The 204,031-nt window shown below is 39.1% G+C and overlaps 2 protein-coding genes across 8 annotated transcripts; one reads left to right on the forward strand and one right to left on the reverse strand.

Annotated features, from left to right (window-relative positions):
- Positions 1-12,726: 12,726 nt before the first annotated feature.
- Positions 12,727-88,976, reverse strand: LOC127568771 (acylphosphatase-2-like). 5 transcript variants are annotated; one of them, XM_052012916.1, is made up of 4 exons: positions 88,949-88,976; positions 76,586-76,602; positions 74,281-74,390; positions 12,727-13,325 (listed from the first exon to the last, which is right to left on the reverse strand). In XM_052012916.1, exons 2-4 carry the CDS (start codon positions 76,586-76,588, stop codon positions 13,211-13,213), a joined length of 228 nt encoding a protein of 75 aa, XP_051868876.1. In that variant the 5' UTR covers positions 76,589-76,602; positions 88,949-88,976; the 3' UTR covers positions 12,727-13,210. The 5 variants fall into 5 exon arrangements, with proteins under 5 accessions (XP_051868876.1, XP_051868875.1, XP_051868877.1 ...); XM_052012915.1 differs by lacking the exon at positions 88,949-88,976 and adding an exon at positions 88,173-88,207; XM_052012917.1 differs by lacking the exon at positions 88,949-88,976 and adding an exon at positions 80,678-80,764.
- LOC127568766 (proteasome activator complex subunit 4-like) lies at positions 88,277-202,602 on the forward strand. Of its 3 annotated transcripts, XM_052012901.1 has the most exons (48): positions 88,277-88,618; positions 101,562-101,702; positions 105,794-105,910; positions 107,257-107,316; positions 108,254-108,298; positions 110,846-110,995; positions 113,024-113,087; positions 114,592-114,666; positions 115,955-116,077; positions 118,288-118,380; positions 120,718-120,983; positions 121,956-122,142; positions 123,560-123,649; positions 124,889-124,953; positions 126,803-126,953; positions 127,561-127,659; positions 129,200-129,269; positions 131,121-131,188; positions 131,607-131,822; positions 132,015-132,172; positions 137,029-137,124; positions 138,087-138,142; positions 141,900-141,956; positions 142,455-142,510; positions 142,929-143,027; positions 145,113-145,175; positions 145,370-145,465; positions 149,222-149,353; positions 152,857-153,066; positions 156,762-156,898; positions 156,998-157,051; positions 157,640-157,769; positions 158,991-159,072; positions 162,534-162,684; positions 165,524-165,593; positions 168,060-168,185; positions 171,290-171,442; positions 172,112-172,216; positions 173,077-173,168; positions 179,392-179,523; positions 180,182-180,390; positions 182,161-182,246; positions 182,473-182,601; positions 185,120-185,275; positions 191,429-191,591; positions 191,790-191,923; positions 194,030-194,168; positions 201,650-202,602. In XM_052012901.1, the coding sequence occupies exons 1-47, from the start codon at positions 88,395-88,397 to the stop codon at positions 194,162-194,164; spliced, it is 5,571 nt and encodes a 1,856-aa protein (XP_051868861.1). In that variant the 5' UTR covers positions 88,277-88,394; the 3' UTR covers positions 194,165-194,168; positions 201,650-202,602. The 3 variants fall into 3 exon arrangements, with proteins under 3 accessions (XP_051868861.1, XP_051868862.1, XP_051868863.1); XM_052012902.1 differs by lacking the exon at positions 107,257-107,316; XM_052012903.1 differs by lacking the exons at positions 88,277-88,618; positions 101,562-101,702; positions 105,794-105,910; ... (4 more) ...; positions 114,592-114,666; positions 115,955-116,077 and adding an exon at positions 117,827-117,860.
- Positions 202,603-204,031: the final 1,429 nt, after the last annotated feature.

The following is a 204,031-nucleotide window of genomic DNA, read 5'->3' on the forward strand; positions in this document are numbered from 1 at the left end:
GCTAACCACTGGGCACCCTGTATTAATCACCCAGCACTTGGTCCGTAGCCCTCTATGTCTAAGTGATTCAGGTGTCCATCTAGATATTTTTTTCATTGCTGTCCATAACCCAGCTTCAAACTGTTCTCTCAGGCAGTGAATTCCAGGTACTTACCACTCTCTGGGTGAGGAAGATTTCCATCATATCCCCTCTGAATCTCTTCCCTCTTACCCTAAACATACATCCTCTAGTTTTATCTACCTCAGATACAAGGAAAGGTTTCCTGAAGTCTACCCTTACTATAGCCCTCATAATTTTGTATACCTCAATCATGTCCCCTCTTAACCTCCTCTACTCCAGGGAGAAAAGACCTAACTTCTCCAATTTCTCCTTATAACTGAACTGCTCCATCCCAGGCAATACCCTGGTGAATCTCTTCTTCACCCTCTCTGGCACTATCACAGCCTTCCTATATCTAGGTGACCTAAGCTGCAAACACTACTCCAGATGAGATCTGACCATGTTAGAGCATAGCCTCCCTACTTCCGTATTCAATGCACCTGGGCTTTGCTCTAAATAAGCACTGTCTTCAGTTGGAGTTACCTTGCCCTTAGGTTGTTACTTAATGGTAGGCATTAATATGAGCTGGATTTAAAATTGAATCACAGGTCAGCAGGCCAGGTGCAGCAACTATTTGGGAAGGCAAATGGAATATTAGCCTTTCAGGGAATTTGGTGTTTAGAAATAGGGAAATATTGTAACAATTGTACAGAATGCTAGTGAGGCGACACCTGGTGTACTATGTACACTTTTGATTCCCTATTTAAGAATAGAAATACTAGTCCAAAAGAGATTCACTGTGCTAATTCCAGGGTTGATCTGTCATGAGTGGCTAAAAAAAAGTTGAATCTGTGTGTGTTTTTTTTTAAAGTTTAGAAGAATGAGAGATGATCCTATTGCAACATATAAGATCCTAAGGGGGGCATAATAGGGTAGATGTTGAGATGTTTCCACTAGTGGGAGTGTCTCAAATGCAGGGACATGATTATAAGATATGGGGCAGTCATTTAAAACTGAGGTGCATTAGAACTTGTGTTTGTTTTCCCTGGAGAAGGAGAGGCTGAGGGATGACCTGAAAGAGGTATATAGAATTATGAAGGGGATCGGTAGGGCAGATAGTAAAAATCTGTTTCCCATGGTAGGGGTGTCTAAGACAAGAGGGCATAGGTTTCAAATGAAAGGTAAGAAATTTAGAGGGGATCTGAGGGTGAAATTTTTTCACACCAAGAGGCAGAGCTTCTCACAACACTTAACAAGTATCTAGACGAGCATTTGATCCACCAAGACCTAGGAGGCTACAAACGAAGTGCTGGTAGGTAGGATTAGCAAAGTTGGGTATTTGATGGTCAGCATGCACAGATGGGCCAAAGGGCCTGTTTCTGTGCTGTAGAACAATTAACTTCTCATAGAGGGTGGTGAGTCTCTGGAATTGTCTATCCAGAGAGTTGTAGAAGTTGGATCATTGGATGTATTTGAAGAGAAAGTAGATACATTTTTGAAAGATTTCATGAACTGAGCGCTATGCAGAACTGGCACAAAAGAGTTGAGAACAGGGGCAGGTCAGCCAAATTGGTATTGAATGCCAGGGCAAGCTTGAGGGGCTGGGTAGCCTGCTCCTGTTTTCATGTGTTCTGGTGTGAACTGATATTAAATGGGATAATGTGCTGAGGTAATGGTCAGTCAACTAAATACAATGTCCAAGGGCCGCTCTTGGAAATACATCACCTCTCACAAATTTTAATTCTAAAATCACAAGTCCTAAGTTTAACTGGTAGAATGTAATATAAGCTCCTCTAAAAGTTCAAATATAGTAATACCTTGTTTTCTTTTATCTAGAGAGCAGTTAATCAAATTATTTTACCTTGGTATTGAAAAGAAGCAGAACAATACAGAGTATATAACTAATCAAAGAAGATGTCGGCATTCGATGATACTGTATATTGTTCACCTTAAAGTAGAGTCTTTGGCTGCAAAATTTGGCTCCAATATACTCACCATTTAGGTGCTGTGGGTGACTAGCTAATTCCAAATTAGTGACCAATGTGTGCGCACACACTTGTCGAGCAGGTTATGTCAGCTGGCATATTGGTAAGCACGCACAATTTAATGTTATCCAGAAGTATGCAGAGTAAGCAGCTAGTGTTATTAATCAGTGCGGAAAGTTGATTTGGCTCCAGCACTGTACATACTGAGCTCAATGTTCTATTTTACATCCTCTCTAAACCTTGCACAGTTGAACATGTGTTGAACAGCGGGGAGGACCTGCCACTGATGTGATTTTAAAATGATCATACAGGTTGTTTGCTGATTGACTTCTATTGACTGCCGCCATGATTCATTGAGTTTTTGTGTTTTCCAGATTTCCTAAGACTGGTGTAACAATTGCTGAGGTGCTTTGTCCTGACTTCAAGCTTCTGGATAGACCTGTTGCTCCCATATGTGGGTGTAAGAGTAGATACTCTGCTTTGAGTACAACATTACCAGGAGGATGAGGTGAGGCCCACAGAAAAGGACAGCTGCTTCATGAGGGAGAGCTGCTTGCAGCAAGAGCCCACATCCACCCAGGGGCTTCGGGAGAAATCTTCTCACTCGAGTCTCTGGGAAATGGGTTGTTAGATGCTTGTACTTCAGTAAGGATGTCCTCGGTGAAATCTACCAGCTACTCTGGCCACAGCTCCAACTTTGGAATTGTGCAAAGACCACTTTGCTGGTGTCTGCCAAGGTCATGAAGATCACAGGCTTCTCCATGGTAGAGGGAGCCCCAGTGATTGCAACATATCTGGTGAATAACTCCGCAGATGGGATACCTTGCAGAGAGACTTTGAAGGCTCTGCTCCAGTTTGCATTCTTGGCATGAATGGTGGTACTGGAGTGGCTAGTTGACAGACAACAGCAAAGGTACTGAGTGAGTGGCCACTGTGGAACCTTGCTATGTTTGAGAGAGAGAGAGAGAGAGCAGTGGTTCCATGCTCCACAGGCCCACTGCCACTTCCCCAGTATAGCACCTTATTAATCCTGACTCTGTTGGAGACTAGATCGTTGAACTGCTCTGATACCCTGTAAACTCCTTTGGAAACTGATACATGCTATCTCTGTGTTATGAATGTCTGATTTATGGACACCCGTACACATGAATAAGCTCCCATATATTATTAAATTCAAAATTCCAATATGCATACATATGTTCAGCAGAGCTACAAACAGCAGTACTAGTTTCCTCTCTTTCTCCACTGTTAGTAATTGTGTTTTCTTATCAGCCTTATGTATTTTTGATGCCATCCATTGCAATACTGTGGAGGCATGGTTGTCATATGAGTGATTTTTCTGTATTTTCCAACTTATGGACAAAATTAACTCAAGGAAGTCCATAAAAGTGGAATCCATTCATTACCCGGGGCAGCCTGTATCCACAACTGTGGTGACAACCATCTGACCTTGCATGGCAGAAAGCTGAGTTTGCTTGACAAGTCAGACCTGTCTCTGCAGTACTCACACACACTGAGTGGTTTCTGCTTATGCTGCAATGGAAGCTAGAACATCAGCACATAGATGTTGCTTTATGGTTAAAACCACGTGTACTAATGGAGTTATCCACTACCTTGAAACTACACTGGATAAGCTTCTGGCTCAGTGCAAGGATATGTACAAAGACGATGCTGGACTCCTTGATACAGGGTTTCTAGCATGCCTGCCAATGCACTTTTATGTCATTATGGATATCCATCAGCCTCTTTCTGAAAGATGTCCCATCAAAGTCCTCATCTGAGTCCTCTGCAGCAGAACATATGACCTCAATCTCCTGAGAGCTGGCTTTTCTAGCTCTTCCAGATGCACAACACTCATGCTTGATGAATCATTGCATACAGATTCTACCTCTAAATTGACATCTAAATTGCACAAAGTGTCGGTATTTCTGCTGATGGTTCAGAGTTTTTAGATTGAGTGGCTGTGTGTTAACTTTTTCTTTCTTCTTGCTTCTCTACCATCACCTGGTCAGATTGCACCTGTTGACAATGTAAGGGGAGAACGGCATTAGGGTAGGATTGTGGTGATGAGAGGAGCTGGTAGGGTGGAGAAGTACATGATTTTGTATTTGAAAATCTGAATAGTTTATAGGAGGAAGGGGAATGGGTTGAGAGGTTTGTTACCAGTTTTCAGCACTTCCACTGATTACAGGTTCCGAGATTGCAATTCCAATGATGATAAGCTCTCTGTCCTCCATGGGGTTAAGATAATATAACCATGGAATTTTTCCATCAAGCATCTGTTGTAACCTCCAATTGTGCACTAACTTTAAAGAGAGATGGAAGTGTGTTAGTGAATATTGTGTAATTGTTATTGGTAAAATGGCAGTGAGATATGGTGTGAGGTTTACAATGGAGTAAATGTGAGAGGCTAAGGTGAAGAGCATGATAGATAGGAATCCTGATTGATAGATGAGCTTTGATGTGTGAGGTGTAAGAAGGGCTTGTGGTACAGCTGGTGCATTACATCATTTGTAGATGAATCCACTGACCTTGGTAGCAAATGTGAGGGCATTGAACCATCTGGGACATTCCATTTAGATCTTTAAGGCCTGACCTCCACAACCAGCTATACCTTTTCAGTGTGAGTCTGCAGGGTCTCCTAACCCCTATACAAATTGGCCATCTCATGTCCTCTCCGCAAGCTCTTCCATTATCTGTAGTGCAGCAATGGAAAATTGGGTCTCTGCTTTCTCTCATGTTTTGTTATGTGACTTCTGGCATGTCAGAATCACCTCCACAATAGCATTCACAAAATTGGACCTTCTGATGCACCAAGAGAATTAGTGGTGTGCTGTGTACTGACTGGATATTGAATTCATTATAATGATCAGGCTGAACAAATTTGATATACTGCTTGCATTGGGCAGAATGGATGAACATTAGTTCCACACATGGCCATGTCTGCTTTCAGAGGCTATCCAGTTTAGATATTTTGGTTTCCATGTGGTGAAACTATTTGTTTAAAATAGATTTACACTATTTTCATACTGTGTGCACATGATGAGAAATTATTCCATCTGATTTTGGAGCTATCAAAATAGATGATAATAGGACTTAGAAGTTCCTTGATGTGATTTACACTACAACTGTTCCATCAAGAGACATAGTGCAAAACATGTTGGTCTGCAGGAAGTGTTACACTCTGGGAACACTTTTGGCACTGTTGGGGCTGAGAAGCTGCGAAGTGTTGGGAAAACTACAGTGGAGGTATGTTTGATGATTAGAGAAGGAATCAGATGCTAACAAGGTGCTTTTGAAAGATTCAAAAAGTCCAGTAGCATGAGCTGTCTGTCTGAGATTAATCTGCATTAATAATGGAGAATAAAGTGTATGAGTTAATGTTGTGTACAAAAAAAGGTGTATGTTGAACCACTGCAAAGGGAGTGGCGAGATATTTCTTCCATGATCCTTTCACTCTAGTGGCAAAATTTCAATTGAATATCTGCAGAAACATGATTTCTGCTTATGTTATGATGGGATATACTGTATGTAAGTAATTTCACTCTCAGGCAAACTTATGTGAAGGCTTTTTAAAAAGAACCATTGCTGTTTGTTAGGTTCCTGGACATAGACTCCATCAGGCTGGTCAGCAATGTCACCTGGTATCTTCTGGGAGGTGGCACTAGAAGGATATGGTACTGGCATCATTAACTTACCAGCACAAAAATTGTTGGATTGTTGTAAAAACTCATCTTTCAGGAGGGGATATCTGCCAACCTTACCCATCCTGAAATGTATTTAACTCTAGAGCTACCCCACGTAGTTAACTCTTTAAATACTTTCCAAAATGCAAGCCAATCAGTTAAAGGGAAATTAGGGATGGGTAAAAAGTGTTGGCCTTGCCAGTGGTGCTCAGGTACAGTTGGGTGAAATAAAACACATTAAATACCACATCATTCGACCCTGGGTCTGCAGAAGGGATTACTGACAGTTCACTGATGATCAAGGGTAACAAGCATGGCACATTGATCACACTTTCTCTTCCTTGTTAACCCTGAAAACCAGCACACACTTTCCCCCCTGAATGCATCTATCCATTTCTCAACAACACTTTCTGCAGTTATGTCAATGACTGCAGGCTTTCCCTCAAAGCCACACGTATCCAGCACATAATAATGCCATAGGCTGATCATATTATGGAATACCATGTATATGGGTGCTCATAATGTGAGCTCATATGTCAAACACTGGATGATTAAATATTACTGTGTAGCGGTTGCTACCGCGGAATAAAACAAGACTCTACTCGGAGGATTGCCAAACAGAACTGGTTTATTTTCCCGCCTTGCGCGGGCCCTTTAAGGGGAGAATGTTCCCGCCCAAAACAACCGGCAATGACGTAAGTCCTACGTCATCAGGACTTTCCCGCGCGCGGGTTCTCCCCGTCGCTCGGAAAGACGAGGCCCGCCGCCATCTTGGGCCTTGTCGCTCCGACGCCGCGTGACCCAACTGCCGAGCCGGTTCGCCCGACTAGACGGTGAGTCGCCACACAACCCCCCCCCAGAACCGGCGATACAGTCCCCAAGGTCCGTGGGCTGTGCCAGCTGCTGCTTAGGGGGGCGGCCTCTGCGTCACGGCGTGGCAACCTCGACAGGCTGTTGCAGATCCAAATGGGCCGGTTTGAGGCGGTCCGCTGTGAAAACCTGTTCCCTGCCTCCAATGTCCAAAATAAAAGTGGATCCGTTATTCCGTATGACTCGGAACGGTCCCTCATATGGTCGTTGCAATGGCGCCCGAGGTGTGCCCCGGCGAACGAAAACAAACTTACAGTCCCGTAGTTCCTTGGGCTGGCAGGATGGGGCTTGACCGTGCCGTGAGGTAGGAATCGGGGCCAAGGCGCCAAGCTTCTCGCGCAGTCTTTGTAGGACTGCTGGGGGTTGTTCCCCTTGGTCCCGAAGGGCAGGTATGAAATCCCCGGGGACAACCAGTGGCGCCCCGTATACAAGATCAGCTAACGAAGTGCGGAGGTCTTCTTTGGGGGCAGTGCGTATGCCGAGCAGGACCCAAGGCAGCTCGTCAACCCAGTTAGGACCCTTCAGGCGGGCCATCAAGGCCGATTTCAGATGGCAGTGAAAACGTTCCACCAACCCGTTTGATTGAGGATGGTAGGCCGTGGTGGTGTGCAGCTGCGTCCCTAGCAGGTTCGCTAATGCAGCCCAGAGACTGGAAGTGAATTGGGTGCCTCTGTCTGAAGTGATGTGGGCCGGAACGCCAAAACGTGAGACCCAAGTTGTGAGCAGCGCCCGGGCGCAGGAATCAGTTGTGATGTCAGTTAGGGGGGTTGCCTCAGGCCACCTCGTGAACAGGTCCACGATGGTAAGGAGGTACCGGGCTCCTCTTGAAACCGGCAGAGGGCCCACGAGGTCGACGTGTATGTGGTCGAACCTCCTACGGGTAGGCTCGAACTGCTGTGGTGGGACCTTGGTGTGTCGCTGGATTTTTGACGTCTGGCAGTGCGGACAAGTCCTGGCCCACTCACTGACCTGTTTGCGCAGGCCATGCCAGACAAACTTGCTGGCGACCAGTCGGACAGTAGATCTGATGGACAGGTGCACCAACCCATGTACCGAGTCAAAAACGCGTCTCCGCCAGGCTGCAGGGACTATAGGGCGGGGCTGACCAGTCGCAACGTCGCAAAGTAGGGTCCGCTGACCTGGACCAACCAAGAAATCTCGGAGCTGCAGACCCGAGACTGCGGTTCTGTAGCTGGGCAGTTCGTCGTCGGCTTGCTGTGCGTCAGCTAGGGCCGTGTAGTCGACACCCAAGGATAGGTTGTGGATGGTTGGTCTGGAAAGTGCATCAGCAATGACATTATCCTTTCCGGAGACATGTTGGATGTCAGTTGTGAACTCGGAAATGTAGGATAAATGTCTCTGCTGACGAGCTGACCAGGGATGGGAGACTTTGGAGAAGGCAAAGGATAGAGGCTTATGATCGGTGAAAGCGGTGAAAGGCCTGCCTTCTAGAAAGTATCGGAAATGCCGGACCGCCAGATACAGCACGAGAAGTTCCCGATCAAAAGCACTGTACTTCAGTTCGGGCGGTCTAAGGTGCTTGCTGAAAAATGCCAAGGGTTGCCAGCGGCCTTCGAGTAGCTGTTCCAGTACCCCACCCACCGCGATGTTGGACGCATCTGCCGTGAGGGCAGTCGGGATGTCAGTCCTGGGGTGTACCAGCATCGTGGCGTCTGCCAGGGCGTCTTTGGCCTTAACGAAAGCAGCCACAGCCTCGTCAGTCCAGGTGATGTCCTTGCCCTTACCAGCCAGCAGCGAGAACAGAGGGCGCATGATATGGGCTGCTGCAGGGATGAAACGATGGTAAAAGTTGACCATCCCAAGGAATTCCTGTAGGCCTTTGACTGTGTCGGGGCGGGCAAAATGGCGGATAGCATCCACCTTGGCGGGTAGGGGTGTTGCCTCGTCGCTGGTGACTTTGTGGCCGAGGAAATCGATAGAGTCAAATCCGAATTGGCACTTGGACGGGTTGATCGTGAGGCCGAAATCGCGGAGGTGGGAATACAGCTGGCGGAGGTGGGAAAGGTGTTCCTGGCGGTTACAGCTGGCGATCAGTATGTCGTCCAAGTAAATGAACACGAAGTCCAGGTCTCGGCCTACCGCGTCCATCAGCCGCTGGAAGGTCTGTGCGGCGTTCTTAAGGCCGAACGGCATCCGAAGGAATTCGAACAGGCTGAATGGGGTGATAATCGCAGTTTTGGGGACGTCATCCGGATGGACCGGGATTTGGTGGTATCCCCTAACGAGGTCCACTTTGGAAAAGATGCGGGCCCCGTGTAAGTTCGCTGCGAAGCCCTGGATGTGAGGGATGGGATAGTGGTCCGGGGTGGTGGCGTCATTCAGCCTGCGGTAGTCGCCGCAGGGCCTCCTCCCTCCGGTGGCTTTGGGGACCATGTGCAGGGGGGAGGCCCAGGGGCTGTCTGACCTGCGAACAATCCCCAGCTCCTCCATGTGACGGAACTCTTCCTTTGCCAGGCGGAGCTTGTCTGGAGGTAATCGTCGTGCTCGGACATGAAGGGGTGGCTCTGTGGTAATGATGTGGTGTCGTACCCCGTGTGTGGGCCTAGAATGTGTAAACGAAGGTGCCAAAATCGATGGGAATTCGGCTAGGAGCTTGGCGAAATCGTCGCCAGAAAGGGAAATGGAGTCCAGGCGCGGGGCTGGTGGGCTGATTTCTCCCAGGGGATAGGTCCGGAGAGTGCTAGAGTGGACTAACCGCTTCCTTCGCAGGTCGACTAACAGGTTGTGGGCCCAAAGGAAATCGGCTCCTAGGAGTGGTCGGGCGACGGTGGCAAGGGTAAAGGTCCAGGTAAAACGGCTGCCGCCAAAGTGTAATTGAAGCGTACGGGTGCCGAAAGACCGTATCATTGTACCGTTGGCGGCATTGAGTAGAGGACCTGGTGGCCTGTCACGAGTGTCGCGGCCTGTCGGGGGCAAAATACTGACCTCCGCTCCAGTATCAACGAGGAAACGCCGTCCAGATTTCTTGTCCTGAACGAAGAGGAGGCTCTGTCGGCGGCCAGCCGCCGTAGCCATCAGCGGTGGCTGGCCCTGGCGTTTCCCTGAAACTTGCAGGGTGGGCGGCATCGACGGGCCTCCGCACCCCACCTCTGATGGTAGAAGCACAGCTGGTCACCCGTGTCGTCGTCTGCGTTCCTGGGGCGTGGCTGCTCGGTTGCTGGGGCCGGGCGAGGCGGGCGTTGGGCTCGCGGCCTGGTGATTTGACTGACGGACGAACCGCTCTCGCGCTTGGCCCTCCACAGGACATCTGCCCGGGCGGCCACCTCACTGGGGTTGCTGAAGTAGGCGTCGGCTAACAACAAGTGGATGTCATCGGGGAGCTGTTCGAGGAAGGCCTGTTCGAACATCAGGCATGGCTTGTGTCCCTTGGCCAATGCCAGCATCTCATTCATTAGGGTGGATGGGGATCTGTCCCCCAGGCCATCCAGATGAAGCAGGCGGGCGGCGCGCTCACGACGGGAGAGGCCGAAGGTCCGGATCAAAAGGTCTTTGAAAGCCTGGTACTTATCTTCCTCTGGAGGCGACTGGATGAAGACTCCAACCTGGGCGGCTGTCTCCTGGTCCAGAGAGCTAACCACATGGTAGTACTTCGTGGAGTCGGAGGTGATCTGCCGAAGGTGGAATTGCGCTTCGGCCTGGTCAAACCAGACGCTGGGCCGAAGTGTCCAAAAGGTGGGCAGCTTGAGGGCCACTGCGTTGGCTGCTGCACTGTCGTCCATTTCGCGGGTCCAAAAGCCGTTTGGACCGTCGGGGTCACCAATGTAGCGGTTGCTACCGCAGAATAAAACAAGACTCTACTCGGAGGATTGCCAAACAGAACTGGTTTATTTTCCCGCCTTGCCCGGGCCCTTTAAGGGGAGAATGTTCCCGCCCAAAACAACCGGCAATGACGTAAGTCCTACGTCATCAGGACTTTCCCGCGCGCGGGTTCTCCCCGTCGCTCGGAAAGACGAGGCCCGCCGCCATCTTGGGCCTCGTCGCTCCGACGCCGCGCGACCCGACTGCCGAGCCGGTTCGCCCGACTAGACGGTGAGTCGCCACAACTGGAACAAATTAAAAAAAAAATTCCTATGGGAAACCTTACCCACCAAATGCAAATATCTTCTGCCACTTTCTCATTGGGTAGTTATTGTTGGGTCAACATAGCTAAGATATCCCAGTGCTAGTGAATGTTATTGCTGGGAGCATAATTTCATAAAACCAGTTGCTCCATACTTTAATACTGCACTAAATGTAGACCAGATTTTAATTTTTAAACTAAGCTACAGGAAATTACAGACCACTATCATATATCTGTCAAATCTGTGAAATGTTGGAAGCTACTTTTAATGGTGTTAGAGCCAGGCACCTGGAAAATTTCAAAGTTAGCTTGTTCTTTTTGAAAATGATGTTTAACCAATTTATTGGAATGTTTTGAAGAAGCAACCTGTATTCTGGATAAGGGGGAACCAGTTGATGTACCATACTTAGATTCCCAGAAGCCATTTAAAAGCCATTAAAAAGCTGCATCAAAAGTTATTGTGAAAAATTCATGATTTAGAAGGTAGAAGGTAGGAAATGGAGGAGGCAGAAATGGGTCTTTTTCTAACTGATGACCTATTCTGAATGGTTTGCCACAGGGTTTGGAGGTGGGGCCTCAACATTTTGCAATTTGCATAAATGACTTGGATGAAGACATAGAAGGTATGATTTTAAATTTGCTGATTACATAAAGATAGAAAAATTCTTAAGAGGACATAAAGTGACTACGAAGCTATATTGATGGGTTAAGTGAATGGGCAAAGATCCGGCAAATAGGGTATAATGTAGGTAAATGTGAAATTGTCCTTTTTGGTAGGAAAAATGAAAAGCACATTATCAAAATGATGAGAGTCAGCAGAGCTCTGAGATGCAGCATGATTGGGGGTGTCCTTGTTTGCGATTTTCAAAAGGTGAATATGCAGGTCCAGCAAGTAATTAGGAAAGCTGACAGAATGTTTTTTTTATTGCCGGGGAAACTGAATACAAAATTAGAGAGATGATGCTTCAACTATATAGGGATTTGGTGAGACCACATCTGAAGTATGTGGACAGTATCCTTCTCCTTATTTAGGGAAGAATATTAATATATTGAGAGCAGTTGAGAGAGGATTTACTTGACTAATACCTAGAATAGGCAGATAGTTTTATGAGGAAATTTTGGAAATCCCATATCTGCTGGAGTTTAGAAAAGTGAGAGGGACTTGGAACATAAGAAAATAGGAGCAAGAGTAGGCCACTCGGCCCCTTAAGCTTGCCCTGCTATTCAATATGATCATGGCTGATCTGCTCCAAACCTTGTCTCCTCTTCTTTGCCAGTTCCCCATATCCCTCAATTCCCCAATTTTTCAAAGATATATCTACTTCCTCTTTAAATACCCCTGACAATCTAGCCAAATTTGATTGAAAAATATTAGATTCTGAAGGGTTTTGAAAGGGGGGGGGTAGGCAGAGGATTTTTCCTCATGCAGGAGATCACAATTTAAACACAAAGGTCTCCTATTATTTTTTTCCTTCAGAGAAAGAAGTAGATGGAGTCTTAATGAGCAAGAGGGTGAAAGGTTATCTCAGTAGACTGGATTGCAGGGTTGACATTATAAATCAGATAAGCCATGATCTTACATAATGGCAGAGCAGGCTTGAGGGGCCAAGTAGTCAACCCCTACTTCTAATTTGTTCATATGTACACATGTATCTCAAATGTTTCATTGTTTGCAGTTAAACATTCCAAAGTCCAACTATGTATTGGTTTTCCGTTAGGAGTTTTTTCCTTTCCACCTAGATGGTCTGATGTGTCTAAAATCCAAAATATTTTAAATTTTAAAAATTTATATTTAGTTAGGAACAATCTTCCATAAGAAAACTGAAAAATGATTGGGGGGGGGTGGGGGGAAACATCAAATCAGAAGGAGGCGGTATAGATTGGTGTCACATAAGCTCGTACACTCTCAAACCATATTTGTTTTTGATCTCCGCTGCTGAGGGGATGATGTATAGAGTGTTATGTTTCATTAGAACAGCAGAATGCGAAACCTTCTACTATTGTATAAACAACACAAATAACACGACTGATTAAATAAACTTAAAATATTTTTACTAGTTGGCCATCAAAAAGAAAGCTTAAAGATATTTTATATTAGTTCCAGCTTTCAAACAAGTTTTGGAACTATGATACTTAAAAAGCAATTTATGCATAATAATTAAAATGACTTAAATACTATAGTTGACAATCATTTACTTTCTTACTCACTTTGAAAATCTAATCAGTTCATCATTTTAAAATATATATTCTGGAGCATTTCCTTAAAGCAGCATAAAAGGCTGTCTCCAAGAATGTACACTCTTAATAGCACCTTTTGAAAGAAAACTTTATGCAGTTCTGCAGAGGAAGATCCTTGTGTATATTAGTGCAAGCTTTATCATATCACTCCTTTAATAGTAGATTATTGCATATTTTAATAATGAAGGGAGATCTATTCCAACAAGCAGCAGTCATGCAATTAAAGGCACTCAGCTGAACATGAACAATGCTAACATGATTCCAACTGGCTGCTTCAGCTCATGTTTGAGGACCAATGATACCGACACTCTCAGTATCTGGTGGTGAAATTGCTGAAATCCAGTTTGTTGATCTCCTTCTCATTTGAAAAATGTGCCTGATGAATCCGTGAACTTGGACTTCCCACTTTGCTTAACCAATGCTTCCTGTGAAGAAAATGAAAGGATCATCATTTCTTTTCATTATCGTCATTTTGAAATTTGTTCCTCATGTTCTCCTTTAGGACCCTTTGAATAATTTTCAAGGGAAAGGTCCAAGCCAGATATTGTGTAACCACCCACTAGAAATATGTAATTCCAGTTTAATTAACATACCACAGACTTTATTTCTCCTCTTGGTATCTATTCTAATTGAATAGAAGTTGCACCACAACATAACCTGTTATTGCATTTGCAATGAAACTGAATAATTGATGCACTATATTTTAAAAGTAGTGCTCTGCAACAGGAATACAGCACCAGTACCCTAGCACTTAATAATTTGTGTACCCCACTGCACAAATTGTTATTGCCATTGGAAAAATATTCCAGATTATTTTACTTGGATCCAAATTGAATGATCTCATACTTCCCACATTGAACATCATCTGACGTACTATCTACTAACTTAATCTGTCTATTTGAATGGATTGTAAACTGGTTTGCAGATAACACCATGTTTTTGTTTAAACAACTGAAGGTATCTTCTAGTTTAGCATCATCTGTAATTTGAATATAAAGCTATATTTTTCTTCATTCATTTTTAGCGATATGGTGAAAAAATAAAGCTTTGGTCCAGATCTCTGGAAAGGCATGTTTTTACCAACACGAGCATAAGCATTTCATTCTTAATCTCTTCGATCCTACATTAGAACACATTCCCAATCTGAGTCACAAGGTTACTTTTATTTTTTCAAATAGTCTATCGTGTGGAACCTAATAAATGATTTCTCTAAATCCACACTGACACCATTCTATAAACACCTAGTTATCTCTTGCATTCGTGACCACCTCATTAAATAAAACTAGATTAATTAGACATGATCCATTTTATAAATTCATGGTCTTTCCTGGACTTACCATGTGTCCTTTAATGTTGTAACATTTGCAGTTTTTTGATCCAAAGACACATTTGTGCTCCAACCCTGGACTCCAATTCTGAGTCTCGTGGTGGAATTGGAGGTCAGATATGTTGCCATCTTACCTCCAGCTCATTCCTGACTTCCACATTGCAATGCACAGACGGGGGAGTGGGAACAAGCTGGCCCACACACTAAAGCTAATTGATGAATCTCTACAAAAGGCCAGAAGATGTGGTCACAGAAATTGTGCTGAGTTAATTGGTTTTAATCAGGCCAGCAAATGGGAAACATTACTTGACTTCAATATTCTCAAGTCTAAAGAGGGAAAAGGTAAGATATCGTCGTTGCCTTTAACTCCTGGGAAAATGGCATTTAAGATTGTTGGCCAAGGATGGAATCAGCCCAACATTCATTATCTAAATATTAAAAAGAATTCCCATTAGGCTAAGGTATGAAGGAGTGCAGATACCTGAGGAATCAAGTGTGAGGAAGAGGCAATATCCTCAAAAGAGAATAAATATACTCAAGCTGAGATGTTCATTATCTTGGACTGCTTTTCAAGTTTCTCTTTATTGCCAAACTTCTTAATAGTTCAATTTTCACAATTTCAGCATACAAATAGAGACTGGGATATTATATACTCCCAATGTGTGAACAGTCACATACTTACATGGAATATCTTCAAAAGCAGAAAATCCATTTTTATCTTGACTATTTCCCTCAGGGATCAGGAAAGTGAACTCAATTTTTAAATCTGCATTGCCTCTTAGGTGTAAAACCTCCAACAGAAAAGCCAGGGACCTATTTTTAACTCTCTGGGAATTGTGTGGCCAGGGACTGAATCAAATAGCAAACTACCTTATCTGCGGCATGATGTTCTACTGATTTTAATATCATCCAACATTAGAACTCATTGGGAATTATTAGCTCACCAATTTCAGGAGTGAGATATCAGTTGGTAGGACAATGATGCTGGAAACCCAAGGAAACAATACCAGGCAGTGGTTGGGAGGGCACTGTCGTTAGGGAGCGAATATGGAAGCAGCCCAAAGTTTTCCTATGGAGTCTTAAGGACCGCTCACCTGTTTGGATCACAAGGAATATAATTTCCTTCTGCTCTTCTAGCTCTGGTTCCTCTTCCCCATGTAGACCTCAGAATGAAACTGCACTTGATATTCTTTGATCAGACTGGAGCTTGAGCTGTATAATTAATGAAGGACCCAGTTGCCTTGTGGCACTTATCTGCTGAAAAGGGAGTGCCCCTGCAGACTTTATAGTAACATATATTCTTCATCAGGTGGGAATGGGTTAAAACAAAAAGGTCCTCATGGTTCACTGTAAGGGCCATCATGGTCTGTATATACAGTACTTGTTCCATATCATGTGGTGTATTTATTCACAGCCATCAGTGTATCTTTGCATCAAAATTTATTCACTCTTGGTGTTTATCATTCCATTGCAATCCAGAATAGATGACAAGTAACCTTGTGCCTGAATGTACAAAGTAGGTATTCTCCCATCACCAGGAAGTTATTAATTATTTATCAATGGCTGAGTCCTTCATCCACATCCCAGGAGTGCTTAGAAAATGATTAGTGCTGCATATTGTTAACTGTAACGCAGGTTTACCTTTATGTATATATTTTAAAACTCTGAAAATAATTTTGTACATCTGCTTCAGGTATTCTTCTGCAATTTGATTTTTTTTAAAAAAATCTGCTTTCACACAGGTTTAAACAGATATAAACAGTTCAATGCTTATCTTGCTTTTTCCTTTCACTTCCTGCAAAAGCAAGAATGTTGTCTGCAAATCATACAGACAAAGGTGAAGCAATTACAGATATAACCCTTGTTGTTACTGTGGAATACATTCATTGTTGTCTTAGTTATACTGCAGAAAATAGGCTAGAAAAATCAAGAACGTTTAAAATATTAGACAATAATTATCCCAGTTGTTAAAACTACATGAATAATGGCTGAAGCTATTGGTGGCATCTCAGATATATCAGGTAGTATTTTTTGAGCAGGAAAACTGGAGAAACACTGCAAGCCTTCACACTTGTACTTTTAAAGGGCAAAGATATTTTAAATCTTTCTCATGGCTGCTTTTATAGCCATATCCACAGCTTACTGTGGGCACTGAACAACCAAGAAAGTCTTCCACTGCCAGTCACTCACCAGCATCAGTGTTAGGAAAGCTGTTTGTGAAAACCTGCCTTGACTGCTGTATTCCCGAAGCCAGGAACTGGATTTAAATTCCTTCAAACATATGCTGAATTTTAACAGATTTTTAGTGAAAGTACCCTAAGCCCTTCAAAGAAAATAAAGTTGGCTTATGAAATTTAGCTGTAAGGCAGCAATTTTGCATCTCTTGAGGTAAGATTGGTTAAGAGCAATGTGAAGAGGGCATCCACCAACCTTGGAACAGGGAAAACGCACAGACGCCTGAGTTGGATTACATGTATGAAAAAGGGCAATAAACAGTTAGAGTGAGGAAGCAAGGGTGAGAGGCTGAACCTTTACACATCTAAGGCTGGTTGGTACTGTTAGAAACAACACCCAAGCAGCTCGCAGATGCAGTTTGGCAGCTGGAAGGACTAGTGCTGGACTGAGTCATGTGGAAAGAATGAATCAATCAGTGCAAAGTATAAGAGATAGGGTTTAAAAATAGGAAACTTGTGTATGACAGAAATGCTTTAGACAGGTGTGATGGAAATAGTGTGATGGAAAAAATGAGGCATTCACAGAGGTGAAAATGTGCCAACGTACAGGAGTTTCTAAGTACTTATGATAGCTAGATAGCTATTCAGCAACTATTTACTCTAATAGTTTAGACCCCTGCTGAATGGAAACAGGGCTTTGAGAGATGGTGCCAGTATGATGCAAACCTATAACTGGTCAACACTCTCGTCATGTAAATATTCCCACTGAGGAACATAGGACTACTGCAATTGCTCTAGACGGTGGGAAAGGAAGAGGTGAAAGGACAAGTGTTGCACTTCCTGCATTCTTTCAGCTCTTCCCTTCCCAGCATCCAGGGAGAGCCAAATGGTCCTTCCAGGTAAAGCAGCGATTCACTTGCACTTCTTACTATCTAATGTATTGCTCACGATGTGGTCTCCTCTCCGCTGGAGAAACCAAATGTAGATTCAGCATTTGCTTTGTGGAGCACCTGTGTTAAGTCTGCAGGAGTGATCCTGAGCTTCCGGTCACCTGCCACTTTAATTCATTGTCCCATTCTCACTCTGACCTTGATGCATGTGGCTTCCTGCATTGATACAAGCTTGAGGAACAACACCCAAGTTTCTCTCTGGGCATGTTGCAGCCTTCCAGACTCCATATCAAATTCTTCAGCTTTCTGTATCTGAACTGGCCATATCTGCAAGTCAGCACTTTGGCTCAATTTTTTATTTTTCTATTATTATAACCTGGCCTGCTGGGCTTGTCCCACAGCGTCACCATTAACAGCACATTACACAGCCAAAGATAACATGTTTCTAACTCCTACTTTAACTGCCTCATTAACCCATTGGATCTCACCCTATCACAGACATTCCCTTTGTTCTACCCATTCCTTCCCCACATTCTCTGTATTGAAAATGAACTTGTTTTTTGCTCTTTCTCAGTTTTGACAAAGGGTCCTGGGCCTGAAATGTTAAGTGCCTCCCCTTCCAAAAATGCAGCCTGTTCTGCTGAGTATTGCCAGTATTTTCTGTATTTAATTTCTTATTCACAGGCTTAACAATTCAAATGCTTCCTGGCTAGCCTCCTATCTGAAAATATGTGATCATCCAAATCTTTATGTCTTACTTTGCACCAAGTTCCATTCATCCATCCCATCCCATCCCATCTTGCCAGAACATGCAATTCTTAATTAAGCAATGGCTCAGTCTAAAAATTGTCATCCTTATTTTAAAATCCCACCATAATCTTACCACGTTTCATTTTTGTTATCCCCATTAATTTCAGCTGCCAAGAAAGACAAGGATGGCAAGGTTTAGAAACCTTGGATGCTGAAAGATGTTGCAAATTTAGTCAAAAAGGAAAAGGAAGCATATGTAGCTTTAGGAAGCTGAAATCTGGCCTTTGAACAATATAAAGGAAGCAGGAGGGCCAAGAAGTGTCTTTGGCAAGTAAAATTAAAGAGAATCCCAAAACATTTTATACATATGTTGAGAGAGAGAGAGAGAGAGACACTTAAGGACAAAGAAGGGAATTTATACTTGGAAATGGGCAAGGTATTAAATGAGTACTTCACATCGGTATTCACCAAGGAGAAGAACATGGAGCATAACGAGATTAGGAAGGGATAAACTGATATTCTAGGACGTGTTGATGTCAAAGAGGAGCTGGTATTGGGGCTCTTGAACATTAAGTCCCCAGGACCTGATGGGATCCATCCCAGGTTATTGAGTGAGGCAAGAGAGGAGATTGCTGGGGTCTTAACTGAGATCTTTGTATTGCCTTTAGTCACAGTTGAGGTCCCAAGGGAATGTTGTTCCTCTGTTTAAGAAGGTCATAGAGATAAACCAGGAAATTATAGGCTGGTCAATTTACATCAGTGGTAGGAAAATTATTGGAGAAGATTCTTGGAGATAGGATCTACTCGCATCTGGAAAGGCATGGACTTATCAGGAATAATCAACTTGTATACTTTCAAGTTACCCCTCTGAAGCTCCAGAGAAAACAATCCAAGTTCGTCCAACCTCTCCTTTTAGCTAATAATCTCTAATCCAGGCAGCATGCTGGTGAACCTCTTCTGCTCTTACAAATTTAAGATTGAGTTTTTGAGGAGGTGACAAAATTGACTGATGTGGGCAGGGAACGTATGTGGTTCACTTGGATTTTAGTAAAGCTTTTGACAAGGTCCCTCGTGGTAGGCTGATCCAGAAGATTAAGCCAAATGGGGTCCATGGCGATTTGGTAGATTGGATTCAAAATTGGCTTGGTCATAGAAGAGAGGGGGTAGTGGTGGAGGGGTGTTATTCTGGTCTGAGTTCTGTGATCAGTGTTGTTCCACAAGGATAAGTGTTGGGATTCCTGTTGTTCGTGATATATATAAATGATTTGGATGAAAATGTAAGTAGGCTGATTAGTAAGTTTGCAGATGACACAAAAATTGGCAGAGTGAGGAAGATTATCAAAGGGTTCAGCAGACCAATTGGAAATGTGGGCAGGGAAATGGCAAATGGATTTTAATCTGGAAAAGTGTGAGGTGTTGCACTTTGGGGGGTCAAATGTAAGAGGAATTTACACAGTAAATAGCAGGACCGTCAGGAGCATTGATGTACAGAGGGACCTTAGGGTGCAAGTCCATAGCTTCCTGAAAGTGGCAACACAATTAGAGAGGATGGTGAGGGAAGTGTACAGCATGCTTGCCTTCATTGGTTGGGGTGTAGAATATTAAAGTCGGGAGGTCATGTTGCAGCTGTGTAAGACTTTAGTTAGGCCACATTTGTAGTATTGTGTGCAATTCTGGCTCCTGCATTACAGGAAGGATATGGAAGTTTTGGAGAGGATGCAGAAGGGGTTCACCAGGATGCCACCTGGATTAGAGAGTATTATCTATGAGAGGTTGAACAAACTTGGATTGTTTCCTGTGGAGTATCAGAGGCTGAGGGGTGACCTGAAAGTAGTACATAAAATTATGAGAGGCAAAGACAGGGTAGATTGTCGGACTCTTTTTTTCCCGGGGTGGAAATGTCAAATACTAGAGGCATAGCTTTAACATGAGAAGGGAAAAGTTTAAAGGAAACTTCTGAAGGCAAGTTTTTTTTACACGAAGATTGGTTCGTGCCTGGAACACACTGCCAGGGGAATTGGTGGAGACAGATACAATAACAACGAGGCATTTTGACAGGCACATGAACAGGAAGAGAATGGAGGAATATAGACCATGTACAGGCGGATGGGATTAGTTTGGATTGCCATCTTGGTTGATGTAGATAATGTGGGCCGAAGTGCCTGTTCCAGTGCTGTACTGTTCTATGTTCTAAGGCCTTTAGCTCTTGAACTTCATCCTTGACCACACCTGCCTTGTTATCTCACTTTCCACCATTACTGTATTCTTAGCCAGCTATCTGGGTGTTTCTTTTTTAACAAACAGATTTCTAATTGAGTCTAAAATTCCCTGCTGAATTACTGTTTTTTTAGATTAGTTATAAATATTAAATTAAAAACTACTGAAAGTGTAGAATATATAAATGGGCATAATTTTTCTTTGAGATCAGATAGGACCAGCGGCTTCTAAATCCAGCCATTACTTTTAATTGTTGCGAACACAACTATTCTATGATATATTCCATTATGTTAATTGTTATTGATTTTAGACATTAAGGTTATAATTTTATGGTTCGATCAATGTTTTCTCATTCCAGCCTAACAAAGCTTCACCAATAAGTCCTCATTAATCAGTGAAGTGACCTAAATATTCCCTCCACAGTTTTCTTCAGTACCCTAGGAATATACTGTATATTATCTGTTTATGCAAGCAATAAGGGAAGATAAATTATGAAAGTAAACTAGCACGAAATACAAAAACAGATAATTAAAGTTTTTATAATTATATAAAGCAGAAAAGGGTGGCTAAAGTGAACGTAGGTCCCTTGGAAGATTAGAAGGGGGAATTAATATTAGGTAATGTGGAAATGGCCAAGGCCTTGAATGACTATTTTGTGTTGGTCTTCACGGTAGAGGACATGTCTAACATTGCCAAAGAGAGATGTTATGGATACAGTGGGAGGTGAGGACCTCGATACAATTGCTGGCACTGAAGAGGTAGTAATGAGTAAACTAGTGGGCCTAAAGATAGACAAGTCCCCTAGTCCTGATGGGATGCATCCCAGGGTACTGAAAGGAATGGCAGAACTTAGAGGCATTTGTGATAATTTACCAAAATTCTCTGGACTCTGGGCACGTTCCGGCTTATTGGAAGACAGCAAATGCCATGCCATTGTTTAAAAAAAAGATGCAGGCAAAAGGCAGGTAACTATTGGCCAGTTAAGCTTAACTTCTGTAGTTGGGAAAATGCTTGAAGCTATCATTAAGGAAGAAATAGCGAGATATCTGGATAGAAGTGGTTCCATCAGACAGACACAGGATGGATTCAGGAAGGGCAGGTCCTGTTTGACAAACTTACTTGAGTTCTTTGAGGATATAATGAGTGCAGTGGATAGAGGGGAACAGGTGGATGTCGCATACTTGGATATCCAGAAGGTGTTTGATAAGGTGCTGCATAAAAGACTTATCCACAAGATAAGGATGCATGGAGTTGGGGGTAATGTATTAGGATGGATAAAGGATTGGTTAACCAATAGAAGGCAGAGAGTTGGGATAAATGGATGTTTCCCTGGTTGGCAGTCAGTGGTGAGCAGGATGCCACAGGGGTCGTTGCTGGGCTTGCAACTGTTCGAGATAGACATTAATGACTTGGAAGCGGAGACCGAGTGTAGCATATCTAAGTTTGCTGAAGACACTAAATTGAGTGGAAAAGCAAATTGTGCAGAGGATGTGGAGAGTCTGCAGAGAGATGTAGATAGGTTAAGTGAGTGGGCAAGGATCTGGCAGATGAAGTACAATGTTGGTAAAGGCAAGGTCACTTTGGAAGGAAAAATAGTAGATCAGATTTATTATTTAAATGGTGAAAGATTGCAACATGCTGATGTGCAAAGGAACTTGGGAGTGCTTGTGCATGAATTGCAAAAGGTTGGTTTGTAGGTGCAACAAGTTATCAAGGAGGCATATGTAGTGTTGGCCTTCATTGCTAGAGAGATTGAACTTAAGGGCAGGGAGGTTATGCTGCAACTGTAGAGGGTACTGGTGAGGCTGCACCTGGAGTACTGCGTGCAGTTCTGGTCTCCTTACTTGAGGAAGGATATACTGGCTTTGGAGGCAGTGCAGAGGAGGTTCACCAGGTTGATTCCGGAGATGAGGGGGTTAGCCTACAAAGAGAGATTGAGTCACCTGTGACTATACTCACTGGAATTCAGAAGAATGAGAGGGGATCTTATAGAAACATATAAAATTATGAGATGGAAAGATAAGATAGAGGCAGGAAGGTTGTTTCCACTGGTAGGTGAGAATAGAACTAGGGGACGTAGCCTCAAAATTCAGGGGAATAGATTTAGGATGGAGATGAGGATAACTTGTTTTTCCCAGGGAGTAGTGAATCTGTGGAATTCTCTGCCCAGGGAAGCAGTAGAGGCTACCTCATTAAATGTATTTAAGACAGAGTTAGATATATTTTTGCATAGTAGGTGAATTAAGGGTTATGGGGAAAAGGCAGGTAGATGGATCTGAGTTCACAGCCAGATCAGCCTTGATCTTATTGAACAGCAGAGCAGGCTTGACAGGCTAGATGGCTTACTTCTGTTCCTATTTCTCATGTTCCTGGTGATTTGTGGTCTTCCATCTTCCTGTGAGTTTCAGCATGTTAAAACGAGCTGAATCAAATGGTCTGGACCCCAGCTCTGGTTTCAAATCTACCCATGATCTTGAATTGCCCTCCCCATGTACCCAACCCTGACCCAGGACGCACAGCCGTCCCCCATACTAGACCCCCCAGCTCATGCCCCATGTTAGTGAGTGAATGAGTCAGATGCCTAGCAATGAGATACTAAAGTATCAGAGTTTTACTAGATGCTGAATCACAAAGGGATATGTGAAGCTGCTAAACCACATGCAGCTTGTTTAGTTCAAGTACACTAAGCATGTATGTGTCATACACCTACATACATCACACTGCTTCACCTTTTTGAAAAGAGTGATTCATTTTATTTATAGATTTAATCTCTCAACAAGTTTTCTGAATTTATCTTCTCATAGAAACTTGTGTCAATGAATCTACTTCTTGACAAGGAAGGTGTTATTTCTTGACTTAATTCATTGGAGATTTTTTCTACAGTCTCCAGTGGATTAACTTCTGGGATCTGCTTGTTCAGTCCCTCAGGATGGAGAATAACCTTCTTCCATTTCAGTGTTATGGATTCTGAGGAGGCTGATGAGACCAATGTGTGAAGCACAGTCTCTTCCAGAGATGGAGCAGGAAGAGCCTGACACAGCAGGTGATTATCTTGTGAGGTGTTGCGCTCCTTCTGCATTACTCTTTAACATTTTTAAAATCTCTTGCATAAATTAAGTGATTTATGTTTTCATTTTCCTTTCACTCTCACTCCAATATCCCAATTCTGAATATCAGATTTGTTGGGTGGCATTAACACAGAAGCTCTGACACATTGTTTAAAATGTCTCTCTCTTCAGGTTTAATTCATTAATTTGGTATTGGTATTGGTTTATTATTGTCACTTGTACCGAGGTACAGTGAAAAACTTGTCTTGCATATCGATCGTACAGGTCAATTCATTACACAGTGCAGTTACATTGGGTTAGTACAGAGTGCATTGATGTAGTACAGGTAAAAACAATAACAGTACAAAGTGTCACAGCTACAAAGAAAGTACAGTGCAATAAGGTGCAAGGTCACAACAAGGTAGATTGTGAGGTCAGAGTCCATTTCATTGTATCACAGAGAGGTAGAAGCTGGCCTTAAGTCTGGTGGTACCTGCCCTCAGGCTCCTGTATCTTCTACCCAATGGAAGAGGAGAGAAGAATGACCCGGGTGGGTGGGGTCTTTGATTATGCTGGCTGCTACACCAAGATAGAGAGAGATAAAGACAGAGTCCAGGGAGGGGAGGCTGGTGTCTGTGATGCTCTGGGCTATGTCCACAGCTCTCTGCAGTTTCTTGTGGTCCTGGGCAGAGCAGTTGCCATACCAAGCCATGATGCATCCAGATAGGATGCTTTCTATGGTGCATCGGTAAAAGTTGGTGAGAGTCAAAGGGGACAAACCAAATTTCTTTAGCCTCCTGAGGAAGTAGAGGCACTGGTGAGCTTTCTTGGCAGTAGCATCTAAGTGATTTGACCAGGACAGGCTGTTGGTGATGCTCACTCCCAGGAACTTGAAGCTCTCAACCCTCTCGACCTCAGCATCATTGATGTAGACAGGTGCATGTACACCTCCCCCTTTCCTGAAGTCAATGACCAGCTCTTTTGTTTTGTTGACATTGAGGGCAAGGTTGTTGTCATGACACCATTCCACTAAGCTCTCTACCTCCTTCCTGTACTCTGACTCATCACCATTTGAGATACGGCCTACAATGGTGGTATCATCTGCAAACTTGTAGATGGAGTTAGAGCAGAATCTGGCCACACAGTCGTGAGTTTATAGGGAGTAGAGGGCTGAGGGTGCAGCCTTGTGGGGCACCAGTGTTGAGAATAATCGTGCCGGAGGTATTGCTGCCTATCCTCACTGATTGCTGTCTGTTTGTTAGAAAGTCAAGGATCCAGTTACAGAGGGAGGTGTTGAGTCCTAGGTCTCAGAGTTTGGTGACAAGTTTGCTTGGGATTATTGTATTGAAGGCAGAGCTGTAGTCAATAAACAATAGTCTAACGTAGGTGTCTTTACTGTCCAGATGCTCCAGAGCTGAGTGTAGGGCCAGGGAGATGGTATCCGCTGTGGACCTGTTTCGGAGATTGTTTCTGTTTCAATCATTTTCTCTTCTACCCTCCTTCAAGATTTGACCCTATTAAGTTAAACTGGGTTCTGAATTTTCTGCACAGTGGAAACTCAACGTGTCTATGACCTTACGTGGACTGCAGTATCCTTCTGTAGTTGCTCTTGTTAATTAACGTCTCACTGTTAAACTCAAGCATTCTTGTAATATTTTATTCTTCTGTGCTTCATTGACAATTCTCACTGTTCTCCACACTGATGCTAGATGACATTGTGAAATAAGTGTGTGCTTAATACCAATTTGTTTCATAAAAATCTCAAATAGAAATGAATAAAATGAAGGAATGTAAGCTGAGACTAACTTTTTCTGGTAGCTGTGACATTAGAGAATGATTCTCATTCTTTAATAGTGCACTCTGTTGTAGTACAAGGCCCAATATGTCTTGTTTCAATCCATTTGAAGTGACTATATATGAAAACTAAGAAGTGATCATCTGTAAGAAAAGGTTTGATAAATGTGTACTCTCAGGAACAATCTCACTGGCCTTTTCCAACTCTGTGAAGATGCCTTCACTGGCTTGGCTCTGCAGTCTTGGCAGATAGTACTTGTGCCTACTAGTTCTTCAAGATATTTATCTAATCCAAGCCAAAAAATGAAACTTCTGCCAAATGGTTTCATGTTCAGCATGAAGCCTTCCAATATTTGATTTTTCAACACACTTGATATGACAACTCTGCTTTATAAGATTGACTTCAATATTTTGCCTAACTACGTTTTTTAGTTCGCTGTACTGCCATTCAGTGGTACTTAGCTGAGCTGACTCTGGTGCATATCTTTACCTCTGATTGAGAAATCTACTGACATGTCTGTGTTCATATTGATGGATGGATCACAACCATAAATGTTGTGAAGTTACTGTACTTTCAAACATTGTCATTGGTGGCATAAATGCCATAGAAATGAACTTTTCTATTGTTTTCACTGCTTGATCTATAGACTTCCTGCTTGATTCAGTGTCAGTTCTCGTCATGTGAAATCTATTCTTTACATCCATGCTCCCAATTTGTAATGTATTTGTGTGCTTTTATTCTAACCAGATCTTATAGAGCAATCACTAAGGGTCATGGAGAACTGTTGAGACATGTGCATGTTGTTTATCCCACCATTGACAACTGCACTGCACACTACTTATCTACACCACGTATTATATAGACTGCAATAATAATTACCTTTAAAATCCTTGATCCACTGATGATAAATTAATACTTGCACAAAAATATTAACCTAATAATTCATGTTTAAAAAGTTATTCACTACTTTTATCATTTACGGTTCTAACTTTCTCTCTGACAGTAATTATATTAAAAATAAATCATTGTACTTAACCCAGCCAAATTTAATATTAGAGTCCAAAAAAACAAAAACCTCAGAAGGCAGAAATATGAACCAAAAACACAAAATGTTGGAAACATTCAGCAGGTCAGGCAGCATCTGTGGAAAGAACAGATGAACTAATGTTTCGGGTGTGGACCTTAGTCCCAGGCAAAAGAGTGAACACCCTGAACGTTAACTCATTTATTCTTTCCAAATATGCTGCCAGAACTGTTGAACATTTCCAGCATTTTCTGTTTGCATTCCATCTCTAGAGTCCCCAGTTTGATTTGTTTCAGCAAATTTCTACATTCCAATCAGATTTCTCTCTTCTGTTTTTGCTGAATAAACTTTGAATTGCTTGTTTATTTTTTTAAACACCCTTAAAATGACTCTTTCATCTGTTTTGAAGACTGGTATATTTATTTCCGATGGGCACATCTTTAAGTTCAAATAATATTTGATCCACTTTAGGGACCAAAATATTTCGTACCATTTTGTGAACTTCCTGTTTTTCCAAATATTTACTTCTCTTTTGAAAGCTTTCTCTGCCACAGTTTCCTCTGTAAAAAGATGGTTTTCTTAACCTTGTCATCATGGTTTTGTGGTGTTTTTAAAAAATTGCACCCATTATTGATCATTTGCCAATGAAGGTATTTATTTCTTGATTTGCCTTACCAGAACTACTACTTTGGTGACAACTGTATGATGAGCTGCCAGAAGCAAACTTTGAGTTGTTGATTTTGTACCAGGAATGGGAAGTCTCGATGGGGAGTCTTTTGCTTATGGATTTAATGGAGGACATTTTACTTGCTGACATTATTCATGGCAATTTGTGAGCTGCACTAGTTCTTAGAATACAGTTATTGAGTTCATTCACAGGGTCTTATCCCTTAGGTCTTATCCCAAACTTCCTTAATATTGGTCTCTCTTGTTTTTATCCCATAGCTAAAATGTTTTCTACTGTACCTCCTCCATAATCTTCCCTCATTGTGCATAATAACTTATATGAGCTCAGTATCCTGGAGAGTGGAACTCGCAACAAATGCTGTTCTTACACAATAATGACTTGTACTTTGAATATAAAGTGCCAGCTTCATAAAAGCAACTAAATAAAAATATACAAAAAATATTTCAGTAGCGACATACAACAAGCAGCTGCTTAGCACAAGCAAGAGAATCAATTTGTACCATATAGTCACTGAACAGGTACAGTATATCTATTAGAAGGTCAGATTGTGTTACAACAGTCAATACTTTCCTGTAACATTGTCTTGATTTGAGCAGCTATGTGACATTTTACATTCATCATCTGTTCAACAACAGATTATGCAAGTACTGCCTTTTGACCACAAAATGCAGTCCTGAATACAAAATGGATTCTTTAGTGAACCCTTTCTTGCTACCAAGTTTTATCTTTATCTATTTGTTCTAATGAAATGAGCCCCAGTTTTTCTAGTTTGATCCTCATAACTAAAGCTTTGTGGCCTCGCTATTACCTTACTAAGTCTGTGTTGCTTCCAAAACTGGACACAATCTGTCATAGATTCCAAAAGCAAAATAGTTTAACACTAACTCTTTGTTTTTGTATTCTATGCAATTATTTATGTTTTTGCAGCAACTTGTAAACATATTACAAGCTATTTATTTTTAAATCCTTTCAATTTACTAGACATTCTTTGAAGCCTGTCTACCCAAAATCATGTTTTAGCTTTGAGAGTGCCTACGACTTGGCAGTTCAAAGACATTAATTACTTGAGTAAAAATTATGTTGACGTAGCCTTCTGTACTATTGATTCAAAATTAGGGAACAAAACAGTTAAAGTCAACCCAAAATATTTAAATTAAAATTCTTCAAACAGAGAACTAATAGTTACAGAAAGGGGAAAAAATAAACTGTCTGATTAGGGCTTGACTCCTCAGTTATATTTGGTTCAATTTGTTTCTTTTTCCCTATCTTTACTTCTAATATTTGACATAATTGGCTATTTTCACTCTTTAAAGGTTAAGAGGTGAAATTAACTGAAATTAAATTGAAGTTGGTAACAATAATAATGTGTAAATTTAAAATAATCAGAACCAAAAAATTTATCATCACCTACCAGATCACCATCGCAATGTTGCAAGTCTGACAACTGAACAGCATTTTTAAAGCAAAACCAACTAGAATGTAAATTCAAGACAAGATACTACAGATGGTGGAATCTGGAGCAACAGATGAGATGCTGGAGGAACTCAGCAGGTGAGGCAACATCTGTGGGGGGGGGGGGGAATGGATAGTCAATGTTTCAAGTTGAGACCCTTCATCTGGACTGAAAGATAAAGGGGAGGAAACCAGTATAAAGAGGAAAAGGGAAGAGGTGGATCCAGGTGTGGAATGGTAATTAGAGAATGGAGGAGGGAAGAACGGAAGTTGCAACAGAGGCTGGGAGGTGATAGGTGGAGGCAATGAAGGGTGCAGATGATAGAATCTGACAGGAAAGGAAGGTGAAGGATGGGACCAAAGAAGGGAGATGGGGTGGGCAGATGGGAACAGTAGGGGTGGGAACCCAGTGCTAGGAGTGTGTGGGTGATGAGCAGATCGAGTGGGTGGAGGAGGGGAAACAACCAGGGTGAGGGGGGCTGGGGTGGGTGTAGGAGGAACTGAGTAGATCAGGAGGAGAGAGAAAAGGGACAGAGGGGAAGTAGTTTACCTGAAATTGGAGAATTCGATGTTCATGCCATTGGGTTGTAGACTACCCAGGTGGAATATGAGGTGCTGTTCACTAGTTTGCATTTAGCCTCACCTCAGCAGTGGGGGAGGCCGAGGACAGACACATTGGTGTTGGAATGGAGGAGGGGAATTAAAATAGCCGGCCAGCTGCAGCTCCAGATGGCCATGGCGGAGGGAGTGCAGGTGCTCAGCAAAGTGGTCGCCTAGTCTATACTTGGTCTCGTCGACATAAATTCTGCAATGGTTGACCATTATTACTGGTACACAATTTAAAAATGAAGAGAAAAGGCAAAAAGAACAAAACAAAAAAGTTACCACTTGGATCACACAGTTCTAACAAAGGAACTCAGAACTAAAACGTCAACTCTACTTCTCTCTCCACAGATGCTACCTGACCAAAGCATTTCCAGGATTTTGTTTGTATCCAATAGCTGTGACCTGATTAACTTCCATAATGTTTTACCCTCAAATATACAGACTGCAAGAATGTGAATTACTTACTAAGACAAATTATTGCTCACGTTAATTTTGTAAGAATTTAGTATATATCAATTTCAAAATAGTTTACCAAACCGCACTTAAATCTGGGATGGCACTCATATGCAGCAAAAGATTACTGAATTACCTTATGTTTTGGTCTGAATTGTAGTGACTGATAACCAGTGGCTTCAAAGGGAACAGCTGCCTGTCACCTATTCATGCCTACTTATTTTGTTGATGGGCTCCCCATTTAGCCAAGTGGCTGTGCAGTAATGTGCCCCAGAGAGGCTCTGGATGCACTAAACAGCTGGCCCTCAGCCTTACTTCATCGGGATTTGTTTATAAATGGTCATCAACTCCATCAGAAAAGGTAAGTGCTTTATATATTTTAATGCATTTGTTGATGCTTCAAAATAAATAATTAAAAGCTGATTTTTTAAAAAATAATTTTTAACTGCTTATATCAATTGAATAGATTTTAAATGTCTATCAGATATTCTGGGGTGGGTTGTGACACCTAAAGCCTAGTTGCTGTTTGAAGCCCACTCTGTCTCCCCTTACACATGTCAGATGCAGAGTCTGCTCACCTAGCCCTCTGAATCTGGAAGAAACAAATGTGTGCAAGCAGAGACCACAGGAGGCGAGTCCAGGAAGTGGATAGGTTCAGGTCCAATGTCTTTTGGATGAGATGTTGAATTAAGACTGCCTTCTCAGGTGGATGCAAAGGATTTCCTGGCAATATTTCAAAGAAGAACAGGGCAAATATTTCAGGCATACTAGTCAATCGATCAATTAACATGATTAAATTGTAGATTACTTGGTCTAATTTTCAACCGTGGGGTAACTTCAGAAAGTATTTCAAAGGATGTAAAGTGATTTTGGGATGCTGGAGGTCATGAGAAATAGAATATAAATCTGTTCTTTACTTTCTTTGCAAAGCAAGATCCAGAAGAGATTTTTGTTTCCTAAAGAGACTGGATTTAAAAGGGATTTGTTATTTGTTCCTTAAAATTTGCACACGTTATTGAGCATTTAATTATCACCAGCTCTCGATTATTCAAATACGAGTCTGAATGATTCTGGAAGGTTTGTACATCTATTAAATAGAAATTTCAGAACACCAATGGTACTAATGAACACAAGGATAGGGAACATTTGAACTTCTGTTCCATGCAGCTTGGTTTTCTACACTTGTAATTTTTAGAGAAAAGCCTGAAATATGAGTAATTTTGATTTTCAACAATGCAACAAGCTTGCCAAAAGAGTTCTGCCTCCTGGTGACCTCAAAATTCAGACCCTGCATACAGTTTTAGGCACTAAAGAATCTTTAAGTTGCAATGCCAATTTAGTCTATGCTAAGTGCAGAACACCATTCTGGTAAAGGGGCGACAGGTCATGATAGATCAGCTTCCTGAAGAATCAGTAAAAGTCTATCAATTTAGTAGGTAATACATTTAACAACCTCTTAAAGTAAACAGGTTATAGAGATTTCCAGCATTACTTAATTTCTGATGTTAGCTGCTGATTGGAATTACCTAAACTGCACTGTGTTTGAAATGAACTTTTGAGAAACATCAGTAGATTTTTATGTACACTTTGTCATGGCTGCACTATCAATAACTTTCCAAAACCTTGTTCAATACTTCAGCTATAAAGAGCAAGTTTGTGCTGCTCTACGTTATGGATCATTTTATCATGAGTCTCCAGGAAACATGGATTGTTTGGTCATGGGCATCTTGTGAGGAGACCCCGTGCTCTGCATGAGAAATTGTAGGTGAAGGTGAGAACAAAGAAGGGCAAAGTTCTAGAAGAGACAGTCAAGAAGGTAAGGAAGGCTCTTAGCAGAAGGCCCAAACCAGCAAGGGTCTTTAAGGAGCAAACACTGTCACTAGTGACTTGGACTAGTGCATGGGGAGGTTATGCTTTACCAAGGAGGTTACCATCAAGATTGGTAGCCTTGTAGAACTAAGACTCAGACATCACAACATAACTTGTGACCGTGAAGATCACAAAAGGGCTTAGTTTTATAGCTACAAGAAACTTCCAGTCTGTCAAAGGCAATTAGGTCACAAATTACTATTCCTTGTACACCTCTACATAAAAAAAGCTCTGTATTTCTCTTTGCTGAGCAATAATTAGATATCTTTCCCTACTGCCATAAAAGACCAGAGTGCTCTAGCAGGACTGTGGGATTCCTATGTCCTGGAGCCACCAACTCACCTGAATGTGACCAGATATATGATGAGTTTCCATTCCCATTTGGCACATGGATGAAAACCAAAAAACTGCAGATGCTAGAAATCAGAACAAAAAGAAAGAAACCACTGGAAACACTCAGGAGGTCAGGCAGCATTAATGGAAAAGAAAAGAGTTAATGCTTGAGATTGAGGACCCATCATCAGAACTGGGAAATTAAGAAAACAAGTTAAAGTCATAGAGCAATACAGCACGGATACAGACCCTTTGGCCCAACCAGTCCATGCCGACCATGTTGTCCACCCAGCTAGTCCCAATTTCCTGCGTTTGGCCCATGTCCTTCCAAGCCCTGCCCCTCCATCAGTTTTAAATGGCAAGTTGGTCTTAAGTTGCAGAGCGAGTGAGTGATGGGTGGATATGGCAAATGGAATACCTCTGATAGGTGAGGTCTGGGCTGCCCTAGTGATCCTGATGTTTGTAGAGTAATCTAGATTAATGAAGGTAGTTAGAGAGAGAGGAAAAAAACAAACAGATCTTGTTAAACACATGAAATACTGGTCAGAACTATTCCTGAAAACTGAACCTAAAAGGAGAATGCTGGAAACACCCAGAAGATCAATCAGCGTCTATGGAGAAAGACAACTTTAATTTTTTAATTATCTGTCCCACACCCAATCTGACACATCTGTTTAGACCATAAGGCACAGGAGCAGAATTAGGCCATTCAGCCCATCAAGTCTGCTCCGCCATTCGATCGTGGCTGATTTATTTTTCCTCTCAACCCCATTCTCCTACCTTCTCCCTGTAACCTTTGAGGCCCTTACTAATCAAGAATCTATCAACCTCCGCTTTAAATATACCCAACGACTTGGCCTCCACAGCAATGAATTCCACAGATTCACCACCCTCTGGCTAAAGAAATTACTCCTCTTCTCAGTTCTAAAGGGACGTCTTTTTATTCTGAGGGTGTTTATGGCGTATTGCACTGTTCCATTGAGGGTTAACATAAACTTAAAGAACAGTATCTTATCTTCCTCGGCACGTTGCAGCCTCAAGACCAGTTCTGCTGCATTAATTCAGTTTTCAGTTGTTCCTCTCTTCAACGGCACTGCCTGACGTGCTGGGCATTTCCCGCATTCACCTTTTGGCTTTATAGAACGTAGAACAGTAGAGCACAGAAGCAGGCTCTTCCACCCATGATGTTGTGCTGAACTAATTAAATTAGTAATCAAATGCCCAATTAAACAAATCCCTTCTGCTTACATAATGGCCGTATCCCTCCATTTTCTGCACAATCATGTGCCTACTTAAGAGTCTCTTGAACACCTCTATTGTATTTGAGTCCACCACCACCACCCCATTCCAGGCACCCACCACTCTGTGTATAAAACTTACCCCGCACATCTCCTTTGAACTTACCACCTCTCACCTTAAATGCATGCCCCCTGGTATTAAATATTTCATCCCTGGGAAAAAGATACCAGCTGTCCACTCTATCTGTGCCTCTTATAATCTTATAAACCTCTATCAGATCTTCCCTTAGCCTCTGTTGCTCCAGAGAAAACAACCCAAGTTTGTCCAACCACTCCTTATAGCACATGCCCTCTAATTCAGGCAGCATCCTGGTAAACCTCTTCTGCACCTTCTCCAAAGCCTCCACATCCTTCCTGTAATGGGGTGACCAGAATTGAACGTGGCCTAACTAGAGTTTTATAAAGCTGCAAGGTAACTTCTTGACTCTTGAAATCGATTCCTCAACTAATTAAGGCAAGCATGCCATATGCCTTCTTTACCACCCTATCAACCTGTGTAGACACTTTTAGGGAGCTATGAACTTGGGCCCCAAGATCCCTCTGCTCATCAACACTGTTTAGGGTCTTGCCATTAACAGTGTACTGTCTCTTTACATTTGATCTCTCAACGTGCAACCCTTCACAATTGGCCGGCTTAAATTCCATCTGCCATTTCTCTGCCCATTTTTGTTTCAGCAACAACTCTGATTTGTATTTCATAGCCACTCACCTCACTCCACTCATCTAACCCCACTCAATGTGTCTCCATTCCTTCCCAGTGCAGATGAAGGGCCTTCGGCCTAAAACATTTGCTCTGTTTCTCTTTCTGCAAATGTTATGTGACTTGCAGTGTTTCCAGCATTTCATGTTTATGCTGCTTAGTTACAGAATTGTATATGTAATTCACTCATACACTTTTGAGTCTTAATGCAGTGTGGATCATTGCGCAGCTCCATCTCAGACACAACCTTCCCCACCATCGAGGACATCTTCAAGAGGCGGTGCCTCAAGAAGGTGGCATCTATCATGAAGGACCTTCATCATCCGGGGCATGCCTCTTCTTGTTACTACCATCAGGGAGGAGGTACAGCAGCCTGAAGACCCAGACTCAGTGATTCAGGAACAGCTTCTTTCCCTCCACCATCAGATTTCTGAATGTTCCATGAACACTACCTCATTCTTCCATTTCTCTTGCATTATTTATTTATTTTTTGTAATTTATAAGTTTTATGTCTTTGCACTGTACTGCTGCCGCAAAACAACATATTTCATGTCATATGTCAATGTTAATAAATCTGATTCTGGATTTTGAAAGCCTGTGTGCTAAATAACAAGGAATAACTTCTGATGCCATTGTTCTCCACTTCCCTTGAAGAACCCTAGACACCAGCTAATCACTCATAAAAAGAGGATCACGTAGCCACCAGCAATATCATTGAGCAGCTATTCGTGTCTTGAATTAGGCTTAGCCAAGGATTGCAGGGCACCTCCTGACAAATCAATGCATCAAAGAAGGTGTCCTAATTCATAATGATTTGCATGCAAACTGGCAATTCACACCTTCTTGCCTGTCTTAAGTTTCACTAGATCTCAGTCACTCTTAACACCCCTGAGTTTATTGACCTTCATAAACCCAGTTATGCAATTCCTGAGTTTTGAAATTCTCATTTTCAAATAGCCAATAGTCTCACTTTCTCCAACCTTATAATCCACTGAAAAATGTGACCCTCCAATTCTAGCTTCGGTGTGCCCAAATTTAATTGCTCCACTGGTTGCTCTGTTTTCAGTTGTGAATAACTCTAAGCTCTGGAATTCCTATCTTGAACACTTCCATTTTCATATCTCTCTCAGCTTCTTTAAAAGACTTCTTAAAATCTGCCTCTGACCAAGTCACCAGTTAATTGTCATAACATCTCCCTGCTTCAGTGTCAAATACTGTTTGATCATGCTTCAGAGGATATTCTTGCTTATGTTATGCTGCTGTATAAATACAAGTTGTTTTTGTGCATTAAATTCGTGGATGCTTTCACAGTAAATTCTGATCCCCTATGTCATATATCCTATCTTTAACTTTTAATTATATAAAGCAAAATAGTACATCTAATTGATAAAATGTGATTAAATAATACTGAAACAATATTATCTTTGCCCTTTACATTTTAACCAAGTTAAAATCACATACAATGATAAGCACAAGCTGGTACTGATATTAAAAACAGTGAATACATTGTGGGGTAGATATTCAGTGGACAGTAGATTATTATTCCATTTTATGAAAACATTGCAACTGCGGATAAAGCCGTTTACTGACATGCCTTATATTAGTACAGTAATATTATAGCTTGGCGAATATTTTCAATATTTGATGTCCTAACCCCATAAAATGTTGGCAATTATTTAGCAAAATCTGCTCAGCCCCATGTAATATTTTTCTATAAAAGCTCATGAACAAAGTTACAAAATCATATTTACTGGGAACAATATATTTTGAGTTACACATTATAAATCACCTTCATAAGAACCAAATCAGTTCCATAAAATTAGCAAGAAAATAAGAATGTACAGTATGTACCATAATTTTGGGAATAGGAAATAGGCATGTTGCACTTCTGATAAAGAAATGAAATGCTGTTTGCAATATAAAGACACATCTGGATTCTTTTTAGAGAACTATGGCTGATGGTTGAGTTCCAACAACGGCATGCAAAATATTTAGACAAGGTCATGACATTGACATTTAACCCCCTTGCGATTATTCCTAAAAAAATTCTTACAACTCCATACTGAATTTACTTTTATTTACTATCTCCCATAATTTAAGAATCATACATCTTTTTTCATTTCATTTATTATCCTTGCAATGTCCCTGGTAAGGTACAGAAAGTATATGACTTTCTCTTGTTGATCTTGAACGGCAGCATACAGTCAAAACAAAGTTAATTGAAAACAGACTTAATAAATCAAATATCCAGACCCAATGCATACATGTGCACCATGGAGAAATTTGCTTAATATCACATGATATGCTGGACTTGAATATGGTCCAAGAAATAGGTATCACTGATACAAAATAGAGTTTTGTTGTAAAACAACATGGATAAAATATAATAATTTTACTCTGAAGCCCTGTTAAAAAATCACTTGGAACAATACAAGAAATGTGCAAGGATCCTATTAGTTGTTTCATGCAACATTTGTGTGGAAGCTTTTCTTCCTCTGTCCTCTCAAAAGCAATAAAATATATACTGATAAAGGAAATGCTCCACACTGTGCTAATTTAGGTTCCCCACATTGCGGTGTGTGGCTTTAGCCAGCAATGGTATCATATTGCAGTTAAAAGTCAATGCCAATGCTGTTGCTGATTAATAAGGTCAGAGACACTAAACCAAGAGAAAATTGATCTCATTGCTCCACCACATCTCCATCTCCAAACCCCGAACCCCTAATTCTGGATGGACTTCTAGGAAGTATTTGGCAAGTTTCCCTACATAAATTTATAACAATTCTAGATCTTGTGAAATTAGAAGCAACTCCATGGCAAGGTTGGTAAATGGAAGGTGGATTAAAGGAGCATTTTTTGATTGGATGTGAGAAGTGCTGTTCTCCATATGAACTGCAGCTTTTCATCAAATATTGTCATGACATGACTAAGAGAATGGAGAGCTGAATGTCGAAATGTACAGATGGTAAGAAATACTGTAAGATGGGAGCAGAAAGTTAAAAATGAGCCTAGAAAAACCAAGTGAGGCAAAAAAACCAATATGGGACAGACTAAGGTCATAGAAGAAACATAAATTTGAAAACTTTCTTAATGCTAAGATAAGGGTGTACGTACACACAAATCACAAAAAACACTAATAGGTACAAGAAAGTAATCAAAACACTAGTGGGATTTTGGGCTTTATCTCAAGAGACATGGAATACAATGGGGAAGCTATGCTTCAGTTACAGAATGTTGGTCCGATTCCACTGGACTACAGCATCCAGTTTTTGGTTCTGAGGCTCAGGAAGGATGCACCGAATGGAGTAGTTGGGAGAAAGGGAACAGAAGCAAGACAGGTATATGAGGGAAGTGTGGAGTATAAACACTCAGATATAATCATAGCCCTAATATGTTGGTTACCAAGACTGAAAAACAAAAGTCTTAGATACTGGAAAACTAAAATAGAAATTAAAATAGAAACAGAAGTATTCAGTAGGTCAGACAGCCTTTGTGCTAGTAAGCTAGTAAGATTTCATCAAAATTAAGGAAAATTAGAATCAAGTGTTAAATTGCAGAGAAGGAGAGGAGGTGAGTAGAAAAAAACAATGGGGATTTCTCTGATTAGGTGGAAACTAGAGAAATTGTATGAAGCAAGCGATGGTAGTGCTGGCTGAGGGAGTGTGAAGGCTTGTGAATCACAGATGATTTGTTTGTGGAAGATGTGAAGAGATGGAGACAGATGAGGACAGAGGAGAAAGAAGAGCGAAAAAATGCCGTGAAATAAAAAAATGAGTTAACGTGACAGGTTCATGATCTTTGTTCAGAACTGAGAAGACTGGTTATTTGAAGTCACCGATTTCAATGTTGCATCCTAAGAGGCATAATGTGGGAAACTGGAGCAGAAAATGCTGTCCCTTCAGTTTCTGCTTGGTTTCATTGGAACAGTGGAAAAGGCCAAGGACAGAGAGCTCAGAAAGAGAATGGATGGACCAAATTAAAATTCAGCCTACAGATTCATACAATGAAATTTGTATCTGCTCTAAGGAGATAATTTTTTAAAAATTCTGTAGAAACTAATAATGTTTATTAATTTGGAAATTTATTCCAGCAGTCACACAAAGGCAGTACCTTGCTTTAGTAACGGTTACCTATTTGTGATGCTGGGTGCTGTAAGGATATATAAGGAAGGGAAGGAGGCCTGTTGTAAAACCATGAAGGTGTAGATGGAGCTGACTGCTGAGGTTAGCAGGAAGGGCATGGAGCTATGTTTCTGGATTCAAGGCCAAAAGCAGATTAATGATCTCAGCAAAGCAGGAAAGGTGAATGGAACAGTCATCTGCATCCTGATGTATAAATTATTCTGACTCTCACGCTCCATCTTTTCAAGCCTATGTTTACACATCACAATCTTTGCACTTACTCATGCCTGTCCAACTACCAATGAACTTATCCAATCCCACAACACTTCATCAGTTACCAATAACAAATATTCAACTCATGCCCTTACTCTCACTCAGAGGTCTTTTCTTTCCATCCTTACTGAAGGGATCTTCAAAACTGAGGGAGAGCCAAAGATACAGTGGTGGTCATCCAGCAACTGCAGAAAAATCAACCAGTGGGGTGGTTCTGATGGAGGTAAGCTGAGATGGAGATTTCATAGTTAACTGATGACAAAGTTAAATCTTGGCCACCTGTATAGCACTGAACAAAATTATCTACCAGTGAAATATAATCATGTGCATATTGATGATTTAAACATTTTGGCTAGACAGTTCTAATTCAGATCTTTTATCTGCCTTGGGGCTTTACGTGCCCCACAGGAGATGGTGCAAGAAGATGGCGACCAGTACACTCGCTCTGAGGGTGCATGTTACAGGTCTCTTACAAATCATTCAACAGCTCAGATATAAAAACAAGAAATGCTGTATTGTCGTAGGGTGCTTTGCTCTGCATAATATTGAAGAACGACAATGGCAGGAGGAACGAGGCAAAAAGCAGAGTGCCCCTTCTGGTAGTTTTTGAGGAGGAGGCAGAATTTGATACAACCACATTGCCACCCAGTATATTGTCTTTACTAGGAGGTTCACATTGGCTCCATTTGTTCACTATTTGACATTCACATGCAAATTTCTCTGCTCAGAATCATCTCTGAAATTAATTGGTCCACCATAGGAAGCTGTGCATCCAATAGTCAAGCACTTAGGGTCCTGAATTCCCTCTGTAAACCTCCTTACATTTTCACATCTTTTTCCTCCTCTATCGCTGCCTGAGACATCTGTCCAAGCTTTTGATCAAATGCCCTGATATCTGTTCAAGTATCTTGGTGCTGTCAACCTTTGCTTGATAATACTTGCGAAGGTCTATGGATGAGGTTGGTGAGAATTTTTACTCCGATCTCAAGAAGACCCTGGCCAGCATCCCAAACAGAAGCAAACTGATCTTCTTTGGCGACTTTAATGCCAGGGTGAGAAACCTGCAAGCGCCTGGAATAGCATGACTAGGAAGGAAGGAGCAGGGAAAGCCAACTCCAAAGGAGTACCACCTTGTCATAACTAGCAGCTTCTTTCATCGCACAAGGCCTCATGGCCACAGTCAAGCCAGGCACTTAATATTCTGCTTTTCTCGCATGTGGTTCACATGATTCTAAACCTCATTATTTCAGAACTAATTTGTCCATTCCCATCATTTCCCTATTTCTTTTTCCATTTCCTTCCCCCCTTCCATAACCTGTTCATGTTTTCTTTTTTTATGATTTGTTTTTGACTATTTAATCTATGCCCTTTCACTCCCACCTCTTTTTCTATTCCATTTCACTGTCTTTTTTCCCCACAAATCTGTCACAAGAGGCAGTGCCTTGAAATGTTTTGTTGTGTTTGGTGGGTTCTTCAAAAGATCAGTTGCCTGTATTCTTGAAAATGTGAGCATTCATAAAATAATCACATGATACAGACTCCATTTTCTAAAACAAAAAAAAATGGCAATGCAAGTTTGCAAAATGCAATATTAAATCTACATGAGGAATTCTCCTCTCCCTGTCTGAATTTCTTTCTCCAAGGTTTTGTCCGGAAGCCTTTTCATCTTGGACCTCTTAAGGTTGAATTCTGTACTGGAGCCACTTTTGCTAGGCTTTCCTCCCTCGAGTCTTCTGTAGACCTTTGTTGACTAAATATGCAACTGATGACAACAAGCAACAACATGAATGATTATGTGCTCACTTTTTAATCTTCCAGATACAGATGTTTTACTTCTTTCAGGTGAAGGATGGTAGCATTGTATTTCAACAAAAAGGGACATGTAGGTGGGACTTGTTGTGGGTCAGAGGACATGAAACCTCACAGTAATACAGAAAATCATAAAAGTGACACAGGCTTAGTGGGCCAAACTATTTCCTGTAACTATGGACATTTTATGAAATGACATTAAATAAATGAAAGAGGAAATAGGAAATGTAATACAGAATCTGACCACTAAACTGAAGCCCTTGAGTATTACATTTACAGAAATAGTATATAAAAGCTAATTTTTTTCCAAAAAACAAGCTGTTCACACTTTAATCTCCAAGTTACCCACTCCCATGTCAGGAAGTTGTGGAAATTTGAGCCTTAGATCCTGTGCAGATCAGCTGGCGGGGGTATTTGCTGACATCTTTTAACCTCTCCCTGCTTCAATCTGAGGTTCCCACCTGCTTTAAGAAGACCACTATCATCCCGGTACCTAAGAAAAACAAGGTAACGTGCCTTAATGACTACCACCCGGTGGCTCTGACATCCTTCACCATGAACTGCTTTGAGGGGCTGGTCATGGCATGCATTACCTCCAGCCTCCCAGACAACCTCGACCCACTGCAATTCATCTACTGCTGAAATAGGTCTCTGGCAGAAGCCATTTCCCTGGTCCTACACTCATCTCTGGAGCATCTGGACAATAAAGGCACCTACGTTAGACTACTGTTTATTGACCACAGCTCCGCCTTCAACACCAAACTCCAAGACCTGGGACTCAACACCTCCCTTTGCAACTGGATCCATGACTTCCTGACCAACAGACTGCAATCAGTGAGGATAGGCAGCAACACCGGTGCCCCTTAAGGCTACGTCCTCAGCCCCCTACTATTCTTCCTAAACACTCATGACTGCATGGCCAGATTCTTCTTCAACTCCATCTACAAGTTTGTAGATGATACCACCATAGTGGGCCATATTGCAAATAATGATCCATTGGAGTACAGAAAGGTGATAGAGAGCTTAGTGACAACAAACTTTCCCTCACTGTCAGCGAAACAAAAGAGCTGGTCATTGACTTCAGGAATGGGGGAGGGGGGTGCACATACTCCTGTCTACATCAATGGTGCTGAGGTTAAGAGGATTGAGAGTTTCAAGTTCCTAGGAGTGAACATCACCAGTAGCCTGTCCTGGTCCAACCACGTAGATGCCATGGCCAAGAAAGCTCACTAGCACCTCTACTTCCCCAGGAGGCTAAAGAAATTAGGCATGTCCCCATTGACCCTCACCAATTTTTATCACTGCACCATAGAAAGCATCCCATCTGGATGCATCACAGCTTGGTATGGCAACTGCTCTGCCCAGGACTGCAAGAAACTGCAGAGAGTTGTGGACACAGCTCAGCATATTACAGAAACCAGACTCCCCTCCATGGACTCTGTCCATACTTTTCGCTGGCTCGGTAAAGCAGTCAGCATAATCAAAGACCCCACTCACCCCAGACATTCTCTCTTCTTCCCTCTCCCATTGGACAGAAGATACAAAAGCCTAAAAGTACATATCACCAGGCTCAAGGACAACTTCTATCTTGCTGTTACAAGACTATTGAACAGCTCGTTAGTACAATAAAATGGACCCTTGACCTCACAATCTACTTCGTTATAACCTTGCACCTCATTGTCTACCTGCAGTCAGTTTCTCTGTAGCTGTCACATTTTATTCTGCATTCTGGTATTGCTTTACCTTGTATTACCTCAATGCACTGTGTAATGAATTGATCTGTATGAATGGTATGCAAGACAAGTTTTTCACTGTACCTCGATACATGTGACAATACTAAACCAATTCCAATTTTCCTCCAAAAAAAACTGTCCTTTGCAGCATCAGTTTTTGCGGAAATCCCTCCAGTTTATGTACATGTGCCTGCCTCCAATAAAATTAAAATCTGGGAGAGAGGCCAATATGGGCTCAATAATTCAATGAATTTTACGTTTACACTCATTGTGCCTGTAAAGGCTATTTAAAATGGCTCTTTGAAATTTCAGTTAATGCCAGCGACTGATCTGCCCAGGCCCAGGACACTCCCTCATGTCTTGGTCCAGGCCAGGTTGATTATCTGGTGCCCAGGCATGACATTGTGTGGGCAATGGACTCCAACACCAGCAACGCATGGGCCCTGGGACCCAGGCCTTATCTTGCAATGGTTAAGCACCAAACAAAGAGCGGAGGGAGTTAAATCCCTATCTGTGTATGTAGCCACAATGCTAATCAGTGTAAGGTGGGTGATGACATCATTGGTCACTCCCTTTAAGGAACTGCAGCTGTCTGGGAAATTTTTGGTCTTACCTCCATCATTGCTGTTGGTTTTCAGGGAATATTGCCATCCATTTTCACCCAAAGTCATATGGGACAGAGATCTTTCTTTTCGGATACAGGAAGCTACATACCATACAGGATTATTGTCAACCCTATTCAGATGACATCTGTTCTCATATGAGGCAAGAAATAGAAGCAGCAGTTGATCATTTGGACTTGGTTCTTCCTTAATAACTTGAAGTGATTTTCTGCATTGTATAGGTAGTAATAGTTTATTCTTCCTGCACAACCTTCAAACAAAAGGTTGACTGAGTTTTTTTTGTATTAAACTGGGCTCTTGATCATTTCAAAGGTTCAAGCAGCCATGTGCATGGCAAAGGAACTTTGAGTCTACATGCTCCTCCCTAATTTAGATGTGTCATTGTTCTAGCTTTTTTAAAAATTTTATTTACAGTGTGATAACAGGTTCTTCCGGCCCAACGAGTCCGCGCCGCCCATTTTAAACCCAAATTAACCTACCCGTACGTCTTTGGAATGTGGGAGGAAACCGGAGCACCCGGAGGAAACCCACGCAGACACGGGAGAATGTACAAACTCCTTACAGACAACGATGGGAATCGAACCCCGATTGCTGGCGTTGTAATAACGTTGTGCTAGCCACTACGCTACCGTGCCGCTTTATTGCTCTTTATTAATTACACTTTATTGGGTAATTTTACTCTAGAAACCCTATGGGAGAGCTTGGTTCCCCCAAAAATTCATACAAGATCTCTGATAACTAATGCTATTAAAAGTCATAGAAAAAAATGGCTCTAATTAACAAGACTTTTGCTTTTAATTCTAAAAAGCAATGGCCAGAGATATGGATAACCTCACAATTTTGTAATAAAGGTTTTAAAATGATATAGTGCTCTTGCCTTTCTAAAACTGCACATTGTTCACAGTAAGTTAGACAATGCCACAGCTGAAGAAGTTAAGTGGTTATGATGCAGGACAAACAACCTTGAGGTCATGAGTTCACACCTCACCGGGATAAATTGTGAAAATAATCTTAATTTGGTGATTTGTTGGCTAGAAGCAGAAGGGTAATCATAAAAGCTGTCCTTAGGCAGCTGAGGCATTCATTTCTTACAGGCAGATGCCTTAATAACATATGCAGTGGCCTGTTACTCAGGTAGGACCCTGAGACAATTAACAACCTTGTTTGACTGTGTGGTCACCCAGCAAAAGTAAAAACTTTCCTTTGAATGATCAGGAAAAGTAGTAGTGCCTTTCTCAGCTACAGAATCGAAGTTTGGGCTCCCCTTTCAACACCCAAGCTGCCCATTGCTGAAATCCTGTTGAACCCATTCAACAACGAGCCAGCAGATGCCTTTTGGCTCATCTGAACTTTGCCTGCTGGCAGTTTGCCAGCTGCCTCTTCATGTCAATTTCAGGTGGGCAGCTGCCAAGCTGGACGTAAATACAATCTGGTTGTTAAATCTCTATCCACCTCTGAGTTACGATTAATGTTTATATTTCACATTTTATTTCTATTGGCAAAAAACTACAAAGTGTACAATTCAAGACTGTGCATTTTGGGATGTTAAAACAGGGCAAGACTTACACAGTAAATGACAAGGCCCTGGAGAGCGTTGTAGAACACAGAGGCCTAGGGATACAAGTCCCTAAAAGTGGCGACACAGGTAGACAAGGTGGTGAAGAAGGCATATGGCATGATTGCCTTCATCAGATGGGGCACTGAGTTCTAGAGATGAGACGTCATGTTACACTTGTATAGTATGTTGGTGAGACCGCCTCTGGAACATTGTGTGCATTTCTGGTCACCATATTATAGGAAGGATGTGATTAAGTAGAGGGTGCAGAAAAAATTCACAAGGATGTTGTCAGGACTGGAGGGCTTGAGATATGAGGAGAGACTAGAGAGGCTAGGACAGTTTTCCCTGCAGCGAAGCAGACTAAGGGGTGACCTTACTGAGGTTTATAAAATTATAAGGAATTTTATAAGGTAAGATGAGATGGACACAGTTCTTTTCCCAAGGTAGGGGAGGCTAAAACTAGTGGCCATAGGTTTAAGGTGAGTGGCGAAAGATTTGAAGAGGATCTGAGGGGCACGTTTTTCACACAGTGAAAATGGTGGGCATAAGGAATGGACAGTTACAGGAAGTGGTAGAGTCAGGTATAATTACAATGTTAAAATAATTTGGACAGGTTCATAGATAGGGAAGGTTTAGAGGGATATGGGCCAAATGCTGGCAAATGGGACTAGCTTGGGACAGCACTTTGGTCAGCATGGATGAATTGGGCTGAAGAGCCTCTTTCCTCGCTCTATGATTCTATGGAGAAATTTGGAATGTCAACTTGCATGGTTTGCATAACATTGCCTCGCTGAATTGAGTTCCATTTTTTAAAACCATATATTATTAACCTGTTAGATGATGCGAATGCAGATTTTACAAATCTGTTACCTTTGTTTCTCGTCCAAAAGCATTCTGCTAAGACTTTTTTTCCCCATATTTTAAAAGCTGCTATCTGAGATTGCTGGACTAACATAGCATCAAAAGTGCAGGAACTTTAACAGTAAACTGGATTCTATGTATCTAACCAGCCGGAAAATCCTTCTTGGCATCATCTATAATCAAGCTGAGATTTCAAAAAGGAAATTTTGAGTAAAGTCAAACTGCTCTAAAATCCCTATCCTGACAAGTCCTGGTCTTGGCTTGTGTAGTTAGCTTTCAGAGAAATCAGCAGACAAGCAAAATAAAATGTAACTGGAAACACTACTTGAGTGTGGGCTGAATGAAATGTAATTCACCAAGGAGTTGGTGCGAAAGGTCAGTTATGCGCGAGAGGAAGCTTGACAAATAGGAAGTGAGTTGTTTCTTAATTCATCAGAACATTTAATCTTCCATCAAAAAAATCAAACTACCAATTAAAAATATGGAACCAGTATATTTAAAATCCAAATAAAATTTGAAGTCTTAGCAGCTATAAAAGTCTCTGATTAAAAAGTCATAAACAATCGACAGCTAAGAAATAGAAGCAGAAGTTAGCCTTGAGACCCCTGGCACTGGCTCTGCCACTGCCATTCAATAAGATCTTTTACACCAGCATCACTTTCCTAAACTAATCTTCATCTCTCTTCATTTCCTTCATATCAAAAAAACCATTAATCTCTGTCTTGAATATACTCAGTAACTTCACAGATTCCAAAGGTTCATTACACACTGGGTGAAGATGTTTTTCTTTACCTCTGTCCTGAATACTTGACCCCTTATTTTGCAACTGTGAGCCTTGGTTCTACAGACTCTGCATCTACCCTATTAAATTGTATATGAATATCTTTTATGTTTCAGTCCTCTCTCACTCTTCTAACTGTGTGACTGTGTGGGCTCAATCTGCTTAATCTTTCCTTAGAGGACAACACCTCACCACACCCAGGTGAATGTGATGAACCGTCAATGCACTCCATTGATCGCAAATATATCCTTCCTGAGATCAGTCCTGTACACAATATTCTCACTGGGGCCCTATATAACTGCAGCAGGCTATTTTTATTCTTATGCTCAAATCCCCCTGTAATAAAGCACACATACCATTTGCCTTCTTAATTGCTTGCTGTAGGGGCATGTTAATTTACAGTGAATCATGTACAAGGACACCCAAATCCTTCTGAACAACAATGCCTTTCAATCTTTTACCATTTTAAAATTCTTTTCTATTTTTTCTATTAAAGTGGATGACGTCAGATTTTTCCACATTACATTCCATCTGTCATGTCCTTGCCCGTTCACTTAGCCCACCTGTATCCCTCAAAGCTTCTCTGTAATCTTCTCACTGGTGAACTTGGATGTATTGCATTTGGTCCCTTATTAAATCATGACACAGATTGTGAATAGCTGGGCTACAGCACTTGAAGCACACCACTTGTCACAGCTACCAAAGTGACCTGTTTATTTCTCTCGTTTTTTTGTCTGTTAAACAATCCTAAATCCATGTGAGTTTATCACCCCAATTCCATATTCTCTCATTTTGTTTCACTCAATAAGTTTTTCCTTTGTGGTAAATGATATTGCTAAACTATACAAGATAAACATGAATTCTACAGTAGGTTATTAAATCAAGTTTAGCATTATGCTGGTATTTCTGATTTCTCTTATTTTTGCACCATCCTTAACTGTGACTGACAGTTTTATTGCCACTGCATCATCCACCCTTCATCCCTCTCCCTTTTCCTTTGCTACTGAAGCTATTGTTTTATGGCCTTTAAGACTGATCAGATCCAATTTCTCCTTGATCTCCTAATTTCCACCTTTCATATCACAGACTGCATTTTCAACCATCCTGGGCTCTATGACTTCTTTACTCCTGTCCTTATCAAGCTCCACTGCCCTACTAAGTTATCGAGAAAATAACTAACAACACTCCACCTTTAAAACACCACCAAGATTAATCTCTCAGCATCTCTGTTATCTTCACCATCTAAATACAAACTAGAGTCCTCTGAAAATGTCCTATTTCTTGTTCTCCACTTCCTCAACTAGGGTTAGTCATTTAGCCAGTACACCCCATAATCTAAAAATTTTGATCTCAGAATCTACTGTCTTATTATCTTCCACCTTACGGGTTTTCCCTTCGACAATGGTTTTGATTTTCTTCTCTCTCTGGTATTCTGTCACAAGCAATTGCCCTATAATGGATGCTAAGATTTTAAGATAATTTAAGATGATACATGATTTAACAAAAATAAGTACATGACTGTGCCTTTAAGACTGTGCATTGGATGTGTCATAACTTTTGAAAAGAGGTTTTGCTGTTATCTGTTTCCTTATTGCCTTCATGAACAGCAGCACAAGAGCCTACTGACATGATACTGGTGATATTTGGGATGTTACTGCTGGAGAAAGTAGCTGAGCAGTAATGAAGTATGAGGTTATGGAGGGTGAGGTTCTCTAATTTGAGCAGTGAATTTGACAGGCAGTGAACGTGGCACACATGCCACTAATACAATTATATGCCATGTACATGGAATGAATGGAAGTTTATCTGACAACAAAAAATATCATTGAGGTCCTTGAAGCAAAACACCAAAGTGAAAGGAGTAAGATAGTATTGGTCCTGGTGGTAGGGCCAATGACAAATGAGATGTTGCCGAATTTCATGAACCACAGAGAGGTCTCTTGTGAGGGAATTGTAGAATTTCTGAAGCGACATTTTAATATGGTGTCTTTTGATATTTTTCAAGTTACAAATTTGGCATGTGCTATCAGGGATCATAGAAAGTAGTGGGCAAATAAGTTGTCAGGCTAAAGATACTGGTTAGTATCTGCAGTGATTTAGCATGTTCAGAGACATGGGAATATTCACTGATCTTAACAGACAGCAATTCTGAGAGTCTGTAACCTGTTTGGACAGTAGGAGACAACCAGTTTATTAAAGTGTCAGGATGTTGTTGCAAGGATCCACTGATAAGGTAGGAGGAAAGACACCCAGTGCAGGGTGGTGTAGCAAGGTCATTTCAAGTAAATCAGAAGATGTTGTTGGGGTTTATAAGATGATACAAAGCTTCTCCTGCCTACAGAATGACTTAATGGGCTGAATCACACTCAAATAGGGCTGGAGGTCTTGAAGGAGGAATTTATTACACTGTTGAGGTGTTTCAAGAGTTCAAAAAATCCCAAATATTACACTGGCCTGGACTTTCTGAACACAATACAATGTAGCCCAAGGGCAGGAAGATGGGCTGTAGAAAGTTATGGCCAAATTGCAAGTATTAGAAATAATTTAGAGAGGGAAGGTCAGAGGAAATGAAATCCTAACTTGAACAGAGATGACAGGAAAGAAAAAGATTCAGTGTCTACGTGAAATCAAGGTACAGAACAGAAGCATGAAAATGATCAGCCTATGAAGGAATCAAAGCAGAAAATTATATGATAGTTTTATATAAAATTATATAATCAATATGGCGTGTCCATACTTACTCTATGTACGAACAAGCTAGTTAGCCTCGCTTCCCTGTTCTCGTCCCAAAACCTTGGGAACTCTTTTCTTTCACGTACATATTCAGCTGTTTTTTGAATCTCTAATTTAATTTCTAGTTCTACCTTGTCCTTCTTCACTACCACCTTAAAATTTATGATCACTATCTTCGAAATGCTCTCACATTGACACTCCCACCACTTACCTGGCCATTTCCCAAAGTTTAGGTACAGTACTGTTTCCTCTCCATTTGGACTATCTAAGTACTGGCTTACATTGTTCCACCGGATGCATCCTAATTCCATTCCATCAGCAAGGTCCCAGTTAATATTGGGGAAGTTGAAATTCCCTATGATCATAACCTTATCAGTTTTACATTTCTATGTGATTTCCCTGCATATCTGTTCCTTTATCTTGTCTTCACTGACTCAAGGCCTGCAATATCCCCTTTTTTGTTTCTAAACTCCATTCACAGGGCCTTATTTGAAGAACCTTCTTGGATATCCTCCCTCCTTACCGTAGTAGTGGACTCCTTGATTAATATTGCAATGCGACCTCCTCTTTTACAAATATCCCCTGCCCATCATGCCTGAAGGTTCTATATCCTCGAATGTTGACTTGTCAGTCCTGCCTGTCTTTCATGACAGCAACAACATCATGTTCCCATGAGCCAATCAATGCCCTTAATTCATCCACCTTACTTGTCAGACTCCTTGAATTAAGATAGGTGTATTCCAGCCTTGCATTCCTTACATGTGTCTTATCAAGTCTTGTAAGATCTATGCTCTGCTTTGTGGACTGACTTTATTTTCCTTCTATATTTGGATATTCCTCACTCCGTATTGTACTCCTATTCTCCTTCCCTTGCCAACTTAGTTCAAGTCCTCCCCAACATCATTGAAAAACCCACTCCCACCTCGCAAGGTTGTTGGACCCATTCTTGTTCAAATGCAAGCCATCCATTTTGTACAGGTCCTAATTTCCCCCTGTGCTTCTCCAACATCAGTAAGTGGCCTCTCAGCATCTGCTCTGCCAATCCCTCTCAGAATCTTGTACATCTCAACGTCTCAGATGCATACTGATTTTTTTATTTATTCATTCACTGGACAAGGATGTCATTATCAAAGCTGGCATTTATTCCCAATTCCTCATCATCCCTGAATTTAGCAGCATAGTTGGTGATCTGGCATAACATTTAGTTCTGATGAAAGGTCTCTCTCTGCAGATACTTACTTCCTGCTGAGTACTTCCAGTATTTTCTGTTTTTATTTATTATCGTGTAACTTTTATACACTTAGACTGAGAATTTTAGTTATTCCTGCATTTCAGTTTTTTTTTAATTGGACAGATGTTCACCCATGGGATTCATTTCAGGGCAGAACAAAGATAAACCACAGAAGCTGTGAAAACATTATTCTGACATATCTCAGCACCCCCTCCAGGAAACAAAACTGAATTATGACATTCTTCACAAAATCTTTTAATTCATCTCTGCCACAGACTGTGAAGCTGGATTCAAATAACAAAACTTTAAGAGACAATGAAAATGTAAAATGTAGATTAAAATATAAAGTCAAGATACAAAAAATCCCAAATACCTTGTAGACTTTCATCAAGCTTTAAAGAGAGGAGTGCCTTATCTGGTTTGTGTCCAGTTTATTCCCAGGAGGCATCTTGCCTTAAATATGATTTCATGCAGCTGGGAGGGCGGAGTGCCTCTGGCTGCAAACAACTCCAGTTATTTCAAGGTCCTGCTTGATCAACCAATGCACATCAGATGAGACAAATGACATCTGTGTTTTTTGTGATGAGATGCTTTATTTAAATTTAATGGCTCCAAATACTGTTAACTCAGAATTTGTACATCACGTACAATGCAGAGTTCATCTTATGTTGGCGCCTAATCCATGTGCAAAATCATTTTGCATTTTTCAAGATCGTTTTAATTTTACATTTCCGTCCACCCATGACGAGTGCACAGCAATCACCAAGATGCTGCAGTAACTTTTCAGTACTCTAAAAAAGCATTCAAGCATTAAAACGTGGATGTAATTCAATAAAGGTCATTTTTATCGACAAGTAGAAAAAAAAACAACCGAGAAACAGTGATAGCTTACAGGGTTTAGAAATCAGTGTGTGCATATTTCTGGTTATGCAACATGTGATCAATGGGTTGGAAATAAGAACAAGTCAATGTGGCGGGAGTAGCTCATGAGTGAACCAAGATCACAGTGGGCTTTATGTAAGTGAAGGATGTAGGGTGAGGGCAGATTGGGGGAGGACTTTGGGAAACAGACATTGTAGGCCTCAAGGAGGGAGTGGCAATGATTGGCCTTGATGGGGAAGCATTATCTGAGATCACGGGTCCTGGGATGCCAGTCACTGTCTATGGCTTGGGGAGGACAAATAATAATCGATGGTTGCAGCTGGTGGGAGGAGAGGGTTTTGAGATTGGGAGAGGCAGCTGTTCCCATAGTCATGCATACCATATGGGATCTCAACCCAGTGTTTGAGACCAGAACATTACCTCTGGTCTCCAGTGTGAGAATGGTACAAGGCAAGAGCAGAGGGACTCAGCCAAGGCTTGGACTTGACAAATGCATCTGCACAATCTGGCACTGATTGAGCCTGTAACTACCCCTGCCAAGTTTGCAGGATTGGGGAAGCACCTTCAGGAATGGGACTTCAGTGAAGCGCAAGTACTCAGTGGCTGAAGATCTTCTAAGGGCAGGGATAAAGTTCATACACTGCTGACCTCTTTCTTGGAGACTCTTTGCCCAGATTGATAAGGATGGCCCCAGCTACATCTCGGTTATGTAAGGGAGAAGCATCTTGGCTCAGATCAGCCTGGCTGCTTTTAGGCAACTAGCTGCAGTTTTTTCTTACTTTACATCTCCTTTCATCAACAGCCACTATTTAGCAGCTAAAGGTACTCCAAACAAAGTAATATCATTTACTCCTTACAAAATAATTAGTATCTGTAATTGCTGCATGGATACAGTAATAATTCTGTTAACTCAGTGAATTCTTTGATCTTAGGTCCCCATTTCAACTGTGAAGAAGCAATTACAAACTTTTGCTTAAAGACAGAAAGCACTGTCAATCTTATTAATCCCTTAACAAAAAATCTGTAATAATTTGACAATTCTGCGATAAAACACAGTATCTGTTTTAATATCCTGTATGGAAACTTAAGTTCATATTAACTGCTAGAACTACAGTGCCTGAATTCCAATGAATACATCTGGGATTTCTGGATACTGGAAAGAATTATGTCACAAAGTCATTAGCTTAGAGAATTACTGACTTAAATATGTCAATAGACAGCAATAACATGTTTTGCATCCAACCTCTATTTAGCTGTATGAAGGCTGCAATGAGCACTTACTGGTGCTCTACTAGGGATGTGAGTGACACTGAAAGAAAGAGATACTTGTATTTATCCATGGCTTTTCATGACTTCACAGCTCATGAATTATTGTAAGAGTATTATCACGGATGTAAAGCAGGAATCTGTGCACAGCAAGCTCCCACAAATGATAATGTGGTAACAATTATCTAACCTGTGTAAGTATTGTTAATTTAGGGAATACTGGCTTGGTCTTGAGGTATAACTACTCTTTTAAATACTGCCACAGGGTATTTAATGTTCACCTGAGAGAACAGACAGAGAACAAACTCTAAAACCTCATACACTTCACTATGCTGAAGTGCCAGTCTAACGTTATATGCTTAAGTCATCAGAGGGGGAATTGAACCCACTGAGTGATAAAATTCTACCATCTGAGCCACAGCTGACCATAGCACAGCTGTTTATTTTCCAGTGCAAGCTACCGACAAAGATGCTGATCATCTTGTGGAGGTGTTGGTGCTGGAGGTGAAATACTAGGATTGAGATGAAGTGACATGATGTATTACTTATGTCCTGTGACATTAAATACACATACAGAGCAAGCCACATCTATTTCAACTTTAGTTCTTCCCTCCCACCCTTGCTCCATTCAGGACTCCATCCCAGTCTCTCAATTTGTCTCTGTCGTTTTGTTCCAATGATGAGTCATTCCATACAGGATCCTCTGGGATGTTTTCCTTTATCATCAAATGTGGCTCCCCCTCTACCAAGGGTAAAAGAGCCTTTTATTATGTCTCATCTATATCCCACACCTCTGTTCTCATGCCCTCTCCTCACAGAGTAAGGATAGCGTTCCCCTCACCTCCCATCCCACCAGCTTCCACATTCAACAGATCATTTTTCACAGTTTCTGTCATCGATTAGGTTCCATCACATCCTTCTCTCTCCTTTCTGCATTCTGAAAGGATAGCTCACTTCCTGACTGCCTGGTCTGCTATTCTATCTTCACCAACCATCCCCTTTTACAGCACTTTCCCAGCTTCTACCCCACTGTGATAAGACTATTGAACAGTTCCCTTATACAATGAGATGAACTATGACTTCACGATCTACCTTGTTGTGACCTTGCACCTTATTGCACTGCACTTTCTCTGTAGCTGTGACACTTTACTCTGTACTGTTACTGTTTTTACTTGTACTACATCAACGCACTCTGTACTAACTCAATGTAACTGCACTGTGTAATGAATTGACCTGTACGATCAGTTTGTAAGACAAGCTTTTCACTGTACCTCAGTACAAGTGACAATAATAAACCAATACCAATAGCAAATACCAATACCAAAAGCAGGAGTTGCAACACCTGTCCTTTTACTGCTTTCCTTACCGTCATTAGGGAGCTAAACAGTCCTTCTAGGTGAAGCAGCAATTTACTTGCACTTCTTCAATCTAATATATTGCTCTAGATTGGAGAAACACAACAGAGATTGGGTGATTCTGAGCTTTCAAATGGCCGTCACTTTCATTCACCATCCCACTCTCAAGTATCTGCTTGTGCCTTCCTGCACTATTCTGTCAAGGTCCAACAAAAGCTTGAGGAACAGCACCACATCATTTGTCTGGAAACATTGCAATCTTTAGAACACAATCCTGAATTTAGTCTAACCAGTTCTGCTGTAGATTTTTCATCTGTAAATTTTACTCATATTTTCTCTCTCCACTGACAACGCCTGATCTGCTGGGCACTTCCCACACCTACCCCATGCATTTTACGTCTTTTACATTTTTCTTTGTTTGTTTTCTTTCTATCTTCCTTTTTTCATTGTCATCAACAGCTTGTCACCATCATAATCCTGGTCCCACTCTATGAGACTATCACCCTGTCAAGTTCCCCTTTGTCCTATCCATCGCTCTCCCACTCTCTCTGAAACTTAAAACTAATTTGTTTTCTCCTTTTCTCAGTTCTGAATAAGTTGCCTGACCTGAAACGTTAACTCCGTTTTTCTTTTCTCAGATGCTGCCTGGCCTGCTACGTCTTCCAGCATTCTCTGCTTTTATTTCATATTTCCAGTAGCTGCAGCTTTTTTTTTTACTTTTCATAACAACACCACATGCCCAGCTGGATGGTGTAGTGCCTGAAGATCAATGTGTTACTAAAACATGAAGAACACTATGATGCTGGAGGAACTCAGCAGGCCAGGCAGCATGCATGCAGAAACTTTGACCCGAAACTTTGACCGCCTGCTTTTCTCCACGTATGCTGCCTGGCCTGCTGAGTTCCTCCAGCATTGTAGTGTCTTTCATCTAGATTCCAGCATCTGCAGTCCTTTGTTTCTCTGTTCCTAAAACATTATTACTCCTATCCTGACAAGCAGTGGAAAAGTTCAGTTAATCTTGGTATAGATTAATGCTTTAGTACATCCTATATGATGTAAGTGCTACAGTCAAATTAAGTCAGTGATAGTGAGTCAAATGGCAACATCCCCATTCCAATGAACTGCTCCTACCCTGAATTCTGTCAGAAGGTGAGAATATCATGAACTAGTGACAAAGTCCACATGTGGGAGTCGGAAATCATTTGATGGAAATTTGATATCCTGTATGAGCAACCAGCAAATACGGTGAGGATGTGCATACTGGGCATGGTGGAAGCACACCTACTGAATCGGTTAAAGATTTGCAGTACCAAACATTCTGAGTCACAAAAATGCCAGGACTCCAAACTGGCTTGGATCCGAGTATAATGAGTGTTGTTAAATTCTGAAGGCTCATGGGCATTCCCAGCTGTAATAACTTGCATTCCAATGTCCAAAAAAAAATCCCAACATTGTCTATCAGCTGTTAGTTCTTGGGTGTGACCAGGAGGTTACAGAATCAATGTCACTTAATTAGGACATTAACAGCTGCTGCAAGTGTTTGAAATGATTGATCCCAGCTGATCTCCCAATCACCATTATTACTTTACTACCTCCTGCCTTGATTTTAAAAGTTTCCGTTGTCTCAATGGTCACATAGCTTTTGACACATTCTGCAAATATCAATGGATATCTCAGAGCAAAGAACAGACATAGACCTTAAGTTAGCACTGACAGAAATTCTAACCAGCAACTGAAGCAAATTTACTGATTAGGTTGGGTGGAGCCACATACCAACGACAGTCAATACATAAATATTGAGGGTTTTTATTTCCAGTTATAATAGATGGCTCAGTCTTTACTCCTACACTGTGTGCATTTCACTAATTTATAATTATTAAAAAACCTGTACTGCTTCATTACATTGTAACTTCAATGGAGTACCTAAGTTGTGAAAATTGAACTAATAACGCCTTTCTGTCTGAAATACAGTAAGAATGGTTGATGGCTGCTGGAGGAAGTTAGAAATCAAACGAGCCATGTACACTTAGCTAATGCATTTGAAATGTGTACCATACAGGGAAATGCACACTGTGGTTTAGGTATAATGGGAGAGAAAATCAGCATTGCTCATCCTGAACATCTCCAAACAGCTAATTAAAGAATAACAATAAATTAGACTTCAGCCTAGGCTGTTGGACTGAACCTTTAAACATCTGTGCTTGCTGATCAAAAATGGTTCCCAGCCCAGAAAAATCATGCTTTTAAAATCCTTATCATTGTGTTCAAATCATTTATTTGATTGCCTACTATAAAGCTGAAACTTCTTTCATTTTTACAGTCCTCCAAGGTTTCTATCTTCTTCCAACATAGCATCTTAAGTATCCACAATTTTTATTGCTCCACTCACGGTAGGCATTCCTTCAGGTTTATAGGTGGTAGCTCTGGAATTCCCTCCCTAAATCACTATTTCTTATAATCCCTTCTTAAAACCTAGCTTTTTGATCAATCATTTAGTTATGTCACAATGTTCTTCAGTGGCTTGGTATCAAGCATAGATAATACACATGTAAAGAAGGTTGTGAAATTTACATAATGTTAGACACACTGTTGAAATGGGTTGCTTAAAAACACAAGATAAACACAAATTATTACTAGCCTCTGAAATATGTTACCAATTTAACAAAATTACAATGTCTACAAGCAATATTTGCAGGAAGTTGTCACTTTTTCTTCATCAAAAACACGTTTCAAAGACAAGTTTAATTATAGTAAATTCAGCTGAGTCGCCAAGTTGAAAGTAGGAAAGAACAAAGAATTTTGACTTCAGGTAACATTAGGTCAACTGATTTCATGGAAAACTGTTTTTAGAGTATTCTAAGAACCAATATTCTAACCATAACATTGAAGGATTTGACATCTTTCCTGATATGTAATATATAACATATATTAATATAACTAACGTTGTGATAGAACATATCTCACTAAGTTTATTTTACAGTATGGCCCCTCATTGTTTGAGTCATATGAGTGCTGAAGCAAAACAATGCAGCTAATGCCATATGTTAAATGTGCACAGCTGAGTACATATTCAACAGCAGGACGGACCTCCTATTAACATTTTTAGAGGGATAGCCAACTATTTGCAGGTTGGTTGCTGATTTGCTTTCTACTGAGTGTTACGTCAAACTGGTATTTCGTGCTTCTAGGCTTCTTTCAAGTAGCTAAAATCCTTAGGGAGTAGTGCGGCAGATGATGAAAGAGCCTGTCTTGACTTCAAGGCTTTGCTTTAATTAGTTGCTTCCAGACATGAGTTCATTAGTAGGCATTCCCTTGAAATGCAGCATGACAGAGAGGAATAACAGAGGTCACACAGAGAAAGTGAAACTGCTGTAAGACTAAGCGGAGAGAAGGGGGCTCTCAGCAGGAGGTTATATGGAATTATATGGGTGGTGGTGGAAGGAGATACAGGTGGTAGTGGAGGGTTGTTTTTCCAGATTGGAGGCCCGTGACCAGTGGTGTGTCGCAGGGCTCGGTGCCAGGCCCACTGTTGTTTTCATCTATATTAACGATTTGGTGACAATGTTGGTAACGTAGTAAGTTTGCCGATGACGACAAAATTGGCGGTGTAGTGGACAGGGAAGTGGGTTATCTGAGATTACAAGGAGATTTAGACCAATTTGTGAAGTGGGCCGGAGAATGGCAAATGGAATTTAACAGCAACAACTCAGACAAGTGCAAGGTATTGCACTTCAGTAAGTTAAACCAGGGTATGACTCATACAACACAGAAACAGGCCCTTTGGCCCACTGAATCCATGCTGACCATTAAGCACCCATTTACACTAAACCTACAAGAATACCATTTTATTCTCCCTACATTCCCATTAACTCCCCCAAGATTCCATTAGTCACCTATACACTTGGGCAATTTACTGTGGTGAATTAACCTACCAGCTCAGACATCATTACGATACGGGAGAAAACTGGATCACTGAGGAAACCCACGTGGACACAGGGAGAACATTACGAGCTCAACACAGACAGCGCCAGAGATCAGTATTGAACCTGGTTCACTAGAGCTGTGAGGCAGCAGCTCTCTTAGCTGCAACACTGTGTGCACATAAAAGTCTTCAGTAAACAATTTTCCTCCATGAAACTCAACAAGAAACGATGTGCGAGTTGTCAGTGCTTCAGTAAGCAAGTCTAAACCAACCCATCACATGTGCAAAACCACAATTCCAACTGCAGATTACCATTGGAATATTATTGTCACTTGTATTGAGGTACAGTGAAAAACTTGTCTTGCATACCGTTCATACAGATCAATTCATTACACAGTGCATTGAGGTAGGACAAGGTAAAACAATACAGAATGAGAGTAAAGTGTCACAGCTACGGAGGAAGTGCAGTGCAGGTAGACAATAATGTGCAGGGTCATAACGAAGTAGGTTGTAAGGTCAAGAGTCCATCTTATTGTACTAGGGAACCATTCAATAGTCTTTTAATAGCAGGACAGAAGCTGTCCTTTAGCCTAGTGGTACGTGCTTTCAAGCTTTTGTATCTTCTGCCTGATGGGAGAGGCAAGAAGGGAGAATGTCCCGGGTGGGTAGGGTCTTTGATTATGCTGGCTGCTTCACCGAGGCAGCGAGAAGTATAGATAGAGTCCATGGAGGAGAGGCTGGTTTCCGTGATGTGCTGAGCTGTGTCCACAATTCTCTGCAGTTTCTTGCGGAGCAGTTGCCATACCAAGCTGTGATGCATTTGAATAAGATGCTTTCTACAGTGCATTGATAAAAGTTGGTGCGTGTCAAAGGGGACACGCCAAACTTCTTTAATCTCCTGAGGAAGTAGAAGCATCGGTGAGCTTTCTTGGTCGTGGCGTCTACGTTGTTGGACATAGACACCACGGCCAAGAAAGCTCACCATGTACTGTTACCTCAACAACCATTGTGTCAATGGTTGTTGAGATAACAGTAAGTATGAACTTTGGGGTGTTTTCCACACTAGAGCTGGAGATATTTGAGATAAGCTCCCCAGTTTAATAGACATTATTGCATAAGGAAAGCTGGAAAGCTGCACACACATTGTTGCCAACACAACAAGCATAGAGATTTACCACATGTGGAAAGGATTCCACTCAGTCAATGTCCTGTGGTGGATGGCCACACAGATACATCATGCCAGTATAGTGGCAATATAGAATATAGAACGGTACAGCACAGGAACAGGCCCTTCAGACCTGAATTAAATTAGTAATCAAATGGCCAACTAAATTAATCCCTCTGCCTACACAATGGCCATATCCCTCCATTTCCAGCACATTTACGTGCCCATCTAAGAGCTTCTTGAACACCCCTATTGCATTTGCCTCCACCGCCACCCCAGGCAGCACATTCCAGGCACCCACCACTCTCTGTGTAAAAATAACTTGCACCTCACATCTCCTTTGAACTTAACCCCTCTCACCTTAAATGCATGCCCTCTGGTATTAGACATTTCAACCTTGGGAAAAAGATACTGGCTGCCTATCTGTGCCTCTCATAATCTTATAAATCAGATCTCCACTCCAACAGTCATGATGGCTTCATTCTGCAGTACTCCATTCTGCCATCTGTGTTTTAGACCCTACGACAGTTGCTACTTGGTTCCTCGAGCTACCAGTTAACTATACGGTATTGAACTCCAGTATGTGACCCATGGGTACTCGGGAAATTGGAATAAAATGACTATCTATGCTCCCATAAACAATCTGATAAAATGTTGGTAAATTATTTTGCTCATCAACTGCTCTTAAGGAGACCACAATACTCTGCAGAGAGGGCCCCAAGCGGTCTGCTGCAAGCTGCACAACCTCACAATCATGAGGACCCAAGCAAGGAAGAGGAAGACAACCACAGCATCCTCTTTCTCATGTATTGTCCACAGTCAACACATCAGGCTTCGCTACCAATAAGTACAAATCCACTTCCACATTCACATCTTACCTTTGTGCCTGACCATCAGGATGTTCACTAGTCCAACATGACAGGAAGCCAACTCAAAATTTGTGAATTTAGCCACGTCAAATACTGTACACCACCAAGTTTCTGTTGTCTCTTTGTCTCAGTGATCAAACACAGCACCACCCCAGTGGCTTGAGCGTTGCTCGGGAAAGACTGCTGACTTCAATGGAAAAGACTGCAGATGATCCTGCTTCTACCAACTCGTGGCCTTGAAGATCTGCCTTCAGACTAAACCTTCTTGGCATGAGTGGCAGCCATCTTGGACGAGTGATGGGATTAGCAAGGCTACAGTCAGGGTAAAAGGAGTGGAGGAATCAAAATGCTTGTCAGCGTGAGAGAAGGACTTCAGCGGCCATGCAGAAGAAATGATTTCAGGGACCATGGACTTCAAGTTATGTAGAAGCTGGGTATACTATCTTTGGAACAAGGGAACCTGAGAAAGCAGACAGAAAGAAAGTTCCCATTGGCAGAGGGGTGAGGAATGGGTCATGGAATTAAATTTATTAACAAAAAAGTAAAAAAAAACTTTTTTTTTGCAATGAGTTAGTAGGGTGTGGGAACCATTGCCAGGGGCAGTAGTGGACGCAGATTCCCATATAGCTCTCAAAACAAAGCTGGATAAAAACAGAAAGGAAGTTATTTGCAGGGCTGGAGGGTAAGGGCAGGAAGAGGGACCAGCTAAGTTGTTCTGACATAGAGCCACTGCTGATTCGACAGGCCTCCTTCTATACTTTAACCATTCTACAAGACAGCAGACTTGTGCTTCATAGAGCAATGGCACCTCAGCAATCCCCTCAATCTGCAGCAGGACACACTGTTGTTTTGTAATGACACGTGAGCCTATTTAAATAGATTGGCTTCCTTTGGTTTCAACTCTGCTGCTTGTCATATTGTCATATTCTCCATAATGGTCAATGAAGTTGAGCAGCCATACATAATCAGACATTTGCTATAGGAAAGATGCACTAGCGTTAGAGAGAGTGCAGAGGAGGTTCATCAGGATGTTGCCTGGGATGGATTGTTTCAGACAGGAGGAGTGACTCGGGAGGCTAGGTCTGTTTTCCCTGGAGTGGAGGAGGTTAAAAGGGAACATGATTGAGGTATATAAAATTATGAGGGGTTTAGATAGGGTAAACTACAGGAAACTTTCCTCCACATTAGTAGCAGATAAAACCAGAGGATATAGGTTTAGGGTAAGGGGAAGAAATTTAGAGGATCTGAGGAAGACCTTTTTCACCCAGAGCGGTAACTACCTGGAATATATGGCATGAGAGAGAGGTGGATGCAGAGTCACTGGCAGCATTCAGGAAGTGCCTAGATGAGTGCTGAATCACATAAGCATAGAAGGATATGGACCAAGTGTTGGTGGGATTACTAAAGATGGGTGCCCAATGATTGGCATGGGCACGGTGGGCTGAATGGTCTGTTTCCATGCTGTATGACTCCATAACTCTTAGACCCTACCGGTTAATTGATGCTGCCTCCGATTGTGCACCAAGTATGCTCTAAGTACATTAGTGAATGTAATGCACTGTGCTTGGATGATAAATATGTCTTGGATCAAGTTTGTGTAAACTGTGAGATATGTGCACAGACCTTGGAGCAGTAGTCAGCGTGAGAGCATGTGGTACAGTGTTAGGTCTGAGTTCTGATTGAGTGATTGTTAATAGGATGGTGTGTGATGCACAAAGCAGCACCTGAGGCTGGTATTGCAATTGGTATGATGTATGGATTTTGAAGGTGCATTACCAATGTGCTCAAGATCATTAAACTTCTTGTGAACTGCATCCCAGTGTCCAGCCTTGATTCCTGTCATTGACCATCATGGTCCTCTCCTTCCGCTACCTTGTGAACATGCCTGCATGGCCTCCTTACCCCCTGCTGACACACGCCATCTCTCCACCAAGGCCTCTTGTGAAATATCCAAAAAAGTGGAGCCTATTCTCTTCCAATTATATCATACACCTTTTGCCAAGTTGCCAGAAGTCAAGTCTCTAACATGACGTCCACCCCTTCCTTGCAACCATGATGCACCTTTACTTTGGGAGATACAGATTGACTTTAAACAGTGCAGATGAGTTTGAACTGGTGCTATTATTCATTGAAAATGGAACCTGACTGAGGTAATATATCCAGCAGCAGCATGAATTATGCTGGCTGCAGCATTATTTTGTTTCTGGGCTGCACCAGGTCAAATGAGTGCCGGATAATGGTAAATCTCACACCAATTTTCAGGCACTATGCAATAAGTCCCAATGTGTATTAATAAAGAAGAAAACCATATACTTGAAAAAGAGAATGTGGTCAACATTTATTTTATATTCTACCTTGGGCTATTTCAATGCTAAGCACTCTAATTCTCAGACAGCTCCAAGACCACAAGGAAAAAACTTAGGTGGCACTTGACAGCAAAGCCAAAACATGGAAGAACTGTAGCAAGACTCCAGCAGATTTATTGAGGAAAAAAGCAATAGAACTGTTAATGGAGCACAGCAAGATATAGAGCAACTGAGTTGCTACAGAGTATTGTTTAATGGCCAGTTCATCTGGTGGCACCGATATAATTGGTACCATAGCCAAGCATTGCATCAAATCCAATTAAAGGTGAAGGGTTGATTCTTTACGTGCTTCAAATTACATTAAGGAGCAATAGATAAAGTTAGTCGGACTTACTGTAGTTGCTTTTCTGACACCACCCTAAACTTTCAATATTTGTTGTTCAAGTGTGCAAACTTGGCCATTAGTTATCTACATCTGTCATGTGGGTACTCGTAAATTTTACCTACTCTCTGCTGTTATGGGAATGTGACTAGAAAATTCTGAAGGATATCACAAATAATAAACTATAAGGGGGCCTCTCTAATTTTAAACAGACAGATTTTTGAATTTTTCTAAAAAAAAAGTTCTTTTTTCATTTCCTGATAAATGCTTCCCTTGCAAACAAAGTGACCCACAGTTGAACCAACCTTCCTGTGGGGAAGTGTCTGGTCTGTACTTGGCACTGCTGATGAAAGGAGTTTCAAACAGACACAGTTTATAGCAAAAGGATTGGCACAAAAAGTTGTTGCAAACTCCGTATTATTTGCTAGGCATATTGGACAGGGTTGGTGTCTGCCAAGAAAACTGTAAGGAGGATGAAGTCAAAATGTGATGAATGCAGCAAAATAATTACCTCAGACATTGAACACTTAATTCAATTTATGTTAAACTTTGCCCATTACAAAATAATCTGACAATTAAATCCCCAAAACTACATTTTCACAAGAAGTATTTTGTAGTTTCTCTGAAACGTAGTTTTTCTTTTCATTTTTCTTTCTGGACTGACTTACCCAATACATTTTCTTCTATTGTTTCTCTCAAATCTCTCTCTATCATATGCTACCCATAATTAGTCTTGAAAAGTCCAGATAATCTGCCTCTCAGTCTTCACCAGTGCTGTCTTCCAAAGCCACCGAAAAGGTAAAAAGAGAACAGTAATCTGGAGTGTCCCCACAATTTCCCTATCTGCCTATCCCTGGAGGTGATGCCTGATCTCTGCTTGTGCAAATGTAGTCCAATGTCAAACACCAATATTTTCATTAACTTTGTCATTACTTTAACAGCAGAAAATACTGTGGCACAATACAAAACAAAGTAATTTGATAATTTGGCACTCCCGTACTAAGTATTCTAAGTATGAATTCAAACTAGGTAATTTTGGAAACATTAAAATGGTAGTGGATGCGAGAGGTGTGGGGTAGCAGAAAGGTATTATTTTTCTAATCTACCAGTAGATGGAATGTGAACTCAGAATAAACTTCTAGCTGAATTTTAGCTGTGATATCTAGCCATCACGACTAAGTAATTTAGCAACAGTAATTCATTCTGCTATGAAAACGAATGATTTTTTTTGACTGCATGGGTGTTGGGGCACATTAAAAAACAGGGGTTCCTAGGGTTATGGCTCTGACATGAGGGGAGAATGCTAAGCCTCTGTTTTCTTGAGTTTAGAAGAACAAGGGATGACATGCTAAATACTTCAAGGGCTTGATGTCAGATGAATGTTTCTTTTGTCTAGTGAGGCTGGAACTGGGAATAACAGTCTCAAATTAAAAGGGTAACCCATTTTGGACTGAAATGATGCAAAAGTCCAACACTCAGTAGGTGGTGAATTTTTGCAATTCTCTATCCTAGAGAGCTGTGGAAGGTCAGTCATTGATTGTGTTCAAAACAATTGATAGATTTCTGTATATTAGAGAAATCAAGGGATAATGGGGATATGGCAGGAAAATTATGTTGAGGTTGAAGATCAGCATGAACTTGCTGATCTTGAACCTCCACACAACCCAGACTGCAACCCAGTATCATCATCACATTTAGATATATCACAATTGGTCCCCTCATCCAAATCATTGATAAACATAATGAACAGCTGGCCATCATTGCAACGGTCTCACGGTCAGTCTCAGATCTCAATCAACATCGATATTTCACTCCCAATCCCATTTACTCCAATTTTGCCAAATAACGTTTAACATGGCACCTTGTCAAGGCCTTCTGAAAGTCCAAATACACGATATTCACTAGTTCACCCTTGTCTATTATGTTAGTTACAACCTCAAAAAACTTGAACAGATTTGTCAACATTACTTCCCTTTCATGAATCCACATTTTCCCTGCACATTCCTAATATTATTTTCAAAGTCTTTTGCTAACATTTTGTTCATACAAATTCTAACATTTTCCACACTATTAACATAAGGCTAACTGTTCTGTGTTTTCTCTTTCTCTGCTTTCTTAAAAAGTGGTGGCATTTGCGACCTTCCAATCAAAGGGAGCCATTCTCAAATCTATGGAATTTTGGCAAATGACAACCAGTACATCTAATGACATCATCTATCATTGCTAAGCAATACACGTTTGCAGGTTTTAAGATGAATCAACATAAACAGGAAAGGGAAGTTCCTAGCATGAGAAAATAAAATTTCAAATGTCACACTCTCTGGAAGATCTACTTTAAGATATTATATATCACTAGAATAATCATAATGTTAGATATTACAAGAGGTAGAACTGTATAAAACATTAGTTAAGTCACAATAAGTGTACTGTAAACTGTCCTGACCATCACAATACAAAAAGGATGCAATATCACTGCAGAGGAAATTTACCAGGGCATTGTCAAGGCTAGGGAATTAGAGCCTTGAAGAGGTTGTCAAGGCATGGTTGCTTTCAAGGGAACATAGGAGACTTTAGGGGGATTTAGCTGAGGTGTATAAAATTATGAGTTCTATTGCCTACTTCTCTCAGTAGAAAGGACAATAACTTGGAAGCACACATTTAATTTAATTTATAGAAAGATTACAGAAGAGCTGCGGAAAAGATCTTACACCTAGTGTAGTGGCGTGGTTCTGGTACTCGCTATTTGAAAGGGTGGTGGGGTAGAACCACTCACCGCACTTAAAAATTATCCAGATGAACACTTGAAAAGTTCTAACTCACAAGGCTGTGGACTGAGAGCAAGGAAACAGAATTAACTTAAAATGGAAACACAAGAGACTGCAGATGCTATGACCTGGAGCAAAAAACAAACTGCTGGAGGAACTCAGTGGGTCAGGCAGCATCCGTGGAGGCAGAGGGATGGTTGACATTTTGGATCGAGACCCTGCAACAGGACTTAACCTAAACTTCATTTATGGCTGGCATGGGCTGAATTTCCTCATGTGTAATAAATTTCCACAATTGCATGATGGGATAAAGATTAGATCCACCACTCAATGGATTTCCAGATCAGGCAGCATGTCCAGTGAGAGAAAGAAAGTGTCAGCAACACTACATTCTGTGTCTCTTGAAGCTGGTTGACAACAACATTTATTTCAGAATCAGGCATGCAAACTGTAATATATGAAAGGAAGAAACTTCTGAACACTTTGAGCTGTTTGACTTGGGACCTGGAGTCAGGCATGGGTGGTGATATCTGCTGTAAAGTGGAGTTCTTTCTCTACTAGGGTTGCCAGATTTTGCACTGTAATAAGCCATGAAAAATTTGTAGTATTGCCACCAGATGCCTCGCATGATTTTCCCAAAGTCTTTCTGACTTCCAGCAATTACAAGATCATACTAGGAAAACATGTGTCTTCATTGTAGACATACCCAGCTGGACTCTGCTGTTTCATTTATTATTCAAACAGAAAAAATATTCAGCTGACGAATTACTCAGACCACACAAGTATTCCTTCTACTGATTAGCTTAATACTTGTGCAGAAGAAACCCAGGATAAAAAATACTAATGAGAAAGCTTATCATTTTACATAGATGGTACCTGTTGAGAAGTGTCCACTAAAACTGATTAGTTATTGAAATCCAAATCCTTTGATCTTTTATGTACGTATATCGAGAAGCAAAGTTAGAAGGCTGAAGCCAATTGTCCATATCAGAAAAAGGAGTGGGAAAGAAGATAGAATAAATCGAATCATGGTCAGGTGCTTCAAAATCTTCCAGGAGAGACAAGGAATGTAAAGATATAGAGTTTAAGGTTATATGAAAGAATCTCTTGATGCCCCTCTTCCTACTTTACCCTCATTAAGGAATTTTAATGTCAGAAGCAGATATTAACACCTAGAAATTTACCCCATTTCGTAGCTCTAAGCATGCTGGTTAATTGTGTAATACATAGTACAAAGCTAACGTCAATGGAATAAGTTGGAAGACCGAATGTAGATTGGGTGAGCACTTTGCAGAAGACTTATGATCAGTCTGAAACCCCCACACTTCCAGTTGCCAGTACTTTTAATTCTCCATCTCCCTCCCACTCTGATCATTCTGTTTTTTGCTTTCTGTGTTGTTTCAATAAAGATCAACATCAGCTCGAGGAACAACATCTCATTTTCTGAATCAGCCTCCTGGACTTCTCATTGAGTTCAACAATTTAAAGGAAATGTGCATTTCTTTCATTTTTATTTCAGATTTCCAGCATTCTTTCCACATTCATTTAGCAATTTCAAATAAATATTTTATACTAACAACTCCTTGAGACGTTTTTCCCGTTGTCCTATCATGCATTGTCATCTAACCTCTCCTGCCTTCCATCCAATCACACACTTTTCTTTCCCCCTTCCTGTACATATTAAAACTTATTCATCACTAATTATTCCAAGTTCATTGACCTAAAATAATAACACTGCTCCTCTCTCTATATATACTGTCTTACCTGCTAAGTACTTTTTGATGTCTTCTGTTTTTACTTCAGATCTCCAGTATTGCTTTTAAAGCAGTATCCCTGATTGATTGACCTGGTTGATTTTCAAATCTTTCTTAAGATCACCATGGTGAATACAGAAAGTTATAATGGCAGTTCAACATCTTGTAGCTCCAACTACATGTTCCATAATCATCCGGCTTTTCTCATACATTGTTAACTGGTACCAATGGCCCAAGATTTACTTTTTGTAATTTTTTTGGTACAATTTGTACAATTTTTTGTATGGAATCTGGACAAGTTTGCTAATTGCATCCATTAGCAGATTGACTCCCAACTGCTCAAAAAGATATAGGCCAATTCAAGGATGCCCCTGTTCAGCAGTCTTTTTAGCACACCTATTCTATGCTTGGCATCACAACACCCTTTGTGGTTAAAGCTGTGATACCAGAACCTAAAAGGAGACCCTGTGATCAGATGACTGGCATCTGTCATCAGCCATCAATCAAACTGCCATGGATATAGTGACTGTTTGCTTGGATTGGACTAGCCAAGTCTTCAAAGGCTTCACCTTAACACTTTCTGGTCTGTGCATGGTTTCCATTCAGTAAACCAGGACCATTAGGTTCTACGAGATAACCCAGGCTGAAGTTGTGGTGCAGACTAAACAGCGTTACATATTATGGAAGAGTGTCCATTGGCCAATTCAACTACAGGTCTTCCCAAGTCACAGCAAGGTTCCATTCCTGTGAACTGTTTGTAATGCAAACAGTTTGCAAGTTGGAATGCAGCCGTGAACCATTATTCCACATGGAAGAAGATGCCTGCAGCAGCTGGCAAATCCATTGTGCCAGTCGCCCAAACGCTTGCTTGTATGTACAGGCTTTACCTAAGCTGGGCGTTCATAAGCAGGTGAGGACCTGTACACCTAAAATGCTTTTGCTTGGCTCAGAATACATGCAAATACAAAATAAAATTAAAACTGCAAAGCAGCAGACATCATGATCAAATTCTCTGTGAGACATCAGTCAGATAAAGATTGGTTATGGAAACTTGAAAAACTCTTTAAGTACTCAAACCAAGTTCTCTGCTGTTTATTCACCACATATTGGCCACTCAGATCTATAATTGTAATGTAGTGTGTGATTGCGGCAGGTGAAATGACAGGAAGTTAAGCCATATGAATCCAGTTAGCTCTGGTGACAATCTGCTGTGCATGTTTAACACTGTGACACTGTTTCTGATTTTGTTTGACACCTGCAAATGCGTCATTCCTGCAAGTGCTTCGTTCACAGCGTTTGTATGTACATCTAAAAAAAACAAAAAACATGGCTTGACAGACATTTCAGAAAGGATTATTTCAGATTCCTAGAATATCAGGATTCCCAGAATATTGGCAATGGGGGCTGTTCAGTGGTACTGGATCCATCTCAATTTGACTGTTACTAATACTCTTGCACAAACAGAACTTAAAGTGCCAGAAATTATTTAAATTCATGAAGGAAAGAGGTCAAAACAAGCAGACTGAACATTAGCACATTTTCATTGACCTGGAATTACCACATTGGGCAAGATTTTTGCTCACAGAAGAACATTAATGAACCAGTAGGGAATTGATAAAGTTGAGTATTTTTATTACTGTCATGGCTGATGTTAGCTCTTTATTCCAGATTTATTTAGTTACTTGAATTTAAATTCTCTAGCCTCAACGGAGGAGTTTGATTTTACATATACAGATCCAACTGGCGGTTGGATACCAGTCTAACAACTTAACTACTGTGGACCAGGCCATCAAAGATATGGTAACAGGGTATTTTGAAATCCATGGTTTTGAGAAGAGAAAGTCATATCTGAAAATCTCGTGGTGTTTCTGTTAAGGATATAACTGGCAGATTTTTAAAGGAGGAGGTCAGTGGATGAAGTTCATGTGGATTTTCAAAATACATTTGATATGGTACCATACAAAAAGTGGTTTATAAGGACTTAAAGGGTTTGGGCAGCATATTGGCATGGATACAGGATTAATTGTAAATAGGTCAATTTCAGCTTGGTTCACTGCTACTAGTGGGATATCACAGAGATCAGTACTCAGCCCAAACTGTTCACAATTTATATCAATGACTTAGAAGACAGAGTGCAACAAATTTAAGTTTGCTGATGGTATAAAACTAGGAGGAAAAGTGTACTATACAAGAATGCAAAAAGGAAAATAGACTGGTTAAGCAAATGGGAGCAAGGGGGCAGGAAATTGGCCGATGGAGAAAATGAAGGAAAATAAGAATAGAAAACCAAAATACTTTTTAAATAGGGAAAAACTAGTGAATGATGTACAGAGGAATCTAGTATGCTAATTTATGAGATTGAGGGAAAAAATGTGTAGGTATAGCAAACAATTAGAATGGGTGGAGATATGGAGTACAAAAGTAAGGAAGTCTTGCAGGGACCATACATGGCTTTGGCTAGATCTCATTTGGAGAACTGTTTTTTGTCTCCTTACCTGATGAAGGATATTCTTACTTTGGATTCAGGACAGCATTGATTCATTACATTGACTCAGGGAATGAGGGGGTCAGTCAATGCTGTGCAAGAATGACCTATGCTCACTGCAGTTTAGATGAATGTGCATATAATATACTGAGGAACAATAGAATAGATGCAAAAAATTGTTTTTTTTTATCTGGAGTGTCCAAAGATCTGCCACATAGGACTAAGATGAGGAAAAACTTATTTATGCAGAAGGCTGCAGAACTTGAAATTTTGTAGATCACTTGCTTGTGGACAGTAAATATTGAGTAGAATGAGCATATTCAAGGTTCAGATTGATATATTTTATGAAACTAATGGAATCAATAGATTGTAGAGTCATGTGGGAAGGAGAACTAATTCCAAGGTCAGCTAATTTCTTATCAAATGGCAGAGCAGGCTTGAAGTGTTTGGCCAACTCTTGCTTCTATTTTCAACGTTCATCTTGTGCCCTTATGCAAGTAACCATTCTTTTCATGTACAAAAGCACTACAAAGGCCACTCGTACTTGAGACAAGCTCCTACAGTCTCGCTGGAAACATACACGTTGTGGCTGGGATGCCTGCCATTACATTATAAGTTCTTTGCTTTTGCTTGAGAAATATTGTGTTTGTCATCAGCATTTAGCTGCTTCCAGCTGAGGACAATTTCAACTGTCTTGTGGAGACACAAGAGATTGCAGATGCTGGAATCTGGAACAACATACAAAAAGCTAGAGGAATTCAGCAGGTCAGGCAGCATCTATGGAGAGAAATGGATAGTCGAAGTTTCGGGTTGAGTCCCTTCATCTGGACTGTGTGTGAAGGATGAACTGTCTTGTGTTCTCTGGCAGGGTCATGTGACTGCTTTTCCTGTCTTTGCAATCTGTTCTTGCTCATGTGTGTGGTGTAAGTTGACCTGAGCTGATACATATACTGTAGGTGTACCTGATGAAATGGTTCATCCTCAGAAGGAGTCAACTCCTCTTAGGAGACACCATCACCCATCTGCACCCCTTGAAGACTGATTGAGGAAAGTAAAATTCTTTTTTAGAACTGTCAGGATAAGAATGGTTAGGATTATCACTGCATACAAGGTAATATTTCACTTGCTGCTGATTGCAGATCCATGCCACATGCTTAATGTGATTAAACAAAAGAGATTTCTGTTCACAGGTAGCTGTGAGGTCCACTCCTTCAATGGCCCATGCATTTCATCATGCTGGATATCTCCATGATCACTTCCTCTACAGAAGCGAATTGTAAGGTGGCCACTCTGGTCCTCTAGCCTCTGATATTTTATGCTAACATACTGAATCAATGCATGGAAGATGATGATGTCGATTAGGAGTGAGCATAACAGTGCATGAAGCTAATTTCTCTGGTGGTTGGACTGATGGCCATGGGGTACATACAGAGACAGAGAATGATATGCTGGGGTATACTTGAGAAGCCAGAGGAAGAGGAAGTAAATTCTTCCAGTGTATTGGCCAATGTTCGTCTCTCAACCAATCCTATCAAAAACATAAACTGTTCATTCATCTCATTATTTTGAAAGGCAGAGACATTAGTGAGTGTAAATTGGCTTCCTGTCTGCCTGCAAAACACCGATTTCAAAATGTAGTTCAATGACTATGAAATGCTTTTGGATGTCCTGAGGATAAGACTTGTGTAAATGAGAAAACCTGGTAAATGCAAGTATTTCTTTGTTTTATGTATTTTACACGCAAGATTTTAAAAAAATATTGATTCTGTTTATATCTTTGATTTCTGTTTTTTTGTCTGCTAAAGTTAGTTTCTGATAGGAGATGGGAATTGTCAGTTTCGTTTTACTGGAAATGAAATCAAGGACAGCATTTAGCTGATAAGCAGTCACCTCCAAGCATTCTTTGTCCTGGTAGCTGTCCTCTTAATGATTAACTTGTCCAAGGTCACACCTGCATGAGCCAAGCAATAATTCATTTGTGAGAACCTTGGGTCCCTGTAACCATCTCTATTTCAGTGAACATCAAGAAGTAATTCTTATTAAATTTCAAATTCACCTCATTGGATGCTGACATAATACTAAGAAACATGCAAATTCTTTTGAACGCAAAACTCTCGAAGCAGAGTATTGTGTTATAATTTGTAAGACAGTCCCTCTCAAATATTTATGTATTATCTCTCGATCACTGTTGGTAATAAAAATTGTTTGTCTAGTTTCTACATTTATTCAAAATATAAGTGCCTATCAATATTGTACAATATATCAATTTGCTAAGGTTACAGGCCTCATTGTACATAGTGGGTTTTTTGCTGGTGCATAGGATGGAGAGTTTAACATGGCAATACAAATAAAAATAAAAGTAAATTCTTATGGAGGATATTGCTCTTATATGGATGTTGAGTTGAATTTGTAATTGTGTTCTAATTTATTTTTATTTGAAAACAAGGAGAATTCAGTGAAAATCATGCTGCAGCATGGCTAAAGATAACAAATTGGAATCAAAAACAAGAGATCAATGTAGCAAATAAATGGAATGATAACAGATACTTATCAAATAGCCACTCGGCCACTTACTACACTTTGTGTACTCTAAGATAACAGCAAGGTTTAAAAAAAACTCTTAAATGGGGAAACCTTCAGCAAGAAAAATATTAATTGAATTCTACCTGAGCAAGGTTTTCTTAATTACGTTTGTAGGCCTTAACAAAATGTTACTGCTTTTACAACCAACATACCTTGATAAGGTAGGAACTGGTGAGTAAACTCATCTAATTCAGCCCAAAGTAAAGCACTTGACATATTACAATCAACAAATTTGAAATTAACATCAAAGTAGATTGTACAATGATATAATGGTAAATAATTTTTGGGCAATATAAGATGGATATTTTACGTTTTGGCATTTGAAATGTCATTGCTAAATTGTGGTGGGTATTGTGATGGTTAAGAAAGGTTATCAAGAACAATTAAATTGGTAGCAGGAACTAGGCAGTTGTGTTATTGGGAATGACAAATGACACTAAATTATGAATTCACGATTCTCAACCCAAATGCTCAACGTGTCTCCAATTCTGATTCAAAAGTACAACCAAATGAGGCATTAGCAGAGCCACAACAAAGGGTTCCCAGAATTCACAAAGAGAAACAAAGTCGAAAAGCTCATCAGCAATCAGAGTGTCTTTATGCAGGTCTGCAAAAATGGAGCCCATTTCTCAAAATTGTGGACTCTAAATAAAATACTTATGATCTCCATTGCCCAGATGAAAATTTGCTATTTAATTTTAATGGGATTATGAGAGCTTTTCCCAACTGGTTATATTTTAATCCCAAATAGATGCAAAAGGATTATTTTGAGCAAAAGGTCAGACCTTCTTGTCCTTTAATTTACATAAACGCAGAACCTTGCCGCCTTAAGCATATTGTCCATGGCACACTAGCACCATCATCTGGAATGAAATGGATATTCCACTAAAGCTAAGACAAGTATATCTGCCTACAGATCAGTGATTCCAAAGTGCAATTCATATTTCATATCCACATTTTACCGATAGATGTAAGATGGTTGGTTATGTTAAGAATATAACTGCAAATCCAATAATATACAAAGATTATCTGAAATATTACTGACATTTGCTAATCATTTGTGTTAATTTATAAGAAAAAAATTCCTTCAGGAATATGGTTTAGCATACTGAAGTAAAGACATACTTTCCAATGATATGGGCTGGCTTGGATCTCATTTACACCAGAATCTGAATGATGACCTGAGACGTCCATAAAAGACAGGAAGAAAACAAAATCACATACAGTACTTGTCACTTAGAGTTCCTATTTCTAGTGAATGGATATACAGTATACTTTCCAGATCTTTAGTATGGTGAATAGATCAGAACAGAAATTTCCAGAAAAAAAGGACCCAGAATGAGTAAAATAACTCCTGCCTTAACAATCAGTACAAACCCCTACATATGACTAGAGCATACAATCAAAGAAAATTTTAGTTCACCTTTCACCTCATACCCTTCCTCGATTCTGGCATGAATCACCTCCTGACAAATGATGGCCATGCCTTTTGTGCTTACATTCAATGTTTACTTGGAACTAAGTTCATTATCTATGAATAGTCCTAAACTGATTTAACAAAAACATCTTCAGACTTGATGCTTAGATTAAATGTTATGCACCGAAACAGCATTAAATTTCAATAATAACATGAATATTTAACCTGAAGGCTTAGTAAGTAAATCTGCCACTGATCATTAAATCATACAGACCAATAAGGTTATGGGTTTCATCTTGGATCTATGATGTACTGGTTGATTTCAGCCTGTCAAAATGCAGCCCAAGGCATTTGCAAGCAAAATTAGCAAAGGCGTCGGGCTCTGCTTTAACTGTTCACCTAATTAAACAGTTTACTTTTATGCATTATCTGGATCTCAAATATAAATAACCTTAGCTGGGTCAGAGTGTTGCCAACTTTAGAAATAAGGCAATGCCAGGAACTGGAACTGTGAAAAAAATCTACATCATCATAGTTGGAAAGTCACAGAATTTCAATGACCTCTAGAGGACAGAATGAAGCATTGCTTTAAAGTACAGTAACACAACTTGCCAAGAAACTGAGAGAAAAAGGAAATCACTCAACTGAATGTCCTTACACAATTGGAAAACAAAATAAGTGATTAAACTGGATACCACCCCACTTCCCAAAAATGGCTATCTGGTGTCTGGACCATAATTAAACTATAAGCACCATGCTAAATCTGTGCTGCCTTCAATTTTTATGAGTTTTTGCAACATGGGTTGGTTGGCCTAAACTTGTACCCAGTCCTCCTGCTTGTTTTGAAAGAAGTGATGTGACGTATGCTTTGCTCATCGTATAATGAGCCTTGGAAGACCTGCCATCCACAGCAATGTACCGCAAAGTGCAAACTGTTTAGATGTCCAGCAACAGACCAAAAGGAGCCAGAGGCAAAATAACAAAACTCATGTTCGACACCATCTTGGCCCTGTTTTTGATTGATTTTTGGTCATCGCCATTGTGAAGGTTATTAGAATTCTTCCCTGGAGACTATCAACAGATGAGGCCCAGTGGTGAATGTCCTGCTGCTATTTTGCTCATTTCTGCTTCTTATGGCTTATCTTCATTCTCCCAAGCAAGTTCAAATCCCAGACCCACCCATATCAGAAAACAACTTCTTTCAGCATAATATTTTGAATTATGCAAAAAAGAACTGCATGATCAGTCAGATTCCCCCCGAAGAGTACCGAAACTTTAGAAGAGTATACAGTACCTCCAGGAATGAGGAATGAATAAGAATGAACCAGCTGCAAGAAGAATAAATCATCAATTAATCAATGCCACATTCTCTCTTTAAATAGCACTGATGGGTATGGGTCTTTCACATTTTTCAACTATGTGAGTTGCAGGAGGTTAAGACAGGCCAATACCTGGAGTGTAGTGTCGAAAATGGCAGTGGCAGCTTTAAATTACATGCTGCAAACTGATTCATGTCATAGTCTTGCTGTTCTACATGCTGCTGTTGCTCTTTAATAATGCACGGCCAAACCACTTTACTGTGCATTTCAGAAACATGTCTGTATTTTAGGATCCATTATGGAACCACAGTTGGTAGCTTAGTGCATAAAATAAAATGGACTCCAAACAAACAATCCAATTCAGATCTCCTATCTCCTGCAAGGAATCCAACCCCTTTACAATTGAGCATAGCAGATTCCATAATCATAACAGTTAAGCAAATGAAAATAATTTAAATTTCATTCATAAGACTTGCAAATACATTCCAAGCATAGAAGAACTGGCATAATCAATATTTTTCATTACATTAATCTGCAATAAAGAGAAGAGTATACATTACTCACATTGATTCCACCAGTTCTTCCTTGCCCTGCACTTGTCCATCCACAGTTCCTCTCCTGGTGTTTCGAACCCATCCCACAACACCAAGTTTTCTTGCTTGATCCTCTGTATACTGAAAAAAAAGAATCAAATATTATGATTTTGATCTAGTTTTACTTCAAATTGTCAGGTGACATGGACTTTAAAACAAAAGTACAATTTGGATCTACTTTGCTTTTGAGTAATTAAAAAAATGAAATGTACAGCGATAAGTTGAAAGGGTAAATATTAAACTGAATTGCATTGAAAGGAAATGACTGTTGGTGTGAGGATTGGAACAAGGTAGCGCAGTACTTCAGTATTTTAGCTTTACATTTCAGAAATTTACCCAAGAGCAAGAATAATGAAGTAATGCAGTAATATGTGGCAATGTTGGCAATATGTGGCAATGTTTCAAGAAAACAATTCAGCTTGGGTCTTGTATCTCTGGAATACCAGAAGGTGATAAATATATCAGCCTTTGATTATAACATCTATTCTGGGAAGACCATGATTAAAATAACTAGCTAATGCAGAGTATTCATGTTAATAGTTTAAATTCTTTATTTTAACAATGTCAAAGACTGAATTCTGAGTGACCTCATGAAGAGATGGTGTTGAAGCAGTTTTTTTTACCTGATATGGATTGGTCTTTGTTCTCAATTAATTGTAGGTATTCAAGCAAACTTCTTGGTAAGTCCATTGCCTCCAATTGTTCACAATTAGCATTTTTATTCTGAGCTACCATGATAAGTTCTGACGTGAAATCATGATTCAGTATGAATTAATGAAGTTGAGTGGAAACAAAGAATGATACAGTACAAAAAGTGGTCACATACCCGCTATGCAAGTCCTTTGAAGGATCTTTTGACCCAATTAGTCTCTCACCATAGATCTACAATATTTCCCCATTCAACTACTTATCCAATTCCCTTTTGAAGGTTGCTGGTGAATGTACTGCTACTTTCATTCTCTCTTGCAGTGCAACCAAGATGATAATAACTTGCTGCATATTTTTCTTTTCTCATGTTCCATTTGATTTTTGTTTGCCAATTGACTTAAATCAGTATCCTCTGGTTCCTGGCCATTCTGCATAGCATTTTTCTTATTAATTGTATAAATCATAAGCCATAAGACACAGGAGCAGAATTAAGCCATTCCGCCCATTGAGTCTGCCCTGCTATTCGATCATGGCTGATTTATTTTTCTCTCTCAACCCCATTCTCCTGTCTTCTCCCTGTAACCTTTGAGGCCCTTACTAATCAAGAACTTGTCAACCTCCACCTTAATAATACCCAGTGACTTGGCCTCCACAGCGTGTGTGGCAATGAATTCTGCAGATTCACCACCCTCTGAAATTCCTTCTCATCTCTGTTCTAAAGGGACGTCCTTTTATTCTGAGGCTGTGCCCTCTGGTCCTAGACTCTCCCACTACTGGAAACATCCTCTCCATGTCCACTCTATCTTGGCCTTTCAATGAGATCCCCTCTCATCCTTCTAAACTCCAGTGAGTTCAGGCCCAGAGCCATCAAATGCTCCTCATACATTAACTCAGGATCATTCTCGTAAACATCCTCTGGACCCTCTCCAAACACCAGCACATCCTCCTTTAGATATGGGGCCCAAAACTGCTCAAAATACTCAAAATGTGGTCTGACCAACACCTTATGTAGTCTCAGCATTACAACCTTGCTTTTACATTCTAGTCCTCTGGAAATGAATGCTGACATTGTATTTGCCTTCCTGACTCAACCTGCAAGTTAACTGTTAAGGGATCCTGCACTAGGACTCACAAGTTCCTTTGCACCTCCGATTTCTGAATTCTCTCCCCACTTAGAAAATAATTACGCCTTTATTCCTTCTAGCAAAGTGCATGACTGTACACTTCCCTACGATGTATTCCATCTGCCACTTCTTTACCTAGTCTCCCAACCTATCCAAGTCCTTCTGCAGACGCCCTGCTTCCTCAACACTACCTACCACTCCATCTTTCTTTGAATCATCCGCAAACTTGGTCACAAAGCCATCAATTTCGTCATCCAGATCATTAACATTTAATGTGAAAAGCAGCTGACCTAACACTGACCCCTGGAAAACACCTATTAAAACCTTCATGGCTTTGAACATTTTTTATCTGATCTCCTCTTAGCTTCTCTGCAAGAGATGAACAAACTGAGCTTTTACTGAATTAGAACAATCATCAGAATTCACTTCTAAATGTCTATAAAAGGAAGTCTTCCCTCCTTTAACATATAAAAATATAACAAAATGTTAAAGTGGTCACCTTACCATTCTGAAACAGACCCCTGTGTGGAATAAGAGAAAGAAAAAACAGATTAACTATACAATATAAAAACACAATAAGACTACGTTAGTTTTTGTTACATAAAACTTGTACAATACTAAGGACTCAGCAGATGTATTAAAAACTCACAGTAAATGATCTATAGAATCACGAAAAATGTATGACACAGGAGGCCATTTATCCCATTGTCTTTGTGCCTGGTTTCTGTTCACAAATGTTATTTAATTTTATCTTAAATGTTAGAAGCTTCTTTGGTTTTTCTCAGAGTCACAGAATCAAAGAGTTGTACAGGACAGAAAGGGGCTCTTTGGCCCACTACATTCATGCCAACCTTTTTGCCCATTTACAGTAATCCTATTTGCCTGCATTAGAATTATTTGTCTGTAAACCTTTACACCTTGCCTAGTAGGTGCCTATTTACATACGTCTTAAACATAGTAATTGTGTCTGATTCCACCACCTCGTCTGGCAACAAGTTCCAGATATCAACACTCTCTGTGTCAAAAATACTTTCCCCTCAAATCCCCTTTAAAACTCTGACCTCTCACCTTAAATTTATGCCCTCTTGTTTTTGATACCCCTACCTTGGGAGAAAATTTTTGACTATTTATCCTCTCTATGGCTCTTATAATCTTATATACCTCTACCAGTTCACCCTTCATGCACCTTCGTTTGAGGGAAAACAAACCCAAGCTCTCCAATCTCTTCCCATAACTACAGTCCTCCAATCCAGGCAACATCCTGGTGAATCTCCTCTGCACTCCCTCTGCTCAACTCTATCTTTACTTTTACGTGGTGACCAAAATTGCACACAATACTCCAAGTGTGGTCTAACCAGCGTTTTGTACAGTTGCAACACAATATTCCAACCTACTAAGTAAGCATGATACATGCCTTCTTCACCACCCTACCTACCTGTATGCCACTTTCAGCGAACTATGGACTTGAACCTCAGGTGCCTCTGTTCATCAACATTCCTTAGCACCCTACCATTTACTGTAAATATCCTATCCTTGAGTTCCTAAAATGCTAAGTTTTGATCTCATTGGGGTAATCTATGAAAAAAGCAACATGACAATGTTTTTATATAACACTTATAAAATATTTATAAAGCATTGTTCATAAATGTTTCATCCACATAGCCCAATCAAATCATTCAAAATATTTCCAGAAAATGCCATCTACAATTCTCAGCCACTTAAAATTTGTGGGTGGGAATTTTAGTATTTTCACCCAGTGGGCAGCTAAAAAAGAACAGAGCACCATTGACAACAACAGGACTCCAATGTCATCAGCATAACCACATAAGTAGGAGCAGGCATAGGCCATAAAATTCTAGGGGCATACCAGGCCTTTCAATACAATCATAGCTAATCTTGTGCATTCTTTCACTAATCTCCACATCCTTTGATACCTGATGTGCATCAACAGCTCACCAGGTTAGAGAACACCAAGTTCTCAAGATAAAGAAGTTTGTCCTCCTCTCAGTTTTAAATAGCCAATCACATATCCTGAAAAATGTGGAGTGATTTGGATGGAAGGTGGTCAATTATGATGCCTCCTTCAGCAGCTGCAGTCATAAAAGTCTAAAAACCTATTCCAATAAGGTTAAACATTTCCTTTTGTGGGGGCACAGGAGACTGCAGATGCTCGGATCTGCAGCAACACACAAGATGCTGAAAGAACTCAGCGGGTCAGGCAATATCTCTGGAGGGAAAAAGGACCATCTACGTTTCAGGTCGAGACACTTCATCTGGCCGTGAGGAGCAAAAGTGCTTCTTTGAGCTCTAAAAGAAGTGTTTTCTATACAGCTCCCTCTCCAATCCTGCAAGCCAATGATATCCCACAGAAATTCATATCTGCCTCCTCTACCCTTCATTTACCATAGTCTTGGTCAATAAAGTCCATCAACTGCACTAGTTTCAAAACCAAAAGATATCAGTCTTTCCCGTTGCATTGAGGTTACTGGTGGATTTTTAAAATAATCCTTTTTTTCCTGATGTGATTTTCATTCCCTATCCCTCTTTTTCTTAAATCTGTGCTTTTTTAGAGACAAGAATAAGAAGCAGGAAAGAGAAAAACTGGCAAGTGTAAGACAAGCAAGTTAGAGCCCACCCAGGAAAGAGATACCAGTAGTTCAGTCCCAAGAAGTTCCAGGCTTAAGTTTTTGTATATGATTTCTTTCAAAAGGGATGATGGCATCAAATTTTAAATGGATTCAGCATGGTTCAGGGGCCACCTGATACAGGCCTCTAAAATGAGAATAAAAATACAAACTAGGGCATCATTCTTAAGAGAGTGAAGTATAAGTAAAAAACCCTGAAGCAGCAGGGCAAGGAGATATTGGGTATGAAGGCAAGCATAATACTTGATTTGATTTGCTAAGGCATAGACTATGAGAGCACAGAGATCATGCTGAAGACGCATAAAAGAGTCGCCAGGGGACTCCTTCCTGTAATGCACAGAGAACTAGGGATAGTAAAGAGAGAATTTACAAAGGATATTAGTAGGGCTGGGAAGTTTAGTTATAAGGATAGACCAGATAGGCTTGGGTTGTTTTCTTTACAACAGAGGAAGTTGTTGGAAGATTTAGTTGGCTTGTATAAATTGATGTGCAGGCGGAACAGGAAAAAAACACAATTTCCCCCAGCGAAGGGGTTAATAACTGGGGAAAAGTGAATTGGAGTTATGCAGCACAGAAACAGGCTCTTCAGCCCAATTGGTCCATGCCAACCAAGATTCCCACCTAAGCTTGTCCCATTTGCCTGCGTTTGGCCCATAGCCCTCTAAACCTTTCTTATCCATGCACCCACCCAAGTACCTTTAAAAATATTGTTAATGCACCTGCCTCAATCACCTCCTCTGACAGCTCATTCCATAAATTGACCACTTTCTGGGTGAAACAGTTACCCCTCAGGATCCTATTAATATCTCCCCTCAAACCTATGCCCTCTAGTTCTTGATTTCCCAATGTAACAGTAAAAAGGAATTGCGTGTCTGAAAGTGTGCTGAGGACAAACACCTCCGTATTTTTATATAACGTAATTGATGTTCCGTCTGGATAGATACTTTTGACAAGGCAATGAAGATCGCCTGTTCTCTGAAGCTCATGGTAGTTTCAAATGGAGTATTTTTAAAGCCACTTTACAAATTCTTTCTTGCCCCAGGTTAAACTTGTTGCATTTTGACTTTGAACCAAAGTTACATTGCAAGAAATAATGTAACGTGTGAGATTTTCAATAATGTATCATGTGATCATATGTTTACGTACTTCTACATACCGATTCGATGTCCAGATGCTAAATATCTTTTAATACACGAGTTACTGACGTATTTATTTGTGGCCCTTGGGCAGTGTAAACCGCGCGAGTTATTCTCAAACATTTGGCTTCCCGAGGATCATCTCCCACCAGGCTGCAAAATAGCACCTGCCCATGATGCTCTGCCTTTGAAAATGTCGATTCTTACACTTTCCTAATGAATTTAGTATTCGTCTTCTCATCAAAAACACATTCCGGGTTTTAACCAGCGCGTCTCAACGCTGCCCTTTCTCGGTGACCGCGGGAGGAGCTGAGGCGCCCTGAAATAACCCCTTTCTATTATCGTTGCGAAATAAACAAAAACACTTCCGAATTCATGAAATTCAGCTGCAGACACATCCAACAACATTTTTTAAACCACAAATGCCGCACTGAGCGGTCAATTTCCAGTTGAATCCACGACTGTTTTGCTCGGATTACATGGCGCGGTCTATTTTTATCCCGAACACGCTACGTACCCTGTACTCGGCCACTTATCTCATAATCTACCGATTTGAATCGCGCTGCGGTCGACCCCACGTTTGACATTATTACCAACAAACTAAAGCAAAGAGCTGCTTTAACAACACTGTTCATGAGACACTTTAGGGCAGCGCTGAACAGCTGGCTCCCTTCTGAAGGCGCACACTCTGTTCCAGCCTTGCCTGATCCACTTCAGTCAGCTCCGACCCCAATCACTCCGTTCCTGCCTTTCCTAATCCACTCCAGTCCATTCCAAAGCACGAAAAACCACAGAAGCTGGAAATCTGGAATTACCCAGCAAATCAGGCAGTATCCGCCGAGCGGGAGAGTGCACGTTTTATGTTGATGCACTTTCGACAGAATCAGGAAAAGTTAAAAAACAAGCAAGGACACAATTGCGGCCAAGGAGTGGAGAGAAGGAAGGAAATGTCTGTGATAGGAGAGAACTCAAGATAGACTAAATGAAGCAAATGATGGAGGTGCCGGCTGAGAGAGCGTGTTAGTCACAAACACAGAGGAGATGTAAATAGAAGATGATTAAGGAAAGGGAGAAGCAATGCTGGAATTGTGAGGTACAAAACATTTTTAGCTTGGAATCTGAAATAACCGAGAATGCTACAAATATATATATATACAAAATGCTGGATGAACGCAGCAGGTCAGGCAACGTCTATGGAAGGAAATAAACAGTCGAGGCCCTTCATCTACTCAGTTGTGATACATTTCTGGAAAGCTGGTTATCTGAAATAGTTGAATTGGATCTCGAGTCCCGAGGGCTATAACTTGCCTAGTCAGAAGATGGTTTGCTGTGCTTTAGCTTACACTGGGCTTTATGGGAAGATGCAAGAGACCAAAAACACAGAGGTCAGAATGTCTTACTGGGAGAGAGGCAGAGAATTAAAGCGATAGGCAGCTCAGGGTTAACTTTGACGTCTGAACTGTGGTGTTCTGCAAATCTGAAATCTAACCTGGGTTTGGTTTGTTTAATGGTCAGGAGACTGGATCGTGAGCACTGAATGCAGTACACAAAATTGGAAAAAATATAAATGAATCACTGCATTTCCTGGACAGTGCAACACAGTGCGGACCCTTCGGCCCACGATGTTGTACCAACCTATATAAACCTACTCCACCATCAATCTAACCCTTCCCTCCTACACAGCTCATAACCTTCCATTTTTCTTACATCCGTGTGCCTAGCTAAGAGTCTTTTAAATGACCCTATTGTATCAGTCTCTACCACCACCCCCTGCAGTGCGTTCCAGGCACCCACCACTCTCTGTGTAAAAAACCTACCTCTGACATCTCCCCTAAACTTTCCTCCACTCACCTTTAATGGATGTCCTCTGGTATTGGCCATTACCGCCCTGAGAAGGTGCTGGCTGTCCACTCTATCTATGCCCCTCATAATCTTAGACACCTCTATCAAGTCGCCTTTCATCCTCCATCACTCCAAAGAGAAGAGCCCTAGCTTGCTCAACCTTTCCTCATAAGACATGTTCTCTAATCCAGGCAGCATCCTGGTAAATCTCCTCTGCACCCTCTCTAAAACTTCCATATCCTTCCTATAATGAGGTGACCAAAACTGAACACAATACTCTAAGTGTGGTCTAACCAGGGTTACCTCGCAGCTCTTGAACTCAATCCCCCGACTAATGAATGCCAACACACCATAAGCCTTCTTAACCACCCGATCAACTTTGAGGGATCTATGGACTTGGACCCCAAGATCCCTTTGTTCCTCCACACTACTCAGAATCCTGCCATTAACCTTGTATTCCGCCTTCATGTTTGATCTTCCAAAGTGTATCACTTCACACTTTTCTGGATTGAACTCCATCTGCCACTTCTCTGCCCAACTCTGCATCCTGCCTATATCACATTATAACCTACAACAACCTTCTACACTATCCACAACACCTCCAACCTTTGTGTCATCTTCAAACTTACTAACCCACCCCTCCACTTCTTCATCCAAGTCATTTATAAAAATCACAAAGAGTAGGAGTCCTAGAAAAAGATCCCTGTGGAATACAACTAGGCCCCGACCTTCAGGCAGAATATGTTCCATCTACTACCACCCTCTGCCTTCTGTGGCAAGCCAATTCCAAATCCATGCAGCCAATTCTCCAATGGATCCCATGCTTCATGGAAGAGCTTACCATGGGAAACCTCGTCAAATGCGTTACTAAAGTCCATATACACCACATCCACTATTCTAGCTTCATCAATTTGTTTTGTCACCTCCTCAAAAAATTCAATTAGGCTTATGAGGCATAACCTGCCCCTCACAAAGCCATGTTGACTATTCCTAATAAGACTATGCTTCTCCAAATGCTTGTAAATCCTGTGCCCAAGAATCCTCTCCAATAGTTTGCCCACCACTGACATAAAACTCACTGGTCTATAATTCCCAGGATATCCCTATTACTTTTCATGAACAACAGAACAGTATTTGCCATCCTCCAATCCTCGGGTAACACTCCTGTGACCAGGGAGGATGCAAAGATCATCGTCAATGCCCCAGTAATCTCTTTCCTTGCTTTCCATAGCAACCTAGGGTATATCCCATCCGGCCCCGGAGACTTATCTAAATGCTTTTCAGAAACTCCAACGCTGCCTCTTTCATAACCTCAACATGCTCCAGCACATTAGCTTGTTCTACACTGACCTCACATTCGTCAAAGTCCTTCTCCATGGTGAACCCTGAAGCAAAATATTCATTAAGGACCTCACCTACCTCCTCCGCCTGCAGGGACATGTTTTGTTTCCCCCTTTATCCCTGAACGGTCCTACCCTCACTCTAGTCATTCTCCTGTTCTTCACATACGTGTAGAATGCCTTGGTGTTTTCCTTAATCCTACTCACCGAGGCCTTCTCATGTCCCCTTCTAGCTCTCCTAAGTCCCTTCTTAAGCTTCCTGGCAACCTTACAATTCTCAAGAGACCCACCTGATTTTTGCTTCCTAAACTTTATGTATGCTTCCTTCCTCCTCTTGACTAAATGTTCCACCTCCCTTGTCAACCCTGGTTCCTTCACCCTACCATCCTGGGACAAACCTATCCAAAACACCATACAAGTGGTCCCTAAACAGCCTCCACATTTCTGCTGTGCATTTCCCTGAGAATATCTGCTCCCAAATTCCTGCCTAATACTATTAGCCCTCCCCCAATTAAAAACTGCCCCATATTGTCTGCTCCTATCCTTGTCCATAGCTACGCTAAAGGTCAGGAAGCTGTGCTCATTATCTCTGAAATGCTCGCCCACTGAAAGGTCTGTCACCTGACCAGGTTCATTACCTAGTACTACATCCAGTATGGCCCCTCCTCTTGTTGGCCTATCCACATGCTGTGTCAGGAATCCTTCCCGGACGCACCTAACAAATTCTGTCCTATCTATCCCCTTTGCACTAAGGAGGTGCCAATCAATATTAGGGAAGTTGAAATCAACAACAATCCTGTTATTTTTGCAACTTGCCAAAATCTGCCTACTTATCTGCTCCTCAGAGTCCCAGTGGCTATTGGGGGCCTATAGAATACTCCCAATAGAGTGATTGCTCCCTTCCTGTTTCTGACTTCCACCCACACTGACTCAGCAGATGATCCCGCCACGACGTCCTCCCTTTCTGCAGCTATGATACTATCCCTGATTAGCAATGCCGCTCCCCCCATCTTTTACCTCCTTCCCTATCCCTTTTGAAACATCTAAACCTTGGAACATCAAACAGATGATCCTGCCCTTCCGATAGCCAAGTCTCTGTAATGGCCACGACATCATAATTCCATGTACTAATTCATGCTCTACATTCATCACCCTTATTCTTAATACTTCTCGCATTAAAATAAACATATTTCAACCCATCCAACCGACAGCATTTACGCCCTATCCACTACCTATCCTTCCTCACAGTCTCTGCACATTACATCTACCTTTACACCAACTGCTCCATCATCTGATCGAACACTCTGGTTCCATCCCCCTGCCAACCTCGTTTAAACCCTCCCCAACAGCTCTAGCGAACCTGCCCGCAACGGTCAGGTGTAACCTGTCCCTTTTGTACAGGTCGTACCTTCCCCAGAAGAGATCCCAATGATCCACAAATCTGAAACTCTGCCCCCTGCACCAACTCTTTAGCCACACATTCATCTGCCGTATTCTTACCCTCACTGGTCTGTGGCACAGGCAGCAATCCAGAGATTACTACCCTTGAGGTCCTGCTTCTTAGCTTCCTTCCTAACACCCTATATTCACTCTTCAGGACCTCATCCCTTTTCCTATATCGTTGGTACCAATGTGTACCACAACTTCTGGCTGCTCGCCCTTCCCCTTAAGGATGGTATATCTTGGTTATATCTTGGTAGTCCTGCTGTGAGAAGTGTCATTGTCAGAACAGAAACACAGTTTTTTTCCTCTCACAACAGATATTATCTGAGGCATTTGGGTATTCCTTTTTATTTCCAATTTTCAGCAACTGCAATGTTGAGAGTCTCATTGTTCCAGCATTATTTTTTCTCTTTCTCTTGTCATTCATCTCCTCTTGACAGATCAGCTGTGATTAAAAGTCTTTATAACTCCGATTCAGGTGTTGCAGCACCATATGCATCATTCAGTCTCTCTTGGTCTCCATCGTATCACAGGCATTTTCCTTTTTCCACACCTCCCTCTTCTCTGCAACTTAAACACACTTTTTAACTTTTCGTAGTTCTGATGAAATATCGTTGACCTGAAACATTAACTCTGTTTCTCTCTCCATAAATGCTGCTGGACCTGCTGACTAATACACAATTAGCACCTTAAGGGTATGTTGTCTATTAGGCAAAGCAAGCCTCTCAGGCCAATACCCTAAGCGTCCAGGCTCATATCAGACTCAACCAGTTCTAGTAGGTGGGCCATATACGTCCACATGCCTGGACTGCCTTGTTCTTGTGCAGATATTTTCATGAATGCTGAGGAACTAGACCCCTTCTCTCAGTTTCTAATAATGGTGGAACCCTCCATGGAATGAGCAAAAATGACAATGGTTGAATCACTATTGTAAGATGAGGCAGAAATAAAAAAACACTAAAGTAAAACTGTCATATCACTTTTGTTAAAAAGGGACTGTGGCTTGGGGATGGATCCTCTCAGAAGTCTAGTTAATTGAAGTGGAAAGGAAAGATTATAGTCAAGTACTAAAATCATTTGAATGAACAAAGATTGTTAGCTGTTGAATGAGGGCATCATTTATTGCATCCGGTGCTCCTGGTGCAGCCTCCTGTAGATTGGTGAGACCCAACGTTGAGCACCTTCGCTCCATCTGCCGCAAAAGCAAGGGTCTCCTGGTGGCCAGCCACTTCAATTCCACGTCCCACTCCTATACTTACATGTCTGTCCATGGTCTCCTCTACTGCCACATTGAGGCCAGACACAGGCTGGATGAACAACACCTCATATTCTGCCTTGGTAGTCTCCAACCTGACAGTCTCAACATTGATTTCTCGAACTTCCGGTAACTCCTCCCCTCTTCTCCCCACTTTTTTCTCCCTCCTGCCCCCCATTGTCTTCCCTCATTCCTGTGATCCCCTCCCTCCTTCTCCTTCCCCTTCCCCCACCCTCACGACCTGTCCATCTATTCCCCACCTCCTTCCCTTTATTCCATGGTCCACTGCCCTCTCTTACCGGATTCCTCCTTCTTCAGCCCTTTGCCTCTTCTACCTATCACTTCTCAGCTTCTTACATCTCCCCCTCTCCCACACACTCACCCACCTACCTTCCCCCTCTCACACCTGGACTCACCTATCACCCTCCTACATGTACTTCTTCCCCTCCCCTGACCACCTTATTCTGGCCTCTGCACTCTTCTTTTCCAGTCCTGATGAAGGGTCTCCACCCCAAACATTGACTGTTTATTTCTATTCATAGATGCTGCCTGACTGCTGAGCTCCTCCGGCACTTTTTGTGTGTGTTGCTCCAGATTCCAGCATCTGCAGAATCTCTTGTGTCCCGGCTGTTGCATATACATTGTTTTTTTAATACCAAAGTCAACTAGAATATTATCTCATTTTATAAAAAGAAATATGAGGTGGGTAAAACTTGCATGAGACTGATTTAAGTGAGGGAAACATGTCTGTCCTCAACATCTGATTCCAATAGCATGGCAAAGTCAAGACAGCTGTAGTTATGGAAGGTTGGCAATAATAGTCTTCAACATCTGTTGCATCCATTTTCACAGCCAACCTCACCAAATCATGGAAACATTTGTGGAATGCATTCAAGTTGTTTTTCCTCAATCAGTATGTCGAGGAAACCTTGCTACTATGTCTTATCATCCAGAGCAGTCGGAGTTTTTGCTTTAGCACTTTTTATGCATGAAGCAGACAAGTTTCTCTCTCTCTATCAAACAAAAGATACAAATTTGCCATCTACCCTCAATTTATTTAGTCTGCAAACCATGTTTGCTACCATTTACATGAAACTACTTGGAATCATAGGAAGAAGATCAAGCTCCTGAACTCCTAAAATCTGAATTCACACATGGATATTTCCCTGTACATTTTGTGAGTAGTTTATTGGAAATAAAAATAGTTGTGCCAAACCTTCTCTCCTAATTCAACCCCTTCCTTCCCTAACCCATGGATCATCCTCCCTCTCCTTCCCCCTTAAGATTACCTTCTTACTCTCCTTCCTCCTCCAATCGGATGAATCCCAACTCTCCTCGAAACCCCCTCAATCTCTTTTACCCTGAACCACGCCTCCTTCATCTTCCTCTCTCCTCCTTCCCTCCCGAAAACCACCCCCCCCCCCCATCTTCCTCTCTTCCTGAATTACTTCTCCATCTCCCTTGGAAGTCCCTACCCACCTGTCAGAAGCCCCTTTACATCCCATCTGAAACCTCCTCCTCTTTCCCTCCTTCCTAAAACCTTCTCCCTCCCTCCCTCCCCAAACCCCTCATTGCCCAAATCCCTGAAACTTCCTCTCCCCAATCCCCTCCTCCCCACATTCCCCTCACTTTCCTTCCCTAGAAAAGCTGCTACTTCCCCTGAATCCCCCGTATTCTCAATTCACACCTTTGTTAAATCCTTTTTATTATGCCTCAAATATCCTTTCCCCTAATTCCTCCAAGTATTTTTCCCAGATTCTCCTCTTTCCCCGAATCACTGCTTCCCCACCCTCCTCTATCCCCTGAATCTCCCCTTGCCCTGCCCTCCTTTACCCCTGAATTCCCCCCATTTCCCTGCTCTCTACCACCTGAATCACCTCTTTCCTCGCTAGCCCTGGAATCCCCCACCCCTCCTCTACCCCTGGAATCCCCCTCCCCACCAACCCCCAGAATCACCCCCCCTCAGAATCTCCCCACCCCTGGAATTCTCCCCTCTCTACCCCCAGAATCTCCCCACCCCCAGAATCCCCCCTCCTACCCCCAAAATCTCCTCCACCCCACCCTGTGAATCCCACCCTACCCCCAGAATCCCCCCACCCCACTTACAGAATGCCCCCCACCCTACCCCCAGAATCCCCCACACCCATCCACCCCCAAACCCCCCAGAATCAACCCTCCCCCCACACCCACCCCAGAATCCCCCCACACCCACAGAATCCCCCCTCCCCCCACTCACCCCCAAAATCCCCCTCCCCCGACACCTACTCACCCCCGAATCCACCTACCCCCAGAATCTCCCATCCCCCCAAACCCCCCAGAATCAACCCTCCCCACACACCTACCGCCAGAATCCCCCCTTCCCCATACCCACCCCCAGAATCCACCCCACACCCCCCATCCTACTCCCGGAACCCCTCTGTTTCCATTTACTTCTCGGGCCCGACTCTCGCCAGCTTGAAGCCTGGTGTCCCTGCCATCTCCTCCCCCTCCCGCGGATCAGAGACAGGAAGTGAGTCAGAGGGAGTGGGGCGGCCGTGATCTGCCGCTCGCACCGTAATTGCACAGCTGCCAGTTTCGGTCTCTCAGAAGAGCGTGGAGCTGGCCGCCGGTGAGACGCGCTCACGTTGCGATCCGACAGGCGGCGAGCTCGACATGGACGACGAGAAAGAGAGCAGCGAATGGCGGCGGCAGCGGGAGGAGGCGCTGGGCTTCAGGCCGCAGAAGGAGATCCCGTACAACCAGCTGCTGCCCTACTCACAGCGCCTGGACCGCGAGTCGGCCGAAATCCTCGGCCAGATCAAGGCCAACCTGGGTCGGGCCGTGCAGCTGCGGGAGCTGTGGCCCGGGGTTTTATTCTGGACCAGAAAACTTTCAACGTGAGTGAGTGTGAAAGTAGCTCGGCGCCGGCCTTCGCGTTGTAGTCGTGTCTGTGTTGGTCTCCTGGATCCAACCGTTAAATTGTCATAACACAACCTATTTGTGCGATGCCGGGTGTCAGGAAAGCTCTAGGCCTCGCCGGGGCCCTTTCTCTCCTCCACCACCACCACCATCAGGCCCCACAAGAGTACAAACCAGCTGTTAACAAAACATCAAAATAGAACCCACGGGAAACCAACGTGGCTCTGTTACCATGAAGATTGGTTGGACCCATGTAAAGTGCATAGGGATGAAAAGCAAAGGATTTACAATAAGTTATTTTGCCTGACCTTTCCTCAGCTCGAACCGTTAAGTTGCCTTGCGCTTGAAGCGCAGCTGACTATGACATGACACTTTGCCTGTTGACAGAGTTTGAGGTGTGTTGCTAAGGGAAGTTTTCAGGCACCAACGACTTATTTGGAGTAAAGTTCAGTGTGGTTCCGCACCTGAGTTCCAAATTAAATCTATAAATTGGTTTGTTTCTCTCTCCTTGTTACCCCCAACTATTAAGTAGGTTGTGTGGCCACCACAGTTGAGAGTTTCAGTCGTAGTGCTTAGTCATGGTTAGTAGTTGTGTAAAATATAGAAGACAAAATGATCGGATCCAAAGGCTGTGTGATGTGTGGGTGAAAATGTTACTTTTGGGAATTTTGTTCTCAAGACAATTTGAAAATTTATTTTGGAAATAAACTGTTTAAGCAATTTGTTGTTTGTTGGCTGGAGGTTCGAATTTTGTTTTTCTTTTACAAAAAATGAGGATATTTAAGAAATAAGATGCTCTTTGAAGACTTTGGGCCAAAATACTTAGTGTAGAGAGAAAGTTTGATCTGGGCCTGCTCTTACTCAACTGGAGACCTCCTGCTAAACGCTGGGGAACTTCATGTGCCCACGTAGACAAAATGTTTTTTTTTATTCATATAGGCACAAAGGGAATCAGTTCCCCAGCAGGAACTAATGACTGACTATAATATTGCTTTAGGTTGGACATGTGCAAGAATGTGATCCAAATTGTATTAAGGTAGTAATTTATGAAATTGAGCAAAATATTTTTTTGTTCTTTTCAGCTGCATTAAAGTTCATTCACCATGCAAGTGGGTAAATTGGATAAGTACAGATAATTACATGGACGATATGGTGGGCTGAAGGCCCTGTTTCTTTGCTGTATGACTCTGATGCCAAGCTTTTATATAAGTGGTTTGGATAGGAGCAGTACTTTGGGGAAAAATACTTTGGATTTCCTGTGTTTCTGTTATGTTATGCTTTGAGCTGAAAACATAACCATGCCTTTATTTCAACTGTCTCAATTTCAACTTCCTCCAGTATAAACTTTGACATTGGTAAATAAAATGTTGGCTAATTAATTTTAAACAACTCAATAATCAAGTTTGTTCAAACCTTCTTTGTGCATTACTGATTCCAGTCTTTGATGTTTCATTTAGTTGAAACAAATGCTACTTGTAACTACCACTAATTTTTAAGTAGTGCAACATTAATTAGTTGTGTGGCAGCAAAATTTTATTTTTGAATATCTACTTGAATTAAAATGTTGTGGCTTGCATTTATAAACTACATGTTCAAACAATTTGAGGCATGCAAGACTGGGAACAGCAAGTTTCTTCCTGTTTGTATAAGGATAGCTTGTTTATTGATCTGTTAAAGATTCTGTGGTGCACATTGAAAGACTTTTTTTTTGATGTCCTGGTCAATTTGTCCCTCACTAATGTCACCAAAAACACATTATTTCATTTGTTGTGTTGGCTCAGTTTGGCTGAGTAATAATGACTGCAAATGATTAGTGCCAATGTTTTTTTATAAACTTGTTTTTCTTCTTTATTCTGCTTGCTTTCTTTCCCATTCCAAAATATACTTTGAAGATTCTGCCCCTTCAAACTTGCAAAACTTAATCCTGCAAATTAAATCGCCTTCATGCTTATTTTGATGAAGTAAGGAGGAAATTATTAACTGGTGGTTGCTTTAAAAAGCAGCAACAAATGATCACTGATGGTTTGTGCCGACCTCCTGATGTATTGCTAGACTGGATAGATTTCTGTGGAAATATGATCTTTATTCAATTTCATTTTGTGCCATTTTATTATAAATTATGTAATAAATAGTAGTGTATGTTTGAATCTGGATGAAGTTTGGTCCGAGCTAAGCACAGCCTATGAAGAATACTTTTGTCATTGTGGATGACAATATGTTTTTATTTGATAAAATAGACCATGACCATTTAGTTAATATATGAAGGTTTTCAACAGAAAACATTAATCAAACTGGTCATTCGTTAGCAGTTGGTGCATTGTGATGTCACTTTGTCATTGTGATATCCAATCAGTGGAAACAATGCCTATTTCTACTGATATTTCACATTTCTATATCTGCAAGCTTGATTGCATGGGCAAAATCTTCAGTCATATTTCATATTGTGATTTTTTTTTTCTTTCATGCTGATAGTTTCCTCAGGTTACTACTGCTTTTGAGGTTGCTTTATAGATATATGTCACTATTGAGCAGGGCTTTAGTAATCCAGTGTGTAACAACTTTTGTTCATCCATCATTTGAGCTTTGAACTTGCTGTTCCTGGTCTTGCATGCCTCAAATTTGTAGGTTGATCTAAATGCTTGTTGGCCTTCACTATATTTGTAACCAGTTCCTTCAATAAGGCTGCCTGCTGTGCACCTCTTTAATGGCTTCGGCTGTAAGCATACCACTCTGAAATTCCTTTTCTAAATTCTCCTGACTGTCCATCTGACAGATCTTCTTTTAGACCTATGTTAAAAATCCACCCTTTTAATCAAATGATTTGGGGTCATTTTTAAAAATAGACTTTTATGAAGAGGTACAGCATATTTTTTGACACAGGTGCTAAATCAATGCAGGATCTTGTTATTTAAAAAACATCTATTAGCTCTATAGGTAAATGCATGTCTGCATTTTACTGCTAAAGCAGCAGAGAGGTAAAAGACAAGGAGTGATTAAAGTGCTATTGACAAGACTTGAGAAATTTACACATACAGATATTATGCTGAGAGTTCATAAACAGCTCAATTTTTAAAAATATAAACGGTGCATCTTTCCTTAAGCTACATGATTTGGAAGTGTATTAAGCTATCATTTTTGGTGAAAGGTTATAGTAAAGAAACAAATGCTTATTTAAACTTAAGAGGGTTCCTTGGAGACACTTTCAGAAAGGCCAAAAACTTGTTTTTTTGAAAATGTTTCTCTGTTCCCTCAATCTATCTGTTAATTAGGCTACCATTATTTTCTGGAAATCAACCAAAAACATTCTCTTCACTTTTTCTGGGCAGATGATTTTGAAGTAGTATTTCTGGCATTTTGCACTCCTTTTTGTGCTGTAAAAAACATTAATCTCAAGTCATCTATACTTTCAATTGGATGGTGTTGCTGGAGGTAAGTGGTTGTCAAGTGTTTTGGTGTAGTTAAAATGTGTGTTAAGAAGCTGTATAAATGGAACTTCTGGCTTTTGGTGGTCTTGGATTACACTTACTTGCAGAAATATAAAATGGTATTTTTCACTGAAGGTTGAAGTTTAAGCAAGCTACAACAGCTTGACGTCCTCTTTTTAGTATATCTGCTGCTGATTTGATTAACACATGGATTTAACTTGTTTCATGTTTACAAATTTCTTCAGTTGATGTTGTAAGTTAAAGCTTTCTAAAATATTCATCACAATAAAGAATGTTGGCAGAGTCCTCCTCTGTGGTGACCTCAGAAGTCATTTGTAGTTCTGTCTTTAATCCCTCGACAATTTTGTGAATGTGAAAAATTAATTCTGGGTATTGATCTTAGGACTCCAGTGCTAATAATAGACCAATAACACACAGTATCATGCTTACTAGTGTGCATGTTATGAAATATGTTCCATCAAGTGACCATGAACTTAATAGTCTTTATGTTGTTTTGTAGTTGTTATTCATCATATTTGTAGTGTATTTTCCACATATTAAGCACTTTGTGTGTTTCTGTGTATGGGGGAAAGATCATTTTCCTTTGGTGATGTGAGCTTCTACAGCACAAAAGGAGAATATTTGTCTTATTCTGCATGTGCTAAGTCTTTAAAAAATCTGCTCAGTTTCATTCCATTGTTAATTCCCCATAACATTATAAATGTTGCCCTTTCAGATAACCATTTTTTAATATGTATTTATTCTGTTGGTTCTGTTAAATAATCTTGTGAGAGGAATGTGTTGGGATGCAACAGAGAGCAATAAAAGCTAGATGGCAGAAAATGGGGTTATTAATAGTTTTTGGAGAAAGAGAGATGAATGCAGTAAAATTCTGGAGTGGGTTATGTTTGCATAAAAGATGTAGTGATATACCTAATGCAGACTACATTTAATTTATAAATGCTTTTACTGATATTATACTTAAAAAAAAATTAAGAGCAGAACAACATAACTTATAGCAGATGTACACTATTTGGTCCCTTGAGCTTGCTCTGCTATTCATTTTGGCTGATCATCAACCTCAACACCATTTTCCTGCCCTGTCCCCATTTTCCTTGATTACTCTATCAAGAAACCTATCAATGACTGAGTCTCCACAGCCCTCAGTGGTTGAGAATTCCAAAGATTTGCCAACCTTTGAGTCAAGAAAGATGTTCTCCCCCTTGAAATTATAGTTCTAGACTCCTTAGCTAGGGGAAGTATTTAACTGCTAATTATTACTGTCTCATTATGGTCATCTCTCATTCTTCTATGCTTTAGAGCCCACGCAGTCTTTCCTAATACGACAGACAAGTCATCCATTTCGCTGTGCACTCTATGCCTAAAAATATTTTTTAGATAACAAAATCAAAATTGTACACAACACTGCAAGTGTGGTCTCACTAATGTTCTATATAAGATATCTTTACTTTTGTTAAAAAGCAATAAGTCATGAGTGCTGATGGAGTTGTTAAACTATTTGAGCTTTGAGCTCAGTGGTTTAACATTAACTTTCCAATACTTTTCCTCGTTATTTGATCCTTGTTGCATATGGTGTCATATGTTTCAATTCAATTACAATATTAGCTAATAAATTATTAGGTACGATACTCTCCTATAAAATCTGTAATTACATGTATAGAAATTTGACAGCAGATAGTATGCACTGCTTCCTGTTTTAAATTGCCATTCCTATAGCTTTTAATGCAATTTCTAAAGCATTGCAGGTGGAAATGGGTCCTTTGGTCCACAGTCCATGCTGAGGTTTGACGCTCCTTTTACGCTAATCCCAATTTTATTACTAACCCCCCCCCCCCCCCTTACCTCCAATTCCCATAAACTTCCCTCAGATTCCACTAGTCATCTACACTGTGGACAATTTACAGTGGCCAATTAAGCTACCAATCCTCACGTTTCTGGGATGTCAGAGGGGGAGCTTGCAAATCACTGAGACAGCTTTGAGGTCAGGATTGTTGCTGGAGCTGTGAGGCAGCAGTACTGCTAGCTGTGTCACTGTGGTGTATGCTGAGATAAGATAAAGATTTCTTTATTAGTCACATGTACAACGAAACGCACGGTGAAATACATCTTTTGCGTAGAGTGTTCTGGGTGCAGCCTGCATGTGTCGCCACCCTTCCGGCGCCAGCATAGCATGCCCACAACTTCCTAACCTGTATGTCTTTTGGAATGTGGGAGGAAACCGGAGCACCTGGAGGAAACCCACGCAGACACGGGGAGAACGTACAAACTCCTTGCAGACAGTGGCTGGAATTGAAACTGGGTCGTTGGCGCTGTAATAGCATTACGCTAACCGCTACACTAGCGTGCCTGCCAATGATCCTGGGATAGAAAATTAGGCGATAAGCTTAAGTAGTTGTAACTTTCTCATTCTATTAACTTATTATTTGATTATAATTAAGCATTCACTTGCATTTTTGGTAGTTTGAAGTGTAAACTATACTCTATGACCACCACATTGCCTTTCATCATCACACATGGTAGTGCCTGAAATTGTTTTAAAAGCTGCTTTTACTTTTGCTGCAAAGTTATCAATCTAAAACAACTGTTTCTTTCTCCACTGATGCTTCCTGACCTGCTGAGCATTTTTAGATTGTTTTTCAGACTTCCATGATCCACAGGCATTTTGCTTTTGTAACTCTTCTCTTGGTCTACTATTTATGCAACAGAAGGATGTATTTGGCTTCGTTTTTGTCATAAACAATTGTCACTGGTCAGTTTTGAGTTTTCAATCTGTTTTATGAATGTGCAATGTTTTTGAGGTTGTTTGCTGAATCAGAAAACACCCTTTCCATGATTGAAACATTTCCTGAGTAATATCAGTGACTAGCAGTGGTTGGGTGCGGTTACAAAACAGTTCGCACAAGTTCGTGAGCAATATCACTCCATTTGAACTAGTTATAGATTCATAGAGTTAAGCAGCATGGAAACAGGCCCTTTTGTCCAACTATTCCATGCTGACCAAGGTGCCTTCCTGAGCCAGTCCCATTTGTCTATCCCTCTAAACCGTTCCTATCTATGAACCTGCCAAAATGCCTTTTAAACATTGTAATTGTTCCCATCTCTGCCACTTCCTCTGGCAGCTTGTTCCAAATACCTACCATCTCCTCTGTGAAAATCTTGCCCCCTCTTATCCCTTCTAAATATTTCCCTTATCACCTTAAATCTATGACCTCTAATTTTACCTCCTCCCACCATCACCCTAGGGGGAAAAAAGCTGTGATCATCCACCTTACCTAAGCCCCTTATGATGTTATAAACCTCTATAAGGTCACCCCTTGGCTTCCTTCACTCCAGGGAAAACAGTCCAAGCCTATCCAGTCTCACCTTATAACTCACATTGACCAGTCCTGTTCTTGTGAAACATTCTCATGAATCTTATCTGCACCCTCGCTAGCTTAATCACATCCTTCCTGTAGTCTGGCGACTAGAACTGTACACAATACCCCAAGTACTGTTTTCCCAATGTCTTGTACAGCTGTAACATGATATACCAACTCTTCTGCTCAATGTCCTGTCTGATGAAGGCAAGCATGCCATATGCCTTCTTCAGAATTTTGTCCATCTGTGTTGCCATTTTCAGGGAACTATGTACAAGAATCCCTTTGCCTCCCTGTTCTCCAACACACTCTTGGGTCCTGTCATTCACTGTGTATATCCAGCCCTGGTTTAACTTCCCAAAATGTAGCACTTCACACTTTTCTGAGTTGAATTCTATTTGCCATTCCTTTGACCCCCTTCCCAATTGATCTAGATCCTGTTGTAATCTTAGAAACCACCTTCACTGTCCACTATACCACCAAGTTTGGTGTCATCTGCAAACTTACTAATTGTGCCACCTACATTCTCCTTGAAATTATTAATATATATGACAAACAACGTGGAACCCAGGTCACAGGCCTCTAATCTGAAAAGCAACCCTACACTATCATTTTCTGACTCCCCTTTCACCAAGTCAATTTTGTATCCAATTGGCCAGCTCACACTGGATCCCATGTGGTCTAACCTTCCAGACCAGCCTACCATGCGGGACCTTGCCAAAAGCCTTGCTAAAGTCCAGGTAGATAACGTCTACTGTCCTGCCATCATCAGTTCTCTTGGTCACCTCTCCAAAAAATTCGTTCAGGTTCATGAGGCGTGATTTCCCATGCATGAATCCATGCTGACTATCTCTCATCGGTCCTTCCCTTTCCAAGTGTATATAGATCCTGTCTCTTAGAATCCCTTCCAGTAACTTTCCCACCACTGATGTTAGGCTTATTGGCCTGTAGTTCTCCTGTTTGTCCTTGCAGCCCTTCTTAAAGGCACAACATTAGCTACCCTCCAGTCTTCTGGTACCTCACCAGTGGTTAAGGAAGATACAAAAATCTCTTCCAGGGCTCCAGCAATTTCTTCCTTTGCTTCCCACGACATCTGAGAATGCACTTGGATAAACCCCTGGGGCTTTATAAGACTGGCAACAACAATACTTTCATAATATCAATATGCTTTGGGACATCACTGTTTTCTTCCCGGAAATCATTAGCTTCTATGACCTTCTCCACAGTAAATACAGACAAGGTGTATTCATTTAAGACCTTTCCCATCTTCTGTGGCTCCAAGCATAGATGACCAAACTGATCCTTGAGGGAACCTGTTCTCTCCCTTGTTACCCTTTGGTTCTTAAAACACTTAAAGAATCTCGTAGGATTCTCCTTTATCTTATCTGCCAAGGATATCTTATGTCCCCTCTTTGCCCTCCTATTTTCTTTCTTAAGTATGCTCCTACATCTCTTACACTCAAGGGATTTGCTTGATCCCAGCTGCCTTTACCTGACATATGCTGCCTTATTCTAGACCAGAGCCTCGATATCCCTCTTCACCCAGGGTTCCCTACTCCTACCAATCTTGCCCTTCATTCAGTCTTTGACTATCTGCCATCAGTTTTTTGTTGTCTGCCATTACCAATATTCTGCCATTCTGCGACTGGCTGCAAAAAGATTCATGACTGTTTTGAATTCACGTAATAACTGAATTCTTTCTGGGTAGGCTGGTAGTTTTCTGTTGGCTCTCCCTGTTTGTGTACTCAATTGTACAATACTGGAGTTCTTCACGTAGCACTGTATTGTTTCCTTTATGTATGAAACTGATCTCTGAAACCATTATGTTTGATAATGTTAACCAATATTTAGGGTATACTTTCCATAGAAGTTTTGCACAAAGTGGTGTGCGAAAGGTAAAATCTCATAGTTATTGTTCATGTTATACATAGACAACTTTTATTTGACTTGGCTGAAAGAATTGATTAACAATTGCTGCTGTCATTTAACCCACTCTATCAGGCAGCAAATGCCTTTTGGAGCATCATGTAATTAGGTTTGAAATATCAGTTTAATAAATGCTCAAAACATTATCACACACTTATTTTACCTCATTGCCAACATCTTGTCTACTGTTAAATGTCACATGGATTTGACAAAAAATGGTGAAAAAGAGCATTGTACCTCGGTATTACCAAGAAGAACAAAATACCCAAAACGTTGCCAATAAAAGCTTCTTTGCATTTGTGAATCAGAACTGAAATGAGTGCAAGACTTCAACTGGAAAGAAATGAATTATTTCCTTCGGATTGCAATGTGATGAATGTTACTCTTTGCCAAATTATTGTTAATTTTGAAAATTCTTGTATCTTCCATGCTCAGGAACATTGTATTTTTTTACATTTTTTTTCACTTGGAAAGGATTGACATTCAGCCATTTTACTACTGTCTAAATATTCATTAAAGCATTGCAATAATCGTACCTTTATTACCATCAAAAAAACATAATGTGCCTGAATTCGCGATAGCTTCTATGGTATTATAATGATACAGTAGCGTGGAAGTTCCAGAATTATGGCATGAGTGAAAGAAGTGGAGAGAAACAGAGTTAAATGTTTATCAGCCTCTGTAGTTTATTGCTTTTCAATGATTACTGGAATACTTAGTGTGCCATGTTTAACAGTAAAATGGAATTGAATGGTACAAAGAGGGACAATATTACCTGTTTCGTTCGAGCAGTGGGTCTTAAAGAGTGGCATTGAGTTCTTGGCCACACTTCTTCAGATTCATGTAATACATATGATGGCGTTTCTAATTGTTTTTCCAGCAAATTGTAGAGTAAATGCAGGGAACAAGGAGTACAATTGTCCAACTGATGGGATTGGCTACCAATTTCACCTTTGTGTCAATTCCTTCTTGTTTATCTCTTCTTGGGTGAGTTTTGTGTGTACAATGTAACTATTGAGTTTGCCTGAAGGTTTAAAAAAACATGTAGCACTAGGTATCATCAATATTATAAGAGCTCCTTGTTCCCACATTACCTAATAAAGGGAAATGCAGCAAAGATTCACCAACTGGTTCCAGGGATGACGGGTCTGTTATTTGATGAGGAATTGAGGAGTTGAGGCCTTTGTTCTTTAGAGTTTAGAAGAATGTGAGCTGACCTCATTGAAACAATATTCTTAGATGGTTGAGTGTCGGGGAGGACATTACTCCACAGTCTAAGGATCATGGCTTCAAAATTAGGAGTTGGATGATTAGGACTGAAATGAGGAGTTTTTTTTTTAAAACTCTGAGGATGGTGAATCTTTGGAATTCTCTACCCTGGAGAGTTGTGTAGGTTCCTTCATAGATTGCATTCAAAATTGAAATTGATACATTTCTGGAATCAAGGGATAATGCGGAACAGGGTAGGAGAATGAATTTAAGGTTGAAGATCAGCCATGATCTAATTGAATATTGCAGCAAGCTTGTGGGTCAAATGGAGCACCCCTGTTCCTATTTCTTATTTTTGGCAAAATATTTCCTTGATGACGGTCATTCTTGCCCCACTTCAGGAATGTGGCTCTCTTTTTCCCGTGTTTTCTATGTTCAGACCAAAGCTGTAATAAGGTCTCGGAAGTTGTATGGATATTTGCAGTGGTGGATTATGACTATTTGGCATAATGCCATTGTGATCTCTGGATTCTCGCAGTAATATATAACGTGCAATAAGAACATAAAGATATAAGAAGCAGGTGCAGGCTAATTGGCTCCTCATGTTTGCTCCACTGTTCAGTTAAGATCACAGCTGATCCAAACTTGGCTTCAAAGCCATTTTTCCTCTCTCCCCTTACCCCTTGATGCCCTTGTAGTTCAAATATCTGTAAATCTCGGCCATGATATATTCAAGAACTGTCTTCATAGCTCTCTAGCCTAGACAATTCAAAAGAGCCATGGCCCTCATAGAGAAGAAATACTTCCTCATCTTAAACGGGCAACCATTAATCTGAAATTGTGCTCCTTACTACTTGATATCCCCAGGAGTGGAAACATCCTCTCGGTATCCACCCTCCGATGTCAATTCTCCACAGAATCTTGTGTTTTGATAAGATCACCTTCTCGTTCTTCTACATTTCAATGAATATAGGTCCATCCTCTTAATATGTCAATCCTTTCATCCCAGGAATTAACCAGTGGGTGAGACATTTCAAAACTGTCTTTGTCATGGGTTAGGAAATAGATATCCATAGCACTATGTGCAGTGTAAGTCATTTCATTTTCTTCAGCTATTTTCCAGTCCTGCAGTGTGTGTGTGATTTTCGCTTTCCTTTATTTGAAGTTCTTTTCATTATTTTGGAACAATTAGTCCTCTTGAGAGGACAGATATGTCTTGGAATAAATTGAGTATGAAGTATTATACTTGTCAAACACAAAGCATTAAGTAATTTGTTTTTTTTTTTGGCAACTGCGTGGAGAAATACTAAATTGATTTATGCGCTGTCACCTATGAAATGGTATTTAAAGAACATGAACTGGCCATTTGCCCCAGTTGGTCTCTGAGTGTTTTTGATCCACATGTTGTCTTGTGCCCTTCTTTATCCAATCTTTAAACACATGCTTTATTTATCTATTTATTGATTTCTCTTCCACGTGTTAATCTAATTTCTTCAGAAAGGCACCTATAATATTCCCTCAAATGCTAATTGTGGTATCTTGCTGTTCGTTCCAAAGTTGCCAGTTGTGCTCTGGTTAAAGTAAATGTTTCTAACTTTATTTATTTTATGAATATCCATGATTTTCATAGCCTTTTTCTGGTCCAGCCCAAGTGGAAACCACCTTCCATGCTCTTAGATCTCTAGCATATGCCCCCCACCCCAACCCATATCTTGCTGCACTTTTTAGGAAAAAAAAACTCATTCAATTTTTCTTGATGAGCAGAACCTGATGCAATGTTTTGGAAGAGTTCAAGTTTATATGGCTTAGAAGTTGGGAGTCTGGATGGCAGATGACTATAAATCTAGGAGATAACTATGACGTGGATAAGGTGGCTCCGCTTCTGTGAATTAAAGTTAGGAGCATAGAGTCAGTGGTTAGGGAACAGCTTGTCATGATAGTGAAGTAAATAATTTGCATTTTGTAGCTTTTTATTTGAGGGCAGCTGCAACTCATCCATATGTTCTACATCCAATGTATCTGTGAGGAATATGAATTCTCCTCATTCTTGCTGCCCTGTAACCTCTGACTTGGTTGATAACATCATCATCAAAGCATTTTGATTTGCTCTGCAATGAGATACTGCCCTTGTCATTTTCTATTATCATCTGTTTAGCTATAATCAGAGAGTCTCCCACAGTTGTTTTTTTTACCCTCTTCTATACCTCTGGACTCTCCCGAGGATCCTCCTTAGCCTCCTGTTTTTTAATTAAATGGTGCCCTCGATGACATAATCTGATTTCATATGTAAACTCTCAACACCCTGCTCCACCAATTATCACCTTGGATATTGGGTGAGTTGCAGTTTCCCTCCAATAAAAAGCTACAAGATGCAAATGATTTACTTCACTATCATGACAAGTTGTTTCCTAACCATTGATTCCATGCTCCTAGCTTTAATTGACAGAAGCTGAGCTTAAAATAACCCTTTTTCAAATTCATAATTTCATCTAGCCTTGTTTGCCATGGAGCCACCTTATCCATGTCATAGTTATCTCCTAGATTTGACTATTCTCTGCCATCCAGACTCCCAACTTTAAAGCTATATAAACTTGAACTCTTCCAAAACATTGCATAAGGTCTCATTTACCTATTGGCGTAATGTTAACTGACCTACATTGTTTCTTGGTCTGGCGGTGGCCTGATTTTTAAAATGCTCCTCCTTGTGTTCAATTCCTTCATATCTCTCCTTTTACCTTCAGTCCTGATGTCTGAGATTTCTGCTTCTCCAATCCTGGCCTTCTGCATATCTCTGATTTTCATTTCATTGGCAGCTGGTTTCAATTTAATAGTCTCTACCTCAAGTCAGTTATTCTTGTGGGTTGCTGCTCCATTGTGCCATATCCAAAAATGATCTGACTCTTAAGTTTTTTGTATCACTTAAAATTTCCAACGTACCTGATACAGACTTTGTATATATCCATCTTTTTTTTGTTGTTTTTCAGATATATCCGACTATATGGGAGAAAGTTCAGCAAAGAAGATCATGTAATATTTGTTAAGTTGCTATACGAATTGGTTGTCATGCCGAAACTTGAGATCAGCATGATGCAAGGATTCACTCGATTGTTAATAAGTTTGCTCAAGTAAGTTCGGAGTAAATTCTTTTAAGATGTATTACCACAAACTGTGACTGACAATGAGTAATTTTAAACTTTAAACTTGTAATCTTCCTTTAAAACACCATACTTTAGATATTTTAAAGACTAATGTGGTCAATTTAGAGTCAGTTTTCTCTTATAAACTGATTTGTGTGTAGGGAAAACATAATGTTTGCGTTTGATGTAAAATTTGACAATGTGGTCAGTAGTGATGTGGTCATGGACTCGAGATGGATATGGGCAGCTTTGTTAAATAGGCAGGCAAAAAGCAGATGGAATTCAATTAAATCTATGAAATGGTGCACTTTGGAGCATTAAAGTGCAAAAAGATTACAGTATACTTTAAATTCCATGTTGTTATAAAGCATTAAATGATTGGAGAGGTCTTGGTGCCCATATACACAAATCCTTAAAGATGTTAAAACAAGTTGATCAGAGTTAAATAGGGATGTGGTTTGTAGAATATATATGAAAATCCATAAAATATTACTTCTAACATGGTGGTTATATCATTGGGCTGATAATTCGTAAGCCTGCCACGCAACTAAGGAATTTTAATTTGTTACATAATTTGGAATAAAACAACTATTATCAGAAATGGTGACTGTGAAACTACTTGTTGGGTACACTCAAGCCCTTGTCAGGAAAGGAAACCTGGCATTCTGACCTATGTGCAACTCCAGACCCAGAGCAATATGATTATTAACAATGAAATGGCCTGGCAAGCCACTGAGCTGTAGCAAACAAAATCAGAATGTAAGAATAAAAGAAAATGAACCACTTGGCTTTGACCTTGTCAACAGATTTGGACATTGCAAAGTCACATCCAGCTCAAAATCTCTCATGAAAATTTAGGGAAATGCAAATAGTGGGCACATGAAAATAGTCAAAGAACAGGTTGCTATAGTTGTACTTAGAGTAAACTTCCAGCATGTCCCATCACAGACCCATTAGAAGTGGTGGTACAGCTGTGTGCTGTTTAGAGAGAGTGGCCTGCAAATCCTCAACTTTGACTTCAGATTTTAGACTTGTATTTTCATGGCATTTGATCAAATATGGAAATGAAACCTGATTGCCCTGTTTTAGCTATTGTATTAGAAGTGCTCCATATCAAACACCAAAAGGAAGAAGCACACAGAGTAGCAAGGTCATAAAATATTCCTTGTGTGAGGGTCTTCAGTGTCCATCATCAAGACAGGCTTGATGGCACCACCGATGACTGAGCTGATTATGTACTGAAGAACATGGTTACTTAACTTGTTCTGTAGCTGGTAGTAAGCAAACTAATAAAATGGTTAAATCTACATTGTTGCAGATGCATCTTTCCATCATTACGTTGATAAAAGTGGCCATTACACGGTTCTTGAGGAGATAAAAGACCCATTTTCACAATGAAAGTATCCTCCATTCTATTTTATGTGGTACCATTATGCTGAATGGGATGGATTCAGAAAAGATTTAGCTTGATGAAGTCACCTAAAGGATAAGCATTGGAAGGAAAATGTGAAGTGATTGTACAACCATTGAATCAACTCAAATCTCGGTAGTTTTGCCTGATTTGGTTGTGAATGCTAAGGACTAAATGCTAAGGCTAAAAGAGCAAATAGAGGGAGACTACTTCAGGGATATCCTCATTCTGAACGATGGCAGAGCCTAGCACATGAATGCAAAATACAAGGCTGAAGGTTTTGCAGCCATCCTTGTCCAGAATGCTCAATCTTGACGACCTCCTCCCAAAGTCTGCAGCTTCATAGAAGCCAGTTTCAACAAAAGTAATTAATTCCACGGTATGTCATGAACCTATTGAGAGAACTGGGTACCACCAAGATTCTGGGATCTGACAAAATCATAGAGAAACAAAGGACTGCAGATGCTGGAATCTAGATGGCCTGGCCTACTGAGTTCCTCTAGCATCATAGTGTTTTTCATCCAGATTCTAGCATCTGCAGTCCTTTGTTTCTCTAGTATTACTGCTCCACTGCGAAGTCTCTTCAAGGATGCCCACTTTGAAGAAATTTTCTTCCTCTCTTCGACAGGAGTTTTGTGAGTCCCTCTCTGTGATCATCTACCTATCACCACCTTGTGCCCATCCTGCCTCTTCTCTTTTGTCCACCTATTACTTCTCTGCTTTCCCACCTATATATTGGGCTTCCCCTTTTCCTATCTTCAGTCCTGAAGAAGGGTGCTGATCCAAAACGTTGACTGCCTGCTTTTCTCCATGGACGCTGCCTGGCCTGCTGAGTTCCTCCAGCATCATCGTGTTTTTCATCTGACAAAATCGTGGTTATAGTGCTTAATATTTGTGCTTCTAAATTAGCTGAGTGTCTTAGTCAAGCTGTTCTAGTATGCCTACAACATGCATCTATCTGACAATACGGAAAACGATTTGTCCTCAGAAAGCAGGTCTCAAGATAATTTTCATTCAGTTTTAGAGGGCTCTTGGGTATGGATCAATTCCCTACCATGCCTAGTTCCTTGCATCTTATTGTACCACACTTTCCTTGTGTCCACTTGCATAAAGATAGCTTAACTCATAAGAGTTTGCTGATCCCACAAATCTAGGTGGCAATGTGGGATGTGAGGTTTCAGGGCATATGGACAGGCTAGTTCCTGATAGGTGAAATATGATCTGGAAAAATATGAGCCATTCCACTTTGCTAGAAAAAAATAGAAAAGCCGATTTTACTTAAGTGGTGAGAAGTTGAAAGTTGTTGGTGTTCAGCCAAATCTGGATGTTCTTGAAGATTAACTTGCAGGTTTAGCAAGGATTTAGGAAGGCAAGTAGTATGTTGGCTTATATTGCAAGAAGATTTGAGTTAAAGATTTAGAGAGGTTTTGCTTCAAGTGTATAAAGCCATGGTGATGCTGGATCTGGAACATTATGTACAGATCTGGTCTCCCTACCAAAGGAAAGAGACTTGCAGAAGAGGGAGTGTACTGAATGTTCACAATGTTGTTTACTGCGATGGTGCTTTTGTGAAATGAAGAGAAATTAAACAGACTCTGCTTTAAACTAGAGGTTAAAATAAGAGGTGATCTCATTGAAATATACAAAATTCTTAAGGTGATTGACAGGTTGGACTCAGTTGATGTTTCTGCTGAATGGGGTATCTGGAACAAAAGGGTCGCAGATTCAAGTACCGGGCAGGTCATTCAAGGCAGAGATGAGAAAAAAATTTTCTCTAGTGTGCCAAATCTTCAGAATGCACTTTGAGGGGTTGAGGAAGCTCAATTACTGAGTATATTCAAGTCAGAGATCAATAAGTTTTTAGAAATTAAGGAAATTGAAGGATATTGGGTTAGTACAGGAAAATGGTGCCCAGGTGAAAGATCACCATGATCTTGAAGCCAAATCCGTTTCCACATTATCACTTCCAAAAATAAGGTTTGGCAAATAAATTGGTGGTAGTAAAGCAGACAATGCCTGAAATTCCCAAAAGAACTTGTGAAATTATTTTCAAGTGGATGACTTTCATCAGAACTGAGAAAAGTTTGAGATAAAACAAATATTAAAATAGAGAGCAAGAAAGATAGGTGTTTGAGTAAAAGGGAACAAGAGAAAGTAGAGGATATAAGATATTTAATGATAAGAAGTGATGGAAATGTGTGGAAAAACAGCATTAACAACATTCATGAACAATGAAAATTGGTTATGGGAGAGGTATAAATATTTGAAATTACCAATTGAAAAGAGAGGTAAAAATAGTTTAATGCTAGAAATTTGAGATGCAAAGGCCAGAATTGCTGAAGGCTGTTCAGAAGAATGTTGTGTTTAAATGGAAGATGAAGTGGTGTTCCTGGTGCTGTCATTGGGCTTAGTTTTATTAGTGCAGGAGGATCCAGAAAATAGGTACAGATTATCTTTTCCATCATAACTAATACTACTAATCAACCAATAATATATAAAAACAAATGTATAATTAGGGTTCAGGTGATTATTGAACTTTTAAGTTTGCAATGTAGATTACAATGCAGTTTTAACCCCTTAGAAAAATGAGTTTTTTTCCCTGAATGTATTTTATTGTGTTTCACTTAAATGTCATAAATTTTTTGGATTTTTTTAAAATTACTACCAGGAAGAAAGAACTCTTATCAAGGGAGGATTTACAGTTGCCATGGAGACCGTTGTATGAAACAGTAGAAAGAATTTTGTACTCCAAGACAGAGCACCTTGGATTAAATTGGTTTCCAAAGTAAGTCCATTCCTTTTGTCTGTATGAAATATTGCTGAATTAGAATTCTGGGTCATTTTCATGCCTTATTCCATAATATTTGTCATTTAGCTTTTAACTGGCAACATCAATTTGTTGCCTTTCCAAGGTTCTGGATTGGCTCTCATGTTGATCTGTTTCAGTGGTTCTCATTCAGGTGAATGCAGTCACTTGAAGAAATGCATTTTTTCTCCTGTTATTGGAGTATCTGAACATAGCAAAAATGGCAGCATTTGAGGCATTAATCAAATGTTCAGACCTGAACATGTATGTCATCTGTCAATACTGAACAGTATACAATTTATTTTTACAATAGGTAAGATTTTCCTCACTAATGAAAGATAGAGATTTGGGGGGGGGGGGGGGGGGGGGGGGGGGGGCACGCAGAAGACACAAACCTGTGTTCACAGCAGATACCATTCCATTTTCATTTATTTAAGCTTGTTCCCTTCAAAGGGATGAGTTTCATTTTGAAGTGACTGCACAGTGCTCTGTATTTGATTCTGTTGCTCTGTCACTTTATTATTCTTGCACATTGGGAGAAATGTCTTCTCCTTTATTTAACGATGCCCAAAATCTAATTTTATAAAACTTGCTTGAACCTAATAACAAAATAGACAAATGATCCATGGAGTAAGTATAAATATGGTATGATAATGAGATGGGTAATGTGTACCAAATTGCTCAAAATAACCATTACTTTTAATGTGCTGCAGGCAGGATCTTTGCAATTGGCCAGTGGAAATGGTAAAGGTCATGGCCTTTGACCTTTGTAATCAGCTGCTTATGATCATTGTGACTGATAATTGATGCAGTATGTAAGATGTACTGAGATCATAATTATGCTATTGATATGGAAAGAGATATGGGGGGAAGGTCATGAACTTTAACCTTCTTGTTAAATGTTGAAGTAATTGAATTTTAATTGTAACGTCATATTTACTATTACTTTGATCATTTTTCTTGATCCGTTTCATTTGGCAAGTAATCTTCAAGAAACTTTGATCCTGCATTTAAAAAAATAATCAGCTTAATTTTTCACTTGATAACTGCAATTTTGTCTCATCACTTGTATCTGTTGACATGCAGTGCGATGTATTCTCAATGGTGTTGTGAGAGCATTGTTTTTAAATTCATTTCAAATGTACTTCCAAATGTACATAAACTGGGGATGAGTAGTAACTTGTTATCTGAGCGCCACATAAATTTCAAAGGCTGCTTTGGGCTCTTGTTGAGCATTACTTTTTTTTTTACTGTTTATTCACCAGTATTGCTAATACCTTTTTGATTTCTGTGCCCTGTTTGACATATTTCTCTTTATTATTCAGTTCGTTCCGACAAGGCTTGTCTTCCTCTAAATCGTGTGTGCTTAGTGTTTTGCATAGGTGGTAAGAATGTTTATACATTTGCCCGATCAATAATGCATGTCTTTTTTAAAAATGTGGAGCTCATCACACAGATGTAATGTTTTTACTAAAAATGCATCTTTTTCCTGTTCATTATTTTATTAAAAATAGAATGATAATATTTCACCACTATTGAGAATGTCGCACTGCAATGAAGTTTCCCTTTGAGACTGTTTGGGGTTATTTGTGTAAATGTTTTAAATGCATCCCTAATAATACAGTGGAGTATTGCTGATAAGTTTAAACAAAATGTTAAAATATTGACTTATAAACAGCAGAAATAAAGTACAATATTTTCTCGCATATAATTCTAATCATGATTTTATTCATGAGTTCATTTTTTCATTTTGATTGGATCGTATGCAACAACTCATTCAAAATTACATCGGCATTATTCAGAGATGAATAAGTGAATTATAATACAATGGTCTTTGGAAATGTTTTAGTTTGAAATGTAGGGAGCAGTTTGAGTTTGAGTTTGCCCACATTTGTGATTGCTAACTGTTTGAGATTTGAAAATCTACTTTATCAAGTCTAGCAATTTTTTGTTTCGATTATGATATTTGATTTCTGAAAATTAGCTTAGATAAAACTAAGTGGGGGAATGCGATTGCTTTTTAAAAAAAAACAGAATATAAAGAAACACAAATATAATTTCCAAGTTGCTATCAGTTTAAATCCGAATCTATTTACTTCATCTTTCTTTACATCAAAAATGTACTTTACCCTTAAGGTCTATTTATAAAGTTGATGTGTGGTATTAATCTTCTTGATTGGCTTTGTGTGGACATTGTGGATTCAGCTATGCATGTGCATAGGCAATGCCTGAGAGTCTTCATATGCACCATATTTCTTGATTACTTCCACTGTTTATAATGTTTCTGATGACATTTAGTAAAATTAGCTCTCTTTTCTTTAGTTCCATAGAAAATGTGCTGAAGACGTTGGTGAAATGTTGTCGACCGTAAGTACTGACAGCATTTTGTAAGATATCTTGAGGGTGTTCAAGTGTCCATTGTTTTAGGATTTCTTCTATCCCATGAAGCTTTTCCTCATAGTGTAGCAAATAGCAGTGAGATCATGTTTACAATATATACTACATAGCACTTAAAAGTTTAACTTTCCATAAAGCTGACCAGATGGCTTTTGCCTAATTTATAAGACGGTTATCGAAAAGTTGAAACACAAAGTAATTGGTAGAAATTACAAAGAAATTGGTAGAAATTAGCAATAATTGGTAGAAATGTGAGGTTTATATAAAGATCCACTAGGTGGAAACAGAAATCGATAAATTCCATTATCTTGATAGTCAATTACAAAGCTTGATTTAGTTGGTTCATTATCACATTGCATTTAAAAAAAATACATTCTTCACTGACTTTGAGTTTCCATCATTGTCTATTATGGCCATTTAGCAGTTGGGGATGGAGTTGTTTAGGAATTCAGCTCCATTTGATGATGAGACTGGGACTATCACCATCTGATAGCCTGGTGTGTGGGGCACAGAGAATTTAATCAGACCTTGCTTTCTTAAAGTACACGAGTATGTTTGTTGACTGTTTGTCTTTTGGAAGGTGTTAATAACAAATTAGCTGTTAAAATTTAGCTGCTTAAATCTTTACTTTTGAAGTTATTCTAACTGGTTTACCAATGAAGTTATATCAGTTCAACATCAGTGTGTTCAGGGGAGCTGCAATAATTGGTTTTCAAATTTAGAGTTACTAAGAACTTACATAGTCATAATTTAAAAAATCAGTCTTTGAGAAGACAAGGCCTAAACTCAACTATTTTAGGCCACTGCCATATTATGTGAGCTATATATTTGTCTAAGGTTTGGTGAAGTTCACGTAAGAGATATTAGTTTAAAAAAAAATATGAGCACATGCAATTGGATGTGACTTTGTGGCATAGGTTGTAATTAGTTAGAAAGTTAAGATGCAGCACAAGGTTCTGATTCTCATAATGGGATGTGACCAGTTATTTGTTCATGATCTGAATTTAAAAAAATGTCATTAAGTTAGAAGGCACACTGTGTAAATGTAGCAGTAAGTCTCTTGGGATAAAGATAGATCAACTTAGTGGAGGAGAGATCCTCTGGCAGGTGGAGTTAATTGTGGCAATGTCTAGGTCAGAGAGAAACAGATTGGAATATTGTCTTAATGATCAACTAGTATCCATAGAGGAGCAAAGAGATTTGGATGCAGGCATATATGCCATTAAAAGCTGGTGAGGTGATTTAAGAAGTAATCAGGAAGGCAAGAGGAATCTTGGCCTTTCAAGTGGATTGGAATTCCAAATGGTTGTTGCTGTGCTTGATTTGTACAGTGCCTTGGTCAGATACCATTCAAAATACTGCATTCTGGGAGAGGCAGTGAACCTCGGGGGAAATATACATCAGCTTTGGAGAGGGCACACCAGAAATTCATTGGAAAGTTACCATGAATTAAAGGCATGAATTATGAGGAGAGATTACGTTAAGGTGGTTTGTATTTTTTAAATTTTGATGAGTGAACTAGTTGGATTATTAATACGATGAAACAAATTCATAGCTACGTTGCTGAGAATTTCTTTTGATGGGCGAATCCGAGCAAGGGATCATGATCTTATAGTTATCACATTCACGGATGCAATGTAACAAAGTACTTGGGGGGAGGTGGGAAAGGTTTACTCTGAAGTATTATACCGTAGGACACTGTATCTGGTAATCTGCCCAAGAACAGTGGAATTAATGTGACTAGTGGTTTTATTACTCTGGTTACTATCCAGTTTTCTTCTTGAAGGGGAAGCTGAGAAGTACAGGCAACTTTCACTTTACAGTTGGGAAGGGGACTGCATTCCTCAAATGGTCTGCATTGCAATTTACTGTAACACGAAGCCATGCCATCTGTGCATGCTTCAAGAAATGCAAGTTTTAAAAAATGGTTTATTTATTTACTTTATTTCACCTAAATTTTGTAAGAGCAAATTTTTATTCCCTATCACAGACTTTTTTAGTATTGATTTATGAATTCTGTAAAAGCAAATATCCATTATCCAAACTGCCTTAATGTGGGGGGCACCTGTACTTGAATCCATTTGTGTCAGTGTCAGTATCATTACTAGTGTCATTCCATTTGAGACATGAGTTTATTGTTTGAATTTGTATCCCAATATTGATGGTTCGTGGCTTCTGGCTTCAGATTTGCGTGCGTATGCTTTAGGGAATATGGTTTGTGTATGACTTTATTTTTAAATCTGGTAATCATCACAACTAAAATGTGTTTGAATTCTTTTGATAGAATAGAAATCCCTGATGTTGTAAAGGTGACTTGAGTTTTCAATTTGGTAAACTGATCCTTGTCCAAAAGTAGTTTGAAGCTTGTGGTGAAAGATATTGGGGGAAAAATTAAGCATTTTTTAAGTTAACCAAATGTACAGTATATTTGTATGCATGCTTTTAAAAATTGCATGGAGCTATTTGTTGGAACACACAGTACTATTTTGAGTGCACAAAAATGATTTCTTGTGCTAGGTATTTTCCAGATGAAGCTACAGCTGAGATGTTGGATGAATGGCGGCCATTGATGTGTCCTTTTGATGTCACCATGCAGAAGGCAATCAGCTATTTTGAAATGTTTCTTCCTACTTCCCTTCCACCTCATTTGCATCATAAAGGATTCAGGTCAGTTTCCAGCTGATTCTTTACCCTCGTTTACTCCAATTTCTTTGCCTTTAGCTTTGGTGTACATCATTGCGACATTCTGAAAAAGCTTCTGTATTAATGCTACCAAAGTGACTGAAGGTGATTAGTCTATTGTAATTCTTTCTTACTGGTTATCTTGCTTCTGTTGGGAAAAGTCCAGCTTTTATTGTCTGGCCATTCTTGACCAAGACTGAGAACCTTGCAAAATAAAATAAAGCAGCCAATAGAGATTTAAGAGAAAAAAAACTACATTTGATAAATCTATTAGGAATCCTTTGAAGATGCATGATATTGGAAATACAGTCATTATAATGCATGTTGACTTTGTGAAGACTGGTAGAATGAATGAAGATGCATAGGAAGGGCAGAAATTTAATTTTAAAAGATGTGGGGAGAAAGTATAGAACAAAAGGATAGTTTACTCAGGTTTGGTACGAATTGTGATATGCTGAGGCTTTTTCTCTTAGGTCTCCTTGTAATTGCAAAAATACTTGGATTATAGACCTCATGGAAGTGCTGTACATATTTGCAGACAGTATTAAAATAGAGGATAAAGTAAATAATATGAAAGACCAAAGGAAATTGTAAGGATGTAATGATGGTAAAATGGGTGAAAAAATGCTGCTGCTTTGTTGTGAGATGTTCGTTAATAAAAATCTTTTGGTGAGGGTTGGATGACATGAAAGACTATAGCCAAATTATTTGGGACTTCAGGTTTACAAGATATTATAAGTAGCAGTTTAACTAAGGACTGTGAAGAATCTATTAGATTGCAGGAGTATCTTGGCAAGCGGTACAGAATGTAAATGTCAAGGAGTAAAGATGAATCCATATAAATCATTATTAAGATTGTAGTTTGGACACGGCTGTTTTGAAGCATTTACTGTAGAGAGATGTTAAAGCAGCAGATTCATTTTTATGCTTGGGGTAAACAAGTGAAAATACGAAGAAGGACTTGGGAAAAATTATGATCATTTTCATAGAGCAAGGAGTATTACGGTGTCATTTGCTGGAAGATGAAAACAAGACGATGCCGATCATTGTAGGATCTAGAGGACGGGACATAAGTGAGGCATCAAGTATTAGCTATTTACTTTGGAGGACATGAGGAAATGTTGGTATATGTGGTGTAAATTAATAGAGTTTGTTGATGAAGCAGAGCAGTTTAAGGGGAGTAAAGCAGAATAGAAGAGAAAGAGAGAGTAAAGCAGCTGCATGGATGTAGCAGAGCCAGCTGAGAGATTATATTACCTGACATGGTGTGAAAGATAAATGATTATTAATCTATTAGAAATGTTTTGTGAACATTTGTCAATTATTTTCAATGTGAATTGCTATTTTCACATTTATAAACATGAAAACGTTTTCCACTCGTACCCTCTCTTGGGGAGCCACTACAATGCCATAGTTGAGCAGTAGTTTTACCTCAGTTCCACAGATGTGGGTTCGATTCTGACCTTTAATATTCTCTGTGGGGAGTTTTTACGTTCTTCTCTTAACTGCATGGGTTTTTGGTTGCTTCAGTTTCTCCCAACTTTCTGAAACAAGCTGGTTAGTTAATTGTAGGTAGGTGCCAAAAGACCAATAGAGGAGTTGATGGGCTCAGTGGGATTGCTCTGTTAAAAGCTGGCAACGGATGAATGGCCTCCTCCTCCTGTGTTTTAATAAGTAAGTCATCACTGATGGGAAGATGAAATTGCAGCATGATAATTTTCCATTACAAATTTGAAAATAAATGTCTGGAATGAAAATATAATATCATCTTCATGATAATATCATTTTCAACTCAATTACTTCTTCTGTGCACCTCGGTCCAATTATTCCCAATTCTCTCGCCTTTCCTAATCTGAAGACTGCTTTATCTGAACTCCTCATATTCAGCACTACAGTTAAATTAGTTATTGATTATCACATTCTTAATACATTTTCTAAAACAGCTTTTTTTTGCTTATTAATAGTTTTCTTTCATTAATGTATTTACCATTATGTTTGTTTAATTTCCTGCAGGCTTTGGTTTGATGAATTTATGGGCCTCTATGTTACAGTTCAGAATCTCCCACAGTGGGAAGGGGTAAGTTAGTCATTCCAATTTACTCATTCTATGATAATTCCTTGGTAACATCACCTAGAATCTATGGTCAGTTTTCACAGGTAGACTGACAATACCTGCCTTAAACTCTCCACTACCCCTCAACCCTTTCATTGTCTTTTGGCAACATCTTGCTCAAAGAATATTGGTTTGAGCTACATGTTCTTCTAAACAAATGTTTCAACCTGCATCATAACTTCCATAAGTCTGTATGGTTTGTCCCTGATTTTTCTACGTCTGTTAAAGTTGGAAAATACACAAAAGTCAGTTGATATGGTGACCGTACCTCCACAGTATTATAATGAATGGCACCAAAAGCACCAAAGACTGATGATAAAGAACAATTACTAAAAGTAAAGGGAGAGAGAGGAAACTAGTTCTGATGTTCATAGGAATGAATATATGTACATGTGTATGTCGGACTTCTGAATTTAATAATATTATGGGAGCTTGTTCACATGTAGGGGTGTCTTTAAGTTGGGTGTTCATAAGCTGGGAAGAGCCTGTAATTGGTTTTGTCCTTATTGCAGTTGGAGCCCCATTGTTGACAATTTAGGTACTATTGAATCCCAAAGCAAGTTTCTATCTTTCTATTCTCCATTATAAGGAATGCATGCTTTCACCTCTGGGACTTCATTCATTTTCTTCCTATTTGTTACTGAAACTCTGTCCAGGCCTTTGTCACCTTTCTGAGACAATTTTGGTGCTCTCTTGGATAAATTCCTACTTCCCACTCACCATAATCTTTAGCTTATCTAAAAATTTTCTGCCTGTATCATAACCTCTTCAAGGTGCGCACACTCTTTCCTGATGTACATTGGCCTCTGGTCCTTGAAAGCTGCAGAATTTAAAATTCTCAGTTTTATTCATATCACTCATAGCATCATCCTCCCTATAATTGCAGCATTCTGTAGACCAGTAACATCCAAGAATTCTGCATTCTTCCAGTTTTTGTCTTTCTAGTACCTTTTCTCTTGCCCACGTTAGAATTGCATGTGCCCCATACTCTGAATCCATGTGCTAAGCCTCATTCATCTCTCTCTTTTATAGCTCAATGAAAGCCCAGTTCTTAACATAATTTTTGTTCACCCCTCCTAATGTTTTCTCCTTGGGCTTGGTGTCCATTATTTTGTATGTAGCCAAGGGCTATCCTTCTATGTTGATGATGTAATGATATAAAAATAAAATGGTGCTTTTTGTTTTTGCTCAGGTATTTCACTTTAGGAGAGATTCAGATTAGCAATGCATTTTAATGTATGAAACCTTCAGGTGAACAATGTTCATGTGAAAAATTAACATCTTGACCAATGATAGGTTAATAGCTTAATAAATGTGATTAAAAGTACAATTGGGTTTTGAAGTACAATAGATTTTGTAATTTTCAGTAAATTCCTAGCAATCCAGCAATTCTGAAATGTCTGAATTGAATTTGCTTGTCATAAGTTAATGCATTAGAACTTAAACAAATTGTTTCTGCTGTTGACAGAATTTGGTAAACCTGTTTGCTCGTTTGGCAACAGAAAACATTGGATATATTGATTGGGATGAATACATTCCAAAGGTAACTTGCATTCTTATTTTCAAATATAGTAAGAACTGTTTGTGGTTTTCCAGTTTTAAGTCATTGCCTTGGGTGGTACAGGCGATAGCACTTGACCTTGATTTAAAAACTGCATACGTACTTTCAGCAGTAAAGTCTTAAGGATTTTTCTGTGGCTTACTCCTGGGCATCATTTTATGCAGTTGTAACAGTGATGTTATAAGGGATGGTCCTAGTAACCGTACCTGCAAATTCAAGAGAAAATGTAGTGAAAGCTAAGTCAAACTGCCAATTATAACTTTTAAAGGCAAGCTATGCTTAAGATTTTAAAAACTTAGGAAAGGGAATTGGGTAGGTTTTTGAGGCAAAATAATTTTCAGGGCTTGAGGAAGGAGAAGGGTGATGGGATTAACTTGGTGGTTCTACCAAGAACTGATAAAGACAATGAGAAAAATGGCCTTTATCCTCAGTCCACCAATCACCTACTTACCCCGGTGTCACCACTCCCCTCCTTTCCTCTTTTATACTGGCTATCTTCCCTCTCCACCCTGTCCTGATGCAGGGTCTTGACCCAAAACATCAACGATTCCATTCCCCGCTCCCCCCCCCACCCCCGATGCTGCTTGACTTGCAGGTTCCTCTAGTAGATTGTTCATCAAATTGTAGGTGTGGGAATCATTTGGGGAAAACTTGTATAAGTTAATGGAATTTGCAAGAGTTTTAAATTACTTCTAAATAAGTAAGTTATTGGAAAAATTTTACTTTTTAAAAACAGTTTAAAATCTGTTGTCTGAACCTTTTGTAGTCATTCTCTTCTATGAAAATCTGGTATGGGAAAGCATTCCTCAAGCTTCCTCAAACCTTGTGCAAAATCTTTGTAAAGGCTGAATGTCTGTGCTGCCATGTTGATCATCCTCATTTATCTTTGTATTGATGTATAGCCTATAGAGTTGCAATGAATTGTCAGCATTTCTGGGACTTTCAGGTTAAATCATCCCTGCATGCAAGTCCCATAGTTGCTGTCTGTTTCATGCAGTAATTATGGTAAACACTGGTCATAGCCTTGTTGTTACCGCTGCATAATTCAGGCCATTGAAGTGGTGGTTGCTTCAAAACGTCATAATATCAATCGTGATTTTTGTTTTCTTGTTTAGCAGTTATCCAAAATAACTGGAAAAGGTGTTGTTACTTTTTTTTTAGTTTATAACAGTTGTTTCTTTAGAATTTTTTTGTCTCCTAACTAAAATGAATTAAGATGGAAATTATGGTTACATATGATATTGGTTACTGATTATCTCATATTTTACAGATTTTTACCAGATTTCTGAGAAGTTTAAATCTGCCAGTAGGAAGCAGCCAAGTGTCAACTTCCAAATATTTATCAAATGCATATGAAATAGGCCATGTGGTGGTTTGGATCATATCCATGCTGGTTAGTATTTAGTTATAGATCTTAATAGGCTATTCAGAGCAAGTGTTTATGCATTTTATTCATCTCATGGTCAATGTGAGTCAATAAATTTGTATCTGAATTAATTCCTGTGATAAAATCTGTTAGGTAAATTTGAATTCCTCAATGTAATTGACCAATCAAATGGAACGTACAAAATATAAGTTAATGTGGAACGCATTATTTGTTAATTGTTCAGAACTAGAGTTTCCAACATTGTATTTCATCTTTAGTGGTACGTTATAGACCCAGCAACAGACCCTGCCACAACAAACCAACCCAACAAACCTAAGATGGTGGGTAGGTTTGTTGTGGCAGGGTTTGTAGCTGGGTCTATAATGTCCCCACTATAAGCAATGATCTCAAGAAGAGATTAGGCTTGATGAGCAACTGCAGACATTCCATGAAATGGTAGAAAATAAGAGAAAGAAGGTGAAGACAATTTGGAGCAATACACAAAAAGAGCTCCCCCTGAAATTTGGGAAGCAATGTAGAAAAGCTACTTTTTTTCAACAATTCCAAAGCCTAACCAATTTCCACTCCCCTAACTCTGGAATCTGGACAAGTTTCATACTTATCCACTCTCAATAGCCACTGGTTGGTAGGTGCAGAGTAGGAATGATAATTCAAAGACCTATGCACTGCATTGTGCTTGTAATACCTCTTTAAAGGAGATAATTGAATTTGCATTTAGTGTCAGAGAGTTCTTGTGGGATCCTGGGTCCAGGCACACAACAGGAGTTGAGTATTTACCTTTCACTGTAGCTTCCACAGTTGTCCTCCAGCACATGAGGGGTGAACTGGATGATAATGATGCCACCAGTCACTGCTTTCAAGGAGTTGTGACTCTCCTAGTGAGGCCCAGCCTTATTTGAAGGCCCCTGTTGATTTTGGAGGAAATGTCATTTCTTAGCCAGGTTTTATGGGACAGACTTAGGGCTCCTATTCAGAGCAAATGTTATTAAATAACTTTGCTTGATTGTTCTCATAATCCTCAATGGCACTTGCCCATTAATATTTATGTTGTTATAGAAATCCTTCTCAGGGTACTGAGGGGATACGTGAAGATGTTGCCAAGGCTGGAAAACTTTAGTTATGAAGCAAAATTGTCTATACTGGAATTATTTCTTTGAAAACAATGTTGGGTGGCACAGCGCTAAGTGCTGCTGCCATACAGCTCCAGTGACCCGCGTTCACTTCTGATCGTGTGTACTGTCTGTGCATGTTCTCCCCATGACTACATGGGCTGCTTGCTGAGTTCTCCTGTTTCCTCTCACTTCCTTTAGATGTGCTGATAGGTGAATTGCTATTGTAAATTACTCTGTAGTCTAGGTAAAAGGTAAAAAGAGTTAAATGAGTTAATGTGAGAGGAATAAATGACAAGATTATGTGGGGATGGGGGGGAAGGGGGAAATAAGAAGGGGAATGAGACTAATGAGATTAATCTGTTGGAGCCGGCATGGGCCTGGTGGGCTGAATAACTTTTGTTAAGGAAGGAAGGCGGGTCCTGAAGAAGGATCTTGACCTGAAATGTTGACCACCTGCTTTTCTCCATGGATGCTGCCTGACCTGTTGAGTTCCTCCAGCATCAAAGTGTTTTTCATCTAGATATTCCAGCATCTACAGTCCTTTGTTTCTCTTGAAGGAGACTGGGGTGTGTGTAAAATAGGTTCTTCCTGTTCACTTTTTTTTCCTTGGCAGAGAAGCCAATAATTGGAGATCATTGATTACTGGAAATTGATCGAAGAATTATAGGGTAATTAAGGTAATACTACTTTATATGAATAGTAATAAACTCTGGAAGCACTGTCTGAAATCTCTCTGTTGTTAGAATACAGGTCCTCCCCAGGTTATGATAGAATTCCATTCCGGAGAACTGTCCATAACCTGAACAGTTCACAAGTCAGAAATGCAGCTACAAACCAGGTTCCAACACAGCAGAAGATGCCTGCAGCCCCACAGCAGCCAGCAAATCTATACTGCCAGTCTCCCAACCACTTGTTCATGCATATGGGCTGTACCTAAGTCATGCTTTTATAAGCTGGAGAGGACCTGTAGGATAGAATAAGCAAACAATATTGTGAGAAATGTTCATCTACAAATGATTTCTACGTAATTTTTATTTTGTAAATATTATTTTTATGGCATCAATGTATATTCAAAACATAATATCTAAATTTTTAATTTCATAGGGTGGTCCTAGTAAGCTTGCACAGAAGCATCTGAGTGGATTTTTTAACAGCATTACATCTTTCTATCATCCATCTAATAATGGGAGATGGTTGGTATGTATTTTTGTCTATTTTTAATACCATCTGTTAAAAGAATTAACACTTCAGTCGTGAATAGCAAGATGCTATCTGTTCAGTTGTTTGTTTATTTGAATGAATGTTCTGGACAGCCTGTATCATCCAGTTCATATTAAATGAGCAAACTATTTCTAATACATGACTCAAAGGATATGTTGCAATAACTCAAATGCTATAACTGGTAAGAGGAAGGGAACTTTCCTGACTTTTTTATGTAATAAGGTAAAAGAGCTTAAAACATCATTAAGTCTGATTAATTACTATCCAATACTTGATTGTTACATAATTAATATTTACTGCATTACAACTTTGTGTAATCTTTCCTCTTCAAATACCAACAATTTGCAGGTGAGGCAGAGAAAGTGCTGAGTTATGATTTGATTTTCCAGATTTTTATTTGAAGCTAATTCCTTTATGAATGTGCATGTTTTCAGAAGCAGTAGGTAGCAGTGTCTTCTCTGTGAGATGTGTACTTAAACCTGCAAAAGTTATTGTTGCAGTTATGTAACAGATGTATCTGTGTTACACCATGGCTGTAAATATTTGGGATTGAGTATTGTAGATGGCAGGAGTACATGGAGTATAACAGTCACCATTGGGTTTTTATTTCTTGTATGTTTTCTTAGTATACCTCGGATATAACTGGGAATTTGGCAAAACCTAATTTTTCCATCTGGGTAAATTATTCATAACTTTGTTTAGATCTTAAAGTTTAATCTTGCAGGTCGTTGTAAAATTTGGGAGTGTTTTTTATTTGGTTAGATCATTATTGTAAATCAGTTAACATTTCAACTCCAGTCCATTTTTCTACTTAACAAAATAATTTGTGCCTTTATCTCTCCCTCCACCCCTACTCCATGTTCCTAGTTTCAAATTTGCAGATTGTGCTTCTGCAAGGAAATTTGAGAGATTCCCAATATCAGCACTTTCCTGTGTATGTTGACTTAATGTTTCTATTGCTGGTTTAATGTGGAGAGAGAGGCAAGGAGCTTGGAGCAGCATGAATTCTGTTTCAAACTGATTTGCTAACCTGCTGAAGATGCAACATAGGATCAGGTGTAAATTTTAACAGCAGAAGCAGCAAACTGTAGATGGATCACACAGCAATCACATAGTTAACAGATCAGTTCAGAGTTCTGCACTCTGCAGTCATAAATAGCTCTGGGTAATTAAACAAGCATCTGAGTAAGAAGCTTCATGAACATTCACAGTCTTGACAACAGTGGAGCACAGCGCGAGTGCATGTCACAACCATGGAAAGACAGAAGGGCCGAAAGGGTGACATGTCTATTTCCGGAAGTCTCCACCATTGCAGAAGCCATTCATCAGCCAATTTGATTTATTCCATATGATTCTGAGAAACAGCTGAGTGCATTGGATATAGGGAGAGGCAATGGGCCCTGGTAGGTTTTAATACTGAAGACTTGTGTTCCAGAACTAATCATATAACTAGTGAAGCTGACAGAAAAAAAAGTATTTTGCTAGTTGATCCTACATCTCTAAGGCTGGGGAAGGAGACATTCGCAAATTTATTGATGTTTATCGAAGTTTCCATCCCCTCATTCCCTCCTTTCTCCTAAAAGTGAAATATTAGAAACCATGATTGAGAAGGATATTTATATACTTAAAGGAATATCACCATTCTCTGAAACTTGGATTAATTTCTCTTTCTTATTTTTAGATTTTCTGATGTTTTGTATATCTCACTGATCAATTAAATTCCAGAAAGGAAACAACGTAAAACATCCCAGTTGTTTAGCTTTGATGCAAGAATGGATAGTCATTGAAGTCTCAGCACAGAAAATAGGAAATTTCGCTTGTTTTTGCTGGTATTGGAAGTACAAGCTCCGATTCAGAATTATCAGTTGCTGCTTCATTTTCTCATTTTCCCCATGCTCTTTTAATACTTGTATTATCCTGATGCTTGAACATTATAAATATAAGGGGGGAGAAAATGGAAGTGAGTAACTATTGAACACAACTGAATGACATACATTGTATTTTATGTATATAATGCTACTCAATGCATTTATATACCTTTAACCTTGTTCAGAAAGCTCCAGGTAGTATTCATTACTGCATTTTGCAAATTTAATTCTTTGGATGTCTCACTAAGAGATGAATTTGAGTTCAATGGATAATTTTTAATCAAAATGTTTTTGTCATGGTTATCGTTATCTCTTGTATTTCATCCCTTTCCTCTTCACCTAGCCCTTCTCTCTCCATGTCCCTTCCACCTGTTCTGCCCACTTTCTCCCTAGATCTCTTTCCCACAATAGTGGGTCACTAATAAACCTTTTTTTTTGTAATCAGATGAAATTGATGAAGTTGTTACAACGGCTGCCTACTAGTGTTGTTAGAAGACTACACAGAGAACGGTACAAAAAGACAACCTGGTTAAACACTGTACCAGACAGCCACAAACTGACAGATCAAGACATTACTGATTTTGTGGAAAGCATTAAACAGCCTGTAGTGCTTGCTATGTTCAGTAAAATTGGAAGTCTGGAGGCTGCTCAGGCTCTTCAAAACCTTGCTCTGATGCGTCCAGAGCTTGTCATCCCACCAGTGCTTGAAAAGTAAGTAGTAGGTCAATCTTCTCCACAGTTAGCTGCTACTACTGGCTGTGTGAAATACATAACATTTATGGAAGTCAATAACGTGGTGCTGTTGTGAGTGATTAATGAAAATATTGGTTCACATGACTGAATTCTGGTTGGATTGCATCTTAAATGGATTAAAATGAAAATTTAGTAAAATTATCTGCTTTTAAAACAGTCCGGTTGCTGCAGTTGTTTGACAAAAGTGCTGTTCTCGGGTTGTGAGCATAGAGATATAAACAGAGACAGGAACTTTGACTAACAGTCAAGTTTTAAAGCAGAAAATTGTGGGGAAGCTTTTGTGAAATTCAAAGGTTAAATTGTGGGAAGTTAGTAGTAAATTATTTATCCAGGAATAGCCCACTAAATAGAAGTGTAGTCTATTCATTATTTTATGTTATGGTGTTGACAAGTTGCACTGATTGGACTCACTCAGTTCAGTTGTAACTGTTGCTCCATTTGTTCATTTGCTTTCCAGTAAATCATTTTTAGAATTTGTACCTAGTCTTGCTTGATCAGCCATTTTAATTTGTGCCTTCAAAAATAGGATGAGTGCTGGTAGTGACAAACTTGAAAGGCATTCTGCACTAAACTATTGTACGGCTAGATTTTGCAGTATGGCACATTGAATGGAATACCATAGTGCAAATGTTCATTAAAGGAGATTATTTAAGGAAAGACATAAGCCTTCAATGCTGGCTTTAGACATTTGTATTGATAGTTACTGTATATGTGGGGATTATGGAAGCCCACAACACTTTCAGCCACTTGCTGTATCGTGGAAATTTGCTTAAATTCTCAAACATGATGGAATTTGTCATCATTTAACATCCTTAGCTATGATAAATCAACTTTGTGTTATACATTATACTCACAACATACAAGTTTTGTATTATTTTTGACATCCAACATTTAAATATCTCATGCTCCTTTTATTTCTTACTTTTTTAGAACATATCCTGCATTGCAGACTTTGACAGAACCTCACCAGCTCACGGCGACACTGAGCTGTGTGATTGGAGTTGCTCGCAGCCTGGTATCAGGAGGCAGATGGTTCCCAGAAGGCCCAACGCATATGCTGCCACTATTAATGAGAGCTCTACCTGGGGTGGACCCAAATGATTTCAGCAAGTGCATGGTATGTTTATACATTATTCTTAGATTTGTACATAAACATATGTGAAGTTACATATTTTCCAAGATGGCTTTATTGCTAAATTTAACTACAATTGGATGATAAATCATTGTCATTTTTCTTCGACAATTGGACATAAGTGAATAGTGATTGTTTCCAGGCCTTGCAATCATATGACTTGATACAGTAGGATTGATATTCTCTGATTAGATTTGAAATAATGAAGGAATAGTTCACTTTTTAAAGTGAACTGAGCATGCTCCTCTGGAGTAGCTCAGTTTTAAGAAGTTGGAACACAGAATTTTAACTGGCTTGTCACGCCATCTTGAGATAAGTTTCTGGGTTAATGATGTAAATTTGTGGACTGGTGAGAGAAATCAACATTTCCACTCCAGATTGCAATCTAGGACATCACTGCAGGAGATCTTCAGGGCAGCATCCAAGGCCTAACCTTCAGCTGCTTCATCAACAACTTCCATTCCATTATAAGGTCAGAAGTAGGGATATTCACTGCTGATTGCATTTGCAACTCCTGAGCAAATGAAGCAGTTAATGCTTACGTATAGCAAGACCTAGACGATGTTTAGGCGTGGGATGATTAAGTGGCAAATAACATGAAAATGCTGGATTATGACCAGCTCCAACAAAAGTGAGCCAAGCTACCTGTCCTTGATGTTGAATGGCATTACCATTACTGAGTCCCCACATCAGCAGTTTAGGTTTGAATTCACCTTTACTATCAAATCCTCATCCATTTGCATTGGTTTACCATTTCAGTTTGGTTGGTACACAAGTTATTTTTAAAATTGTTACTTCTCTGGTTGGTTGTTATTGGGCTATGCTACTTTTGCAATTATCGTTTTAGTGAAAACAAATGTAAATAATGGCAACATAGTATTTGTACATCGGTGCAATTGCATTGATTAGTTAAGAAACAAATATGTATTAATTTGAATCTTGTTTCCTTTGTCAGTTGTAAATTTTAACTTTTTGTCTATTCTATTCATGTACCATGAGATAGATCTGCATGTCAAAGAAGGGATAGTATTAATGTGAGATACTGAAATTGGGAATTTAGTTATATCTAAACGTTTAGGTACTTACGGTAGTTTAAAAGATTTGTTAGTGAAATAAAATGGGCAGTTCCAGGCATGAGTCTTGAGGCAACTGTATTAAAGCAGGTAAAAACAAATGTTGTAATTTGTGAATAATATTGGCTATGTTTTCTCCAAAATGATGACAAAAAGTAAGCCCAAAAGGAAGTAGGAGCCTTGGTAACTGTTACTGCACCCCCCCCCCCCCAACCTTTTTAGATTATTAAGAAAATCAATAATGATATTAATATATGATAACATTTTGGTTTCAATTTTTTAATTGAACTTGTGTATTTTCTTTTGTATAATACCTTATTTCCATGCAGATAACCTTCCAGTTTATAGCCACGTTTTCTACTCTTGTGCCTTTGGTGGACTGTTCATCTGTTTTGCAAGAGAGAAATGATCTCTCTGAGGTAGGTTTGTTTGATACATTTAAGCGACAAGCTTTCTGCTTTTTAAAAAAAACACTTTAATAAAAGCTCTAAAATAGACAAAAATATAATGTTTATAACATTTATGAAGTTAATAGAATTTTTCAGCCTAGAAACTAGCCATAGTGGTCACATCAGCTTTTTAAAGAGCTATATCTACTTACTGAACTCTCTTCCTATGATGTTGTCTTTTACTCTCAAAATTCAACCTTAATGCTGGAAAAGCAAAAATGATGGAAGTGCGCAAGGGGACAGTCAGGATATGAAAATAAGAGTATTTTTGTGCTCTGCTATGAAGAAGAAAGCTGCAGACTGAGAATGGGGTGCAAGCCTACAATTTTCTCCTTTCATCCCCAGTAAATTTTAAAATCGTAATCCAGTTTTGTCAGGAAGCCATTTGTTTCAAGGTCATTTGTTGCTTGTATTATGTGCTGTACCTACACGTAATAATGAAAGCTTCCCTGATGTTTCATCTATATTTTGCAGTTTTAATATAATTCTCATCCATACTGCCAACTAGTTTCTAGGTAACACTAGGAACCAGTTCCAAATTGTTTCTGGCGAGAATAATATTTATTCTTAAATCATCATTAAAATAGATTACAAGACTGATGTTTATAGGATCTTATTGTATGTGAAGTAGCTGTTTTTGATGCTTACACCACAAAACTGCTTAAATTCATTGGCTCTGAGGTGCTTTGGAATGCTCTGAAAACCTGACAACCGAAATAGAAATACAAGTTTATCTTTGTTTCTGCAGTAAAGTAGAATAAAAAGCTTCATAGTATCAAGTCACTTCCTTCTCATTGCTGGCAACCTGCTCGGAGGATGCAACAGTTTGATCGATTGTAAAATTGATAGCAACTTTGGGGAAGTGGCATTGGTCAAAATGGAGATTGAGGGAAAACTGAGTTGGCGTATGGGAGTTCACAGGTCAGGGCTGGGTTTAGTTGAGATGGCTCTCGCAGCTTTTAAAAACACCTACTGTTACATGCAACCATTCTGGCATGAATTACCATTTGGCTGGGGTACTTGAATGAATCTGTAGCTCAACAAAAATCAGCCTCTTCATGTGCAGTAGAATATGGATAGAAAATTAATTGAGAGGTTGTGAGGCAAATGCCCATTATTAGCATCATAATTTTCATTTAACTGAATTCAAAAAAGCCTTCGATACTATAGTTCCCGTTAAAGTAATGTTGGTGCCCCTTTCTGTTTTAGGTAGAAAAGCAACTTTGCTCAGCGACAGCAGAATTTGAAGATTTTGTTCTTCAGTTTATGGACAGGTATTTTTCAAGGGTTCATTTATTGACTAATCTATTATAGAAGTTTCACAGAAACCATTTGCCATTGTAGTTGTGGAAAAATGTCTATAGCATATTTATAAAATCCTGTTTAGGAGTGAGATTAAAAGTCTTAAGCATCAACGATCCAAGAACTCCTTGATGGGCCACCTCTGGAGGGCCAATCAAGGTGACCCTTCACATTTGGAAAGCGTTCAGAAGGCGAGAAGGCCTAGGGTGATGTACTGCCGACAGTACACCCTGACATCCTTAGGAAGTAGCCAAAGCTGGGTGTGGAGCTTTACCTCCTGTCAAACCCAAGGCATTGTTTTAAGTTTTTAAGTGCTTGATAGACATTGTAAAAGAATTAAAATAGCTGTAACTAAAACTAATCTTTAAAAAAAAATTGCAGGAATATTTATGAACACTTGAAAACAAGCAAAAAATAAATAACATCCTCCTCATCTCCAGGTTGAAAGTTCTCATTGAATTGAGTGGGGTTTTGGACCCTGCACAAGGTGAGACAGGCAGAGGATTGGAGAGATTGAGCCCCCAGTGTAATAAAGAAGTCCCAGCGAGATGGGGATAGGAATGGCTGATATGCCAGCATGTCAGTCGGCATGTCTCAGATTTAGGGGGATTGTGTAAATCTAGGACTTGCTTGCATGGGAATGGCTGAACACTTGGAACCAGTGGCCACAACCCAGCACAATTTGGTCAGTATCCTTAGTGATGGTACAGAGCCCAGAGATATATAGTGGAATTAGGGGCACAGCACAGATTTATTAGACTGATATTAGGACTTAACAGATAAATATTGTGTGTCTAAACATACATACTGAAGTTCAATGGGTTTAGGGGTGATCTTCTCAAAATGCTTAGGATGGTGAAAGAATTTGGTAGAGTAGAATCAGAAACTCTTGGTACTTCCCCACGAATGTGTAGCAGTTAGCATAACACCATTACAGCGCCAGTGACCCGAGTTCAATTCCGGACATTGTCTATAAGGAGTTTGTACGTTCTCCCTGTGACTGTGGGTTTCCTCTGGGTGCCCTGGTTTTCTCCCACGTTCCAAAGACGTACAGGTTAGGCATGCTATGTTGGTGTCGTAAGCATGGCGACACTTGCGGGCTGCCCCCAGCATAACCTACGCAAAGGTGCATTTCACTGTGTGTTTAGATGTACATGTGGCTAATAAAGAAATCTTATTTTATCTGGCATATCTGTTTGAAGGGGATCCTATAGTTTTCTACTCTCTAGCCAGTTCCATGTTCGTATGGATCCCTGCAGCTTTTCATTTTAATTGGTAGCTAATCTTGTATGACCTTCATTTAAAAACAGTATGTGGAAACCCAGGTCCGCTTCTTCATAAGGTGCATGCCACTCCCAAAAAAAAACAAGCCAATTGCTTTGATTGAAGATTTTTTGAGATTGTTACCAAGTTTAGCCTGCTTTATTCCATTGATTGACTGTAATAGGGAAGAGAATTTTGGATATGTAATTGCCTTTTTTATTCCTCTTTTTGAATATAGTTACTGTATTTAAAACATCTTTTCACTTTACTTGTATTTCGCCAGTGGTAATTGACCACTCCATAATAAAGCTCTAAGCCTTAAAAGTCATTTTCCTCTATTTTCAGCACTTTGGATTAAATGCCACCTATCTTTCACAATTGATTTGTTTTTGTGATTTGGTATTTTCCTCTTACCCATAAGTTTACTTGAGTTGAGCTTTGGTTTAACTATATTTCTAATGGAGAAATTAGAGAAAGAATTTGTTTGCTTAAGTGGAGTGTGTGAATTGAATATCTGCAAATTTCATTGCTTTTAAATTGTGGCTTATTTGGATTTAGGTGTTTTGCACTGATTGAAATTAGCACACTGGAACAAACCAGGGAGGAGACAGAAACTGAGAAGATGACTCATGTGGAAAGCTTAGTGGAACTGGGGCTCTCTTCAACTTTCAGTACTATTCTCACACAGTGTTCCAAAGAAATTTTTCAGGTACCTGGATTAATATCCATATTGTGTTGATAATCTATAAATTAACTAGGACAGATTGTAGCTAACTTTTAAAATTGTGCTTTTTACTTGGCAGTGTCCTTTTTTTCTGTTGATATCAAGTTGGGTGATTGCAGCAGGAATAATAATTAAATATTTATTTGGAATAAAATTGACTGCAACAATTATCTCTGCAGTGTAGATTCCAGATTTTACAATATGCATGTTAGATCACCTCTTTTTAAATGTTTACATATTTAGAATTGAGTAATATGAGGAATTTGTACTCCCCTGCCTGAATGAAATGGCTCTTCTGCTCTACACCTAGAGAGTATTGCACTAAAATGAGTTTTAGTTGCCACCTCAATGTGCTTTGTAGAGATGAGCTGATTTGAATATTTGTGACTGGTGTCAAGCAGTGACATCACACATTCCATTGTGTGATGTTTGGAGTCTAAGTATTTTCTAAGTAAATTCGTGATATTGACTAAAATGAAACTTCTTTTTACAGTGTATTGGGAGGGAAAGACAAAGCAAATAATGTAGCTGAACCTGCTTTGGTAAAATTTAAAAAAAAATTTAATAATCTGCTTATCCATCATAACTTTAGGTTGCTTTGGAGAAGGTGTTTAATTTCGCTACAACAAATATTTTTGAAACTCGTGTGGCTGGCAGGATGGTGGCAGACATGTGTCGGGCAGCATCTAAGGTTTGTGATTTCTCAAATTAGTATAATAGATCAATGGCTGAAAATGTGACTTAACATTTAAACTAATGATTACATTTATTCATTGTAAGATGCATTTAAAACCTAAAACAAGACAACAGGTTTTGGAGTATTAGAATAGGATGTAATAAAATTGCCTTAGGGGTTGATAAGTTGTTAAATTTTTAAGTCCTATAAGTATCTGTTCAAGGCAACTTTTTTATTTTTTTAAATTTTATTTTACAGCGTGGTAACAGGCCCTTCTGGCCCAACGAGTCTGCACCGCCCATTTTAAACCTAAATTAACCTACCCCTATGTCTTTGCAATGTGGGAGGAAACCTGAGCACCCGGAGAAAACCCACACAGACACAGGAGAACGTACAAACTCCTTACAGACAGCGACGGGAATCGAACCCCGATCGCTGGCGCTGTAATAGCGTCGCGCTAACCGCTACGCTATGCTACCATGCCACCCAAATAACTTGTTTTTTTTTCTGAATTCTAAACTGAAATAGATAACATAAAAAAAACTTTTGGAAAACGTTTTAGTATTCACCGTTTGCAAACCAAAACTAGATTCCAAATCAGTTATTGCTCCTGAATCTTAAATGAATTCCTCATCCTGCCTATTTATGTTTTAAATCTATTGCCTAGATTGATCCATTCTACACTTGGCTATCCTCCTCCCTGTTGCCCCTCAAAATCCCCTTGCTAGCCTCTACCCAATTCCGCTACACCTAGCCTCGAGCTGATAAGGATAACCAGTGGTTCTGCTCTTTTTATTTTCTGCTTTTTTTGGGGTATTCCAGTTTGAGACTGCTGTTAAATGCAATGAAGTTTTTATAAGAGGACCTTTGGGCCATTAGTCTGAAAACCTGTTGCATGATTTTATCTATGGCAATGAATATTGCATCTCATCTATATCTGCTTTATTCTATAGGATGATATTGGATGGCCTTTTATGAGAGCTGTTGAAAGCCATTCAGTCCATCATGATTTTTAATCCAGATAAATTGCACATCCCTGCAGCATTTGTGTTTTTTGCATAGCTTCAGTTCTTTGAATTGTTGGTTGAACACCAAAAAAGATCTTATTCCAACACTTAGAGTGATCCAGGGAACATCTGCTGATTGGTTAACTTGTATTATTCTAGCTGTTACAAATGTGTATTCAATAGAACAGGGTGTTGCTATTAGAATAATGTCTTGAGAAAAGAAGGACGGCAGATGCTGGATTCTAGATGAAAAAGCAACAAGATGCTGGACGAACTCAGCAGGTCAGGCAGCATCCGTGGAGAAAAGCAGATGGTCAATGTCTTGGGTCAGGACCCTTCTTCAGGACTCAAAAAGTATCTTTGCTTTTTTCCACGGATGCTGCCTGACCTGCTGAGTTCCTCCAGCATCTTGTAGAATAATGTCTTGTATTTCTATGTGTAAGTGTTTGGAAAAAGCCCTGCATGTTTGTCATCACTTCCCTTTTATGTAAAAACATTTAAATGTGATACTCCCTGGAATTTAATATTACTTTGTTTTTTTTTTCTAGTGTCGACCCGCAACAGCTTTGAAGCGATTTGTGCCACATTGCTGCAATGTAATAGCTCAACTAACCATCAGTAAGCATTGTAGCTTTAACATAGTTGATTATTGTAATCACATGATTTAATGGTGAAATTGAATTTATAATTTCGAGTGTTCTAAAGTTCATTTATAAATTGGCATGAAGAATAATGGATCCTGGTATAAATTGCTTGAAACTGAGTGCAAATGTGGCTTAGCCTAGCCTAAGACTTAGCATGTGTTCAATTCCTTTCCTGCTCCAAGTTCCCTTAGCAGTACCTGCCACTTAATTTGATAATTTCTAACCTCCTGACTTTTCCATGGAGCATCTCGATTGAAGAGAACATGTCTGTAGCCAGAAGTCTGTTACCTCCAGAGAATTCCACTCTTGGTGGTTTGGCCATTTTATTTTTAGATTTCAGTTCATACTGTGATGGTGGAACAAATCTTCAAATTATAGAATGAAAATATTTAAATATTGAGCTCTGTATCAGTGCTGAACTTGTACTAAATTATTAAAAAAAAGTTTCGCTTGTGTTGCCTTCCCTCTTACTCCATTCTCTCTTCAATTTTGTTTTGGTACTGTTATTTTTAACTTTTTTACAATTTTTTTTTAATGTTTAAACTAGTTTTTTCAGTTTTCACTGTGGTCTGTCAAACTGATACCTGTTGTGTTGAACTGTACAAATTTAGTTTTAAATATTAAGTGCAGAAAATGGTTAATGCTGCAACTGAAATGAACTGTTATGGTAGGCCACTGAGCTAGTTCATATCAGAATGCCTAAATCTGATTTTGTACCTTAGTTGAGATTTGTCAGTTTTCCAATAAATTTATTTTGAAGGCACGCCTTCGTTGACCAAATCTCAAGCCTATTTGACTAAAAAGCTATTTTTTTTCAATGGAGTTGAAGATTGTGTTGGACATTGCATTGTCAAAGAATTCAGGTCAATCCTTGGATTTTTTTAAAATCTCTTTATTGATAGTCTAATAAGAAGATCATTCAGAAATGATATGATGAATAAACCATCAGCTGTATCCTTGGGAGAAATAATAACTTAATGCAAATATGTTAGGCATATGATAAGTATTGAATTTGCAAGAAGTTGTTTGTTTCATTGTTATTGGAATTTGTGTTCTCGTCTAGTCTGGCAGCATCACTAGCTCAGAAATTATAGTGGTGAATCTGGATTCCAGAATAGAATACGGTACTGTCATGTATATGTGTAAATATGATTGCAACCTAATCACTGGGAGAGCCTGAATTAATTAGGGTTTGTCAGCATTCGTTACTTTGTGAAGGGTTGTGTTGATCACCATCAAAATTCTGAGAAGAAATTACAAAACAGGTGGTTAAAATTTGATGGATGTTGTTTATGGAGTTTTTAAAAAATTGATCTGGTAGCATGAGAGAAGATTTAGCTTGACATATGGAATTAAATGAAACTCGACAATTTCCGAAACCCAGTGAGTTGGAGAGTTAAGAAGTAAAGGCAGGAGTAACTGAAAATTTCTCAGACTAATAAGGTGTGAGTTGCTTTTCAGGTCTGTGGCAAGACTGTTGTTCTTACAAAATTTGATGTTGACAATAGTAATGTACTGATGACACAAAATTAGGATATTTTTGATGTTTAAGCATGCCTGTGAACTGTGAAAGAATAAATTGGCATGGTAGACAGAATGTCAGGTGCAGCTGAACTGGAAAATAATGTCATGCAGTCATGTATTTTGGAAATAGAGGAAGAAATTGCGAGTTGGAAGGGAAGAAAGCATGATCCTTAACGTGGTCATCATCAGTTTTGACCATCATAGGAATTCTGATTGGTGATTGACTGCAAATCTGCATGTTTGGGGGAAAAAGGAGCACAAAATATTAAGATGTATCAGGATTATTTTTCATTCTTTATAGATGATGATGTATTACAGGAACAGGAGTTGGATAAGGAACTGCTTTGGAATCTCCAGCTGTTATCAGAGGTAAACTTAAGAAAGTTCAAATCATAATCAAGAAGGTGAAAAACTTGAAATATGGCGGTGATTGTCCCCTTTTACAACAAAATGTACATATTTTGTATGCTTTGGATTTTTTTCCTTTGGCTTAATCTATTTCATTGCTTGCTATATAGTTTTTTTGCGTTCTTCTGTATTGCTCATTTGCAATTTTTGATTGAGAAAATGTAGCAACTAATCATCTCTTATTATGTATCACCAGAAGTTTTATTATGCCAGGACCATATCAAAGCTTGATACCTGGTTAACCAAAATGGGAAGAGACATTATCTCCACAGCATAAACTTGGCTAAATGGATTTCAATCCAAAAAATAGTGTTAGATGCTACACATACTAATTCTAAGTTAGCAAAACTTAATTCAACACTTAAATCTATTTTTTCAGGTAACGCGTGTAGATGGTGATAAGCTGCTGCTGTACAAGGATCAACTTGTAAACATTCTGCAACGAACACTACACCTAAAGTGTAAGCAAGGATATACTCTGGCTGGAAATTTGTTACATCATCTCCTTCGTTCAACTACATTAATCTATCCAACAGAGTACTGTAGTGTGCCAGGTGGTTTTGATAAACCATTCACAGAATACTTTCCTATTAAGGTATATTATTTATTAATGAATATGATAAAAATGTTATTATCTGACTTTGTATTATGGTCCAGCAAAGTGACTGAAGCATTTTACCTATTTAAACATGGAATGCAAATAAAAATTACTGTTGTTTTGAAGTTCTATTCAAATGATGCACTACTTTTTCCCTCTGTCCTCTCTTGACACAAAATACATCTGTAGGATTGGGGAAAGCCAGGAGATCTATGGAAGTTGGGGATTCAGTGGCATGTTCCTTCTGAAGAGGAGATAACTTTTGCTTACTACTTGTTGGATAACTTTCTTCAACCTGAGCTCTCCAGACTCAAACGATGTGCTGATGGAGAAATAGAAATGTCAAGGTTTGTTATAATATTGATGAAAGATATTATTTTGGGAATAGCTATAAGTAAGGATGAACAAATGGGAAAAAGGATTCTCATTTCATTGGCTTTTTGGCTGGAGTTATTTTTATCCCAGCGATTTAATTATTTTTTTTACACAATGCATGTTTAACTTTAGCACCTAGTTCACATATCATCTGGGTTTTCCATTAAGATCTATTAATTCTAGTTGGCTTAATAAAGTTGTGAGAATGACCCTGTAAACATGAAGGGTGCATCCCTTTGAATTAAATTCTGTCATATACAAACTGAAGTCAATGTATGAAAGTGCAAGTATAATAAAAAGGTAATATTGATGAAAAGTAGACTGGGCTAATGGTAGGAAATTTTGGTGTCAATGGGCTGATTGTTACTGAGCACATACTATTCACAAGAGTTTTAACATTCATCTAAGAGTTGCTTTGTTTCTGTACTGTTATGCATATATGAATACTGTGGCATGCAGAAGCTTGGGCACAGCCTGGTCAAAATTTCTGTTACTGTGAAGACTTAAGTGAGTAGAAGATGAACTGATCTCCAAATCATAAAGTTAAAGATGAAACATTCTTTTCAACATCTTAAGCAAGATTAGTGTATTATTTTTGCTTTGTAGAGTGAAAAAAGGAAAGGAGCACCATGCAAAAGTTTGGGCACCCCAAGAGATTTGAGCTCTCATAACTTTTACCAAGGTCTCAGACCTTCATTAGCTTGTTAAGGCTATGGTTTGTTCATTCATTGTTAGGAAAGGCCAGATGATGCAAATTTCAAAGCTTTATAAAATACCCTGACTCCTCAAACCTTGTCCCATCAATCAGCAGCCATGGGCTTCTCTAAGCAGCTGCCTAGCACTGTGAAAATTAAAATAAATGATGCCCACGAAGCAGGAGAAGGCTATAAGAAGATAGCAAAGTGTTTTCAGGTGGCTGTTTCCTCAGTTTGTTATGTAATTAAGAAATGGCAGTTAACAGGAACGGTGCAGGTCAAGTCGAGGTATGGAAGACCAAGAAAACTTTCCGAGAGAACTGCTCGTAGGATTGCTAGAAAGGCAAATCAAAACCCCCGTTTGACTGCAGAAGACCTTCAGGAAGATTTAGCAGACTCTGGAGTGGTGGTGCACTGTTCTCCTGTGCAGCGACACCTGCACAAATATGACCTTCATGGAAGAGTCATCAGAAGAAAACCTTTCCTGCGTCCTCACCACAAAATTCAGCGTCAGATGTTTGCAAAGGAACATCTAAACAAGCCTGATGCATTTTGGAAACAAGTCCTATGGACTGATGAAGTTAAAATAGAACTTTTTGACTGCAATGAGCAAATGTATGTTTGGAGAAAAAGGGGTGCAGAATTTCATGAAAAGAAGACTTCTCCAACTGTTAAGCGCGGGGGGTGGATCTATCATGCTTTGGACTTGCGTTGCAGCCAATGGCACAGGGAACATTTCACTGGTAGAGGAAAGAATGAATTCAATTAAATACCAGCAAATTCTGGAAGCAAACATCACACCGTCTGCTTAAAAAAAAGCTGAAGCTGAAAAGAGGATGGCTCCTACAACAGGATAACAAACCTAAACACACCTCAAAAGCCACAATGGACTACCTCAAGAAGCACAAGCTGAAGGTTTTGCCATTGCCCTCGCAGTCCCCCGACCTAAACATCATCGAAAATCTGTGGATAGACCTCAAGAGAGCAGTGCATGCAAGATGGCCCAAGAATCTCACAGAACTGGAAGCCTTTTGCAAGGAAGAATGGGCGAAAATCCCCCATACGAGAATTGAAAGACTCTCAGCTGGCTACAGAAAGCGTTTACAAGCTGTGATACTTGCCAAAGGGGGTGTTACTAAGTACTGACTATGCAGGGTGCCCAAACTTTTGCTTCTGACCCTTTTCCTTTTTTGTTATTTTGAAACTGTAAAAGATGGAAATAAAAAAGTAATCTTGCTTAAAATATTAAAGAAATGTGTCATCTTTAACTCTATGCCTTTTGGAAATCAGGTCATCTTTTCCTCGCTTAGCTATTCACAGTAACAGAAATTTTGACCAGGGGTGCCCAAACTTTTGCATGCCGCTGAATGAGTTCGATATTTGTCAACAATCTCTTGCCCCTAATTTTCTTACTGTCACAACCGAGTGTTACTGTTGCCTTACAATTTTTTAAGTCTTGTTGCACGATTTGTTGGGAATATCAAGTGCAAAACTGCTTTGAATTAGCTGATGTATACTGGCATCACTGTGTCTAATCAGGGAGATTTTATAAATCTTGCACCTGTACACCCTTATCCATTGTTTTCTGACCTTGATTCTTTCTCCCCACTTGGTTTTAGCTCCCACCTGTTTCTAAGCTCAGTGCCCCATTCTTCCATTTAGCAGCCCAACACGCATTGTGACACCTAGTTGTTTCTTCACAAACTCATTGTTTTCACCTCCACTCTTATCCTGTGATTAGATCCCAATTTGCCTTTCAGTGATTTTACCCTGTGCCTCCTTACTGAACTTTTGTTTAATTTGAAAGTCTGACAATTTCTGCTTTGTCTCTTCCATAGCATTTGCAAGCTTTCAAATCTCTTTACAATTGCCTTTCAATTTGCTTTGAGTCAAAGAGCACAGAAGCAGGCCCAACTTGTCCATACTGACCAAGGTGCCAACCTGATCTAGTTCCATTTGCTTGCATTTAGCCTATATCCAAATTGAACCTTTCCTATCCATACAGATGTCTAAATGTCTTTTAAATGTAATTGTACCTGCCTCACCACTTCCTCCAGCAGCTCATTCCATATACCTGCCACACTCTTTGTGGATAAACTTGCCTCTCAGAGCCCCTATAAATCTATTCCCACTCACTGTAAAGCTTTTTACTCTAGTTTTAGACTCCCCTGTCGTGGGGAAAAAGACTCTGACCATCCATCCTATTCATGCTCCTCATGATTTTGTATACCTCAAAAGAAAAAGGTCCCCCTCAGCCTCCTTCACTCCAGGGAAAACAGCCCCAGCATATCCAGTCTCTCCTTATAACTCAAACTGTCATGTCCTGGCAACATCCTTGTGAATCTTTTCTGCGCCCTTTCCAGCCTAATGACATCCTTCCTATAGCTAGATGATCAGAACTGCACACAATGCTCCAAGTGTGGTTTCACCAAAATCTTGTACATCTGTAACGTGATGTTTCAACTCTCTTATTCTCAATGCCCTAACCAATGAAGGTAAGTGTGCTGAATGCTGCCTTCACCACTCTGTCCACCTACATTACCACTTTCAGGCTACTGTGTGCTTGTATCCCCAATTGACTCTGTTCTACAACACTCTCCAGGTCCCTGCCATTTACTGTGCAACTCCTGCCCTGGTTTAACTTCCCAAAATGCAAAACTTTGCTCTTTTCAGAGGTAAATTCCATTTGCCATTCCTTGGTCCACTTTCCCAGTTGATCTCGATCCTGTTGTGATCTTGGATAATCTTCTTCACTGTCCACTTTACTGCTGATTTTGCTGTCATCTGCAAATTTACCAGTCATGCCAATGACACGCTCACCCAGATCATTAACATAGATGACAAACAACCAGCACGCATCCCTGTGGCACACCACTGGTCACAAGCCTCCAATCTGAAAAGCAACCCTCCATTACCACACTCTGACTCCTTCCACCAAGCCAATTTTGTATCTAATTGGCAAGTTCACCTCAGATCCCATGTGATCTAACCTTCAGGATCAGCCTACCATGGGGCACCTTGTTAAAGGCCTTGCTAAAGTCCATGTAGACAACATCTACTGCCCTACCCTTGTCAATCATCTTTGTCACTTCTTCCAAAAAAAACTCAATCAAATTCATGAGACATGATTTCCCACGCACCCAACTATGCTGATTATCCCTAATCAGTCCTTGCCTTTCCAAATGTAGGTAGATCCAGTCTTTCAGAATCCCCTCCATTAACTGAATCCCTGCAGTAACTTTCCCACCACTAACGATAGACTCACTGGCCTACAGTCCCCTGGCTTGTCCTTGCAGCCCTTCTTGAATAAAGGCACAGCATTAGCTACCCTCCAGTCTTCTGGTTCCTTACCCATGTCTAACAATGATACGAAAATCTCTGCCAGGCATTGAAAGGCCAGATTTTGATTTTCCAATGTTACCTCATTTCTGACACGCACTATCATTTATGTGGCTCCAATACACAGCTCCTTTGTGTCTCATTGATCAGAATGGAACTGATTTTTTTTCCAAAGGGCGCAGAATACTAATTTCTCTTTACTTATACTCCATAGAATTGGCTAAACAATTTGGGTAATTGTTTCAGTGCCTCATCAAGTTCTTTTCTCTTTCTGAAGTCCTTGAGTATGTTGTGATCTCCCAAATAAACTCCAATTTCCTAGCACTCCTGCAGATCCCTCGAATCAGGCCCTCCCCTGCACCCCTCCATGCCCCATCCCCATCACCCCAACTACATCACCAGAAAGTTCTTATCACTTATTAATGACATCCAGTGTGATTGTGGTGAAGGATAAATTATCCCTTCTTAATTCATCTGTGGCCTTTGATATTGTTGACCACAACGTTGTCTTCCTGGACCTTGCCACCATTGTCTAGCTGGATGGGATCACACGTGCCTAGTTCCATTTTTATCTCTCCAGTTGTAAACAGCAAATTACCTGCTTCTGCCTTGACAGAGACTGCATTTTCAAATCACAGTGCTTCAGAATTGAGGGGAAAGTGTTCAAAAATTTTTAAGAAAAAGCTCTATTTTCATGCTTAAATGTAATTATTTAGAAGAATGTTTCAAACTGCTAACTTAAAGGCAAATGCTTAAAGTTTGGAAATATAATTTACTTCCACCTTTCTCCCTAGGGATGATATTCACCAGAGCTTGTGTATTGTACAGAACTGCCTGATGGGCTCAGGGAGCCTGTTGCCTTTCCTGGGAGGTGACCCCATACGTGACCTGTAAGAAAGTTTGCTGTTGAATATAAATTGTCTTTCATTTATACGAATCCCATTGCTTACCCTTTCCATATTTTCCTTTGAATTTGTTTTTTCTTATGAATTTGGCCGGGGGAAGACATCACATTTGAATCTTGTTACTACTTGGTATCTTTAACCATGCATTTCAATTATGGGACAGTTGGATATCACTTGGAGCAATCCATTTTTTTTTCCACTTGATCTAAAGTCTGGAAGTAGGCTAATTGTAGTGTCTCGTATGCTAAAAGCAATTTGCTCTGACGTGGCAAGCTGTTCATTGAGCTCAAGATGGTTAAATTTTTTTCACAGAAATATTTCAGAAAAGTAATTCTCCAATGCTACATTGAGTGTGCATGGAAATTTTAAAGCAAAAGCACTCTTAAAAGCAGTTTCCTTGAGAGTGCAAGATTATTAGCATCCGTTACAAGTGGAATCCACTGAATAATTTGCACAATCATTTTAATGAAATATCCAGTTTTGTATACCAATTATCTGCAATTATTTTAATATTTTATTCCTCTATGTACTTCATGAATACAAAAGAATTACAAAGTTAACAATAGGATATCACCTATAATCAGCAGTACCAACCTGTTAACATTCTCCACATGGTGACATTACCTGGTGTTTTCATCCATTTGAGAAATGCTTCATAAAATAGATTTTAACATTTGATGCTCAGATATTCCTGCATTCTTCAGCATGACTCCACTTTGACTACTTGGGTGGTATAAAATTTTGCTGCAGAACCTTATTGATCTTGTTATTTATTTGTCTTTTTGCATTCCTGAGTCAATGGTTTATTTAATTTTGCTGCTGTTTTCAATTTCTTCAGTCATCAAAAATGTGTTGAAGTTGTGGTATTCATGTTCAGTCTTCAGTGTTTTTATGTGATGCTTCATGGTCTTGTAATATTTAAGGGTTATATAATTATTGTCTTCCAGGGCTCCAACTCTGATATCTTTGGAAGAGACCAAACTTTGCACTGGTGTTAATTATGGTATGCATCTAATGTTTATTAGAAAAATACAGTGAATGCTGGGAATCTGAAGTAAAAATACAAGAGTTGAAAAGTTGAGCAGCAAGTATGGCGCTGTTAGTATTTTTATGCCACCAAATTCTGGATTCCCGCATATGCTCTTGCAAGTGCAGACATTCTGATTTTGTTGGGCAGATTGTTAATTGGTCTTATTTGTATGACTTTAACATGGCACTCTTTCTTCAGGTTTTGATTTATACATCTCTCACATTTTCTGCTAAGTTTCTTCAATGCTTGAAAATATTTCTGTCGAAGTACTAACTTCCATGTTTAATCTAGAGAGATTTTGAATTTGAAGTGAGAAAATACTTGTTTAAGTGTGCATTTGAAGGCGTACCTCAATAATCTGCAAGTGCTAACCAAGCTAAGTTTTAGTTAATTTACATTTTTTGAATTGTATTGTTTATTTAAATGTATTTTAGAGATTTGACTTGTATCACTTCTGAATTTTTTGTTAAAATGTTTTAACAAAATGTTTGAATACTTTTGTTTTTGAATGATTCTTAATGTCAGAACACTCATTGACAGGTAACTAAGCTAGGGCATGGCTTATTTCGCTGTAACAGCTTTTCTTCAGCACTTCTGTGGGCAGAGCTTTGTCTTTTCCTGCTCCCACCTCTATGTACCTGGAGGGCCTTACCACAATGTAGTTCTTGCTGTTGATTATGCAATGTTGCCCTCAGGGAATGTGCATTTGATGTGCATGTTCTCTTTTTGAGGTTGGTGGCAAGTGATGGAGGTTTGCTGCTCGTTGCAAAATCCAGGACAATGTTTTATGTGGGTGACCTTTCATCAGAACAGATCATTGCCATGAAACTGGAGACACATTAACTCTGCATATCTTAGCAGATGCTGTCAGATATGCTGAGAGTTTCTAGCATTTTCTGCTTTTATTTTACGTTGGGTTCAATAAATTGTTTTAATTTCAGCATCTCCAAACACAAATTGCAACTAAAGAAATAATTGGACTGAATTGTCAGTGCTTTCTGTTGGAAAATAATTTTGCTTGATGAAACATTGATCCTAGTAACTTAAATTCTATTGATAGTTTTCCTTAATAATTTGTGCAGTCTGTCTGTAGAGACATATGAATGCACAGTGGTTTATTTCAAGTTATTTTATACAATGTAATTAGCAGATACAGATCATAAGAACAGATTTTTGAGCCAGTTCCTGTGAAATTAACTACAGTCAGAAGCAAGTCATTGAAATCTTATTTTGTATGTCTGGGTGGCTAAAATATTGCCTCTCTACATGCCTTTAATTAGATTTTTTAACTCCATTGCATGGTCTTGTATGTCATAGTGTCAAAATGAGTATGAGCTTCTGTTCTTTTGTTGGGACTTGTATAAGAGAAACCTATGGCAATTATGTTGAGATTGAAACCCAACATAAGATATATTATGCTTGCAGATTGGTTACAGTTTATGCTGTAGACCCATGGTACATAGAACAGTACCGCAGGACAGGCCATTCTGCCTACAATGTTGTGCCAATCTTGATGACAGTTTATACTTAATATCCTCCTGTGTATCATTCCCTTCATATTCATGTGTGTATCTAAAAGCCTCAAATTCCACCAAACTGCCAGCTTCCACTACCGTCCCAGAAACCCATTCCAGGCATCTACCACTCTCTGCGTTTTTTAAAAAAAAACTTGCCCTCATGTCGCCATTAAACATCTCCCCCCTTTAACCTTAAAAGCATGTCCTCTGCTGTTTGACGTTTCTACCCTGGGGAAAAGATTCTGACCGTCCACCTAAGCCTCTTGTAATTTTAAAAACTATCAGGTCTCCCCTCACTCTCTGCTCTGGGGAGAACAACCCAAGTTTGTCCAACCTTTCCTTGTAGCTCATATCCTCTAATCCAGGCAGAATCCTGGTAAACCTCTTCTGCACCCTTTCCACATTCTCCACATCCTTACTATAATGGGGCGACCAGAACTACATGCAATACTCCAAGTGCAGTCTGATGAAAGTTTTATGTAGCTGCAGCATGACTTCCTTTACTCTTATACTTAACATCCCTCCCAATGAAGGCAAGCATGCCAAACGTTGCCTTTACCACCTTATCCACTTGCACAGCCACTTTCAGTGAACTGTGGACCTGGACCCCAAGATCCCTTTGTACCTCATTGCTATTAAGGGGTCTACCATCAGAGGTAACTTGACCTCCTGAAGTGCAACACCTTCATCTGCCACTTCTGTACCCATATTTGCAACTGATCTATATCCCACTGTAGTCTTCGATAGTCTTTTTTGCTGTCCACAACTCCTCCAACCTTGGTGTCAACTGCAAATTTGCTAATCCATCCATCTACGTTTTCATCCAAATCATTGATCTATATCACAAGCAAGAGAGGTCCTAGCACTGATCCTTGCAGAACACCACTCGTCACAGACCTCCAGCCAAAATAACAGCCTTCTGCCCCTGCTCTCTTCTATGGGCAAGCCAGTTCTGAATCTAAACTTGCAGTTCACCCTAGATCCCATGCATCTTTATCTTCTGAATCAACTACCATGAGGGACCTTTATCAAATGCCTTACTAAAGTCCATGTAGATAACGTCCACTGCCTTGCCCTCATCAAGCACCTTAGTCACCACCTCGAAAAAAACTCAGTCAAGTTTGTAAGCCATGACCTGCTCCGCACAAAGCATGCTGACTGTTACTAAACAGGCCATGCCTTCCCAAATGCGCAAGTTCTATCTCCCAGTATCCTCTCCAATAGATTGCTCACCACTGAGGTGAGGCTCACTGGCCTACAGTTACCTGGATTATCCCTATTTCCCTCCTTGACAAAAGCACAATATTTGCTGCTCTCCAGTCCTCTGGGATCTTGCCTGTTCCTAGTGAGGACACAAAGATTTTTGTCAAAGCCCCAGTGATCTCCTCACTTCTTTCAATGTTCTGGGCTATATGCCATCAGGCTCTGGGTACTTATCCACCTTAATGCTTTTCAGAAGATCCAGCACAACCTCTTTAATCTCAAAACGTCTCAGGATGTTAGCCTGCACTCTGTTTTCACTATCCTCCAAATCCTGTTCCTCAGTAAATACTGACACAAAGTACTCATTTAGTACCTCAGCCATTTGTTCTGACTCCAAGCACAAATTCCCCCCTTTATCCTTGAGTGGACCTACCCTCTCAGTTTTTTTTTAATGTTAGTATAAAATGCCTTGGTATTCCCCTCGATCCTGCTTGCCAAGGATATTTCATGGCTCCTTTTGGCATTCCTAATCACTTGCTTGAGCATTTTGCTATTATCTTTATATTCCATAAGGGCCCAGTCTGATTTTTAGCTTCCTAAACCCTGCGTATACTTCCTTTTTCTTCCTGACTTAAATTTTGGACCTCTCGGGTCATCCAAGGTCCCCTTATCTTACCATCGTTGTCCTTCCTCCTTACTGGAACGTGACATTCCTGAACTGTGATCAGCTGGTCTTTAAACAACTTTCACGTGTCAGACATGGACTTGTCTAACAACAGCTGCTCCCAACCAATGTCCCTTAGCTCCTGTCTAAGCCTGTTGTAATTTGCCCTCCCCCAATTTAGTACCTTCCCACAAGATCCAATTTTATCCTTACCCATAACTATCTTCAAACATAATGAGTTGTGGTCACTATTTCCAAAATGTTCTCCCACTATCAGGTTCATTTAGGCTGCTGGAGTAAAATCATGGTATAATTTCTGATCTGTGCTCAAATTTCTACTTTTTAGATCCTACAAGAGAAAATTACAGGGAAGCAATTGCCCAAGTCATGAGAAAGCTGCTACGTAAGTATCACAAAGAAAGATAGCATAAATTAATTGGAAAATTTTTAATTGGTCTTTTATTTTGTGGATAGGCTGTAGCTGGTCGACCTTCTACATTGTTGGGTTGGGGATCAGTATCATAGCTGCATCGGATTAGCCTGGCTAAGGGTCGGCTGTGTGGAGCTTCAGCATTGCTACTGGACTGTTATCTGTGTTCATTTAATTAGTTATGACTATTATCAAGCCTCTTTTAATGCCATTTCAATGTACATCAACTTTATCTCAGTTGACATTTAATATAATAGAAATTATCTACTTGATGTTTATGGCTGAAGATATTTGTATACAGTTCTACTTTCCCTGATCTCTGAGGCATTGTTGTTGCTTTTTCCCCAAAGTCCAAGAAAATCAAAACTAGTTAGAAAGGAGAATACATTTTTTCCCCTACTTAACAACAAATAATATTATAAGTATAAAATTCTGCAAGCACTATTTAGTACTTACTCCTCTTTGTTTTAGATCACATGTTGGATAACTCTGAAGATGACACAAAATCTTTATTCGTAATAATTAAGGTGAGAATTAAAATGAAAAAAAGATACATTTCATTGGCATGATGCTCCATTAAATGCATTGCCCAATGATTGAACTGTTTTTCTTGGGAAGCTCGGTCTATATTTGGTTACATGAATTCAGTTCTTTGATTTAATTGCTTATAGCAGTTACACTCAAATTGGCTTTGGCATCATCAAGTTCTGCAAGTGGAGATCAGTCACGTTTTTTCTCTAATTTTCCCAAGTACTTTTGATGGAGATTATGTACTTGTGATGGTTTGGTCATATGTGTGATCTGCACAGTAAAAATTGTCTTTTGAGTTTCACCATGTAGAATCCTACAAGATGCTGGGATGGGTGATAAGCACACCACACTCCAGCATGAGGAAAGGAATTGTATTTTACAGCTGTTAACCAAAAATTATTGTATTGATTTCAGATTATGGGAGATTTGTTGCAGTTTCGTGGTTCTTATAAGCATGAGTTTGACTCCAGATGGAAAAGCTTTAACCTTGTGAAAAAATCCATGGAGAACAGGGTGAGAATGACATTAATAACTCTTTCTTTGAATAAAAATACATATGTTCCATTAATTATACAAGGCAGGGCTAACTCAGGTTTTGTTCTAGTTGTAGTAAGATACAGAGTACTTTTTTTTCGTTTATCTGGGATATGGGCATCACTGGAAGGTCAGCATTAATTGCCTCTTTCTATTTGCCTTCAAGAAGATGTTGGTGAGCCATCTTCTTGAACTGCGATTTAATGCGAGTTGTACTCCTGCGCTACTATTGGGAAATGAGTTTTGATGCTTGGATCTAGCAATGGTAAAGTAAAAGCAATATGTTTGTAAGTCATGATATAGTACACCCTTATTCTCTCTGATGTTAGATGTCATTTGCAACACCTTTTTGTTGGAGAAGCCTGGGTGGTGGAAGGAGGGAATGTTTTGGGCAGGGGATTGGGTATCAATCCAATGGACTGCTCTATCCTGGATGATCCACAGGGTTTGATCAAGGGTCCTGGGTTGTTGTGGGTTCCCAGCACAGACCTTTGTGGGATGTGAAGAGGCATGTCCAATTTGTTGTCACACTCATTGCCAGTACCTATTACTCCTGCTGCAAAAGCTTCTTCAACTTCCTGATCATTGCAATAATTTGCCCTGGATTCCATGAACTTCAGTTTCAGCTAATGGGCTCATTTACAGAACCATATGGAGTTCATCTGTGTATCTGCATAAACTACATTGATAGAGATTTTACTGCCCTTTAATTGAATGATGTAATCAAAAACTGCAGTTCGGTTTGTTAGACATGGCCTACCCTTTAAAAATCCATGAGTTCTCAGTAGAACTGAAGGGTATATGATTAGACTAGAGTACATGTCAGAAAATATTATGGGTAAACCTTGGTTCTTCTCTCTGGATTTCCCACGTTAAACTCCAATGTAGTCTGGGAGCACATCCTTGGGATTTGCTTTCTAGGTATCACTTGTAGACCATGCAGCTTCCTGGGATGACTCTGACAGCTAGATCTCCAGCATGATTAGACTTGCAGGATTGAATGAGGTGCAGCTGTGGGTATAGTGTGAATGGTATAAATAAGGCTTACATTTCCTAGAAGACTAAAGTAGGATTTTCAAAGGAATTAGCAGATGAGGTAAAGAGAGTTTTCAGTCATAGGGATATCCATTAGAAGGAGAAAACTTACAGCTAAACCTTGGGCCTCCTCTCTGGAATTCCGACATTAAGTTCCACTGTTAGCTTTTGTTTTGCTCCACATTTTTTAAACTCAAGTTTTATTTTTTCTATCAAACATTTTGTGACTGTTTCCTTTCATGTGTTCCTGTTTTTCTTTTTCATTTGGGGGAAAACCCCTTGGGAGATTATACCAAAGTTGAAAGGGTTGTATAAACTCAAATTTTTAAAGTCTTGCATGTTTTGAATCTTTCCTCATTATGGTATCCTCTTGTACTAGGGATTAAGATTCATCTGTGTACTACTTCCTGGCTTGTATATTTCCTTTGTGCCTCAATGATAAGTGCATTGCTCAAGGTTCAGCCTGAACAGAGCACTGTCAGTACCGCTTCAGCATGCTAGTTAGACTTGTACCCTGATGTTGTTTAGTTTGATTCATTAATTGTTAATGCTCAATGACTAGAAATAGTCAACAGTTGAATTTACTTACAGTCTTTTCAGCCTCTTCCACGATCTTTCAGTCTAGAAGCATGATTCCATAGTTCTCTAACAATATTTTAAAATCTGCAACCATTGTTATTGAATTTAATTAGCCTTCAGATGGCTCATTTTGTAACTTTATCCAGGTATTTAATTCTTCAGTATTATCACTGAATTCTATTTCACCAATATTTTGTATTTTCTTAGTGATCAATTTATTTTGTATTTGAATTGTGATCATTTATGTAGATCAGGAACAGTAAGAGCCTTGAGCATAGTTTCCTGATTTATCTCAGTATATCTCTTGAATGTGTAATTATTTCCATAAACAAGCTGTTGCTATTTTCTCTACCTCAACTAATTCCTTATCCATTCTTAAAATTCATGCAATATTGTAAAATGTATTTACATGTTTCTGAAGTATTGTTTTTCTCATTATGTAACATACAGCTCCATGGGAAGAAACAACATATCCGAGCACTGCTGATCGATCGAGTTATGCTGCAGCATGAGGTATATCCATTCCAGGATAACTAAACCTGATATTTATTGTACTGAATTGAATTACTGTTTCTTAACACCTATATGTAGTTAAATTTTTGACTGAATTTTAATGAAAGAACAAAATAGAGAATTTTAAGTCTTTGAATGTTATGAGGTGTTAAACCGATTTTTTAAAAAAAATATTATTATTGTTTTGTGTACAGCTACGAACTTTGACAATTGAAGGTTGTGAATACAAAACAATTCACCGTGATCTGATGAGAGATCTTCTGCTATTGTCAACTAGTACATACAGTCAGGTACTGGCTTTTTTTAAATTCCTGTGATTATAGTCATAAGCCATTTGCTACATCTAATCTTTGATTTTTTTTTCCTGTATTAAAGCTGAATGTAATCCTCATCTCATGTTCATTACTATTAATCTTTTTAAAGCAATTTAACTAGATTCCTTTTCTAATACTCGGTGGGAAAAGTTTCAGCAATCACTTGTTACAATCTGTAACATCTATTTCATAAAGAAGTTTGCACTTGCTTTCAATTATTTTGTGATCATCTTGCCATCTCCCTAAGCTATGTATACATATCTCATTATTTACCCCGTTATCCATTATGTATAAACGTGTGTCCTAATTCTTACTACAGCTTTTCTGTTAAGTTCCTTTTTTAAATTTAATATGAACGTTTATAATGGAAACTTGCTAAAACACCTTGCTGGCCCTGAGGTACTCTGTATCTCTTTGACCAAGTTCTTGATCACATTATAAGGAGGATAGTACTGCTGTTTGAAACATGTAACAATGTCAAAAGTGCTATATAAGTGTAAATTGTTGTGTATAAGGAGAGGCTGGATAGGCTGGGATTTTTTACCCTGGGGTTTAGGAGGCTGAGGGGTGATCTTATACAAGTACATAAAATCTTGAGGGGTGTAGTTAAGGTGGACGGCCACAGTCTTTTTACCAGGACAGGGGATTCTAAAACTAGAGGACATAGATTTAAGGCGAGAAAAAGATTTAAAAAGGACCTGAAGGGATACTTTTTCACACAGAGGGTGATGGGTTTATGGAACAAGCTTCCAGAGGAAGCTGTAGAGGCAGTACAACTACAATAATGGCACTGTAATGTAGTGGTTAGCGCGACGCTATTACAGCGCTAGCGATTGGGGTTCGATTCCCGTCGCTGTCTGTAAGGAGGTTGTACGTTCTCCCGTGTCTGCATGGGTTTCCTCTGGGTGCTCCGGTTTCCTCCCACATTCCAAAGACGTACGGGTAGGTTAATATGGGTTTAAAATGGGCGGCGCGGACTCGTTGGGCCGGAAGGGCCTGTTACCATGCTGTAAATAAAATTAAAAATTAAAAAATTAAGACATTTAGACAGGGACATGGATAGAAAAGGTTTAGAGGGATATGGGCCAAACATAGGCAAGTGAGACTAGCTTGGCATGGAAAAGTTGGACCGAAGGGCCTGTTTGCGTGCTGTATAACTTTACGATGCTATGACACTAAACTTGTCATAATGTAATAACCCCTTCCTGCTAGTAATATCAGTTTAGTCATTCAATTTTGCTTCTTCCAAACCTTGACCTGACTTTTAGGAAACTGCTGTCATCCAACTTCTTGTACTAATCTGGTTCTGAACTTGCCATAAGTTTTTAACCATTAATAGTATAAATTGTAAGTAAAATTATTGTAAAATAAGGATCCAAAAGGGAATAGAATTGATGTCTGTGTCTAATTATTTCCCATCAAATCAATTTTCATAGTAAAGCTAATTGAGTGTGACTCCCTTAATGCGATCCTAAGAGAGTTGAAAAGAATGCTGTTCCATCATTTACATATATTGAAAAATAGTTGCCCAGCCACTGTCTATATGTGGTTCTATGATTTTCTTAGTCTTTGTTGTGTTTTGTTATACTGTACTTCCCAATTTGGTGTCATTGGCAAGTTCCAATATTCCTAAATAGGTAACAAATTACATACGTAATGGTTAGTCATTAGATGTGACTCCAATATTTTTTATTGCATTTTTGGTATCTTTCAAAGATCTTTATCCTTGAAATCAAATTGGATTTAATTGTCTTTATTATTGATATAATCATAATGCTTACTACAGGTTTTGGCTGAAACCCTCTAAGGAGGAGATGTTAGACTAGCAGAGAAAATTAGTTTTAAAAGTCTGGGAAAATTTCGGTCATGTCCAGCTTTGTCTAAGAAAGCAAATTATTTAGAAGGATAAAACAAATGCCGGATCTCAAATGGAAAAAATAAAATGCATTTTGTGCTTCCTGCAGCATTTTATCATGGAACCAAAGAAAAAGGCTTCTTTATGTCTCAACTTTGTAATGAGACAAAGTTAATATTAATCTCAAATTAAGGAATATTCTATGTTAAAAGGAATCACATTACTGTAGAATTGTAGTTTCAGACTGGCATATTTAAGTCTGAAAGTAAGAATCAAACTTTAAAGCCAATTGCTTCAGGATGATTTGTCTATATGGCAAATATTTAGAAAGATAAATCTAAACAGTGTCCATTCTGTTCAGAAATAAAAGTCCATGGGAAAAGAGATTTCATCCACAGCCAACCAAGGAAGTTAAGGATAGTGTTAAAGGATGAGAACTAAGGTAGTTTTATGAACCAATGAAGAAAGGCCAAAATGTTGATAATTTAGGGAGATCATGAAATATGAGAGTTAGCTGACAAGAAATATATCTTGTGTATAATAAAGAAGGTAGCAAAAGTAAATGTGGGTTCTTTAGAAGACCCACATTTATAGCAGGGATTAAGGAAGTAGCTGAGAAATTTTGTACCTGTTTTCACAGTGAAAGGTGGATATACCTCTGATATAATAGGGAGCCTAGCCTTGCTGTGTGAGACTTTAAAAGTAATTAATATCAATTAAAGGAAGTACCAGAGAAATCAAGGGGAGTAAAAACCAAAAACTATCCCAGCGCAGATAGCCGTTGCCTTCAAAAAGAAGCAGCTGCTTGAAGCAGTGGATGCATCAATGGTTATTATCCCAAGTTTCCTTGGTTGTGCAATGATTGGGAAAATAGCAAAAGTAAAACTGCCATTTAAGAATGTTGGAGAAAATATGAAACCACAGTGCATTTAGCCTGACATCAGTTACTGGGAAAGAGTTGGAGTCTGTTATTCAGGCTGTGGTAATATTTCCAATGTTGGTGATTTAGGTAAACAGAGAGAGAATGTGAGCAAGTTTATAAAATGATATTAAGCTCAATGGGAATCCCAATGTGACAAGGATCCAGAGAACCTCTTTTTTTTAAAAAAAAACACACGAACAGGTGAAGTGAATGGACAGGAAGGTGTGAGATGGAGCATGTTGTTTGGAAAATGAGTGGTTATTCATTTTGGTGAGAATTGAGTATAGATTTTAAAAGATAAATTAACATATGTCAGTGCGCAGATGGATTCCTGAAAAAATTCATTTTCTGGGATATGCGAATTGTTGACATGGCCAATGTTTTTGCATAGCCCCAATTGCCCTTGATAGATCTTGAACTATGTCAGCCCTTCTGGTGAAGGTATTAACATAATACCATTAACTATGGAAAACCAGCATTTAGACCCAGATAAGGAGGAACGGTAAATGTCTAAGTCAAGATGGTGTGTGACTTTGAAATGAACCTGCCGGTGATGTTGTTCCCTTGTGACAGCTGTTATTGTTGTCCTTAGTGGTAGAGGATTTGAGTTTGTGAAGTGCTGTTGGAGTAGCCCAGTTGAGTGACCATAGTGCATTTTGTTGACTGCACGTACTGCAGGTATGGTACACCATTTAGGGTAGGTGAAGTGGATTGGTATAAGTTTGTAAATGTTTGTCCACAAAATACAGAAAATTAACATTTAGGCAGAGGAAGAATTTGGAAGTCAAGTGGTACATTGGTTTATTACATAGAGTTGGCATACAAGAGCTTGGAAGTCTTGCTGAAATTATATTTAGATTTGGCAAGACCTCATTTGGAGTACTATGTTCTTTGTATGATACTTAATGTTTTGAAAGAAGCACTTTTTTAATCAGAATGACGTCTGTATTTGCAGGTGCGAAGTAAAGCCCAGCATGTTTTCTTCACAGCCTTGGGGACTTATAATTTTTGCTGTCGAGATCTTATTCCACTGTTGCTGGAATACTTGCGTCCTGACAATCAGAATACAAGCCAGCAACAATTGAAAGTAAGTATTAGGCATTTAGTAAAGCATGAAACAATCTTCAATCTTGCATTGATCTAGTTACATTGAATTGACAATAAGGGAAAAGAAAGATTCCATTAATAAGAATGACTTTTGAAATTGTCTTAGCTTTTTGTGATTGTTATTTGTCTTTGGAATAGTTTCATTGATTCAAGGATGAGTTATTAGAGAGCATTATATTGGAACATCATCTGTGAAGGCTTAACTGAGATTTTTTTCTGTTTGAAATCTTCAGAATCTTGTTTAAAAAAAAATGAAAGTTTCAAGTGTTAATTTTATATTTCTCTTTGGAGCAGAATTTCAGTAGGTTGGTTTAACTAATCAGGCACCCATATGACAATCTATGTTAGCCTAGTCTTTACATATTTTTCCCCTTATTGTTCATAAGCAGTGGTTTGGATTTGCTTGATTCTGAGCTTTCCAGAATTTGTGGTGATTATGTAATTTTATACCTGTTACATCTTGACCTGAGAAGAAATCTGTAGTTGCTTTATGCACATAAGCAGAAGAAAGTGGGGGTGGGAGAATAATCTGTAGGGCAAGTCAGGATCTTGTTCTGTGCTCATGAATTTTGTCTGTCACTTTGAATGTTCAATACCTGTTTGGATTGGTCTTAGCTGTTTTTTTGTTTGAGGAACTAATTCAAGTTGAAGGTTAGAGAAAGCTGTTTGTGGCTATCATTGCTTTGAACAATTAATGATTTTTTCCCCCCTTGCATTGACCAGGTCAGGGTTTTGGTATTTTGGGCTGGAAATCACTCCAGATCTGCTTTCAACTCTGCTGTATCAATTTTAACCCTCTTCTCAATATTGTAATGGAGGTAATCAAGATTGTAATTGTAGGATTGTATTGTAGAGATGGATTCTGAGATTGGGCTGATTTTTTGTCTTGTTTTGAAGATGAACAGCCTATTTTAAATGTATATCATCTTTAAGATGATAACTGCCTTCATGGAGTATGATTTCTGCATCTTTTCTTAGTAGGACAAATGCCTTTGCCTTGGATTTTCATTGCTATAGCGATCCATCATATGGATAGTAGGAGGTTAGAGGTGGTGAGATGAAGGGAAGAATTGAATTCTATTGTTTTCTTTTGTTAGTAGTCCTTTATGTTTAATTACCATTCAGGTGAAGTAAAGACAGCCAAGACTCAGAACAATACAGTTCTTCTACAAGTTTACTGAAACTAACTAACTAACACCACAACCAATATAACATGACCATGCTGCAGCTTTTGATACTCTAATAACCTTGCACATATTTTAACTCTTAACTAATTGTAATATCAATTCCCGTGCAGTTAAGGCTAACTGATTCTCATAGAAGCAGGCCCTTCAACCCAGCTTGTCCATGCCGACTAAGGTGTCTTCTGGAGCTAGTCCCATTTTGCGGTGTTTGGCCCATATGCCTCTAAACCTGATTCTAAGCACAACTCATTCTAGTTTTGGCTCCTGTTTGTGTACATTGTTCACACCTGTCCATAATTTCTTTGTAAACTGCCCAAGTTTGCCCTGAATTCAATTTAATATAAGATAAGTTATCTTTATTAGGTACACCTACATCGAAAATTCTATTGTTTGACACACATCCTTCCCTTTTGCGATTGTCCCTTCTGTAGTCAATTTATTCTTGATAAGTCCGTGCACCATCAACCAATAGTTCAACTTCTCCTATGCCATCAATTTACACTGAGGGTGAGTTGTGGTGGGGATGAGCTCTGAGCTTATCAAAATTTGGAAAAATTGTTCCTATTCTACAAACATTAAGCAGTTAGATTGCAAAATCTTTGTGGAGGCATTAGATTGTGTAAATTATGTTCTTGTTTTAATCTAGTTTGTGATAGGAAAGGACCTTTCCTTGCAACTTCTTCAATTGTGACTTCTTTAAAAACTTGTTTTAAAAATGTCCTGTGCTGTCTCACAGCAGGCTGGATGAATTTTTGATCAAAGTTAATTGGGAACACCTTCCTGATGGTTGTGCCTACTCTAATCTATTAGTGAATTGTGCAATGTTAGGTTGATCATCTGGTCTCCTACACATTTTTACTGAAAGTTGAACATATCACCTTGTTGCATTCTGATGTTGTGTCCTGGCATTTGAGAGATTCTTTCCCGCTATGAGCATAGTTCTGCGTGTGTATCAGCGCAAACTAGTTCTTTCTCATCTCTTATTCATTGGAGGAGGAAACATGAAATTTTCATTTCTTCAGGGCACCTTTCCTTTTCCCCTTGATTGCCTCTTCTTTGTGGGAGAATCCCGTTGCTAAATTTTGAGGAAGTTGTCTATTCTGGACTTAGTTCAGTCCTCAGTTTGTGGAAAGAGCAATGGAACTAACAGACTGAATTAGATTGCTCTGATTGGATGCATAGTCTGGACTATCAATCATGAGAAACAGTTCTTGTGGAGTGATTGAAACCCCTGTTGTATTTTTGGACCAGTATATGTCTGAGATTTTGTGGCTATTGTTAGGGGATTAAAATGAACAGCTTTGTATTGGGGTCAATCATTTAAGAGGTTTATGGCCAACCTATTGTAGTATGGTATGTCTGATTTTTCTAACTGCATGTTAATGTATTCAGTTTAAGCTCATTTGCTTTAGGAGGAAATGCTTTAGGTCTTGTGAATTGTTTCCAAATATTTTGTTTATGAATATTTTATTGTTGACTCTGCCTCAGCTCGTCTTTAAAACAATTTTACTTAATGTCAAATATTAATATAGGGGCTTGCTGAGTTATGACCTGATTTACAGAAGTCCAACTTTAGACAAATTCTCCCATACATTTTCAAAGCATTTTTCAGCTGTTAATAATAATATGTTTCACGGTTTTCATTAATGTCTAGATGCAGGATATATTCCATTTGTTTAATTATGGAGACAGACGTGACTGCAGATCTGGAATCTGGAGCAAAAGACAAACTGCTGAAGGAACTCAGCAGGTCAAACAACATCTGTGGAGGCAAAGGGATAGTTGACATTTCTTGACCTGGAACATTGACTATCCCTTTGCTTCCACAGATGCTGCTCGACCTGCTGAGTTCCTTTATAGTTTGTTTTTAGTTTAATTATACATTGTGTTGGGATAATTATTCAATGAAATGGAAGAATTATAGCAAGGAAATGTAGACCAATACAATAAGAGTTATTATAGAACATGGGCGTTTCTGACTTATGGAAAAATCAGCTTACGAACAATTCCCAGGAACGGGACACTTGTATAATCTGGGGACTGCCAGTACATTGAAATTATGAAATATTTGCTTTTTTTATATATACAAGATATCTTTATTAGTCACGTGTACATCGAAACACACAGTGAAATGCATCTTCTGCATAGTGTTCTGGGGGCAGCCCGCAAGTGTTGCCACACTTCTTGTTCCAATTTGCAAACAGTTACTATAATTTATTTTTCCTTCAGTCATTCCTCCAAATTTCTCCTATTTTTCCAGTCTACCCTTTTTCATTAATGGTTGTCTTTTTGCAAATAGGGTGCTCTGTATTGTCTTCTTGGGAACCACAATGGAGTCTGCTTGGCAAATCTTCATGACTGGGACTGCATTGTTGCAACATGGCCAGCTATAGTCTCTTCAGGACTCAACAAAGCAATGTTTTTCGAGAAACCTTCCATTGTTCGCTTGTTTGATGACCTTTCAGAGAAAATCCATAGACAGTATGAAACGCTTGGCCTAAATTTTGGAGTAAGTAATTTGCAATGCTGTAGTTGAGCAAACAAAATGTTAAAGGCAGTTTTTATCTCCTTTTGAATTTGAGAAATTATCAACATTTGAGTGTGAAGCTAAGTCTCTGTCCTTCTGTGTTACTTTGATTTCTTGGGGAGTGCAGATGGTGGATTGATTGGAACAGGTATACAAAGCAGTGAAGCCATGCATATAACGTGATTGGAATTTCTCTCTTCCAACACAAGGTGGCAGACCATTTGAAGCTCTTCTTGGGATGAATGAGACCTTGGCCCTACACAACCTCCCTGAGATTTTCAGATGAATATTTAATCAATATGTAGAGGTCCCAACTAGAGAGAGTGCGATACTGGATCTCCTCTTGGGGAACGAGACAGAGCAGGTGACAGAAGTGTGTGTAGAGGAACACTTGGGATCTAGTGATCATAATTCCATTAGTTTCAGGATCATTATGGAGAAGGATAGGACTAGTCCTCGAGTTCAGATTCTAAATTGGGGTAAGGCCAATTTTGATGGCATCACAAGGGATCTGGCAGGCATGGATTGAGATAGGCTGTTTTCCAATAAAGAGATGCTTGGTAAGTGGGAGGCTTTCAAAAGTGAAATATTGAGAGTACAGAATCTGTATGTTCATGTTAGAATAAAAGGCAAGGGTAGCAGGTTTAGGGGAACCTTGGTTACTGAAGGATATTGAGGCCCTGGTAAAGGAAAAGAAGGTGGCACATATCAGGTATAGGTAATTAGGATCAAATGAGGCGCTTGAGGAGTATTAGAAATGCAAGAGAACACTTAAGAAAGAGATCAGGAGGGCAAAAAGAGGACATGAGGTTGCTCTGGCAAACAGGATGAAAGAGGATCCCAAGCTATAGCTATATTAAGAGCAAAAGGGTAGCAAGGGACAAAATTGGTACTCTTGAAGGTCAGCGTGATCATCTATGCATGGAGCCAAAAGAGATGATGGAGATCTTAAATTAATTTTTTTGCATCCATATTTACTCTGCAGATAATTCACAGATACTATAGAACTGAGGCAAAAGAGTAGTTAGGTCATGGACCATGTCTGGATTACGGAAGAGGAGGTGCTGGCTGTCTTAAGGCATATGAAGGTGGATAAATCCCCAGAGCCAGACAAGGTGTCCCCTTGGACCTTGTGGAAGGCTAATGCAGAAATTGCAGGGACCCTGGTAGAAATATTTAAAACATCCTTAGTTACGGGTGAGATGCTGGAGGACTGGAGGATAGCTAATGTTGTTTTGTTGTTCAAGAAAGACTCTAAGAATAAACCAGGAAATTATAGGCTGGTGAGCCTGACGTCTGTCGTGGGTAAATCATTGGAAGGTATTCTAAGGGACAGGATATATAAGTATTTGGATAGACAGGGCCTGATTAGGGGTGGTCAACATGGCTTTATGCGTGGTAGGTTATGTCTAACCAATCTTGTAGAGTTTTTTGAGGAGGTTACCAAGAAGGCCAATGAGGGAAAGGCAGTGGACATTGTCGATGTAGACTTTAGCAAGGCATTTGACAAAGTCTGGTCCAGAAGGTTAAGACGCTTGGCATTCAGAATGAAGTAGTCAATTGGATTCAACATTGGCTTAGCTGGGGAAGCCAGACAGTGGTGGTAGATGGTTCTCTCTCTCTGACTGGAGGCCTATGTCTAGTGGTGTGCCACAGGGATTGGTGCTGGGTCCATTGTTGTTTATCATCTATATTAATGATTTGGATGATAATGTGGTAAACTGGATCAGCAAATTTGCGGATGACACCAAGGGCGTAGTGGACAGTGAGGAAGGCTATCAAAGCCTGCAGTGTGATCTTGACCAGCTAGGAAAATGGGCTGAAAAATAACAGATGGAATTTAATGCAGACAAGTGTGAGGTGTTGCACTTTGGGAGGACAAATCAGGGTAAGACATACAGTGAATGGTAGGCTCTGAACAAAAGGACATGGGAATACAGATCCATAGTTCCTTGAAAGTGGCGTCACAGGTAGATAGGGTCGTAAAGAGAGCTTTTGGCACTTTGGCCTTAATAGAGCATTGAGTACAGGAGTTGGGATGCTATGTTGAAGTTGTATAAGACATTGGTGAGGCTGAATTTAGAGTATTGTGTGCAGTTCTGGGTCACCTACCTACGGGAAAGATATAAGCTTGAAAGAGTGCAGGGAAAATTTACACGCATGTTTTACAGGGACTTGAGGACCCTGGAGTGCAGGAGAATGAGGGGAGATCTTGTAGCGGTATACAAAATTATGAGGGGCATAGATAGGATGAATGCATGCAGGCTTTTTCCCCTCGGGTTGGGTGAGACTAGAATTAGAGGACATAGGTTTAGGGTGACATATTTAAGGGGAATCCGAGGGGGAACTACTTCACTCAGAGGGTGGTGCGAGTGTGGAACAAGCTGCCAGCAGAAGTGGTAGATGTGGGTTCAGTTGTGACATTTAAGTGAAGTTTACATAGGTACATGGATGGGAGGGGTTTGGAGGGATATGGTCTGGGTGCAGGTAGATGGGACTAGGTAGAAGATCAGGCGGCATGGATTAGATAGGCCAAAGTCTATGAAAGGGAACCAGCAACAAGAAGCTGAAACCAGGAAAACAATATGTGTATTTCCATACAAGTAAAAGATATCATTGCAAGACTGAAGTCCTCTGGCCACTTCTTGTTTTGATGACTGCACCTTGGAGACAAAACATGAGGAAAAGCTTGAAAAATGGAAAAACTGCTCAGAATCATGATGTTGAGCTTTTCCAGCTCTCCTGAAATGTCAAGGACAAGTTAATCTTCTGGATGCTCCCTTGACCAATTTGGCAGAATAGTTAGGGGAGAAAGATATTGTTTGCTTAATTAATTTTTTTTTCCCCCAAGGTTGGGGAATCAAGAACTGGAGGACATACGTTTAAGGTGGGAGGGGAGAGATTTAATAGGAACCCGAGGACCATCTTTTTGATCCAGAGGGTGGTCAGTAAATAGAACAAGCTGCTAGAAGAAGTGGTTGAGGCACGTACGTGAACAAAATTTAAAAGACACTTGGACAGGTACATGGAGAGGTTTAGAGGGATATGGGCCAAATGTGGGTAAATGGGAATAGCTTAAATGGGCATCATGATTGGCATGAGCTGGTTGGGCTGAAGGGCCTGTTCCGTGCTCTATGACTGCCTTTACCATAGCTGTTGATCTCTGACCTGGAGCAACAGTTGGATTTCCATTGGAACTTCTTTATTTGGAAGTTTTGTCAGGAGGAAATAACGTGGCAGGAAAGCAACTCGATGCTGCTCTACCACTGGAAATCCTCGTGATCTTCTGTTATGTCAGGCTTGATGAGGAGAACAAAAAATGGCTCTCTTAAATTCAGATACTGGTTTGTGCACTTGATCTGGAGCTTTGTTGGTTATTGAAATTTTGATTTATGTGTTCAAAAAAAACAGAAAATGTGTAAAAGAATTCCAGGATTTTGCCCAATAACTAAAAACTGCGCCATCATTAACAGATCTGTATTTATAGCTCTATTTACATAATAGATTTTTTTTTTTTGGAGGGTTTTCCCCCTGATTCCCATTGACTCCAGTTTAGCCAGGGCTCCTTGATGCTATACTCGATCAAATGCAATCTTATTATCAAAGGCAGTTACTCTCACTTCACCTCTGGCACTCAGATAGTGATTCAAGTTACTTACCTAAACTCCTATGCTTAGCTTTCAGATCGCAGTTTGGAGCTTTCTGCATCCTTGTGCCAGGGAATTGATTCAGCTTGTGGTTTGTCTCCTCTTACTGCTGAAGAGATTGAAATTGGAATCCGGAATCAAATTACAAAAAATAATGATTCCTTACGGTAGGTGAAAAACCACCTTGGTTGAACCTGCTGGTGAAATAAAATTTTGGGGTAGACTTAATATTTTCCTTAATGAAAATAATTATTTTTATTGTTTAGGAATTATGAAAAACTCATCAGTAGCTTGTTGGACCTTCTCGAACAGAGAAACTTGTAAGTTTTTAAAATTCCTGTTTTTAGTTTGATAGCACTTTAGTCACTGCCTTTTACTGGAAATTGGTTATGAAGATCCATCAGTAATTTAGCCTGTCTTTGTTTCCAGATTCAAATTAGATGGGATTCTGTTGGTGGGGGGTTCTGGAATTCCACTGCTAGTTGTGGGACTATTCCAGAATGGCTTTCTCCCCAAGGACAAAAGAAAGACTAAATTGGGAGAAAGTACAACAATGAGCTATAAACTCATCCCATTAAGATGCAGTTCACTGTTGTGTAACATCAGGTACATTTTTCCAATGCCTACACTGGAAACTTATTGTAATAGCATCCATAGATGGAAGAATGGGCAGAAGAATCACAACAACAATTCTAGGTCTATTGCATTCTGTCTCAGTGGGAGTTGACTGTCTCTGTTCCAGCGTCAGATGAGAAGTGATATGCATGATGTATAGTATCTGAAACCTTGACAGCAATGAATCTTCAGGATTAATGATCAAGTTAATTCTGAAAAGTTGAACTTTACTACTGATCAATAGATGTGGGCATTCAAATACTGTAATACTTTAATTCTTAACTTTTTTTTAGACCATGGAAGTTTGAACAAATAGCCATTGGTTTCCTCTCTCTCTTGTTGAGAGATGATGTCCCCTTACCTACGAGAGCAATCAAATTCTTCATTCAGAATCTCAATCATGACGCCTTAGTAGTCCGGAAGGTAAAATTTTAGCAAGTTTGTTTTGTTCTGGATTTTGCATTTCTAATGACCAGGAATAAAATTATTTGAATGCTGGCACTTCATCAATAGCATGAAAAAGGAGTGATAAAATGACCAAGGGAATTTTATTCATGATTCATGAGAATGATGTCCATAATGGGCCGATGGCAAGTTCACAATCAGTGGTGGGTTATCAAGAGCCTAGTAACAAAATTAAATATCAAACTTGTCTTAGAAAGCAGTAAAAAGCAAAGGAGATGGGAAACTGTAGGCCTAAATGAATCAATGTTTCAACAAGGAGGTGCTAGAAACAAACTAAAGTATTAAGTTGATGGGCAATTGTGAGAATTTTTGCCACAAAATTTAAGCTTACCTTTTCTCTAATGCTGTTTGTTGATTTCAAAGATCATAGTCCTTCCAATCTTTGGAAGTTGCATCCTTGAACCACAGCTTATGAATAATGTAGATTGAAAAGAAAAAATAGTAAGATCTGAAAGTTAAATAAGTTTCAATATTTTCCTTTGCAATTTTATTTTTCAAAATCAAATTGTCAGGCACAGAATGAGATTCCTTGCATCTATGAGGGATGAAATAGCAAAAGCTGAAAAAAATGTCTGGCAAGTGTGGAGATTCAATCAATGGTTTTATGTGCAGTTTTCCTATATCTTGGATACTTTGTGTCTCAGAAAACACAAGGTCAGAACAGAAAGAGAATATAGATGGTAGCTTTTTGTTTTGGAGTAGTTAGGCCAATGAAAGGTGCAGGTACATTAATCCAAATCATTGTTAAATTTACGAAATAATTAAGTCTCACAATTGATAGAGATATACTAGAGCACTTTTTTTTGCATTAAATTGAGCTGAATGTTGTTTTATAAGTTGATCTGTTATGATTCTTGATTGTTCCTTGTTTGCTTTATACATATATTAATCACGTTGAGTGTCACAATCGTTGATTTAATCATTGGGCAACCCTGGCAAAATCAAATGAAAAGTCAAGTCAACTCTCCAAGAGTTGTGTAGAAAAAACAAAATTGAGTGACTGAAAAGTAAGCTCATTCAGGGGTATGAATGATACTTGTGAATACTTTGTATTACATGCATGTAAACATTATGTTCTTGGTGCGTTTTGAGTTGCCAGAATTACCTGAATGCTTGGAGGTTCCAAATAAAAGATCAAAAATATCACCGATACGTGAATATACATCTTTTCAATTGTAGATGGCAATATCTGCTGTGGCTGGCATCATGAAGCAGTTGAAGAGACCTCACAAAAAAATAGAGATTGATTCATATGCAATTAGTAAGTAGAATTGTTCTTTCATGTGATTACTTCCTTGATGCCACTTATGTTTAAGTTTTTACAAAAGAGCATCTTTTTTTTAAAAGAAATCTTTAAACAAGTTGTCTATTTTACCTCAGAAAGCACAAGATGCAACACAAGTCCTCAAAATTCTGTAAACCCCAGGCTTGTCCATTTTTACTTAAGTCATTGACCTTTGGGAATAAAGATTGTTATAGGCTTTTAGAATTTGCTTTAATTTGTAGGAAGATTTGACCAAAAATGGCATCATTTTTTGAAAAGAATTAGCATATATATAATAGAGCTGAAATGATATTTGAAATTTTACCATGTAAGCTGTATGTTGCCTTTGGACACATTCAAAGGTAAATCTAGCATTTAACTTCAGTCTTTCTGTTCAAGAACTGTTGGTGATTTCAAAACTAAGAGTTATTTTTTTAAGCAATGCTCGGATGGTACTATCCAACCCCATTAATGAACCACACTGCTTAGACCTGGCCCACTATCAGACTCATCACTTTTTCTAGACTCTTTTGTGAGATAGGAGGCTGGATGAATTGGCCCTCTGCACCTGCACGATGGAGTGAGCTCCAAGCTGTGATTAGGCTTCAGGCAATGTACCCTGAGGCCCACCACTGGTGCACTTTGACTGCCTTTGCCAGCATACTGACATCAAAAGCTTTTGAACTGTTTTTACATGTCTCTGATAGACATTATTTAAAAAAATACTCATTGATTTAAATTTTTAAGAATAGAAAAAATTAAGAGATGAAATCTAAGTATATACCTCAAACTATTAACAAATAATAAAAAAAAACATTAAAATTAACTTAAGCACTTACCTTCACTTAACTTTCTCCATGGAGTCGCCATTCATATGTCGGATCACCCTGGTGTAGTGCTTGCCTGGATGTGAAGTTCATTTGCTAGTCTCCTCAGCCTATCAGTGTTTCACTACCGAGCTTCAATTCTTGTACCTTCATATTTGACTGAATTTTCTTTTGAAGGCTAAGATCTGCTAATGACTGAATAGTTAACCATGTGCTGGCCTTTAAGATCTGCCAGCTGTTAGTGAGCTAGATTCTGCCTATGGCATCAACCCTCTTTATCTTTCTTGGTGTTGTTTTCAGACTTCTACTATTTCTACCACCAGCCCATTCTTTGTGCATTGGCAGGATTTCCAGAATTCACCCATAAACAATCCTTAAATTTATTTCCAAACATTTCACCAAAGATACTTAATGTTTTGTTGACTATTGTAGATTTTTAGTTAGTCTTATCAAGTTCATTCAAGAAGTAAAATAGGATATGTCATCTATATATACAGTGGCATGCAAAATTTTGGGCACCCCTGGTCAAAATTTCTGTTACTGTGAGTAGTTAAGTGATAGAAGATGAACTGATCTCCAGGTCATAAAGTTAAAGATGAAACATTCTTTTCAACACTTTAAGCAAGATTAGTGTATTATTTTTGCTTTGTACAGTTTTAGAGTGAAAAAAAGGAAAGGAGCACCATGCAAAAGTTTGGGCACCCCAAGAGATTTGAGCTCTCATAACTTTTACCAAGGTCTCAGACCTTCATTAGCTTGTTAAGACTATGGCTTGTTCATTCATTGTTAGGAAAGGCCAGGTGATACAAATTTCAAAGCTTTATAAAATACCCTGACTCCTCAAACCTTGTCCCATCAATCAGCAGCCATGGGCTCCTCTAAGCAGCTGCCTAGCACTGTGAAAATTAAAATAAATGATGCCCACGAAGCAGGAGAAGGCTATAAGAAGATAGCAAAGCGTTTTCAGGTAGGTGTTTCCTCAGTTCATTATGTAGTTAAGAAATAGCAGCTAACAGGAACGGTGGAGGTCAAGTTGAGGTCTGGAAGACCAAGAGAACTGCTCGTAGGATTGCTAGAAAGGCAAATCAATATCCTGGTTTGACTACAGAAGACCTTCAGGAAGACTTAGCAGACTCTGGAGTGGTGGTGCATTGTTCTCCTGTGCAGCGACACCTGCACAAATACGACCTTCATGGAAGAGTCATCAGAAGAAAACTTTTCCTGCATCCTCACCACAAAATTCAGTGTCAGAAGTTTGCAAAGGAACATCTAAACAAGCCTGATGCATTTTGGAAACAAGTCCTATGGACTGATGAAGTTAAAATAGAACTTTTTGGCTGCAATGAGCAAAAGTATGTTTGGAGAAAAAAGGGTGCAGAATTTCATGAAAAGAATATCTCTCCAATCCACGGGGGTGGATCGATCATGCTTTGGGCTTGTGTTGCAGCCAGTGGCATGGGGAACGTTTCACTGGTAGAGGGAAGAATGAATTCAATTAAATACCAGCGAATTCTGGAAGCAAACATCACACTGTCTGTATATAAAAAAAAAGCTGAAGATGAAAAGAGGGATGGCTTCTACAACAGGATAACGATTCTAAACACACCTCAAAATCCACAGTGGACTACCTCAAGAGGCACAAGCTGAAGGTTTTGCCATTGCCCTCACAGTCCCCCGACCTAAACATCATCGAAAATCTGTGGATAGACCTCAAAAGAGCAGTGCATGCAAGACGGCCCAAGAATCTCACAGAACTGGAAGCCTTTTGCAAGGAAGAATGGGCGAAAATCCCCCAAACAAGAATTGAAAAGACTCTTAGCTGGCTGCAGAAAGGATTTACAAGCTGTGATACCTGCCAAAGGGGGTGTTACCAAGTACTGACCATGCAGGGTGCCCAAACTTTTGCTTTGGGCCCTTTTCCATTTTTGTTATTTTGAAACTGTAAAAGATGGAAATAAAGTAATCTTGCTTAAAATATTAAAGAAATGTGTCATCTTTAACTTTATGCCTTTTGGAAATCAGGTCATCTTTTACTTGTTTAGCTATTCACAGTAACGGAAATTTTGACCAGGAGTATATGTGTGTATGTATATATGTATACATATGTATATGTACACACATGTACACAGTGGCATGCAAAAGTTTGGGTACTCCTGGTCAAAATTTGCATCACCTGGCCTTTACCAACGATGACTGTGAACAAACCATAGCCCTAACCAGCTAACCAAGGTCTGAGACCTTGGTAAAAGTTATCAGAGAGCTCAAATCTCTTGGGGTGCCCAAATTTTTGCATGGTGCTCTTTTCCTTTTTTCAATCTAAAATTGTACAAAACAAAAAAATACACTAATCTTGCTTAAAATGTTGAAAAGAATGTTTCATCTTTAACTTTGACTTTTGGAGATCAGTTCATCTTCTACTCACTATAGCTTGAGTATGAATTCAATTAATTCTTCCTGTTGTTTTTAAACTTAGGATGCATCATTCCTCAAATTGCTAATTACTGATCATTACTTTTGTTTCTCCTCTCCATGTATATGCACCAGTGAAAGTCTGAAAGATATTAAAATAAAAATAAAATCAAAATTATGTCTCTCATATAGTGTTCTGTTTTCTGTCCACTTCCTAACTAGATGGATCAAGACCGCCAAAAATCCAGCCAGGAGATAGGCTTGATAACCAGTGGCTTCATTACAATAGCTCTAATTTGCCAAGGACCAAGGATGAATGGGAAGCCTGCTTGTTTGTGGAAAAAACTCACTGGGGGTACTATACGTGGCCTCGGTAAGTGGAAAATAAATTAGGTGTTTTGTGTTCCTGGAAATGTAAGCTACCGGTATGTTTTCTATTCAGATAGAACATAGAACAGTATAGCGCAGAACAGGCCCTTCGGCCCACAATGTTGTGCTGACATAGCTATTCCCTCCTACCTACAGAATGCCCATATCCCTCCATTTTCCTCTCATTCATGTGCCCATCCAAGCCCCTCTTAAAAGCCCCCAATGAATTTGCCTCCACCACCCTATCAAGCAATGCATTCCAGGCATCCACAACTCTTGAGTAAAAAAAAAACTTACCCCTTGCGTTTCTTTGAACCTACCCCCCTCGCCTTAAATGCATGCTCTCTGGTATTGGATCGGTCAATAATGGGAAAAAGATATTGCTTGTCCACCTTATCTATGCCCCTCATAATTTTATACACTTCCAACAGATCACCCCTCAGCCTCTGCTGCTCCAGAGAAAAGAGCCCAAGTTTGTCCAGCCTCTCCTGATAGCACATGCCATCTAATCCAGGCAGCATCCTAGTAAACCTCCTCTGCACCCTCTCTAAAGCCTCAACACCCTTTCTATAGTGAGGTGACCAGAATTGCATGCAGTACTCTAAATGCAGCCTAACTAGAGTTCTATAGAGATGTATCATAACTTCTTGAATCCTATACTCAATACCTTGATTAATGAAAGCAAGCATTCCATAAGCTGCCTTAACCACCCTAATCTACCTGTGTAGCCACTTTCAGTGAGACATGGACTTGCACCCCAAGGTCTCTCTGCTCTTTAACACTGTTAAGGGTCATGCCCTAAGAGTGTACTGCCTCTTGACATTAGTCCTACCAAGGTGCAATACCTCACATCCAGGTTAAACTCCATCTGCCATTTCTCTCCCCACATCTGCATCTGATCTGTATCACGCTGTCGCCAGTCTTCTACACTATTCACAACTTCACCAATCTTGGTATCATCTGCAAACTCACTAACCTATCCATCAACATACTCATTCAGGTCATTTATGTACATCCCAAACAGCAGAGGCCCCAGTACAGATCCCTGCGGAACACCACTACTCACAGGCCTCCAACCTGAATAAGCCCCTTCAGCCATCACCCTTTGTCTTCTACGGGCAAGCCAGTTCTGGATCCACACAGCCAATTCTTCACTGACCCCATGCATCCGAACTTTCTTGATTAATCTATTATGTGGGACATTGTCAAATGCCTTGCTGAAGTCCATGTAGATGACATCCACAGCTCTACCTTCATCAATCTCTCTTGTCACCCTGTCAAAAAAAACTCAACCAGGTTAGTAAGACACGACTTGCCCTGCACAAAGCCATGCTGGCTTTCCCTAATCAAGCCATAGGATATATGAGCATCTGGAATCTAATCTCTAAGAATTTTCTTCAGCAATTTCCCTACAACTGATGTGAGACTCACTGGTCGATAGTTCCCCGGATTTTCCCTTGTTCCTTTCTTAAATAGAGGAACAACATTAGCCACTTGTCAGTCCTTTGGGATCTCACCCATGGTCAAAGAGGACACAAAGATACTGGTCAAGGCCCTAGCAATTTCCTCTCTCGACTCCCTCAGTAACCTGGGGTATATCCCATCAGGCCCTGGGACTTATCTACCTTAATACTGTGTAGGAGACCTAACACTACATCCTCCTCGACCTCTAAATGCCCTAACATGTTTAAGCCCTCAGTTCCAATTTCTGTGTCCTGCATATCCCTTTCCTGGGTAAATACTGAAGAGAAATACTCATTCAGAACCTCACCTGCATCCAAACATAGATTCCTTTCTTTATTCTTAAGTGGTCCTACCCTTTCCCTCGTTATCCTCTTGTTCCTTATGTAGGTATAGAATGCCTTTGGATTCTCCTTAATCCTACTTGCTACGGACTTTTAATGGCCCCTCCTGGCTTTCCTAATTCCTTTCTTGAGTTCATTTCTAGCTTCTTTATAGTCCTCACGTGCTCTGTCTGATCCTAACTTCCAAAGCTCTACATACTTGTCCTTTTTCTTCTTAACTAAGTTCATCATTTCTCTGGACATCCATGGTTCCCTTTTTTGCCATTCATGTCCTTCCTTCCTTCTAATCGGAACATACTGTACCTATCCTGTACCCTATGTATTTGATCCTTAAACACTTCCCACATGCTCAACGTGGACTTGCCAGCAAAAAAGTATTCCTAGTTTACTCTATCTAGTTCCTGCCTTATGCCTTCATAATTAGCCCTGCTCCAATTTAAAACCCTCCTGCTAGCCTGAAATGTGTAATTTTTACACATTTCCTGAATCTGTTTGTATATCTCTTCCTTAATGTCCCAGTGGCTATTGGGAGGTCTATAGTACACTCCCAAGAGAGTGATTGCACCCTTCCTATTCCTGAGTTCTACCCATTTAGACTCTGTGTCCGAGCCGTCCATTTATGTGTGTCTGAGCCGTCCATTTATGTCTCCCCAGAGTGCAGTTGATATATTATTTCTAATTAATATTGCAATTCCTCACCCTCTTTTACCCCCTTTTCTATTCTTCCTAAAACTTTGAAACCCTGGTACATCGATCACCCATTCCTGTCCCTCCCTCAATCAAGTCTCTGTAATTGATTATCACTGGGTATTGAAAGCTGTGTACTTTATGAAGCTGAAATACTTCTGCTTTCCATGATTTAAAAGTTAAAAATATTTTCTTGATAGCCATTTATAAGTTCAAGCACAGCATTGTTTACGTAAGTGCCATTACAGTTATAGAAAAGCAAAGCATTATGTTGGTGATTCTGTAGGAGAGCATGTTATAGCAAAAGAGTCTTTTTAAAAACCTACAAACCTTGTGTTTTCTCATAAATAGAAAGATGTTTATCTATGCCCCTCTGGACCAACAACCTAAATTAGGAAGGAGTAAAGAAGAAATGTCAGAGGTGAGAAAAAGTGTCTAATATTTATAAAGATTTTCCAGTATTCAATTTGGAATTAATTAATCAACCTGAAATGAACAAATTTAATCCTGAGACATGACTCATCAGTGACGTGTACACAATAAAAACTGATTGCCAAAGCTAATGGGTTAACTCAACAGAATTATCAACGAAGATTTTAAATTTTATAAATGATATCTATTGAACAATTGTCTGATAAACAGTGTATTCTTAATTTGTTTTCTAAGTGACTTTCAGAAATTGCTTAATGAAGGGAAATTTCACTGACTTTTGCAATAGTCAATAGAATAGTTTTGCAACATGTTTCTCAAAATTCTATATGTTCACTCTCAAAAAGGAACTGAGGTTTTATAGCTTGATTTCTTCATGAAGCTTAATATGTTGTCATGGTACAACCTCTTCAATGCTCCACCAATGTACTACTTCCACCTCTGCTCCACCAATAACACTTCCTTTTCCATATTGAAAGTTAATGATTGATGGTAGTCTGATATTGTATTGATAAGTTGCAAAAAATGCAAAGAATAAAATGTCCTTTCACATAAAAGTAATGCAAAGTATAAGGAAAGATAGTGACCATACTTAATGTAAATTGTGATACACCAACTCCATAACCATTTTACAATTAGTCAGCTAAGTAATTTTCCCAGGAGTGTCAACTTGGATCATGCTGAAATCTCCTGCTATGTGTTAGAACATAGAACATTACAGCACAGTACAGGCCCTTTGGACCATGATGTTGTGCCAACATCTTATCCTGCTCTAATATCTATCTAACCCTTCCCTTCCACACAACCCTCTATTTTTCTATCCTTCATGTGGCTATCTAAGAATCTCTTAAATGTCCCTAATGTATCTGCCCCCACAACCTCTGCTGGCAGTGCATTCCACGCACCCACCACTGTGTGTGTGTGTGTGTGTGTGTAAAAAAAAAACTTACCTCTAACATCTCCCTTATACCTTTCTCCAATCACCTTAAAATTATGTACCTTTGTGTTAGCCATTTTTGCCCTGGAAAAAGTCTCTGACTGTCCACTCAATCAATGCCTCTTATCATCTTGTACAGCTCTATCAAGTCGCCTGTCATCCTCCTCTCTAGAAAGAAAAGCCCTAGCTCACTCAACCTATCCTCATAGGACATGCTCTCCAATCCAGGCAGCATCCTGGTAAATCTCCTCTGTACCCTCTCTAAAGCTTCCACATCCTTCCTATAATGAGGTGACTAGAACTGAACACAATACTCCAAGTGTGGTCTATCCAGAGTTCTGTAGAGCTGCAACATTACCTCGCGGTTCTTGAACTCAATACGCCAACTAATGAAGGTCAACAAACCATATGCCTTTTTAACAACCTTAACGACCTGCGCGGCAACCTCGAGGAATCTATGGACGTGGACCCCAAGATCCCTCTGTTCCTCCACTCTGCTAAGAGCCCTGCCATTAACCTTGGGAATTTATGCTCTGATATTAAATTAATGCCAGTTCATTTCAAATAAATACTACTGAAGAGGACATCTATCCAGATAAGAATAAATGTTTCCTTTTTCCCCTTTGTCTCCCTCTTGTCATGAATAGAAAGAATAATTAAAGAGCTTTGGAGCAAGTTCTCCAATAAGTATCAAAATATAATTTTATTTTGAAATTAATTTTGTTATTTTCACCTTTAGTCTTGTGGATATGTTTCAGTTTTTATTTTGTGCCCAAATTTTTTTTTAAATTAAAAGTTGCCATTTTTCTTTCCTGCTTTGCTCTGTGTATGGGAGTATTTCATTATTATTGGTTGCTTAAATATGTTGATGACTTCAGTTTTGTAGACTGAAGGAACAGCAACCAGCATCAAAAAAGAGAAGTCCACAATGTAAGATATTGCTAGGTGTTTTTTGACAGCTTTTCTTTGAGGTCAGTGATGTGTGCAATTGTTTTGCCTCCAGTCCATAGTCAGTAATATTTTAATTGTGTTAATTTCAGTGCTAGTTTGGATCTTAACAGTAGAAGTGATTTGTTCATTTTTTAAAATTTCTAGCTTGCATCTGTTCATCCTTGTGCAACTGCTGCTTGCTTTCTATGCAGCAGTTTCATTTCCTTTACAGTAATTTTTCTCTAAAGGCTAGAAAGTAGTAATGCATTCTCCTAGGATATGATTGTTTTGGAAAGCAATTTATTAGGAAAATTCCTCAAGTGCTGTTGCCACTGCAAACTCTAAGGCTAGAATTTATATATGTTTACATCTAAGTAGCATTTTGTTAAGTGCTCATGAATGTTACATTAAGATTTACCACCTTATGTTTTTATTTTGAACATCTATTGTAGCAGAATCTTGTTTGAAGATTTTGTAAGAGAAGCAAGGCTACAATTTGCATGTTAATTAAATATAGTTTGTATCCTTTTGGTTTGCTTAGCCCAAGACTCTGTTCTTCACTTAATAACCTATAAATATCTTTCTTTGTAGGCAGAACAAGTAGTCTGTGATAATTTCTCTGACCCACAATTCATAGAGAAATTAATTAAATTTTTATCCTTGGAAGACCGAAAGGGAAAGGATAAGTTTAATTCACGCAGGTTTTGCCTGTTCAAGGTAAATGATCTTACTGTATGCTTAATTTTGCCATGAGTAACTCCCAATAGCCAAACAGAATTGTGTGCTTGAGAAATTTCTCCCATGGAGTGTTTGCAGTGCTCCGGTTTCCTCCCACATTGCAAAGACGTATGGGTTAGGAAGTTGTGGGCATGCTATTTTGGCGATGGAAGCGTGATGACACTTGCGGGCTGCCCCCAGAACATTCTACGCAAAGATGCATTTCACTGTGTTTCAATGTACGTGTGACTAATAAATCTTAAAAATGAAATCCATTATTATGAAAGTTGTACTAAGAATGGTATTAACAATTATATTTTTATTTGACATAATTATTTTCATGATTTTGATGTGCAAAACGAACAGCAAGTTACTCAAATGATACTACAATATACAGTGTGTTAATTAGCAGTGAAGTAAATGAAAAGATTGTTTTGAGTGATTGTTCAGTGAGACCTGTTGGCCAGAGTGGGAAGATTTGGTTCTTAAAACCACGTCAAGGCATCTGATGTATTCTCACTTGGAAGACAACACATCAGCGAGGGCAGTGTTTGTTTGGAATTGCACTGAAAGTCTACCTAGATGATGTACCAACTCTTTGAAATTGGGCTTGATCTAGAAAGGGAGAGATGCCAGTGCATCATGACTAACTCCTGATTTGGTCTACAGTTTGCTGTTTATTATTTTGAATTTCATGTTTGTATTGCCCACTATTAAAATTACCTGGATCATCACATTTGAGTTTGTAATCATGAATTGGCCTTGTCATATCTAGTTGTACATTTTTAAGATGAAGAAGTAATTTCGGAATGTGGAGCAGAGATATTTTTTCCTTCATTCAAAATCTTCCATGAATCATTTGGAGTCAAAGTGAGCAGGTCAGAGATGCCAAATGCTAGAGCATTTTTGCCCTATTATCATTGCCCATGGTTATTAAATTCAGCTACCAATGTTTGATAAATATAGGAAGGTTATTGCATATATTGGGTTCACATATGCTATCCACGTACACTTGCCTGGGTAGTTAATACTTGTGCAATGAAAGTGGTTTAATCTTTTCCTTTTCTGGCTTGTCATTTATTTCTGCATAGGTTTTATTCATGTTATCCTGTGTTCTCTGCCCTCTCTTTACTTTAGAATAATCTAGAGTATGGCTGTTTTGTGTTCTGTACCTACATGGCCACTACAGTTGTGGCAGTGTATTCCAAGTAGGAGTCTTGAAGTTATTTCCCCACCACAGTGGCTCATCTGGCACTGGTCACTTCATAATTTTGAAAAACTTTCCATTTTTGGAAAATTTTCCATTTTTGTCAGTGAATAGATTCGGGTCTTCTAACTCCAACTTTCAGTGATGTCTATTGCCTTTTATGTTTAGATTATGAAAATATAACCAGACTTCAACTGCATCTTTCTGGAATTATAACAACTGTGCAGTCTTTCTCCTGATACTTGTAGAATTGATCAGAAATCATTTGCTGAAGTATTTGCTTTGACATGCAATGTTTCAGGACTGATTGGATTCCTGTGGTTTGGCAGTGTTTTCCATTTGTAACATCCTTCATAGTCAAAATGTCCATTGATTCTGAATGTTCAGACTTTTGCTAAAAACATATTTGTTATGGTGAGGAACTGAAGTGTTTTTCATGCTATGTAGAATCACCTGTCAGCATGAGGGGAAGAATTAATCATTGCATATTTAATCACCAAAATTAATCCCCAAAATTTTATACATTCTAGGATTCCACAGATTAGAAGGTAGCAAATGTAACCCAACCATTTAAGAAAGGAGAAAGAAAATGAGGAGTTACAGACCAGTTAGTTTGACATAAGTAGCTGGGAAAATACTTGAATGTATTATTAAGTAAGTGCTAATAAGGCACATAGAAAAAAATAATGTTCATGAAGGGAAAGTCACGTTTGACAAATGTTAATATTTTTTGAGGTTACAACTCTTGAGAATAGATAAGGGAGAATTGGTGGATGTGTTGCAATAGGACTTTCAGAAGACCTTTGAGGTGCCACACGAGGTTATTGAACAAAATTAGAATACATTGGATGGAGTGTCAGATACTGACATGGATTAAGGATTGATTAACAGTTAAAAAGCAAAGATTAGGATTGCTATAGGGATTTATGAAGCTCTGATTCCATTTCAGTGATGCGAGGAGAAGAAATTTTTTCACTTGGGAGCAAATTTTTGGAATTTTCTATCCCAGAGCATTGTGGAGCTCAGTCATTGTTAAGTTCTGTTGAATATACTCAGTGACGTTAAGGGAGTCAGTGGTTATGGAATTAGTAGAGGAAAGTGACACCAAGGTAAAAGCCACGATGTGCCTGATCTACAGTTCAGTGACGAGGGGCCAATGGCTTAATTCTGTGTCTGTAACCGGCTTCCAAAAAAGAAACAACAGACCTGATCCAAAATGTGGTTAAGCTCAGTCCAATAATGTCATTCTGGATTTTCAACTACCACATTAAAGGTTGAATTCCTAATCCTAGCATGACACCTTTGGAGCATGTGATGAATTTCCTGACTGGCTGAGTAGGGAGTGGTACTTCAGAATGGAAAGTATACAAGTAACATCCTCCTTTGAATATTGCAGTGGCATTCCAGGAAGCTTAACTGATAAATGACAATTGTCTTTAACTACCTGACCAGTATTTTTCCTGTATGAAATTAACATAGCCTAATACTGCTTCTGTGTTCTATTTGTGTTTCCCCTACCATGCCTGGTCCACCATTCAGTAAGATCTTTGATCTATTGTCTTGCATTAACTCTATATCCTTTAGTTCCCTTAATATCCAAAGGCTTCTGCCTTGACCAAGTTTCCACAGATGTCGAGAGAATTCCAAAGATTCACCACCCTCTGATTAATTTCTTCTCTCCACTATTCTGAATAGTCAACCCCTGGTTCTTGACAACCTACCCAGGGGAAATGACAGCTCTGTCGAAGCCCTTAAGAATTTTGTCCATTTCCATGAGATGACCTCTCACTTTTTTTCTAAGCTCAAGTGAGATCAAACAAAATAATTTCAATAGTTCTTTTACGTTGTACTTTGAATGTTATTGACATGATTTTGTTCATTCTTTTTTTCATGCTAGGGTTTGTTCAGGAACTTTGACACAGCTTTTTTACCAGTTTTAAAACCACATTTGGAACGTCTCGTCTCAGATTCTCATGAAAGTGCTCAACGCTGTGGAGCTGAAATCATTGCAGGATTAATACGAGGTTGTAAACACTGGTCATATGAAAAGGTAGTGCTGTTGTTTTCATGCTCTGCACACTAACTGTTTAAAATGAGGGAGATATTTGCATGTTTGTGCAGAATTAAATTGGCATTATTGAAAGTTGAGTATAGTTCATTTTCATTATAACTAATTTGGTGCTCTGGTTTGGATCTTTAATGCAACTTGTCTTCAAAACCATTTGTAAGGAGTAAGTGGTAAGTTTCGAATTGTGTTGCATATCTGTTTTAAGGCAATTAATAACAATGGCGATTTTATCTAATACTGGCTGCCATTTCAAATGTCGATACTGGTTCCAGCTCTTTCAAAGGGGAAAATAAGTACGGTTTCTATTTCTTATGCCAGGCATTTTCTAGCTAACCAAGCTTGTTTGCCTTGAATGATTTGTATCAATTGAGTTGTGTTCACCATTCGTTTATGACTTAAAAGTAAGTTTCACTTTTAAAGAATTAATTAAATTCCTATTTCCGTGGGTGTGTTTTAACATTTAATAATAGATCATAATGATTATAGTGAAGGATGTGAGCTTTTTGTGCGTTTGAAGCATGGGTAGTTTGTGATGGTTTAGGATAGGAGATTTGAAAATTTATTTTGGGTTATCCAATTGCAATATTAAGATGAATACTCTTTTAAAGTCACTCTCTTGAACTACAGTTAATTATTTTTCTGATTTTATAGGTAGAGCAGCTATGGGAAATTCTCTGTCCCCTTCTTCGAACTGCTTTGTCCAACATCACGGTGGAGACCTACAGTGACTGGGGAACATGCATTGCCACAGCTTGTGTAAGTGATAAGGACAACTCATTGAACTGGACTGCATTGTAGTTGCATACTTTACTTTATTTAGGTGATAAATTAACTGTACAAAAGTTCTACTTAGTGCATGTTAAAATAAACCTTGTAATTGTAAAATCCATCGATGTCATTTATTGCATCTGGTGCTCCTGGTGCGCCCTTGTCTATATCGGTGAGAACCGATGCAGATTGGGGGATCGCTCCATCGAGCATCTTTGCTCCATCCACTGTAACAGCCAGGATCTCCCAGTGGCTAGCCATTTTAATTCCACTTTTCATTCCCACACCAACATGTCTGTCCATGGCTGCATCTACTGCCAAATTGAGGCTAGACACAGATTAGAGGAACAGCACTTCATATTCCTCCTTGGTAGTCTCCAACCTGATGGCATGAACATCAATTTCTCTAACTTCCAGTAACCACTTCCCTCTGTTTTCCTTCTCTCCCCACCCCCCCATCCCATCGACCCCTTCATCCCTTCTCTTTCCCCTCCCCTGCCCTCTTGATCTGCCCATCACCCACACATTCTTCCCTCTAGTTCCCTTCCTCACCTCCTTCCCTTTTACTCCATTGCCCTCTCTCCTCTCCTGTCAGATCCCATTTTTTTTCAGCCCTTTGTCATTTCCAGCTATCACCTCCCAGCTTCTTGCATCATTCTCACTCTCCCCCCCCCCCCCCCTCACCTGCCATTTATCCCCTTCTGACCTGGATGCACCTATCACCCGCCAGCTCTTGCACCACCCCTTCCCCCTACCTTTTTATACTGGCTATCTCTATAGAATATCTTGCTCGCTTCAGAAATAAGTGCCATGGGATCTTTTACAACTAATTGAACTTATTTCCCTAGGAGAGCAGGGACCCTCGTAAACTGCACTGGCTTTTTGAATTGCTAATGGATGCCCCATTGAGTGGGGAAGGAGGATCATTTGGAGATGCCTGGTAAGTGATTCATAACATCACTTTTGAGAGAAGTGATTTTATTCATTTGAAAACGAAGCCAATTGAGTCATACAACATAGGAACAGGGTCTATGCCAACCACCAAGTACCTATCTCCACTAATCCTATTTATTTGCACTTGGTCTGTAGCCTACTATGCCTTGGTGATTCAAGCGCTTGTTCAGATGCCTCTGAAATGTTGTTACTGTTCCTGCCTTCACCACCATCTTGGGCAGTGTGTTCCAGACTGTAATCACCCTCTGGGTGAAAAAATCCTCCTCGGATCACCTCTAAACCTCTTGATCCTTACCTTAAACCTATGCCCTCTGGTCTTGGATACCACTGCCTTGGAGAAAAGTTTCTTACTATCTAGCATATCTTTGCTTCTCACAGGTTTGTGTGCCTGTATCAGGTTCCCACTCAGCCTCCTCTGCTGTTCTGGAGAAAAGAAATTAGAAGCTTGAACAAGTTTTCTTAGAAAGAAGATAAAAGTAAAGAGGGGATTAGTAAATAGAATAGATGGTAACAAGAAGTTATTGATATTACTTGACAAGATAAGTGAGAGGACAAAATAACTTGAGAGGGCAAAAGAAGACATAGAGGTCAGTGTTTGCAATTTTAAGATCATCCATTTTGGACCTAAAACAGTGAGAAACTGGAGTGGTAAAGAGGTTTGGGGGTTATTAAAAGTCATTTAACAAAAACAACTAAGTAAAATAAATATTCAGATACCTTGAAATGCACTAGAGAGGAAGTTGTCCTTCAGTTGTATAGAGCCTTGATCAGCTTCCATCTGAAATACCATGTTTTATGTTGGACACTTGGCCTCAGGATAGGTGTATAAAACTTTGGGTGCAATGCAGATTCTATAGTCTAAGAGCAGGGGTGCCATTTTCAGGTTAGAACAAATCACTGGTTACTAGAAATGATTTAACCACTTCTGTGTTCTTGACCCACACTTGCACAGAGCATGCACAGTGATTTTAAACCTCTCCCTGATGCCATTCTCCTACCCCACACAATCCGCTTCTTGGCTCTCTGCAGTGGCAAAAGATTACAGAGAAAAAGCCTGTTGTAACCCACATGATGCTTTGGGCATCATGATAATATGCACTTCAGCAGGTTAAGTTCTGTTTGCTGTAGCTTGGGCATCTTGTATTAGAAGGTGAAGTTATGAAGATGAGTTGCATAAACAAGGATTAAGTTCCCCTGAGGATAGGTGGTTGTGGAATGAAGCAAGCAAAACTATTTAAACCATAAAAAGCATTCAATACTATAGAACACTACATTTTTGGATGCTTCAAAAGCTTCCAATATGGAATCTGAGAAATAAATTGCACCCAGCTTTCATTTTAGCGGTTAGCGCAATGCTATTACAGCACCAGCGACCCGGGTTCAATTCCAGGGTAAATTCCCACCATGTCTGGCAGTGGCTGCAGTACTGAGGCCTAACTAAGTTCTTCAGCTGCTGGCACACCTGTAGGAAGTGGAGTTTGAAAAAAAAGATTTAGGAAGTGGCAAATGCTTGCAGAATCGTAGCAGGTAACAATAGAAATTGATCAGCAGCCTAGCTTCAAGTAATTGAACAGCTCTTACACCATATTGGTGGGAGCAATGGATGTGTGGATGGGTGTTGGAGGGTTCAACAACGTATTGTTAATGAATAAATCATAGCTGGAATATTGTTTCATCTGACTAAGAACAAGTTGATATAATCGTACAGTTAGAACTTTGCCATATGGGAGTAAAATCAGAAGGTTTTCTGCACAAAGTACTGGAGAAATTTAAGGCTACTTCTTTTCTCCCTGCTTCCACTCACACCTCTGACCCCTGTGTGTGCAAGGATATTAGAATTTTCAATAGTAACATAGATTTTTATCAGATCATAGTGATGGATATTGGGCAAAGATGGGAAAATAAGTGAGTGCAGAGAAGCCTCAACCTAATTGAAGGGTGGATCAGTCTCAAGGAATTGAATGACTGACTTTCTGTTGAGGCATTGAACAGTGTCTGTCCCTCTCGCTGCACCCCCGTATACCTGCAACCAGAATCAGAAATTGTGATATTGCCATGTGGTTCAAAAACTGGAACTGCATTGTCATCAAATTCTTTCATCTTAATAGCATGTATTATTTGTGTGTTAACTGAAAAATTGAAATTCCACTTCAATTTAATGAACTTAGTAATGGAGTGCCAGAACTCTTTAGCTTTGCCAGTTCCTATTGTATATGTTCAGAATATAACTTAACATACTACTACTCCATGATGTTCTGTGAATACATTTCATGAATCTGAAATGAGTCTGATAATTCAAGACAAACCTTCAGTATTGGAAGGACTGGTTCAAAGTTTTATTAACGTTGTATTCGCAAAGGTGGTTTGGTGGTGTAAAATGTTGGCTTACAAATTTGATTTGCTATTTGATTGCATAATGCAACTTCTAGCTGTAGTTTACCATCTGATCAGACCACATTCTCATGTTGTGATGGGTGAAGTATTTATTGAGAACAAGGAAATTGCCAGGCTTTCTTAACTTTGCAGTGCACATAACAGTAGGTTATCTGTTCTATTCCAGGTTGTACTTAATATGTTGTACTTTATTTTTTTGTACTTAGATATGATAGGGTAGGGGATGGGAGAGAGATTAAATGGCATAGAATATTGTCTGTAGGATTCAGAACTTGTAATAGTGGAAAGGTAATTTTAAGTCCAAATCCCTTCAAACAAAGCAAGTATTAATATGAAATGTTTGCCTTTGAGCTTCAATGAAAGGGTTAAAAGGGCAGATTTTCTCAAAATATCTTTTGAGAAGGTAAGAGGATGATTCTTGATGTCTCCAATTTCTTGGAACCCAGTAGAGGCCAGTGTGGCTACTGCTAAGAAAGTGGCCCATGTTATGTTTATGATACCGCTGTGCCAATGAGAAATCTGTGCACCATACTGTTCAGAGATTTAAATTACTTTCACCCTCTTTGGAAAGGAAAGTTATCTGACTATTTTCTAGCTTGCTCCACATGTGAATTTGATATATACACAGAACCTTCCAATTTGCCGTGAGTATCTGTTTGTTGGTCAGTAATTAAAATAAAAACACAATATGCAAAGAAGGAAGCTACGTAGGCTTTATCCAACCTCTGCTGAAGTGATCCAAAACTCATTCCACTGCCTTACTCCATTCTTGGCAGATATGTACTCCTCTGCTTTAAATACTCATTTATTTCATCATCTTGATCTGTTTTGGTTCAGTGGAAGGGTCTTGAGTCTGGTTCCATTTGAATTTGTGCTATTGTTCTTCATTGTTGTTTCCATGAATTTGCATGTGTCATCTGTCTATCTCCCTCTGCTAACCCTTCCAAATCTGACAGAAGATTTTATATATTGCCCTCCCCTGTTTCCCTGGTATCCTACATTTGCCAACAAAAACAACAACAAATGGAAATCTCCAGGGGAAAGATCAGTGATCATTTCCTGATGTTTTGGGCTAACATACTAAAAGTGTTCAATCCCTTTGGATCAGGTAGAGCAACACTACAGACAATGAGGATTAGAAATAATAATAAATAGGAACATTCATAAAACCAATAACTTTATTAATATTTGATCTACTACAAAAAGGTTTTTTGGACTCTACAAGAATAAAATCAATTGAAGTGCTGTTTGTGTTAGTCCAAGTTTCTTGCAAAACCTTTGAAGAATAAAATAACTATATACTTGGTGTTCCTTTGCATGCCTGGGGGAGTAAACTGAGTCACAGTAGGCAATTTAATCTGTCGCCAGAGCCCCTGTCATTGTGTTATCATTAATTGTCCTTATCAGAAAATTTTGCTCCCAGTGTTCCGACAATCTGTAATGAGGCGAGTAAAAATAAATCTTGCTTCTGAATTTGAACAAGGCAACATTCTCTGCTTTTGTAACCAGATATGGACCCCCATGTCTGCAGGAGGTGTACACATTTACAAAAATAATGGCAAAGGCACTGGAAGAAGTACTAGCAGCGTAAATACTTCCATATCAGGTGGGCTTTGTTCAAACAGATATTCTGAAATGCTCTCTCCATCCTCAATTGAGGCATTCCGTGCATTCAGATTGAAGACTCTGCTTAGGAATCTTAATATGGAGTGCTGTGTATTTAATAAAGATGTGCTGCCAGCAGTGTTGAAGAGCTATGTTCATAGCATAACCAAAATTTTTACAATCACTTCAAAGCACTATTGAAGGACTTAGTTAAACCGATTATATCCAAATTGAAATTTGGTTGACAAAACAATGAGAAGCACAAAAACCTACAGAAAACTTCAATGCCTAGGGGGCGTAGGAATAGAAATTACAATTAGCAACTTGGAAAAACATTGAAGTAAAAGACAGCTTACAATAACAAGTTTCGGGTAATCCAAATTAGAATGTTAAACTATGCTTGTATAATTTCATTATGGCTCAATAAAGTATAAATATCTTACTATATTCAGTTCAGGAGTATGATACCGATTTGAATTTCCATTCATAATATGGTGTGAAGTGATGCAGTTCATTTCATAGTATGAAATTGAATATTTTGTAATCCAGAGGTTTCATTCCTTCTCAAAGAATTTTTTTGAGAAATGCAGCAGGAGTTGTATGTATTGTGAAAGGCAGTTAAGCTTCTAAATAATTATGGAATGAATATGTAAATAGTAAGAAATTGTGAAAATATTAACTGCTTGTTAACACTTTTAAGACCTGAAGTTTGAAAATACTGTTGTTTTCTCATCTTAATTAGTGGGTCGAATATTAATATTCGAAAGGAATAGAGTACGTCTTAAATTGATTGGGATATTTTGCTATTTGTTATCAAACTCCAATTCATTTTCACATGTAAGCAAAGACCGCTGCCATCTTTCGGGTACTGGCTTGTTTGAGATTTTAATGTCATTTTGCACAATCTTTTGTTTGGCTTATCTTCTTTTGGATTTCTTGTGTGATGTTTTCTTAAATTCAACTAGTTAAAGAAAGTTTTGCTGACATGCAGGAAGTGAGCTTCAGGTCTTTTCCACATAATTCTGTTTAATTTGAGATGTGGATACAACAAACAAGTAAAACTCGTAGCTAAAATTATATTTAGAATGTCACTTATCCATTAGTTATGAACCTAAAAGCTGAATGCTATTAGATACATCTTCCTTTGTCATTCTGGTTACTTGAAAACAATTTAATTTGCGTATGCAAAACACAAACCTCACTGCCTTTTAGTTTTGTCAAACTGGTGTAATGGAGAATTAGGAGTGGAGAAGTCAATGATCATATCACAGCAATTGTTTTATTTGATTGTTCTTTCTACATGCTGAAGCTGCTGAGCAGAGTTGAGGTACAAGATATTTGTCAAACCACATAATGACAAAGAAGGAAGCTATTCAGTCTGTTGGGTTCATACCCTCTCCCAGGGGAACAGTCCTATCAGTCGCAATTCCTCATTCTTATTTCCTTACACACCTGCAACTTCTCTTCTCATACATGCTCATCAACTTCCCTTTGATTCTTTTCACCATTGGTATACACTGTAATTTACAGTAGCTAATTAACCTATGAACATGTCTTTGAAAAGTAGGATGAAACTGTGCCAGCTGGAGGAAACAACACTGTCACAGATCGAACCTGGGTCCCTGGAGCTGCGATTTCCCCCACTAACCCTATGTAGGGCTTGCTCTCGTAACTTTCCCAACTGAATCTCCTAAATGAAATCAGAATCGAGTCAGGCATGTCAATATTAATGTGACCTTGATTTTAATTTTGCTGAACAACCAATGTAGACACACACACAGACTCCAGTGGGAGGTGACTGTGAAAACACCAGGTGATTTTTTTTCAACTAATGTTGTCACTTGGTCAAACACAAGGGGGATCAACCCTTGAACCTTTATCGTTTGTGGAATCGAATCTACACTGAATGACACTGGCATTGTTGGTCTAATGGTAAACCTTGATGGCCAGGACTTTTAGAAACGGAGTCCCAGTATTTCTTATCTGTGGCCCTACTCCCTTCCCTTATTTAACTATCACCAGGTATTTGCTTTCACTGCCCTTTTTTAAAGACAGCAGATATATTTATTTGTGAAAAATGATCGTAAATGAAGGAACGAGGAAGAATATGCCTGTAAATGGTAATCAAAGTGAAAATATAATGTTCTTTTGCCTTGATGTACAAAGAAATGGAAGTTTATTAGCTCACACTCTTTGTCTTCTATTGCTAGCCGACTATACGTTTTGCAGGGTGGTTTGGCTCAACAAGAGTGGAGAGTACCTGAATTGATGCATAGACTCCTTCAATATCTTGAGCCTAAGCTCACACAGGTCTATAAGAATGTGCGAGAAAGGATAGGAAGGTGAGTGCTTTTAAATAGGAGAGTTTAAAATGTTGCAATATCCTATTATTGAGAGAGTATTATACAAAGTTGTGACTTTGATTTAAATTATTGTAAATCTATATTTGAATATTGTACAAGCTTAAACTATACCTCCTTACTCATCTACATCTTTCTTCCCCTTTTCTTTAAAACACCCTTCTTTGTCTCTATCTCCCATTATATTTATTTCTTTCCCTTTTTAAGCCATCTTTAGTGTTGACAACCTGTTTGTGTGAGAAACTTCCTTGTTGAGTACGATTCGGTGCTCATCTTAATCCACTGATTTCAAATTGTATCAAATCCATTAAATAGTTGTAACAAATGGGAACACTGATTAATTTGTTTCCCACTGGGTAACTTGTAAAATTGCAACTGATGACAGTAATTCACTTCAAACTGAACATTTAACGTCAAGCCATGGTATTTCAATTAAACTATTTAAGCAAATGATTGGTTCTTTAAAACCAATTCACACAGGTATAGAAACTTAGACGGGGAATAATGTCTCCATTATTTGTGATCCCAATGGGGAATTCTAAAATTCTTGAATTAAATGTCAATAAAATTTGTGTAATAATAAACTAGTAATGGACCACTCCTTCATTAATTTTACTTTTCAAATATTTTCCTTCTGCAGCGTTCTAACATATTTATTCATGATAGACATCACCTTACCTAATTCAAATCCAACGCTGTCACCACGTGTCTCTGAATTTACCAGCCGTATGTTAGGCCAACTTAAACCTCTGATGGAAATTGATGAAGAGATACAAAATCATGTTGTTGAGGAAAATGGTATTGGGGAACAAGACGAAAGAACCCAGGCCATTAAACTTCTGAAAACAGGTAAACATTCAATATCTTGTGTTGCGTTTATTGATCTTTCCATGAGTAGTTTGCAGTATGGAGTAGGGCTGTAATCCTGAACTGCTGAGATAGAGAGTGGTGAGCCTGGCCTGTCCTTTCTCAAGTCATGGTAAATTGGTTATTGAGGTGGTTAAAGGGACTGAAACTATATATTAGTGTAGTGAAAGATGTATTTACTTGTTAAGGTGAAGCTTGCATCCATTGAAGACCGCTAGTAGGATAAGTTAAGCAAATTCATTCAAAGTTCAACAAGCAGATTCTAGAGGGAGTGACTCAGGTATTTTCCATTCCTGAAGTTCTCTCAGTTTGGGCAATCAAGATGTTATTTTGTTAATACTTTTTTAATTGTCTCATTTAGAAGGTTATACTAAACATTGATATTTGATGTATGGTGGTCAGGGAAGGTGAACTCGGCACAGTGGGACATAAATTCAACAGTGCTGCATCTGATTTACAGCTGAATATATCAGTGTACCAACCATACCCAAATTATGCGCACAGTTGGATCACTGCTAAATTCATCTAGCCTTTTTAAAGTAGTGCCTTTTGCTTGCTGCTGCATGTGGTGACTGCATTAAATTTTATAGGGATGCAATAATTGGTTCAGCATCCAGTCAAGATTTGCCTGGTTCTTAACTCTGCCTAATGAATAGTTGGGCAGCTGGCTGCAGAAGCACCATTATCAGCTCGTATTCTATCATTCCTTCCCTGCTAAACCTAGGTCTCTATCGTTTGTCCATGTATCTTAAAATCTTCCCTTTGGATTTATTTGCACGTACATTTCGGCTGCTTTTCCATATCCAAGACCCTGCTTTCGGTTTTTCAAATTTGTCTTTTCTACCCCCCCCCCCCCCCCTTTTTATCTTTTCAATTTACTGTGTCCTTTTTAATCTTCTTGCCGCTTCCTCATTGTAGTTAGACTATTTCTCAATTTGTTCTCTGCCCTTGGCTTGACACCATCCTCTAACTGAAATTGTGACAAATGAATTAAAGGTACTTTAATTTTTAAAGCAACTTTATAGCTATTTTTCCACATCCCTACCATAAACTCTGCTAGATTGGCACTGATTCCATCCCTCCACATAGCTATTTGTTTAAATGGAACCAGGCTTTGTAAAACTATAACTTTTTTAAACTCTGCATCCTATCAATGAACTATGATGCTTTTCCATCTCCATGGTATTGTGGTCTCTGCCTTGCCTCAGCTCACCCACTGTTGAAAACATTTATCATCTTTATGCTTGATTTTTCTCATATCATTTTGGTATTCTCATATTCTCTATTCCCTCTAAATTCAACGTCCAAAATCAAGCTGCCTGTGTTTTGTCAGACGTTCCAGTTTCAATCAAGAATATAGAATTTTTACCTTGGATCAATTATTTGATGTTTAAATAAATTCACTTCATTGTAATAAACTGATACCTGTTATTGCATTAATGACTTGTAAATGGTTTAAAAAAAACCTCACCCCATATACATAATAGATTACATGGGATATCTAATATTTTTCTTTCAAGCTTTACAACACTTCCTGCACGTCTGCCTTGATTGTTATGCCAGTAGATATCTGTTGGTTGTTTCATATTCCATTTCAAATGTTGTACCACGGCAGGACAGGCTTGTGTTTAATCTTAATAGCTGCACATTAAAGTGGAGTTGTGGAGCTTTCATTTTCTGTTTTGAAGAACTAAAGTTATTGGTAAAATTATTGGCGTCTTAACCCATGGCATGTTTTGTTTTGTAATATAGTGTTGAAATGGTTAATGGCAAGTGCAGGAAGGTCATTTTCTACAGCAATTGCAGAACAGCTCCATCTCATGCCACTATTGTTCAAGGTATGTTGTCATATTTAAATTTTACGTTCTAGATTTTATTAGAAAACACATGTATTTGTTTGAACAGTTTCTGAAATGTGATTTGTCCTTTATAATTCTTTCTTCGAAATCTAACTGGTTTTGTGTCTCTGCTGCTGTCCCATTGACACATTGAATTTTTGTACTCTACAAACAGAGTAAAAACTGACACACTAAATTGTTTTTATTGTATATTTTAATAACTTAGATCGCCCCTGTAGAAAATGATGAGAGCTATGACGAACTCAAAAGAGATGCAAAGATGTGTTTATCACTCATGTCTCAGGGATTGCTATATCCCCAGCAAGTGGTTATGGTACTAGATGTTATGAAACAGGTAAATGATGCATTTGATATGCTGATATTTTTAATTTAGAAGATTGAGGAATGCCTCTTCTCACCAGCTTAAGGTAAATGACAACATGCACAAGTAAAGATGGCTGCTTGCAAGATTCCAATGGATCAAATTTAGAAAGCAAAAATTAAAATACTGTGTTTGCTGGAAACCTTGGGATTGAGTTTCAGCTTTGAGTCTAATTGGTGATGAGGCATGAACTCTGCCTGATACTTTTTTCTTCTGCTGACTTTTCTGCTCAGAATCATTTGCACATCACTAAACAATCTCCCATGAATTACCTCAATCACTTAGTTTCATTTTTTTAAATACATTCTTTTAAAAAGAATGTAGGAAAGATGACAGTAAAATTTAATGCAACTGAAAATGTGTTTTTACATAAAATTGTCTTTCTAAATTAATGCTGATTTACATTGGAGTACTGTGCATGGTATTGTTCTCCTTATTTAAGCAAGGATATTAATATGTTGGAAGCAGTTCGGGGAAGTTTTACTATACTAGTACCTAGACTGGGTCTGTTATCTTGCGAGGAAAGGTTGAACAGGATAGACTTGTGTCAGAGGACTAAGAGTGGATTTGTTTGAAACAATGAGATCCTGAGTGGTCTTGAAAAGGTGAACGTAAAGAAGATAATCCTCCTTCTGGCAGGGTCTACAACTAGACATCATAGTTTGAAGGGGGTTAGCAATTTGAGTGAGGTAATTTTGTTTTCTCTTAGGACTGAGTCTTTGGAATGCTTTTCCTTGCAGGGCAGTGGAAGTGGTGCTTTTGAATATTTTGTAACCATTGTAACCTTATTTTGTAAATATTGTAACCTTAACTGCACAGCTCTGTCCGGGTATCAGGTCAGATATGATAATAAATGCTTGAGGGGCCAAGTAGCCTGCTCCTATTAAATGACAAATTTGCATGTTTCTTGGGGTGCAAATCCATGGCTCCCTGGAAGAGGCCGCACAAGTGGAAAGGATGGGAAGAGAGTCGTGTAGCTGGCAAGTCTTTAAAGGAGTGCTTTTAGTAAGCATCTAATGCCAAAAATTCCTACCTCATACCTACCCAATATTAATATCATAATGATCCTGTTTAACTGTTCCTGCTCCCTTGTACTCTTTCCAGAAAATTCTGTGAAAATGAAGTATAATATTCATTTAATATCTCCACTATTCCTTCACGCATTAGGAGTCTTTTTCCAGCTCCACATTTTCTTTAATTGTATTTGATATTTTTAAAAAAGAATGCTTTATTTTTCTTTATTGCCTCTTAATTACAATAGTCTTCTAACCTTTCTAATCATTTTTACTCCCTATATTTTCAAAACGTCATGATTTTTATTTTGGCATGGCTGAATTTGTCGTTGTCTTTTATAAGCTTCACTTTTATTTGAATTTGCTTTTTATCCCTGGAGTGTCAAAATCTGGTCAGTGCCTTTATATCCATATATAAAATATCTAGTTTGTAAACAAACATTTATAAAGTGATAATTTTCCACTGTTTGCCACTGATTTATCTTGCAACTATTTTATCCTGCAAAGTTTTCCAAAAAATGCTTTTTAATTTTGTTGGAACTACTTTTTTCCAGTTAAATCTCTGTCTTTTGATGTTTTCTCTTTTTTTAATATTCCATGATTATTTTGTTCTAGACTTTGCTCTGCAATTATCTGTATGCTCATTTAATTTATTCAAACTAGATCGAGCATTTTATTTCTTAACTTCTATTCCAGTTTATCTTTCAATGATTATTACAGTTCTATACTTCTATTTTTCTCTAATTTGTTGATATTATTCTCACTTCACCTTTTTTACCATTTTGTATCTATAATGTACTTGCTTTGGTATTTTGTGATACAGTAATGACATCATTGGTTACTGGTGTTCCCTTTTCCCTCTGAATATTTTTTTTCAGTAGCACTGTGACTGCATTTGATTATCATTGGTGTGTTCTCATTAATGTGTTCTCCACATTTCTTTGTACTGAATTTTGAGAATAAATGTTGGATTGAAATTAATTGTCAATGTTTTAAAGTACAAGAGTAATGAATTCGTTGTCAAGAAGCACAAATCTTTCAAAAGGGCAATTTGATATGGCTGTGGGGTAAATATATATAGAGTTCTAGATATTTCTGTCACTAGAGTGCAGGAGAGGTCATGTAAAACCTATATAATTGATTAGTTAGACTGCAGTTAGAATATTGTCCTTTTGGATGCCCCAAATTGTAGAGTATTTCAAATCTTCTTTTAGTTTTGTGGTTGTTACAGATGTTCACAGGGCCACTGAATCCTGTAGCTAGTGCAAGTGCCCAATACCATTCATGGCTGGTTATAACAGAACTGCAGAATGTTGAGTTGCAGAGATGAATTCAGCAGCTTCAGATTTACTGTAGAATATGAGATTGCAAGACAGTTAGTAACCATGCACTACGAATATATTGAATATAAAAAAGACTCTTACATTTTGCTTGTTGTGTCCTGGTTAATAATTTTGGATTTGTTTTCTTTTGCACAGACATCAGAGAGCAGTTCTTGGCATGCAAAATACACCGTTTTAACATACCTCCAGACAATGGTGTTCTACAATCTGTTTATTTTTTTGGACAATAAACAGGCTGTCCAAGATATAAGATGGCTTGTCATAAAACTCTTAGAAGATGAACAGTTGGAGGTAAGATGATCAGATTACAGAGATGAATTACTGAGACAAAGTAGAGACAGCTCAACACAAGCCATAGTGAACATTTTTGTTCTTAAATTTGCAAGGTCCACATTGTGAATATTTTTATATACAGAAGTTATGCTCTCTGCTTTGATTAATTGGAAGTATTCGAGTTTCACATTCAAATGAACGTTTACATTTAAACTCACACTCCCATGTAGTGGTGAGGCAGCGTTGCATTGTTGAAGTGCAGTCCTTTGAAGTGCAACATTAAACAGATGACAGAGATGAAAAATATTTGACCCTTGATGAAATTCTAACCATTCAGCGAGTAAATTCTGCTCTTACTAATGGTTTTCCAACTCTCCCAGTGTGCCATGATAGTAAAATCAAATTCTCCTGCCTGGAATAGGTTGCCATTGTCCTGGCTGGGGCTGCAAAAAAGGCTGTCATTCTTCAGCTGTATACTTGGCTTTGGTGAAATGGATACCAAGGTCATGTGGCTGAATAAAATGAGAAGAGATAGGTAATTAAACCAGGGCAAGGAATGAGCAGATTGGGCAAAGTGTTGGAATAAAATTGCGAGTGAGGGAAATTAGATAAAGTATAAATAAGCCAATAAGTATTTCTTTAAATTGTAGGATATTTACACCAGCCAAAGATTAAATGACTTGGAAGGTATGATTTGGAGACACAGAAGTTTCAATTAGTATTGCAGAAATGTAATAAAAGTACTATTTTGAAAGTAATACTTTTCCATACCCCTCCCTCCTTTTTGGTACCTTGAACTCTGCTTCTCTTCTCCCCTCTGCTCTCACTTCCACATGCTCCTATCTTCCTTTTCCCTGCTTTAGTCCAATTATCTCTCTAAATCCTTCTGAGACGCCCAAGTGCAATTCCACTGGCGATTGACTAGTTTGGTAGATTGATATCGGTGCACAAGTTGATCTCCTGCCAGTGATGGCTGCTGCTAAGAAAGTTGGGAAGACTTGTGTTACAGCTGTGCATTTATCTATTAAAGGCAAAACCAAGCTTGTCAATTAGGATAAAACTGTAACACAGAACAATTTATGAATAACTTTTCCAATCTCGTCCCTTGTTTGTTCAATAACTTTTCAAGATCATGTTCTAGCATTAGATAGTATGGTAACGACTTTCCAGATCCTCATCCCACAATGGCTTTGCTCCTTCATGTGGTTTCTCACCATACAAAGTCTTCAGCCACTGTCATTCCTGATATGACGTCCTTGCTACATGTTAAATAATGAAGAGTTCTCCCAGTACCAAACATTCCTCCTCTATTAAAAAAAAATGCAGAGCCAACCATTCAATGCTGCTTGTCATATCATCCTTTGCACTGAGTTGAATGTTGCTCCTGTCCACAAAGCAGTCACTAACTTTTATGTATTAAAAAAAATAATGAAGTCGCCCAAGTACAAAATCCTGTTATTTTATCTGACAGATTGAAACTTAACAAACACACTAGAAAATGCAAATGTACAAATCTTTGTAACAGTTTTGAGGCAGGATTATAATTTTCACTGTTCAGTGATCTTAGTGGAAGTTTGGAGTTGAAACTACCTGAAGAAATGTTGATCCTCAGAATTTTACGTCAAATCCATTTATGATGTGTTTTGAAACTACAATTCACCTTTCTCCCCCATAAATTATTTTATGAAAAATTTATGGCAAAAAAAATCAGATCATCAGTTTAGAGATGGCAGAAGAACTGCATTTGGACGAGTTATGATTAATAGCATTATGGCTTAAAACATTTGGAACAGAATAACTTTGCAAACAAATTATGCCTCAATGAGAGTTTTGCATTTGTAACAATTGCATACATCTATGCAATTATACAAATGTTATCTGTGTGTATCTAGTTTTTTTTTTGTTGCAAACAGCTTTCATATATCAGAATTGAGTGCAGTTGCTTTGCCACCAATTTGCAATTTTTAAAAAAAAATAAATTTGTATTAACAATATTGTCCATAATCTGGTTGTTTTTGTCAGGAATTTTACTGGGTGAGCAATTCCACATTTCCCATCACCTGAATGTGATGCAATGAATTGATTATTTATTACTAAATGTATATATTTCAACTTGTGCAGCTTGTACCATCTCCTCCTACCCTCTGCAGTTGTTTCATGTGCAGTGAGGAGGTTGATATATTTTGATTTGATTTTGCTTTCTGGATGCAGTTCATTTGTTTTTAATGGCCTGTTGTTTCATTGTAATCTTAAATAACCTAGATATAGTTTGAAATGTTCCCTCATTCACCATGCCGGAATGTTACTGAGAAACAATTGTACATTAGCTCGGATGAGTAAGTGTGGAATAAAGGTCTCGTATACTTTCAATTGAGTATGGAAAGAAATAGATCAAAAGTAATGTGGCTATTATTGCATGGATATAGATAATGAATGGAAACTGTAGTGTACTATTCTTAAAAGGATTTATATATTGATACATGGAATTTGGCATCACTTGTTCCTGAATTGTTTTGTTAAGGGGATGATATTTTAGTGAAAAAAGCTCTGAACTTTTAATACTGCTCCGATAATGAAGGGCATTCTTGTACACAGTATGCTATCCTTGGCAGCAAACTCTTTCCTAAGTTGGACAAAAATATACATCCCAAAAGATACAGTTTACAGATCTTAAAATAGGTCTTGTTATTAAATGAGATTTGTAGTTGAAAGTTTAAATTTGGCCCCTGCTGGAATGTTTCCCCTTCTGAGTTATCATCAAGTTAATTTCCATAAGCTCTTCACTAAGTTATTAGTAAATCTTTCAGAAGACATCCTTTCAGTTTACTAAGGCAATTTCAAAGAAGGTAAAGCTCTGTTATTTCTAATTTGGGCCCAAATATAATCTAATGAATGGTTTAGATCTAATAACAACAGAAGTTATTCAACCTTAAGTAGCTATGTTATATAAATAGCATTTACAAACTCTGTATTCCCACAACCTGCATTGGAATTTGTTTTCTGATTCTATAGTCCCTGCATTCGTAGGATATTTACCGAGTTCTTCAATTGATTTCCATAATTTTGCTGGGAATAATTTCTGAGATTTGTTGGAGTATTGCTGGGGAAGGAATTGATTTTTAACATCCCATCTTGTCAACTTTGTGATTCCAAGGCTAAAATGAACAATTCAGATTCAAGGCACGAGGTTTGGTTCCATGTATTCTGAAGATCTAGATATTCTTTCCATAACTTTATCTCCTTCTTACAGCCACAGATTGCTTTTCTATAGTTAAGAACAAATTAGAACTTTAAACAATTTTTGTCTGATCTGACAAGCTTTTGTTTGTTTTCATAACACTTTGAGGTCTCTTCAATGCTTACTGCCAATGGTATACAGTGTAAAACTCAGCACTGTATATTAAAAGTGGCCTGATCGCTTGAGTATATGCTGGATGTTTCCATTTAAAGATAAAGATAATAAATTAAAGCCTCTTTTTTTTGGTGGGGGTTGATGAATCAAGGCTGCTATTATAATCTGTTATATGACTTCTGTTACTTTTTAGGGAACTGCTACTTTGGTTCAATTAATGGTAACTACAGACATATGGGAAATCCAAGAGTAGATGGTGCATGAGCAATAGCATTGGGCTGACTACTAAATGTAGTCGTGACATGACTTAAATGTAACTGTCAGAAGTCGTATATTGCAAAAGTTAATGAATGTTAACACAAGCACTGCAGTAAATGAAATGATCCCCTGATGGTTGTGCTTCTTTCATAATAATACATGTGGAATAGAAGTGTGTGAACATCCTTAAGGAATTCTGCTGAACTTCAATAAGATTTTATTTGTCACTGATAACAATATATTTAGTTGTTATTTTGCATTTTTAATCTTTTAAAATGTTTGTTATTCATCTGTTATTCAAACATTGTTACTACTGTGCAAGTAACTTGAGAGTTATTCTCAAATTACTTGCTCAGTAGTAACGCTGTTTGAATAACATGATGCTTAAAGCAGCATTTGGTGCCTTATGGGGCATCTGGCATGTTTTGCTCATGTATGCTAGAGACCTTCACTCATTTATGAGAGAGAAATGTCAGTATAATATTTTTCTGTTTACTGCCCTAATTAAAAATGCTGCTGCACCCAGGCAGAAACTCTGAGATATTGCATTTTGTGGAATTCATGAAGGCAGGAGCCCTGATGAGGGAGTTTGAGTGTGTTGGAAATTAGTGGTGTAGGTGAGTGAGAGACATTCAGGTGTGATCAAACCAGAGTGAGCAATGGGCATATAAACATGCTAAACTGCAACTTCTATATTGAAGTGCTTTCAAATTCAGTACATTTGTTTTTGATAAAAATCAGATCTCTCAGTAAAAACCTGTGATAGTGGTGATTTATCATTTTTGTGACATCCACACTGAAAAGGCAGTGCCTTGGATTACAACAAATTTATTCTTGTGTTGTTTACAACTGACTTCAGTATTTAATATATCACCACAGCTGTATACAACTAGAATTATATTTGTAAGTTTTGTTTTCTCATTTACTCTTTTTTTCTAGTGAGTCAATAGAGAAGAACTTTCTTATCTTCCTGCAAGATATTTTTTCCCAATTGTTCTCCTTTCTTCTTCACTTAGGGAGGTTTTCCTGATTCCCTTCATTTTCATTTCTTGAGCACACTGTCTTCTCTCCCAATTCCTTACTTTCTTTAGCCACCAATTTTACCCTGATTTATTTGGTGTGAGTGTAGTGGGAGGCAGAGGCAGTGGTTGTACAATGAATGTAGTAGCAGTAATCAAGAGGTCTAGGTAAATGATATGAAGACAGGAATTTAAATCCTACCATAGTCGCTGGGGGATAGAATTTCAGATAATTATATAAAAAAAAAACTTGAAGACAATGTTGGTATCAATAATGGTGCCCATGAAAGTATCAAATTGATATAAATACTCCAGTGATTCACCATTGTCCTTATTGGAAGGTAATGTGCCCTGGCAATACAGCCCTTTCAGACTCGTGACCCACAATATTGTGATTGACTCTTCTATGTCCTCAGTGGCCAAGTACTTGACCCAAAGAAATCTTTCTCTCAAACAAATCAGGGTGCATCCAGCAAAAGCATGACATAATCATACTCAGAATCACACTTTCAGCCAACTTCTTCATTAAATTTTCCTGACATCAGGCCAAACACAACCAAGAAAACCCACTGTTTACTATCTCTTGTTTCATTTAGCTTATGAAATAGTACTACTCCATATTGAACAGCACTTAGAAGAACTACAAAGAGTAGCAAGGGCATAGAGTATGCATCCTGGGTGAATAAATTCAACATTTATCACCAGACTGATTGTGTAGGTCAAATCCTGTTTGGTGTTACTGCCAGATTGTTTCTGTGGAAGATGGTGACGGAAATGGAGAAAAATCTTTGATTTTTGCCCTACCAACCAGTTACAAATGACTCATTTTGATGTTCCTTCATTGTCTACAGGGTTAAAATTCTGTTTCCTGTGGAAATTTTTTGATGTGTTTGGCCATCTTGCAGGAGCAAATTATAGTTCGTACAGCATTTGGTTATTATCATACAGTGCCTGGAGTGGAAACTGACCCTATGATTTGAGCTAATGTCGAGGGGTAGCAGATCGATGAGGAATAGGAAGCAGCCACAAATTAATCATGTTTTTTTTTGTGGGACTGGTGCAACACTGATGCTGTGTGGTCGAAAACATTGCTGGAGACACTTTGTCAGTGTTTGGATTGGTTTGAATGGAACCAAATTAGAGCAGTCTCTCAATTTGGGAACATGGAATATTGGTGTTGGAGGGAGACCATGTGACTGATTGTTAAATGCCCTCTTGAGACTCAAAAGACAGTGCATTTTTCCATTCAAATAGAACATAATTTTTTTTGCTGATGCTGGGGAATGCCAGAATGTAGGGATTTTTAAAAGGCTTACAATAAGTGTGGAGAGACAGCAACATGACCAGAGCCTTGCAGACAAAGCACATGCAACAGGTGAATCATTTAAAACTGTTGTGCATGTTGGATTGAACTAATAAAATAGTAATTCTGGGATTTGTTGTGGTACTGTAGGAATGGTCATGAATGGTGCAGAATTGTGTGTTGAATATGCTGTGTGAATCTTGGGTGTGAAGTGATGAATATCTTTTTACTGTTTACAGACAAGAGAAATGGCTGCTATCACCTTGAGTGGTCTGTTGCAGTGCAACTTCTTGACTATGGACTCTGCCATGCAGCTGCACTTTGAACAGCTCTGCAAGACCAGACTTCCAAAGAAGAGGAAGCGAGACCCAGGCACAGTAGTGGATATAATTCCTGCAGCAGGTAAGAACAAATGTTTATGAAATTAAAAAAAATTGACTTGTAGCCAGTAATGTAATTAATATTTTGCTTCTAAGCATTTTTTCCACTGGACTGTCTTGCAGGTCAAACTGTAATGAGCATACAAACATGAAAAGCTGTAAAAAGATTGATAAATATGTATGATAACAAAATTTCTAATATTTTTCATGTTCTCAATAGATTTGGTTCGTCGGCATGCTGGAGTATTAGGACTAAGTGCCTGTATTTTATCGAGTCCATATGAAGTGCCCACTTGGATGCCACAGCTTCTGATGAACCTCAGTGGTCACCTGAATGATCCACAACCTATAGAGGTAAATAGATCCTGCTGTTTAGAGGAACTGCATTCTCTGGTGTTTTATTCTTGGCAGAGTTGGGAATTTATTTGCTCAGAAAACAAAAACTGAACCAATTAAAAGTACAGAATTTCTTTTGTTTAATCTAATGTAAGAACTGCAACTGCACATCTCCAATCATGTTGTCAAATCATTAAGTTGTGCAGGAATTGCAGAAATCCAAGATTTATTGATTTGGATGAAGTTCACTACAGAATAATTTGTTGCATCAGTGTGATTTGGAATGTGCTGCTTTTCTTGAATTTGTAGTTAGCATATTATTGTATTATAGTGATGATGGCATCATCAAATGGCACATTGTGTAAATTTGGAAGAATCCAATATTGAAGGAAAATGTCATATTAGATTGCAATCTTCTTACAATAAGAAAGACGCAAAGGATTTCAAATCTTAACAGCATTTTCCTAAGGTTAAAGAAATGAAACTGAGGGTTAAATAAAAATAGTGCATGAAAAGGAAATCCAAAGTGCAGTGCTGAGTCTGAAGGTATATTAAAAACAGCATATAAGAGATTTAGTAAAGTTTAAGGCTAATTTTCTCCAGGCACATAGTATGTTATTTACAGACTTGCTTAACATCCATTTCATTTGAGGGAATCCCTAGTTGGAAACCTATTTACTGGTTGGAAGAGTAAATTGAGATTAATTGATTAAGAGTGTGTATGGATCATGATCTATACACATCCTCAATAGAAAGATGTTAACTGGCACAATGTAATCTAAATGCATAGAAATCTAATGGGATGGTATGTGGTGGGTCAATCCAAATCGTGTACTTGATTAGTTCAGACTTTTCTCTGCACCCATCAGGTCAGGAAAACATCACGCTATAAATTATTGTAAGTACAGATTTGTTAGTGCAGTAGGATCAAAGCCATCTAGAACTTTGGCGAATAGTAGGACAAATAGTATATCCCCTTTACCAATGTAATTTGTATGTTGAAAAATGCAATGAGGTGGAAGGTGAATTAGGTGGGTGAATTTAATATCAAATTTAGTTGCATAAGAAAGTGAGAAAGCAAGACTGGGATTTTTAAAAATAAAAGTGAAAACAACAAAAGGAAAGTAATTTGAAAGATAAAATTTGACACTTTTAAACATTTCCAGCGATTCATAATCTTATAACAAAGATGGAAGCCATTTGGCACGAGGTCCATGCTGGCTCCCGGGGAGCAATCCCATTTGTCCCTTTACCATTCTCCTTATTTCCCTGTACCCTTGTAATTTATTCTCTCACACACATACTCTTCGAAACCTTTTTGATTGTTTTTCCCCATTAACCTACACTAAGGGTAATTCACAATTGCCAATTAACCTGCTATCTGGGTCCAAGTGGTCATGGAGAGAATTCCCAAGGTCAGACGGAGCCTAGGTCCCTGGAGGTGCAAGGCAGCAGTGCTAATTGATGTGTCACAATGGCACTGAAGGATTGAAAGTCATTGTTACAATTTTAAATGTTCATTCTCAAAGTGAAGGCAAATATTTGATGATGATATGATGATGATATATCCTTATTGGTCACATGTACATCGAAACACACAGTCAAATGCACCTTCTGCGTTGTGTGTTCTGAGGGCAGCCCGCAAGTGTTGCCACGCTTCCGGCGCCAACATAACATGCCCAGAACTTCCTAACCTGTACATCTTTGGAACGTGGGAGGAAACCAGAGCATCCGGAGGAAACCCACGCAAACACAGGGAGAATGTACAAATTCCTTACAGACAGCGGTGGGAATTGAACCCAGGTCGCTGGCGCTGTAATAGCGTTACGCTAACCGCTGCAGGCAGCCATTAACGATTATTACCTTTCAGGAAGGTACTTGTATACTGTATGTTTGTTTGGGAAATTAATGTGCAATTTGAAATAAGTTAACAAAATACAGTGAGAGGTTAAGGATCAATTTCTTTTTTGGGGAACAAGCTAAGGAAACAGCACAAAAGGTCCAGCAACTGGAGAGGATTTGCAAATGTATAATTTTGGCAGATTCTACCCCATCAATTACAACATAGTTATTCATTTTTTGTTTAACTTGTGTTCTGCTAAAATTCCCTTCTTGATTTCACAGATGACCGTGAAAAAAACATTATCTAATTTTCGAAGAACTCATCACGATAACTGGCAAGAACATAAGCAGCAGTTCACAGATGATCAGTTGGTGATTCTTGCAGACCTTCTTGTGTCACCATGTTATTATGCCTGAGGAGGTATAACAGCTATTGAAATCAAATACTTATATAAGTTTTTATCAGGTCAAGTGTTACCATTGTGTTTGCTGCTAATGTGCACAGATTCCATAAATTAATGTTTTCTGTAAAGAGTGGGTTGATTTTCAAGAATCGTACTCCTGTGTTTTGTGCATGCTTTGAAGGGCTGAAGTACTAAAATGGGTTGGAACAACAGTTGGTCTGAAGTGCATCATTACAGGTTCTATGTCCAAATACTGGCTGTTGGAAAATCTGGAATTGTCAGAAGTCGGATACTTCTGGACATTCAGCTAGGTCCCAGTTCTTGGGTGTCACTGCTTTATTGATGGTGTGCTAGTTTAGTTTTGTTCACTGACCCCTCTAACCTGACCCATCATAGTCCAAAGCACCCAACATTACTCTGGAAGCAGATAATGGACAGAATAGATGATAAGTAATCAAATTTTTTCCAAACTTTTATTTTGCATTATCCAAAATCTGGGAAACTCCAAAATCTGGCATGGTTTTGGTTCTGAGGGTACTAGACTTTGGACATCGAACCTGTACAGTGCAAATGCATTAACTTTTGAGCTGAACTTTTTTTTTAAAGTTGCTGCAATTCTCCGTGCCAATGTTAAGCCTTCATTTATTTTGTAGAGTAATTTGCTCATGCTGAGGAGGCTAGGTCTTAAATACTGGACATTATTACAAAAGGCAATGGATGAAGGCAAGATTCATACATGGAACTTAGTTTGCTGATTACTTTCATGTTTTTTTAAACTGATTTCCTCTTTCCTCCTCTTAAACTGGTAACTCTTCACATTCTGAATGGAGTAGATGATTAATTGCTTTCACCTGTACTGGGAGAATGTTTTCCAACCTTTTGATTAGTTCTCCCAGACCAGGTATAATGTGCATTATTTTTCTTTATAAGGTACTAGATTAAAAGAGAGTAAGAGCACTTTCAATATAGGAAAAAAAATACCTTTAATTGTCCAGATGGCTTCAATCTACTATGTAGATTTGTCACTTTTGCACTTCTAGCTTCACTGAAAGGGACTAAATCTGTCGTAATTATAATAGCAATGTGTGGGTCAAGGTTGACCTGAAGAAATTTCTATAAATGCAAACATCACTAATAACTAGATACAGTTATGTATTTGTGTGTTTCAAGATTGTATATCTCATGATCATCTTCCAAAGCACCTTGTCTAAAGTACCTGTTTGCATTAAGATCAATAAAATATTGCCAGAATTTGTGTAAACTGCCTCTCATCCTTCTCAGGAAGACAGTAAAGGCTTAAAATACTGCTTTCCAGAAAACATGAAATATGTGGCACATTAAGAATGTTTTCTGATAAGTTGGAATAAATGAACCATATGCAGTATGGGAAGACAAATTAGAGAGGATGCATTAAAAATAAATTTGTAATTGTAGATTTGCATTGTTCAAAAATAGTTTGACACAGGGAATATTTAGTTGTGAAGCATAAAACATTCTTCTAGAGTTAAGTCAATGGGCTTCTATCAGGAAGGAAGCATTATTGACCTGATTCTAAGCACTGAAGGAGATACAGTGAGAATCAAAAGAACAGTGGTGACGATAATTTAGTTTCCACAAAAAATAGAAAAATTGTTGAAATCAAGGACTTTGGCTGGCAAAATAAGACAAATTATAATGAAATAAAGGAATTCACTCATATTAAATGAAAATAAAATCACATACTTTGGCAGTGAGAAATATTCAAATTGTAGACGGAAAAGTTTAAAATCAAGTAAATTCTATTAAAGAGAAAATTAACATGAATAGATAGGTTAAATTAGGTATTTAAAAAAAAGTATTTAACAAATAGAGGCAAAATATTGGAAAGCTAGAAAATAGGTGATCAGAAAGCTAAGTTAACCCTTTTTTAAAATGTAGATTGAAAGCAGAAAAAAACATTTTTGTAGTTATGTTATAATAGCAAAAGATGGATGAGTAATAAATGAACAGGTAGAGGCCTGTAATGAGGCAATTTTGAGGCAAGCTTTCAGAGTGGAGGTTGACATTGAAACTGTGGAATTATTGAACATTTGGGAGGAAAAATATGCATTTAATAGTGTGATTTTTAAATTGACACAATTCCTGACAACCTTGTTCAATTATTGGAAGAAATAAAAGCAATGCAGTTGGTGTGGGCTGGATGAATATATCAAAAATAATTGATATACCAGATAAGAAGCTAGTCAGAAGTCAGAAAATATGGAGGTGTGGATATGAAATTTGATTTGAAGGAAAAATGGCCATGATTACAAATATATGGATAGTTTTGCTGTACTCGAATTGTTTTTTGATTCATTTCTTTGGGATCTAGCTATTGCTAGCAGGCCAGCATTTATTGTCCATCCTTAATATCTTTTGAACTGGCTTTCAAATGGCATTTAAGAGTCAACTGCATTAGTGGGTCTGATGTTGCACACAAGCCTGACAGCAGATTTCCTCCCCTGAAGTAATTGGTGAACAAGATTTTTTTTACATCAACCCGATTAGTTTTTGTGGTCATCTTTACTAAGCCTAGTTGTGTTTTTTCCCAAATTCCAGATTATTAACTGAATTTAAATTCCATAGTTGGTGTGGTGGTAGGTCTCTGGATTCTGGAACTCGGGTCCCTAGATTGTCAGTCCAGGCCTCTGGATTGTTAATCTGGTAATTTAACTGCTGTGCTACCACTGTACCCACATTCCTGTTTTCAGATCCTTCCTTTGCCTTGACCTAACCTCTCCCACTCCACACTGTTTTAGATGTCCCTGCTCCTCCATTTCTGGCCACTTGCGTACCCCCAATTTTAATTGCTTTCACCCTCTCCTCCCCCTCCCCCCCCCACCAAAAAAAAGTTTCCATTTTTCTATCTTTTATTCCTCCTTTATGATGCTCGGAAAGCAAACTTTGGCCAAGGTTTAGACGCAAGAGACTGCAGATGCTGGAATCTGGAGCAAAACACGAGATGCTGGAGGAACTCAGCAGGTCAGGGTCCAGATGAGGGGTCTCGACCTGAAATATTCACTGTCCATTTCCCTCCATAGATGCTGCCTGACCCAGCAAGTTCATCCAGCATCTTGTGTGATTGGCCAAGGTTTTTTGGTCATCTGCTTGAAATTTGCTTATGTGACTCAGATCATTTATCTAATAATTCTTCTGTTAAACTTGATCTACTGTGGTAAAAGCATTAAGCTTTTGTTTTTGAATTTTGTCTTGCAGGGATGTGGCTATAAATTATATATTTTGTAATCTGGATTTGTGAATATCAGATTTTTTTTGATGAGACCAAATAGAAAAGGTTTGAACCTGTAAAATTGTAATGAGAATGATGAATAATTGTAGGAGGACATCAACTTGGAGAGATATGTGAGACATGTACTTCAGGAGAGTGCAATGTGAATAATAGGTATAAAAATAGGGGAACGATTGAAATGGTAATATTTTAAATATATATTCATGGTGGCAGTGTAACTAGGTTTGTTGAACTCCTGCACTGAAATATTGTATGCAGTTTTGAGCATCCTTTTATGGAAAGTGTATAAATGCAATGGAAAATTGTCACTTGACTCGCTGGGATTCTCTAGGGATGAGGGATACCGGTTATAAGGGGGACGTGAAAAGTTCAATCCGTTTGCTATTGGTTTATTCTTTTTCAATCTTTTAATTTTCAAATTAATACAGAATACATATAACATCGGTAATTATACACGTAATACAAAGAGATCGGGAGGACAATCATGACATATATAGTCATATATTCTAAGCCCCACAGTTTCTTAGTAAACGAATATATTACAAAAAAATCAAAATGAGAAAGGAAAAGATTTATTATATAAAAAAAAACCCAAATTGAAAAAAACATAAGTAATAAAACAAAACAAACTAGAAATAAATTTCAGAAGAAAAAAAAACTGGACTGACATTTCTCGATAAACAAAGAGCATTATTATGTCATCAACTCCGCTCCTCTAAATTCAAAGATTATTGAAAAGGGATCTATATCGTTTGAAAATATTGAATAAATGGACTCCAAACTTCCTCAAATTTAAGTGAAGAATCCACAGTGCCACTCCTAATTTCTTTTTAAGCTTAAACATGATATAGTTTGAGAAAACCATTGAAAAGTAGTGGGAGGTAAAAGTAGTGAGAACAAAATGGATCGCTTGGCCATTAATGTGACAAAAACAATCATATGACAAGCAGCAGCACATAAGTGGCCAGATTCCATCATTGGTAGCCCAAAAATAGCAGTGATTGGGTGAGGTTGTAAATCAGTATTCAATACAGTTGAAATAATATTAAAATGTCCTCCAATATTTTTCCAAAAGAGGACAGGACCAAGACATATGTGTCAGGGAAGCCACCTCCGAATTACATCTATCACATATAGGATTTATATGGTGATAAAAACGGGCTAAGTTGTCCTTTGTCATATGGGTCCTGTGAACCACCTTAAGTTGTATCAAAGAGTGTCTGGCACACATTGAAGAAGGAAGAAAATTCTTCAATTAGTTAATACAAGTCTCTGTGGGTAAAAGTATCTGGGGTTCTCTTCCCATTCATTCTTAATTTTATCAAGTGTCTCTGGACGTATTTTCATAATTAGATCATAAATTATTGCTATCAAGCCCTTCTGATAGGGATTAAAACCTAATTTTTTTTCTGTAATTTCAATTTTATATGGAGTTGGAAAAGAAGGCATAGTAACTTTTAAAAACATTTCTAATCTGTAAGTATCGAAAAAAGTGTGATCTAGGCAAATTGTATTTATTAGACAACTGTTCAAAAGATAAAAAACAGTTATCAATGAATGGTATTGGTTTATTATTGTCACTTGCACCGAAGTACAGTGGAAAAACTTGTCTTGCATACTGATTGTACAGGTCAATTCATTACACAGTGCAGTTACATTGAGTCAGTACGGAGTGCATTGATGTAGTACAGGTAAAAACAATAACAGTACAGAGTAAAGTGTCACAGCTACAGAGAAAGTGCAGTGCAATAAGGTGCAAGGTCACAACAAGGTAGATCGTGAAGTCATAGTCTATCTCATTGTTCAATAGTCTTATCACAGTGGGGTAGAAGCTGTCCTTAAGTCTGGTGGTACGTGCCCTCAGGCTCCTGTATCTTCTACCTGATGGAAGAGGAGAGGAGAGAATGTCCTGGTTGGGTGGGGTCTTTGATTATGCTGGCTGCTTCGCCAAGACAACGAGAGGTAAAGACAGAGTCCAAGGAGGGGAGGCTGGTGTCCGTGATGCGTTGGGCTGTGTCCACAACTCTCTGCAGTTTCTTGTGATCCTGGGCAGAGCAGTTGCCATACCAAGTGTGATATATCCAGAGAGGATGCTTTCTATGGTGCATCGATAAAAGTTGGTGAGAGTCAAAGGGGACAAACCAAATTTCTTTAGCCTCCTGGAGATGAGAAGTTGACCTGAAAGAGACAACTGTTGGTCAGACCCATTCTCCTTCATCTCTCATTCCCTGCCTCCCCACCCCCGCCAATCATTTCCACTGATCCTGTCAATTTATCCTTTGTTCTTTCCTGATTCTATTATTGGTCCTCAAGTTAACTTCCACAGCTGCTGGTTTTCTGATACTTTTGGTTAATGGAAATCTATAAATCAGTAACCCCAGATCATTGAACCATCCTTAGCAGATGATAGACTTGCAAATCCTCATCAGCTGCCTGCCTCCATTGGATATCGTTCACACCATGGAAACTCTTCCTGATATCACCTGCTAGATCCATCCTTTAACCATAACCAACTTGGAATCGAGGCATTGGATGTGCTATACTAACCACACGAGTTGACTTCATCCCAACACACAGCTTTCAGTCTTCAATTTTCATCTTATTTTATCTTTTTTTAATGCCTTCTGTTATTGACCTTGACATGCTGTTATCTCTTTCCATGTTTACATAACTGTTGTCTGAGTCAATTTGCATGCATATTTTGCCTTGTACCGAAACTAATCCCTTATAGATACTGCTTTCCCTTCCCATCTTACTGACATTCTGCAAATAACTTGCAGGCTTCTGTCACCAAACTTGACACCACCCATTGCTGCATAATACTCGCTCTTACATCCTTTTGTCCCTATCCCACAGTCTGGTTCTTTGAGTGCATTTTCACTAAACTGCTGGTCACCTAACCTATTTTCCGGACTCCTAACATTGTAATTAATTGTTCCTATTGCTACCATTCTCCCAGCAAATCTTCTCTCCTTACAAATCAAAACCTTATTTCCAAACTTTTATCTCTCCAGAGTCTTTGATCATTATGTTGCCTCCTAAAGCTATGCCATCTCTACCAAACCTTCCTGCTCTGCTTTATTGTCTGCCTCCATTGTGCCAATAAGCCATCTACTATTGAAGCAGTCACCCATGCCTTTGTCATCCCCAGACTCGATTATTGCAAAGTCCTTCCAGGCAGCCTCCTATTCTCCAATTTTACCCCAACACCCACCTGTGATTTTCTACCCAGTATCCTTTTGTTGCTGTCAGCTGTTTCATTGCAGACTTTGGTCTTACTCATCCTCATCTCTAACCTCTCTATTCTTCTGTTCTAAACACTTATGCACCCTTCTTCATTTTATTCTATTGAGTGGCCTAACTAGGAAGTTCTGTCCACTTTCCCTTCTGCCTCATCATTTCCTCATTTCTCTTTTGAAATGCTACATTTGAAACCCAGCTCACTGAATGAACTGGTCACCTCTCCTAACGTATCCATTGTGTTTAAATTATGCCTCAAGCAGAACAATTATATTTTTTCTAAAGATGGGCAGAAAATTAATTCAAGGGAAGTACACAGAATAATGGTTAGATATGGAATTCTATTCAACAATAACTGTTGAATCTGTTTCCTTAAATTTTTATCAGATCATGGGATTTTGTTTATATTATTCATTTTGTGCATGTGGGCATTGTTGGCAAGACCAGCATTTATTGCTCATCCCTGTTAGCCCTTGAAGGTAATGGTGAGCTATGTTGAACTGCTGCAGTGTGTCCAGATTATTGAATATCAATAGAATAAAACAGGGAGTTTAATGTGGGAGAAAAAATACCACTCCTACACTTAATGGACCAAATGACCCTGTTTCAGTACTACACTTTTATGATTTCAATCTATTCACTTTCCCTTTTTAATCCTGAGTCTTGATGGAGTCTTCTATCTTTTGAAGACTTGTGTACACTGATTTGCACTCACTTATAGTAGGTTGATATTTTGTTCCATTCCTGATTGGTTCCATTGATGTCACTGTCATTTCTACTGTGTGCAGGTGAATGTGCTGAGAAATTCTTCATAATTTTAGTTATAAGATCAAATATTCAATGTACAGATCAATATGCAGAATGGGAAATAAAGGTGAGAAAAGAGTAAACATTGTATTTCTTCAACTTTGTCTAATCTGATGGGTGCCTTTTGATATGTAGAATAAAAAAAAATTACTTCTCACCACATTTTTTTTCTTTTTCTTCTAGACAGTAGTTCTATTGACACTAAAGGAAAAGAGTTTTGGTGCTACCACTATTGAACAAAGGAGAACATTTGTTTTGTACATATGCCTGAGAATCCCATTAACTGTATAAATCTCTGAAGACCCAAGAAGCTGCAAATACTAATATTTGTGTCCTTAAAGATATGGAGATCTTTTTCAATCCAAGTAAACAATTCACCAAACAGCAGAAATTGTGTATGTATATAAATGTGTTCAGTAGAATTTTGACTTTAAGTTTATAATATATAGATAAGTTTTTTTTTGCTAATTTACAAGAAATTGTAATTAAACACAAATCACTCTGCTGAATTTGTAAAGTTCTTGTACAGTTTTTGCTCAAAACATCCTATTTCTTGACTGCTCTTAAAACAGCTCCTGGCTATTTAATTGACACATTTCATAACTGTTATTTAGGGCCGTAAAGGAAATGTAAAAACTGTACAAACAAGATGAAATAACACATTTGTACAGAATGTAATCTTTAAAGATGTGATGTTATGATATTTGTTGAACTTCATTTGTAATGGTGTGAACTTATAGTGGTTCTGTCTTCAGATCACATGCTTTTCTCATGGTTCTGTAGTTTATGCTTTCAAGAAAATACATTTTGGTCATCAGTTTTGCTAAGCTGCTTAAGGTTTATCATGCTGCTGGTTTTCGTGTTTTTAAGATGATTTTAATGTCTTAGCGTCTTTGATCTTTTTATTAAATTCAGTTATCTTTATTTGTTTTTTCCCCAATTACTTAGTATTGTTATAATGTATGAAATGCTGGTATCAAAAATACTACCCTTTAACATTTAATGCAGTGATGAACCATGGGTAAAAGGTCAAATCCTATGATTGTACCATGTCAAAGACTTAACCACTATATAGGGTAGTGCCAAAAGAAGTGGTTTTAGATGTACTACCAGATATTTTAAAGCCAATAAATGGATTGTTTGTAACACATCTGCATTGCTTGTTGGGAATATGTATTACAATGTAAAGCTTTTTAAGGCAGCAGACATATTTAGTAGAAAAGCTGAATTCTTTATTTCAATATTCACAGAATAAGGAAAATTGCTCCAGATGACATTTCAGTCAAGTGATCTCTGAGTTACTCAGATGTATCCTGCTGATTTGCTATTTTGATGCAAATATAACCTCTCTTGTTTTAGAAAAGCATAAATGGGTTTGAACCTGGACCTCTTGTATAACAACAAACTTAAAAAATGTATTGAACAATTTGTGAAGCCTGAATAGAGGGAGGAAATGCATTTTACTTAATTCCTTTTGGGTAAACATCAGTGAAGTAATATTTACTCCATTGCTGCTCATTTCTCCATTTTGAGCAGTAATGATTTCCTCTATGGAAATTGCTGATGCCAATTCTTCCAGAATATTGCATGAAAAACCTACCTTTCCATGCCAAAAATAATTAGAAATCTTCTCACTACATAGTGTTCTAGACTTTATTTCAGAAATAATCTTGTATAATTCAATGTAGAAATGTTCTCTGAGAATTTTTAAAGGTCACAAGCAAAGATTCTTCCCTTGAATGATTTCCACATTTAAAGGCACATAGAAGAAAATTGTAATTGGATTGCTACCATTGCTTACAAATCACTGGTGAAAAGACAATATTGATCCTATTGTAAACAAAGCTCCTTTCAGCTAGATGGTACTTTGTCTACGGTGTTGAATTGGGATTATCTTTCCAGAAGAGAGCTCCAGATATACCAAATCATGTCTGTGCAGAGCTCCCCTCTTCAGATTAAAATTTAGACAGCATTGGGGGTGTTGCATTCTTAAAGATCTCATTGGCTGAAAAGCCCTTTGACATATCAAAGGTTTGTGTAAAGCTTAGTATTAATGCTTAAATATTTAAATTGTCTCCAGACATGTTTAAGTGTCCTGGAACTCCAAAGCATCCCTGAGCATTTATTAAATGTAGATTAATATCACTTTGAGTATGGCACCACAAGCACAGCTATTGTTGGTGAAAGACAACCCTTTTGAGGTGATGTGTCTGAATCAGGACAGGCCTTCATCTGCATCATTACGTTAGTAATGCTGCAATGTATAACACACTTTGTACAAAGTAAATTGCCCTCTGAAACATAATTGAGATTGTTTATTTAGCTACAGCTTTGAACCCTGCCTGTATTTAGGTAATTAGTTTTGAGTGATGATAGCTTTTTTGGACTGTTTCTCCAGTTTGGGAGGGGAAAATTTTGGCAGGGTCTGTCTGTGTAAGTGCAAAACGAATACCCAATCAACTTTAACTAATAGCTCTCAGAGATGAACAGACAATTCAGATTTCCCAGGGAAAAGAAAATTATGGCCATGACTGAATCTCTTTCTGTTGCCTTTGGAAATGTTAC

The sequence above is a fragment of the Pristis pectinata genome, chromosome 3 (assembly GCF_009764475.1).
Source record: "Pristis pectinata isolate sPriPec2 chromosome 3, sPriPec2.1.pri, whole genome shotgun sequence".
NCBI classification, from domain to species: Eukaryota; Metazoa; Chordata; class Chondrichthyes; order Rhinopristiformes; family Pristidae; genus Pristis; species Pristis pectinata.

Coding starts and splice junctions, on each gene's coding strand:
- LOC127568771 (XM_052012914.1), bottom strand. CDS start 80,497: ATGAACAGTGTTGTTAAAGCAGCTCTTTGCTTTAGTTTGTTGGTAATA. Junction 13,326..74,280: donor GAAGAACTGGTGGAATCAAT/GTGAGTAATGTA, acceptor TTTTCTTCACAG/GAAGCATTGGTTAAGCAAAG.
- LOC127568766 (XM_052012901.1), top strand. CDS start 88,395: ATGGACGACGAGAAAGAGAGCAGCGAATGGCGGCGGCAGCGGGAGGAG. Junction 138,143..141,899: donor TTGCACTGGTGTTAATTATG/GTATGCATCTAA, acceptor TCTACTTTTTAG/ATCCTACAAGAGAAAATTAC. Junction 145,176..145,369: donor GAGTTATGCTGCAGCATGAG/GTATATCCATTC, acceptor TTTTGTGTACAG/CTACGAACTTTGACAATTGA.